At 38.2% G+C, this 245,532-nt stretch overlaps 4 protein-coding genes across 14 annotated transcripts; 2 read left to right on the top strand and 2 right to left on the bottom strand.

The window, feature by feature from the left end:
• Positions 1-5,982: 5,982 nt before the first annotated feature.
• Positions 5,983-14,148, bottom strand: TMEM244 (transmembrane protein 244). The gene is made up of 6 exons (XM_064647388.1): positions 14,128-14,148; positions 12,925-13,010; positions 12,324-12,397; positions 8,804-8,929; positions 7,017-7,061; positions 5,983-6,149 (listed from the first exon to the last, which is right to left on the bottom strand). Exons 1-6 carry the CDS (start codon positions 14,146-14,148, stop codon positions 6,055-6,057), a joined length of 447 nt encoding a protein of 148 aa, XP_064503458.1. The 3' UTR covers positions 5,983-6,054.
• A 28,298-nt stretch (positions 14,149-42,446) lies between these two features.
• L3MBTL3 (L3MBTL histone methyl-lysine binding protein 3) lies at positions 42,447-117,664 on the top strand. 9 transcript variants are annotated; one of them, XM_064649510.1, is made up of 22 exons: positions 42,447-42,587; positions 52,469-52,580; positions 65,003-65,114; positions 67,280-67,439; positions 68,429-68,567; positions 69,863-69,947; positions 72,139-72,230; positions 75,798-75,902; positions 77,481-77,616; positions 79,019-79,110; positions 79,643-79,794; positions 85,514-85,590; positions 86,987-87,072; positions 89,244-89,354; positions 91,001-91,115; positions 94,344-94,446; positions 101,584-101,730; positions 103,111-103,275; positions 107,220-107,311; positions 112,192-112,355; positions 113,215-113,277; positions 115,778-117,664. In XM_064649510.1, the coding sequence occupies exons 1-22, from the start codon at positions 42,511-42,513 to the stop codon at positions 115,919-115,921; spliced, it is 2,529 nt and encodes an 842-aa protein (XP_064505580.1). In that variant the 5' UTR covers positions 42,447-42,510; the 3' UTR covers positions 115,922-117,664. The 9 variants fall into 9 exon arrangements, with proteins under 9 accessions (XP_064505580.1, XP_064505581.1, XP_064505582.1 ...); XM_064649511.1 differs by having other exon boundaries at positions 42,562-42,677; XM_064649512.1 differs by lacking the exon at positions 42,447-42,587 and adding an exon at positions 42,697-42,926.
• Positions 117,665-119,397: 1,733 nt separating this feature from the next.
• On the bottom strand, positions 119,398-156,738 carry SAMD3 (sterile alpha motif domain containing 3). The gene is made up of 10 exons (XM_064649520.1): positions 156,521-156,738; positions 155,609-155,798; positions 152,724-152,834; positions 143,412-143,597; positions 143,024-143,108; positions 135,889-136,056; positions 122,499-122,702; positions 121,947-122,118; positions 120,167-120,249; positions 119,398-119,914 (listed from the first exon to the last, which is right to left on the bottom strand). Exons 1-10 carry the CDS (start codon positions 156,597-156,599, stop codon positions 119,597-119,599), a joined length of 1,596 nt encoding a protein of 531 aa, XP_064505590.1. The 5' UTR covers positions 156,600-156,738; the 3' UTR covers positions 119,398-119,596.
• Positions 156,739-191,508: 34,770 nt separating this feature from the next.
• TMEM200A (transmembrane protein 200A) lies at positions 191,509-241,569 on the top strand. Of its 3 annotated transcripts, none has more exons than XM_064649507.1 (3): positions 191,523-191,610; positions 234,535-234,630; positions 238,408-241,569. In XM_064649507.1, exon 3 carries the CDS (start codon positions 238,424-238,426, stop codon positions 239,897-239,899), a length of 1,476 nt encoding a protein of 491 aa, XP_064505577.1. In that variant the 5' UTR covers positions 191,523-191,610; positions 234,535-234,630; positions 238,408-238,423; the 3' UTR covers positions 239,900-241,569. The 3 variants fall into 3 exon arrangements, with proteins under 3 accessions (XP_064505575.1, XP_064505577.1, XP_064505576.1); XM_064649506.1 differs by lacking the exon at positions 234,535-234,630 and adding an exon at positions 218,960-219,114 and having other exon boundaries at positions 191,524-191,610; XM_064649505.1 differs by lacking the exon at positions 234,535-234,630 and having other exon boundaries at positions 191,509-191,610.
• The last annotated feature ends 3,963 nt before the right edge of the window (positions 241,570-245,532 follow it).

Below are 245,532 nucleotides of genomic sequence, written 5' to 3'. Positions count from 1 at the left end.
CTGCCAGTAGTTTGTTGTCATGTGTAATTTTTTCCTTATTTGCCTCCAAAGCCAACCTGAATCTCTATGAAAAGGACACTTGAGCACTTAGCTATACCATTAATTTTCATGGGAAAAGGCACTTTATGGGGAAAAAAAAAAAGGTTCAGCTTCAAGGTAACAGCAAGACATCAATTTTCTGTTTGAAATTAACATAATGTTTTACATAATGATCCTCTCCGCTGATCATTAAAATATCATAGTTACCTCGGCAACTGGAACAGTCTGCAAATGTTATCTAATGATACTAACACATTCTAAAAATACATACAACAAATAAAGTCTGAAACATTATCATTTGGATGGAAAACATTTTTTTTCAATAAAAATACCTTCTGGTCTAAGCAGATTTTTGTGAGAAAAAATTAATTCAATGTAACCTTATTTTTGTGCAAAACTGATTTTATTTGCTCAAAACCTGAAAACCCAATTTTTTGTTTCCTGACAATGGAAAAACAGTAGATGTTTTTCAATTACATTACATTCAATTGCATTTTTCTATAAATGTTTCAATGGCAAATGTTCAGGAAATAAAATTTATTTCTAAAGCAAGTGTTGAATGCTTAAAAAACTGCTGGAAAATATGGCATACCAAATAATTGAACTGATGAATTCTATCTAGGGAGTTTACTGCTTTAGATCTGAATGTCTTCACTGTCATTGCAGCCCTCTCATTCTCTTCTTGTTGGTGAACACTCTTGTGGGTCTGACCTAACAACTGAAATTTAATGGGACTGAAATTGGCATTAATACTCTTCACCTTTTTTCTTTTTCAAGCAAAACTGATGATTTTGGGTGTCTTAAAATGCTTTTTGTGTGTCGTTGATTTACTGAAAAGTTTTACCAGGACTAGTTGCCAGCACATCTCCTGTTAGAGTGGAAAATTGCTCCCAGGCAGGTAAGTTGGCTTATATCTCTTAAGTTCTCTTTCATCTTCCTGGGTATTGAAGCCACTACACTCTTGAAACATCCTCTGCCTTTGCTGCTCTCCTGGGAGTATACTAAGGAATACTCCCCACTTTTGTATTTGGTATAATTCTCTAGTGAAGTTGTTAAAACAATTCCTTAGAATTCAGATTATTTTTAAATACTAAATTTGAATTAATGTAAATATGATTTGCTTTTGAATTTGCTCATGTAATTTGGCTAATATCTACAAGCTTTTTCAGTTGATACCATATGAGAGATCAAATGCATTGATCTTTTTTGTCCATTTTAATGGTATCTCTTTGTGTGGAACCCCATCAAGGTTTATAAAGTGAATCAAAGCACTTTTTTTCAGTATACTTTGAACACTGTTGATGTAGATTTCATTTGAGTTGAAAATTTTCTGAAGACTGTTAAGACATTGGTAATTCTTAATGTATTTGAACATTTTGCTATCACCCATGTGGTTTTTTTAAGCACTTTTCCTTTGGATGCTGCAAATCTGGTGACAAGATTGCTCTGAGAGAGGGTCTGGGAACATATAAATGGTCCTTTCATACAGTATTCTTCCAATAGAAGTAACGAACGGGAACTTTTCTTTGGAAGGAGGAGTGGACCATTTGTTTACAGGTCACTTTGCAAATGCACAGCAAATACTCTCATATTATGACTTATTTTCGGTGGAAAGTATGTAACAGAAATGGCCAGGCTGTGACTATCTTTGATTAAGGACAAGGACAACAAGGACTCAAAGTAATTTTCATCTTCCTTACAGGCTCTAATTGCCACTGTTTTCTAGGGGTTGGCAACCTGAAAAGATTGTAGCCAAGGCCTTTCCTCAGGTTTTGGTTGTCCGTGGTTGGTGTCATAGTGTCACCTCACAAATACCCAGTCCAAGCCCACGCCATGCTACATGTCAGGACAATGTCTAAGCACACATCTTTCTCTTCTTTCACCATTGCTGGAAGAGGAAACCTGAATGTATGAACTGGGAGAGGACTGCAAGGTAATCCTTTTGTCCCCTGAATTGGAGAATGGGTGGAGTAGGATTTAAGTCTATCACAGTGCATGCCTGCCCTACAACACAGACATAATTATCCTGATACATCTGAAGAGGAACTCTAAAGGGATCCATATCAATCTCCTTGAGCAGAGGAGAGGTTGGAATAGTCTCACACTAAAAGTTTTGAAACCAATAATAAAGGTATTAATTACACCATCAAATTTTATAACCATTCCTAAGACCTTTATCCTCTCTGCCATTAATGAGAGAGTGCATGCTGTCTGGGGCCATGATTAGCTCACCAAAAAAAAGAGAGATTAGAGTATTAGACATTACTGAGCAGATGGATCATTACACAGGAGCCTAAGCTAAGAACTAAATATTCTAAGTACATCACATTTGGAAGATACAAAATATTTAAATAAAACTTTAAATACCTGTGGAGATTAATAGGGATCTAACTTCATGGTGTGTCAACATACATACCAGATGATGGAATAAAGAATGTGTAAGGCTTTCACATTTTTCTCAGTTTAACAAAGCTCACTTGGTCAAAAGACTGTAGGCCACAGGAATATCCAATGTAGATGACTGAAGGTTACTCATCTACCTTGTATTATTCATAATATTATTCATACTGTGTTTTCTGTATTTATTGAATGTGCAATTGTTGGTATTTTTAGGAATACAGAAGTAATGAGTACTGTAAGGTTTTGCTTTTCTTGCTTTTTAAAGTTTGAATACAAAAGAGATGGAAATGTTGATCGAGCAATTTGCAGAGTTGGAAAAATGACAGGCTTAGTTTGTAATAACCAGCTCTTTACTTCACTAGGAAATGATAAGGATTTTAACCTATATTTTTACTAAAATGCCAGCTAAAAACCACTATGTTTCCTGTACTCCATAGTTTGATATTTGGCAGTTTTTACATTATTGAGTTAGTTTGTTTGTCCCAGAGCAATTTTTTGAATTGGTTTGCCCTTTGATATTACATTGAAGGCAGTGGCATTAGCCACTCTCCTATGCATTAAAGTCTCAAAAAAAAATCCCTCATTTCATTCACGTTCTTTGTTACAAGAAAGACACTGCACCATTTGGATCAAGGATGAATGCAGAGCCCTTTAGAGAGAGGGCTGAATGAAGAAGAACTGTAATTTGTCTCAGTAGGTGGTTGGATATGATGAAAAGGAGTTTCTTGTCTCTGAAAAGAAATCTTAAAATTACTCTATGTGTGGTATTATTAAGGTATGTCATTTGTGTACTGTTCCACTGATTTCTGTACCTAATGTTTGCAACTTCTAATCCTCTTCCCTGCAAACTCTGCCTGGAAGTGGATAAAGTCTCCATCTGCCTGTAACATTTCCTAGACGGATTACACCCCCACTGATACCTGTGTAGACTTGTGACTACCAGACTGTATCATGAAGGGTTAAATAATACCAAACCTACACCAACTAAATTAGACAATGTTCCTGTGACTGGCTGAGTCAGAGAGCAGAGAATTCTGAAAGTCCCAGGGCAGGAGCCACAGGCATTACACCACAGATTATAGTGGTAACTATGGATGTGGAGACCATCTGTTCTAGAATCATGTATACGTCAGCCCAAAAACAGATTGCTGTGTACAAGAGGCATACAAGTCTCACGTCATGAGACTCCAGTGCTACAAGTTCAGTCTGCAGATTTTTCTTCTTTCACTGATCTTGTGTGTTTTTGTCTTCTCATTTCTTGTTTTCATGTGACTTTTTTTCCAAGTACGTGTCCCTGTTGTTTTCTCTGTTTTCCTTTTGGTTTCTGAGGTGGTCTTTTGTTGCTGTCTTTAACAGGTCTGTTGTGAAACATACAATGCCCTTCATTTCCTCCAGCAGCTCTTCTTTCTCACCTGTGTCTTGACTGTTATCAATTAGTCACATGCAAATTGTTCAAGTGGGTACTTTACTGTTGTTCCAGAAACAGCCAGGTTTGTCTTATTCAAAAGTACCATTTTGGTGTATCAGTTAGAAATCACACAGTATTAGATATTTACTCTGAAGGCTTCTAACCAGGTAATGCCTACACAGATATAGCTCATGTTTCTTACATGATGAATATTTATTTGTATAATACAAAATGTGCCTACACTTTAACATTATGTGTAATATTTATCATTGGGCACAACACTAAAAGCAATGGAAAAGATGAAATAAATACTGTTGAAATTGTCTCACCATTCCATATCTGAAAGTAACGCAAAAACCCAATGACCATTTAATAGCTGGACCCGGGCTTTTAATCCTCAATAGAATTCTTGCTGTGATTGTTTTTCTAGCGTTGGCCTAGTTGTATGTGCTTTGGAGAAATACTTGGACTGAAGCCCTCTTCATACTAGTCTGAAGGTATCTCTTACTGGTGATTTAAGATTTTAAGTAGAAAATAAAAGTTAAAAATATTAAGGCTGGGCTACAAGCTGCGGCTGGGCTGACACGCGTAGAGGAAAATCCTGTCAGGTTAAAAATAGAAACGTGTTCCACCTGCGGATTAACTTTATATCTAATCCACTTATGTTTTACCACATGGCACACTACCTGTGAGGTACACACAAACTCTGTGAGGAAAAGGACAGAGGCATGAATTTACATTAGACCTTACTTCCTTCCCATCCATTTCTGTAGTTGTGAAATGAAACAAACCTAGAAGAAATGTGCAAACATTTTCCAAATGTATAATACCAGACAGTTATCTGCATACTAGTGTTTCTGGAGATACAAATCCACAAACTAAAAACAATCCATCAGCCCAGTGATCAGTGAAGGTCAGTTAATTCACTCTCCAGAGTTATCCCTTCTGAGTTCAGTACGCAGCATATTATGCTGAAAAACTTCTAAAGTCTACATCTATCAAGTACATTGGATTTACATACCTTGTTTGTCTCTAAAATGACTTAAATATCTATCATTCATGAGAAACAAACTCCTTTTTCAGGGAGTTTTCTGAAATGTGCTTCTCACTATATATGTACTTTCAGTACTGAAGCTTAATTGAAAATTTTAAAACTTGCAATAAATTTAAAGATGTTTGATTAGATCAACAGGGGACTGATTCTTCAGAGGCATTATCTGTTGAGTGAGATTAAGGTAAATCCAACATTTAACACTCTTGTGCAAACAGCAATCTAGTCTTGCTCTCCTAAGCAAACTCCAGTTGAAATCCAATCACTGGTTTAATATTTAAGATGAAGTTGCCTTCTAGCAATTTTCCTGTTACAATTTTATTATGATTAAAGACATAAAGAATAACTTGAAGCCACTACTATGGTTTGTTGTTTTTAATTACCACTATGCATAAACTCACACTTTGGCACTGGCCACTGGTAGCTGAGGGAGAGAGAAAGGGATATATAGAAAAATGCCTTTCAGTAGCATTTGCCTTTCCTCCCTCCAGCACAGCCAGACCACAAATGGATCCTTAGCCAAAGAGAAAATAGCCTGAAGCTATTTGAAAACACTTGTCTGTAGCATCCCTGGAAGGAAGAGGGTCAAACCAAACATTAGAGATTGTACCTCTCCCTCCTATTGTATTGGGCAGCTTTTAAGTGAGAGCTTTAACTTAAAGATGGAATGACATGCAGAGGTATATGCTGTTCACTGATTCTTCTTTGCCAGGAGTTTGCCAGTAAAGACTGCTTTAAACCTACAGTGATTTATGCCAGAGAGGGTGACTTTGAAGTTTTGCAGTGCTTGTGAGTGGTCAGACTGCAGCCTAAATTAGACTCAGCATTTCATAAAACACAACAGATAACAGGCACCCAAACATTACATTCAAACATATGTTTTCCTTTTCCTTGTAGGATTTTATAGGAATGTTGCATCATTGCTCTTATTCTCCCTATGGCTTCTTTCTTTTAAAACAGAGTGTATCTAACTATTTGATTAATGGAAAATGTACATACAAGAGCTGAAAGTGATGACATTGACATTGCAAAAAAACATAAGACACAAGAGGTCTGGTAAGATAAACATTAGACAGTTGCTATCTTCATTTTAATTACACTGTTAATGAAACCATAAAAATCGTACAGATATAGAAGCAAGTTCTAATTTTCCTTTTCAAAAATCATCTAGAATGGGGTAAATGAAGTTGTCTTTGAACAAGCAGTATGCCAAAATCTGTCCTCCACAAATCATTGAAATTACTCCAGATCCTGAAAGAAAAGATATGGCTGTTTTGTATTAATTTTTATAGTGGAATACAAGCTTTATGATAAAACTTTAAACTGGCATTCTTTTTGTCTTCAATTTTTTAAAAAAATGGCCCATCTACTTAAATATTTTGTTCAAGGATTTATGTACCCACAAAGATACGAGACCCAGCAGCTGCTGATGCAAAACTAGTTGCAGGACAGGGAATTTATTTGCCTCTCTCCATCATTTAGGAATTTACTGCAGCTGTTGATCTTTGTTATCCATCATATAAGAAAGAAGAACAGAAGCCAGTCCTTTTCTCTAAACTATTTTTCGAGATAATCTGTTTTTCAAGTACAAATCTATGCTTTTAATTTTACAGACAATTAAACATTCAGAAATGTACATTTGCCATTCACTTTGAAGAAACATGATGACTGGAATTCTTCTCATCTATCTTAAGTACCTTTACGTAGTTTTTATAAAACTTGCTTCTGGAAGTGTGTGGTTTTTCCCATTCATTGTAAAGGGTATCAAGGAAGACTAGTTTGGACAACTGTCTTTTTGACACCTGCATTGAGATAGTTTGATTAGTCAGGACTTAATCATGACTTATTTCAAGTTATGTGTCTGCTGTTTGTTTGCAAGATTAACATAAGCTGAGCACATCCTGGTTTTAATAGAGATTTTTTTTAAGATGAGGCAAATGCTAGTCCAGCATTACTTACCTGTGTCATTAAAAGAAGTATAAATGAAAAGCCTATATTTCCTCTTTAAATGTTGAAAATTCTCAGATTAGTGAGGCAACAGACAGTTAATAGAAACAATTCATACTATAAATAGTACTCAGATTCTAATAAATTAAACTTTAAAGAATGTCATTATACCTAATGCCAGCCACCAGTGTAACATCAGGGGGAATTCAGACATAACTGCAAGAAGAAGAAAAGTAGAAATGTAAATTTTAAAACTGTAAGAATTGGGATATGTAAACAGTGTACCATGTTATCAAAGGTCTGCTTAGTTATGTTTCATAGATTATATATTTTACATGTATTGAAATGGCAAATGCTTTAGGTCCTGATTATTCAGATACCATACCATTAAGCTTAGCCACATGAAGGATCCCACTGGAACACAAATCTAAACCTAATAAGTGTGCTAAACCGACCTCTTAGACACCCTGCAGAAGAAATGCCTTTTTTATTACTTACCTGTGCACAGTTTAGCACTACAGAGACACAATTTCCCTGCTAGAGTGCCTACATACTGTTACAATCCAAATAAATTAAGTAGCCTGACATTTTTGTGTAATGGCTGATGCCATGTGTGACAGACAGCTGGGGCTGCACAGCGCAGGCTAACACTATAGCATGGCATGCTCCCTCCTGGGCCAGGCACTGGCCCCTGCCACATGCAAGCTGACCCACATCTCCCCTCCATGATCAGCTGCAGGGCCATTATATGTCTCAATATTGCTTCCCCCCCAAAAAGTGACAGAACTGTAGAGGTAATAAAGTGGGCTAGGAGGCACACTGCTCAAGGTCAGCCAGCAGAGGTTTGGTTGGCCATCTGAAAGAAGAAATAACAAATCTGTGGCTGTTTGGACATCAAAATGCATCATCTATTTTAATGACAGATGCTATCTTCCTGTATAAATTATGTACAAAGCAGATTCTTTTGTAGTTTTTGTAAATTCCTTGATTTAAATACAGAAGTTATTAATGAGGAATAACAGTAGTTTAAATTCCAAGAAATCAAATGGGAAATTATGCTTAATTTTTTAAGATGAAGTCTCTGTTGGTCTCTGGCTTAATTTGTCATAGGAACTGGGGAATCTCCATCTGTCTAAAATGCTAGAAGACAAATGGACAAAGCAACAGAAAAGGGAAGATTGATTACTATGTAGTAGGAAAGTAGTCCTAATTTGCCAGTGGTGTTTTTCCTTTTTCTAAATTCTAGAATAATCATACTAAGCTCATTGTTACAAGAGAAAAGAATCCCCAATGGGGTCTGGCAAAGATAAAGTTAAATTATATTTCCTAATTAGCCGTAGAAGCATTCTGCTAAACATCTTGAGAAGAGGAAGCAGGTTACCAGGTGCTGGCAGAAAGTGATGATGAGTCTCATTTACAGCAGCTAGTTCTTTTCCTTTTCTTTCCTTTGAGGGAAAGAGTTTCAGGGGGGAAAAAGTTTTAATGATAAAATGCTTCATTTTCCTCAAAGAGATTTAGTTCAAAGATTTAACTCAAAACCTTTGCATTGACTTTGCTGAAGCCAAACTCCTTTTTACTCTTAACTAGAGTTAAAGTGTTAAATTAGTAGATCTTAAAGTGTCAGGACATGAAAAACTATTAATTTTTTGATTTGAAATAACCCCCACGTCCTAGATGCTGAAGTTGTATCTAGGCTGGATCTGTTTCATATGAAGTGTTAGACTGTGAACTGAACCTGTGATTTTTTTAATAACAAAATAGTGGTTTAAAATTCTGCAACAATCCAGAACAGTTTTAAATGGGAGGATTGATATACAGGCATGAGTCAAATGGATGGAAAATAGAGATACATATTTGTTTAGCTTTAAAGAATATTAAGTTAGTCCAGTAATACAGTAGATGAATCATAGTTGATTTGTTTTGATACTATGCAAATATTTAGCAGTAAACCTACTTACCAACTGAAGTTATGATGATATGAATAATAGTAACTGTTACAGCATAATCCCAAACCCATTCTTCCACAACCAGAGCAAACAGCAGACCACAAATGAAGAAAGTTATTTCCAATGATATCACAAGAACTGTAAAGGAAAATAGGATATTTTCATCAAACACAGTTTTGAAAGGCTTCCTCTCATATAAATGATAGCAATGCAATATAAAATGATAGCAATGCAATATAAAATGATAGCAATGCAATATAAAATGATAGCAATGCAATGTTAAAATACCTGAGATAGTTATGCAAATTTTCTTACATGATCACTGAGTTCAGTTTTGGACCTCTCACTACAAGAAAGACATTAAGGTGCTGGAGCGTGCCCAGAGAAGGGGAAAAAAGCTGGTGAAGGGTCTGGAACATAAGTCCTATGAGGAGCAGCTGAGGGACCTAGGGTCGTTTAGCCTGGAGAAAAGTAGGCTAAGGGGGGATCTTATTGCTCTCTACAAGTACCTGAAAGGAGATTGCAGCTGGGTGGGGATCGGTCTCTTCTGCCAGAGAAGAAATTGCTTTAAATTGCATCAGGAGAGGTTTAGAATAGATATTAGGATTTTAATTTTTTTTCACAGAAAGGGTTGTAAAGCATTGGAACTGCCCAGGGAAGTGGTGGAGTCATCGACCCTGAAAGTGTTTAAAAAAGCATATGGATATGGCACTTGAGGTTATGGTTTAATGGTGAACATGGTGGTGGTGCTGAGTTGATGGTTGGACTTGATGATCCTAAAGGTCTTTTCCAAGTTTGATGATTCTATGATTCTATGATTCTGTGAAATATTATGCTTATGTTTCCATTACAAAGATAATTTCTAATTTTGCCACAGACATCTGCATGGATTGTATCCTGATTTGCCTATAGACTTTAAAATATCATCTATTTTATGTAAGAACATGAGGATTAGCAGGATTATGTCTATTGACAGGATTACACATAATTTATATAGCCTAGAGGAGAAATTTCATGGAATTTTTCCTCAGGGACATATACAATCTTTGTATATGGTACCAAATAGATTTGGTTGATACTGACATAGGTAAAATTTTTCTCATCTAAAGAAAAATTTTGTGCTTAAGGGGTTATGTTTGATAAGAAACTTCATAGCTTTGTCCCTTCATTTCATCATATATTTATATATTGTATGTACCAGAATATATATATATATATCACAACAGTTTAGAGAGACCTGCAAGGGGAGATATTGCAGAGAGCCTGGAAGGTGAGCAGAGGCAGTCCATCCATACAACCAGGAGCCTGGTTTTTCTTGGTGCTGATACCAGGGCTGCCACAGCTACCATGCTGTCACTGTGCCTGACATTCAGCAGCTATCTCTGTGTTGTGTTAAACTGTGAATGGAGATTACCAGCACAGTGATAATAACAAAATTATGCTGCCAAAATTGACTATTAAAGTTATCTGACCAAGAAAATTCCTTCTCTAGGTGACAGAATGGTGCATTTCTGTCCCCTGATGCTTTCTCTGGAGTGTGTTGAACCATGCCATGCCACCAGCCTGTGGTGACCACCTCCTCTGACATGGGATGCAGCTCTGTAGAAATCATGGCACAGGCAAGCCAGACCTGTTCTGTGGGCAGGAAAGCACGGAGGAACTTCACATGGCATTTGGTGACCTGTATTCTTCAACACATCAAAGGAGTGGTGCTTAGCTGTCAGCTTGTTTACTTGCTATTATGGGTAACAGGATAAAACATTATCACTTTTATGGCAAAGTTTGATTTTATGCTGTGTGGTAATCTGGGATAGTAGTGGGCTGAATGGAAAATGTGTGATGTCTCTTCTAGCTCTAGTCATGATTTCCCATACAATAGGACATAATTGTGAATTTGTAATTCATAAAATTGTCCATCTAAATGCAATTTGTTCTTCATTTTAATCACACAGGCTTATAAAAGCAACATTTTTATTTGAATTATTTATTTGTTTTTCTTACCATTGCAGTAACATAATACCTATGATTACTGTAGCTGACAGTAGAGAAACCATATTTATTTTTTTCAGTATAATTAATTTATACAGTGAAATTTAATTTGGCAGCATTTTGTGCCTTTCTATTTTATTCTTTTATTTATAGTATCTATTACTTCCTATTGTATTATGGATTTCTCACCCAGTAGTTTAAAAAAATAAGAAAAATTTAACTGGAAAAACTCCACGTGGAAAGTGGGAAATAACACTTTAAAATGTTTGACAATGTATTATAGTATTTTTGTTTACTATATTATATTTCATGAGATAGTATTTCTTTAAATTATGCTTGGTGTAGACAAATGCTCTAGGAACTTTTCACAAAACTGAGTCAGAAAGGATACTTCACTTCTGAGCTGACTTCCATCTTTATTCTGAGGTTGTCTTAAGACATAATTCTGTTTTTAACAAGCATGAGAGAAACTCTGAGTAAACTAATTCTCAATTTGCAACATCATTCAGAGATCTTAATTCTGACTCTATTTCCTTAGACATTAATCAGATGCTGTTGAGTTTTGCGTTTCCATGTTATTTCATTGGGTGGACAGAACGAAGGGTGGAGTACTAACTGTTTTCATGACATAGCTGCAGTCTTTGGCATATACACATGTTGCATCAAACCAACTGATAAAATTTTTAGGGAAAAAAAATCATATTGAGATACAGTAATTACATTAGGGCCCTGAAAATTAATTCTAATGGAATATGCTTTAATTTTCTTTTCCACTGCTATAACGGAAATGTTCTTTCTTTGTCTGAAATCAGACAAAGTATTGACACTGTACAAATATCCATGCATTTTTATTACTCTTTTAACCTGATGAACTAACCAATTTACTTTTGAGCTTTTCTGACTTTACTGATGGGTTATGAGGTTTGCCTTTGTAAAATAGATTAAAAATCTGGTAAAATTTTATGTATGCGTGTAATTTTTTAGGAATGACAGTTTAGGAAAAAGAATATAGTTTGAGAGCTTCAGAAAAATTGCCAAAATTTGTGTTAGAATATATAAAGATGTTTAGGGATTGAGCTATAATCAAAACCTTATATTTTAATGCCCACTGTATCCAAGCATCACCAAAGCAAAATTTCAATTTGTTGAACATGACCTACTCCTCAGATCTGGATCCAATGATTCATAAGGAATATGCTGTAGTAAGAAAATTAAATTAAACAATTTTGTGGAGGAACTTGATGGAGAATAGGTAATTGTTCTGCAATGAAAATGAAGCATCCTGGCAAAGTAGACTGTTTCCTTCAGATGATGTGAGATCAGAAGAAGAACTCAACAAAAAGCCTAAAAATCACTTGAATGTTAAGTAGCAGTACAGAAATGAGAAGTGCATAAACATTTAATTGCAGTGTAGTTAAAATACAGAAATCATTGTTGTTATTAAAACAGCTTTAAAATACTGTCCATTGGAAGACAAGTTTATATCCAGATATAATATATATTCTTGACTGAGGGGAAAAAAAAAGAAACAAACTTCAGTTACCTAAATAATATGGGTTAATCCATGAGGGATTTGTCTTAAAATCAAAAGGTGCCAAACCATCCAACATTTTAATCCTGTGGAAACAGAATGAATAAATTTAACCAGAGAGTTTAGTAATGTCTTAGTGACTATATAACATATTATGGGTGTTTTTAAATGGGATTTCAAATTGAATACTCTTCAAGTACCATTCTAAGTTGTGGTTTTGCCCTTGCCCACTTTTATTTATGACATTTGGCACTATACATGCTAACCAATAACTTCCAAAAGGAGTATAATTTGTCTTTTTTATTGACTATAAAATCTTTCTTTTCCTTTTTTTATGTCATCTTTTCTCTTACGTTCAATAATTTACATGGTGCAAGTGCAAGCAAGTATATTAGAACCAACATTTTATATTAGTTTTGAGTCTATTTGCAAATCTGTGCATTTGAAAGAAGGTTCAGGCAAAAAAATTTAACTGAATTTGAAAAATATGTTCACAGGATAACTGTGATTGGATGCCTCCAGTCGGGATGCTTCCTTTAAACAGGCATATCTCTACCCATGATATCCAATTGTTGTATGCCAGCATATTAGACTAAAGAAAAGGAAATCTTACTTGAATACTGCGAAGCACACAGATAGGACCACATAGTACACAGTGTAGAAAACTACTATGCATATCAACAGGTTCACCAGAACAACCTGCAAAAGGACATAAGACAGGAAAACCTAAATGCCATGTTTACATCAGGTATTGTCAGAAAACAATTCTAGATTCCTATCATTCATAATGTGAAAAAAGAATTGTAAAATGAAATATTTAGGCAGAATTTTTGCTGTAGCTAATTACAGAAAAGTACTAAAACCTCTTTGGTACATTTCTGCTCCTAATGTGGTTACAATTTATGGCTTTTTTTATCACATATTGCTGTATACCCATTATATATTGAATTTACATGTCTTCAGAAAATTAGGACATTTCTTGACAGTTATGGTTGTTTTCTATATGGTTGTTTTCTTCTCTGCCTATCCCCTCAATCCAGCATCTTCTGATCTACTTTCCTCTAAAAAAATACAGATAAAAAGAGGTCATGAGAAAGACAGTCTCTGTAGATAGAATTGCTACCAATTTCATATTGTCCATCTTCAATATTGTGCTACATGATGATTTACAATGGAAGGATGGGCACCTGTATTTTACTTTTTTATATTAAAGCATTCCAGGTTTTGTTTTAGAAGTAGACTATTTTATAAATTCTTAGCCCAGGTACAACTCATGTAATGAGTTAAGACTTCTTGCCCTTTCTCCAATTTGGCTGTCAAATATTTGAAACTAGCAATGTGTGTTTACCCAACTCATCTGGTAAGACACCTCCATAGATCTCCAAACTATCAACCATTAAACAATAATGATCTAGAAGGAACATAATTATTACAGTGATTCCATTATTAAGTTAATACACTTGGGATGTATAAATATGGGCCCTAAGCCCATACATTTTAGTGTGCTCTGGAAGATGCCATGCTGAATTTCCCTTGAGATCAATGGAATTGAGCTAACAGCAAGAGAGTTTGAAAGTTTTGATGTTTTACAGGAGTTCTTCTCTATGTTGATCAAAAGTAAATTTAAAATGGAAAAATGAAGACTAAGGTAATGAAATGTACCAAATACAGGTATTCATTCAGAATTAAATCTATGAGAAGTGGCTGTGCCTAAATGAAGGAGTAAAATAACGAGGACTGTATCAAAATGGCAAGCAGAGACTGTAGACTGCATGTATTGAAATATTATGTCAATGCAAAATAAGCCAATATTTACCTCTTTGAATAGTGACACCATATTTACAATAGGAATGAATTTTAGAAAAAAATAGGTAACAACTAATAGAGAATAGGACGCAGTTCTGAAGAAAGGTGAAAGGAATCATGTATATGTAGGTTGGTTTTAGGGACCGAAGTAGGGGAAAAAAAGAATTGCATATTCATAGTAAAAGCAAGAAGTATTTGGAGAACAACTAAGACTAAAGGAATAAAACCAAAAAAGAAACATATAAGATACTGTGACGTTTCACAAATAATTTCCACTTTGCAATGCTTGAAAGAGGCCCGCTCTTTTTATTTATTTACCTTTGTTCAAGTTTTTTTTCAAAACTGGCTATTGAGTGCCCTTATTGCCATAGATTTTGAGGATAAATTTGGGTGATGTTCTTGACACGTTATTCAAAATTAATAATTTTTTTTAGAGAAAATTTAAGGTATAAAATATTTTTAAGTCTTCATTTTTAAATAAAACACAGTTGCCAGGTGAGATTGCAGTGAAAAACGTAAAACATAAGCCAGCTGCAAAGTGCAATTTCCATTTTGATTTAGTTTGTTCTATGCTGGTAAGTGGAGCCCTTATTCAAGGAGGCAGAGACTGAGAAGGGCTTCAGATGAACGTTAGCTCATACTAGCTCATAAATATGAGTTTCTCTTGCAATATGGAAACACAAAAAAAGCCCTTAAGCTTTGGTGCTTAAGGTGATTTTGGTTTTTGTTGTTTTTTTGTTTGTTTGTTGGTTTTGGTTTTGTTGTTGGGTTTTGGTGGTTTGGGTTTTTTGTGGTTTTTTTTTTTTTTTCTGTCAGCAATTTTTAAAGTAATTTAAAAAATTAAAAAGCTACACAGAAAAGACATAAAAGGGAGCTGATGGCTAGAAATGTTTGGGGTTTTTCTTCAGTAGGACTACAGCCCTAAAGAGGTCAATCTGTTTATCTCTGCGGGATGATTTGATTATGATGGATAAGTACCTTCACAGGCAGAAAATACCAGGTACTTAAGGGCTCCTTAATCTATCAGAAAAGCCACAAGAAGTAAACAGCTACAAGTGTTAGCTAGACAAATTCAAAAGATGCACGAAGAAAATGTTGAACTGTAAAGGCAATTAGCCAATGCAATAAACTGCCTTTGGAAATAGGAGATCCTACAAAGCAGTAGAAGATGCCTCTGTGGATGAAACTCCAACTCTAACGCTCACTTCTGGCCTTGGTTGTGTGAGTGGTTATGTGGTGGATAATGAACTTACAGAAGCATTCAACATTGACAGAAGTGGGGATACTGTGAATTTAGCAAACTAATTATTTTTATATTGCTAAATGTTGTAGTTGCTAAATATTGAGTAGTGCATGTATGTCCCACAAGAAAAGAGAGTAAAGAGCTTTATTTTCTAATGATATAGAAGGGAAAGCCATCATGCCTGTACAAACAGATATTTGTCAATAAGAAAATGTCCAGGATAGACTTACTCTTTTCTTTTTTCCATACATCAAAACAAAGACAAGCAAAAACTGAGAATGATTAATCTCTTCAGCCAGGTTGGTCTGAGGGCTAAATACAGGTCTTTTTCACTGTCTGTAGTCTTATTCTGGGGCCTCTGGTGGTCTAGTGGTTAGAGTGCAGGACTCGCACCGCTGCGACCCGGGTTCAATTCCCGGCCCCCCGGGCAGCTGGAGCTCGTCAGCCTTGTATGGCAATCCAGCTACGTCCTGGGGACCTCACTGCCACTGTCCAAGCTTTGCTCGGCCCCGGCAGATGAACCTCAGGATTAAAGGGTGGGCTCAGTTCAGTGCACGCTGTGTCTCACCTAAAAAATCCACTGCGCAGGCTCAAAGGGTTTATGACCTTTCCCAAATCTTCGCTTGCGAAGACTGGCCATTATATATAGTCTTATTCTAAATGAAAATTGTCCAAATAACCCATTTGATCCTTTCTTTTCCACAGTGCACACCATTACTGCAGTAATGTTAATTGACTACAATGATGTGCTAGTTGCAAGTTTGGCAGCCATGCTGTCTCTTCCTCCCCTGAAAGTAATTTTAAGCACTGGAAGGTTAATCTTTGGCACATATTTGGTGGGAATTATTTTCATTCCACTGCTCTGAGCAGTTGCACTTTTCATGTAATTCTCCTTTATCCACTGCCCCCCTTCTTGCAACTGCCTCTGTGAAGCATTATCTGCTCTAGATGTAGATTCCTACTGTAATAAAAGTGGGGAGACAGGACTGAAGGGAAAAATCACAAGACTGAAGGACGGCTGTCAGCCGATGACCTGTTGACCTCTAATTACAGTAGGTGAATTCCTAGCCTTGAAGTCAGTGACAAACTTTCATTGGCATCAAAGGCACAGGAGTTTTCTCTTTGTACCCAGAATATTCTTAGGCCCTATCTTAGGGAGGTAGTGAGGTATTAAGTATAGTGTGCTTTGCTCAGTTGAGTAAGCTAAGGAAATGCAACTAACATGAAAATGAAAACACTTTGAAAATTTTCTAGTTGTATCATATTCTACTTCATTTTTTATTTGACTTTGCCACAGAAATTTAAACATACATTTTTTAAATCTCAGAACACTTCCTGTTTTCAAACTATTTTCCCCTTTCTAGGTCTTCTGGTATTTCAAAGCAAAAAACCCACAAGTTAAAAACTACAGGGTTATTTATTATATGTCAAAACAACTTAAAGGAACAATCTTAGGAAATCACTGGTGACGTCAAATGTAGAATTTCATTAGACACTTTTAAGAATTATATCTCATAAATGGGACAATACCACATATTTATAAAAAGCACTTTGCAGTACTTACTACCAGCATTATAGTATAAAGTGTCCTTTTAATTTTGGGTTTTCTTAGGAAGAGAACATTAAAGAACAGTCTGTAAGAATGAAAGCAACAGCTCATTCAAGCCCCGCAGTAGTTTTCTAATTCTCTAAATACTATCTGGTGACATACAACACTAAATAAACTCAATTCCCTTTACCTTGGTTTCAGCAGTTTTGACCTTGAGAGCCATGGACACATGATGAGTGAAAGGAAGTGCTGTTGCTATATTCTGTATGCCAGCATCGGCAGGAAGAAGCAGCTGGTTTTCACCACAAAATACATTTTATAGGTAAGTATAGGGCAGAGTGAGGTGAGTTGATTGGATTAAACTGAATTGAGACAGAAGACATCTGTGAGTTAACTATAAGCCGCTGAAGAGCACAGAGAAAATCCTACTAGCTCATTTAATGCTCATACTTTTGTAGCTACAGTCAGCCAAAGCATATCTATAATATAACTTGGCTATTTAGACAAACATTGTTATTATTTTCTACCTTTTAGTTGCTTTTTTTCAGCATTCATATGATCACAGTTCCTTGGGGTTATTGTAACTGCCTACTTTTAATTAGCTTTACATTTTCTAGCATTAATTCTATTGACTATAGTTGTGGAGTGGTACATTCTTCACAATGTTCTTTGCTAACATTTTTCTTCTGACTATCACTTTATTACATCAGGTATAATACACATTAAATTAGGTATAATTAGGTTAAGAAAGTAGAAGGAAATTTAGTGTGCTTTAGAGCACATCCAACTTCTACTGAGCAGTTCCTTAATGGATTCAAATTTGACTTTTTACAGGCACATTATGATTCAGAATGCTGTGTTATTTGGAGAAAGGAGACACTTCTGAAACTGAACCAAGAAAAAACTTCTTTTTCTGCTGACACTAACATAATATGTGTGAGTTTCATTAGGATTTTTTATGCCTTTTTAGTCATACAAAATAAATGCTATCTGCTCTAAAATGCAGTTTGTGCTCAGCAAACAAGAGCTTTCAGTCACAGATTTGATAGCTCCAGATTGTGAATACTGTCAGGGAAATTACTAGTAGTACTGTGTGAAATTCCTTCCTGTGCAAAAATACTGGCATGAAAATCTGTACATCAGTTAAGTCCTATTTTGAGAGCTGAAGTGATGACAAAGAAATAGACTGAAAAAAAATAAAACCCTGCAAATTAATTTGCCTAAACAGTTGAAACAGTCATAAGTAGCAAATTAATGAAGAAATATTTGCTTGAATGATTAAAAAATATTTGAAAAGGAGGAAAAGTGTTCATTCAAAGAACGTACTATCTACCCCAAAGCATCAGCTGAAAACAACCCACAGAAACTTTTGCAGTAGCTATAAGTAGCAAGATAATTGAAAAAGTAATGGATTGCATTAATCTAAGATCATTATTAAAGCTAACAAGAGTTTACATTCACTGACTTACTTCTTCACAAAGAGTCAATTTAGCCAGACTGATGATAGAAACAGTCACCAACTTTGACTGAAATGTAATGGAAGCTGTAGGCATGGATTTGTTGGGAAGACTAAAAAGTTCCTTCCATTTCTGTTGCACAGTTGAAAACTTTAAATATTCTGAGAGAATGGATAATATTTCTGTTGCATCCTTGCTTCAAGATTGGAAACACCTGAATTCCAATTCAAGATTGGAAACACCTGGTAACCCAGTGAATAGCAGCAAATCAAACTTGGAAGTGGCAGAAACTGTGTGTGACCCAAAATACTTACAGAATCACTCAATAGTGAATGTTAAGCATAAAGATGTTGTGTTCCTGTTAGTAACATGTTGAGATAATGGAATAATCATTTTTGTATTTTTTATTTTTTTAACATTTACTAGGCCAGATTTAGGAGAAATGACAACTCCTATTCAGCAGAGAGAGATGGAAGACACGTTTTAATAGAAGTTAAAAAAAATGATCTAATTTGGTTTCAACAAGCCCTACTTTTAAATACATGCTATTTTTTTAAGCATTACACTATAGAATTTTTTTAGGGCTATTAGGAAAAGTAGTACTCCATTACTTTTGAACCCCAGGAGTTTGTGCTAGTTGACTTTACAGAAACACACAGGAAACAGTTATGTTGGTAGGATATTAATATCTGACCCTCACATATTTGAGAACAGTTAATAAAAACTGTTATTTGACATTTGGCTGTACACATATACTTCCTTTGTAGTGATATGTAATGGATAAGATGTAAGAGACATTCAAAAAACCTTAACTGCAGAAAATTGCAGAATGGAGAACACCTTTTAAAAGTAAAATTGAGGATACTTCTATAGGGTAATAACTCTTTTTAAGAATATGATCATGGCACCAAGGCAATACTTAGTTCCTGTCTCCTACCTGGGCCAAAACAAAAAGTCAAATGTAATAATGAATTGTGAGGAAATTTTTATAAAGCTTACAGCTAAGTTTACTAGCTAAGCTTATTACTTAGGGTTTGTTTTTTGGATTTGGGGGTTTTTTAGAATGTTATCATTTACACCCACAATTTATCATGCTGTCAAATAGCACTGTGAAAATAATTAACAACAATTTGAAAAACTATATCATACAGCAATATTACAGGAATACCTCATATGAAAGAGAACACAGAATTTGTGTTGCTGTTACGATGATTGTTTGCACTAGAGCTCTGTGCCTTGAAAAGTATGACTAGACCTAGAATCATATTTCTTAGGTAATTCCAAAACCCGAAAAACAGTTTTAAAATCAGAGAAATTACTAAACCCCAAGCTTACATTACTTATCCTGTAATCTTTAAAAAAAATACAAAGATCGACCAAATGGATGCTGACTGGGTTGTGTGGTGAGAAATTTTTAATTAATTGGATGATGACATCAAAACACGTGTACTCTGTCTCCATCTGCTGATAGGGAGGAACTACATTTACATTGTGTACAAGGGTAGAAGAATTTAGAAAAATAAATGGTGGCTACTATTTTTGTTCTTATACTGCAGTGACTGGAAGAATCTGTCAGTGTAGTGAAGGGAACTAACTTGACTTAAAAAGTGTTACAACTTAGCAAATATAGCTTAGTTGTATCCTAAGAAAGACAGCCCGTACAGTTTGGTATTGGTCATATATACATAATACAGCCTTAATATGACAGCTTGGCTCCCATATGGGAGGAGCCAGAATTTTGTGAGGTCTAGTCTCTACCTCCATGAGGATTAAAGAAATTAGGTTATTTCCTTCTTTAACCTCTGTTGTAGACGGATAAATTTTGAGGGATGGGAAATCAGAGAATCAGTGGAAGAAGGAATGTGCTTTGAATGTATCAGTCTATTCTTAGTTCTAAGTTTTGTTGAATTGCTTTTAACAATGTTCTTATTCTTGATAATACACTGTAAAAGAGCTTTCAATATAATTGATTAAAAAAGATGTGAATTTTAGGGACTTTCAGCTCCTGAAAAGTTGTCTCCTTGAATTTCTTTGTAAAAGCTCACAAACTCTAAAATGTTCATAGCACTAAAAGAATTCAACTCAAAAATTGGTATAATTCTTTCTGATTAGCAAACTGCAAATGAATTGGATTCTTTTTAGAGATAATTAACCCCAATGAGCTACTTGTATCTAAGGAGCTGGCTTAATTAATAGCAAAAATAGTAAACAACATCTTTTGTTTTGTTAACTGACACTGTTGGCTTTGTGAACAAGTACAATATAAAGCTTGAAAGTATTGGCAAAGAAACCAATTTAGTGGGCTTTATTTATTCAAACTAGAAATTAATTTTATTGTTTGTGAATGGTGTAGATTGATAGAACTGAAAATGAAGTCTTCTGTTTATCCAGAGAGAAGCTATAACACAATTGCAGCAATGTAAACTTTCCACCCTGGCCCCACTGTATGTCTAAGAAGCAAATTTAATTGCCTGCATTTAAAAAAAAAATCAATATTTGGCTTTTCTGCTGAGAAGCCTAATGTGCTGATTAGCACAAGCCTACATTTTGAAGATATTCTGACATTTCCACTAGTGTTAGTGGGAATTTTTGGTAAGTACAGTGAAGCACTGAAAAATCTTTTTAGGACTAGGCCCACAAAAACTGAGGAGTGGGCTGTAAAATTGCTGCTACATTTAGAGGAAAATATATCATGCTGGATCAAACAGTTGGAGATAGGCTGCTGCAGCTCCATGCCCCCAGGATGAAACAGTAGCAAGGTTGAAATGTATTCCAAGTAAGCACACGCACACATAGCACACATATATATGCATATACATTGCATATATGCATATATATGCACATATATCACATATATGCATATATATGCACATGTATACATGTCCTCCACACAGGTCACAGACAGGGCCACAAACCGCTTACACAAACACAGACAACACCAATGGTCTCATTCTGCCCCCCCTCATTGGCTGAGTAGGTTGAAGGCCCATTAGTGAGAAGATATATTTATACACATGTGCAAGGTAGCTGTGACCCAACTTCAGCAGCTGAGTCAGCACTCGATCTGCCCAGTAGTTGGCCACTGGATCCCAGTCTGTCCAGTTGCTGAGGCCAGGACATGCTGCAAAGCCACTCCAGTTCTCACAGACCGGAGAGGCCTAGACTCTCCCAAACACCCTTTTCCACACTTGTTCCTTTACCAGTCACCTAAATCGCTCCTTTTCGAGCCTTTGGTTCTGCCTCTAAACATCTCATAATAAATGTGGGAAATCCCAAAAAACACTCTCTCCCTGCATCCCATACTGTGTCCCACCCCCTCAGCCTGAAAGGTGATCCAGAGAGAAGCTCCCCGTGACTCATCTTGATGGGTTTCACAAAGGAGCAAAGGAGCTGAGCCTTTCCTGATAAAAACGTGGAAGGTGTTTGCTCCTCAGGAAGATGTAATTTGTGTTTCTGCCTGCCATTGTATGTCAGTGCTCCTCTGGTCTTGCAGAGTTGGATCAGTGGTTTTCCTTGATGGGCCTGGGATTATCTATTTTATAATTGATTCAGTTATAAATTTTATATGTTATGTGAAAGCTTTAACAAGTAAACATACACTATGTGTATACTGGTAACATAAAAGTGCCCTGGATGCTCCTGGGCCATGTGACGTGGCATGGCTGGTGTGTCCTCACTCCACCAGACAGAGTGGTTGCCCACAAGCTGCCTGAGGAGCATGACCAAGGCGTGTGCCATCCTCCGCGGCTGTGCGAGCCAGCACAGGCAAGAACCTTTCCTGACACCATTTAATTCAATGTGCAACCCCATTTCTCTTCCTGGGAATGTTCCCAGTCACTGTTTTAATTCACTGGGATAGATGTAACTGTAAAGCCTCTACAAAATGACCTAATGGTCTCAATTTTCGTTCACCACAGGCAGGTGTCCCCAGCACAGTAATACATGGCACTAATTAACCATCTCTTTCTGGGGCTCTTAGGAGAGATACCAGGATTGACTGGGCGTGGAAACTGAACTCCTTTTTCATTTGCAGAAGTGTACCTTCTGATTGAAGGGCTGATTCCAGTGTGGGCAAAGTAGCAGAAAGAAATTTGCACTGCCAATAGCTATCATAAATGTGTTAATATACAGCTGGGGGATTGCTGGGGAAGGACTATTGGGACACTTACATGTTCACACCTTTCCCTTCGCTGTCTAAAGAGAGAGTTTAAATAAACCTGCCTCAGTGCTTTTTCACTGGGTCCTTAGGATTATGCAGTAAATTATTCTGCATGCATTTTGTCCTGTTCATGGAGTATGCTTTTTCTGTTTATCTGTACTTGAGGAAAGTGATTGTTTTAGAAAGAGTAAGCTTGTCAGCAACAGATGCCTGTATAGAGGAGTAAGGATAAATTATGTATTTTCTTATTAGATTGAAAAGCGCCACAAATTCATGAATTTTGTTATTTACCATCTTTAGTTTGAATTCATCCTTCTAATATGAGAAAATACAAGAATTCTAAAACTGATCTGATGTGAAATAAACCACATCCTGGGTGAATTTCCATCTACAAAATTTTCTCATTTATCTTGATTTTTCTGCAGTCATAGATACACTGCATTTGCCTAGAAAATAAAAATGTGTGTTGTTGAAACAGTTGTGTTATTCACATGCTTGAGTTCAGCAGGTTTGAAAATGAGAATAAAGATGGCACTGGGACATTGTCTGTTTTCAGACCTGTCATTTCTAGAGAAAAATTTCTTCGATTTACAGGTAAAAAGATATTTTTCCCAACTTTTTACTCAGAAACAGTTTCGAATCTTCAAGTCAAGCACTTTAATACGATAGACAGCTTCTGCTCTTGGTTACACCTGTTGAACTTCATTATCTTCCGTTCTGCCCTAATTACATATAGACAAACTCATTCACTTGACCTCGTTGACCCTGCCATTAGAACTTTAATTAACTCTTGTGAGTATGATTCATGGCCCAGAACAGAATGCAAGTCACTTTATCACAACTAGGTTCGCAAATGAGGGTAAAGTATATTTTCAATAAATTGAGCAATTGTCTGTGATCGCTGAATAGGAAATTGAGTACAGATGCATTCAGTTAGTCAGTGAAAAGTCTGTGTATATTTATATTTTGACTACTACAGTGTAAGCAGACATATCATTAAGCTGTGAAACCTGATAAATTTTGTCATCTGAAGAATTTTTACTCAATTTTACTGGCTCCTCTGACATTAAATCCAGCTGATATTTGTCAGAAAACAAATAAGCAAAATTGTATTTATGACATCTCCAAAATGTATTTCAGCAGCTCTTTAGTACAGCTCCAGTTTAATAGATTTCATTATTAAATGGTTTTCTGCAGGATAAGAGCTAATGACATCCTAATATGAATTTCAGCAGCCTAAAATCTTCTCGAAATCCAATTTTTCCCAACCCATTGCTCAAGTTTCCAGCATTTCGGGGATTCCCCTTCCAATTCAGGATACTCTAAAACTGGAGGACCTGTGTTCATAGCCCAGCTTTTGTCATTCTCTGGTTCCTGTCATTCACTGATGTTAGCTACTGCTAGCTATTGGCATGTCTTCTAGACTGACTGACATCAATTGGCTTTCAAGTATTTAGTCTCCATCATTATGGAAATGGCTCCCAGTAGAATTTAGACATGCAGGACTCATATTTTTTTACTATCCTAAAATCAGGTCTAGGGACATTGTAATCTGATGCTGATTTTGATGGAGTTTTGAGGTTCTTATGAAATTTATGGAAATCCTTGTGAAGAAGGCAGGGCGGAAGTCTTTGCCACTTTGAGTTTGAATCAATTATAAAAAGATAATAGCATTTTTCTGTATCAGGTACATTTCCTGTGTTATGATACACATGGTAATAATAGTCAAGCAAGGAATAGTATAGTAACAAAGATCATTTAAGTATTACAAGCAGATAAATGTCCAGTTACTTTTAAGAACAGCCAAATGAACACTAAAAATAGGGAAAATAAACCCACTCACATAAGTGCATAAGTACTACCAGGCCACCCACCACCAAAAAGTACATCTTTTTTGCATTTCCTGAGCAGACTCTGGTAGCTGATTTGGGTAGCTATGGCGTATGATCTCTAGCTGTGAGTAGCCTTTCTATTAGTAACTCATAACCTTAATACAAACAATCTGAGTTGGCCATGTCATCGCTTTTCCCACATGAGCAGTTGCAGTTCCAGTCCCTGAGACTACTCAGATAGGGCCACAGTTTGGCTATGTAAAATTTTCAGTAATAGCATTTCTTTTTATCCCAGAGAGAGACTGACAGGAGCAGGAGATGGGTGAATTAGAAGGTGTCTAATCATCAGTATGTTGTTACATCTTCTTTTATCTAAAACACTACAGGTGATACATATCCAGTCATGCTGTACAGAAAGTATTAGCGCAACTGGAAATGTTTTTGTTAGACAGCTTGTCATTTTTCCTGTCTGAATGCACAATGCTGGGTATACATGCAGTTATCGTTTGAGGCTTCAAAATATTTTTTCCCTCAGCTGATTTAATACACCCAGCTATTTAAAATAATCACATACTGGTTTAAAGTGCTGTCTGTGTTCAAAATAGTTGCCACTAGATGGCAAACTGATTGTGTGCAGCCTTCCACACAAAGGGAACATCTCTGCTGTGTGCTAGGTGACCAGGTGAACGTATTGCATCAAATTTATCCTGCCCTGATTCCGTTGAAACCAGTGGAATTACACCAGAGAAACAGATGGCTCTTTAACCTTAGGTTCTGAAAGCGCCTACAGTAAGTAAATATCATATTTGTTTCTGTTTGCTTGTTTAAATCAAGTCTGTTGTACTAAGCCTTTTAACTTCACATCACACAGGGAAAATGCAAGAGTTCAGGCCCATCATTCAGTTTTAGGTACCAGGTATGTTCCATGGGACTCAAGAGGTAGGGAGTGGCACATACCGACAGAGACAAAGGAGACTTGAAAATCAAAATCCCTTTTTATATGTGCCCAGTTGTACAGGACCTGTGTGAATGCTCACATTTTACGGTGCCCCATCCTTCATGTGCCACAAATCTCCAATTTAGAGAATTTTGCATCCATCAGTTCACAAAGAGCCTCAGCTAGGCGTGGGACTTCTTACGATGTTATCCTTTCCTTTTACCCTCATAATATTGTAATAGTGGCTGAATTTTCTAAGTAGATGCTGCACATTTCCATTCACAAGTGCTATTTGTGGTCACTTATAAAAATTCATTAACACATCAACATCCTCAAGATCTTATTTTTATCAGTTTCACACCAGTACCACTTCACTGTTGCTATCATAATGCAAGAAAATATTTTGTGATCCTACATTAAAAACAATTGGCATAGGCCTTCTTTCTGTTAGTATACTTCTCTATTGTTCATTGGTCTGACATCAACTGTCAGAAACAGATCCCTTTTAAAAGCAAGAGTTAGCCAAAAGCTATCTTGCTTGTTGTTTTATTTTACTTTCTTACATTTCAGATGTACATATATATAAATGTATATCTAAATATTATGCCCTTGGTGTGTCATTAACTGATGTTATTATCCATCTTGATTAGTTTTTTTTTGAAATCTGAATTTTCACCTATATTATTTTGTGAATTAGCTTGTTTGAGATTTAACAGTTCTTAAAGACAAAGGATCGGCAGTCGTACTGTCATTTTCTTATGGAAATAGGCTGGCAATTCATACTTGCAATTTCTTTTTAACACTAGTTTAGTTTACTGGTGGTATGCTATCAAAAATAAAATTAGAGTTCTGATTTAATTTCAATTGGTGTGGCAAATTGGCAGTTTTTAAAAATAGGCAGAGGGTTTAGGACATGTCAGAACCTCAAGCAAGGTTCAGGCTAAAAAGATTTGCTTTAATCCAGTTCCTGAGAAAAAGTATAGTAGGTCCACTGAGCTGACTGCATAGGTGTGCAGTTGCCTCCAGTTTTACTAAGTCTGTGTCCAGCGAAGTGATGTTTATTGCCACCCTCTACAGGCCTCAAGGATAGTGTAGGCATTACCCTCAGCATGCTTGTTAAATTTCAACTGTGTAGTAAAGAAATCATTGCAATGGGATCTCATGCATGGGGCCATTAGTTATTCACCAGCAAGAATCAGCATGGCATTTTTCTGCCTCGTGAACAGTTAGCAACATGTAAGCAAGTTATCCTAAGTCTTTTGATATTCCTCTTAAGTACCAGAGATCAAACACACCTGGATATGGGACCTCAGCAGAACAAATTCATGCTTTAAGGCTGTGCTGCTTCTATTGTCATGCTCAATGTGTCCTCCCTATATATGCAGATTTTCAGTCATTTCATGGGTGGAAAGAAATAACCACCTTAGATTTGCCAAGGACTGGAGAGGACTTTTTCTTCCTCTGCTATGCAAAGTGTGGTTCATCTTCTGAGATCACATCACCTACTGGGCTGTCAGCTCTTGCCATGGCCTTGGGCACAAGTGTTACCTTCTGTATCCTGTTTTTTGACTGTGGCTAACAAATCTCTTACTTTTTTGGGCATTGGAACCTTATTCATCTAACTTAATAGCTTAATTTTGAATGTAATACAGTAACACTTCTGGCTGAAACCTAATTGTATCCTACAGGATGTAAAACTACAGGGTCTAATGGCTCCTTCTGGCCGTGAGCTGTGAAAACAAAAGATCATAAGTGCTGGAACTTGCAAGGTCACCTTATTGCAACACTGAAAAAACAATGTTTTCAATTTTTTTAGCCAAAATGCTGGACCATTGATCTGAATATACAGTTATGAGTTTTTCCTTGCAGATTAATTACTTTTGAAAATTTAGCCCCTTCATCGACTTTTCTTTCATATAGAAGGTAAGGGAATAGTTCTCACCTTAAATCATCTCTTTTATGGTTTAAAGTGCCTCTTTCAAATAAAATTAAATTAATGTTTTAAAAACTATTTAGTGTCTCTGATTTTAATCTCATGAACTTTTTTTCAGCACGAGACATTGTCTTCCTTGAAGGAACATTGCTCAGAGAAAGCTCCTGCAATATTTTAAATCTGTAGTCCAAATTCAGTAACATTCTCACAACCTAGAAGGTTGAAGTCATTTTTCTGTAACAGATTGTTAACTTTTCCTATGAAAAAGGAATATTTTTTTTGAGACTGTGAGCATACATCCTCATACAAATTTAAAATAGCAAAAAACATGCCTTCTTTTTGAGTGACCTCTTTAGAAAAGAAAGGATTGTCTCTGCTATGAGAACAGTTGTGTTAGGAAACAGAACAGGGTCTCAGGAATTTTCTTTTTTCTTCCTTAAACTTTCTTTGGGGAGTTTAGGAGCCCTGAGCTTTCCTGTGCCTCTGCTGTCAGTCTACAGTTATGTGGGAGAACAATATTTTCTGAATGTTTGGGTTGGGGGAAGGTGATATGAGATCTCTTAATGCAAGGTGCCACACTGCATATGTCCACAACAGGAAAAAAAAGAAAAAGGAAAAAAATATTACACACACTTACCAATGACCGATTCTATCTGAAGTTTCCATCATTTAATACTCTTAGTGAGTAATAAATTTAAATTTGTCTGTGCTATCTGCAGTTCTGATGCAGTTATTTGTGTCTGAATTTCTTTTTGTTTTGGTTTGTTGTTTTTTTTCTTATTACAACATCATGAGCTGTAAACACCCCTCCAGGACTAGGAATGCCCTGAGTTTGATTTCAGCTGAACCAAGCATGCTTATGGTTTCCCTCATGTAACCCTTTGCTTTCAGTCCTCTAGCCTGAGAAGTTACACAGCAAACTGTTCAGCTGTTAGGCACTCATCTCAGTATGTGATACCTGACTCACTAAAAGATATAAAACACTCCTCTGAGTTTCATCCTCCCATACTACTACAAAAAATATTCCTTTTCTACCCCACATTTTTGAATCTGTATCTTCCTACATTAGCTGTCATTTAATGAACTCTACTTGGTATGAGAGAATCACAGTCAGTGTTTCTTGAGTTCGAAAATAAAATTAATACAATATTCAGACTATTGTTCCATTTAAATTAACTTGTTTATACAATATTCTACTGTAACTCCAAATTGTAGTCCAGTTTCTGTCCAAAAGTGGAGGTTCTATTTTATAGAACCTATTTTATAGGTTTTTATTCAGTAAATGCAAGATACAGTGGCTTTCTCATTCCAAAACTATTACTTTTTTTTCTCCTTATGTATTTAATTCAAGACCATAGTTGACCCCTTGCATGAGATGAATCACAAGCTAACCAAAAGAGTGCCAAAAGCCCTGTAGGACTGAACTAAATGTTCAAGTTGAAACAAACAAAGCCATGTAGTTTTGCATAAATAAGAGAGTTGTTTATTGAAGTATTCAAGTTTAAATCAAGTTTGGAACAAAAGAATTAATTCTGCTTCTTTATTTGGAGGAACATCTGGACCTGAAGATCAGTTTGAGGTGAGAAGCATTAACTGCCATAGAACGGGAAAGCCAAACCTATTCTGTAATATTCACTGTCCAACGTACCAAGGACCCAACTTTTCAAGTCCTTATGTCTGAAGCATTATTCCAGCAGAATTCAGCTATGACTAGCCAATGCTATTTCAAACTAGATCTCAGATCTCTGGGTAGCTCTCTGAAAATGTGAAATTAGTGGCCATTTGGAAATTACTTGTTTAGTATCATATGAGAACTGTTGGAGGAAAAGAAGGAACCTAATCTTCAGCATCTCCATGCAAGTGGCTTCCCTTCTAGCAATCCACTGCTTAATGCATTTCACACCTTCTGGCTGCCAGACTCAATGAAGCAGGAGTTTTGTAACCTTCAATATATAACCTTGTGGAAACCCAGAGGAGATTTCTTATAATGGGGTTCCCTGAGTAAGGCTGGATTTCTGTAGAAGAAATAGTCTAACATCATGCCACAAGAGTGTATCATTGTGCACAAGGGTTCAAATTAAAGTTTCAAAAGCGGTGTCAATGCAGGCATTTCGTATGTGTTAAAAGTTTGCATTTAACCTTGCATTGCACCTTTAAAATGTTTTTTGACTCTCATTCACAGTTTTCTTCATGCTTTTACATATCTGTCTTCTTACCTACCTCAACAGTTCAGCTTAAACACTGACCAGCTCCCAAACTACCAGAAAGCCCTCTTGCACTACCTAACCCGTGGTATGGCTGGTGTTAATTTTTGTCCCCATTCCTTGAAATCTTCATCTAATTCTTTACACATATTTGTCCGGGTCACTTTGCTCAGCTAACCTCAATTCTCTTCCTTTGTTCCCCTAGGTTGTTTGTCATCCTTTAAACCTCATCTTCCACACAAGCTCCCAGTCCCAGTCTCCTGGGACTCCATACACATGGCTATTCATGGTCCCACCCTCTCACTCATCACACCCCTTTCCTTTCTTTCTCCATGTATATAGTCACAAACTCCTAAATTTCACTTTTGTCTACATTGCATTCAAATTAATTTGTTTTCTCTTCTGCACTCTGTCAATAGAAAGGTCCCTGAGAGGCACACACTTTGTGGAGGTTGGCTATAATCACATGAACAATTAAGTCTCTGGAGCCTTGAGTAGGTCCACAGCAGAGACAGACTCTTCAGAGTTTTCAGCTAAATATCTAGCTAGTCTTTTCTGAACCCTGGCACAATGGAATTTTTCAAACGTAGATAGGTTTTAAGAGGAGTAGCCTTGAATAATTCCTTAGCGTAAGGCACCTCCACTCCTGTCAAATTTAATATTTTTACTTCAATAACTGGATGGAGTAAAACTTTCAATGTAAAAACCTACAGCATTTTCAGCTCTGGCAACATAACACACTTTTTGTCTAGCCCTGTCCTCATAAAAGCTTACAATATTTTATCTGTAAATAAAGAAACAAACAAGAAAATAATGCTAAGGAAAAGCACCTGGTAAGAAACTTTTCAGTCAAAACCCTTTGACAAAGTAATGATAAGAGGTGTCTTGAAGTGAGAAATGTTGGGACATCTTCACTACAGACTGTGCTATCAGATCCAATTACACTATATACAGTCACAAGCATTGTGTATTAATTGGCTCCAGTGGAGTAACTTCCAAGGTGCCAAACCTCAAAGCAACTTCAAGCTTTGTGTTTAAAAAGATGAAGAATATTCAAACAAAAACGTATGCATCAAAAGTGTCTTCCAAATGCTTTTTACCATCCTCACAGAATTACTCAAGGCTAAGGTCCACCTTCCCAACAGTTTGCAAAAATTAAGGTGTATATTGATATATATGAAAACTGTTACATATTCTTATATATGTAATACTTACCACAGAATCACAGAATATGCAGAGTTGATAAGTTCATATTCCTATCTGTTTTAATTTAGACTGCTCGTCACTCACCTAGCTCCAGGTTCCTTAGTAGTTATTCCAGACAGGTCAAACTTGAGAGTTTTTTTTTAATTCAGCTTCTATACATAGGAATGAACAATTATCATATTGACAAAGTGAAATGTTTTCTCATCTTGAAGATCAGAACTGCTGATTTTTAAGCTACTTGTCAAGACTCATATGACTTTTTTAACTCAAGATATCTGAACGATATAATCCAAATTTTCAAAGAATCTAATGAATCCCAGCACATGTTACTGCAAAATGTCCTGCATGACTCCTTTGATATTTTTTCCTATGGCAGCAATGAAGAGCTGGCTGGAGAGTCACCAGGAAGAGCTCACTGCTCAGACTCTACTGAGTCCAAGAGCACCAATACTTCCTGCACTTTGGATCTGTGGACATTAAGACCTTACTCTTTCTTGCTTGCTTGTAAAAGACCAAGTGATTCATATCCTCACAGTCAAGGCATCGTGTCTTTGGACTGCCAGGGGGGCATGGGACATGTTTGGTTTTGTCAGGAAGCAGTGATTCTTGTCAATTTGTTTATCAAGAACTTCTTTCTTCTTTGTGACCCTGCTTGCTGGGAATAATTACTTGGCAGACGAATTGCTGTCAAAAGCTAGGTTCAGAAGTCAAAAGGGAAATCTTTGAATGAGTTACTTATTTACCCATCCCCAATGAGCTATTTGCAGCCCACAGAGGTTTTTATATGTGGATGACAGAGACATTTTAAATTTGCCATCTGATTCTACAGGATCTCTTCGGTTACATTGGATTGGAGTGACGGGGGTGGATGAGTGGGGATGGGAGCTATTACTGGAGCTGGGGAAATCTCCCAGCTGTGCATTCCAGACCTGGGTGAACCTCAGCTGCTCTCTCACAGGCTGCACAGTTGTGTAAAGTCACTGCAAGTTGCCAGGGCTGCCATAACACTGCATCACACTGGGTGAGCTTTTTAGGGATGACCATCAAAGGGACACTTGAGCTGAGAGCCCCAGAACATTTGGAAGCTGAGAACAGATTAAGGAAAGGAAATTAAATTTTTATTATGTGATCTGCAACTTTATACCCCTGCTGTTGAATGGCCATCCTTACACAAACAAAGAAATAATTTGCAAACACCTATTGAGACTTCAATTCTGATTTGAGCAATTGAATTCCTCTCTTCTGCAATTTGAAAAGTATGCTTTTAAACCAGTTGCCAGGTATGGAATTAATTGCAGGCAAATTTTAAATCAGTTCAGTGAATGGTATACCCTTGTAAGACAAATCTGTCCACAGAATTCTAACTTTGCTTACAGGTCAGTTGTTCAGATGTTTCCTTTTAGAAAGTTGTTAGTTAAGGTTTCACAAAGCCATTGAGTCCAATAGGAAAGATCAGATATATAAGATCAGATGAATCTGTACTGGTCACTGCAGTCTGTAGAGAGGGTTACACGCAGAAGTTTCATACAAATACAATTGTAACTTGGTTTAGTTGTTTTAATTCACGTAGCTTATATTTGGTCTCATAGATCAGTCTTTCCTGATGCCAAGCATATGTAAAACACAATGATTTTTATTTTTCTTAACATTCACAATGTCAGAGGTATTTTCAGATCCTAAAGCTCCAATGTATAAACACATGATCCACTAAACCCATGAGGTTTTGGCTCCAGAAATACTCGATCATTTTTAGACTTGAGCAAAATTTTCAAAATGGTATAAAGGTTTTTTGAGCCCAGTTCCCAATTGGAATTACTATCCTATTGATCTCTCTGGGCTTTTGGCTGACCAGTCACTGAGTGGGTTTACAAGTGCATTTTATCTTCTAATTTTTTATTTTGCCTAATTTCGAAAACATATATAATGATCACACTGTTGCAATCTCACACAGATACACAGAGAATAAGGCAGTCACATTGTTTGAGGGATCAGGGCCCTCTTGACTATAGTGTTGCATTTAGTTTAAAACATCAACATTGCTCTCTAATCCACTAAGTACTTGAAATATTGGCATGATTTCTGGGTCTATCTGATCATATGTGTTACCTGGAGAAATCATCAGTTATTATGCAGAACTGATTTACTACATATCTGACTGATCCTGAACTACTGCAAATTTCTGATGTAGAATTCTTTTTTAATTTAGTCCACTTTGATACAGAAGCAAGAAAAAAATTATTTGGATGGTTCTTCAATAGCCAGTGCAAGATGACCTTGTGGTCTAGACTAGTTTTAAGAGAACTGGGCTCTATATCATGGAGAATGCTTGGGTTTGGCTCTCATTAACAGTCAACTGAAACACGTCTGAGTCAACGCATGCTGAAATGAAGCTCTCTCTCAGCTAAGCTCAGGTGGCAACTGGAGCCTTAGTTTGCCTCAAGTGGCTACTTTTACATCTGTTTTAATGCAGAGAGGCTAACCGGTGCAAAAGAAGGCCAGGTTTTGCCATTTCGATGCTGTACTTGATTGGTTAGATTTTTGTGTTATCGGTGAAACAACCAGATCTAGGCTGCAGAAACACCTGCTCCTGCCCCCTCCTGCCTCATATTATGAACTCTACATTAGAGGTACAAGGAGATGCAACGAGGTTAGAAACGATTTTCACTCTAATTCCCTGTTTTCAGTCACTCATTACTTCAAGAAATATTTTAGGCTGAAATTTTCCGTGCTTAGCTTCTACCAACATTTATTTTTCACCTATTAGAGTACTAGTGAATAGTTATGAAAGAATAGTAGGGAAAGTTTGCCTGTTGTGAAACAATTTTTGTGACATTGTAAATAAATAAATGCTATAGACAATAAAATTAAGCATTTGAAATAGAAAATGGCATGGAAATATTCATTACTTTGGAGTACATCATGCTTTTACTGTGAAGAAAACTAATTCTGAGTTAACTAAGTGTTAAGCATTCACAAGTTGGCTTTGGGCACCAGTAATGCCAGCTATAGTTAAAGAAAGGTGTTCTTGTTGTACACAGTTTTTTGGTTTAGGAATATATATTTCTTGATAAAATTAGACTGTGGGTATTGTAAAGTATTAAATATTCACAATTACCATGTTATACTTCCATTTTTTAGCTTTGAAGAGAACTACAACTTAAAATATTTGGAATATACCATATCAGCTTGTGAATTTTCAAGCTGTGCAAGAGAGGGGGGGCAACAGCAGCTGTAAATACACATTGGTTTGAATTCCAGCCGAGCATCTACCTTGTCTGCCATGCACATATGCATGTGTCTGTTTCTATAAGCATGTCTTGACATATTAGCTATTACAGCAGGTGAAGCAGCATGTGCAGTAAGTTTATATAATGTTTCTTACCCGATTTAAATCTGCAGCTGCAGATTCCCTGATTTGTGCAGAACTGTGCTCACTAGAGACCTATTCTGATGGGTTGTAGGAAGCTAAACAAAACTGTACAGCACTGTGGCCTATTCCAGAAATAAAAAAAATCTTAATTTTGCATAATATTTTTGTATGCAGCTTCTTCTTCTTCTTAGATCATGTCATCTTATATCAATCTTCTGATGTTAATGCAAATCTTTACACTCAGAACTGGATACCCAACTTCCCTACAGAATGGTGTTGCACCAGGAAGAAAAACTGTTCATGTTTTGGCTCACGTGATTGTAACCCAACATATTGCAGAGCTCCCTGGAGGCCAAATATAACATGGCTTTCTTTATAAAAGTCCATTTATATAGGTGCTTTCTGCCTTCAGTAAATTATACAAGAAATCATCATCATCATCATCATGGCTAGGCTTCGCGAACGAAGATTTGGGAAGGCTCTGTCCACATTTGCTACAGGCACGCTGGTGGCTTATGAGGCCAATACGTGACAGACATATCCGATTGCAAAAGGCACAGCAGAAAGATTCCTTAGATGGTGTATTCTGCAAAACACGGTTCTTTCTGTGTTGCCTTTTTTCCTCGAGGGTGATCCTGCATGTGTTCTCAAAGGAGACAGCTGCATTATAGATGGTGTGTCTCCAGGCCTCCCAGTTTGAGGCCAGAGTAGACCAGTTATGGTGATCAATATGGCCAAGGCTGAGATGTTGTTTCAGGGAGTCCTTGTATCTTTTCTTCGGGGCTCCTCTCATGCAGCAGCCAGTGGCAAGTTCACGGTAAAGCAAGATCTTAGGGAGGCGGTGGTCCTTCATCCTGGAGACATGACCTGCCCAACACAGCTGTGTTCTCAGCAACATGGCCTCAATACTTGTGATAGCTGCTTGCTCTAGAACAGATGTGTTGGTCACATAGTCTGACCAGTGGATGTTTAGAATTGTACGGAGGCAGCGTTGATGGAAGCGTTCTAAGAGACGCAGGTGGTGGCGGTAGATGACCCATGAATACAAGAAATAGCATTTTATTATAATATGATCCTGTTGTTATAAATGTGGGTCAGTCTATTTTTATGTGTCCTTATATAACTCAATTATTTGTTCCAGCTGAAACTTGGCTTACATTCCATAAAGAAGAGCAACCTTGTAATTTACCAAAAGATTAAGTAGTTTAATATAAATAAATAAATAAATATATAGAAAGAGTATATACTCTTCTTTCTCATTAGATACATTTATATCTCTTTTTCATTGGATTGATGCTCAGAACTATCTCATCCAAAGCACATGAAGTCAGAAATATTATGAATGGAAAGAGATCCTCATCAGGTAGCAGACGGTTCTTGGCAAAAATTTCAGAACTGAGAATTGCAATTCAGATATTCACATAGTGTGTAATGTAAGGTGCATATCTGAATTCACTGCATACTTAATAAAAGCAATAAACTTTTTGATGTACATGTTTGAATCCCACTCTGAGGAACATTCATCCACTGACTTTCTATGAAGCCTTATCTCCAAACTCAGTACATACGAGAGACACCATAAGTTAGCCCCTGAGAACAGCCCCTAGGTGAGGTTTGTGTATTAGCAGTACACTTACACATCATCATCACTACCATTATTTCTGTGAATAAAGTGAAAAATATGCGTGGTGTTTTCAGGATGTTCAAATATTTATGAAATTACTAGTTATATCTATGCTTACTCAGAGGACTGGTGAGAGGGGAAGAGACTTTCTCTTTGTAGCAAGAGAAGTCCATTGTTGGTTTTTAGCCAATGATCTCAAAGTTCTTCTGTGCTTTCTTGGACACTTACAACTTTTAAATGTTCCCTTGGAACTTGCCAACACTCCTAAATGCAGTATTTGTGCACTGCAAATCTAAAAGTCCTTTAGTCTTAGATTAATTTTTCCAGTTTAAGTATTTGGAGGTTAGGTAGAAAAGGGTAGACATGCTTCTCAGTACAATACTATAATAATATTAATGATTATACAGTTGATGTTTCTATACTACATCATCTTCTTTCTAAAATTTAAGCCACAGAGGATTTCGATTTGCAAAGAATTCCCTGGGGGGTAAGAAGTTAGGAGGGCTTGATGCAAAGGGTTATGTGAAGCTTATCTTGGAACATGTGAAAATGAACTAGTTTCAGCAAAAGTATCCTTTTTGACATTCTGTTCCTCTTGAAAGCTTAAGAGCATGCATCAGTTCTATCATCAGTGGATATTGACATCAAATCATGTTGTGGGAAACTGTAAATGTAAACCAATACAAAGTGGTTCTTTCACAAATAGGCATTAGCCTGCACGGACTACTAACATATAGAGTTCAGTACTCAGAGCAAAAAGAATATCCTGTCTGCTTTGTTGTGACAGACAGGAGACTGAGTTCTCCATTGAAATGTGTTTGTCAAACCTTGAATTCTACAGCAAACAGGTACTCCCACCTCTTACTATTGTGTGTAATTATTTTACTAAGAATATTAATTCACACTCATCATTATTTTCTAGATAATAAATGAGATTTTGGCAGATTGACTTCCTAGCACGAGGGGTTAGCGCATAGTTTAAAAGTCCAGTACAAAAACTCCCCTTCACTTACTGAAGCCCAATTTACATTTACATATACACTTACATTACATTTACTATTTACATACATGGACATATTGATAGCACAATGCCCACTATTCCAGCCCAGGAATTGTACGAGTTGACTCCACAAAGCCTGATGACTCAGGATCATTGGCAATGACATATAAATTTCTCAGATTCTGAATAATCCATTCGTTGTCAGTCTCAGAAACAGGTCCCATTAATATTCTCTGTTGCTTGTCAAAGAGGGGAATGCTATTGCTGCATATCCACATGACACAACATCAGTGGAAAAATGTTATAAAAGACTCATCTTGTTCTACAAGGGATGTTGGACCTAACAGCAAAAAGGAGATGCTTTGTCTGTTGCTTCAGTCGCAGTCATATTTGGTAGGCCTAGTGAATACCCATTCTGCTGCAATCCTAACTCTGAATTCTCAGGTAAGGAAAACCTCTTCTCAACGTCCAAAAAAGCTTCATTCAATGTTTCCTGCAGCCTAGCTGATTTCTAGTTTCCTTCTACTGCCTTTTAAGAGTTGGCATCAGGCTTTTGCATTAGCCAGTGTAAAAGGAAAAATCTCTTTGCTCAGTGTGAACCTGTATCCCGCATACATCAAGCATGTATTGCCTGTTATATGCGATCTGTCTTACATCATCAGTATCTTTTTTTTTAAAAAAAAGTGAGTTATTTACTTGGTGGAACACACTATTAGACAAAAAAGAATTGAAAATAAAGAAAGAAGGGTCTGCATGCATACTTTGAGTCATCTGCTCTTACGTCTAATATAAGCAATATTTGGGATTCTTTCCTCTTCATCTACTGCTGTACCAATTTATATTTTACTAGGAATGTCCACATGTGGTTGTGAGTCACTAAGTCTGACACATGTTGCTCTAAAAACTCTTCTATTGCTCTCCAGGGAGAGCAAGTTAGAGCAAGTTCTCACCCTGCCATTGTGTCTTAAGGATCTTGGATGGGACTTCCTCCTCTTTTCCCTATGCTGTCAGGCTTTGCTGTACAAGCAGACCCACAGCATGAGTTATTTATTCACTTCTAGACATTTTTCAGCAGCAGTTATAGATCCAGAAATTCCACAAACAATTATCAAAATAACCCCTGATTTTGTTGCCTATTTCAACAGAATTGTTTTCCACCTAAGGAGTGCAGACTGCAACCGTTTCTCATTCAGCTCCTGTTCCCCAGAGTGATGTTTGTTCCTGTGCTGCCTCATCAACTTGCCTTCTTTGTGCTTATTAAAAATACAGCCTTAGCTCTCAGAGTGACTACTAGCTTTTGGATGACAGGTCTGGAGTATCCAGCCTGAACAAGCTGTCCAATGTAATGCTCTGCTGCAAGGCTGTTGTAATCTTAAGCACAGTTGGAGTCAAAGCCTTTTACTAAGAGAAATGATAATGGCCCTTATATGTAGAGTGTGCCATATACACCTTAGAAAAGAGCATGCGGGAATACAGCTCTGTATCAAAAAAAGCCCTGTGGTGGTTGCCCTCTTTCCCACTCATAATGAAGATATTGCTCATTACTATCCCTTCAAAATTCATCTAGTAAACTCCATTTTTAAAGACTGCAAATCTCCTGCCGTTTCCAGCTTTGCCTGACACAGGGTCCCTTCTTCCCCCTTTCCTTCCTTGCTCCCTTACACTCTGTTTGCTTCTTTCCACACCACTTGTCCTCTGTGGTAAGTCTCTCTTTTACTACTCCCCTCACCCTTCCACTCCCACAAGACCTTTATTCATTGACGTATCATCCATTCCAGATTGCACAATCTCTGCTGTACCTTGGTACCTCTCCTCTCTTGCACGCGAAACGGTGCCCTCTTCTGCTTCCTTCAACTGATTTAAGATTTACCAATGCTCCAAGCCTTTCCCTAATGTCCAACCCATATATCCAAGCTTCTAACTTCAGCCCTCTCCTGGCTCAAGAGTCCTCATCAATATTAATAATTTGCACTTGACCCACTCTTACAAATTACTTTTTCTGCTTTTACAATTCATTATGATGGTTCAATGCTTCCAAAACTTTCCATAGGCAATATTGCTTTGGATTAAGTTCTGCACTGACAATCCCATAACTGCCCTATCTGGCTTTGAATTTCTTCAGGATGAAGACCACCTCTGGACATCTTTGTAGTCTTGCAACTTTGATGAAATCTTTGAAACTCCTACTTTTACAATGCCTCAAAACACCTAATTTTGGAAAAAGAAGCTACCCAAAGCTGCACCTAGACTGCATCCAGGTACATATGGGGCTGAAGCCTGCCTGGAAAATGCTGCAGTTTCCTTCAAGTATTCAGGCTTGCGTTTCTCTCCCAGGAAAAAAAGACCATTGTGCACCCAAGTCTCACTCTGGTAGGGAATTGGGATGTGGCCAGGGCAGGCACACATATTTTCAAGATAGGAAGTATTACTGGCACTCCAGTTTAGTGTAACATCTGAATCAACTTGGATAATTATTCTGGGATTAGCGGCAAAACCAGTCAATTCTATTGATAATAAGTGAGTCATTATTCCTTCACATCAGTGTGGACATCAAGTTCTCTGGAGAAGGAGACAGCACTGTTGAGGAGAACTGGAATCACTGTGGTCTGCAATTTGCTTGCCTTTATTGCTAGATGAGCACATACACCATCTCTCTTCATCCCCAGTTTCTTAAAGCCTTCACACTTCCATTTTCTTGGCTTAGAGTTTTACATAATAATGTACACAATATTTTTCCAAGTGATTGCCCTCAAGCCCTCATTCCTGTCCTCCAGGTTGGGTAAGAATCACATGGTAGACAGATGACTGTCACTGGTGAGAAAGGCCACACAATCAGCTGCACATGTTCCTAGAAAAAGATAGCCAATGCAGGCTATTTTTTATTAATAAAACCATCTTTAAGGTATCTTCATCTGTATTGCAGAACTCAAGACCCCCAAAATGTCAGGAATTTGGTAAAATGTAAATACTGATTCTCTTTTTCTCAGTTTACGTAGACACTTGCTGAGGAACCATTAGATCACACCATGGTATGAACCCAACTGAATGGATAACATATATTTCTTTGCTCTCACCCCCTTAAATAGTATTCAAGATTTGGAATTTGGAAGCCATGTATTTGGATGTTCATGTACATGCTCTTAGAAAAATAATCAGTATTTGGCTACAGCACAAACACCTATTCAGTGAGTTACAAGAATACTCAGAGAGAGGCCAAATTTAGATACTCCAAAATCTGTCATTAAACATACTGCCAAAATCATATTAAATGCCATACTTACATATAGAAAACAAGTGTTCAAAAATCTCTGCCTTTGGAATACAGATGGAAGTCTAGTATTAAATAAAATGGCAACAGAACTAATGTTTAAAGAGCATATTTGAATAATGTTTAATCTATTTTTATTCAATAAATTTCTATTGACAAAATAATGGGTTTATTATACATCACAAGCTAACATATTATGATTAGGGCAAAGATCAAAGAAGAGACAGAGAACAACGGAGATACCTTTACTAATTTCACGGATCCTTTTATTTTAACCAAAGAGTATCCATTTGAAACTACTGAAACAATAAAGCAGCTTGTGCTGTTTCAAATCCATGGTTTCAGTTATCAATATACACTTTTTCAATATACATCATTTTCCACCTGTGTCATCATTTTCTGTAAGGGGCTACACTCCTATGACTATGTTTCCTTTTAAGATTTTCAGAGGAAAGGGACAAAATTTTTCAAGCATAAATAAAATAACAGCAGATAACTCATCAGTTGTATTCTTAGAAATGTATTTTTGTAACAGGGTATGTTACACCCTCCCCCAAAACATCAATATTGTCTGGAGAATAATCAGTACAGGTTGAGCATCCTAAAGAGTTTTAAATACCAGCCAACTTAATGTTACAATAGAATGATCTAGTTATTTGGCAACTATCTGACTTAAAACATTTCCCAACACTGGGAAATTATTTTCAAAAAAGCACTGAAGTACTTCAGTTACAGTTTATTCTTTGTTTCTAACACATAAATTTCCTCAACTAAGAGTTCACTGGTGGAAAGTAGGAATTTTCTCATCCTTCACTATTTTTTGCATCTGTGTTTTAGAAGAGTTAAAGTGTATGTTATCACTAATTATTACAATTAGGTTAATACTGTTTTCTGTAATTAGTTTCTAATGAACATATGTTTATTGATGAAAACTGCAGCCTATATGCAATGCCATTTCAGCTGAAGGGGTGGGAGAATCTCATCATAGCTCCTCATAAAATAACTACAATGTATTTTGCTTAGACACCGATCCTGCAAATACTTAGGCATGAGCCCCATTTTATTGCTGTGAAAAAAAATAATTTAAATAAATAGAAACTGTCAAGACAGTACGGTAAAAGCCTAGTTGTCTCAATTTTTTGAGCATGGGCATAGTTTAAGGGAGAAGAGTTGTCCAGCTGGATTCTTAAATATTTTAACACACATTCTGAAGTAAATACTCTACTGAACAGATGCTTAGACTAGGAAGTCCTGTCAGAGAATGGCCCATCTCTATCCTGTGTCCAGTGAAATGTTGTCCTCATCGTGAGGATCATTTGCTAATACAGTATATACCCATAATAGCAAAAAGGTTTTCTTTAGTCTTGTTATTTCTATTTACTTCTATTGATACCTAACTTATATTTATTCCTGGCTATCTATTAGTACTTATTATTATTTCCGTTCCAGTAATTTGGGCCAAAGTTGGCAGTGTAATTGTAGAAGGGAGCATACTTACAATCAAGACAAAGTTTGGTCATTGATCTCTACTGAGATTAACAAAAGATATATTGAGATTTAAGAGTTGTTTTAAGAGATATATGATAATATGCCAAACTATTAAAAATTCAAAGTTCACTTTGCAAGTTTTTGCCTCTAGGACAGAGTGATCTTAGGGAGATAGCATATATATATGTATACACAGTTTTAAAAGTATCTTATATACATCTGATTGCAGTCCTCCATCTTCCCTCTTCTCCAGTTAGGCCTCATGTAGGTTTATTTTGTGTAATGTTCTTTTGCTAACAGACCTCCTTGCAGGTGAAGGAAGTCCATCCAGGATAAACCCATGAAACAAAAAGGGCCTTCAGTTTTTACTGTTCTCTGAACCAGTGACAGAAAACTAATGCTGAGGATGGCATTTTTCTTTGAGAATACAGGGCCCTGATGGAGAGGATTCAGGCAAGTGGCACATTTGAAACTAGTTTTATTTTGTAAGCTGGCTAGGTTGCAAATGAGACGAGGCTCATCACAAGGACCGTGTCCGTACTGAACGGATGCTGTACTTCGGGAGCGCAGAAGGAGCCTGGCTCCGCGCTGCCCGGCCTCAGACCTCCACCCCGGGTGTCCCCTCGCCGGCCGCACCGCAGGGCAGCCCCTCTCCCGCAGGACCCGCACTTTCCTTACTGGAGCCCAGCTGTCCTGCTTCTCCCCACGTCTCTTCTGTGCAGAGGATGGGGCCAACAGCCACAGACAGGCTCACCCCGGTCCCCTGGTGCCCACCACCCGATCTCAGCAGCACCTGGCGGGACCCTCGAGGGCCGCACCTCCCCCCTCCCCGAAAAGTGCAAGAAGGCATTATTTTTGAAAGCGCCCAAAATAGCGCGCGTCTGCTGCACAAGTCTCCTTATTATTCCTCCAGCGTCGGCAGTGAATCAGGGGGAGGATGCACCTCCGTCGGAGCCCTTGCCGGCGGCCGCGTTTTGGGTGAGGGCTATGCCTGCCGCCGGTCGCCGGGTGCCGGGTGCGGGCGGCCGGGGCGCAGCGGCAGCGCAAGAGAGGGAGGAAGAGGAGCCGCGGCGGCGGCGGCGGCGGCAGTTTCCCCTTTCCCCAGCCCTGGCTCCGCGGGCGCATGCTCACTGTGCCCGCAGCCCTGGACCATATTTGTCAGGACTACTCGAGAGACGGAGAAAGAGAGAATTTGGGGGGGTAAGGAGCGGCGGGTTCCGATCTGATCCGCAAGCCGTGTAGGGAGCCGCGATGGCAAAGGCTGGTGACGGGTTTTAATTTTCCCCTTAGGTGAGGATGAAAGTTAGCGAGAGCGCGAGAGATAAAGGGAGAGACGCACCTCCTCTCCCTCCCTTACGAAACGTATCTGGGGAAGGGGAGGGGGGCTTCTCCCCCACCACCTCGAGCAGAAAGGATGGAAGTTAATGCCGGGGAAAGTGGGCAAGTGACTCGCAAGTGGCTGGGGAGCGGCCGAGGCACCGGGGATCTCACTAAATCATAAGTGTACGAGTGTGAAAGAGGAACAAAAGAAAGAGAGAGGTGCCTGGTATTTCTTTTTCTCTTCCCAAACACATGAAGGGAGTACATGTATATATATATATATGCGCTAAATATTTATATACATACACAGGCACGCACGCAAGTATGTGTATGTACATATATATATATATATATATACGGGGGAGGGAGCTGTGGAAATGTGTTTGGGGGGGCATTTTTTTTTGGGGGGGGGGAGTGGGCTCCGAAGGGAGGGGGAAGGGAAGGGGAGAGACATTTTGCAGACTTGCCCCACCAATGAGCTTGTCAGTTGGCTCCATTTAATGACACTTACGGGGCACCGCCGCGCTGTTGGGAACAATGTGATGCGGGTGCCGCGGCCGGGCGGCGGGGGGGGCGGCAGGGGGGGCACGGGTGTGCGTGTGCGTGTGAGCGCCGGGCGGGGAGGTAGCGGAGCGGAGGGAGGGGGCTCGCTGCCACCCGAGCCCCCCCTCCCCAACCCCGGCTCTTTGTTCGCACAGGCTGAAGGACGGGGAGAAGTGCGAGCTGCAAGGGGGCAATGCGCAGCGGAGTGGGGTGCGAAAAAGCTCCGGGTTTTTTGGTCGGAAGCGGCGAGAGGTGGCGGCCGCCGGGATATACCGGTTGAATGTGCCGTGGCTGCCCGTGTGCGAAGGCCTCTCCAGCGCGCAGCGGAGAGTTTGTATTTTCCTTCGCTCCTGCACTTTGTGTGATTGTGTGCGAGAGATATTTAAAATATAATCATCTCCCAATTTCCGCCATTTTGGGGAAAGTTTGCACACACATACACATACCAAAAAAAAAAAAAAAAAGGCGCAAGCTTGTAGCAATTTTTTTTTTTTTTTTTTTAAGAGACGAAAAAAAAAAAGTCTTTTGCTCGAGTGCTCAGTTCCTGCCTCTGTGCGGTGCGTGCGCCGCGCTCGCTGCGGCAGACATGTGAGGCGGCGGGGGAACGGCCCCTGCCCGCTCCGGGCTGCGTGCGGCGGCGGGGGCCGGCGCCTGTCACCGCCGCCGGCTCCGCGGGCTGGCCTCGAGGGGTACCGGGGGCTGGCCCCGGGCTGCCGGCCGTGTGTGCGAGCGCACATACACGTGAGTGCGTATTTTGCCGACGACGGGGGCGGGGAGGGGGGGGGAGGCAGGGGCAGGGAATAGGACGCGGCTTTTCTGTTAAGTTGCGCGCTCTCGCCTGAAGTGCGGCCGGGGTGGGGGAGCGGCCCCCCGCGCACACGCCCGTCTCTCGTTCCCCGTCTCCGCTGCTGGTGCATATAACAACAGGATATAGGCACACTTGTTCTCATTAGCGTGTGTGGGGCGGTGTTTTTTCGGGGGGTGGGGGAAGGAAAGCGATTTTTTTGGGGGGGGGAGGGGGGCAGCCGCGGCCGACGGGAAGGCGCTCCTGCGGAGCAGCCGCCCGTCCCCGGCCGGGGCTGGGGAGACGCCGCCGGGGCTGCAGAGCCTGGGGCGGGGGGCGCCGCGTCGGGGCCGCAGCGGCGCCCGCTCCCCACCCCCATGTTTTTTCCCCCTCTCCGTCGGAGCGGGCGCACGCGAGAGCGTGAGAGAAAAAGTTGCAGCGCGGGGCCGGGCGCTGGCGGCTGCGGGGCCGGGCGGGGGCGAGCCCTCCGGGGAGGCGGCGTGTGCCGGCCCCTCCCGCGGGAAGGGGAGACTTCTCCGCCGAGGGATGCCTGGAGATCGGCTGCGAGCGGCCAGGGAGCGAGCCCCCAGCAGTCCCCTAGAAAAAAAAAGAGCTCGCCCCCCTCTTTCTCCTCCTTCTCCTCTGCGCGGGGGGAGGGGAGGAGGGAGGAGAAGGTAACATTTTTTAATTTTTTTTTTTTCTTTCCACTCGGAGGCAACCTCCTTTTCCCGGATCCCAGTCGGTGGAGGGGGGGGGGGGCGGTGGGAAGAAAAAAAAAAAAGCGAAAGACCCGGTAAACAAGCAGAGTCCCTCTCTCGTTGTGCAACTTCCTCAGGAACACTTAACACCCAGTTCCTCTCCCACCCCCGCCCGCACCGCGCTCGCCCCCACCGCCGCCCCCACGCCGGGGCAGGGGGGCACTCTTCCCCCGCTCCATTTAATTGCCCGGGGCGGGGGCGAAGGAAAAAAGGCAAATTCTGGAGGGAAACGGAGCGACTCGTGAACCGCTTTCCCCGAGCGCTGCTCCCGAGGAGCCGGGCGGGCGGGCGCTTTTGTCTCGGCGGTTCTGCCCGAGCCTGGAGAAGACGCGGACCTGAGCCCGGGTTTTCTCCAGAAAGTTTCAAGTGCAGCAAAAACACGCCGCAAAACTGGCCAAGGAGGGACCTCTGCTGGTAGGCCGCGGGCTGCCGGCGCCGGGGAGCGGCGGCCGCGCCCGCCGGGCCTCGCCGCAGCGTTCTGGCTGCCGCGCCGCTCCGCCGGGCGGGAGAGCGGGCGGGCCGGGCGGCTCCGGGGCGGCCGCTAACGGAGCCCGCCGCTCCCGCCGCTCCCGCCGCTCCTGCCGCCCGCGGGCACGGCCTGCGTGGGGAGCGGCGGGGGGCGCGCTCCGCGGCTGTGCCACTTGTCCCACTCGAGAGCGCGGTTTGAGCCGTCAGGGTTTTTAGGTTTGAGTAACGCTTCTTGGAAAGGAAGCCCCCGGAGATGCGGCAGTCTCCCCGGGGGGCGTGAGGGTCGTGGCCTCTTCTAGGTCTTTTAATTACCTGTGCTTAGCAGCGTGGTGTGTAAGCTTCACAGCGAAAGGCAGCATGAGTTACGTTGTCAGTTTTGTTCTGTTTTCTTTCTGATTTCCTCCGTGTAGCTGAGTGGCATTGGACTGATCATTTTTGCTGTTTCTACTCATGAATGGATGCTAAGTCGTCGGTGCTAAAAATCAGGTGGTGGTGAGCATAAAGCTCATGATACAAAAAGTTCAGGATATACAATTTTAGGAAGTAGTCTATGTTCAGGATTGTAACATAGTTTTCTTAATGCGAATTTTAAAGCTGTTCAGAAAAACTGGTGCTTTTTACCAAAGAAGTTATCATGTTCCCAGAAGTTTCTATGATGAATATCTGTAAGAGAGAAACTCCCTGAAAGTAGTGGCTGAAGGCAGTAAAGCTTTCCACTTTAATCCGGGCCGTGCCAGGTGCACGTTTTTTCTTGGTGTTATTTCAGCAGGTTTGGCTGTGGTCGAGTTGGTCTTCTTGTGAATGGTGCTCTAGTAAAGGTGGCTGAAGCAATGGTCTTGGATGGTGTTTGTTGTCAGCTGGGCAATTGCAGTGAACTTGGGTTTTGTTTGCTATTGTGGTGTATGTTTCACTCTCAGATTAATGAATTTAGCTAGAGTGTTGCTTTTGAGTTTCAATAACTTTAGAAAATGATTGTGATGACTCTTTTTCTTCTGACTTGTTGAGTTTTATTTGGTGTCACCTGTGAAGAGAGATGGTTGATTTTTTATGGGCTGTTCAATTTACTGTCTGTGTTTTTTAATACTGCTGTTAAGTGTGATGGTAGATTGTGAGTGATGGTGTGAGGAGTCAGTGATGAGCTGGCATGAGGCTTACTGAAGAAAGTGATAGCATGTGTGTAGTAATAGCTTGTTAGTGCTCCAGTAGTAGGACTTTTCGTTACAGTGGGAGATACCAGCTCTTTATGAATTGGAGAGAAGGGAAAGTCTATACATGCAGAATTGTATTTAGGAGCTAGAGAAGGTGAATTAATTGTTTAAGAACAGCAGAGCTCATGGAAGCTGGTAAGAACTGTCAGATGAGGAAGAGGAGGGTACGACTCAGACAAAAGGGACATTCAGATGTATATTGAATTAACTTGGGGTAGAAATTAACAATTCGAAATAGGTCAGGTGATACTTGGTGTGACGATTCTGTGCATCACAGTTCTTCTCAAGAAGGTGTTTCCACGGGGGAAGGAAGTAGGCACAAATAAAGGCAGAAGTGTTCGGTAACTTTCTGTGCCTAGTTCAGGCAATTAAGAGAATTTAAGACAAAACATTTCAGAGTTGCTGTATGCAACTCTTAATCTACTCAGATAATAAATCTCGACTCAGGCCTGCACAGACAGTAACAGAAATAAAGGAGTAATGGTTGCAGAGGAAATACTTATTTGGTGTGAGGTACAGGCTGTTAATAAACAAGAAAAGGTTATGACTAGTAAGTTTCATTAGATGATGGGATAGCTTTCCTGTTAGGTAACTATTGTTACCCAAATATTTGTGGATATTTGCAAATGAAGTAGTAGAGGAAGGCTGTAACTATTACCTGATCTTTAGCAATGATACAGCAGTACCGTGTTAGCTTGCTGACAGAGACTAGACTCGAGTGAAGACAGCAAGAACCTCCCTTAGCACAGTATTTTGTAATGCATTTGTGGCCAGATTCTTTCTTCGAGGGGAAAAAGGTTTAAAACCAAAGTATTGGGAACCAGGAGCAAGCACATGCGGTACCCCTGGAGAATCTAACAGTCAGAAATGTAGCAACAGATAAAATAAGAGGAAATAATGCTACAGAGACATCAATAGGAACTCTGGTCCATTTTCTGTTCCAAGTGTTAAGAATGGCAAAGAATTTTAAGCTGGAGTCCCTTTGTGAATTCTTAAAAAAGCTATGTATCTTATCTTTAAAATAGCTTACTTGTAATAAACTTCATGAACAACAGGCAAAGTAGTGAAATTTACTCAAACAGCTTTTCAACATGCAGAATAGAAACATGGCAGGACTAGTAAAGTAGTTCCTAAGCAATGAAAAATGAGATTTTGAGGAAAATGTGGAATCTGCAAATACTTCTTTTAATGAAGCATTAAAATAATTGCGCCTTTAAACAGATACAAGAAAAAGCACATATTAAAATGCGGTGGGTAGCATCAAAGAATTTTACCATTTCCTGCACTGTTCCTGTTGTGGTTGTTTTTCTTTAAGTGAAGAATGTGGTGCAAAAATATGAAGGGTGAGAAAGAGGCAAGCATGGAGCGTGCCCAGCTCAGAGAGGGGATTGCGAAGCGAAAAGCAGGGCTCGCCCCCGGTGGGTTTACAGTCAATTGGCTTTGCTTTTGCTGTCATTATGAAGCAAGCTTACTACTGTCGGCAAATAGAGGGAGCTTACACTGCAAGGGGTAATTCTGCTTCAAGTGGCTTCGGCAGTGTAACAAGTCAGTGCTGGTAGTATTCACATTCTTACATGTTAAATAAAGCTAAGCTGAGTATCCACTTGTCCCTGGTTGTCTAGAAGTCGGTGTATTTGCAGCTCTGGTACACTGAGTTGTTCCCTGCAGATCCATTTTATTTTCCTAATTTACTGGGTAGGGAAAATGTGTCCTTTTAGCTCATGGGTGCTACACCAGGCAGCCTTGGAGATGTCCAAAATAACTGAATACAATATTAGGACAAAAACCCTCATCTGTTGCCTTGGTTTCTGAACACTCATCAGTGCTGGTGTCACCCAGCACTGTGGGGAAGAGGACCCATGGCTCAACTCCATAAGGACATCGCCTCCCTTGAGACCTCTTTTCCCCTTGGACCTCACTCTTGGTGTCATTTGCTGAGACCTCCCCTGGCTCTACATGCCCAGTTTTGCTTCTCGCAGGAGCTGTCAGCTGGGGAAGCAATCAGTATGGGGCAAACCTGCGAGGCTCTCCTGTCATGGTAGCTGCAGAAATCCTTGATAGTAGAAATAAAAATACACAGGGATGCATAAAAAGAAAAGGCAAATAATTGCACACAGGTTATGCTAATCTGGCATAACCAGATGACTGGTGGCTTTACTGCTGAAATCTCTCTCTGCTGCCCAGTGACTGGTATTGAGTTGACCCTGCTGGTTAGAAATTGTATGGACATATCACAGTTGGCATCTTAGATTTTAAAAGTTTGGACAGCTGTCAGGTAGTTTTTTCCAAAGCATTGACTGGAAGAAAGAGTCCTATTACTACTTGCTGATGTATTCAGTACATAACCCTATAATTATTTCAAAAACTACTTGTAAGTTTAATTGGCATATTCTATCCTGTTTCTTTGCTTTATGTCTTTAGAGAGTCTTTCACCTGATGAAACTATCTCATTTTTAGTGCTGTTACTCTCAAAAAGTATTTTTTTCTGTGAGTACTCATTTATTGTTGAACCACTTGGTAAAAATGAAGGTTTTTTAAAAGATGTGTCTAATCTTATTTTATATGCTTGTTTATTTAAATGAATTTATTACATAAGTCTAAAACAACATGTTGAAACTCTAACATACAGCACACTTCTCTTGTGGCTGTGAAGATTTAGATACAGTTATATCCCTAATAATGGATTTTGGAGATGTTTTTGGATAACGACTGTTCCAAGTTCTTCCTGTTATGTCCTTTCCATCACATCAGATGGCAGTGACAGGCATAAGGACAGTATTGTAGTTACTTTACCCCATATTCATCTAGCATTTTTACTACTTTTTTGGCAGTGCAGCAACAGAAATGATAGCAGATGAAATCATTATGGAAGGAGTTATACTAGTTCAAAGAACTGCATCAGAGCTTTAAAAACAAAAATTAAAATGAGTAGATAAGACATTCTTTAGTCTTCTTTGTACTGAGATTTAGATGTGTATATTGCAATGATTTCATCCTTTTTTAATACCTCATTGCCATAACAATTTTATTGGTCTGTATCTCCTTCCTCATTATCATTAGTAGAGGGATATAGCTGTATCTTTTATCTGTTTAAACTCAGGAAACCTGGAAACAGATATTTTGTTAAAAGTATTTCCTTTTAGTAAGTTAATTTCTGTCTGCATTGCCCTGTGACCTTTTCATCCCCACCAAGAACACTTCTGAAGGCTGCAGAATGTGAAAAATACAGATTATGCCTTTGACTTTGAGTAAATTTTAAAAGGAAAGCAATAATGAATACCTTATAAAAAATTATATCATTATTGCTGTTTGTTACCCAAGCAAAGTTTCTTAGGTGTAATTAAGTTAGAATTTGTATGTTTTTTGAGACAAATATGCCCTGAAGATTTCTGTTACCAATTTTTTATTTACTTTCATGGTTTACACCCTGCTTAAGTAGGCTAGGCTCTGAGTTTTTTTTCCCCCCATGTAATTTTCATGTCAATAACAAGAGTGGCACAGTCAGAGATGTCAGCATCTGATGGAGCAGCTGTCCTGTCTTGTGCTCCTTGCTGAATGGTACAGCGGCTGCTGTGAGGAAACATTTCCACACAGCTTCTTGAGTCTTTTCCTGTCTTCTGTCATGCCTTCTGCTGAACTCATTGCAACATGTTTTTCTGTAGTAAACACAGGAGGGTTGAGTGAAGTGTCCTCTAAACAGGACAATAATTTAAGATTACTGCAGTTAATACAGAACACAACTTTGTGTTTGTTTATCCAGGCTAATCTTGGGAAGCTTGTTATACCAACATTCTTAAACCAGCATGTTTCATGTCCTTAAAACTTCACCGGTGTCTGGAGAGATCCAGTTTTTCAGCTACTCCTTAGCGACTTGGGTCTTGTGTTCTCGAGGGAAGGCCTGCACCTCTGCCGTCTTCCTGCAGTTCAGTTTGGTGGAAACCTGCTTGAGTTGGTCTGCTGCAGTGCTTGATAGGCTGGAGCTCTGCAGTGTACTGTGCTCTCAGATAAAGCAGAGATCCCAAGTTTTATTGCAGGAGCTGCCCTGAGGTAGGATGGTAGATTTTGTATGGGAGTGATTTTAAAAGATGAGATCTATGGCTTTGGGGAATTTATCAGTTTGCACTGAATTTGTTTAGATTTATTGAAGTTTTTTAAAATTTTGTGCATAGCCGGTATGGTCTTCTCATAGAGAATTACTGAAAGGTGGAGAAGACACATTGAATTATGTGGTTCTTCCTACTTAAAGCTTGTCATATGAAATACATGAAGTTTTCTCAAAGAGCCTTCTGTGAACCCTGCCTGTCATATGAAATGAAGAGGAATGCAGAAGCTTTCACTCTTAGCAGTGAATACTGACTGAGGTCCAGCTCCTCTTGTTGATATTGTGTAGTTACTGTAGTGTAACAAAAGTACCCATGGAGTAAGGTGTTGCTCAGGATTTTGAAGAATTCTGCTAGAAATGAGGAGGAAACCAAGGAGAAATACAAGGGAGTTCACACTGTATCCCAAAACCAGAGTAGTATCTGTCTGTAGTGGTGGTGTTACAGTGATTGGTACAATTTTTCTGATAAATACAATGTAAATTCAATTATTTTTCATGTAACAAAGTTAACTAAGCATTTTTCTGTTCTAACTTTCAGTAAAAAACTTCTAGACTACCTGAGTTTACTTCTGCTTGGTTTGCATCTTTTTCTGTTATCTGTGAGTGATCAAATATCATTTTTTCTTTTTCTTTTTTTGGGGGGGATGGGTGTGAAAATTCAGGATATTCAGAGAGTATTAATAGATATTTGTAGATTTGGGCAGTGGGACCTACGTTAGAAACTAGATTTTAGAAAACAAGGTTAAGCACTGAGGAAGCTCATTATCTTTTTGAAAGTTCAGAAAGTTTAAATTTCAAAAAGTTCAGAAAGTGTAAATTTCAAAAGGGACAAGCTTTGGCTAATAGTTCACAAACCAATGACAGAGCTAATTTTGCCGCAAATTATTTCATCTGCTAGGCATAGTGCAGAAGTTCTTCAGGAACAAAATTAATGAGTCAGATTCTACATTGCACAAATGGTAAATCAGGTGCCAGGCCACAGATTTAAAGATTTCTGGGTTTGTGAGAAGTGGAAAGGAAAAGCTGGTGGTAGTCACAGCTGGCTGCTAGAAACACCTGCAATTCAGTGCCACTGGTGCCATCTTTGTGGCAGTGACAAGCAGTTGGCCAAAGCCAGGAGTCAGAGACAAGTGTGGTATACTTCGGTTGCTTGTGCAGATATTTTACCACAGAAGGGGATGTCCAGATCCACTATTTCTGAACACAATATTTATTTTCTCTCCCTTCACTGTTCCGAAACAGAGGGATCCAGTAGGATCAAGTCTTGCAAAACAGTAGTTTTTTCTGGTGTATATGTGCTTTCCTATGTGAAAATAGATTTTTACAAATGAAATTTGAAGTCTAGTGAAACTGTAGGGAAACAGATAGAGAATATTTGAGTGCCCTGAGTCAGACAGGAAAAATGACAGTTTCAAATTCATTTTGAGATTCTCATTTGAACTTGAGTAAAGCATTCACGTCAGCATGTTATCCAGTATTAAGGAAATGTGGGTTCTGTTAATCAGTCCTTAATTTATTTATTATAGGCATGCACTCATGTCTTGCCTTTCCCAGAACAGATGTTTTTCTTAGGTGTACTTGAAGTATGTTTTCTTCATGTCAATTTACTTGCAGGTTGAAATTTTTCTTTCCTCTCCAATACAGCCTCATTGCCTCCTAGTGTGTGAAACAGGTATTATTTTCAAAGTTTTTAAAAGATTTTCCCTTGCTTTTATTATATCAGTGTATATTATCACCCTTGTCATCTCTTGTCCACTTTGCCAGTGTGCAGAACGAAGCATTTGATACTAATCTGTGAAATGAGTTGGAAGAAATCTGGTGATATAAGCATTAAACCACGTACAGAATTTTCAATTTATTTATTTATTTATTTATTTATTTATTTATTTATTTTTTAGTACATGCATCATGAATGAATCTGCCTCTAGTGGAAATGGTCAAGAGTTTGATGTATTTAGTGCAATGGACTGGAAGGATGGCATAGGTACTTTACCAGGAAGTGACCTAAAGGTAAGATCTGTGATTTTTTTTTTTTTCATAAGCAAAATAAAAACGTTAAATGACAAAAGAATGCATTTCAAAAGCTGGTGTGTAGGTATCTGCTTTTATGAATAAAACATGAACCTGCAGTTCTGAGTTAAGAGACTTACGTTTTAGCTCTGGAGTTCCTTGATTCAGTTTATGGTGCTGGCACAGACAGCCGACATCCCCGTAGGAAGGCATAAATTAGCACTGCCTCACTATGTAGACAGAAGTAATCAAGTGCACAAAATCCCAAAGAAATCTCAGAAGTGTGAAAATTCAGTCTACTTAAAGCATTATATTACTGTATCAGTAAGAATCTTCATACTGTCATTGACTCTCATGGTCTCAATTCTTAGTTCTTTTTATTTCTAAAAATAGTTTATTTTTGCTGTGCTTTTGTCATGTGGGTGCCTAGAAAAAATGAATTAATTAAGTGCTTCTGAGCTTGGTACAGTTTAGAAATTTGAATTGTATTGGAATAGTACTTTTAATTATATTTTTCACACTGGTGGTGTTTGAAGTAAATTATAACAATTTTGTTTTGTTTTCAGATTTTTTTATTTATCTCTTACTTTTTACTGTGTCCTCCGAAGGTGTCCTTTGCTGTGTTTCCAATTTTGATATTAGAGACCGTCTTGCACCTATTTCCTGTTGATTAAAATCAATATTTTCATATTGTTCCATTTAGACTAACACTGATGAGGCTTTCTCATAGTTTATTTTTTAAAAGGAATCTCACAAGAAAACATGTGTCATTTAAAAGAACTTTATATCTTTTGGTGCCTGATAGGATTTCTATTGTTGAAGTGAAGAGTCAAAAAATGTTTGAAATTCAGGACAGACATGTTGCAAATGTGTTTTTGTGTAGGTGTTTTGTAAGTTGTTTTTGTTTGGTTTTTTGTGTGTTTGTTTTTGTGTTCATTTGAGTTTTTTTTTAATCACAGAACAATAGAATAAAGTCACGGAATAATTTTCTTTGCAGGGGACTTCAGGACACCACGCAGACTAGGCAACCCAGACCTCAGGGTCACCTCAGGGCGAGTTAGATCAGGTTGCTCAGAATTTGGTTATCTCCAGAGTTTGATACCGCAATCTCTCTGGGCATTTTTATATACTTATAGTAATTTTTTCCTTTTATGGATACTTTGTTGGAATTTCCGCTTTTGTAGCTTGTGCCTCTTCCCTCTTGTCCTTTTACTGTGTGCATCTGAGAAGAACCTGGCTCTATCTCCTCTATAGCCTCCCATTAACTACTGGAAAACAGCAGTAAAATCTCTCCTTATCTTCTTAAGACTGAGCAAATGGCTTCACTCAGCTTTTCCTTGCATGTCATCTGCCACAGTCCCTGCTTGTTTTGGTGGACTTGCTCCAGTATGTCAGTGCCTTTCTTGTACTGGATGCAGTGGCCTGCATATGGTCTCATCAGTGTTAAACAGAGAGGAATAATCTGTTCCCTCGTTCTGCTGGCTGCCCTCTTGCTCAGGCAGCCCTGGGTGCTTGTGGCCACTTTTGCTACCAGGGCACATTGCTGACTCATGTTCAACTTGTAGGTTTTCTGCAGAGCTGCTCTCAGATAGTCAGCCCCTGGGCTGTACGAGTGCATTCAGATGCTCTCTTCCAGGTGCAGGGCCTTGTGTCTGCTTTGGTAGACCTTCGTGGTATCTTGTTAGCCAGCTTTCTTCAGCATGTTGAGGTCTATCTGAACAGCAAAGCTGCCCTTCAGTTTATCAGCCATTCCCTTCAGTTTGGTGATTTGATTTTGCTGCCCGTATACACAGAGAAGCCTTTTTTGTTGCTTTTGCTAGTTTATTCTTTGGCTGAGCTTTGGATTTCCTAATTCCATCATTGTACACTACAGCAATATCATCATATACCTTGTCTGTATAAAGTTACTTGTTTCACATTCTGCTTACCTTCCTTTTCTTTTGAAGTAAGTCAGGAGTCCCTAGTTCATTTGTGTTCACCTTCATCCACATTTGCTTAACTTCTTGCACATTGACACGCATCATTCTCCTGGTGTGAAGTCCCTGGAGAGGGAGACAAATTTCCTAGGCCTGTTTACCTTTTAAAGTGGTCTCCTGTATGACCCTGCCAAGCAGATCTCTGAACAAACCAAAATATGCCTCTTCTAAAGTCCAGTGCTGCTGTTTCAGTGTTTGTTTTGCTGGCTATTTTCAGAATTTCAGACTTCACTATCTTATAGTGATAGCCAAGACTATCACCAGCCTCCATATCCCTGAACACTGCTGTATTTTTTTAAAAAAATTTCTTTCTAATTTAATAAGCAACATTATGTGAAAGGCAACCATAATATTGAAATGTTTGAGCAATACAAAAGGGAACAATGCAGGAAAGTATAATAGTCTCATATAAATCACAGGTTTGTGCTTTGTTCAGTTGTGGTTACCCTATGTCAAAAGAAACAAAACAGAAGCAAAGGTTGAGTAATTAATTAGTAGAGAAATGGGAAAGTTCCCATGTAAAGTGAGGGAAGGGACTGGGAAGTGTAGCTCAGGGTAACTTCAAGAAACCACGTAAGAGGATTCTTAATGATGTCCTGTTCAGGAAAGCATGAGCTTAATTTTAAGGCTGCTCTTCTGTTTATTTGTTTACTTATTTTAATTTGGAAACAACCATACATTTGATTTTTAGAGATTCTTTCTTTGGTCCATGCATTAGGGAAGGCACAGTCAGAGCTGCAATAGTAGTCTACTCAGAATAATGAAAGATAGAGAGTATTGGCCAGGCAACTCCTTCTCTTTGGGTTATTGTTTGGAGTTTTTTTGTTTGTGTTTTTTTAAATACAGAAGCAAGGGGTTACTGGATGAAATTGAAATGGAGCCACTTTAAGACTGACTGAAGCAAGAATGTTTTCCAACAATGCCAAATTAGCCTCAGGATGTAGCTGGACTAGAGAGCATTAAGAGTCAGTGAAAGACTAGATGTTTACATAGATACCAAAATAATTTGAGCTGTTAGAATAGTAAGGATTTTTAAGCTTTTATGATAATTGTGACAACTCATATTTCAGGGCTGCTTCTAAATATTGATGGCTAAAAGGGTGACTAAGCACTTGAAACTATAAATGTGATCATGGAAGATATGTTATGCTCTTTGTGAAATTCTCAGAATAGAGTTTATGTGGATGATTTACCAGAACTGTCCTGATCACAGATTATTTTACTGTTTTGTCCTGAACCCAAAGTAAATGGCCTTACATAGCAGTAACTTCTTGTAAGCTTGCATGTAAGCTTTCAAAAATCATAATAGACTTGTTCTAGCCTGTAATAGTCTTAAAACTAAAGGTATCAAACTATTGCCATGTACTTACATTGAAATGCAGTTGAAAAATCTGTGAAAGCATGTAATAGCAAAATACAGAAATCCAAATATTCTATTTTGACAGCTTGGTAATACAACGTCTGAGGAGTTTTATAACAAATAATAAACAATAGCTGAACTATTCATTGCAGACAATGTATTGCTCAAATTCTTACATTTAGTGTTTTCTCTTCCTAAAATGTTAGGGGAAATTGTCTGTGAACACTCAGATTTGGTAAACTTAAGAGCATGTTTTAAGTTAAACCTATGCCATGTTGAAATGTTGCTTTTTAATATAGACATTTTGGGGAGTTACCTACTTGGAGTCCTTATTTTTAATCATGTAAGTCTTGTGGCATTTGCTTCTCTTTACTGTTTGCATGTGAAGTTTCATGCTTGTTTTAACATATGCATGTTTTAAGAAATCTCTTTTCTTGTGTGTTATATTAGTATCCAGCCTGAGATTATCAGGCAAGTATATATGAACAACTATTCTTTTGAAGAACCACTTCATTTTTGTGAATATAAGTTCCTGAATAAATAGAAGTCGATAAAACCCTATTGTAATAGTGTAAAATGTTTCTTGAAACATTTAAAATTAACTTTTCTCAGTATTTTCTTATCATTGCTTAAATCTAAATCATGATACAGAAGAACAGCTAAATCAGAAATAGAAACTTGCATTATTTCTTTTTGTTATGAAGTCCTGTGGGCAGTTTCATGCCTACCGGACTTCACTGATAACCTGCACCAGGGGGCACTCACTTCCCAGTCTAATCAAAACAAGGGAGCCAAATCAGATACCAAATCTCTCTTCTCAGCCATACTGCTATCTCTTACGCCTGCATCTGTTTCTACATTGGTAAAATGCTGAAAATGTTCCTCCATGATTTTGCACACTGTTAATTGTTAGTGTTTTGTCACTTGTAGTTGGAGAAGGCTGTGGAAATATATTCTCATACAGATTTTGTTAAAAATCTTCAGCAAATAGCTAACGCTTCTTGAACACTGCTTTGAGTATGCTGTGTGAGAGATAAATAGTGAGTAGTTGTAGAAAATGCTTCAATTTCAAATTACACAGGGAATAGGGAGAATTAAAAATTGTGCAGTATGATGGACCGAAGACTGAGAACAAAAATGTTAGCGCTGTATATTAGTTCTTTCAAGTTGTTTAAATAAAACGGAAAACTTGAATTCCAGTAGAATTTAAAATAGTTTACAATTTACAGAATGCCTTCATGTGGCAGGCTAAGTAATGTATGCTCATCTGAAAAACATCAGTGCTAACCAGTTACTCTGCATGGTGTGAATGTAAATGTGAAATACTCCTCTTTTCTCTCTCTGTCTTTTTTTTTTTTTTTAAATCTCTGTGCTGAGTGCACACAGTAACACCATGGCTTCAAGATTTAAATGTACTCATTAAATTGAAAAAGCTGTAATAATTTACAGTCACTTCCTAGTGCAGTGACAGAAGTTTATGAAGTACTTCTTAATGCGTTTTCTAGTGCTGTGTTTGGAAAGTGAGCAGTAATATACTGCCTGGACTGAATTTTGGTCATTATTTGCAGCTTGCAAATTGTGGTTGAACATAAAAAAAAAAAAATAAAATTTGACGATGAAGAAATTAGCCTGTAAATGAAGTTGGGCAGCAGATATTGTAGGGAACCAACTATAATAGTGGAACATGAATGGTGGAATAATGGTCAGTGGTGTTCGGTGTTTCCAGCTGTGCTGTAAAGAAGGACAGTGATTCAGAGTGCTGTGTTTCTGGGTGCAAGGGTGCAGTAACTCAAGGCGGTAAAGTACATCCTTCCACCTGCCTTTTATGAAATTGTGTTGAAGCTTGCTTGAGATAATTATGATTATGAGAACAACTTATTTCTCTTCTCACATTATGAAAATATCAGTAGGGTCTCAGGCGATAAGTAAGTACAGTGCTTTTTCAGTGCAAAGCTATTTCTGTTCTCACACAGTGGCATGTGCTGTACTTTGAGTCTGGGAAGGCATTTCTCTCTCAGGGAGAGTCCTTGAGGGTGTCCACAGGAAATATCAACTACCAGGAACTAGTTAAATCACTGCCTACAGTGGGCAGGTGCTGTTTCAGAGAGAAGGTAGATTCCCTTCAGGGAAGGTGGTAAGGAGTAGTGCAGAAAACAGAAGGCAAAGTAGACAGGACTTTCTGTGACCAAGTGTGAGCTGCCGCAGATGTACCTAGTGGCCTGGTCTTTTCCACATGAAATTGACTTTATTATGTTGCAATCTAGTGCAATTAATTAGCTCACGCTGTGCTTCATTGCCATATGTTCTTGGTTAAAACTTTGCATTGTCATAAGAGTCTACCTTATTTAAGAAAAGAAAGACCAAAAAGGAAATTTCACTATTAAAATTGTTAACATTCCAAAGCCAAGAAATGCTGCATTTAGGTTTGCCTTTTGATCTTTAATTGGGTTTCCTCATGTGTAGTCATGGTAGAGTCTTCCTTTAAGTTATCACATGTTATTTTACCACAAAATCTGCTGAATCATTTGCTGTAGATGCTGTTAAACATGTAAATAACTAGGCAGAGGGTTTCGGGGTGGAAAAGGGATAGTTTTGTGATTAGTGCTGGTAAATCCCACATAAGAAAGCTTCGCACTGCACTTGCTTCTACCACAGCCTTCCTGTGCAGTGCTGAACAACTCACTGGAACCAAAATTTTGGCAGATAGCCATTCATTTCTTATTTGTTGCTAGCTTGAGTTCCCCATGAGATATCAGCGTTTTGTATGTAGAAATATTCTGGCCAACATAATTCAGAGCCAGGGTTGCTTTGTAGGTCAACTTCTGGATCAATAAGCGTCATCTTGGCAGACCTTGACTTCTGGCTCTGTTGCTGATTTATGTGTCACCTTAAGAAAGTCTGTTTAGCTGCAGTTTCCTACTCAAGTGGAGATAATAAGGCAGACTGAGTTTGCAGTGCAGAGAAGTCATTGAGAAGCCCTCTGGTACTGAGATAATTCTTGAGCACTTGGAGTGGGATGGGGGGGTTTGGAAGAGCCTGAGGAGTGTCTAAGAATAAAATAGATAAACATTGCTGCAGACAAGACTGAGGTATTGGTGGTTTGCAGGGGAAATGTCAGTCTCTCTTGCTAGAGGTATATATTTTCTGATGATATACCTAAGCTTTCCGTTCAGAAGAAATGGGAGAATGTTCCTATTATTTTTATTTTTGGAAGGATATAATTTGATAGTAATCCCTTCCTGCTTGTGCCTGCCCAGATAGGAAAAAACCTTTCCTTCTATCTGCGAATTGCTCTCCTTCATTACTTCAGGATTAGCTTATCACAGTGTTACTGAAGCATCTTAAAATCAATCTGATGTTGGTGGAAGTGCTTGACTTTCTTGCTGACAACATCATTCCAATGAGAGGGTCTGGCCCTGCCCATTGGTTGTGGTGAGGAATTTATTCCCTGCTGATTATGTTTTAGGCAGCCCTAGGTACCCTGGGATCCTACTTAAGTTGTTTGTCTTTTGCCATACTTGCAGAGTAGTAACGTGCAGGCAGGCTCCCTTCTCATCATTAACGAAAGGGAATAGTCAGGTGCAGGAGCACATTTCCCTAATCCTCTCTATCCCTGAAAGAGTAAAAGTTTTGTGTCGAGGCAAGCGTAAGGGGTTACATGTTTACCCAGTGCTTTAAAATAAGACGGGAGCAAAGGGATGAAGAGCTAGGAAAAGGTTTTGTTTTGTTGGTTTTGGTTTTCTTTTGTTTTGTTTTTTTTTTGGTAAGTGGCTGAGAACAGAGATTTTTGTTTCAGGAATTACTTTGCACTGCATTGTAACAGTAATTTCTAGAGTGCCTAAAGCTTTTTTAGGTACATTCTTTTTGTTGTTTGTTTGTTTGTTTTTTAATAAACAGTCATTCTGCTTTCAAACCATGTAGAGTAAATAAGATTGGCTTTACCACTTGAAGAAAGTATAAAAATACCAACAGCTGCCTCATTTTTCTGAATGCTGTCCAGCCCCTGCCTGGGGCAGGGGTTCTGTGGAGAAAATAGTATGTGATTGTGCATGTAAAGACTGTATCCACACAAAGAGAAGAGGGGACTGGTTGAATCGACAAGCTCTGGCATTTAATAACTTATTCGACTTAAGTAATGTATAAAAAGTAGATTGACTTGTAGTGGGATGTGTTTGGACAATGCAATGTCTGTAGGTGACTCCTTTGCTTTAAAGAGGGGAGGAACTGTAAAATGCTAGAAAAGCTCTGATTTATCTGAGCAGTCCCACGGAAACCACTGTGATTAAATGGTGATTAACATCAAGAATGATGATAACTGTTTGCTAACCAGAGGTCAGAGTGTAGTTCTTGGCTTATATCGCTGGAGTCTCAGGTGTCAATCCTCTGGACAAATTGCTTTGTAATTCTGCTACTTTATGTTTAGCTGCTTCATAGGCATAAAGAACATTTATGCAATTTACTTTTTGGATAATAAAAATTTTGCAGGTTTCTTCTAAGCTAGTCTACGATCACGCTGTTGTGGGGTCAAGATATGTTTTGTTGCTGAAGTTAATGTCAGAATGCAGCAACAATTGTCCTTATTGCAGTGAACTCTTTGTCTTTATCTTGCCCAGTAGATGGTAGTGTTGGCTAATTTTTCTAATTTATTTTAAAGCTGTGCATTAACATATGTGGGTTTTTTCTTCTTTTTTGGTCCTTTGCATTTCAGTTGTTCTTCCTTTTTCTTCCTTTGTATTTGTCTGTTCTCCCAAATAATAATTTTACCTTTTATAAAATGATAGCAACTCTTATTCTGATTTGAAATCTGTAGGAACTGATGAGATGCTCTACACTCTTAAGAGGGCACAGGTAACAGCAAACATTGATAGTCTGGTCTTTGTTGCTCTGAGTTAGACACATTCAACAGTGAGGACTTAATTTGAAACTGGGATGTATATATTTGTTCCCAACAGGTTTGAGTTTGAGAATTAATCTGCAATATGATAGACATTTTGCATTGTTTTAAATTTTTTTTAATCCCACATAGAGACAAGTAAGTACTCAAGAGTATTTTTATGAAATGTAGAGAAAGATAACTGAAAGCCCTTTTAACACTTAATTACACTGACATGAAACTACAGAGTGTCTTCCAGCCAGCATGATAAGGCAAAGAACTTCCATTAGAAATAGAAATGTTCTAAAGCCACTAGAGGAGAGACAGCAGCAGTCCACCTTTGGTGTTATACTTAGTCATATTCACTGGGAGAATGGATTTCCGTGGTTCAGCATAGCACATGGTGGGCAAAGAATGACAGGCTGAACAAGAAGAAATGGAGCACCATTTTCATAAGAACAGAAGAACTTTGTGCTTAGCTAGTAAAATCAAGTTTGAGGGGGTACATAATTCCTCGCTTTATCATATACTGAGAAAGTAATTAAGTGTTAGGGTACTAGAGCTGTGTAATCCATAGGGTAATGTTGGCTTAAGAAAAAATGGATATAAACTGACTATGAATACATGGAAAGTAAAACATGAAAGGTGTTTTTTCAAGAAAGAAATGTAGGAATGGACTTGCAGTAGAGACACTGGTAACAGAAAATCTGGCCACTTCTCCATTGCAGCTGAAACATTTTTGGGATATTTTGTGTGATACTGTTGCCTGCAGTGGACAAAGGCTTCATATTAGTGACTTAGGATAGATATTCCAGTCCTGTGTAAATTTTCATGCAATTATTTTTTTGAAAATGTTTATTGATAGTCATTTTGGTCCCTGTAGAAAAACTTAGTATGTGGACAGACACAATTGGTTCAGAAAGTATTTATAATGTTTGATTGTTAAACCTTGGCTTCCCTCAATGTGTTCGTTATCTGTTGAATGAATATTAAAATGTTCCTGGAGATAAAATGTTCCTGAGGATAAAATCAACAGTCATATAAGCTGAAGTTTTAGTATATCAGGGCATCGTTTCCTGAGAACGTATGAAAATGTATCTCAGGTCTGAATGGAAGGAATCTTTTTAATGATGTTTAAATGGAAGCTACTGGTTTTGATCCTTGTGGAAACTGCAGATAAGGCAGCTAAGTAAGTTCTGTGTTGTATACTTAGCCACTAACAGTTGGACTTGTCCTGCCAACTCAGTTACAATATATTTGTGTTAAACAAATGTCAATTACATGAACGTGTGTATTTTTGCTCTTGTTGCTCACCTGTATGTGAAACTTTGTAAGTTAAATTTTCTATCCAAATGTTATATTTATTCCTGTTTATCTTACTGTGGATTTGCTCAGAAAAGCTGTTGAGGTTTCTTTTTCTTCTTTTTTGCTCTTTGATCTTTTAAGACCGTTGGCTCCCTTGAGTGGGACGGAGAATTATCTTAAGAAGTTACGTAAAATTTGCAAACAGGCATTTGACAAAAGTCAAGTGGATGAAATTCATACCCAACAAGCCTTATAATTTATTCTCTTTAAAACACTGAAGTGACAAAAGTCAGTCTTCTTTGTGAATTTATTTATAAAGTACTTGGTAATGGTCTGACTTTGTTTCTGTCAATAAGAATTTTACTGTTTGATGCAGTGAAGGCAGATTTAAGGAAAATCCCTCCAATGCAAATTTATATATTTACTTAAGGAGTTTTGTGATTTGGAAGCAAATTTTTACTTCTCAGAAAGCTATGGATCCATCCTCAGAAGTTAGCTCAGTGGCACTGTTTCTTTCCCTCTATGTCACCTGCTGTGAAATTGCAGACTGTCAAGACACCTAGGGAAGTGTATGGGAGAACTGTTCTTACTGTATTTTGGCTTGGAGGGAATATTATGACAGAGCCTTTACTTCTAGATTTTTTGTTGTTTACTTTTGAGGTAGAAGAGACTTACAAGTATGTTGAATTTTTTCATAGGCACATAAACTACCATTAGCCTAGATTTATTTTTTTTTTACATGCTTCCAACAGTAGACAGTAGTTGATGTGTTGCTCTGACAGCTCTTATCCTATGATGGCTTTGTGCAGCATGCTGCTTTGTACATCTATTTATCCCGTTCTTAAGCAATTAACCTTTATTACAAGTTGTTAGTTGTTTTTCCTCCCCAGCTAAAACTGGAGTATGACTACCAGGTCTGAGGCATTGTTCTGGTTAGCCACGAAAAGCTCGGTGTGCACCTTAATGCTGACGCTGTAGCTGGGGAAGTAGGGAGCAAAAGCAGATGTGAATTCAAATTTGCGTGCAAACAGGGGCTGGAGGCCTCTGACTGGTAAAGGGGAGGCTGCAGGCAAAAACAGGAGTTACAGTGGTCAATGAGTGGCCCAATAGGACTGTTGTGCCCTCCCGCCTGCTAAGGCAATAGCAAGTTGTTACTCTCCATCACTGAGACCAACTTAGTGTGGTGGCCCAACTGTTGAAAAGCTTCTTCCTTAATGGTTTGGCTCTTGCTACCATTAACAGCCTCCAGTGAAAGAGTAGCTGGGAGCAACCATCCCTGCGGTCATCTGTCTTCCATTGCTTGGTGCCTGTCAGTCAGCCCTTCAAAGCCAGAAGGGCATCCACCTGTTGCAGAGGCAGCAAAGCACCAATAGCAAAAAGGAGCTTAACCAAAATAGGAGCAAGACTGGGGTGCGTAAGTCAGCTGTAAGACACAAAGATCCTCTTCTGAATGGTAACTCTACTGCTTTTCTTTGAGTGAAACGGCATGAATGTCTGTACACAAACTGGAGTATGAGCACGTGGTGTTTACTGCATTTGGTCGCATTTTGAAGTTGAACCCATGGTCTTTCAGTCCAGATGGATTTGTCAACAGCTTGTCCATGCTTTCATACCTATTGTGAGCATAGCTGATCACAAATAAAAATCTTGGCTCCAGGTGTCCTATGACTGTGAGGGCCTCTTCTTCCTCTCCCTTCCCTCAGCTTCTTATTTCTTAGGTGTTCACATTCCTTAGGACCTGTTGACTCTTTGCAAAAGCTGAGGCTGGAAGGACTGTATTAGTGAAAGCACACTGCTGTGGTATGTACATTATGGGGCTCACCTTTGCTTTCAACCAGAACAGCTTATTTTCAGTACTGTACCATAGTGGGGTCCAAAGTGAGTGGGAGTGATTCATTCAACAGCCTCTGCAGGCATGGAGAGGGTCAGTGTTGAGCCAGGCAGTTGTTCCCCTTCTCATTTTCCCAAGGTAAAGTTGCCTGACCAGGGAAAAATAGGCTTCATGCCACTCACTTGAAGGAGTATTCTCTTCAGTCTGTGCTGCGGAGCTTTGAAAGCCACTCTCAGACATCATTTTCCCTGTTGAAAACTGTTGGTGAGAGTACCTTACTGATACAGACCCGTTCTGTGGCAAAGACACCTCTTTGCTGTTCAGAGCAAAGGACCAGGGACAAAACACTGCCTTGAGTTGAACCCATGTAACCAGCTGGGCCTGCAAACCACATAGTGATTAGGAAGCTGAAGTTATTTTCATGTGGTAGTGCTGTAATTACTACACTGGGAAGAAACTTTTCTTCTGGCAGCAGGATGGCTTATAACTCCTGGTGCTCCAGTGTAAGCACAGCCTGAGGGGTATTGTTGAGCCTTGCTTCCGGCTTACAGTAATATCACGTTCAGCATGTAATTAAACAGCTCATAAACTGCCTTGAGATGTTTGTTTATGTGTAATTTATAGTGGAGAAGTACTGTATTTTTGGAGGATGCTGAAATTTCTGTGCTCTGAAGCATTCGGTATATGATGTTCAGTTCCCTTTTCCTCAGAAAAAATACTCAGTGTCTGAAGTGCATTTTGCTGGTAATAAAAAGCATACAGTTAGGGGATGTTCCCATGAATTTGTGTTGCTGATTTTTTGATTTTTGTGTGTAAGATAGATATCTATCTGTATGTGGAGGCATCTCTATCAGTATCTATTGCAAATAAATATTTTTAGGTACTGAAATTGCATTATGCTTGAAAGAAACAACAATGGCTTGTTTCAAATTCCATGGGGATAAGTAGAAACACATAGAAAATAGGCAATATGTTGAGGACACCATGTAAAAACTATATTGGTGAATGGAAGCAGACACTCCAAGAGACTTTTAGTAAATTTTTGCTGTGCTCTATGCCATTTGTTTTATCTTACAGTTTAGAGTCAATGAATTTGGGGCCCTGGAAGTGATTACAGATGACACTGAAATGGAAAGTGTTAAAAAGGCAACTGCTACCACAACCTGGATGGTTCCAACTGCTCAAGAAGGTCAGTTAAGAGGCACTAAACATTTTCTGTGGTAGACCGTACTTTCTTTAATATATTAGCTTTTCTTAAAGCTTTCCCCCTCCAAATAAAAAAACCAACTTACTTGCTTTAATGGACAGAGTATCTCTGGTGATGTTACTTGTTTCTTGGCATGTGAACGCATTTTAAGTTAAAAGGAAATAATTCCACTGTTAAACATCTGAAGTTCAATTACAGCCACAGTTTCTCCTAATGGTAACTTTTTCTAAATTTAAAATCCATATTTTCCCTCTATTTAATTAGCAAAGTAAATTTCTTTAAATTATTGAGAATTTTTTGGAGGTAATTTTTGTTGAACTGGTTCTCCAGACTGCCCACAGACTTTTACTAGAGTTCATTTGTGACCAAAGTACTGTGCACTGCAAACTGCCTTCACATCATATTGGCTGCTGCTCAGCTGCTACCACCTATGTCAGTGTTAGATGTGCAGTGTGTATCTGCACAGTTGCCTTGCTGCTGCTGACTATGCTTTTTTACAGTATTAAAAGCATGTAGTAACAGTTTGTGTTTTATCTTGAATGGTAAAATTCTAATAATTTTAGTACCTGTCTACCAAATAAGGTGTTTCCTGGATTTAAAATACTGGTGAAGGAAACACCTGTTCTGTTCAAGGAAAGTTGGTTTACATGATCATAAATTATAGCAATCTTGTTACACTAACTCCAGTAATTATGGAGCAGCATGAATGAAAATATCACAATTGGTTTTGCGATTACTTACAACTACCTAGTTTTTTTTCCCTGTTGATACTGCATTTTAACAATTTTCTTTTAAAATACACATTCTGTAAGTCCTTTGAAAAGCAGACTTCACAATTTTTGTTTAATAATCATTACTGTAAGCGTGAGAAGTGAAGTCAATGAAAGCTTTCCTTTGCTACTCCCTCACCATTAAATCATAATTGTCACGTGACTTTTGTGAATAGGTGAATCATTTACACCAGTGGGAAAGTAATTTGGCCCCCTCTGTGAGGTCTGAATCTTCAGACCACAGCAAATATGTTCTGTAGGTCTGTATCCAAGGCAGTGATAGTTATTCAAGTTTCAGATCTGCAGTGAGAGTAGCAACATTGTGATAGTGTAGCAGCACAACAGATTCTCTCCTCAGACTGAGATCACAGTTACCTACGGTAAAGCAGGCAACTGCATCCCCTACAAACCTAACAAAAAATAGTGTTTCTACTAAATTAGGGTGTGTTTATGGACATGTAAGTATACCAAATAAGCATTGTGCTTCTACCTTACATTGATTAATTTAGTGCTCCCCAAAAATAAAAATATTGCTAAAATTTTCCGTTGTGAGAGGAAATAGTTGTTTTGAACCACTAATGATGCTGGTGTGTAAATATAACACGTATATTATATATTCTTCTAGGGGAGATATTCTGTATTCAAGTGTTCATTTGACTCTGCTTTTAGAGGCAGTAAAGTGCTTAAGCAAAATAAGTAGTTTGTGATTGAAATTTGTCTTTTGGGGAAGTGCAAAGACAATGACCTGCTCTAGAAGCTGGAGTACTTGACACAGTGCTTCATACCTGCTTGTGAGGGAAAAAAACCTTCATCCTTTCCTAGGCTACATTTCTGTTGTGAGGAAATTGTAGCTTAGGATGAGCGAGTTACTTAGTATTTGAAGATTGCTTTGTTACAAGTTTAGTGATTTTTCACTTCTGGTAGGCCTCAGGCAGGTTGAGCAATAGCTAGTACTATGAGAGACTAGAGTGTAGTCAGTGATTTGCTTTCAGAAATAAGTTCACCTAATGAAAGATAACTCCCCCCAACCCTTTTTTCCCAAGTATAGGTCAAAAATGAGGCACATCAGCAGGAGATGAGGTCATGGACTCTGAGCAGTGGTGACTGTCGGCAGTCCTTCCACGAGTAGCCGCATGAAGCAGTGTCAGTGTGCCACTGTAACAGAATCATATCAGTGGATTCCTCTCTCATGTTGCAATATGAAAACCCAACTTGCTTGTCAGTAATATGGACTCCATACAAACACTAACTCCTAGTTCTTCATTCTGACAAGAGTGGTGTGGCTGGCGTTTTTCTGTTTGCTTGGCATGGCCTGCAGAGGATGGTTGGAAATGTATCACCTCTACCTAAGTGAAGTTAACTTTTGTCATTGTGCAGCCTTTTCAGAAAAGACAGGGATCCCCACAAGGTTGAAGGAAACTGCAAAAGTGGATGGACTTGTTTTCTGTGAAAACTGTTACCGCTATGGTACCTTAGAAGAATTTGTTCCTGAAGGGAAATTTTGCAGCCAGAAATGTGCCCAGCAAGTAAAAAACAAGTAGGTGCTATAATAAAGCATAGAAACAAAGAATTTGACATAATATAAAAGTGGTGGGCAAAGGGAGGTATTAAGTAGCTGGTTTTGGTGTCTTCATTAGTTTAAAATGTTCTTTCACTGTTTTTTGTGTAAATGCCTTAACAACATTTGGTTTGTCTAACACTGATGTTGAAGGCAGTCTTTTTTGCTTGATGTGCTATGTTCTGCTGTGAGATGCAAACAGTGAAACAGTCTATCAGATGCATGAATCAATGTCAGACTCCCACCTTGTTTCATAGTCATCAGAATTAAGCTAATCAGTAAAGAGATAGTTGGGGTGGTAAGTTAACTATAATAATTAAGTGCAAGAGCTGTGTTATAGATGACAGTGAGTGAAAACATGAGCATACTGTAGTTTCTCAGTTCCTTTTTTTTTTTTTCAGCTAATGCAGTTCATCTCATCATAAAAACATGTTTGTGTTAGTATGTCCATTCTCTATTGCATATTGCTACATTATGGCAGGTGTGATTTTCACATGTGTGATTTTCTGCACTTTCCTTCATTTTTAGCTAATTGCTTCAAAGTTTTCTGTCCTGATTCCTTGTTTAGCAATTTGTACAGTCACATACCAGCTTCCTCCAATCGGATTTGTCAGTCTTAACAATTACCTTTCCTTTCCTCTCTGTAAACTGCCCTACAGTCCTAAACATTTCACAGTTTGCTTCTCCGGGAGATTTGATGATACATGGGAAAAGACACACTGTTTAAAACATGCAGAACTTGTTCAGCATAAGCTGTCAGCTTTCTTTTTGCAGTTGCTATTGTGTGTCTTTCAGATTAATTCTTTTGACAGATGTAATTTTCAGTAGGATTTCTAAGAATATATTTGGTATAATACCATGAGACCCACAAATACTTGACCTTCAGATTTACTTGCTTTTTACTTGATTTATGAATATTAGAAGTGGAATAATGTTAGCTTTGTGTCATTGTGTTACTATTGTAATAGAGAACCAAAGGAGGAAAATCTCAGCATGGAATGCAATGGGGAAGATGATTCTAAAGGCATTCGGAAGAGAAAATCAAAGTTACCTCTCAAAGAAGAGTCCCGGGATAATGGAGAGAAGAAAGAGAATCCCGATGAAATTGTTAGTATGTGTAATAAACCCATTCCTGCAAGTATTTTGGTGGAAGTTTTGCCTTATATTGCAATGTCAGTAACTTCATCAGTCTACAAAAAGAAGTGACTGCATCTCTATTTCAGAGCCACAATAAGTAGTTGGTTCATTTACCAACTTAATTATGTCTCACCAATAAATTGTAATTGTTGACAATGAACTGATAAGAGCTGTTATCTCTTTTCCCTGCTTTTTTAAGAATATAACAAAAAGAATTTAAAGGAAAAATTATGCTAACCTAGACTTGCCATGTCTTCAGCATGGAAAAACAGGAGTACATATTTCTCGACACTTGTTACTTTGTCACTCTGCACATGAATAATAACTATAGACTAAATATTTATTTTGCAAAGAAAGCTACATTACAGTTAAGAAGGGAATACTTTGGATTTTCTCAGTGTAATTTGCCTTAGAAAAATCACAGCCAAATATTTGGTTTTCTGTTGTGTTGGAGTGTAATGTGCTTCGGGGCATTTTTTTTTTTCCTTTGGGATTTGTTCTTCATTTTAGAAAAAACTTGCCACAGTACCTTCCTGTAATGGTTTTTTTCCTGTAATATTTGTTTTCTTCCGAATAGCTGTAACACTACTGGAAGGAGCACAGTTTTGAGGGAGAAGGGAAGAGTTCTTTATCCGCCAGATTGTCAAAAGGCTGAAGACGCTAGAGTTTTCAGAAGGGAATTTGCAGATCCCTGTATAGCAGTATATTAGGCAAAAGTCAGGGGACACCTTTTTTGTCTCCATGCATCTGCCCTCCCAAATGAGTACTTATTCCGTTCATCTGTTTGGGTGCTCATAAAACTGTTAATACGCAAACAGTGAATTAAATAAAATGGATTGATCCTTTTTACATTTAATAAAGCAATTGTACAGTTGAAAAAAGAATGGGCTAAAGTGTGAGAGGTTTTCCTTTCAATTATTTTGGAAGCATAAACATATTGAAGATACTGTTATTTATCAGTGTCTCAGTGAGGCCTGCTGAAGGCTTCATGATCTGTCCCTGGGTCAGGCAAGGCTGACTGGCTGAGTGGTGGGTGCTGAGAGTCCTTCTGTCTGTCATGCTCACTGTGTTCGCTGTGGTTTGTCACTGATGGCTCACTAGCTTTGATTAGATATCTGCAGGTTTGTTTGAGGTGGGGGGAGCTAGGTCAGTAGCCATTTAAATGAAATCACAGTTTAACCTTTGGTGTCTCAACTTTTATTGTACCTAGCCTTCTAAACTAATGAAGTTACTGTACTCTTTTTTTTTTTTTTTTCCTAATTTAGGAGGACAAACCTGAAGGAAGGATCTTGAGAGTCTCACAGAGAGCCAGGAGAAAAAGAAAAGGGGAAATAACAGTTTTGAAACAAAGTAAGTTAGATTATGAAACAAAAATTATCAATTCTTTAGGTAATACTTATCTCTTATTGTGAATTACCAGCATTGTTTCACTGAATTTATATTCCCTATTTAATACTTTTTTTTCAGTTCTGTAAAAAGAGAGTGCCAGTGTGTTATTTATGGCAATTAAATTTTAAGACAGCATTGAGAAGGATATAGTAAGTGTAAATGCAGTTGATGTACATTTTAGGTTTGGTTTTTTCATCCCTCTAGAGGGTGACAGTATTAAAGGAAATCAGCCCCATTGAGTTTCCAGATGTTGAAAGACATGTATCAAGCAGAAGTGGAAGTTTACTTTTGTTTCCTTGGGGATCAGTTTTGCATCTTCAGTATGTGCTGGAAATAGACACATTTGTGGAACTGTTTAGAAATAATTGCTATAATCAGTCCAAAGAGACGTACACTGCATCAACCAGCATAATAAAACATATTTTAAATTAGTGCTGTTTTTTCAAGCTAATTGTATGACAGATAGTTTTAGGAAAAATTGGAGAATGAGCTGCTATGATACCTCAGTGGTACACTAACCACAGACTGACATCTTGCCCTCCAGAGTGTTCTTATGGTAGAGGGGAGATATTCACAGAAGGTGCTGGGCCACTAATCAACAGAGCTCCAAGTAGCTCTGATGCACACTAGGCAGATGAAATACTGATTGAAGATGCAACAATAAAAGTTATAGAAAATCCCCCTCCCAGGGTAGAATCACTCTTGAAATGTTATTTCTACAGTTGTTTTCAAGGCTGAAGAGATAAGAAGTGTGTGAGACACAAGCACAGAGCTGATGCTCTATGGAAATTGCTGCTGTTCACTGACAGAATGATCTGTACAGATTTCTTCTGTTGTGTTCAGGTTTTTTTATTTCTGTTTGGGAAAATACCAGTTCAGCACAAGAGATATGGTAAAAAAGACCAATTTGTATTCAGAACCAACTATGAAACTGTGGTATTGTGCTGAGCCACTAATCTCTTACATAGAATAGATAAAAACTGGGTAAATCCCAAATAAGATGAATGTGCTCTAACAGTGTTGAGCGTTTGCTGTCGTTCTGAAATTTCTTATCTTTTGGTTGTGTTATAAGCTTTCTTCTGAAGAGTTTGGCATCACTATTGTTATGGTTCATGTTTTAATAATAAAAATGCTTAGCCAGACTGTTACTTAAGGGATTTATTTCTCTCATGAGTAGCCTACAATCTGGATCAAGCCAGAATCATAGTGTGAACTGTGATGAATCCTACTGGCAGTGCGAGCTTATGGTCTGAAATGCTAAGCTGCATATGCAGAGGAGGCATTTTAGGTGAAGATCAGTATAAAGCAGAGTGGAAGTGTATGAACATAGATACATACATGGCCAGCCTCACAGGCCATCTGTTTTTGAAGTTCCTCGCTATTGCTGGTGCAGTTAGTGCCTTATTTTCAAGGCCTGAAAACTGTTACTCACTGATGTGACTATAGCCAATATTAAGCTGGACTGTAGGCAATATTACAATTACTGTGCAAGCGTATGCAAGTGTTCACACTATATGAGCAAACCTGAAACTGGAGGTTTCTGTCATGTGCTAATTACATGATGGGGGGGGGAAAGCAGTGGTGACAGTTCTGATGGCTTGGAACTGCCTCTCCACCCAAAAAACATCAAACTACAAAGTGATGGAGTAGGTTAGAAACATTGTGAGTACTGTTAAAGAACAGGGTGTTTCAACTGTGATAAAAAAAACATGTTATGCGTGCTATCCAGTTGAAAAAGCTTTCCAGCAAAAGAAATTCTTGGGGAAAAAAAAATTAAAATATTGAGATATTTTGTGATTTGAACCGATCTTTTCACACATCTGTAAATTGTATACGTTAGTGCTTCTTAATATCAGTAATGAAAAGGGGTGGAGGCTGGACTTGGTAAGTTTTACTTGTCACCTGCAGGTGCTTTTTCTTGTTACTTATCAAGGTTTGAACTGCTGGAAACATTTCTGGACAAACCAGGAACCTTTGTGTTCCTGACGCCTTTAAACTTGCAGAGCTACTTCTTTTTCTCAAATAAGTCCTGAGCAACACCATGAGTGTATTTATTAAAATGTAGATTTGATACTTCAAAGTGTTGTGGTTTTTTTTTTCTTGAGACATTAACAGTTACAGAATTATTTCGCTGTTGTGTGCTTCTTTACAGCTGTACCCTCTAAAGGAAGGCAAGCATGGTGTTGGGCTTCCTATCTGGAGGAAGAAAGGGCCATTGCAGTACCTACTAAGCTTTTTAAAGAGGTATGACCTTCTGAAGTTTAAGTCAGTCAACCAACTAAGATTGTAAAATTTCTAGGAAATCAATAAACAAAAATAATTTGAAGATTTTACATTTCTGTGGAGGAAAACCACATGATAAAGTAATGCTGTCCATCAGCAATCATCAAGAGAGTGGGAAATATGAAAGTAGTTATCTTTCTCTTCTTTTTCAGAGAATTCTGTTGTTGTAGGTGAATGCTGTCAAATCAGACTGTGGAAAGGAGATGCTTTTCCAAAATCTGCAAGTGCTAGCCTTTCCTTCTAATCTCTAAAGATAAAAATCTGATGCATACCCACACTTTTTCATGCCATACAATGTTCTTTAAATATATTTAGAAAGCTGGTATAAAGATCATCTTTTGGCTTGTTGCTTCAATTACATTACCTGTCTCTTTTGCAGCTCCTGCTGACATTATATTTTGTTACTACATCAGATGTTAGTTTGTCTTGTTCCCGTTTTGCCTGCCATCTGATTGGATGTCACATCATCATCTCTTGCTTGTCCTTTGCCTGCTATGGTAGTCTTTCTCATTTGTCATTTCAGTGCTTTTGCTATTGCTGTCTCTCTTACTTGGAAGAGAGCTCTGTGTGCAAATCCACGAAGTTTCCGTGCTGTTATCTTCTCTTACAAAACCAGGGGAAATGTGAATGTGTCTCAGCTACTGTACTGCTGCTATGTGTTGTTTTTTTTGATAATTCTGTTCTTACTTGTAGTCTGTTTCTTGCATCCATTTCTTTCTGTAGGCTTCATACTCTAACTGTTAAATCTTTTGTTTGGGAATTAGCTTTTCAGCTTACATATGCATGTGATGCTGACCTTTAATTGGCATTTTTAGATGTTACTGTGTTCGAAAAGTGAAGAACTAGGATTGCATTGTACAGAACCCATAGATTTGTACGTGCAAGAGCAACAGTTCCCTAACCATCCTTGGTTGTATCCCCTTGTGCTATGTACTGGTTTGAAAATTAACAAGAGAACAAATAATGAGTGTCTTAGTGGGAAGGTACATTTATAAAGCATTGCTCTGCCTGTCTGAAGTTCATGAAATGCTATAGCAACACGCAGACATATATACCACCAGCCTTTCAGGGCACTGCACATGGTGGTAAAGTCTGGAGTTACGCAGTGTCTCCTGTACTTTTCTCCACCTTTCTCGTTCAGTGCATCTTATTTAGTATTTTCTTTCAAAGTCTTTAGCCCCTGAGTAATGCAAGGGTTTGATTTAGTGTGTGAGAGTTCTTAACAACACCCAGAAGTGGTCTGGAAATATTTCTCCATTTTAGAGATGAACAAGCAAGCCACAGGTACAGAAACGTTAAAAAAACCCAAACCAAATGATTTTGAATCCTTTTATTTCTGTGTTCATTGTGAGAATTACTCTTTTTTTTCTTTTTGTTTTTCCAGTTCAGAAGTGGTACTTTTTGCTGTATTTTTCGTAACCTTAGTTAGAAATGGTCAGGATGATGGAGAGTCCCTGCCACTTCCTGGTACTTAGAGTAATTTCTAAGCTGTGTCTGACAAGCTGTGGTTACGCCATTAAAACAAAATTATTGACCCTTCTGTTCCTCAGTGTGCCATCTGCTCATTTGTTGACTTTAACCTTTCATCTTACTTGCTTTTTGTATCTCTGCTGAACAAAATATCTTTAAATGTTTGTTGTAAAAATAATGTGTGATTATTAAGTTTATCATAGCTTTGCTTTTGGTGACGTATTGAGAGTTGTGCAAAAAATTGAAATCTGTTAAATAGTATTAAGGTTATTAGTCTTCTAAAAGTTGCCTGTTAATTTGGCTGTAACAGAAACCAAACTAGAAGTTATAGATTTGGCAATAGGAAGAATAGTAAATAATTCATGTCTTAAATTTCAGAAAATACACGTGTTTAATTGCTTAATTTTTAGTGTATTTTTTGCAGAATTTTTTACAGTTTGTACAGTAATGTTTACTATAAAAGTGAAATAATAGATGTGTGACTTTTTAATTGTTTCCTCTCTCTGTAATTTTACTTGCGCTTGCTTTTGAAAACTTTCCATTATATTTTTGAGCAGTATTCCTCAGTGTGTCAATATTTCTAGCATTTCAGTTTTCCACTGACATTTTTTTATCTGTAAACTATTTATTATGTAGATGTCATTAACTGGAAGTCTGTGCAACAATATGGACTGTGTTGAATTTATTATGTCAGTTTATTGTTTTTAAGAAAAATTCTCCTGTTGATACCTTCCTTTTGAGGAAGTATCTAGAATTATGCATAATGTAACTTCATTGAACTTTCATTGATAATAAAAATATTAAGTGTGGTGATGTTAGGATGAAATAACCTTTCAAATGCATGTACTGCAGACAGGTACTCTGATCCCTTAACTCTGGTCTACCAGATGTTCTAAGCTGTTTTTAGACAGGGACTTAGAGCTGTGGTTAAACATCTATTAGCTGGCCACTGCAGGCCAGTTTAAACTGGTTTGGTTCTCCATTTCCCTTCCCCTTGACTGCATATTCCTGCTCTTGTTCCATGCACTGCATTTTTTTTTCCTGGGTTTATTATTCAGTTGTATCAGTTGCACCCAAAGCCACCAAACTGAGGTTTCCCTTCCTTCCAAGTAGGTGATACCTCTCTGACTACCTCCTGTGGTATCCTTCTCTTCCCATTAACTGAAGAGATACTGCAGTCGACTGGGGAGAATGTGTAGCTTTTAGGCAGGAACAGAAGGAAGGGGGAACATTTAGGATGCTTCTCCTGTGTTTTTTTTCTGTAATCATTTGAGCCATAAAAACTGTCTGGCTGTGAATTTGCAAACCTGTGGAAAACTGTCTTCAGTTTTGGTAATTTTTTTTTTCTATTATTCCTTCCAATTTAACCTTAATATTTACTACCTTCCTTCATCTTTACCAGAGGGATGCTGAGGCCTTCTGATTGAAAACATCAATTTTTAGCCTTGTTTTCACTTTCTGTTTTTTGAAAGATGTTCTACTGGGTTCTCTGTAATATGATGTAAGGGTAGTCATGTTCCTATGATGCAGAAATACTCCTGGAAAACTAGTCTGTATTCAACATATAAAGGACATCAAATAGGCCATCTCTGTATACAATGTTTCATATTTCTACCTTTCAGTTCATCTTTCGTGGCCTGAAATGTGGAAAAGGCAATACAGCATCATTGTTGTGATTATTATAGGAATGATGTCTACCAGGAAGGGGCCAGTGTCCCTGTACAGGCTGAAAAATAAAAAATTGTTAAAAGGTTTTATTGACAATTAATGAAAAAAATTGAAGACAAATCATGTCATCATCTTTCTCTTGACTAGCTCTTTTGCTGATTCTAATTTTCTTACATATTCTCAAGTTTCAAGTCATTCTAGTATCAATGTGTTTTTCAAACAGTCATCAATTTCTCTTTTCCGCTCTGCATTTTTGAAAATGCGAAACTTTAAGTGATTTATTAGTTCACTCGGAAACATGAATAATAAATAATCATTGTTCTATTCCTTATGAAGATATTCTTTCTCTGGTACTTTCAGAAGTACTGAAACTGTTCTTTTCCATTGCAGTATCAGTCTTTCCCATACAACAAAAATGGATTCAAAGTAGGGATGAAGCTGGAGGGCGTGGATCCCGAGCACCAGTCGATATACTGTGTTCTCACAGTGGCTGAGGTAAGTAGAGGTTGCAAACTGCTATGGAGCAGGATTACAGAAGAGACAGAAATGAAAACGCTCACTCTTACCTAAGAAAAACAGTGTGTAGGAAGATGGCTTTTAAATTAATAATGCTGTATTAATTCTGCCTGACAGACATACAAAGAATATGTTTTCTCTAGACAGCTAGAGAAAACAGTATTAGACTAGTTGGATGATGTGTGGGTTTATCTGTAATCCTGTAGTTTAAATCTGTATTTAAAAGGGAAAATAAATTAACCCCCCCCAAGTATGACAACTGATATATAGCAGTTTTATAGAAGTTTGATAGTGTTTACTGTTGGTCCATTCACTGACACAAATAAATAATTTCTTGTGTTACTGTTGTGCTACAACTTTTTCAGACTGATGACTTCAAAAATTGCCTATATTGGTAACCTATGCAAGTTAACATAAAATACAAACTCAGTTTTTCTTTTTACTGTGGTTTATGAAATAGTTTTTCTAATAAATAACTTCTTTACTTTTGATAGAGAACCTGTTTCTCAGGTACATTTTGTATATCTTTCAAACATACCTTACTTTAGTTTTTACATAGTTTTACCGAGTTTCTGGATTTGTTTTGTGAATTAAAATGGGGAAGCAGAAAACAGGTAGATACTTTGCTCTGTATCACTGTTATTCTAAGCAGCTGTAATTTTGCAGTTTATATTTTAATAGTCTAGGCTTTTGTGTTCCCGTTTCAGGATCTCTTCATGGCCTGTAGTCATATCCCATTTCTGTGGATATCTCTTTCATTTTCTTGCAGATGGTGTGTCAGTGGTTTGAGTATTCCCTACGTACCCTGTGCTCAGCACTAGGTGATGGGTCATGTTTTACAGTAGGATTACCTGAATTCCACTTGAATTCCACAGAATTATGAGATGGCAAACTGAAAGTTATGTCAGAATACAAATTAAATTTAAGATAGGATGACCTTAATGTCAAGAAATTTTCACTGATGACTGCAGTAAATTTATGGCATTTGGCACTCAGGCAGATGTAGAGAACTTTTGTACAGAGAGAGTATTGTGTCCTGTTTTTCTCTTCCTCTCAGTAGTTGACTTACTACTTCATGGAATAATAAAGTTCTGAGGGATACCTCCACTGACTTCTCATCTTTAGTTACAGTTTTCAGTATCTCTCTGGAGAGCCTCTCAAACATTGTTATTGTTCAGTGCTCCCTTGTATATTGGTTAATCGTGATAGCTTGAGAATGTCATCATCTGCAGTTTGTCCATGGCTGTATCATGCTCTTCTGTGGAGTTTATCTTTTATTCTAATGCTGGGTTGAATCATTTTGAAGTTTTTGAACACTAATGGCTTTTAGTTAATTTTTTTGACCAGAAGAGGATGCACTCAGACTGAGAATAGCTTTGTCTTTTCATTCTTTCCTTTTTATCAAATGAATTTATTCCAATCCAGTGCTGGATTGAACAGAAGTAAAAAGCTGACTGAAAACAGGCAGTGATTATACATAATATTGAACAGAAGCTGTTATATGTAGGGTGACCATGTGAAAACATAGTGTCTTATGTTTTCAATTCTTGCATTTAGGTTTGTGGCTACAGAATACGACTCCATTTTGATGGATACCCAGATTGTTACGATTTCTGGGTGAACGCTGATTCGTCAGATATTCATCCTGTTGGATGGTGTGAAAAAACAGGTCACAAGCTTCATCCACCTAAAGGTATTGTTTAGTTTTACACAGTTCTGAGATTGAGACTACCTGTGTAATGCTGTAATTTTGGGGGGCAGGAATGTTATGGTTTATTTAGTCAAGAGTATTTGAAAATGGCAAATTATACACTAACTCTTGCCTAAAATTTCAAGGTCAAAATCCTACCTTTTTTGTTCAATGGAAATTCAGAGAAACCAAGAAAACAAAATGCACCATAAGAGTAATTTATAAAGCATTAGGAAAAAAAATTGAGCAACAAACCTAGACCCCAAATGAATGCTTATTGCAAGTAAAATTGCAGCATATTGGTGACACATATGCTTAAACTGAGGTCTCACAAGCAACTGAGAATCCTTTAGTGGAAGGTCTTAGCACATTTTTGTTATTGGATATTGATCACCATTACTGTTCATGTGTTGGCACAGACTAATAAAGACTGCTCTTTCCACAAAGAGTAAGTTTGAAATAAAGACAAAAAGAGGAATGAATAGATCAGTAGTGAGAAAAAAAGGTAAGAGTGGCAGATGGTTCCTCGGGTAATACGATATTCTCAGGTTAAAGAGAGCAGTTGTCTCTGGCATATTTGAGTAATACTTCAAATAGTCAAGAGGTGACACATTTTGGTAAAGGCAGTCAGTCACTGAAATTTGTTGTGGTTTTGATCTTGCTTTACTGGATTGTAACATATTGACTAAAGTAGATGTTTCTATAACTTTTTCGTAACAGAGGAATGAAGAAGGGAGTCTGCTTCCGACTCTTTGCATTGTTTTGTGGATTAGAACTACAAATGGTTTCTTGTAGATTATTTTATGCAGATCAATATATTATGAATTGCTTGTGGTTTTTTCCCCTAAGAAACTAAAAGAGGCATTCCATCAACAGAAACTTAGATTTCTTTCCAAGTGCTGTATACACAGAATAAAAAATGCATGAAGTCTATGCAGAGGACAGTTTACACTGTGAATACATAAGGAGCATTGATTGTGTAAGCAACTGTTTTGATATAACCTAGGGGGTTTGTATTAAAGCTAGTACTGATCGCACTGTATTGGTGGTAGCCTGAGGATGTAGTAGGGCGAAGTCTGGAGGAGGAGGTGGTGTTTTTATTGGACTGACTGGCGTAGAGGAGAGGGCTTTGGGATCTGTAGGTCTTTTGCTGTTTCTGAAGTAGAAGCAACAGACTGAAAAGAAGCTGGGAAATGCCTTCGTGTGTGTCAGTCAGATCACCAAAGGGAAGTTAGTTGGTACCTGCAAGGCAGGTAAGTGGTAAGGTGCAGTTTTCTTGGGGAGAGACAAAGAGGTGGCTTGTAGCCTGTGCTGCTTGGAGATGTTTGTTCAAAGGGAAGAAGACTGTAGTAAAAAATTGATGTCTTACTGATACATTTCTTGTCCTTTTATGACCTTCATGTAGGATATAAGGAAGAAGAATTCAGCTGGCCCTCCTACCTGAAGGCATGCAAGGCTCAAGCTGCTCCTAAATCACTGTTTGAAAACCAGAATGCAGTAAGTACTCACTTGTAACTAAGGTGTGGAAAGTTCCTGGTTTGCTCATGTGTGTGGTAGAGACTCATAGCACATTTCAGTGATGGCAGACTTGAGACCTGAAATTTAAGAAAAACATCTACAACAAATTCAATAACAATCTCCACTACAGCTGACCTCTGCAATTCTGATTCATTACTTTTTGACTTATCCGTTTAAACTTCCAGTACATTCTAAAACAATATCTTAAATTAAATTTAAAATGGGTCTTGCACCATAGTGTTGTGCAACAACCATGGTCTTTCAGAGGGAGTATCTAAGGCAGAGTTAAAACTAATGCATTTAATTTTAGCAGCATGTTCAGGACTTTCGTTTTCATAAACCGCAGGTCTTTGTGTTTGAGCATCTCTCATGTCAACTAATTAGGCTGCTGCCACTGTTGGAACAGCTAATTGGGAAACTTAGAAATGACATGAATATATTGATTGTGGACACTGGGGAGATTTCTGGATTTATAGTATTTATCTTCAATTAAATGTCTTTCTCCATGTAGACAGTGATCCCATCGGGATTTCGAGTGGGGATGAAGCTGGAAGCTGTAGACAAGAAGAACCCGACTTTCATTTGTGTTGCTACGGTAACAGACATGGTGGACAATCGTTTTCTGGTTCATTTTGACAACTGGGATGAGAGTTATGACTACTGGTATGATGTTTTTGTTTTGTATCCTAGCGAGACCTATCAGAAATGTGTTAGCTTTGAGCACTGTGATACTTTCCAGACTGTCAAAACAGTTACCATACCAACTTTTGCTAGATTTGTAATTATGGCCACCAAAGTGTGTCTCAGTGGCAGACTGAAGGAATTAAATGTCCCATGTCAAGTTGCATGTAAAAAATGCTGAGATTGTCTTAAATGAAGCTTCATGTGTGCTGCTGCATCTGGAGTTGTGGATTGATTTCTTATTTCAGTTACATATTATCTCCGAGGCTGATGTTTTCAATGCAGAATATGCACTATGATAATGTAGTTGTACTTGGAATTAGTTTTACATACAGTTGTAAATTGAAAGAAAGGCTGCATTTATTCGTAAGGTTCTTGATTCACTTATGTTGTTGAAACTGAACCTTAGTCATCTTCCATAAGGCATCAGAATAGTGGCAAAACCTGGTCTTAGTGTTCTGTATTCTGCATTCTGCTGAAAACTGGGATCCTGCTGTCCTGACTTGTGTTAGGGATGACCTTTCTGCATGCTGGATGGTAGAGGGGCTCTGTGTATCTATACAGAAAAGTCAGTGGATGGAGAAGGACATACTAGGAGCATAAAGATAATGGAGTAGATTTAGGCTGTCACAGTGCAGGTTTGTATTTGCACTTGGTTCTTCATTGAGCAGATAATTTAGAGCAATGTAGTATATCTTACAGTCTTTGAAGAGTAACTTACTGCAGAACAGGTAGAGCATTGTAAGCCTATGTCTGGGGTTCATCAGTGGCAACTTAATTGTATAGCTGAGCCTGTAAAAATAAATGAAGGAAATTTTCTTCATCTGTATTTGATGACTGCTTAGGCACTGTGTCAATGAAAATGGCACAAGGCTATTACATAGCTTCAAAACTTTGTGAGTCCATCTCTTGAAATAATAATTGTGTGCCCTGCGTGACAAATCAACTGTAGTATGACTGCATTATTGAAGCAGTGGTGAACAGGCATTTCAGCGAAGTCCAGAACTGAATATTGAGATAATAGGCCATATGAGTCAAAGACCAGAAAGATTAGTAATTATTTCCATGAAGAAGTAACACAGAACATACATTTCTTCTACAAAGCATCAAGAAACTGGGGACTGGGAAAAGGTACTCTGAATTTCCTGATATTTGAACGTTCACTAAAATATGTTATGCCCTTAATTAATAATTAAAATGGCAGTTCGCAAGGCTTTTAGGGGAAACACAATGCAATATAACTGTAGTTTGTTCAGAGGTGGCATCGATATCTCTCTAAAATAGTGCACTGTATATAGCAGACATACACTGAATTTCAGGCTTGTTAATGTACCAATATCAGCAGGAATTTTGTCCACTAATCTTCTCAGGAGATGGAAAAGCAGTTTTTAAGTACATAACCAGGCTTTACATTTTTGCAGTTATAGTATTCTGAACTGGGTTTTCTGAATTTCATATGTAGAATACGTGAAATAATATCCTCTTAAAGGATGAGGGCAAATTGAAGTGGAAAATCTATAGATTTTCCTCTAGGTTTTGAGAAATTATTGGAGCTGTATTTACACTGAAATCAAACTTAAGTTTTGATCTTTTGATGAAACTGTAAAACACAAGAAGTGGCAAGAAGATGCTATTGGAAGTACTGTGTGTGGAAATTTTGAGTAGTGTGTCCTACCTCTGCATTGATGGGCTTGAGGACAAGAGTGAATAGAGGAAGAAGGAAAGGAAATGGGAGAAAAGAACAGCAAATGAAAGTAGCGGTGGAATGTCCAACCAACAGAGTGTGTGAAAATGCAATCTGAATACATCCCACTTACATTTTTAATTTTAGATACCAGGTTTGTTTGGGCCTTAAGATATCTTAGATGCATAAATGTCATGTCTATCAACTGCTGTCTGTAACTAAAACCAAAAAGATTTTTTGAGATTACCTAGTGCAGAGCCTCACAGTTTCCCTGCACCTGCATATAATTTTCAACCTCAGAATTATAATGAAGGTGAAAAAATGTACTTACTGTATGTTGGTTCTTTTCAAACAAAAACCTTTTTTTTTTCTCTATACCTTTTGTGATTTATTTAGAGTAGATTGAACGTTTTCATTGAGGTTACAAAAACCCTTCCTGTTCTTGGACTGATTTTACTGGACTTCAGGCAACAGAAATCTAACCATCACCTAAGCTTACTTAGGCTTTAGGCTTTCAGCCTGAAGATACTCTTCCTTACTATTTTTCTGAGCATTAGAAAATACATTATTGGTTGAAAATAAGTAGTCTGGCTAGAATTAGTCTTTACACCAGCTCTTTAATGCATTATCATGATACTTCCAGTGTATTATAAATCCTATTAAGTTTTCCTTTGAATAGTGGCTTTTAGATGGAAGAAAAGTGAACAAAATTGTCAAATGTAAGACTTTACTTCTCAAAGGAGAATTTTGACCTATACGACACAAGCCTTCAGGTCGTTTCCATCTGTCCCATCTCTTTTGATGAAACAAGTAATACTTCTTTAAAAACCGGAAACATCCCTCTGAATGGAACTTCCGAATTTTCTTACTGGTATTTGAATCTGGAAATAGCATTGGGAATCTTTGAGTATATCAGAACTATGAATCAACTACAGATCCATCCTATATTCCTCGATTCTCTTACACCAGTTTTGCTTACACACAGATCTTTGTTGCCTCAGCTTCCTAATTTTTTTTGTGACCAAATCCAAACGCAGCCAGAGCTTTTGAAAGAGGTCAAGCTGTGCTAGCTTGTTGCTGCTTGCCCACAGGAGAAGTGGAGTGATGGCCGTTGCTGGACATGCTGCAGCCCAAACCTGCTGCGTCATAGGGCTTTGGCTGCCCTCACTCATCCTTGTCTTGGTTTGAACTTCCCGTGCAGAGAAGGTGGTGCAGTCAGCTTTTGGGATCAGCTTACCAGGAGTATGAGAAAATATGATGGGCTATGTGTCACTCATTGCTCTGTTCCTGTCTGTCTTGCATAGAAAAATGATTTCTAAAGTGTCTCATGAAAACAAATTAGCTTTTGATTTTCTGAACCATTTTCTGGTCAGTCTGAGTTTTGGAACATACTGGATTTTGGTGTGAGACTAAAGAGGCCAGCCTTGTTCTCCACCAGTATTTACTACTTTGCTAACATCCAAGTCCTTAAAAGTTGTGCTCTGCTTGTTTCATTTTTTAGATAATAATGTACTTGTTGAAGTATATCCATACTGAATTTTAGTCATCTTGTAAAAGTACTTTTCAGAAAAAAAAAAAGTGTTATTCCATGTAGTTTTCCTTTGTTTTTCTTTTATGCAGCCTGGGTTTAAAACTCTAATGTGGTAATAGCCCAGCATTCCGTCTACAGTCTTTTCTGTGGCGTGTTTCCTTTTGCAATCCTTAAAAATATGTTTGTGTTCAAGATCTACAGACCTCACATTTAATCTGAGCCTTAAGATGGTAGAGTGCCTACTAATTTACCTTAACTCCTTTTTCTGTCATGTATGGTTTATTGCATCCTCTTAGGTATTGCAGATTATCAGCATGTGATATTTTAAAAACATATACATTAGTATTGCTAATTAAGGGAACTTAATTTAAACTTCCAGCATGCTAATACTTTCTGGGTAATACAGGTAATGCTTATAACACTCAGAGCGAGCAGATCCACACTGTTCAGATATTTTGCATTAGTAACTCTTTGGTTGAGGGAAAGTGGAGAGAATACCTGTTATTCTCCAGCCTAATGATGGAGACATTTACTTCAGAGAGGGATTAAATAGATACTGGATCGTGAGTGTTTAGGTATTTTATGCAGTTATTATTGTGTATGAAGTAGTGTCTTCATGCATGGATGCTGTCTGCTTTTCTTTTCTCATTAAATATTTGAGAAGTGTTTGGAAAACAGCAGGAGGGGGAGATGATGTTTCAGTCTGGACCACTGCTTGGCTACTTAAGGTTGGTTTCATGATCCTTCCCTGAGGAACCAGGAATGAAGGACTTAGCTACTTCCACATACTCAGGCTTCAGTTTGTTGGTCTTGATGGGTCCTTGTAGTGAGTGGGACATTGAGCTCGTGGTCACTAGAGAGGTGAAAATGCTGATGGGGTTCTCCAGAAGAGAGAGAGGAGGTGTAGATGGAAATATTTAATGTCAGCTACTGAAATACCTTTCGGCACAGAAAATAGTGAAAAAGAGAGAGAGTGCTCTGTAATATGGAATTTATCTAACTAAAGAAGAAATTAGGTGGGGCAGGCTCCTCAGAGAAGCGAGGTCCTTAAGGGCAGATCTGCAGGGGCAAATAGTATGTTTGCACAGCATAGTACAGTGCCATCCAGAATAATGCTGGCTTTTTATGTTAGCATCATGTTTCTTAGTCATCCTGACTACATAAGTGCTGTGTTCTTCATTAAAAAAGCCTGGTTAATTGTTTGACCAACTCAAAACCAATCATTAAGTATCACTGCAGACATAGGGATGATGCATGTTTCACAGCAGAATCTGATAGCTTTTTACTTTTCCTGTATATCAGTCTGTCTTTTTGCCATTCCTAATAATATTGAGTAGTAATATAATAATTATAGTATATACATTATATATTATATACAATGTGTGTTCTATTGTGCAAAATGTATTGTTATAAAATAATATAACAAAATGTAGCATGAATGTATAGTTCTACATATAATATTACAGAAGGCTTAAATGGGTTTACTCTCATCTACTTTTATATATTTTTTTCCAGTGTGTGTCTTGTTTTGTTTTTGTAAGAGAACTTGATAGCCAGCACCCAACTTTCTTCTACGCACAGTGTAACTGACTCAGTGAGCATGGTGAGAGCAATCTCTCCTTGCTTCAGACAGATGCCAACACATCAAGTGTATCTCACTCTGCCTCTGTTAGTATTCTGTGGTTCTTGTGGCATGCCACAGACAACAGCACTAATAAAAATTATGATGCGCTTGACAGAAAATATGGGACATAGTTAACCCCTTAAGTAAAAGAGTTTGGTCAGTGTTTTTAGAGCAGTTTGCAGTCTTGGATCATGGATTAGTTCTGGATTCTTTCATGCAGTTTGGGACCTAAAATGCTTTTTTTTTTTTCCTGACAGTTTTTTTCAGACTTTGCTTATGTGCTGCTGGGTTACAATAAATCGTTTATAGCTCCATTTAAACCACTTGGAATACAGTTTTGAATTTTTGCTTGTTATTGACATGCATTGCAATTATGTGTGATTTTCACCTCTGTCTTCAGGTACAACTTGGATCATTAATCAAGATACTTAAGCTTTTGGTTTAAAGTTTTGGTCTTAGCGTTGCAAGACTCCATCTGTCTTGGACAGGGATTACTATGTTCTTGCAACCAGCCAACATGATTCTACCAAGAGTCTCTATATGTGAATTTTTCAGGTCCAGCATTATAACTTCTCGATGGAAATCTACCACAGACTTAAAGGACTTGATTTTTTTGATCTTCCAGTGAAATTGTAAATAAAGCCTAATGCTTGTATAAGTGGTAACAAATCTGTGTTAAATGTGTTCATGTCTGCAGGTTATGTTTGCAGTTTAAGAAGTTATGTTTGCAGTTTTAAGTGTAAGTTGAAGGTGTCGAGGGTTGTTTGGAATTTAAGTCTCTCTTGTACGTTTAGTTTTGAAAGCATAATAAGATGTCTGAAGAACTGCATTGTCATGCCCTATTTTTCTCCCCCTCCTCCAGGTGTGAGGCAGCTAGCCCACATATTCATCCTGTTGGATGGTGTAAAGAACATAAAAGAACTCTCATCACCCCACCAGGTTTGTATCTTATTACATATCTGAAAGATTTAAGGAGGTTATAATCAGCTAACATCGTTAAAACTTATAATAATCTTACTGTTACCTCTCCTGAATTTTTTCTTTCTGCAATTAAAAATTAATATTTGTAGAGCTGTAAATTTTTTTTAACAGGACATAATATATTGAAAGTAGAAGTGTAACTGATGTTAAGTGTTAAGTATGCAAATGTATACTGCTTTAGTAGAGATGTCTATCCACAAAAGATATCCCTTGAAATCTGAATAAGTTTTTGGCTGACTGTATCCACTTATTGTTAAGACTCACATTCTAAAAATGCTGATAAAGCATATTCCAGGTGTGTGAAACCGTTGCATAAGAAAAACATGTTCATGCAAACTGAATATGCAAGGTAACAGATTGATGAGAAAATTGCCCTACGTGGTCAAGGTTGATCAAGGAATCAAACTTGTAAGGGTCTTTAGAAGGGAGGAAAACACTGAGAGAGACAATACAGAAGAATGGAAGTGTATTCGTTAGAATGAAACTTGAGACCACCACTGTTTTCCAGGACTGTTGTGTCTGGCTGGATGATCTAAATAACCCTTAACTGGCATCTGTGGTCTGAGAACATGGAAAATTTTACTTGGTTAAAACCAACTTTGGCAGTAATTCTAATAGCCAGCAGTCTTGAAAAGTTATAAGCAGCCTGTCTGTCAGGAGGTTTATTGCAGCCCATTATTCAGCTAAATCCCTTGTAAAACAAATTAGAATAGGTTTTGTTCTCTTCTAGATTGCGAATCATAATGTGTAAACTTCAAGCTAAACTTTTAGTGCAGACTAAAGGTGAAGGACAGGCCCTGCCAAGATATCTTTGTGTTTCTTGCATAAAGTGTTTATAAACACGACACTTGCTGAAAAAGGCAACATCTTCTGTAGATTAGTCTTATGATAAAGGTCCAGGGTATTTCTTTAGAAATTTAGTTAAAAAAGAGTTCACTAAAAGAGTAACAAGTAGTAAGGTGTGCTCAGCTGTAGTACAAACTTATCACTGATTAGATTGTCCTTGCCAATGGATGACTGTTTATTACTTGAATGAATTTGTTTAATTAAATGGACAGATTTTTCCAGTCCACATTATTTATATTAGTGAGGGAATCAGAGAATATTGCCATATCCCAAGCAATTGGGTACAATAGCTTCTCAGTATTGTGTATTATAAGGCTGTTGGCTTTTTTGACCTGTATGGTGAATGTGTCCAAGACACTTTAGAAGAGCCTTTCTTGTAATTATTTTGTAAGTCCAAACCATAAATCAGAACAGTATTATAAAAGTGCTGGGCACTCTGTAAATTAGACATTAACTTTATTTTTTTGCACTGCTGTGTTTAATTTTGGTCACATTTCTTCTGTGCCAGATTATCCACATGCTAAGCATTTTTCTTGGGAGAAGTATTTGGAAGAAACCAGTTCATTACCTGCACCTGCAAGGGCTTTTAAAGTGGTGAGAAAATGCTTATATTTTTTTAAGTTCGTGTAATTAAGTACTTTAAGAAGAAAATACATATATGGTATTCCTGTGTTTCCAAATGTGTCCAGTTAATTAGTTGCATAATAGGTGGTTTATTTTTATGCAAGTTTGCAGTTCACTGTTAGAAATCGGATTATTATAAATCACTATTACTTTATTATTTTAATTATTGTAAATGAGATTAAATGCTACAAATATATTACTAATTAATGTAATTTGCTATGGAAAATTACTGCCTACTTATTAGAAATAATGAGGTAGCTACTGAGTCATGATAACATGTTTTGAAGATATATATTTTTATCTGTACATTTTATATAATGCAATAAATACAGTGTAAAAATGATTGTAAGAGATTAATCTACTTGTCCATCTAGTCCACTGCCTTGGGCAGTAACCAAGAGAGAGCTTGTATTTAACACTGTTTAGTAGACTTCTTCTTCTACAAGCTTGCAGCTAAGGCCCATGGGCAGCGTCCACAGGCAGCTTCTCCAGTTTAGCTATGGTGCTCGTGGGCAACATCCTTTTCCTTTATCTTTGTTCTTGCTAGTTTCTTTCGGTGACAGTTGTCTTTTTTGAGCTTTTAAGATTTCAGTGATGGTCACTAATGCAGAAAGGAATCTTAAAATCATAGAATGGCTTAGTTTGTGAGGAACCTTAAAAATCATCTAATTCCAAGCCCCCTACTGTGGGCAGGGACAACTTTCACTAGACCAGGTTTCTCAGAACTCCATCCAACCTGACCTTGAACACCTCCAGGAATCAGGCATCCACAACTTCTCTGAGCAACGTGTTCAAGTGCCTCACCACCCTCACAGTAAAGAATTTCTTCCTAATATCTAATCTAAACTTACTCTCAGTAGTTTGAATACATTCCCCCTTGCACTGTCATTACATGCTCTTGTAAAAAAATCCCTGCATCTTTCTTGTAGGTTCCCTTCAGGTACTGGAAGGTTGCAATTAAGTCACCCCCAAACTGTGTCTTTTCCAGGCTGAACAAACCCAATTCTCTCGGCCTTTCCTCATAGGAGAGATGCTTCATCCCTCTAATCATCTTGGATTGATGGTGGGAGCCAGTGTCAGATGGCTGGTAGCTCCCAGCCCCTTGTCTCACAGCACACTAAAGCACATTTGCCTCAGCTTTTCAGATGAGGGACACTAATTCTGAATAACACTTCGCTAAGAGCAGCTGGATTAACAAAAGCAAAACTGTGGTGTTTATAGTGGTTCCTGGGTCAGCAGATTACCAGAGTTTATTAATGACCTGCAGTTTATCACCCCAAGGTGCATCTGGCTTAGTAACATTTCTTAATCTTACATTCTCACCAAGAATACCCTGAGCAAGGACTAGGAAGGTAGTTATATCTAAGATAATAACATGGCTTTATATTGTATTATGGGAGAAAATTGAGTCCTTAAGCTGCAGATGAATTAAAAACACCAGTGGTCTGGAAGGTCCTAGAGGGACAGGTACGTTATTTTCCTAGAAAACTAGAATAAAAACCTCAACATCTTGTGCATGCTCCTTTAAAATGGAAATAATTTTGCTTTAGCTTTCATAGATGTACATGAGAAAGATAAAATCTGATACTCCTACCAAAGACACCATGTTTGCCAAAATAGTGTTTAAAAAACTCGTGTTTGGTCCTGTTTGTTCTGAGTATTTTCTATTATACTATGAATTAGTTATGTTTTCAGTATGAGTCTAAAAAAATTTGATTCATGAAACAAAAACACATACTAAAGAGCACAACTATGTTTCCTGTAGATAATTTCGTAAAGGTTTCAGGCTGCTAGTATGTAATACCTTATTAAGTACTGCATTGAAACTGTTGGCTGAAATCTCTAGGAAGACATTCCTAGAGAATTTAGGAAAAAAAATGATTAAAAATGAAGATTCCCACTTTCTTGCTTAGATGACTTGAATCCAGCCCATTCCAGGAGAACCTGGAATTCCAAAGTAATTACTTTATTTTGCTAGTTTAATTGGTTTGAATTATGTTTTTATACTTGAATTTTTTGTAGAGGGAGGGCAAATTTGAGAAAATAAGAGCAGAAAGTTTTTGATGGATTTTATGTATTTTACAGCTACAGAAGATTTTTTGAGGTTTTGTTCTGTTTCATATAATATTGTTCTTTTCTAGAAACCGTCTCACAGCTTTCAGAAAAACATGAAACTTGAAGTGGTTGACAAGAGAAATCCAGTATTTATCAGAGTAGCAACCATTGTAGATACTGATGACTACAGAATAAAAGTAAGTTTCTCTGTCTTATTGTACTATCCTGCTTAACTGACTTTGTACAATTCAAATCCTATAGTTGTAAAATTAACTATGGAAAGAATTGAGTCACACTGCTCTCTACTGCTAATCTCTGCTCATGCTTTTCACTGATTAATATTATATAATTCCTTCAGAAGGGGTTTTTTTATTGTGCTCTTAGTTACTTGTGTTGAGGTAAGTAATTAGAGAGCAGAGTTGAGTATGTTGGAAAATTGCTTTGGGAATAGTTGATAGAAGACAATTGTCTATTTTATCAAGAAATGCGATTATTTAATATCAAGTGTCAAAGGGCTGCTTGGATATTTGTATTATATAAAATAAAATTGTATTATATAGAATATAAAATATTTGGTCTAGGTTAATTGAATCTGTCTCTATAAACTTCCAAAGGGAGAAGAGAGATATATATGTGAGATATGATAGAAATAACCCTGATCTCTTGTGCTTCATCAGTGATTTCTGAAATTCTGATGTTTTTTATTAATTATGGACTTTAGATTGGATAAATCAAAGTTAATGTGTATTTAACGTATTTTGCAGAAGTTGTATACTTGAATTAATTTTCTTTTATTGTACAAAACCAGTTTACACTCTGAAGCCCTTAACTGTTGGGAGGGCTAGCATATACCAGATATCGAATTAGATAGGAATGAAGGTTATATGTGTTTGCAGTTTATACAGGTTTATTAGGCATAGCTGTTATTTCAAGTAGGAAATGCAGCTGATGTTTCATTTTGAATCATTTGAATTAACTGGTGGTAGAACTAATATCTTCACACCTACACATTTTCTACCTTAACTTTAAGGTGGTGATGGAAAAAAAACCCCAAAACAACCCCACCAAAGCAAACAAAAAACCCACTCTCCAGTCTAATTTATTACATGACAGAATTTGTAACTTCTAGGGTAGTAATTTAAGTGTGTAGCATATGCTGAAAGAGCTCTGTATGTGTCTGTGTGTACGTGCATCCACACATGCGTGCATGAGAGATCTGAGCTATTTACTACGACAGAGGTCATGTAAGATTTGAAGATATTTAGCTTTTGCATGAAAAAAAATGTGTGTAAAACACCAGTATGGGTTATTCTGGGAAGTCACATCCTTCGTTTTCTCTTCAGTTTCAACTCTACATCATGTGTAGTCTGATTTTATTAACACTGTTACTTTTATGATGGGGGGTTGTTGGTTTTTATAGATAAATGCCATTTTTTTAGCCCTTTGCTTACTGCTCTGCTGTTCTTAAATCCTGTTCAAACAGGAGATTAAAAAACGTTTGGCTTTTTGTTTGGCATTTTTTTTGAGAGATGAAAAGGGCAGAAATTCATGTTTAATTTAAGTATTAATGTAAGAACTAATGTGAGAACTGCTTTATTCCTGGGATTTGAGCTTGATAATGCAGTAAACAACCATATAATATAGGGTTGTTTACTCCCTTTACTTTAGTTAGAGTATGCCTGGATCCCGAATGTAATGTACATGTATTTTCTGTGTAACTTAAATAGTTCTCTGAAAGTGATTTCTCTAATGGACATGTCATTTCTAGAGATTACTTAGGTAAACTAATTTTATGAAGAATATTCCTGATCTAAAATGTATTATTCTCCTTTTTGTATTTTAGGTTCATTTTGATGGCTGGGATAATATTTATGATTATTGGACTGATGTAGATAGCCCTGATATCCATCCTGCAGGCTGGTGTGCAAAAACCGGACACCCTCTTCAGCCCCCTCTTAGTAAGAGAAACACACTGTAATATTATGATGGTAAAAGGCATATGTACTGTGCTGTCTTCTTCCCTGTCAGTGCCATCTAAGGAAGAGAAGCAACTAGAATATGCAAAATAATGTAAATGTGACATTTAGATCAAAATCAACAGTCAGTAATTAATCGCTTTTTAGTAGATCGCTCTATTGACCCTTACTGTAATGGGAATACAATGTTTCTTGGTACGCATAAGAACCACAGTCAAAACCTGAAGTAATATTAAAGATCTGTTTTGTAAAATCCTGGCCCTCTCGAAGCCAGTCATGAAACTGCTGTGGTACTCAGTAGGGATAGGGTATCACTCTTAAGATCCTTTGTTTCCTTTGTTCACATCCTCTTGATGGTTAGTGGACTTCTGGCTCCAGGAGTGCAGACTGCATTGAGAAGGCACTCCTTTCAAATGCTGTGAGAAATCCTCAAAACCAGCTAACTTCCTTTTCTTCTTCAGCTGAGCAAAGAGGGATTAATGATGCCTGTGTTAAAAATAAATTGTAACAGAAGCTTGGTACCAATAATAACACTGTATTTACCACCTTGCTCTCTGTGGGGATTTTTTTTACTTGTTGAAGAAGTGGGAGATATCTGATAAATGAGACTGAAGGTTAAAGGAAGAAGAGACTTTTGTAGTAAATATATCCCTGCCTATGCCACTGCGTTTCTAGGTAACAGCAGTGAAATCACTTTAGACAAACTTTGAACAGGTGATTTTTTTAAGTAGTGCTCTTCTCTGAGATTTTTTTATATAGTGACTCTGAGGTAAAGTTTGCACAAGTGCTGAGCATTCACAGCTGTAACAAGATCAGAAAGAACTGTACTTGGAAAATAAGAAATGTTGAGCAATGCCAAGTACTCTGAAAAAATTAAATGTGAAATAACCGGGATAAGTCACGCACAGACTGTGTGAATGTATTACCTGAAAATTGTAGTACCTCAATTCAGTGTCTCTAAAATGTCAAGAAGAAATAATTCCTATCCAGAGTGTGATCAGAGTATATTCATTACTTTTCTGAGCACTCCAACAGTGCAGTGATGACTGCCTGTTAGGAAGTTAATCATTCTGCCTTCAGAGTCTGAATAGAGTGCCGTAAATGCCAGAGCACAAAGTGAGTAATGAGGAGAAGATAGGGTGCTGCATATCCGCTTCTTAATCTGACATGTTTGTCCTGTGTGTTGAACGAGCAGCCCAATAGGAAAAGTAGTCTATGGCCACATAAATAAAAATTGTACCATATGGCAAAAGAGCTGAATAAGGTTGCAGCATTTCTATTACCTAAGAATGCAAAAATAAAAATCAAAATCTTAGCCTAGGTGGGAATATAAAATATATAAATTGATTTTTTTGGAGATATTAAAAGAAGCAAGGTACAGATATCCATCACATACAACATGTCATCTCCTCTAAGTGATGGCTTAGGAGGCATGCTTCATCTCTTTTAGGAAGTAACTGGTAGAATTGACTTTTTACTAGGCTACAAAAATGAAGATGGATAATGTGACAGGAGAGAAAGTTGACTGCCTATTAAATAGAAAAAATAAGCTACACAAACACTAATAAAATAGGATGATTGCTGAATAATATAGTCTTCCAACAATATGACTTTGTATTATTACCATATAGAATATTATAAAAATATTAATATTGTTTCCAAGTAAGTTAAAGTGCATTACCAGACTTGTGAAAGAGTTTCATAAGGAGGGAAGAAAATATTTTGCAAGACAGTATTTTTGCCTCAGTCAGTATGATAGTCCTTGTACCAATGAGATCTAGGTCAGTCTATAACACTAGAAGCTTTTTGTGTGAACTCTGTGCAATGTTAGCAGTATTATTCTAGAGCAGTTACCAGTATTTATGTATTCATAGTCTTTTCACATGTAATGTTGTCATGATGGATTATGACTTTTTTGATAGCAGTTAGGGACTTAAAATAATCAATACATGGCTCTTAATATTGTTTCACAGTGATGCAAACAGCAGCTTCTTGTGTAAACAGGGAGAACCGGTTGCAGTTCTTTTAAATTACATTTTTAAAGAGTTTAAATTTTTTAAGTGAAGACAACATTTATAGGGAGCTAGTTTTTGCAAAACCAGAACATCAGTCAGGCAGGACTTCCCTTTACAAAAGCACCCCTATTCAGATAATTCTTTCTCTGAGTCCACTTACTTGTTACGTCTTAAGCATCAATTTTCTCTTAAAGGTACAAGAGGTAAAATCTCTCTTCTCTCATTCATTACACTATTTAAAGGCTATAGAAGTCGCTGAACTTCAGTGGAGTTTTAGTGTTGCAACATTTGCATAGCTTGAACATTTGGTATAAAACCCTTTTGGACTGTTCTAATTATACATAATAATTCTCTCTTTCATTATCCATTTGCCAGCAAGAATCTGTCTTTCATCTAGAAAAATTTATGTAAATAGACCTTTTCATATCTGTATTGTTGTCTGTAGAGGGAGATACAGGTTCATGTACTTTTCGAGTAAAACCAGTACTGGAGAGGGACAGTGCATGCTTGCAGATGTGCAGGATATGTTCTCAGTTTTATGTACTGGAGTACGTCTGTCTCTCACTTGCTATGAAGCTATGGGTTGTATGCTACGTTTGTTTGAGTGTCAAAGGCAGTTTTGACAGGTATTTGCTTTAATGTTTCTGCAGGCATCATTGTTACAGGTTGATGAAAATCAGATAGACACATAAATTCAGATAAGCAAAAATGTCAATCTCCTGATGGCTCGTTCTTTTTAGTAGTATTTTTCAGCCTTTGTTTTCACATCTTGTTCACTGGAAAACTTTAGCTAAAAAATGTATGAGGTCAGTAGCCATTATGAAGACATCCCTGTCTTCAGGAACAAGGATAGAGTAACTTATTTCTTCTGCGCTCTTGAAAAACAATGAAGTTCCAACTAAATGTAGTTAATAGAAGAGGAATTTGATGTCATGCAGTTCCTCCAAGATTTGTGTTCTTTATATAGATGTAGTTCTCTCATAGAGATTTACTCACATAGAATAAAATCATTCTTCCAGTGAATTAGGTTGTTTGAATCTCCATCATGCTTTTGCAGAATGCATTATTAAAGTACTTCTGTTTACTTACTTCTTCATGTTTGCTACGATGCGCTGTTATTTCTGCATATTTATGTAGCTTTTAAGTATTAGATAATTTTTTTTAAATCTCATTTGTAATTTCATCTGACATGCAGGTCCCTTGGAATTGGTGGAAGCTTTAGAGCATGGAGGATGTCCCACAGCAGGATGTAAGGGAGTTGGACACATTAAAAGAGCAAGACATATTGGCCATCATAGGTATGTTCTGTGAAACTAATTTTATTCTTTCATTTGAGGGATGTGTGCAGATGGTTTTTTTAAATTGTTATTCACAAGAAAACAGATCCAAGCTGGAAAGAATAAGGAAATCTTGTAAACCTAAATATGCCGTGATTTCAGTTGCCATGGTGAGCATGCTGAAATAAACATTAGCAATCTGTAACTTCATTTCATCAGGATGTGCTGAGATTTGTTATACATTACTTTTTGTCACAATTGGTAGATTCAGTTACTCTGTATTTTGTTCCTATGAGGATTCCTTGTCTTGCTGTCCAGATTGCAAATATTACACAGATATGTATAAAGCAATAACTTTTGAACTTTTTTAAATAAGAGGCCACTGATTTTATTATGGCTTGGATGTATTTGTTCTGCTTGGTTTGTAGGGGTAAGGATTTGCTTGTTGGCTTGCAAAAATGCTAGAAAGGAAATTCCAACTGACATATTCCCAAATGACAGCTTGCTGCTTGTGTCTGGTGTTTCTAAAGATGCTTTGTTGAACCCCTTCTGAAGTATAATACAGAAATGTGGACATCTCGTCCTAGAGAGGAGTTGACATAGGAAAAGCAGTAGCATGGGAGAATGGAATGGAGGGACAGAGAGACAACAACAGAGTAAATGGGAAATATTTGCCAAGTGAAACTTCTATTATTTTAAAAATATTTAGTGTGAGGTGATTCCTGAGTATGCCAGTAACAGATACAGTGGTAATATTGTATGTTGAGAATTAAGTATCATAAATATCATCTTATTATGTTTTTGCAAATCAGAGCTTCTGGAAGTTTTCTTCTAATTTTTCCATTACACAGTCATAGGATTCTCAAATGTCATACCACTTTGTTCTTTCTGCTATCATATGTTTAGGGGATTGCTCTTTGGTTATTTGTGTTTTTAAAGTATATTTTTAAAACTCCTGTGATCCAAAAGTTAGCTCTGCAGTCTTTTGGTTTTCATGAGGGAATTATGTCCTGTCGAATGGAATTATGCTACAAGGTTTTGATGGTATATCAGCACTGGCTGAAGTCCTAATTAATCCCTGACAGAGGTACCTGGCCAGCAAAACCCACTGTGTTCTTACATGTTTGGTGTGCGAAAGGCATCTTCTGTTGCAAGTTCTTCCCTATCTACAGCAGAAGCATGGTATTTGTGCTGTTAGGAGGCAAAAGAGCTCCTGATGCTAGGACAAGCTTTGTCCCCAGGAAGCTAGGTTAGCTCCAGTGACAGAACTTCTTCCAGTATGAACTGTGGTGAAGTTGTCATGATGCAGTCTGCCACATCATTGTGTTTCAGGCTATTCTCAACCTATTCCTGTTGTATTTTTCTGTCCATGTTATTTTTCTTTGGTTTTTTTTCCCAGTTTTAATACCTTTCTTTTATTTCACACAGTAACTAGAATAACTCCTTAAACAGCCAAGTCAGTCCTTAAGAGGTTACCATCTTTCAGCTATCATATGATAACCTACTGCATTCATGTGCTTAGTCCATTGCAAATGTGAAGTAAACTAGACTTGCCTAAAAAGCTTCCTGGCTGCTTGTCTGAAACTCATTTCATTTCACAGTCTAGTAAACTTGAGTCTTGTATGATTTATTAATGCGCCTGATCTTTAAGGGCAATAAATTCCAATTCCTTACATGTGCTATCTCGATTACTTAGAATCAGGTGAACATAACTGTGGGCTTCAGCCCAAGGCTGAAACTTAAAATAAAAGAAAATGAATGTCTCAAAAGTTTTTAATTTATGATCTCTCTAAATAAACATTGGCATTAAAAGTTCAAATGTTTTAGAGGAAGGGATGAGTAAGAGCTTTGTCTATTTACTTTTTGTAGCCTTTCTTTTATAGCTGCATTTTCCATGCTATTTAAAGTTGTTATACTTACTCATCCTCAATATTAAGAAAAGAAATAAACTCATGACAATCTACTGTCTTTTAGTTTTACTGCAGTCTTAGCAATCCTATTATTTGCACATTAACTGGTAGTTCTCGGGTATAAAAATATAACCAAAGAGACTTTGTTGATTATAAGACAGTCATTTGCTGTTTCATAGCAAAAAAATTAACACTGATAAGTATCTTATTCACTAGCTGTATTGGTTTGCTCTCTGTGCTGATATTCTGGTTTTGTTCTCGAGCATTTCTGAGGAAAGTAAAAGAGATTTGTTATTCATCTGGAGCATACAAACTTGAGGGTCTAGGTCACCCCAAAAATTCTGACATTGTACTGTCACTTTTTTCCTGAATTAACAGAGAGGTTTTAAAATTGGTGTAATTATCCACATCAGGTACCATTCCCTTGGCTCTTTGATCTTGGCAACCTTGAAATGTATTTAACCATGCTTATCTTTTTTTTCATGATGAGGTACAACATCTATCTCCAGCATAAATGCCTGTGTGCAGAAAAGATGATAATTTAAAATGCTAAGTAGTTCTGAAATAATTTGAGAGCTTGTTCCTTAGGAATGAGATGAAAGCCTTGGTGATTAATTAGGTAGCAGGGCTAAAGCACTTACTTTTTGGAAAAGCTGATGTTAATAAGGACTCAATATCTATCAACAGTTGATCTAGGGTTATGTGCTGTGCAGCTGAAACAGCCTGGTGTACAGGTTGTTAGCATTATGCAGATCACCTGCATATTTATGGTTGTGAATTGTATACTCTGATGTTTAATGCATGCAATAATTCTCCAGTTCAAGCAGTAATGCAAAGAGGTCATTTGTAAATACTTCATTAGTGGTTTGAGTCTCCATGAATAAAGATTTTTGCCAGAAACTTCACATGTATTAGTTGTGTAAGTTGAAGTGAACCGAATGTGCCACAGTGGAGGCTGTGTTGTAAGAGAACCGCAGGACAGAAATACAGGAAACCTGAGTTCAGTAGGATGTTGCACTTGTTTGTTCAGTGTCTGCTAAAGTAACTTGTCTGATTTTGATGCCAGTCTCAAGTGTCATTTTACCAATACAGCTAAATCAGGAGACCTGTCTATGGCTTGATGCAGGTTTGCAAAGTCCAAGTGGTCATAAAGACTAATAATCAGTATTTAAAAGTACTTCATTATTAAAGTTCTTAGACTGAACAGAGTGCTACCTTACTCTTCTTCACTTTAGGAGAAAACCCTGGTTTATGTTCTCTTCTGATATTAGGTGTAGCTGAGGCTGAGTAATCCATCTAAACTCTGTGCATCAGAAAATTTGTATACTGCTACAATATAGGAGCATCTTCAAATGTCTGGAGAAGGCTAAGGTCCATGCCTACCTATTAGTAGCCCAGTTTTATCTTCCTACTCTTGAACTTTATAGAAAAGAGAAATATGTGTGACTCCATCTAGACATAGATCTTGAGTATGATAGAAGAGCAGTTGCAAAATAAACACAGGTGGGATATGCTACTTCAACACTTGTGTTCCATTGGACAGTTCTGGAAAGGGCTGGTTATGTAAAACCTCTGTTGACTTGAAAATCCCAGGCCTGTGATCAGAATTGTATATACAAGTAGTAGTAATCCATGCATTGGCTTTTTACTTAATTCGTCTTTCATGATTCAATAAGAACAGAAACTTATTTTAATGTTCAGTTTTTACTCAGTGTATGCAGGACCCTGGAAACAGTGGCTCCCTTTCCTCAGAAAACCATGTAATGGACGTACATATTGCAGCCAATCTGCTGCCATTTTAGTAGTGTACTGTAGGCAGCTAATTGCTATGCTATGTTCCTTCAGCATTTAGAGATGGCTGATTGCTTTCCTGTGCGGTGCGTGTGTGTGTGTGTGTGTGTGTGTGTGTCAGGTGGTACGAATGTGAATGTTTGTTTACTGAAACAGCTCAGATGATAATTGAGATGTTTGTGCTGGACTGGTTTCAAAGCTGTGGAGCAGTGCTGGAGGATGTACAGCCCCGTCAGATGCATAGCAGAGGTTTCACATTAAGTACCTGCTGCTTTTGCTTCTTACTATTCTTCCTGAGCCTCTGGCAGACCTTGGTACCCCAAAGCCAAGGACATCTGATCAGTTTGGAATTTGCATTCTGACCTTCTGCTATTTTCAAAATGGTGTGCTAAAGCAAACTGTAAGCTGGAATAGAAATCTAGGTTTAAGGTGACAGAAGAGTTAAAAGTCCTGGTTTAATATTAAATAACCTAAGAGTTCTGAGCCCTGGAGATGAGTTGTCTTAAAAACTTAGTCCTATATAAATCAAATACTTCTACTGTGAAGGAATAAAAACATTAATTTCTTTATTCTTTGTAGTAGACAAGTTAAACAGAACTGAAGGCTGGAGGCATTGAGATTCAGGAGGATTTACTGGTTGATGGGAAGCTGTGTAACCTGTACACAGGTTCATTCATGCTGTGTTTTGTTGTACCAAAGGTAACGGTGGAAACCACAAGGACTCTTTTTTATTGCCTCAAGTAACAGTAACATCTAAGGGCTACCAATGAGTTTTTAAAAAATGATACAACAACTTGAATGATTAATTACAAAGAAAAACTCGTATGAGTCTAGTGTTCTAAAACATCGTTAATATTATAACTATTGTTGACTGAAATTGTCATTCAGCTTCCGTTTTTCCAGAAAATACTAAAGGAAAAGGCATTATATAAGCACACAAGTTATAATAAAGGACTGAATATTGAGGCTCTTTCTTTTCTTTTCCTTCTTTTAATTTAAAATGCGTTATTGATGTTGATAAACAGAAAACTTGCTGGAGTATGACAATCCTATTGTGAGATTTCATTGTGGTGTAAGGCTTGCTTAATAGTACACAACTGAAGTTAAATACCATATTGCTAGTGTTCAGTGTTTCCTTGTGACAGCCCAGCCCTTTAACTGCTCAGAAACACTAAGTCTTAAAACACCCCTGTAAACATAGGAAGCCAAAAGATGATTATATGCTTTGCCTTATAGCAATGGCAGAACTGAGATTAACCAATATATCCATGAGTTTCTGATAACTGTATTTCACCACAGTGGTATGTGTTTGTCACAGCAAGAACTTAGATCACACTAGCATTGGTACCTTAAAACCTCTGAGTAGAAGCCTGTGTCTTTCATCTTATAGTTTGTTTGAAAGGGAAAGAAGACATCATTGTGATAGATGCAGCAACATAAGGAATGGGGAGTATAAAGCAACTTCCCTTCTTTCCTAATGTTCCCGATTTCTTCCCCATATTTCAGTTAATTATTTTTGTGCTTTTAAGACATTTGGTAGAGGCTAGTCCTAAGACAGACAAAAACAGTAGGTTGAAAAATAAATGTAAGTAGAGATATATAAATAGATTTAAAATAAAATGCCTGATTCTGCTTAAGAGAAAGCTGAAATAAAAGGTGAATGCTGAGTCCAGCCACCCATTTGACTATATCTTGCTTGGCTGTGTAAACTAAAAGTTCCTCAGAAGAAGGCAAAGATGACTGTTCTGTGCTTCATTAGATCACCTGGGGATATGACTGCATGACCCTTGAAAACACCATACAGGCTATTGTGGAACAACATGTGCTCAGAGTGCCCTTTAACAGGGATCTCATCTTGATTAGAAAAGCAGAAACTGTGTTCTTTTTTTTTTTTTTTTTTTAATTCAAGTTCAGCATAGCTATTCAAGGATTTTAAAAAGTTCTTGTTTTCAAATGAACCAACTGAAAATCAGACATGCTGTTGGACTCCTGTCTTGATAACCTCAGCAAGAACTGACTGATTTGGCCTGTGTAGCCTTAAGGAATTTTCTCCTTTTATGCTAGTGCTGAAAGAAATGTAAATTTCCACCAACTTGTTGTTTATGTTGGTGAGACCAAAATTAGATCACTGATGCAGCCCAGCCCCCTTATAGGAGTTGTTACATACTCTTGAATCCAGAGCTGCCTTGGTAAAGGAAAAGGAAAGTGTACTGCATATTTTGAAAAAAAGTCGCTTTTTTAAAATGCTGTGCTTTGTAAACAGAACATGATAATGAAAGCTATTGTTTTTCTCTTTGTTTTTGTAATTTGGAGGTGGCAGGGCATATGGCTGTCAAGGTAGACAGTTCTGTTTGGAAATCATGCAAGTAACTATCAGTGAAACAAATAAGACGTTGCAGTGGTTTATGGAAAGGCAAGTAGTTATATTCTTGAAAAGAAAATAAGTGAAATTGCAAAACATAGGTTTTTTACCAGTTAGCATTATAGAGGCGTTTGTAATAATGCAGAGGAGTAGGAAAGCATAATTTCATATTAGAGTTAGTGTCGTAGCTCATGTTTTGAAAACTTGAGCATGATGTTATTCACTGTTGTGGCATATATATACTATTCAGAGTTTAGGATATTATCATTGATGTGTTTAGTGTGTAGCCTGGCTGATGATCAGTTGAACACTGCAGAGCACTCTTCTAAAGAAAAAATCCTAGTTCAGCCCCATGTGTTTTGTTTTGTGTTGCCGTTTTTCCTTCCCCTACTTTTTATGCAAACGCAGTTTTTTCTGTCTTTGAGAGGTACAGCTTTCACATTTGTTAGAGTAATATTTACAAGTTGTTATATCAATGCACAGTGTCAAATTCTTTCCCTAGCTGGAGTGCAGGGAAATAGGAAGTGTTGAATGTTAAGAAAGACTGGGAAAATATCACAGTCCCTTAATGGAATATCACAAAAGGGCATTTGCAAAGATGGGGCACTCGCTGCAGTAAGAGGATGTGCACCATTCCTCATGTTGTGGCCTTGCAATGCAGCTTCTGTGTAGACATTACATAGTAGAAATACCCTCCTTCACAATAAAAATGGTAGTATGACTTCATTTGGAGAGAGATGGTTTTAGTCCAAGACGCCCTGTATTTTATGTATAAATACCATTAAGATTAGGGGAGAACAGGCTAAATATTCATCAAGCAATTTTCTGCAATGAATGTCATAATACAGATTAATACTATTTGCGTTACATAAGTTGTCGTCGAAAGGAAATGCAAAAGTCATTCAGGTTGAGGTTTTTAATCAGTGGAATTCTTAACATTTTGAAGTATGACTACTTACTGCATGTTTTTCTAATCTTCTTTATATTAAATTATTGCATCTGCTTCTAGGAAACTCAAATGTCATTTTGTTTGAAATAAATGAAGTCTGTAAAGTGTGTGAGAATAAGGAGTCATTTTTCTTCTTCAACTTCTAGTGCAGTCAGCTGCCCGTATTCAGAGTTGAACTTGAACAAAGAAAGCCTCTTACCTGACCGGTTGAGTGGGGAGATGCCTGCAGCCAGTCCTGTCCCCAGAAACAGAAAAGTAGAAGCAAGTGAAAGATCCACCTCTCCTGTAATCAAGTAATTATGATTAAAGCGATGTCCATGACTAACAGCAGTACTTTATTTCTGTGTTCTGCAGTGCAGTTTATAGTTGTGCAATGGCTGAATGTTTGAGAAAGGCCTTCCTATTTATCTACGTTTTCATTTACAGGGAGGAAAAATGGTTTTATCTGTGCTTATGAAAAAGGTCACCAAGCTGTCAAAGACTGATACTGATTTTACTGTCTGGGATTTAACAAGAGTTTGATTTCATCTTCAATGTAACTATCTAGACCACTAGTTGGTTAATTGAAATTTAAAATTGAATGTTTACCAGTTGGTTTCACATTTAAGAAAATTATTTGTATTTCTTTAGTTGCTGGAGTGGCCTTATAGACATGACTGTAAAGTAATGTTGCTCTGTGAGGAACAGCCACTGTTCTGTCATTATGGTGGGACTGAGGAATCAAGCTAGTGTGACTGAGTTTTGCAAGAGCAATGCTAAAGTCTGTAGCTGAAGCTTTTAAGCAGGAGCTCTGGGAAAAAACAAAGGAGTGTGATACTAAGATGATTATTTTCTGATGATGATTTTATGTAAGACATTGTGGATACTGATTCCTGTGCTTATTTTGGGCTATGGGAATACACAGAGAATTTAAGAAGGAAAGGAGAAGAAGAGAGGCTTTCCATTCTTTTTCGGGGCTGCATTAATATAAATGTAAAAATGTGAATTGTTGTAGTGAAGATTTCCAGTTCCCACTGTAATGACCACATATTTTCAATAGAAGGTATTTTAAATTGCATTCTTGGAGACAGTTTCAGCTTCATGCTTTAAAAACCAAAATACTACACTGTCAAAGAGCACTGCTTGATTCAATTGTTCTTATAAAATGTAGGATTTTAGAAATCTGAAGTGATTTAATTGCTCACTGCCAGGTAGCTCGGGTACCATCCCAGTGAATCCAGTAGCAGTTTGAGGAGTGTCCTCTGTGATGGGAACTGTGTCAAGTGCTACTTTTTTCATTGTCCCAATTAAGAGGCTACATGTGACATGTTAAAGGATGCATAGTGATATATCATGGGAGAGAAGGGATAGGAGGAAAATGATACTTCAAAGTGTTCTTGTGTTACAAGTATTTGAAGTGGATAGCTTATTATCAAAAATACTATTGGACAAATTCTGTTCCTGTTGAATTGCCTAATCATTGATTTAATGAAGAAGAGGGTTCTGTATTGTGATTTCTGAAAATCCCAGGTATACAATTTTCTTGGTGGCAAGTATTGGTGTATTTCTTAAAACAAAAAAACCCACCTTGTATGTCTTCTGTTATACTAATGACTTTTTCTCTATAGAGAAAATAACTTAAACAACAGCTTAGCTGCTTCAACTTTTAAACTGTGTTAATTTGTTTTAAACAGTGACAGAAAATGCCCCAGCCCTGGTCACGTAGGTGTGAAATCTTTGGCTCACAATCGACCATCTGGGAAGACTGGACCAGAAACAACTAAGCTGGAAGATGCAGAAAGTAAATCTCCTTGCAAGAAGCCCCTCTTATGCAATGTGAAAGAAAAGAAGGCACCTGGGTAACTCTCAATTCCTTTCAACCTATTGGTTGTTTGGAGTCAGTCAGTGTATAAAATGTAACTTACCAGGCAATGCAGTCCAGTAATTTGTCTGTGGAATTCTTCAAAGCAGCAGGGAAGGAGATGGAAGTTCTTCATCTGTCTTTATATTAGAAATAGGGGGAAAGGGAGTATCACAACGTATATAATAAATAAGAAACATGTATCAGACGAGAGGAAAAATACCTACAATACAGATCAGTTATTGGAAGTTGAGATCCTTCTTCCTAGGTCTGTGTGCAAATATGTTATTGTGTATGAATAAACACGTAGAAATGTGGGAAAATTAAAAGTAGTTCCTTAACTTTCAGCACCTGGAGTACATTTTTGACAGAAAATAACATGAGATAGTTTCCAAGCTTGCGCTGGAAAATAATATTTATAGTATAAAAAAAGTTATTTTTGAAGTTAAAAGATGCAATTGGGTATTTTCATGGGGTAAATATGTGAGGCAATAGGATTCCCTACATTTTTAATTAGTTATGGTATCGCTGCTTTATTTTATTGGCTGTTTTCATACAGAAATAGATGATACCCTGGAACAAGAAGTGTTATGTGTTATATATTTACATGTGGTGTTATTTTGTGCTCATAATATATGAACTGTGTTAGCAATAATAGTGTCTCGAGAGACAAACATTGGAGAGTTGGTATTATATGATAAATAACCCACAGTAAAGCTGATGATTGAAACTTAACTGTTTTTTAAGGATTGGACTTCGATGATCCTTATGGGTCCCTTCCAACTCAGGATATTCCATGAATTAAATCCTCTGAAAACACTGCAAGATATTTTTTAAAACTTGTTTTTCAAATTGGGTTAACCAAATCTGGCAGTGTTTTATGATTTCCTTTCCTTTTTCCACTAGATAGTTTTCTTTTCTGGACTATTATTAATTGTTTCCTTTGTTGCAAAGACCTATCCTAAATTTAGTGTCTAACTTTTTGCATCTTTTTAGTTTTGGCCAGCTTTTCTTTAAAACATTCTTTGATGTTATTTCAATCGGATTATAGTGTTCAAGTTATATTGGAAAAGTTCTAGTAGGAGCATCAAGCAGTGTTGGTATAATTTTTATGCTACAAATAAGCAGCATAAAGTAGTCATACTCAGGTGAATATAAGCAGAAAAAGAAAAAGACAGTTTCAAGTGTAATTTTGAAATAACCTGTGTTACAAAATAGTTGTCATTCATCATTTTAACCATCATTATAGTAAATTCACCTTTTTTTTTTTTTAAATATACTTAGGCTTTACAGACTATCTCTTACAATTAATTGAAGAAAATTTTTTTGTTGTCTTTGATTTTTATAGAGGGTGTTATCCTTGGAAGACCTAAGATAACCAATACATGTGCTGTCTGTTCATTGTTGAGTCATTTTCATTAAGAGAATTAACAGTCCTGTGCCAACTTTGAACTACCCAGAGACTTCTCAGTTTGTATTTGAACTGTTTGAATACACTGATGACTGTCTGCATTTTATCATCTAGCTTTCCATATTCATTACATATCCAGCATAGTCATAGAAGTCTTTCAGATGAGTAATCTTCCTTTGAAAAGGGCATAAAAAATAATGTTCACAACATTAGGTATATATGAACTGCTTGGGTTATAAAATATTGAGCATCTGGTTATTTCAGTACCCAGTGGATCTTTTTAGATGTGTATTCAAAGTACACATGCATAATTGACGACATAGATACATACACTTGTGTGCTCTTTAGCTGCTGAGTTCACAGTGTGGGTATAATTCTGTTTGACTTCAGTTCAGTTGTGTATACCTTCATATTCCAGGTAATCTCTTGTTTCAAAGAAGTCCTTGGTTGAGGATCCAACCACACAGGAAACCAGACATGAGTTTTATTATGTTGTGTTAAATCTAAGTGGTAGTCAGCTAATCTCCAGTTCCACTTGTTCCTTTTCTTTTTTCTTTTTTTTTTTTGAGCTTTCTGTGCATCAAACAATTATACTAGAATATTTTGGTTTGCAGAATTATGTATGTAATTACTGCTTGCTGTCTGTCCCTCTGGAATGTTCCTAGAATGAAAATTCAGTATAAAAATTACATGCCTATAGCATATTCAAGTTTAATTTTAAAGAATCTTCCAAGTAGCAAAAGAATTTCCCTGTAATAGGAATTCCACTCTGGAAATCTTTACGGTGAAAGAAGGTGAACACTCACACTTGGGAATCAAATTATACTGCTTCTTAAAAGGCAATTCCATTTGTCTTCTAACCTTTTCCCCAAAACCTTCAATTCATGCTACTATCTTCTATTTAACGAGTGAGGTAAAATTTCGGGATGCATGTTGCTATGAAAATCGTCTTCAGGAAAATAGGGAGGTACCTGTTTCCTCACAGGTTTTGGTGATCTCTTTTCCTCACGTTGAATTACAGTTGTCATTTCCTTTGCCTTTGGATCAATTGCACTACTTTGTAGCAGGTTACTTTAGAAGTTGTCTGTGTTTGTGGAGTTAGGAAAATAATTTTTAGGTAAATAAGTCAAGGTAATGTTTCTGATGAAGATACTGTGAAAGAGGCCTTTGTGGCACAAGAAGGCATGCCTGCTATACGCATTCCACTGGCATTGTTTGCTATACTACAAAGGCTGGATTTTCTGATTTGCTGTGTTCAGTGTTCATTTTTTCACTATTAATAGTGTGTTAATTACATTATTATTGATGTCAGGGACCTCGAAGCTCCTAGTTGATTTAATGACAAATGCTTTCTTGTATATAATATAGAAATGATATTTAATAGCATAAATGTAAACAGTGGAATTAAACAAGTCTGTTTCTTCTGTGGATTTATGTTTTGGGGTTAGCTAATCTTGGTGTCTAACAAGGTGTTAGTCTAGACTGGCTTTTTATCTGTGTTTGTGACATTTGTAAAGAGGTTCTTGTTGACTGCTTCTCTGGTACGTAGGTGAAGCATCCGTTCATATAGTAGTAGGCTTTCTTGTAGTCTTGACTCTAAGATTTCTGCCTATTTTTAGAAAATGCTCATTATGTACTTAGTATTGCCGAGAGCTCTGCATCTGTGATGGTTTAGTAAGACTTGGCCAAAGTGTTCTCAAGTTCTTAAAAGCACAAGGAAATACACACGTAATGTCAGCAAGCTCATATCAGCTTCATGTCTGTAAGAAACGAGGCTGGGAATACCTTCTGAAGGCAGAGTTTAAAAAGGAATTTCCCAAGGGCTGATTTTAAGATGCAAATGCACCCAGACCCACCTTGAGAAATTCTCTTATTTCCACCTCTCTTGCCCAGTTTTTCTCAATAGGGGGAAGATGTTCCCTCTGCAAATATTTGGGCTGGCAAAGCTGAGGGAGCAGCCACAGGCAGCAGGTAAAGAGTGACTTTTCTAGCTGGGTAAGAAGTAATGCAAAAACATACAAAGGAATACAGATATTTTCAGTAGGATCATTTAACTGCTGCACAATAGGGTGTCAGTATAGTAAAGGAGTTGATGTCGGGTGGAGATGAAGGTTGGGCAGAGAAATATTAGATGTTATTTCAGACAGCTCCTGAAAATGGCCTGGATAACCAGTAAGGCTTTGTAGGACATGCAGGTATATATGTGGGTTTACGCTTCCTGTCTTGTGCTGTGGACACATCCACTGCCTTTATTTGTATATTTTCCAGTTTCAATTATGAAGTCAAATGTGTTGATGTGATTTACATAATCTTAGTTTACAGCATTCTTGAGACTTCGCGAAATTCGTGCCTGTAGTCATACCGGAAATCAAGTCAGAAATTACATCCTCTCTGTTTTTTTATTTTATGGTGATACAGCATCCTTTATGTGGGAATCCTGGTGTGTTAATAGCATTGTTAGCAAGAGATGTCATCATGCTTAGTGATTTTTATGATGTATTAATGAAAATTGAACATCTTATTTTCCTCAGTGGAGTATTACAAACAAAGGACACCATAAAGAACAAAGAATGTGAAGATGAGGAGACAGAAAATAACCTGCTAATTTCAAATGAAATTAAAGGTAAATTGCCAGTACTTCATTTGTTTCATATTAAAATCTGCAGAATTGAAGCAGTGTGATGTTCCTTGAAATTCTCATGAAACTTATTTATGAGAATTCTCATTACGATTTATTTTCCGCATTCACTATTTGTGTCCAAAAATTTCTTGACAGCAACACTTTGAACACTGTTTCTTTATCTTATAATTATCAAAGGCTTTGCCAAGAATTTTATCACAGTTGTAAAGAGGAGTGCAAAATAAATACTGATATAAAAAATTTCAATTTAAGAATGTTTTTCCAATGACTTTTAAAAATAGGTAATTAAGCCAGTCCAAGTTGTAAAAGTATAACATTCACTTACTCAGCCCAGCCTCAGTCTTGTTGAGGGTGACTGCCAGAGTGGATCCTGGTTGGTCAGACAGGAAAATTTCTTAACAGTCTTCTGTGCAGTCTGATACTTTCCAGCAGCCCATATGCAGAGCAGACTGTTTATTTTTTCATGAGTGTTAAAGAATTGCTAAAATTTTTACCTCACTGAAAAACTGGAGACAGTCCAGTGGAGGACTTGACATGTGAGGAAACGTTGAAAGAATTTGGGACAGGAAGTCTTGGAGCAATGTAGTCTCGGTCCTTCAGTGACTAAAAGGTAGTTACAGAGAAAATGGAGGTATGCTCTCTTCCAGGCTGCTCAGTGGTGGGAAAAAGGGAATGGACAGAAGTTGCTTCAGGGAAGTTCTGTGTCAATATAAGGAAGAAACTATTCACCCTGAGAAAAACTGGAATAGGCAGCTCAGAAAAGAGGTGGAATCTTTCTTGCTGAAAATCTTTAGGACTTGGCTTGACAGGGCCCTGGGTAACTTAGTCTAATGCCCTGCTCTTAACAGAAGGTTGCATCCTATGGTCTCCAAAGGCCTCTTCCAACATGGACTGTGCTTTCGTTCAGTGATTCTGTGTGGTTGTATGTACTGCTCTGTCAAAACTCTTGGCTGTTCACAGATCCAGTTGGGCAGATTGAGGTAGCTGTTCATTATTCATTTTTATCCTCATTGTTCAGAAAGAATGCAGCACAAATGCAGAACATCACAGTCTTATATTTGATAATTATTTTGTGAGTGTGAAACTTAATATGTCAAGCTAGTTACTGGATTGAGTCAGTGCATTGTTTCAGTGCAGCTTTTGCTTTAGTATTTTATTAACTCATGCAAGGTCAGTACAAAGCTAAATGTCTTAATTTCCTAGTCTTAGTTCCTTAAATTTTTAGATTTTATTCAGCAATTTTTGTGCAACAACACAAAGGTTATAAGGCTTTCATCAAAATTCATAGATCTTGAGTAACTGTGGTTCTTTAAAGGCTGTGTATCTTACCTTCTGAGTGATCTCATCTTTGTAAAATTCAGAAAATTCTTTGAGACTAGTAGAGCATTGCATAAAAATAAAATTAAGGTAGTGGTTTATTTTTAATTATTAACCTCTGATGCATTTTTTTTAAATCTTAAAATATCATTTATCTGCCAGCACTTTTGAGATAGATCTAAGAGGCACTTAGAATGTGTAAAGTGTGAGAGATTCCATCTGTTGTAAGAGCTGTGAAAAAGGTGTTATGGTGTTTTGAAACATGATGTAGTTCAGAATTCTAGAGAAAATGAAGCATTAAAAGAAGAAAGTCTCTAAAGCAAATAAAGAAAGAGAGGTTTTGGTCATTTTAAGTATTTTGTTTCAGCAGAAAGGAAGCATGCAGTTTTTATTTGACTTTGCATTATACAAAAGAGAAAAAAAATTCAAATAGTTGGGAGCATTTTAAATGGTCTGGAATTCTTTTTTAATTCTAAGAAAACTGACCTGATTTTGTGAAGCATTTTGAGTTTGACAGAATTGACTATTTGGATAAAGTTTCACCAACAAGCTCTGCTTGTTAGGTTCTTGCATAATAAGATTTATGAAAATAGAACACTTTCTTACATTACTGTCTAGAAAAGTTGTCCTTTTTATAAATGTAATGTTGTGTTGTTATGTGTTTAAATGTGCCATAATACTTAATCTGTAGGATGAAAATGGGTCATTGAGTTCTTGCTATCATACTCATGGAAAGCTCAAGATAAAATAATTGTGGTTTTTGGGAACTGTGACTCTTGGTACCCGTGCTTGTTGCCTTATTTTTTCTGCCTGTCACTTACATAATTATTCTTCAGCCTGCTTTTGCCATGCTCTCTTGACTAGTTCTCTACTGGTAACTTTATAAATGTGTACTGCTATCTTCCCTTTTTTGGAGAAAGATTATTTGGAGGTGAAGAACTACACGGAAATCATGGTCCGTTCATACTAACTTTTTTTTATGGACATAAATTTTGCACTTAAAAACTTTATACATGGTAAGGACTAGAACCGTGCAGGAGGAAATAGAGCAGTGTTAATGGTCTCTTGTTAATGCTAGAAAGTATTTGCTGTTTAGCTTCTTTGAAATGTAAGGTTATATTTTGTTCTCGCTAAGAAGATAGAGATGGATTACGAATGATATAGTTCAGAGAGAAGGATAACGAGGTGACATAAAGTATGAAGAAGAACGTAAAGGCAAGTAGGCTGATGCTGAAGCAAAATGTCAGCAGATAATGGGTCAGGTTTAAAAGTGTGAACTTACTGCCTCTGACTGCTATCTCGTGTGAAGCTGGCAAGGAGATTTTGTTTCTTCAGTCACTTAAATGGTTCAAGAAGCTGTTTGTGGCTCTGTGATGAAACTGGCTAACCTTTGGTGCGCCTCGAGTTACTCCTCTCCTAAATGTCCCAATTGAGACATAAGTTTGAGTACGTGTCCTGTTTTCCCTGGCCCAGAAACAGAGATTGCCTCTCAATGGGAAGCAGGGCTTGCAGAGCAAAGAGTACAAGAGAATGAGACAACTTTCAGATGTCTGGTGTTACAGACATAGATGGTAGCCAAAATGCTGTGGTTTGGACTTTCTGTTACAAGAAGGTTACCCACACTAAGCCTAAACTTCCTTTTGTCAGTGACGTGGTTATACCTGCTGCAGGGTTAGAGACTTTTAGTTTTTCTTTCCTCCCATCTAGTTGGGTAAATTGGCACTTTACGTGGTCCTTTCGTCCTCTTCATCTTATCTGTGAGGCAGATACCATATAGGCTGAGGAGCAGAGTTATTTATTTATGTCCAAATCCTCAAAGGCATTAGGTATTGCGTTCTTTTCCATGTCAGTAAATAGAGCTCTTGAATGTGAGTAGATGAAGTACATGATGATGAATGTGAGTAGATGGCATTTTGCAGTGTCACCTTAGCTAACTTATTTCCTGCTAACCTCATTCATAAACAGCTGACCTGTGTTTGCTTGAAATTTAAAGCCCAAAGCATGGACAGATGACCAGCATAGATTTTTCATCTGGTACTGTTAGGGTTTGACACAGCTGTAAAGTATTGAAAACAGAGACATAAATAACCTCAGCTGTCATTGCTGCTATGCATGTACCTATATGCTGTTATGTACAATTTGTTTAGATGTGTGAATATGGGGTATAATTTGTGTGATATTATCTTCACACAGTATTGTAGTCTGCTATTTATATGGCAGTATCAATGTATTATATGTTTTGTGAATGAAAGACAGAAAAATAGTGAAATACTTATGTTCAACTATTAAGAGATCTTTTTTAGAATGAAAAAGTCAGAGGATAAGCATGGGAATGAGATTCAAGGGAACAATTAAAAAGATACTATTCCGTAAAATAGGCTTTACATTCAGCATGCTTGCTGCCTTACAAGACTCATTCTTTTCTCACTGAGACTTTTACTAGTATTAGAGTCTCTAAAGAACATTTGAAGAACAACAGTGAAATGTAAACAGATACTTAGAGAACTCACTTCCAAGAGTGAGAGTATGATGATAGTAAAAAATCAAGGAGTCTGTTTAAAAAAAATTGATGAGTAGGCTGACAGTGCTGACTAAATGGCTTATCAGCCAACTTCTGAATAATAGACATCGGTATAAAATGAGGATAAGTCTTGAAAGTAACAAAAAATTAAACCAGAGGAGCAGAACAGCCTAAGCAAGTGTAATAACATCCTATATTGGCCATATTATATATTCTAGAGGAGCCTCACTGTGCATTTCCAACGGATTTAAATGAACATAGATGTCTTAAGCATTTTGACATCATTCGAGGCATGCCTCTTCGCTCTTTCCTCCTACGCACATCTGCGATTGCTGCTTTTATCCAGACAACAGCAGCAACAGCAGCATGTGGCTGAAGACACCCTCTCATCCAGTACGTTACCTTTGAGGCCAGGGGGGTGGGAGATCATCCCTTCCATTATGGATGAGTAAGATAAAACTCAGCATGAAGGAGTTAAATGTTACTTTCCAAAAAAACCATTCAATTAAAGCAGAGAATTTGCAGACATTTGTGATTTTTTTTCCTCAGAAGAACTGAAAAACTTTTTCTTGTGAATGAGCCATAAATGTTGCGTGGGCCGGAACTGTATAACTGATTCACTTGGAATTTTGTAGCAGTGCATTTCTGCTCTTCATGAATTTATAACAGCTCAACCCTGGAATTAAGTTAATTCTTGTACTGCTGTACGACTATTAAATATGTGTGTGATTTATTGTACTAAAATATTTTAAATTATTTGACCTATGGTGTGGTATGCTAACAGTTGTCATAGAATTGTGTTTTGTTGAAAGTAAAGAGTAGTTATATTTATATAGAGCCAATATAATGATAGTCATACTAGTGGAAGAATGCTCATGGTACTCTAATTTTGGTGTAGTCAAAACTGTACAGCTTGTGTAGGCAGGCCCATATCTATCAATAGAAATGAACGTGCCTTTACTGTGACTGATTTCATTGTTGACTGAAGGATTTAATGCTTGTTTATTGCTTCCTGTTGTTGAAGTTGTTGAAGAACCCAGCGCACAGAGGCTTCTTTCTCAACCAGTTATTGTGTCTTCCAAGCTGCAAATCCCTGGCCTACCCTTGCGCTGGGAACAGCAGAGCAAGCTCCTTCCAAGTGTAGCTGGAATTCCAGCCAGTAAAGTTTCTAAGTGGAGTACTGATGAGGTAGGTTCACCCTTTATCTTTTCTGTCTTACTACCACTGCCCTTGAAGGTTGATTCAGAGGTTTAGATTACTCCCATATATTAAGAATAATATATTAGTACTCAGAGGATTAGACTCAGCAGACCTGATGTAACTGATCCCCAAAATGCCTGTTCTGCTGCCTTCCAGCCTGGAAGCAGAAGTGTTAATTCATATGTGTATAGATACAGATAAATATGTGTATGTATATAAAAACGTATTAACTGGCATTAATAAGGGAAGGGAAAGAAAAGTGCTAAATGTATGGCCCAGCATATCAAGTGCTCACAGTCTACACTACTAATAGCTAGTACCCACACAGATGTTCTGAGGAATGGTTTAGGGGTCAACATGAACCAAGAGCTCTTCCTGGTTCATAGTTTGGATGTGGCACACTGCTTTGGAGGGTGAGAATATAGTCCAGAGAGGAATGGTATGGGTATGGTCAGGCCATAACACCTGATTTTAAGATTAGAGCCCTGCCTCTGTTCAAGTATGCAATAATGCTTGCACTGGCAGTCTTGTCACTGCTTTACTTTCAGAAGCACATATCTGTACCTGAGGCAGTCAGATCTCCTCTAATCAGAGAAAAAAAGAAGCATGGACTTTGAAAAAAGTCCTGTGGACTAGAGTGGGATGTATTCCTTAAGTTTGCTGATTTTGTGAATCCTGTCCTTAGACACCCATCTACATGACTCCATGCACTTACCGAAGAAGGTGGAACATCAAATATGAGGCTATAAAAACAATAGCTGAAAGACTTTAATGATTGTCAATCATAAAGACCGTTTTGAGAAAACACAGGTCTTAATAAATCTTCTGTTGTATGCTTTGGTGATAGGTCTCTGAGTTTATACGGAGTTTACCAGGATGTGAAGAACATGGCAAGGTGTTTAAAGATGAGGTGGGTGAATTTTATTTCAAAAAGACACAGAGTACAAAGCTTGGTGGAAATACTAATTTTATGTCATAACTAAAAATGCATATAAAGAAGTAGGATGAAGTGCATAGAATCACAGAATTGTCACGGTTGGAAGAGACCTATAAATCATCAAGTCCAACCCTGAACCCAGCATTATCACTGTAACCCTGTAAATTCAGATACCTCCTTAAATACCGCCAGGGATGGTGACTCCACCACCTTCCTGGGCAAACAATTCCAATACCACATTGTTTAAAGTCAGATGCAAATGTATGGAAGATTAGGTTGGTTTGCAGCTATTGAAGTGGGAGGAAAGAAAAGTGTCAGTGAGGTCTCTTGTGCTTTTCTAGCTTTTTTCCTGCCAATTGAAATTACTTAGGAACTTTCTGATTGACCACTGTTGTCTCTTAATCTGGTCTGAGAAAATTAATAAGCAGGTATGTAATTTTAGTTCTGCAGGATGTTAATAAGTAAAATAAAGCAGAACAGTGGTTCAACGTAACTCCTTGCATCTTGTCTGATCACACTTGGCTCCTGATCTCTTCCTCCTCATATAGTCAATTTATGAATATGATTTGAGTGAGCAGGAATTGAGAAGATCTGAAGGTTCTGATGAAGTTCAAAGGGGCATTATTCAGTTTCTGAGCATGCCAGGTTTGCATTTCTAGTATCTGAGAAGATTGTTGTTCCAAAGTTGTCATTAGAAATGGATATGGCTTTTAGGTACAATAGGCCATTTTAAACTAGGTTGGCTTTTTCTTTTCTGCTCAGAAGTTTGTTATTCCTGTTAATGCTTAGTTTGAAGAAGGTAGTTTGATCACAGATGCCATAGTGAATAGTTGAGGTGCTTATCCCAGCCAGACAACGTGAATAGGCTGAGTCAGCCAGCCTTTCAAGTGAAGAATAATTGTGGTATTTAGACTTGAGAAGGCACCTCCTGAGAAAAATGCACACAGATGGCCCTGCCAATCTCCTGCAACAAGTTTTCAGGCTGTGCTGTAGATTGTAATGGCTAATACGGCTGCATATCAAAGGACGAACAGGCTGAATCTCCGGGCATTTTGCACTTGCTCAAATGTTGGGCGTTTTATGGTTGCAGCAGGTATGCAAGGCTAGATCATCCCCTGTGTCACTTAGGGTGTCTCATCAATGAGTTTAAGAATAAAAGCTGGCATATTGCTAATCAAGTCAGCAAGTGGCAAGTGCCATGGAGGTGGATGAATCCTTAACGCTTCTGTTCTCAGAGATGTAAGAAAATACTTTCCCTCTTCAGAATTCAGCCTCCGGCTTCCTCTGTGACTAGTAACTGGCATGGTCTGGCTGACATCAGTAGGTCTTTCAGTAGGAAGAAGATGCTGGCTCAAACTTCTGCTATGGAAATGAACCCTCATCCTGCTTATTTTAAGATGCTGCAGCTTTTTATCTGGGCACACCCAGCTTCACACACTTCAGGTTCTGAGCCCACCAAGTCTGGCTTTGTGTACAAAATGAGTAGAAAGTAATTGCAGTGACACGTGATGCTGTTCTGACTGCAGTGTTCCTCAACTTACAGTGCTGGGATATACCTTGCGGGTTTCCTTTGCAGTGTGTCTGATTCAGAAAGTTTGTTTTCTAGTCCTACAGAAACTTACACTGTTTTTATCTCAGGTTAGTATTTTTAAGCCTAATCAGTACTCCTGGTTTAACCACAGTTGCCTTTTATGTATAGCTATCCAGCTTAGGTTCCACTGAAAACTTACCTCTAGGTACCTAAGTGACCTGAAGTATATACAGAAAATGTTGGCCCCATTGAAGCCCTTGGAAAGGAGAACCTTGGGTCTCTTCATGCTCAGATTTAGGACTCCTGCTGACAGAATGATTTGCTTACAGGAGAATGTTCACTTTTATTGTTTACTAAAATAGCAACACTACTAAGCTGGCAGAAAAAAAATACTCCACGTTTTTAAAAGTTCTATTGTGTTCGTGTCAAAGAGGCAGTTTTATGTAGCCTGGCCCCTGTTTTCATGTGGGATCAAAATTCATTTTAACTTATTGTTTAATGAACAGAAAGTGGTGGCCTTAAGGGGGTTCCAGCTCTGTAGCTGGGAGTGAAATCCAGCAGCTTTGTCTGTGGAGGCTTGCATAAAAGGAATAGCTAAGAGGTTAAAGAGCAGTGCTGTGCTTTGGTACAGTTGAATTATACTTCATTTACCCATTTTACTTTCCAATAGCTTTTAAACTGTCAGTATGAAAATGAGAATTGTTTAGCTAAAAATTAGCCAGACAGTTGTTTTCAAGCAGAAGGAAGATCATCCTGTTCTTTTGGACTAGCTGATCTGCCTAAAAGGTTGAAGTCAAAGCTCTCTTCAAAGCATTTGAAAATGTTTGTATTCAGACAGTCCTTTACATTGTCTGAAATTGCTGGGACTTTTCATGTTTTCTGAAACCGTCTATACTACTGCACTGTCAGACCTATTAATAGCTTTGTGTTTTTCTTTTAAAGCAAATTGATGGAGAAGCATTTCTGCTAATGACCCAATCAGACATAGTGAAAATAATGAGCATTAAACTGGGACCAGCCCTAAAAATCTTTAATTCCATTCTGATGTTCAAAGCTGCAGAGAAAAACTCACACAATGAACTTTGAAGATAATGGAAAATGTGCAGGAGCCAGCTTTCTCCACTGGAGCTCATGTTTTATTCAAAGCACAAAGACTCACTAGAACTGTTGACTAAGGACTCTCAGAAAGGAAGAGCACTGGTGGACTATTTATATTCTCCTAGAGCCAGTACATATCTGAATCCTTCTGGGAAGTGTTCAAGCTTTTGAGAAGGTACTGTGTAACAACTGAGTCAGCTGGTCTTATTTACCAAACCAATGGCGCTAATTCTCATGGATGGTTAGGATCCCTAACTTTCTCTGGACATCAAGAAAATTCAAGAAAAATTATTTATGCTGTATTATATAAGGGAACGTTAATATTTTCTAAGGATTCTTGAATACTACTTCATGTATCCATTTTACTTTTCAGAAGCTTTTACTTCATTCTATCAAAAGAAAAACTGATTAGCCAAAAATTAGGCTACAGGTAGCCAGATGAGACTGTTACGGCTAATATGTATTTGTGCCATAGTTTAAAAATGAAACACTTAATGTTACATATGTGACACTTTATGCTACAGCATATAACTTTACAGATTATAAAACTGTCTTTTTGCTTGTAACAAAACAAACCTTGTTGGGGTTGAAATTACAATGCTTTTTTAATAACTGAATGTTTTTACTTTTGCACGATTACAGAAATGTTACGTGAGTTTTGCCACCAGCATCTTTAATGTATTTTATCAAAAGACCAGTGTAGAGAAGGCTGCAACTGAAAAATAAAGTTTGACTTCACAGAAGACTTTTTGTTTATGCTGCGCAGTAGAGTCCCAGCCTTTTACGCGGGAGCCTGCTACAGACCTTCAGCACATGAACGAAAATAGGTGGATTTTGAGACAAGGAGATTAGCAAAACAGAAATTACATTTAATCATGTCTGCACTTCTCAGTCTCCAGTACAGTTACCACAACAGTGGAGAAAAACCATGCTACTCTGACTTCATATTCAACATAGGTTTGTTTTCCCAGTGGTGGGAGAATTACTTCACTCACCACTTCCTAGATGAAAAGTCTGATTTGTAAATGAATAAAACATAAGGGGAAAGACAAAGCTCAAGGAAAAGGATGCTTAAATGCCTTTAGTCGATGGCACATCCTGGCGCATCCTGGGTGTAAAATGCATGCATTTCACGGGGTCATCAGCAGGCTGCAGATGTTACCAGCAGGTACTTGGGTGAGGCAACCTCCTTTCTTGGAGGATTATCATAATGATTTGTCAGGGAAAGTCAGGGACAGTCGTTGCACTTGGTATATATACATAAGATGTAAACCAGATGCACTTTATATGGGAGAAAGCCTAGCTACCTGTATACCAAGGACTGTTCCAGAATGTTACTTTTGAAAGAAAAGGGAGAAGAGTTGGATCAAGCTTTTTGGCAGCCTTCTTTTTAGAGCTGCAGCGGGCAGTTGCTCAGCCTTTAGAGCTGAGAACAGAGTATTTCCATTGCACAGAGCTGGGAGAATTTTACATCTTCCCACAGATTTTGCTAGGCTGTTCTTTGGCTGGAGTTCTTAAGTTTTCAAGAACTCTATGCCCCTTCCAGATCGTGTAGGTGACTGGTACCTGCCATAATACAAGGTGAAACAGGGTCAGTATGAAGTAAGTTGTGTTGCTCTGTTACTTTCCTTCCATAGCATTGCATAAATAATATTTTTACATTTTGTTGAATATTTGTACATTCAAATTGCACTCTTATTGTACTACAATACCAATAAAACCTGAACTGGAGCCATCTGTTACCTTTGTGTGTGCCCAGGATTCCCACATGAACCCCAGCTGTTCCTGATGGTACTGTGGAGTAATTCCTCACTGTAGCTTAATGTGGCCATGAGTTTTATAGAGCAACTTGGCTACTCCTGTTTGCCCTCTCCCTTGGCACTTACTTCTAAGGCTTACAGGCCCCTTGCCATCATAGTCAGAATGCCATTTATAGATCTGGACTTTGTCACCGGCAGCAGCTGAAGTTGCACTAGCAGATCACTAAAATGTCAAATTCTTCCATTTTCTTTCATTCTGTACTTCCATGTAGTTTATTTTCCTTTACCTTCTATGTCTCTCTTGTGTGCCAGGTCTATAGCCTGCAGTGATAACCAATGAGGAGACTTGCAGCTCAACAAAGATTACTCGGGGATGTTTGCAGCTCCCTGAATTTTTATATACACCTACTTACAAAGTATTGTGGTTTAAGAAATGGGTTTGAATTAACAGTGTTTATAAGATGTAGACTAACGTTCACTTAAGTGTTAAAGAGCCCAATTTTTTATTCATACAGCTATCACATACAATAGTGAGGGCATATATAATCCTTACTTTTGTATCCTATGTGATGAGGTAGCTGGGTGTAGCCACCTCTGTTACAAAAACTGCGCACAACAAATTCACTTAGAAACTAAAAACATTCAGGTAAACCTACTGAATCTTTAAAATGGCAGTTGGTTTGTTTTGTGTGTTGGATTGGAGGTAGCCCGGCCATCACACTGCTCGAGGTTGTCCCCTCATTTCCATGGGAGCCATGTGAAAAGTCTTGAGACTTTAGCAAGAGAGTTTGGCCGTTAAATGGAGCCATCTCCTCTCATACAGGAGGATCTCCCACTGTATTCTCTACCTTGAAGTCACCCCTGCACAACCAAGCTTTAACAAAGCTTCTGTAGTCTTCCAGGCTGTGTGTTTGAGTGTTTAAAGAATTGTGCTTTGCCTACACTGACATTTTTAGAACTGGTTGGAGATTGGTCTCTTATAGAACGTAGGCGTGTAATAAAAAGCCATTTTTTATTTCTAATGAACGCAATGGGTTATGTCTGCTGGCTGCTGCTACTGTTTATTGCCAGGCACTTGTCCAAAGCTGTGCACTGCCAGGCAGTATCCCCTGGGATTTCCAGACATGCACAAGTTAAGAGGAGCATGTTAGGGAAAAGAGGAGGCTGTGAAAAAAGAGAGGAGAGGGCCTCTGCTCTGTGTGGGCAGAGAGAGAGTCATCATGTGGAGAAGGCTAATGCGTTCTGGGGAACAAATTCAGAAAGAAAATGAGGCATTCTTTCTCAAGCACCAAAGCTGTGGTTACAAATGCACATGGCAGCATTGTGGATAAGTCATTCTTGCTACTTTCAGAGCTCATCTTAGAAACCCTATTTAGCAAATTCAGGATTAACGTTAAAACAAAAGAAAATAATGTTTCATGCAAGGAGAAAGTAGTGAAAATTCATCATTCTGCAAATTAAAAGTCAGGCCAACCATTTTAAACCACAAAAATTATTAAATTAGGCTCTCAGTGATCATAGTATTATGAAGTGATGGTAATCTTTAATTTGTGCCACTTCAAAACATTAACTGTATTAGCATCTGAAGTACTGATATGCTCACATAGGCTCACAATATGTTTTTTTTTTAATTCTGACAGTCAAAATATTATCTGAATTTGTCAAATGCTCCATATAGAAAAATAATACATGACACATGAAGTAATCTAGAAAATTTTATTATCTCTAGACTTCACTAAAATCTGCATTTTAAATAAAACTGCTGAAGTGGTTGTTTTTTTTTAAAGTAGCCAGTACAATAAAAAAAAGGGCATTCTTAACATATTTAAATATACATACACTTCCACTGGAAATAATGGCACTGATTTATCTTCACAACAAAGGGATTTATTTTGACAAAATATCAAATGCTCCCAAGATGAGTGCTGTGTGCACCATCAGATATTGGATACTTGGGTGCCTCCAGCCCTGTCTTTACCTGGATGGGCAGGGATGCTGGGTTCCTCACCTCAAATACCAGGGACTCCAGGAATTTTAGTGTCCTGTGGATCCTCTTTGGGCACGGGATGTCGAATACATGAAATGCAGCTACTAGTGCTGCCAGGGCCATAGTGCAGTCATCGAGCTGGGCCAGCTCTTCCCTTTCCACATACAGTGCAAACTCGCATGAATTCACATTGAAGGGATTCTTTACTTCCAACACTGGTGTCACTGCCTTTACCTAAATTAAAAGAAGGGCATTTCAAGTGATGCCACAGCATTGCTAAAATGAACAGTTCAGAGAATTAAGTAAGCCTCATAACACTGCTTTGAATTTAGCTAGTATTTCTATGAGTATTTGCCTTCTACTCAGAAAACAGGCTAATTTCACCTTTTTCAGGGAACTAAGCTGAGCCACCAAAAGACCAGGTGATGTGCCCAGGGAGCTGATAGAAGGAAAAGAGACCAAGGCTGCTGGTACTCTGTCTCCTACCTCCTCGTTTACTGCAACAAACAGACTGGAATCATCTCCAAAGACATCCGGCAGGAGTAAACATGCAGCAGTCATTTTCATATCTGTCAAAAGGCAAGGATTTCTACTAAATTACAAATGAAAACATTCTGGCACTGCAGTATCATCCTGGAAAAACAGAACACAGCCTATGTAATAGTTAACATCTGAGCAGTGGAGCTGTTGTTCAGTCCATTTGGAAGAGTAGTTTGTACCACAGTGAATATTTGGGTGCCTCAGCTGGTAATGGACATTAGCGTTCAAATAATTCATGGAATTCTGCTACTCAGTATTACAGTTCAGTTTCTCTCACAATAAGTTGACCTTTGGTTTGCTTTTAGTGGAGTTTGTGAGCTGAGTAGTCCTCCTGTCCCCACCATGCATCCCCAGATGCCCCTTTCCCCAGTAAACTGGATGTCTCTGGGGAGTCCTGTTGCCAAAGGACTCTGCTTTGAAGGCTGCAGTACAAGCTGGTGCTGCAGAACCTCCCGAGACCTGGTACCTGCTACCCCTCTGGTTCAGCTATTATTGACTATAACATCTTTTTTGCAGCTCAAGCTTCTAGTGTTGTGTGTTTCACTGAACTGACTTCATCCAGCATTTATTATCTAGGTGCCATGTCAAGTTGGTTGTGAGAGTAAAACAGAAAAGTGAAGGCCTTGGGACTTTAATAAGGTATGAGTTAAGATCTCTGTGGACATACTGTATAAGAAAAGGGGAAATTACTTACAATATCCATAGTTTTCTAAGGCCAAAGCTATGAGTAAAAAGTCCATGAAGGCTTTCTGGATTAGCCTATACCTTGATACTTTTTAATCTATCATGAGCTATCGAGTACTTGTGTTTTTAAGCTTAACAAAAGAAACTCCCAGTGTTTCAACCAATGCTGCTTGCTTCTTTGAGAAATGACCTGGCAATAAATGGAGTGAAACCGCTATAGGAAATATATGTCGTATAGTATGACCTTTGATTTGACATCGTGGCATTAGGCCTGTTTGATAGAAAATGAGTCTAAGGAGCACTTCTTCAAAGAGCTAAGCTTGGGCATAGGCAGCAACAGCTGGGGAAAAATAACCATTCTAAATAACTGCTTCAAAGGTTTTGTCTTTGCAGCTTCCAGACTTCTCAGACTGAAAGAAGTTGAGTGACAGCAGGTACTTGCTCCCCTGCAGCCAGGGAGCCAAACACTTTGAGGTACATAAACCTCCATGGATGATTCTGGTCCCTGCTCACCAGAGGTACCAGTCTGTGCCCTTTTTTCCTGCAATGTGTCTCTGCAGAGATGAGGTACATGAAATTGTTAGTGAGAACTACTACTTTAATTTCACTAGGATAAAGGTTTTAACCATAGAAATAGTACCTTGCTTTCTAAAGGAAATTGTGTCTTTTTTTATGGGACTGTTTCTAGAGCAGAAAATAAGTTTTCTGTGGGTATTTTTAGAAAATAATAAGCAGTCTTATGTATCTAGAAATACGTATCTGCTCATCTAGCAATACTTACTTTAAGGGAGTTACTAACTTTATCCAGCCTACAGTCTTTTATTCAATAGAAAAAAAAGTTTCAATACTTGACTGACTTAATTTTTCTACTAATTTACTAGTTTTTATTCTTAATGCTTCCCCATCACTATATATTTTCAAAGAAACTGTAACATTTTTAAAATATTTTTGCAGTAAAATTGAAACTAGTTTAGGTACATAAATGAGAACAATTAGCTACAACGAAACTCTGGTATTCAGAGCATAAGAGATTAGTACTGACATTTCAGAACATCTTCCTCTGTGTGCTGCTTCAGATTTTCTTGTAGCATAATGTTAATTGGATTATTCCTCACGACATACAAAGATAATATATTTTCTGAATAAATCTCCAAAATCCCAACTGTTTTCTTATAAATGTCCATGTGTGTGAGAAGCTGGAACTCCCTAAAAAGCTAAAAGAAAAAAAATATGTGGTATTTCAAAACTCAAAACCAAAACTGTAAACAATGCATGCACTTTGAAGACAGGATAAAACCAGCTCATTTAAAAAAGATTATAAACTAGAGAGGATGGTTTTCATTTCTTTTCAAAGCAGGGAAGAAATACATCAAGTAACACCAAAATACTTCAAATAACCCACTGGTAGTGTGTGTGGCACATTTAACACAGAGCTGGTGAACCTTTCAAAGAGGGATTAGCTGCAAAAATTTGAGTTAAAGAGAACAATGCCAATGGATACTTCACTGGAAGCATCCAGTAAAATAACATGCCTACAGTTCTGTCACATCTATAACACAGAATTCAATGTCATTAATAAAAATAGCTCTGTTACCTGATAAGGGCATCTTAAGAAAGGAAATAGCCTAAGAATATCTTTTAAAGGTGCCTTATTGCTGATCATCTTTCTCCGTATTTCTATTGTCACATTCATTTTGTTATCCACTTCTTGCCAGTTCCTCTGAGTTTTCATATATTCTTGCTTAAGCCATTTAATATGTAAATCCATTGTACTGCCTTTAAGATAAGCAGGTTCTTCCTATGAAGAAATGAAGGACAGAATTGTAACAAATCAGCTTTTTTATCTGATGGGGCTTGTGTCATTTGATGTGACCTCTGTGATTTGAGTGTAGTCAAGCTCAGAAGAAAGTATGTGTAGTGTGGTCTCAGTACCAGCTCTGTGAGCTCATCCTCATATTTTTATAGTTAGATAAAGGTCTGTTTTCATATAAAAGTATATGTCAGCCAAGTTTCCCAAGCTCTAATTAGATATTTGAGGCTACCAGTGAAATTCCTTTGCCTGTGTCTGGTTTGCCTCATTATGGTTTATTAGAAATGAATAGTCAGTTCTAATGATGACCTTGTGTTTAGCAATATTAATTCTGTATTACTAGAATAGATAGTATTTTTCTCATACTCATACAGGTCTTAAAAGCAGGACAACTAACTTTTACATTTATACAACTGAATCATTTACCCCCAGGGAGACCAGCTGAACTAAGAAAACTTATTGGAAATCATTATTTGAGCAATTTGACTGTTAGTGTTTTCAAAAAGTGTTTTTGTACTTGGAGATAGTTAACAATTTTCCTCAAATTTATTATTAGTGTCCCTGATGTAATTCCAAAGCTAGTAATTACTAAGAAGAAGAGTGGCTATTGACAGCAGTACACCAGTGGCAGTAGCCTGGGTCTGTTTAGTTTATCTGTCAGAGGATGCAATGAATTTGCTCATTGAAACAAGCCAAGAACATGTTACCATTCTCAGGCTGCATTGACACTGGCTTTTCCCATCTGTATTGTCACTGTTGCAGCTGTGACAATACATATGGGTGGCCTGTAGGTCAATACCAGAGGGAGTTGAGACACTTCATACTGTTCCCCAGAACAATTAAGACGCGGAACTGTGAAACATGCAACATCTCAAACCGCTTCACAGTTCTCTGCAGGCGCAATTAAACTTTCCAGTTTAATTAACATAGTTTTTAAAATTGTGCATGTGGTATTCCAAGAATGGTTGCACAAGGTATACAGTGAAGAAACTGTCTCCTTCCTAGTATATATCCATAGATTTCCATAGCCATTGGCATCACAGAAGAAAATAAGCCCTGCATGCAGTTCAGCTACCTAATGTGACCCCAGCAGGTCACCCTGGCCCTTGCTAAGATGCTGTATTAGTACAGTCTGCATTCTTTCTAATAGAGCATTTTAGTCCTCATTGTATTACAATAGAATCATAGAATCATAGAATCAGCTGGGTTGGAAGGGACCTTCAAGATCATCAAGTCCAACCCTTGATCCACTACCGCTGTGGTTGCTAGACCATGGCACTAAGGGCCACATCCAGTCTCATCTTAAAAACCTCCAGGGACAGAGAATCCACCACTTCCCTGGGCAGCCCATTCCAATGCCTCATTATCCTTTCTGTAAAGAATTTCTTCCTAATATCTAACCTAAACCTCCTCTAGAACAGCTTAAGACCATGCTCTCTTCTCTTACTGCTGGTTGCCTGGGAGAAGACCAACTCCCACCTGGCTACAACCTCCTTTCAGGTAGTTGTAGAAAGTGATGAGGTCTCCCCTGAGCCTCCTCTTCTCCAGGCTGAACAGCCCCAGCTCCCTCAGCCTCTCCTCATAGGACTTGTGCCCGAGTCCCTTCACCAGCCTTGTTGCTCTTCTCTGGACCTGCTCCAGCAGCTCAATGTCCTTCCTGAACTGAGGGGCCCAGAACTGGACACAGTACTAGAGGTGTGGTGTGGCCTCACCAGCGCTGAATACAGGGGAAGAATCACTTCCCTGGACCTGGTGACCACACTGTTCCTGATACAGGCCAGGATGCCACTGGCCTTCTTGGCCACCTGGGCACACTGCTGGCTCATGTTCAGCTTCCTTCAATCCAAACTCCCAGGTCCCTTTCTGCCTGACTGCTCTCCAGCCACTCTGTCCCCAGCCTGTAGCACTGCAGGGGGTTGTTGTGGCTGAAGTGCAGGACCCTGCACTTGACCTTGTTGAACCTCATCCCGTTGGAATCAGCCTATCTCTCCAGCTTGTCCAGGTCCCTCTGCAGAGCCCTCCTGCCTTTCAGCTGATTGACACTCCCCCCCAACTTTGTGTCATCTGCAAATTTGCTGATGGTGGACTCAATCCCCCCTCATCTAAATCATCAGTAAAGATATTAAATAGAACTGGGCCCAACACTGATCCCTGGGGGACACCACTAGTGACCGGCTGCCAAATAGTAATGTTTGTTTGTGACCGGCTTGAGTAGGCCTTTCTGTCCTCTTCCTCAGTGCACAGAGCAGAGGTGGGAAGTCAGACAATTTAGTGTGCTAGGAAGAAGTATAAAGAAGGATGAGTGTGTAGTGGTCCTGATCCCCTGAGTTCTGTCAAGACTCCACTACACCGGGGTTTGTGGACTCCCAAGGGTTATGTCTTTATATTTAATAGCCTTCAGTAGATTTTTCTCTTTCAGTTACTTCTCCCAGTCACTTTTCAAACTGTCATAAAATCATACCTGCCACAAAATGCTGCATTAAATTTGGCGGTTTAGCTATGCACTGTCAGAGGAAATGCATTCTTTTGTTTGTTTTCTCCTGCTGCTTCTGCTGTCTAATTATCATACTGGATTCAAAACCTATTCACCCTCTCCTAGCCACTGTAGTTTTATAGATATGTCATATTCTGTCCTCAGCCATTCCTTTTCTGCCCAAGACTGTCCTAAGCTGTTTAATTTTTCCACGTATGAAAGCTGGTCTGTACTTTCAATTATCCTTGTTAATATCTTTGCATATTTTCTAATTTCAGTGTAACCTTTATGAAATGCGCATAGGATAACACAGTGTAACGTAAAGTATTTGTTGAGATACTGGGACACCACAGGGGCATACAGTGGAATAATGCATTCCCTTTTCTTTCTTTCTTAAATAATTCTAAGTATTCAACATGCTTTTTTAGACTGATGCTTAGCATTGTGCCAAATATTCTTTGGCCTAGTATAAAAATATCATTTGTGAATGGTACTAATAAGCTGAGAGCCCATCATTATAAATGTTGTTAGGACTGGGTTTTCTCCTTGTGCCTTATTTTTCATTTATCACTCTTGAATTTTATCTGCTGGGTTTTTTTTTCCCTGAAACTCAGTAGTATGGGGTCCTTCTGGAAGTCTTCAATCTTTGTCTTTAGTATCCTTGGTAGCATCACAAAATGTAGCCTGCCAACTGTTTTCCTTTTTCCACGTCATCTAGAAATATATTGAACTGCTTAAACTAAGCATTAATAATCTTTTCTGCTGTAAAAACCAACTATTTCTGGCTGGCCTTGTTTGGTCTATCTTTTAACTGCTTATCCATGCAAGGACCTTCCCTTTAGATTACATCCTCTAAGAGCCTTTGAAAGGCATGTGGTAAAATCTCTTCTAAAGTTAAAGTATTATATCAGCTGGATTTCCTGTGTCCTCAGGGTTGTTGAGTACTTCAAAGAGCTAATGAATTTATGAAGAATTACTTCTGTTTACTGAAACTTTGTTGATTCCTTCCTAATGTGTTCATCTCTTGGGTCTGCATTACAGTTCTTGCCAATTTGACCATTAAAGACAGCAAGTTTCTTGGTCACTATGTTCCCTAGCTCTCTCCTGAAACTCTAGAAACTGATATGAAATTAGCTACCCCCAATTGTATAGTGTCATGTTTCGTAAGAGAAATTGCACATCACAATAAAAAATGACCTATTTTATCCTTGGACACAGCTGAAAATTGTGCATGAATACTTGTTCCTGGAAATGTGTTACTGCTCATTTTAGTGTAATATTTTCTAACCTGTTTACTGACATGCTGGTCTGAAACAGATGCCCTGATGCTACCTGTGAGGAATGATCCCAGTAATGTGTTCGTCTGAACTCCTGAGAATTCTTGCAAAATCTGTCTAGTTCTTCTGGTATGGGTTTGTATTCTGTCAGCCCTCCTGTGCCTATAGAGTGGAGTGCACCTTGAGTGCTCCTGCCCCTTAGCTGCATCAGGCTTCTTGTTTCTCACGTGGTTGAAAAAGCCTTTATAACCAGTGCAGAAAAGGCAGAAAACCACAACGAGAATTTTGTGTAAATCTCCATCGAATCACTCACAGTCATCAGTCTTGTTTTGCTGCTGATGTGTCATCTCTGCAAGCTCCCTGCATTGGCATTTGGTCATTTCTGGTATGTGACTTGTATCAATTACTGACCTTGAATACCATCCTAGTATTCACACATCCCCAACTGGGCCATTCAGCTGTTCCTTAACTTGCTAACTTGCCCTAAGTCAGACAGACTGTCTTTTGCTTCAATATGACCACTGCACAGAACCAGGGGTTGGTCCATTCTTGTCAGTCTCAAGAGGCTCACTCTTTCTCACATGTGCCTACATGCAAACTTGAACAGTTGTTGGGTTTTTTTTAATTACATTTATGGTTTTTACTCTGCAAGAACTAGCTTGAAGTCTCTGACTCCAAACAGCTCTTTTATTACTGGTTTCTCCTATTGCTCTACTTCCAAGCCTCCTGCCCATAAAGCAGGAGCTTCTTCAGCCAGCTGATGCAGAGCATGGTGGCTCATTCCCAGAGGGCCTGTCACCTTCAGTGCCTTACTTGCGGAGACAAGAAAGCAAAACAAAGTCGACCCAGTGTGCTGTAAGCACAGACTGCCTGACTGGGTTGCTTAGAAACGAACACTGAGGAGAAAAAGTTGTGACCTTTACTCTGCCTTATCTCCATCCCCCTTGTCAAGGCAAATGCTGCTTGAGTTGATGGACTTTCTGTGTAGTCATCTCAGTCCTTGAGAGCTAGTTTAGCTAATGACATTATTAATTAGCTAAAGGAGACCATTTGACATTTTCATAAACATCAATAGCAAGTTCCCAATAGAAATATGGCAGTAGCATAAGGAAGAATTGCTGTCATACCTATCTACTAGGGGGAAAAAAAGGGATGGTAGGCCAGATTTTGTAGTGTAAATCATCTATTACCTCTGAGTAACACAAGCAGAAGTCAGTGTTAGAATTGGTTTTCTTGCAGAGTTCATCCTGCTTAGAGCAATCACCATCTGTAATCTTTCTGACTTCTTAGTTTGTGAACAACTTGGTTTTTAAGGTAAGCGGGAAGGTGAGAGGTGACTTCCTTTTGGGGGAAATAAGTTATTTCAGTGGGACACCATTTTATAAGTATTTGAAATTTGATTGGAGATGATTCCAAGTGTGATTTAAAATCTTTTATAGTTAACGTTGCAGTATGAACAGGAAGAATCTGGGTTTGGAGAGCTGGTTACTGAGCTGATCTATCAGCCTATCACATGCTTATTTAGGGAGGACTCTAGATCCTCTCCACTTTAACCATCAAATTGAGAAAGCTAGTTACAGCTCGGCTGTTTGACCTTATTTGATAATAAGGTTAAAGCTCAGTTATTTTGATACTGTGGAAAAGCAATCCTAGCAAACCAAAGCTGAGATCTCGTCCCAATGTCTGAAGAAGCCTCAGCTAACTGTTCAGCGTATACGCAGGACAGAACTAAAAAAAAAATAGCCTCATTAAATGAGGAATTCTTAATTTTTGAGGTCACTCAATGTCCTCTGATCAGATTTTCAGTTGTGTCACCAGTAACATCCATTTCACTTGCAACTACAAGAATGTTAATTGGTGATGTTTAATTTTTCTTTTGTACAAAATTGTATTTAGTGATGTACATAATTTATAATATAAAGAATTTCCTTTCCTTTTGAACAATAAAATTTTGATTTATTAAAAAAAAATCTTTCTGGAACAAATGAGAATTACCTCAATCTCTTTAAATAAGAAGCTGCCTTTTTGTCACAAGCTCATGAGAAATACAGCAAAACAGAGAAAAACGTCAAAAGGATGCAGAAAGGAAGTTAATGAGGTAAGCAGAGGATATCCAGTACTTGTATGTCATTGTGACCTAGCCCTTGCCTGCAGGATGGTCCTGCCAAAGCTCCTGGTCATTCTGTTGGAATCACGTGCAAAGGGTGACAGCAATAGGTAGCCCCTCCACAACCACCCTTGACTTCTTGGCATCTGAGGCATCTTCGACTAAGGACACTAGATCTGGGAGCCACACAGGTTGTTAGGCTCTTTGCCTATGCTCCAGATGACTTTTTCAGTGACCCCCACTCAATATTCATAGTTCTACTTGGAACCATACACAAGAGGATTGTGTTAGGATGCTCACATTAAAGCAAGAAAACATACATGCATAAAACAACTAGACTCTAAATTCCTCATTTCTCCAATCTACTGAAGCAAGAGAATAGTTAATCATTTGGTTGGAGATATATTTCTAACTAAAGACCTGATTCCTTAATGTCCTTGTGATGGATCTAGATTCTTCCCAAGATACAAGATTGTATTACCACATTACTGTAAAAAAGCCCCAGCTAGCAGGGCACTTCATGAGTCAGTGCCCCAGCCAAGGAAGTGAAACTGTTACATCACATTGTGGGGAGCAAGGGAGCAATTCTTATGCATGATGTGATCTCCAAGGTCTAAGCTTCCAGTTACTGTTGAAAGACAGCATCATAAATCGTAAAAGTCATTAATGTCAACACATAAGTAACATGACTGCCTAATCACAAAGTGATGAAAGCTCCTTTGGTGAGGACAGCAGGCACCTCTTGCTCTTTTACAAGGGTGTACACCAGTTCCTGAATGGTAAATGCAGCCTAACTGTTGCTAACGACAAAGATCAAGATCTCTTTTTTGAAGAATGCCAACAGGACCTACTGGCTCCTCAGTTTGAGAGAGTGGATTCAAACAGGAGCAATGGAGTTAAAGCAGTGGATATGAGGACACGGTACCACACACTGTTGGTCTGTTCACTGCCAATCATGGATCTAGGTTCCTCGCCTGGCACACTCTGGGAATATTTTTTTGAGGGAACTCTTTTGAATGGAAACTAACCTGCTTGCTGAAAACAATGTGGTAAAAACAATGTGATGGTAATGAGAACCATCTCCTGGAACAGCAGTGCCATGCAGACAGGTTCGCTGGTGTCAGCACTGAATGGAAGCTCCTTTTACACCATACTTTGAGACTGGGACGAGTAGTAGTGTTGGTACAGCTGTTGTCTTTCATTACTACTGCTCTTGTTAGCTCCCTGCAGCTGCTAATAATATTCCCTTTGGAAAAACATTTCAAATTTTCCTTGTTAGATGCCAGTGCATATTCCAAGTCATGTTATTGCTAAGAGCATTGATGCTGCTGACACTTCTTGATTGCTGAGTCTACCTGCATCAGAGTTAGCATCAATGCTAACTTAAGGTACTTACACAAGAAAGCCTGACAGTAGCAGTTTCGTTGTCTTCTCTATACCTAAACAAAGGATACGATGCTTGTATGCTCACTCTCTGCAAGTTAGGACCCTTGTTTGGAATAATCTTTTCCATTAATTGGCTTTTATAACTTCTTCGGGGTGAGAAACAGCTTTCATGGTTAGTTAAGTGAGCATAATCTGAATCTTATGTCTTGATTTTTGAATACTGAAAAGTGGGTCTTGCTATTTTGGAACACATACACAAGGCATCATAAAAACACAGTGTGTTGAACAGTTTTTTATACTGCTATTGGAAAGGACAGCCCTTTTTCTGTGGTGACATACAGGTTCATCAGAATGACATTACTATGCTGAACATCGGGGTGTTTTATGTCAGGAGGAATGCTCAAAACAAGTTATGACAATTAGAAAGTGAAGAATTGCTCAAATAAAAACCCCAAAACACCCCAGCCTGATCTGGAACAAATATGAATCTGGAAGGCAGGCAGTAAGCTGGACACTGTGCAAGGCCCAACTTCTTGCCCCAGATGGTGGGAGAGAATTGAGAAGGCATCACAACTGTACCCCACCTCTCATGTTGAAATGCTGAACACAAAGACAGGTGAAACTGCATGGACAGGCTGCTTTTATGCAAAACGAGCATGTAACCTACTGCAGGATCCACACTGACTTGTACTCAAATGAGATGTTTAATTAAAGCAGGCTTTGCTTTAATTACACATAATTGCCCTTTTGAGCTAGGCAGGCAATTTAATAACTAGACTTACATGCTAACCAAAAATTTTCAAAACCACGTAAGTCAGTCTATTTCTGATCACAACTGCTTTCTGATTTGTAAGCTGCATAAACAAAATGAGTAAAATCTGTTTTCTTCTTCCAAGGGGCAACCAGTATTTGACAATTTAACTCACAGAACAATGGAGATACTGAATTACATAAATAAGAAAGTGAAGCGCAAGATGTATACCAGGAATTTGTGTTTAAACCTTTTGCTTTGACTTAAAAGCATTTTAAAATATTAACTAAGTAACACTACACACTCTGTATGCACATCAAAGTTTTAGTGGAAAAATCACATTACAACAGTACAGTACAGCCACTGGATGATCATTTATATATGCATCCTCCTATTCTAGCTGCGCAAACATTCAAACACTTAGAGACTTTTAATGTTAAAGGAAAAGGTGCTATCACCCTGTGTCATCTGTGTATGCCATTCACAGTATGGATGGCACCTAATGCTGTACCTGCCAATAGTGTCTCAGTCACAAGACTGAGCCAAGAGAGTTTCTGCATCTCGTGCACAAGCTGTTCATATTTTGAGAGTTTGTTCCAGACATTTGGGTTCCTTTTTCCCCTGCTGTTGCCTTGTTCTCTCCTCAGTCCTCCCTTTTTCTCCAAGCATCCCTTTCCAAGTCCTATTCTCTCCGGACTCCTTGAAATCTTGTTTCAAGTTTCTAACTTCTGCGGTGGCATAAGATCGTTGACAATCATGATGTTATTTATCACCTCAAAGAAAGGCATATTCCTAGGAAACGTCTAACTTGCCTAATTTACCTAATCCAAGGTAAAAAAAACTCCAGCTCACAGTGTAGATATCACTTAATCCTGATTCCTTCTTTCATCAGAAAAGACAATTTCCAGATCATGATGAGCATAAAGCCAAGAGGGTAAACCACTCTTGGACTGCACAATACCACCAAAGCAAGCATATATGGTACTCAGCTTCTACCTGGTTGCTTTATGGGCCAGAGGTCTTCTCTGCCTCTCATCTGGTCCTCTTGGCAGAGGATTTGCACATTCACCATTTTCAACATTCCTGCTTATCTTCCCTGTACACAAATAATATCAGCAGATGCTCAAGTTTCGGCAGAATCCTTCCACCTCTCCCAGTCTAAGAGAGTCATCAAAACATTTCTTATCTCTGTCCCATAGACACAGAAAGAAGATGGCCTGCTGGTGTCCCCTTTATAAGTTGTTTTCATTATGTTATTCTCAGCTCTGCTGAGTGTGGCAAATACGCCCAGTTATCTGCAAACATCTACCACTATCTTAACTGAAGTCTTCTCAGAGCCTATTTTTCCTTTTCACACCTAACTCCAAATTTATTTTTGTGAAAGCTGCAGAGAAACCCTGATGACCTCACAAACAGGCTGTCATAGGATGTGAGAAATTGGAGGCATTAGAAGAGGGACTGTACTATCTCCATTTCTGTTTAAGATCATGGACTACTAACAGTCTTCTAGCCTGTTATATTCCCTTACAATTCAGGTAACTTCAGGTGCCCTTCAGTAGTCCCTTTACTGAGATATTTTCCCATTTAATGTCTGGGATGGATTGAAGTAGCTTAATCCAGCTGCATAGATATAGTTATTTAATGATATTTGAGATATCAAACCCCTAGAAGTAGCAGAATATGACACAGGACCTATTGGAAACACATGCCTTTGAGTTGGCCGGTGGAGCCATGCAGGATATCTGCGGCCTTTTTCATGTCTGCGTTTAGCTAACTGAATTGGTTGTGTAGTCACACTTTCCATGAACAGCACTGTTCAAGACTGACAAGATTTCCAAGCTTAAAATTCTGAAAGGAACAATTTGCTCTTTGGTCACTGCTGGTTTGATGACTAAGATAGTGTTTGAACTACAAGCTTTCATCATATAGAAGCCAATCATCAGCTCTAACTGTATTTCTCTCTCTATCACCTCTTGCCTTTTGACAATACTCTGGCTAAAGATGCACACCAAGAAAGTCCTATCTTTCTACCCCTCTTGGCTCCCCCAAGTCTAGGGCCCCTCCTATTTCAACTGGCAGGAGGTGGTTTCCCTCATAGCCTGAAGGACCATAAACCAAATAATGCCTTAGGGCAGAGGAAGGGGAGTTTGATACTAAAAAAAGGAGATCAATCAGAACAAGCCACTGGAGGGCTGGTTTAGCAGTAATCCCACCCTGGCTACAGCAGGGAGACTGGCTTGCTTTTCTTAGGTATTTTCACGGTGTGATCACCCTTGTCATGGAAAGTACCTTCCATTTGCAGCAGATGAGGGATTACTGCAGCTGCTATGGAAAATGACTGAGGAGGATTCTCACACCGTAGTCATAAAATTTGTTCCGTATGGAGGCTTTCCTGATAAAATTCTGAATAGCCCTCAGACACAGAGGCTCCTATTAATGTCTGTCAGGCACAGTCTGAGCTTCTTTCCATGGTGGTGCAACCTGATGAACATTTGTAGGGAGCATAATTTAAATCAAAATCTTCTTCAGTGACAGGCACCGCCAGCATGGGTTTATGTGTTTACTTACCATCATCTCATTGCCCTGCACTTGCTCAAGACCTTTCATGTGATGCTAGTCACTCTAAAAAGAGTAGCTACACTTCAGTCTTGTTTGAATATAATGCTCTGTAATGAGGAATACGTCAGCAGATGTTTTAAAGAGACTGGAGGAGAAAGGCAGATGCTGCACCTGGAAGCAATGCCCTGCATGGGAGGATGAGTAACGCTTGAGCTGCTTTTAGAGGAAGAATGCCTTCTGGAAGGTAATGGGCTTGCACAGACTGAGGGGCAGTCAAAAATCACAGGAAGCTTGTCCTGGCAAGCAACTGGATTTTCAAATTATGAAATAGGAAGATTGATTAAGGCTTTTATTAATAATAATAACTTTATTTTTCTTTTTATATAAAAACAAATGCCAGATATAACAGTGAGACATTTCCCATTAGCAATCCAAGATTATACTGACACAAAGTACACTTGACAGAGTTACAACATATGACTGTTCAAAACCTAAAGCTCAATATAGAAGTCAGCTGTGTGATTGGTAAGTAGGTCATCTGTTGGGAACAGATGTGCTCTCTCATCTGCATTGCTTTGCCAGCTTTGATCTATAATGCCCTAAATGTCCTACTCTGCCTATCTAAAGCGAGTGGAGTGACCCAAAGGGATTATTGTCCAGAGGTCTCCTTAACCTGGAATTCATTTCCCACTCTTTTTCCTCATGTGTTGGCTTCTAGTTCACACAAGACTGATTCATTTTCCAGACTTGGAAAAGGGATGAAGGCAAGGGGATCTAGCTAATGATAATTTGAATATCATTTGGCTTTGCTGGTGGTATTGGCTTCTAGATCAAATATTTATTTTTTGAGGCTAAGACACTCTGTTTAACAGTTTATATTTTTCGTAGAGTAATTAGTGCCAAGGATTGGCAGAAAGGTGCCTTTATGTGTGTTCTTAAATATACAAAATGAAAAAACCCATGCTGCATTTGTTTAAAATAGTAAACATTTTGTTCAGTTTTGCACATATGTAGTGACATAATTTAGAATCTCAGAGCCAAACATAGCTAAAAATGTTATGATTCCCTCCGCTTTGTGGGACTCATTCTTAAGCCTTAATAGGCTTCACAAGTGTTGTTCTTGCATTTATATTTGTATTTTATTTATATATATATGTGTTCGGGAGACAGGGAAAATGCGAGAAAGAAAGGAAAATTTGTTTAGGGACACTCAGCATCCTCTTACCTCCTTTCATTTTAACCTTAATTTGCTTACAACATTAAGGCTAGCAAAAAAATGCCTAGGCCTTTAAAAGAGATGTAACATTCTCCTTCAATATCTAAAACAAGCAAGGGATGACCAGTGGTGGCCTCGGGCAGTGCAGTTAAAAAGAGTGGTTATTTCTAGTCTACAGACATACTGCACAGGCAGTTACACCTTCTCTGTAGAAAAATGAAGCTGAGCATGCAGTCCCTACAGGAACTCCTCAAAGCCCTTCTCAACTAGCTCATAAGACAGGAAAGGTCCACATTTGCCCTTTCCAAGCTTTAGCAGATAAAGGATGACTAACTCTTAATGTGCACACAAAACCAGGAGCCTATAATTTCTTCTTTACTGCAAGCAAGACTGTTTATTGGTTTGCACCGAAGTTACAGATTTCTTACTTCACACATTCTGCCAACCCTTCAACTGAAGCAGGCAAGGAGGGAAATATTTATTCCTACACACATTAACCCAAAGGGGACAACCAGAAATTAGTGAAACTTCTAAAAAACCCCAAACCAAAAATGTATCTGCATCTTGAGTAGGAAACTACAGCTACCTTCAAACATAATGTATTCAGAAATGCATCCAATAAACCACTCTTGCTCCCCTAAATACAGGGTGTGGTAAACAGCAAGATAGACGTGGGTAAATTAAAGTCAAATATTTCCTTACAAATCTTCTTTATTGCATTCCTATAATTGTTTAAATTGTAGGAATGTAAGTTAAATGTTTTAATTGCAGCACAAGGAAGTGTGTGGAGCATTGACAAAGCATAGCTGGAACCTTAATGTATTTATGAAAGTGTATAAATTAATTAGTGTGCTTCAAACACTTACTGGACAGTAATAGCTCTCTGAATTCTCTAAAGGAATACAAAGCAACTGCATGCATAGATTTGTAAGCATCCTTACGTATACCACACATCAACACAAACAGATTTTATATACCAAAGTGCGATGTGACAGTAGAATATGGCCATTTGCTATCAGCTCAAATACCTCTTTGCATTCTTATTAGTACAGATGTTTCAGCTCTTAGATATGTCTCTACTGTTTTTCACTCTAATTGGAGGTGTATAAACTAAAGCATAATAGGAATATTGCATTTAAAAAAAACCCAGGACTTTCTGTCCAATTGGCAATAACTTTAAGTGACAACAAATGTTCAAGGCACCCAGTATGAGGTTTGGCTGTGCTGTTGATACTTCATTTTCCAGAAATGGGAAAAAAAGTCAAGGGTCTGATTTAGGACAAGCTTTATACAAAATGAGTTTAAATAGGATGAGATCACTTCAGCTCTCCCCTTTATTGGTTGGTTGCCTTACTGTCAACAGAGGAGCTGAAAGATGCAGAACTCACACACCAAGACATCTTACCTCTATCTGCACCTGAACATCACCAAGTTTGTTTTCAGCAAATGGAGGTTTTCTGGTCTGTCCTCTCCTGTGCCCAGACTTGCATTTGTTCCTCAGGACTTGCTCATCGTCTTCAATGGGTCTCCGCACATATTTGAAACGATCTTTAAGTGCCCGTTTCCATAGTAACTGCATGGGGGAGAAATATCTGTCATTACCTAAAGCAGGTCACTTTTTTGTATCTAACTCTACAAAAAAGTGTTTGCCATTAAGCAGAAAAAGACTCATAGGGTGGCATCACCACACTGGTGGCTTCAGGACAGAAGGAAACACAAGCACTTGTGGTATATGACTCTGTGGGAACTAACAGCTGGGGCAATGGCACTGCTGTGACTTGCTATGGATAACAGTTGTTGAACCTTAGGGTTTAGATCTCTCCTATATAACAAGGGCTGTCAGTGAAAGTGCAGTTTGCTTTTCTTTTCTCAGGTCTTACTTTGGGATCCTCCATTCGTGACATTGGGTCATAAAACTACGTAGGGAAGCAGATCAGCTCATGGACGCCGAAGAAATTGTGCAGTGGGTTTTTTGGGTTTGGGGTTTTTGGTGTTTGGGTTTTTTTTAATTTAGTGCATTATTTTTCCCCTGCCTCTGGCAGCATCTAACTGGTTGCACAGTTGTATGATGATTGTATCTAATAGAAGGGAAAGACAGAGCGGGGCACTGACAGGCTGGGAGCCTACAGGTATACTGGATCAGCTGTATTTTTAAACTGAACTCAAAATCACTGAATTAAGAGGATCATTTGAGTAGGTCCTAGTGTTTGTACAAGGTATGTAAATTCAAGATTCCTTGGCAACCAAAGGCAGACTTTATGTGGTCCCACAGCTTCCGTCACACTTTTGTCTTTCTTTACTCGGGTATTGAAAAGTCACTTCTGAAAATTAGATGGACAGCAACTTCCTTGCGCATCCTTATGGACTGATGGCTGTTTCCATGCAGCCCCCAGCTGGATGTCCCATGGCAGGACCTAGACATGCCAACTACTGACATGTGGGGAACAAATTACTAAGCAAAGGCTGTTAAACACATCTGCAGGCAAAACCTGCAGTTTTGAATAGTTTTGTCAATCCTCAAAAGCAATTGCTTATTCAAGTTATTGAAGGGTATTCAACAGTCAGAGGGACCAAAAATTGGTCAGAAAAGTGACTGTAAATGACAGAATGTGGCAAGAGAGATTCAAATATCTCTTACCTCATTTTCTAAAATTTACTCCAATACTATACTTACGTAAGACTATATTTAAGCCTGTACTCACTGACGTGCTAAAACAAAATATAAACAGAAGTATGATTACCCTAAATTTCTTACCAAAATTGTGTCATTTATTAGTCAAGGTCACATGATTTGAAAGGTTGACTTTGGTGTAAACCTGAATTCAGTACAGGTAGATCAAGTAGTACGGTATCTTTCTTTGCAGTGAGTCTGACATGCCTGCCCTTCTCACTCACGGGATACAGCTGACAGGGTCTCTTAAGAGGTGGTGGTGAAGGCAGTGTGACCTTGCATTTCTCCTGCTGAAATTACTGTTCCCACCTCCCTAGGGTACTAACTGACTTACAGGTCCTCAATCCTAAAAGCAAGACCTCTATCAATGGTGGAAGAGCTATGAGAATATAATCCCCCTGGTGTCTACTTCAGCTGTTCTTGAGCAGACCTGGGCCAGCCAGGGCAGGTATGCCCTTCCTAGGGGCACATGAGCCCTTACTGAAGTATCCTCTCACTACCAGTCACCCTTGAACATCCAAGAACCAGAAAAAAAGACCAAACCCATCTGCATTTCTAGTATGTAGACTTCAGACCTAGGATTCTGCCAGAACAGGGGTCATGTCATGACCAACCTAAACATAATGATTAGAAATAGAGTACAACTGCTCACCCAGTCTTCTCACAAGGCATATTCACAGCCACCATATCTGGAGGCTTACATGTCAGCACCATTTTCAAAAGCAGAGGGTGACTACATGCCTTGAAAATCCCCCTTATTTTCCACCTGAATCTTTAATGTTCCTAAATACACTTACAGTTCTTGCCCTATGCATTTTGATGCAAATACCCCATCATTATAAGCCTAGCAAAATTTATTTGGAAGCTTGCTATTTTAAAGCTGTTAAGAAAGAAGCAAACAAAAACTTTAGCCTAATGCTTCTCTGAAGTGTTGAACAGATGTTATAATATTTTAAAACATGATCATCATGGAATATATTAGCAGCTGACAATTTAAACATCCCCGTAGTTGAGCTCTGCACAGTTTCTTTCTTTTGAAAGTTTTATTTGGCTACAAGACACTTTTTCTTATTATTTCACATGAAAGAATATGCTGACACCTATACAAGGCTTTAAATATCCCTCAAAGTTCAAAACATTCAGCTGTTTCATCCTCCAGTTCCCCAATAAATTAAAAGTTTTAACTAAATCTATTTCTGTAATAGAATTCTCATAAACTTAGCCAAGTCCCTTCTTACATACCTATTTTAAGAATGAGTCTGCAAGCACATACATTTATGTGGTTTCCCTAGTGGGTAATGCATCTTCTAAAAATGATGCTTTCCTTACCATTTTCAAACCGATAACTTTTTTTCTATTTATTTCCCTGCCTTCACACCCCTCCAAAAAAAAAAACCATCCCAAGAAGGCTTACCATGCTTGTAAGGGAGTAGAAGGATTACTCTATCTGACATTGGAGGGAAAGGATTACATGCAGATTAAAAGCAGTAATTTCCTAGCAAATAATCATTTTGTGTGCAGCAGTTACATAAATCAGGCATGTCAGCACTGAGATGCTGGTTTGCACCAGCACTGCTTGGCAGCCACGAGCTCAAGGGAGCTGCTGATGCAAAGCCCCCTGGCAAGTGTTGCGAATGAGAGAGCCCTCTCTTTTCCTTTCTCATGTCATGGTTTTCTTGAAACCATATAATTTTCAACATGCTGAAATTAAATAAGGGAAGTAATTCTTTCCAAATTGTCGGGTTTAAGCCTTGTAAAAGTGACCAATACAGATGGAATAGAATACAAAGAGAATATCTTGCAAGTTGTCAAGAAACATTGTCATTCCAATTTGCTTTTGGCTGCTGTGTCTATGATGTTGGCTTTTTCTATACAAACTGTCTGTAACTTACAAATGTTGCATTGGTTACAATATACATTAGAAATCTAGTAAGCTATTTCATGATTAAATTAAGATTTTTATTTTTTAAATGCTGTATGTTAGATTAGGATAGCATTGTTCTGTAAGTAGAAGGAAACATCACGGGAAAAGTTCCTTAGGTAATCACTTGAAAACTCTTTTCACTAAATGCTAATCTTGGAATTAATTTCATTCCAAGTACTCTATAGACCTCTTAAGTGAGTTTTGTCATTAATATAAAATGATTATTTTTAATATTATTTAGAATTTCAGATAATTCTTTCTTAATCCCTGCTTCTATGGTGACCTCATAAATAAAATTCTTTTTAAATTCATGGTACACGAGCAGCTTATTTGTGACTTTATTTGTAAATTAATTAATTTAGGATCATATTCATTGTCCTGACTATATTGCATTGGATAGCCTTCAAAAAAGGGTGGATGGCACAGAAGCATATTTTTTTCAATACTGCAAAATTAAATGGGAAACCTTTTAACCAAGAAAATAGAATTATGGATAATCTAATAAGTCCTGAAACAACAAATCTTTAATGGCCTCTCATTGCATCAGTATGAGATTGAAAATATCAGACTATGTTTCTACATAACACACGCATTGTTTAAATGATTTGTTTAAAACAATTTGAAATTGTAAATAGGAATTCTCCAGTATTTTGGGGAAAAAACCCAACAAAATAAACCTCACAAACAAACTGAAAAAATGGAATGTTCAAAGTTTTGCAAGTAATTCTTTTTCCTGTCATGAAAATACTCGTGCGAATTTCGGTGCTCTTAAGTTTGGTTGTTTTGGTTTTGTTCCTCTATGTTTTCCAGCAGATCTTTCCCCTTCTCAGTTGTTCAAGTCATTTCATTTTAACAAAAATGTTGCAACAAAAGTGCTGACATTTACAGTTCAAAGGTTCTCCACCCATGTACATCAAGAACATCAAGTTCTTTGCCTACTGATTTTCTGCTCTTGGTCAGAAGATTCTGGAATATCAAGACCTTTCATATGATGAGCTTTCCCTTTTCTCATCCAGGAAGCCCAACCGCTTGCCCTGGCCCACCCACACCACACACAGGCACGCACACTGGCCAGGGAAGATCCCAGAACAGTTTCTGCTGCATCCTTCCAGCAGCCAAGACACATCCATTTCTGGTGAAGGGCTCAAAACTGCAAGACTCACAAGTTAAAATTAAAGTCACACCACTACAGACCTTCTCAGGACATCTCCTTAAGAACTACTGCAGCCTTCTGCAGAGCCCAGCAGATGCTGTGGCTGCTCCTCCACCCCAAAGGGTAAGAAAACCTTTTAAGCATAAATTTAAACTGAATCTAGGAACTGAGACATGGCACAGCAATAAATGGAGAGCAGTAAATGTCATTAACAGTACATTGGGATAGGGCATTTTGCACGGCAGGAAGGAAAATACTCAACTGCAGAAGTGAGCTCCAGCACACCAGAGTGAATGCAAAACTTGGTATGCCAAACTGTGCTGAGCCCTTTTGGTTTTTAAAATACATGCACCAATTAATTTTTCCTGCAACTTTGTCAAGAAATTAAAAGTCCAAATAATGTAAACGGGCTTGTTGGTATTCTAAAAAAACCTGAATAACTTTATTAATTTACCAGTGCTGAAAATCATTGTTTTCAGAGGCTGGCCCAGCTAAATTGCCGTGTTTGGTGTGTCCCATCCTCCAGCCTTACAAAACAATGAAAGGAGGGTGTTATCTGTCAGACACAGACAGCTGTGCACAGCTGGTCACCCAAGGCTCTCTGGAGTCCACAGAGAAATAAGAACTTACGTAGTGCTATTCCTCTCTTCCCAAGGTAAAAAACAAAACCATATTACATGAGCTGCATCTCCAGAATTTTATATATAAATAGTATTTAATAAGGAATTTAACTAGGATTTTTGCTTAAAATACTGCTCTATGCCAGTTTTCCTTTTCTCCATTTACCTATCAGTCCCCAAACAAAGACCTTTCTGCTTTACCTCTGAATTTTATTGATGATAGATTTCTTAAATACTTTCAATGTACTATTCAAAAAATTGTAATAATGACAACAAGTTTAAGGTATACAAAGCCTCTCAATAATTAATATTTTACATCTTACATTTTAATACTATTATCAGGAACAGCAAGCAGCAATTATTGTCCCTTGATAGCTGGAGGCAATTTTAAAAGAAGAGCCTACAAAAATTTTGCTTTCTTGAGCTGCTGAAGATCCTTTCTCAGAAAAAAAAGAAAGAATGGCAATTGCCAATTTTTTTTGTTCATTTGTTTCTTAAAGGTATATGAATTCAATTTTACTGCAAGTCTTGTGATAAGTAGCTGTACATATGTTGCAGGATTTGTTTTAAGCCATTGCTGTTGTAACACACAGCGATCTCAGATCAAGAAAAAAATAAGTATTTATAGCCTTTATGATATACGTAAGAACATAATGTCTAACACTAAGGCCAATAAAAATAGTAGTTCATTCTCACGTCCTCCTCCAAACCTAAGTATACAGGCATACACCTTCAGTGCATTTTTTCCTGTCTCAACCCAGGCAGTGGAGAGGGGCTGGCCCAGAAGGTGTTAGACTAGCAATATTGCAAACTGCTAATTCCAACTTCCTTGCTTATTTGCGGTGGTTATTGCCAGACATGCTTTCTAGTAAGCATGATGGAAAGATCAAAAAATAAAGAATAACTTCTCTGAAGTTTCTGCGCCATCACATAATTTCTACCAGCACCAATTCTGCGATCAACCTGGAAAGTAATACCATTTCCTAAAGAACAGAGTTAAAAGTAGTTTCACCGCCCTGCTGCAATTAAAGGCCTTTGAAAACCTAGCTTAAGAACCTCTGTTTAAAAACAATTTTTAAAAGTTAAAGGCTGTAAAATGGTTTTGAGACCTGACTTGAATATCATTCCAGCTCCCCCACATAAAGGGAGCCAGATAAGCCATAACATTACACAGAACCCCACCCTAGGACAACATTGGGGTATTCAGAGAGGTACCCTAATTAAACAAGGATAGACTGTTGCCATCTGATTCTTTTGCTCCCTCTCTCCTCTTTGAGATGTGCTTTTTTCCTTTAGTCCCTTCCCTTCTACAATGCCTGGGCTCAGGGGAGAATTAGAATAGCCACCACGTAAACTTGAGCTTTTCTGTTTTGTTTTGTTTTCAAAATTATTTTGCTTTCTACAGTAATGGCACGAGATATATATTTATACATGTTTAAAGCTAACAGTCCCCACTGAGGCTCACAAGCCTCACAAGGTGCTATAAAAGTATCACATGGCAAAGCAACGATGTGAAGTCAAAAGGTGACCACTGTCCTCAGAGACCACAGAGTTATATATATATATATATATATTTATATATATATATATATACACACATATATATATTCTGGGTCACAAGAGTGAAAAAAATGTAGTTCAAATTTAAGTCATCTCCTTCCACTGCTTTCAGTTATGTCCCCACTGAGATTACAAAAAGTGGGTTTAGATAATTTTTTTTTTTAATTAGGCCTAGATTCCAGACATACTTAAACCACTGGTATTACTGAATTTTGTAGTTTGATATCTAACACATAAATGATCATAATGCATTGCAAGACCATCAGTCGGATGTTAGTCCTCATACAGACAATTTTCTAAAGAGTTGGCTTTTTTGTTTTTAAAAAAAAAAGTCACATTTAAATTTATCTTTTGGATTAATAACTCCAGAAAGAAAGCATACCCAACAACCAACCAGGGACTTCATGTACAGGTCTGTATGATCTCTCAGTGGCTTTGAGGTATGGCGATAACTGGACTAATCTTTAATTAATATAATGAAATAAGAATCTGATTTGCCAAATGCAGCCAAGTGAAGCTTACAGCTCCGAATAAAGCCAGTATATAAGAAATTGTTATTGATTTCTTCTGAACTAGGTGATTGATTATGTGGAAAAAACCCACAATACTTACAAAGCCATTCCCATCTTCATCAAGGAATGGGTATGCCTGCAGCAGAGCACTGACAACAACGTTATATTGCTGACTGTTCGGATATCTGTGCAAACAAGATGGAGACGTAAAAGAAATAATTGTTATTCTGGATAATAATAAACACTAGGGTCTATACTGATCTATATTAAACTGACTATTCCTCAGGCAATCAATTCCTCTTCAAAGAACAAAGGGTACAGCTTTAATGCTTGCATGAAATCTTCCTCTTGTCTTCAACAGATTTCAGACCCTTAGCCTCCTCTACTTAAACAAATGTATTAAAGAGAACGGCTTTACATCCTTTTGAAAATTTACCTCTGCACCCAATAGGTAATGGCCCCATATGAATCTACTGATGTTTACTCACAGTGATCCTTCTAGGTATTTTGTCATGTCTGCTTGTAAAAATTCAATAATCCTTATTCTCATACTGTGATCAGGGCATTTTTTTTCTGCTAATACACACTTGACATCATAAGGAAAGTCTGGCAAATCGTAAGAACTTGTCCACTGCAACATCTTGTGTCTTGCAAAAAATGATTTCACATTTTTTCTGTAAAAGAAAAGATTATATCATCACAATCACATCCTTCTTCCATAGAAATGCAGACAAGATGAGAAGAAAAACACAAGGAAAAACTCAACATGCAGGAAAGGTACAGCTATAGAAATTCAAGGCTTGCTGTCCTTGTTTTTGTATAAAGAATACCTACAAAAGCAGCAATCAATACACACAGAGTTAAACCAGATGTCAAATGTGAAATGTTATAACCAGCAGACACTACAAGGTGGTTTCTAACTGAAAGTGGAAGGCAGAGCAGAGGTCTGCGGACTTGTACTGTTGCAAAATAACTTTATCTGTCTTCATTTCTAATGTGTTTCCTACCAGTTCTGCTAACTAGAACTAGAGTAAGACAAACAGCTTAATTGAATAAAATACTATACATGACATTACCTAAGACTGTCCTCCCCAGGGGAAGGCAATGAAGGGATGAGGGCAGTTATCATCAGCACATGTCTGGAAACAAAGCAGACACAGCCCATAAAGTTCTGGTCAAGAACACCCTGACCACTATTTACAGATGTAACACCCCAGCTGGGGTGAAATTGAGGCAGGTTATCACCTCTGGCTACTCAAACCCTAATTCTGAAGGAACACAGGGAAAAGTAGAGATAAATTTGGCTTGAAGTCAGTCAAAAGCCACCTAAAAGATGGAGTGGTTCTGGCAGCCCCGGACAGCTTCCCAGTCATAGTAGTGCAGATTAATAAAGAAATTTCAAATGAGAGGTGCCAAAGACAACTAGAGAGTCCTGTTATAGATGTGCTATCACTGCAGTTTATGTTTGCTTTAATTTAAATCACAGAGAGCAATTTGAAAACACCTAGCACACTTTAAAAAAAAAATTCTAAAATAAAATGCTATAATTATAGATGACATATGTAGATGCTTAAATGGTATAAACATACAGATATAGATATCCGAATTAATCATTTTCAGTCTCTTTATTTTCACCAAGGAGACATAAGCACCACTGAAGTATGACAGAACAACCAGAATACATCTAAATCAGAATGGATGATCCCCCTCATCTATTTCTTTCCACTAATTATGAAGAAAATTAAGATAGCTACTGCAGCTGTTGAGACATATACAGTATAGATTTCAAGTTAAGGAATCCTCACTTGAGGGATGCAGGTAAAAGTTTCCACAAAAAGAATTGTGGCTGGATGAGGCATGCTCCATTGTCCCTCCCAAACTTCACTACATTTTGAGTCTATGAAAGTTACAGAAGGAAATACTGTTAGACTTCAGTCCAGTCTCTGTGGTAGCCTATAACAAGAGCTAGGTATATAAACAAGACTTGTGAAGAGTTCTAGCAAGGTCTTAATGGGGAGGTTTTTCTATCTAGTCTTTTTCAGACAGGAATGTAAAAAAATAAATAACTGACTCAAAGTAAGCCAATATCTTTAGGATAGCAAAATCAAGTGCAATACCAATGGATGAGGATTTGAAATACCTTAGTTTACACTGCTTTTAAAGACTATTATATACCTGCACAGCAGCTCATTTGGGTCCCTGTAGCCTCAATACCCTCTTGAGTAGATTAGCCTGTAAGTCTCAACCTTGCTGACCTGTTTATGCTGTGACACCATCTTGGCATCTTTTGACGTAGCTTGTAGGCTATCAAAAGCTCTACAGCCATGATATAACTGCACCAACCCCAACACTACCACATATAGCAATATAGTGCTGAGAAAAAAAATGTATCATTTGGGTACTGTCATCTGATCTTAGCAGTAGTAGCAGTACTCACAGCACTACCATTTCCCCATGCAAAAAAGGTACAAAATGGTCAGGGCTTATTATGTCTTTCTGAGCTCATCAGATTTCATGAGACACAAATGGTTAACAGCAGATCCAAAGGGCAGTGAACTTCTGTTAGTACTTTGCAGTCTCAAAAGAAGGAAAAGTTGTTCAAGAAGTGACAACATATCCACATAGACACATTCATGTCCTTTTTTGGTGATAAATTAATACACAAATGGGAAAATAAAATTGAACTCAGATTCTGAAATCACTTGGAAACCCCTCCTGTGCAAATAAAGTGCAGATGTTCAATGTAGCATCAGTGAGCCACTCCGCAGCCTGTAAGTCTGCATCCTGTATTTTTGCCAATTTTACTGACAAAAGTGACATAGCAGACAGGCTATTTTCAACATGCTATCATTTAAACTAGCTCAAAAAATGGACAGAAGTTTAAAATTTACAGTCCTTTGTATCTTAGCAGCACTGAAATTCCTTTTGATGGTAACACCAGTGAAGCTGAAAAGCCACTTCAAAAAGTGGCAAGGCTTAGCTGGTTCAATTCAGGCAAACTGAGTTATATTCAGCTACTTGAGAAAATAAAATTTTCTTGCAGTTGGGATGGCTAATAGCCAGAGAGGCATGGTAAGTTTCCCCTCCACCAGTCCCTTCACTCTTGCCACCACAACAAAAATACTCCAAATTTCATTTATCTTCAGCCTCATTCAACACAAAATACTTCCTTGTTCAAGATTAAATATTTTACTAGCTCTTGCTGGATTCATCACTGTTGGGCAGTCACATTGAAGATGTGCAGTAATATTTTATGATGAAATACAAGCTTGTTTGAAATAAGACACAACTCCACATAAACTTTATCCTCAGAAATGCTCACATGCAAACATGTTTAATTAAAAGAACAGTTCAGTTCAGCTGTAAAGCTGTTCTCCACAGTCAAGGAAGGCCTTGGCTATATGCATAAATCCCAGTGCATGTACAGGTTGAGATGTAGGTACAAACACATATAGCCCATTTCTAGCCATCCCTCTCTGGCCTTCTAGCTAAGCTGAGACAGAAATTAGATCAAAATCTCAAAACACAAGCTACTAAATCTTTTCTCATCTGTCAGTTCTTGAGACTTTTGATTCTACAGCTAAATCAATCCAATGGCTAGCTCTGGCAAAAGTTCAGTCCCCCTCTTTCTCTGCTGTCACACATCTGACTTACAACTCTTTCTTATTGGTACTGGGAAGCCTCTAGTCCTGCAACAAGTTACAAGGAGCTACGGTGATAAAATTTTGATTTTTCTTTTTGGTTTAGTTTTTTCACAGTCTAGGTCCCCAAAATGGCTTCCCATGAGGTGAAAAAGGTCGAGCAGAAATTTGCTGACATCAACGGGTTCACATTTTCAGTACATTCACGTAAAACTCAGCACATGGGTGGAGTCTCAATAGCTTCCCATTTTTCACAGATGAAGGTCTAACCTTTCACATGTCTACATCACACATTGGCAAGACTCCAGTCTAAAGATTTGTAGGCTGGAAAAAAGTCCATGTCTACAAAGTCAAAGAAGAAACAGAGGAGAAAACATGGAACTGGCAGATGTGAAGGAAAGGAAAAGTCTGCAGCTGTAGAAAATACTCCATTTCCCTAACATATGTATAATATGCTTTCAACTTTATGACAACATTTAAGATTGTAAAGGCTATTTCCATCAAAAGGAAGAAATTATCACAGAAGATGAAATATCAAAAGAAATTTTTTTCCCTTTCAATAGTTGATAAAAAAGGGCTCTCCTATTCACAGTTATGAGATCTGTGCCTGAAACATCCTCATGCCATTATCTTCAGGCACTTCACTGTCATTTCCAACTTTTGAACTCAAATGTAGAGTTTCCCAGTTATTCCCTAAAGCCTGGGATTTGCAGCCTGCCCAGTGCTTGATGATTGCTTTTATTTTTCAGTTCCCACTATACATAAGGGCAGGCATCCTTTAAACTGAACAAGAAGTTACCTGCAGCAGTGTTAGCCAACAGACTGACACTGGGGGCCGACAGACATCAAAGCTGCCCATTTCCCAGAGCAGCTCCCACTTCAGCTTTTTCTGCAGTAACCTTGCTATAGAAATCATCACATTCAGTATGAGCAACAAGTTACAGACAAAATTAATCCACTTCCAAAAAAGTTTGAGAGATGCAGACACAACGTTCTTCTAGAAGGAGTCCAGATTTTTTGACAGTTCCCATTTTGAGAAGCTGCATCACATAAGGGAAGGCTCTGCACTTCCACCTCATGTGAGGGCAGCAGCTGTGGGATACAGACAGGGGAAGTAAAAATGCTCCTTGGGGAATCTGACTGACAGAATTGCCAGCTAAGTTGGGCCATTTAAAAAAACCCAGAGTTTATTCCTATGCACCTGCGTAAAATGTGCTATACTCCATCCAAAGAATTTTAAGGGTTTGGGGTTTTTTTGTTGCTGTTGCTTTTATGACTTTGCTAGATCTTAACAAGGCAATGTAGTTCATGTCTCTCGCAAGTTACTTGTAAGATTTGGCTCATTTCTGGTTTGGAATAAAGGAGATTTAGCAATTTTTTTTTCCCCTGCAAACTTCTGTGGAAGGCTCACAGTACCATATCAATAAATTCAGCTCTGCTGACCTGAAGTGCTCTAAAACCATGAGTCCAGTTGTCTGGACTTCCAAAACACTGAGGCAACAAGCACAGAGAATTTATTATTATGAGTCTTCTTGGTCTTTTAAATTTTAAGTTAGCATTCTTAAACATCCTGCTGCAATGACAGAGACATGAAATGCTGACTTAAAGAAAAAGTGAAGAAATTCTTGCATCCACATAAAATGAAAATGTGAATTTAAAGAATGTCTCCCAAACCCTACACAAATCAAACCCACATACAGAACAGTTTTGTGAAGATGGAATAACAATTGAATTGAAATAATCAGAAATCATAAAAATGGAATTATTTTTCTGTTATGATACGTCATTCACCAGGAGAATCTACTATTGAAACAATAAATAGCTTCAGAAGTATTGAGACAAATTCATAGCAGAAAGAGTCAACCAATCTATCACTGTTAAAATTAATGGACTAGATGCAATTTATGATTTTTGGAATCCCCAAAGGTATAATCAAATGAAGCATCTGATGACTGTACTTCTGAAAATAGACAGGCAGTACTTCTTTTCTTCTATTATTGACCATTATCAAAGGCTTAACATGTTGGGGTTTTTTACGTTTGCTTCTCATGTCCTTGTGAGTTAACTGAAAAAAGGATCATCACATGTACTAAAAGTAATTCTGATGATATCCAGAATGAGGTCTTTGCATGGAAACTAAGAAACTCTTAAGCTATACATAAAAAAGCACAGTCCTGCTGAGTCTTCATTGTAGGACTATAGTGTGTATATGTATGCATATAAAAGTAATATTTGTTCTCTTGTATAAATGGAGGAAAATCATCCAAAGTAGTTGACTAAGTGACAATTTTTCAGGCTAGCTGCTCTTTCTCTCTTTTCCTTTTAAAATTTTCTTTTCTTCTTAAAGCACAAGTGTATTTCTGATAAAACACATCAAATAGACCAACAATACTTATATATGGGTAATGGGGAAGCAAAGGAAAAAGCTCTATAAAGATCATTAGCAGAATGACATATCAAAACTAAAAGACACTTCAGATGCAGCTAACCAGCAGTGAGGGCAGTTGCCTGTAGCCTGACTGAAATAGATGAGACTGCCCTAGTTAAGGAGAATTCCTCCACTGAGGAAATGGATGACCCATGCAGGCCCATCATGGACATGAAGATGGATGCCAAATTTGTTTTCAGATGAATTTCCAATTCATTGTCCTTGCTACCAGCTCCACATATGTAGGCACCAGCACCAATATTCTGTCACTGCTGGCAATAGCTTTATTGGTATATGAGCACTTAGCAGGCTGAGGTTCAGTTGAGCACTGACCATATCTTCCAAATTCACAGCAAATAGGAAAGTTCAAACCTGTCAAGGCCGGATGGAAGATCCGTTATCCTGTTTGTGTTCTGAGAAAATTACTCCAAGGCGTTCAGGCAGTAAATCTGTTACACAGCACTTAAGAGCTACAGAACATGTTTTTACAGAAGAAATAAATGTACAAATAAACATGTACCAGGACATCCCTCTTGAAGGAAAACAGCTGGGCCATCATATTGGAAACAGTAAAAAAGAGATACATTAGGGATGTCATTTGCTAAGCAAACATGTTGAGGAAAGGCAGACAGAACATATAAACCAACCAATAAAAGGTTGCTTTTTCACAGCAGTATCAGGTATTTACAAGTAGTGCAAGCCTCTGTCTTAGCAACAAGATAAACACCAGGCTTCCACAAGCCATAAAACTGCTAGTACTCCAATACAGAAAAGCAGGAATATGGGAAACATATCTATTGAATTGTCCTCTGTAGCTATCTTATTGTCTTCACAGAAGATTAATCTTCAAGATTAATCTTCTTGGTAGGTTAACAAAAAACTGGCTGTTATTACTTGTTATTACTAGCAAAAAGTTATTTCACTGGAGTAACTTGCAAACCTCATCTGGTTATATGTAGGCACAATTTCAATATAAGAAAAATAAAATTATACAATTGCTTCATCCACTTACTCTTTATTTTTATGTTTAAACAATCTTATTTGATATTTTGGTAAGATTTAGTAATACAGAAAAGTGTATTTAACACAGTTGTTAGGACTACCTACACAGGAAACATAAAGAAACTTTGAGCCAATTCACAGCATTAATAATCCATAAGAGCACCCATGAATTCACTTCAAGCAAAACCATGCAGTTATTGAAGCTGTAGTTCCATGAATCTTTTGGGAAAACAGAAACAAAACCAAAACCAAACCACAAAAAAACCCAACACCAAATAAAAATAATAATAATAATAAAAAAAAAAAAACTAACCAAAAACCCAACCCACAAATTTTAAGTTCTTCTTTTACAGATTGGATTAAATTAATGAGGCTATAAGTATAACCCTAGACAAATATCAATAATTTAAACTGTACAATGAAACCAATCCCATCACATTAAACTAACCCCCTGGTTGAACAGACTCAAGAAGTGCTTATATTAACTGCTCTACAGTGGATGATGTGGGAACACCCACTAAGTAAAAGTGGAAGTCAAGCTTGTTCTTAGCTGCTCTTCCGATTCTGGCCTAGCTGATGAGAAATGGGTCCCTACCCTCCCTAATCAGAATAAGCCAGTCCAGAGTGTTTTATTTGCAAAACAACCTCCATATATTACTACAGCTTTCCTTTCCCTGTTAATTGAGAGACTTCAGAAGAGAAACAAATGCACGGACTTAAAAACAGTAGAAACAACACACTAGTTGATTTATCAGAAATATCAACTGACATTATGCCAAAATACAAAAAATAGCCACCATTAATTAAACTAATGTGAAAAACCCTTTTTCACCAGGGCACCTAAATCTGGGACTTGAGTGAAAAACAAACAAACCAACCAGCTCACCCAGCTTTGAAACTAAGTTTATTAGCAGGGAGGTGTGTGTGTGTTACTTTTATGCTCTTGGCTAAGAATCTGTCATTATATTACAGTCAAAGAAACTTTTTCTGTTCTTGTAATAGTTTTTTTAAAACAAACATCTTGTTCAACCCTTCATAACCTGCTTACAGCTTTCATAATTCCCTCAAGCATATGAAACATTAAAATTTTCCATTGGTTGTTGAAAATGCAATAAGTGAATATTGCAGGGAAAGGAAAAGAAAAGGAAAAACAAAAAAAATAAATCAAACCTAAATTCTATCATAAGACATTTATCAGCGTAGGTCAAGTCATAGACATGTCTAAACAGCATTGATCTCTAAAAATAGTATTTAGCTTTGGATGAACCTAGTGCAGCAGTTAATGAATGCAATGGCTGTTTAACTCCATCTGCATTCTTAGATAAAACAGCTGTTTCTGAGAAAGATGTTTTCCAGATTTTCATTTGAACTTTAGAAAGAGGCCCTGATCAAATTTACTCAGGTCTTCAAGTCTACAAATCATCACAGCTCCACTGACTTCTACGACATCTACTACTTCACTGAGAAGGGGCACTTCATTTTCAGCAGCAGACTTCCCCTCTCTTCTCTGCCCTGAGCTGAAGTGGCACTGTTCTTTAGCAGTCTCTTCCCCTTAATAGACCATTATGGGCCTTTGAATGCTTTGTAATGACAATATTTGCTGAGAACATTTCCTAAAGTCAGTCTATTCCTGTTCCTGGTTACCCTGATTCACACAATCCATTTAAAACTCTTTATACAGCACAAGGCAAATCAGTCATAATTAATTAAAAATAAGCATCCTTTGGAAGCACAGGCTAAAACGCATCATTGCAAGACCATATTAGTAGTTTATTCTGAGGGTTTAAGTGATTTGGGTTTGTTTCTTCAATAACAATGCTGACAGGATCTTTGAGTTTGGAGTTTTTGGTTTGTTCTTTTAAAGAACAGAAGTAGCAAGATTTTATTTTAAAAGCATTAACTATGTGATTCACTAAACTCTTTCCTCCGTTCCCAGTCAGTCTTATCACTAACTCCTTGTTAAAGTGATAAAATAGACATTTTTGCAAGAAGATCTCCCCTTATCTCAGAACTGTGAGGCCATCCGTCACATCGATGGGGGAGAATGGCAGAGGGAGACACTATAGCAGGTGGAAATAAAGGGGGATAACAATAAGCAAACAAAGCTTTGCAAACAAGAAAATAATTGCCTTGTAAGAGGAACAGGACTCTCTTCCAACACTAACTGCCCATCTCAAAGGAGAAAAGCATGGATAGGAGGGGAAAAAAAAAAAAAACCAGAAAGAAAAAACCCTACACTTTTTCTTGCCTCCAGTTTCTAAGGGACGCTTCTTTTGATACCCAAGTAAAACGAGCATCCAAATGGAATCAGCATGCCTACCTTCACTAATGCTATATTTAAGGTGCCTCAAGCACACAATTTTTTTAATAGCCATACTCCAGTCTGTAATGACTAATTCATCAGATTGCTGTTGAAAACACGTCTGTAAAAGACAATTTTTAAAAATTAGATAAATAAAGACAAACCTGTATCTTGCCCTCTGCATGAGGTAACATGAAACAGTGAGCAAGGACTGAGGATGGAGGGCAGAAAACAAACCATCAGGCTTTTTCATTCAGCCAAATCCTAATAAATTTGTTTCTGCTGTTTTCTAAATATACCTGGATATAGCGGAACCTGGCCTCCAATAATTAAGAACACTTTTTGTAAAGTATAAATGAAGCAAAAAGAAGTGTTTACATCATTTTCAAAAGGTAATGAAAATGTAATTAATTTATTATAAACTCACTTCTGCTTTAGCACCCTGTGATCAATTAGTCCTTTCTCATTTTCACTTGAGCACAGATATTTTTTCTGCTCTACATGACCAGAAGAATTTAACATCTGTCTGTCAGTAGCCCTGAAAGAAAAAAACAAAACCAAAAAATTTACTGTCAGGTCTTCTGCAGCTTACAGAAAAGAGGATCTTTAGGGTTCTAAAATACCAGTGGCACAAATAGAAAGGGAGAAAAATTAACATATTGAATAGTCATGATTTTACATGATGCTAATATCTCCTAATCAATCAGTTCAATTATCAGACTCTGACAAATTAAAAGGAAAACTATATATAGTACTGCCTAGTGATATTCTAATTATTATACAGTTAAAAACCCAAGAAAAATCAACCTTCTCAGGGGATAACTGCTATCCTCATAGCCTGGCATCTCCTAATCTCTGGGAGTAACTAACCATTACAGGTTGAAAGATGTAGGCTGAGAGAACTATTTACACAGTATTGCAAATAAGTTTCCAATTTAACCGGAACCTTGAAAAGTTGTTTTTTCTAGAGGTTAAGTCCAAAGCTTCAAGTCAGCTCCGAATGCCAGCTGGTCTCACAGTCCACTGTTCATGGTTATTTACTTCAACTCTAGCTCGTCACTAACACCAAAAACTCCAGATACAGACTTTACTATGTGCCAGACCAAACCATTGCTTTCCACTTAACAGTTGGGTCCACTTCTCTTCCTCCTCATATTCCTGTTATTTCTTGTTTTGTTGATAGAAGCCAACATCAACAGTTTTAGCCTGTACTGAGGGATAGGCAGAGCTTAGATAGGGGATACTGTTATGCTGCCAAGAATTCATGGCAGTCATCAAACACTTCTTTTTTTCTGAACTTCATCTCTTCAGAACATCCGAACTCTAAAGATGCTTTAGAAACTCTTCCGGCCTCAGGTGCACTCAACACATGAAAGGCTGTTATTGGAAGTGACATTAGTTTACCAAATTTATAAGGGGAGTTTTCCCTTTCTATGAATCAATATTTTTCATCTATGCAGTTAAAGCAAACAAACAAAAAAAACCCCTATTATGTTTTCTGCGTGGCTCCTAGAAACAACCGATTGTGAAATTGGAGAGCATCTTAATATTTACCTTGTGAAATTTACTTTTTGAACTCCTCACACACACATAAACACAGTTTCTACTCCGTGATTTAAAACATATCCACCTTACCAGTGACAGACACAAGATGCTATTTCCATGTCCTAAACCAAACTGCTGGAGATGTAAGTCACACTCAGTGTCCTTTCAAAAATTTATTACTTCCACACAGAAAGTGTTCACCTATTGTACTAAAAACTCCACGTCCAACCAACGACTTCATTTCTGTTTCTAGCAGGGAGGTGAGTTCAGCACAATTCACACACAGTCAGAAGATGTGCTAAGGACATCAGGATAAAGAGGCTACAGCCAGGAGTGCACCAACAAGCACTGCAGATAGCATTCACCTGAGAAATACAACAGGGAAACACTGCTGAGAGCTCTTGGAAGCTCCACAGTGACTTCAGATGACTCAGAAGGACACTGTGATGATGCTGCCCTGAGCAATGCCTTCTCAACCCTGTCACTAGTCCTGGTGGTGTGAGCTGGTTCTCGAAACGGGCCTGACTGAGAAATAATTCTGGAAAACAGAAAAGGTGGTTGGTTTTCACCTGGGTTCAAGCACCACAGGAGAAGGGCTAGGAACACACACACTCAGTTTTCACCATTGTTTCCCTGCCACTGTGGGACCACACACTCAGCTATGGGTCCTACTAACTGCAAACCCTGCCATGGTGACTTTAATCACTGCAATTCAGCCTAACATTACTAAGCGATGGAGGAAATGTGTGTTCGCTTATATTGTGGAACTATGAATTTTGAATTTGTTCAAAACAGTGTCTCATGAACTTTAGTCAGGAGTCCTTGAACTAGATCAAAAGAAATTATCCTTACAGGATTTTGTTCAAAATGTAGTAAATAGACAAAATAATTTTATACTACATCACCAAGACAAGCACTGCAGAGTTAAGAAAAAAGTTGCAGCTACCTGCTTATGAGGATACATCTTTTAGTTTTATGACAAAATGCTACTTTTACTACAGGAGCTTTTCCATCATTTTATACCCCAAACTGGACAGAATATATTGACTTTTTACTCATCCTAAAATCTATGACTGAATGCATCTTAAACGTGCTTGGGCTTTATTCTGTCATTCTTGGTGACACAGAAAAGTTTTCAGAAACAGCAGCTTATTTACTCAACTTCCTTGTAAATAGAAGGATGCCAGCATCTTATTTTCCAGGAAGGAGGCTAGATAGGGAAAGATTTTAATGTAAATTATATTCACTAACATTTGATATTTTAAGCTCTTAATTTTTTTGGAGTCTGCAGAACTGCACAGCAAAGCTGTGCCCTCATACTACTGTAACTGCAAGATCAAATTCAGAGTTTCCTTTGAGAAACTGAATTTCAATATGCCTGTGACACAAATACTATCTTAGGCTAAATCATTATTTTACTCCAAAATTTGCAAGCATTTAAAAGTAAGTTCTTCAAAAGCTTAATATTGTAAATAGTGAAAATTTTAGCTATAGTGAAAGTTTGATAGTGCTTTGTCCAAATGAAAACTAGGTCCTAGAACGGGATATGAAGAAAAGTTTAAGTTAATGAATGGCATTGTTCTGGAATGTTGATGCCCTATTTAAAACCACAAGGTAGTATCTAATTTTGCATTTCACACGTTGTTACAGATACTTAAAATTTAAAAAAGTCACAGCTGAAGAGCTAGTAAATGCTAGTTTTAAAATGCCATGAAAAGAACACAGCTATACCCAGACTGATATATTCTGTGCCATGTACAAACTCACCCACTGATTACTTCTGGAAACTTTTGAGAAGTGGTTTCACAACAGCCTGTAAGGGAATCCAGCCCACTTTTTTGCTGATGGTATTTTTTAATCAGGTCCATCAGCACTGCCTGGTGCCCAATCTTTTTCACCAGCTGTTGCACCATACGATCATTAAGTGCCAGAAGAGCTGCACCACTTACTTCTTCTTCTGCAGATTGAAGGGGATAAAAGACATACTGTAAAATAACTACAGGTACAGTTACATTCTATATGCCTAAAAACATGATGGAAGACAGGTCAAAGGTAAAGATGCTTTCTACTGCCAGCTGTCATTTTCAACTGCTACTGTCTTTTCCTAAGCAGTGCCAGGAATCACTGGTCAGATACCTTCCCCTAACAAAAAGCCAAGTCTGAAATATGCAGAGGCAGAGAGGTGACTATTTTAATGCTTTAAATCAGGCCTTGCTTAAACCACAGGAGACTGTCACTTGTTAATGAAGGAAGGCAAGTTTTTTAAGAGAACACACAATAAATAGGCTGTTCACATAACAGTTTCTTGTGCACTCTTCTGCAGAGTGTTTATATGCTCAGACATAAAACGTTTACACACTACAGTTGCATTATTTCAAAAGATTTATACAACATAAAATAGGCCCTGTCAAGACTTTTAAACTGCCAGTTCTGATTTGAGGTGTCTCTATTTATATACAGGCTTAATCTCATCCCCCATGATTTCTCAGAGACTTCATAATAAATCTGTACACATACGTTGATTTATCAGATCTATGTCAGTTCTCACCCTAATAAATTTTTATAAAAGTCTGAAGTTGGCATATACACACATGCCCCAAAACAAGGTAGGTAGTGCCAATTAAAGGCATAGCAAGAATTACTAAACAAGCCCCCCCTCCAAACAACAAAAATGCTTACCACGAAACTTAGGAACTAGTTCTCCTAAATTTCTCTGTTTCAACCAGTTGCAGACTTGCTCAACCGACCAATTTTCCATCTTCAGCTGTTGCAGTGCTAAATTTCCCTGTGAAATTAAAAGAGAAGATTATTTTTATGCTGAACTCTAAACTGAACTCCAACATTTCATAGGAAAAAATGCACTTAGCAAATAAAGATACATCTACATGTTCTGAATAGAAATAGTGCAAAATAATCCAGCTAATGCCTGTTATAAGTGGCAGTTTCCTTGGATCCCTTTCCTCACCTCCTCTCCCTTCCCTGCTTTTTCTCTGCTCTGAGACAGCCTCATTCCTTATAAAACACGACCTGCTCCAGTACCATTAACACCCAGATTTCCTCACAGAGAAGAAAAAAGGTGTGAAATTCACCACCACCATAAGGCTCATCAGGAAATGGCTGACGTTTTACAGAAGGAAAAAAGCAAACCACCCCACCATCAGATAAGAGTCTGTCACCTATACGTTTATAGTCAATCAAGCACCTTAACCCTCTCTGCACCACCACCCAGGGCAGGTACCCAGCAAATACTTAACCCTCAATTACCAGCAGTTAGGGACAATAAAGATGGAGGGGAGGGGACTGCATCTCCTCTTGTTTGCTAGTTCTGTTCCCCAGCCTCCAGTGCTACCTGGGAAGATGCAGCGGGTACCCTTGGAAGGTAGAGAGTGGGCAAGGTGTCTCTGGGAGAGCCGGGATGCGTACGCCGACCCTCCGGGTGAATCCGTCCTGCACATACCGAGTGCCTCCAGTCCGAAGGACTGACTTGGATAACGGGAGGGGTACATCGCATACCAAAAACAACAGCAAACTCCCCAGAGGAAGATTGCTGATGAAGACAGCTTGTTCCACGCTGCAAACTTCTCGGCAGCAGAAAACTCTCTCTGAGGGGGATTTTCTTACTAATATGTTTTAGCTCTACTACGTAAAGGAGCACCAAGTGCTTCATGACCATGCTTGCAATGCACAGCAAACAACACTACAGGACATTATTGTTCGAGTCAATTTTTCAGATGAGAATACATGTGTCTGGCATCCTTGGCCAAACATTTCCTTCCATACCCTGAGCCTGCAGCAAACTCTAGGCTAACAAGAGGATTCACCCACACAAACCTCATTAGCATCTGCACTCCAAAAAAAAAAATCTTGGAATAAAAGCATTTCCATTTTCATTCTTCAACAGCAGACACCCTCCAAAAGACTTGCCCTTCATGCTTATGCTCTTATGGCCTTTTAAGTTCAGCAACTTAAAGGGGTTAAGTTTGAGAGGAATGCCTTTCTGTATTATATGAGTGGATTTGATTTGATATGACAACAGTAGCCATACAACTCCTCCCCCAGGCTAAGCAGCAAGAACAAAGTGTGAAAAGTCATTATTTGTTGAGAACTCTGGTGTAAATTAAAAATCACACCTTTCTGTCACACTTCTTACTTCCTTGCGAAGAGTAGGGCAGAAAAAAAGTCTCCAAAAACTTGAAAGATAAAACCAGATGTAGAGCAGAAAGATACTTCCCTTATCTAACAAGCAGTGTAAAAGGAGAGAGATACATTAAAATGTTGGCAAGGTCACTTTTCCCTTGCGAAAGAAGAGTAACATTCTAGAGCACTTCTAAAGCATACAGGCAGATACTAAAACTTGAAAAAGTGTCAAGTGAACTATAGCCATGCAAAACAATATGCACATTTAGCTCCAGGTGGCTAATTCTACAGCAAAATGGCCAGTTGCACATGGAAATGCAGGCTGCACACTTTATCGAGTGAAGTGATTATACCTTGGAGGCTTTTTTTTTTTAAAAAAATCAGATTATATGCATTAAGGGTGGGAAACATAAATATTTTGAAATGCTTCTCACAAGTGATTTCGCTTACTTGCCTATGCTATAGATAAAGGAGTCAGAAAAAGAGCACACCGATCTTCTAGCAGCATTTTGGAGACAACAAGAAAGACTGAGCACAGATGCTGATATTTGTCTTCATTAATGATTCTCCTTATTACATTAGCATCAAAATACTATCCAGTGAAGGGTTGCCTGTGCTCAGTGTGGTGAAATTTGTGAATTTTTATATTCTTCAATCAACTGTAAGTCAGAACAACAAAAAAAGAGAGCAATTTACAGCATAATTTATTCAAAGCAGTTCTAAGTGTGAGTGATCTCTGCTTGTTAAGAAATGCAGCCAATCACTGAGACTCATTTCTTCATAGCCTAAGATGAATATCTATCATTAGGACTTAACTAGCTGTGGTTAATGAAACTAATGAAATCAATGAAAATTACATTTCCCTAGGATGGGACAGGACAACACTTCTACTTCCTGTAAAATCCTTGAAGACCAAAGGATAAAAATCTTGGGTTTTAATCATATCAAGCTAAAGACCTATCTATGGTACAGATTTCTGGCAGATGTAGTTGGTTACACAGTAGCAAGAGATGGAGTTCCTGACCAGCACACCTGTGCTGGCACATCCATATTGCACATGCACTAATTCACCCTGCAGCTTGCTTCACAAGAAAATACAATAAGCTCCTGTAGTCTTGAATTCTAAATTAATCTATTTATAATCTTCTCAATGAATAAAACCTATACATCAAAACATATTAGACATGAAGAGTGAATTATTGTATTTACTTCATATGACTCGTGAGAGAGTCTATGGCACCACAGAATACAAATAGCACAACCTTTGACAGGTCTCTCTGTGGATGTCACTGAGATCAGAATTATGGTTAATTTTAGTACATTTTAGTACAAGAGTAAGGAATGTGATACGTGCATATCTATACATCACAGCTGTGTGGCACATTTTGTACAGAGCCAGGTCTCAAATTTGCTAGTGTGATGAGTAGGAATTTGTGCATACCGAAGATATCAGCAAAGTATCCCATGTGCATTTCTTACACTCTGTTTATTTGGTTTTATCTTTGTATGCATTGCAGAGACTTTATTGTTTTCTTTCCACTTACTACCAAACTTTTTTTAAAACAAATAAAAATATGTTCAAGCAACTTTATTGCAGACAGAATATGTCATCTTGGATCCAATACTGAGTTATCATGAAAAGAACATCAGCTGTCCACAAACCTTTTCAATAACATATAGGGAAAGACTCCAAGGCAGCACTTTTATCACCCTCCCCATTCCCTGAAGAAAATGCCAACGAATTATGGCTGACATTTGTCAGGCACATGCCAGAATGAACCATTGCACTGAATGCTCAAAGAGACACTTGGAAGAAAGGGAAAAATATTCCAATACCAAAGCAGGAGCAAATCTTAAGGTCAACATATCAGTTCTCATTTCTATGGTATTGTAGAGTAAGACACAAGCAGCTGCAAGATCAGGAGACATGCAAATGTACAGCAGATGCAAGAGAAAACCCATATTGCCTAGAAGTAAGGCTTTATAAGAAGATCTAGGAAGAAAACCTGCACAACCATTAGTCAGCTGTAAATAAAGGGGAACAAGCCAGACAATCGTTCTGAAGTTTGAATAGGATTAAGGGAAGTTTGAAGGGTTCTGAACATGCCCATTTATTGAGCTTTCTAAGCAGACCAACTCCTCCGGCAGGAATTAACTCTGAAGAATATTGTTAAAAATCAACTCTTTCTTTAATAACTGTGCTTCTGATTAAATATGCCATTTCTAATATTCAAGTTTTTACTATATGAACTTCAAATATTTTCATCTGTGTTATCTACAGTGCTACTGGAAAAATGAGCTGTCCTGCTTCAACAGCAAGATTCAACACAAGTACCAAGTTCTCTCTGTTACAGATGTGCAAGTTATTTGGCAATTTGAAAGGAAGAAAAGAAAGTTAATTTGACTGTGTTTTAAGGTGATTTAATAGTAACACTGATAAGATTCCATTCTTGCTATTACTGGCAACAGTGCACAAGCCATGAAATAATACAGTTAGCCATAAAAGAAAATGTCTTTTTTTTTCTAAGAAAACCTTCTAGAAATGAATCCCTGTAAAATCAAACCCTTTTATATTATCTTTAAGAAAATGGTATCAAATTAAAAAACCAATGTTACTGGATAGTGAGAACAGGAAAAGAATTAAGTAAAGGTTAAAAATTCACGAATCACAAAAATGAAATCTCACATACCACAAAGAAAGCAATCAGACTGAGGATGTTCAGTACAACACAGGGACTGCTGCAGAAGGCTATAGAAAAAAAGTCATTTTGTCTTGTAAGTGATATCATACTGACTTTTCTCCCCAAAGCACAAGTTTCCCACCAGGACTATTGGTACTGTTGATCATGTCACTGCTGGCTTAGCAGAGAACTCCAGCTCCTGTCACTGGGCAGTGCAGAGACCTCACACACTATAGCCCTGCAGTGCAATCCACAGTAGCCTAAATCAAAGCAGTCATAATCCAGCCCTCTTCTTTGCAGCCATCCATATGATCACGTAGTCAGTGGTGCAGGCTAAGCTGAAAACATAAATTTTTTCATATGGTGGGCTTTGGATGGATCAGTGTCTTTAACCAACTTCCTGTCCAATTGGGTGAAAATAGATCTTGGAATCATATATCTAGATTAATCAAAGTGTAGATTCATCTTTGTTTCAATACATTTATCAGGGAAGATTTCTATCTTAATGGAGCACTGATTTGTAAAGTTAGGCCAGAAACCCAAACTGTGAGCAGTAACTATTCCACCTTCAAACAAAATTGAGAGATATACCTATTTCCTTTCCCTCAAATCATTCTGCTTGAATTATACTGTCTCTGCATCTTGCAAGGTTACTCTTCAAGCTTGTCTGATGAATAAGACTAATAATGAGGCTGATCCATTAATTGCTAAGAAGGATGAGTACAAGGTTCTGTTATTTGCTTGCTCCACTCGATTTAGAATCACCAACCAGTTCAGAGAGCTAAACAAGCAGTCAGTCATAACGACCTTACAAAAATGGTTCAGGCTAATTGAAAACAACAGCTTACCAAACCTGTTCCGATGCAAAAGACTTGGTGGTAATTTATAAGAGGATCAGTTGGCAGATCCTCAAAGGTGCTAACGTTTGACAAAGTTGCTTCCTGTTGTTCCCGGGATGGATGCAGAAACCTTTTTAGCCTGAGTAAGGTCTAGAAAGTGATGCATATCCTTAAGTGAGTCTACATAGCTGAACTATGACACAAGTTGGGGCTCCCATTGACATAAGTTGCAGCTCCCATGTGGAACCACACGGGTACATGGCATGCACATGTTTTTCCCAATAAGTGATCTACACAGTTCTTATACCTTTAGCACATGAGAGTTGTTATAAAATATCACTTGAATTTTGTTCATATGCTGTAATTGCTCTTATTCTGTATTACAATCTGCATTCAAAGTAAGATTTTTTTATCCGTGTTTTGTCAATGCAAGATTTTGTCAGGCAGATTCAGTCATGCCCAAAGTCAGGATTGTACATTTTGCTGAGAAGGGTCATGGCTAGTCTCTGAGACTAGCTATCATCAGGCATGGCCACACGTCTGAGAGAGCCCGACCTCAAAAAGAGCTACAAGCCATATCCAGAAACACTTACCAGGCAGCAGAGAAACAAGAACCACAACAAAGTTTTTGAATTCTCCTGGCATTTATTCAGTAGGATGAATCGGCGAAGTAGAGGAGTGAAAGTTTCTAGGAAGACATAAAAAGAAACCCTTAAAGTGAACAAACTGCCCTTGTAAACACAGGTGTAAACATTAATTTTGGCCAGCCAATAAGAACCTACCCAGAGGCCTCTTCTTGTATGGTCACTGTGTAACTGGGAAAACTAGAGTTTGCTACACCGTAGGAATAGTTAGTAGGCTGCAGGCAACTCATCAGCATTTTGAAAGAGTAAAGCAAGTGAAAGTGTTTGAAGCACAGGAACGAGGTCTGACTAGCTCAAGCAAAGACACCTTTGGGTTTTGTTTGGCTCGTGCTGAAGACAAACAGCTGTGGGCTGACGGGGGGCGCTGCCGCTCTCTCCCACACTAGCCTTTCCTTCCTTCCTCCTGAAGGGAGCTGGGCAAGACACCCCTGTTCAGGAGGAGTCACGCACTTCCTTGGTAAGAGATACTGGATACTGAATTCTTTTAGGAATCACTGAGTTGTGGAGTGGAGCACTGCTGCTAAGCAGTGCATGCTCCTGCCCACTGCTCCTGGATTGCTGTTTTAGCATGATTGAGAGTTGCTGAATCATGTGGTTACTAACCACTTACAGCACTCCTCCAGTTTATGCATCACACAAATATGAAGATGATGATGAATAATTAAGTTTTAACACATTTCACAATGTACATTTTTTAGTTTGTTCTATTAGTTAAATAAAGATGTATCCAGTCAGTCATAGATTTTTGTGTTAAGGAATTATGTTGGCGTATGAAACCAGGTGAGGTGGGTGTAATTGAGCTAGATGGTAAAAACAGGCTGTCTCACAGGCCTATTTCATACGCTAGAAGCAACAATTTAACTGATTTGGCATCCATTGGTGCAAACTCTTTATGTACAAGATGTTCTAAAGAGTGAATTAAGTAATGCAGTATTAATTCAAAATAGATGTCCCTACAGGGTGAATGCATTTATTTAGTTTGTTGATATTTAGGGCATACACAGCCCATTTCTTACAATATTACCACAGTAACCAGTCATTTTTGCCTGTGTGCTATTGTCTCCTCAACATATCCAGATGAAGAAACCGTGTAAGCACTCCATATTTGATACAGAATGTTAGTTGAAATCACCAATAATCTCTACCCACGTGATGGATATAGAGGGAACTGGAAAGTTTGAAAATGTGCAAATTCATATTTTGTTGTGATACTATAATCATGACATAAGTAAAAGGATTCACAAGCCCACTTCAGAGGACTGCTTCATCCTGCTTTTTGCCACTTTTACAGCTGTCCTAATTTATGATGCCATGGAGAAAACACCACCCCAAACACAAAAGGACCTATACATTTGTTCTGTTGACAAGGGTGTAAGTTTTCTGGCAATCTACTGAGATTGTATCCTCAAAGAGTGTATCAATTAGTGGGCCCACATTCTAGTTGATTGCTGTAATCTGTGCTTTTCAGGACTTCTGAATTATTTATGTAAAGAGGAACCCCGCAGTTTCACTGTGGAGCCAAGAGCCTCTTGGTTAGTACATAGGAAACATGAAAACTGCTCTTAAATCCCTGCTTCAGATTAGGCAGAGCAGGGATTTAAGGACTCTACCTTAAACTTTCAGATTGCCAGCCATTACAGAATAGAGTGGGACTGTCGTTTTGAGGGGAGGATATGTCAGAAGTCCTGATCTCAGCTTAAATGCCTTCTGCAGGAGAAGGGCTGGAGTGAGTATCTCAAGGGCAAGTAAACACCTTTCTCCAGGCTGAAGACAGGTGGATATTGTGCATTGAAACCAGCCACATCACGTTCAAGTTATGCTTGTATGATGCATTAATAAAGTTAAACTTCTTTTCCAAAGTAGCTAAAGGAAATCAGCTTTGCAATTCAGTCTCAGGCAGTTACAATATATTTGGGAAAATGCAAGGTTCACCAATTTAGCTTTGTTTCACTCATTCTGTGGCTCCGAAACCTACGCATTTTATAAATAAATCTTTTCTGACTGTAGGTCTTGTTTACATTGCAGGCAGACTGAAGCAACACAACACCAAAAGAGGTGAGAAATTCTTCTGTGTGGGTCTAAAGTAGAGTGCTAATGTCAAAACATCATTTCACTGTTAAAATGCTAATAACTTTAAGCAAATCCATACCCCAAACAGCTACACATATTGTAAGTTATTTGCATTTAGTTATACACACTGGCCAAATACAATAAAAATTTGGTATACGTGGTTCATCAGTAAGGATGTGGCAGAGTAGTAGAGAGAAGACTCTCAGACAGGTGTGAGAATTATGACACTGATTATATGGATAATTATTATTAGACTTATTGCTAATACAGTATCTAAATATTGCCTATGCAGTATATAATACAAGCAGGTCTAAAGCATTATAATATACCAAGGTTCAGCTAGAAACATACAAGGTCACAGGCTTTGGCCTTACACAGTGTACAATTGCAAAGCAACAAAGCACCGATGGAGCTACTTCAGGATTTTATTTCTGTATGTGACTGGATCTTAGTGCTTTCACTCACTGATCCAAAAGTGAGTGTTCCCCATCTTTAGGCTGGAATTACCCTGCAGGCATCCCTGATGGGGGGAGGAGCATGGAAACCCACTCAGAAACTGCCTGCAACCTCAAGAGAACAATTGGCCCAGTCGCCAGCAGCATTTTATACCTTTATGGAGGCCAAAAGCCAATCACAATCATCACAGCTTCCCCATAACTGAAATGCATTCATTATGCGAGCACCCAGACCTATCTGGTGTTCTTATCCCAGGACAAATCATTTGCCCATCACACATGGCAACGGGAAGGGGGTGTGTGTGTGTGTATGGAGGACACATGCCAAGACCTAACTAACATTCCTCGTTATCACACAGGGATAAGCAGTATATACCACGATTTTTTTTTTCTTCCCCAGTCAAAGTGGCTGGCTTTAACAAAACCAGGAATGAAGGCACTTTTCTACCCAGAAAACGGCACAGGGGTGTTTCTGTGACAGTCAATGTTGCCATATTCTGCATTTCATCTTTCTCTGACAAACAGCAGAAAAATCTGTTTGGTAAGAATTTTCCTTTTCCATAAATATGTAACAATATTGTTGCATTGGTATTTCCAGTCATTGTTTTTTGATTTGCGTTATCCTTGGGATCATACCAAAAAAAGCACAAACAGCTCACTCACACAGAGCCAGTATATACATACTCACACACAGATGTATTAGTAAGCTTTTATGGATGCAGTAGTATAGACATACACATTCAAATAAGTATTTATGGACGCCATAAAAATCATAGCATTTGTGATCAGGATGCAACAAAACATATTAAAATTACTTTGCTTTCCTTTTTTGAATGAGAGAGCAGAAAAATCACTTCCCCAAACACCCAAGATCTGATTAAAAATACTATATTAACTTTATGTCAGTAAGTAAACTGCTTGGGATTTGTTACTCTTATTTTTCACTGTATCTGTTACTAGGTTGATTACTATTCAGGGGTATATTGGAAGATGTTACTAACGAAGCTGTCAAATACAGCCTAGGTGAATACTTCAAACTGGCCATTTATGAAAAATACTGTGATGTGGAAACCATGCTTAGTACAGAAGCAAAAAACTTTCAGAGATGAAAGTTTAGTCCAAAACTTTATCCTAATACATGTCATAAAAAAACTAATCTTCTTTCCTTTTTTCAGTTTGATTAAAGAAAAAAATCTTGCCCAGTCCATTTGCCTGACAGCTCCCTTTTGGATGCTCTTGTTGCTTCGCTGATGTGAGCACTGGGGATGCTGTCAAGAAACGAGCAACCACCACTGGAAGAAGCTGTCCCTATCCCCTCTTCTGTCTCATTTTCCTGCCCACACTGCCCCCTTCCCTTCTGCCAGCTCAAATGCTCTCTGGTCATACAAGCCAGATCAGGGGATCAACAGCACTGAAAACTGACACAATGCTGAGTTTTCTCTCACAGCTGGTCCCCCGTCTGGTTCACTGAACAGTCATACAAATAGTTGTGCTGATGAACAGGAGGTGTTGGCACAGGTGGCAATGGCCTACCGGGGGTCTATGGGGGAAGGCTTTTTCACTTTGGTAATAGTTTGGCTCAAAATATCTATTGAACTAGTGTCCAACTTAAATAAGGATGTAGAAAAACAGTCATTTTGGAAAGAGCTGTCCTGATGTGAAGCATTACTTCCAGCTGCTTTTTGTTTCTCAGCTGGAAAGCTGTTAAACCCCAGCTGTTTGGGTACTCCTGTACACCAGTTTAGCTATGCAGTAGGTAATCACTGGCACCATAGGCATGATACCTTAAATTGCCACAGCTGTTTTTCACAATGAGCCTGACGCAAACTTCAGATGCTGAGTGGGTGAGTCTTTATCATCATTAGAGTCACGCTGATCTCTGTATTTGCAGCAATTCTTACAAATCAAATCGGTAGGAATGTCTGGTAAGAGCTGAATGAGTGAAAGTAGGATTTCCTGCAGGTTAGGCTTTCCTCTGGGATCCTCCAGATATTTCATCTCATCCACGTCCTATTGCTCTCGTAGTCCTGGGCAGTGAATGGTGTTGTGGTTTCTTTGTTCTTCTGAGAATATCTTCTTTGTGATATTGCTGCTGCTGTCCACTCAGACAGTCTTCTGAAAAATGAGTGTTCATCAGATCCAAATTTAGTGCAGAATAGATTCAGTCTTTAGGCTTGATGTGAGTCCTGTGGGGTTCCATTTACATGTTTGCAGCAGAATTGGCTGGGGCAGACTGCAGCTTACTGCTGCTTGGCAGCTTGCTACTCCCTGGTCTCAAACAGTTGATGGAAGAGAATGCATTCATGGTCACTTCAATATAAAGTCAGGGCTTAAATCCTCCTTGGGAGTTTACCTTAAGTTATTAGATTCTGGTGGGCAGACAGGTTTCATTATCATTTTGATGTGGATGAGATAAATTTCAGCAATAGATAAGGGGTGAAGGGGGAAATCAGCATTACCAGGCAACTTGAATTATTTAAGACTTCTGGCATTTAGAATTTCTCACATTACACTTGCAAATCTTGTCTTCCTTATAAGTGCAGACAGATGTTTCTTTTCTCATATCTTCTTGCCTAAGTATAGTTGGGAGTTTAGAATGTTTAATAACATCTTCCAAATCTCTAGTCCTCCTCTTTCCATGAGGTCTGGAGTGCTGCAGTGCTGGAGCTCAGATGTGCTGTCAGAGCTTGTGCCAGTCCAGCACCATGCAAAGCTGTGTCTAGAGCATAGCACAGCCCAGGGCAGTTTCTCCGTGGCTGTAGAAAGGGTGTGCATGTCTCGTATGGAGGTGGGTTGCTCTTCATTCAGTACAACTACAGTTCACCGTCCAGCCCTTGTTGCAGGGTTTTTAGGTGAACCTGGGGAGAGCTCCACAGTGCTTTCATCTTGCTGCCTGGTGCAAAGCCAGGAGATGGTGGGGAAAGCACAGCTGCACAAGCAGCCTCGAAAAGCGTCCTGAGAATTATTAGTGTCTCCCCCTTTTTTTTTTGTTGAAAAATCTGACCAACTCAGGATTGCTTTGCCCTTCAAAGTAATTGCCTTGTCCTATGTCAAGTAAGGGTTGTCTGTGATCTTAACTGCCACTTCTACACAGATATTAAGATTAGATACTTGGATGCATCTTTACAGTCTTAAAGTCTATGAAGTATCTAAAACTCAGCTATATCTTAAAAGGCTAAAAATAATCAATACGTACTGTTACTACTTATATAATTAAAAATGTAATCAAGGTAATCAAAGGGTAGCACAGTGACTACTAAATGAAGTTCTAAAAGCTCCATACAACAATACTTGTATCACATGATATCATTTTTTATAGGTGCTTGTAAAGATACATTTTATCAATTATATTATCAATTATGTTTCACAAAGCTGTCTGCAAATCCAGTTTTACTGAGAGGAAATAATTAGCTATATTCCCAGTTTTGACTCTTAGGATCTCTTGACATTAAAGAATTACACCAAACTGCTCCAAAGGGATTAACAGCTTTTCACAAGTATTTCTGTAACACATGTCCCTGCCAGGGTAGTGAATCAGGAAAGCAAGCCACAGCTAATTCTGGATTACTTTAAAATACTGAGCTATAAACTGGGTTAGTTTAAAAACTGTTTCACAACCACCTCATCCTTTATTGTTCAGATAGCAAATTTCAGAATAGAGACCCTGAATATCCCCCCAGCTGCCTGTGTTTGTGTGTTACACAACCTTATATACAATAGGAGTTTTTGGAAATAACTGGCTATTGTTCCCTATTTGGAAGGATAAAGTAAAAGAACTGTATTGTTGGTTTTGATCAAATGAAAGATTGATCAAATTTTATAGAATTTTAGCACAATAAAAAGTATCATAGAACACTGTTGGAGCTAACAGCCTTATTCAACATAAGCAAGTGGTAACAAAACAGGGGGTTTACTGCCGTTTTTATTGACAGTGAATTCTTCTTAGCCATTTTCCTCCAGTTCTGACATTGTATTGTTGAAGGGGGCCTTATGTCTTTTGAAAGAGCCAGCAACAACAAACTGCTGGATTCCATGGACTTTCAAGCAAAAAAATAAACTATATTCTTGTCCCTGTCTGCTGGATCCTCTCCTGGCTGAAAATCAGGCCTTATTTTATAAATATTGTTTAAAATACAGTGTGTAATTGCTCTGGTGAAATTTCCCATGTCGTTGCCACTATCAATTAGCAAAAATGTTTCACATTCAGCTCTTGTTGAAGCAAGCAATGAAGCCATGCTCTGCTGCGCTAGTTTCAGACAAAGCTGTGTTAGGGAAGGGAGCAAAAGGCTGGAAGCATAGTACTAGCCCCTGTATTGCATGTTTGTACTTAATAAAATACTATAATCAGAACCTACTTTTTAATAGACCTGAGCCTTTGGACTCTAGTGTGGCAAGACTGAAGTAAAACTGTGTAGTGTGCATGGCAGAGATAAAGATTATGTCTTCATTGATGTGTTAAGCAAATGCCCGTGACTGTCCATACAACCTTGCCTCATGCACCGTGTGGAACAGCTCTGTATTCTCATGGCTCTGCTGCGGCTCCTCACCTCTCCTGCAGCCTGACTGCAAGCTCTGTGCCTGTTCAGAAAGGGCAAGGTTGGTTTATGCCTCTTGGTCTGAGCCAGTAGTGATTGAACATTGGAGCTGATGAGGAACAAAATGGCATACATGCAGACTTGGTGTCAAGGCATCTTGTCTGTAGCTCTGATGCTGGTAGTTGCTAAGCAAAATTGATGGCTTCTGCCTTGCAGATATTTGTCTAGGACCCCAAAACACCTCTTAAAAATTTAGATATTGTTGATTTTAGATGTTTGTTGATCTCAAGATCCCCTCATTTTATACCCCAAATGTACAGGGAACCTGGGTACCTCGCTCAAAACTAGGAATTTTATGTCACAATAATTTTTCTAGGAGTTTAGTGTGCAACACCTTGAAGTGGTGATACATTGATTTATCTCAGTGAGAAATCATGGTAGTTGATAATAACATTCCAGTGGGGATAGATTTCTTCTCTTACTTTTGTTTGAAAAGTTCAACCCACACTAAAATAATCTGCATCAGAACAAATCTAATATTTCAGTGGCATAAACTGTATCTGGTGCCCTGAAATTACATTACTAGTAAAGAAAGAAAGAAGATCTAACTTCTAAAGCAGAGTTGCTTTAAATATTCCCAGAGAAGAGCTTTCTTTTAAGATATGCTTCTCCAATAAAAGGAGTATAAGCTGTTGCTTGAAAGAATGGAGATTAGTTCTATAGTTTTATCAGTAGCGATAGTTTAAACTGTAGTTTTAGTTACACTTACTCTTAATATATATGGGGGTCGTGGGAACTGGTCCAGTAGACTGGTAAAAGAAAATGTTAATTAAGCCATCTGTCAACTTGCTAAAGCTTTGATGCAGGACACTTGCCAGTTATGTTTTTGCTGACTGACATTTTCCTGATTACATGCAAAATTATGCGTTAACTGTTTTTGTTATAATCTCAGTGGGGTCTCTTATTAATTAATTTATTTATATGCATACTAAGACATTAACTGCAGTCAAAACTATTTGTTACTAGCTCAGACTTCCTAATGCTCCTGGGTTTTTTCAGCTTTGAGTTGCTAGTTTTACCAGAAAATGTGATATCACATTTAATTAACTTTTCACAAAACTTTTCCAGTAATTCTCTATCTGGAAAAAACCCATACACATATAATGTCTACATCCAAATATTCCTTATGTTAAAATCAGCTGAAGATTTGAATTTATTTCAAATTAAAAAGAAAAGAAAAACCCAACTTTATAAAACCCTGATGGCTATTTCAGAAAATAAACTTGAACCAAAGTCAGAGAGCATTCTGAGTTGCAAGGGACCCACAAGGATTATCAAGTCCAAACAGGGCAACCTGAATGTTAAGCCATATATCTGACAGTGTTATACAAATGTTTCTTGGACACGGAAAGCTTAGGGCCACAATAATTTCCCTGGGAGGCTTGTTTCAGTGCTTGCAAAGAAGAAGACATTAAAATAAGATGATCTGAAATTTGGCAGAGTGGTAGTCTTGGTATTTAAGATGTGCCTTTTCTATCTCACTAATAAAATGCCTGCAAAGTTATGGATTGGCTAAAAATATCTACCTTTAAAAAAATATTAATTTAGAATTAATTATTAAATTTAAAGTAAAAGTGGTCAGATGATAAGTTGCTTCAAGGCTTGATATTTCAGCTTGCATACAGTGTACTCCTTCAATCAAAACCCAGCTGATATGAAGACACTACAAGGGTTGGTTAATGAAAAGCACCTACTTTCTTTCCTTTGTCTTTGTAAAACAGTTTATTTTGCTGGTGACAAACATAACTACGTCACTTTTACAGACATTTTATTACAAAGAGGTTTATAAATTTACCACTAGTCTTCTAAGCTTTATGACCAGGTTTTGCTGTCTGAAACTCTTGTTCAAACTCTCAAAAATGGTTACAAAATATTAAGCAGTGAAGATGTCCTCTAATCTTGCATCACAGAAGCAATTTGACATAGTACCTACAACATCTGTTTTAGCAAAATAGATGAGGAAAGATCATAAGAGTCTGAGACTTTGTTGTTTGGGGTTTTTTTCTTTTAAATCTGTTTTCATGGTTTAAATATGGTTTAACTATGAAGTTAAATTCCTCTGGGCAGAGCAGAAGTTAGTGATGTATACTTTTGATCTTTTAGTGTATGATCAACGTTGCCATTGGATATGACTCTTGTCAGTGAAAATCATAGCAGATACCAAGATGAAAATCTTTTTGTTAAAAACAAAATCCAAGCTAGTAGATCTTGTGCTTATAGACTTTCTGATCAGTAGGCCCTTAAAAAGTCTTCTTATATTTTGAAACCTCTAATTTTGTTGCACTGTTTAGTTTAAATGGCTTTTAAATTGTGATTATGATGTTTAAGGGTTGCTCTTCTAACTTGAACTTGTACTTGACCGATTTATGAGGACTAACAGCAATGATTGTAATCCTGTCTTAACTACACTGTACCATTACTGGTCTTGTACGAAATAAAACTGTCCAAAATAATACATTACAGTGAAAAAAATCAACGTTCTTTGCAGGACACGTTCACGTGCCATGGGATCTGTGGTAGCCTAAACTGATCATTGGGTGGATGTTTTTCTACCCATTGTCCCTGCTGATAACATCAACTCAGGGAGGGAAGAACCACGGTAGTCTGCGATTAGATCAGTTTGAATGGATCTGGAACAGTCTCCTTTCTGGCACTGAATGCTGGTTCTGCTCATGCATATGACCCATTTCTGAGCACCTGGTATGAAAACACAGACCACTGTGAGCTTTGTCTAAAGGAATACAAAGCACACAGCACATTAAGTTCATATGCACTTATGTTCATTTGCAGTGCCTACTGTTTCGGCAGCCTTACATCCTGACATGACTGGCTAGATAGTTTATCCACATGGCCTCTACTGTTCTGGGCCTGACTAAATACCCTCTTCTTCTGCAAAGTTTTCTCTGCAGTTGAAAGAACTCTAAATCTGAGGGTACATCACCTTCAAAATGTGCCACCAATGACCTTCTCTTTTGGGAAGAGGTGATGATCTGTTCTTTTGAGCAAACTTCAGTGCAATGGTCTTTACAAAGCTGTTATGGCAGTGTTTGTTTAACAAAGTTATGTCTGCCCTGAAATGTGGAGTCACTGGAAAAAATGCAACACAGTCTACCGAGAATGAAAAGAAAAAAAGCAGCCCTCCAGCTCTTTGTTTATTATTATATGGGATTGGACAAGGCTTTCTTTGTGTGACTCTTCTGCTTGTGGCTTGGAGAAGAGTACTGAGATGCTGCTACAGTGTGGAAATGATGCCAGGATCAGTGTGGAGTCTGGTAATAGTCACTTAAAAACAAGAGTCTGCCTGTTATACAAAACTTTCTGAGAATAATACAGACAAGACTCTTTCATCTGTCAGGTTTCTAGATGGGACTCCTTTTTGGATGGGAATCTGTTCATGTTTGGGTTTTGTTATAAATATTTTGTTTAGCTTTCTCTGATAGACATTGAGTCCTTTTCACTCATAACTAAAATATTGCTTATGTCAAGGAGGGATCATCCATGCCTGTAAATGTAAAGATTTTCTGTACCTAAGCAGGCCACTAGACAGAAACCATATTTGTATTGTTCTGCACTAAGTCTTGCTTAAGGGGAGCTGGATGTATAGTTGTGCTGTACTCACAACAGTGACCCCTTCTTCCTTTTGGCCCTGTGTACGGTGCAGACTTTGAATTATGAGAATCATTGTTTTAACCTCAAAACTTGATCAGTGCTCTTTTAAAACTGCATAGAAGGTTATATGGTATGTTGTAAAGCTCTATGGAATAGTATGGTGAGAGGCCTTTCAGGTTTCATAGCACGAAAGCTTAGTGTTTCAACAGGACAACTGGATGGCTTTGTGTGTACCTGGTGGGGATGGTGTCTCATACAAAATCCACCCTTTTCAGTGTTCTGCTTATTGAATGCCTGAGCATGCATAAATAAAAAGCATTGAAAAGGTGCTCAGGTCACCTCACCCTCTAACAACTTCAAAAGCTGTTGTAACTCTGTTCATGTCACTGCAAACTTTGGGCATGTCTGCAGAGAGTACAGAATGCAACTTCTGTGCATGGAATCACTTGTTGCAGCTCTAGGATCAGAAGGAGAGTCACTATGTTTTTGACTTCAGTATAGGTAACTGACCTTTCAAACTTGAAGGATGTCAAGTGGGACCATTCTGGTGAATGGTGTCAGTGTGAACCTTGCTGTGCACCGTTTAGAACTTTTGAAATACGCATTTGTTAATCAATGATGTCTCTTTCGACACAAGGTATGAAAATGTGTCTGCCAAATGCTTCTCCCTCTCTCCTTACTGCCTATCCTTTGTGATGATAACATGACTCTCATCAGGCATTCACCTCTTACTCTTAAGTTTTGCTAGCTACAGGTCCTCGGAATTTTCACTTAGATAATGCCACATCTGAGGTGCTACACCAACACTGATTTCTACCATGTCTTTCAATCTTTCAAGTGTAATCAAACTTGCTATAATAACTCTCTGAGTAGTATGGCCCAAAGACCTTCTCCATCTTCCTTCTTCAGAATAGTACCATTGGACCTATATTACCAGGCACTCCCAGCCAAAGCTGTTTTTAGGGACCTTGGCAGAATTATTAGTAACAGTAACATGGCTTGGATTCAGATTAAATGCTTTCACCAGCAAAGTAGTAGCCTTTTTTTCTGCCTCAGTTTACCTGCCTTTCAGCCTCCTCTGTGCATTTTCAGTATAGAGGGAACTCTGTGAGGTCATACTGATTCTGTGATCTCATGATTGACTGTTGTCCCTTTTCATTCCTTTAGAGGTATCTACAGAAATATCACCTAAAGTCCATAATTTGGTAATTATAGGACTAGGACCTTTGGGGTGACAAGCATATATCTGTACTGTACAAGAATCTCCATCCAATCCTCAGGGAAACTTTAACACTGCCAATCCAGATGTCTCACCCAGACAGGACTCAGACATTCGACTCAGACAAGAATCACCTGCTCCTGCTGTTGAGCTGCAAAATGTTGCCCAAGTGTTGTTGATTCTGGAAGTGCTCTTGATCCTACTTCTGAAAGATTAAAAAAGACACCAGCTTTATGCAGCAGTGTGGCTTGATAGTGTTAGAACAAGATCAATGTATACAACGTATTTCAAGGAAATGGTGATAATGTGGCCAAGTGTACACTAACCTTAGGAGCTATGCACCTGCAGAGCTGCAACTCAGGGATAATATGTGTGTAAGACATTACTGTTAATAAAATAGCATTAATGTGGGTGCATTATGAAGTAAATAGTAGTCATTTGAGATATCGGTGGATGTTGTGTATCTGATGCTTTCTGCTTGGCTATTGCTGCTAGTTAATAGCTTTTCAAAGTAGAAAAAAAAGTAGTTATAAAAAAGTAGGAAAGGAAAGTCATACTGTATGGGATTATTATAAACCATGTCTTTGGTTCACAGGATGTCCCATAATCCTGCATTTAGGATTACATCTCACATTCTGTACTGATTTACTAGAAATAAAAGCCGATAATTGCCTATTGGAAAGTGTTAGGCCTAGAAAAAGAGCATTATGTATTGAAGGTTCCCAAATGTTTCACAAAATATGTAAGAATTTCTCATTCTCCTGTTTCTACTTTTAGCTACCTTGAATACAAAAGATCAGCCTTTGCTCACAAGAGCCTTTCTTCAATATTGCTTAATACCACAAATACTTTTTAACAGAGAAAAGATGAAAAATAACTCTACTAGTTGATACCTTTGTTAGGATAAATTCTAGAATATAATGATTAGTAACAACTCTTATAAAAATGAACTGCAAAGTACTTTAAGGACTACAAGTGCTCAAGACCTTTATTTTACACCTGGTCTGGAAAATCAAATGCTCTTCGAAGTGAGATAGAGACGCATTATCTGGCCATGCCCTGTGCCTCATCACTGCAGCCTGAACTGGCTTCTCATTCTACTCCATTTCTAATTATTTTTGACTCTCTGTGTGTGGGTATGTGTGTGGGCAGGTGGCTGCATCAGTTCAAGTGCCAGCAGCTGGAGCAGGACAGGGCTCTGTATCTGCGTGTCAGCAGAGCAAGCGCCTTGGGACCCAAGGAGGGGATGTGGGAGTTCATGTCTGTGAGATAAACAGGGAGAGAGCAATGATCTGGGTGCATGACTCACCAGCTGAGCTCAGTTATTGGAGGCATCCACAATGTATGTATGTGCTGGTGTGTGAGAGTGTGTGTGTGTGTGTGTGTGTGTGTGTGTGTGTGTGTGTGTGCGTGCGTGTGCTGGGGGCTGTGCACACTGGTGTGTGTTAAAGGGGGTCCCATGCACAGGTGCCACCAACTGGGGAGACTCAGAATCCAAGGCATGAACTGTGCCCAAGTCCAGCAACCAGAGGGATTCCCACTGCATGAGTACATATGCATTTCTCACTAGCAGAACTACATACAGGTGAGCTAGAGAGGGGAACAGGACATGAATGTTGTGATTTCTGTGTTGATCTGTGCAGCTGGCAGAGGATGTATGTATATCTGTGTTGTGTACATGTGTGTGTTCACCTATTGAGTATGCCTGTGCCTACTGGGGACGCCTGCTGCTGGTCAGCCCTGGGGCACAGAGCTGCAGCAGCCTCACTGCTGTCGGGCTGTTGGATTTGGTGACTGTGAACACGTGCTTTTGCAGCTGATTATACCACTGAGCTGCAGGACTGCTATGTTCAACACAAAGCAAGACTGACCCTTTAGCTTAACTCCTGCTATCACTGCTGCCAGTAAAATATTTAGACCTTTCAGCACTCAAAATACTCTGCTTCCCTAAAAATCTGGCCCTAATGAAAGTTTTAAGCAGTCAGAGTTGGGTCCCGTATGGCTATCTGTGTATAAGGCAGCCTAAAGAGTAAAAAAACTTCTCTGATTATATGGAAGCACTTAGATTAGTATGGTGATAATTTATTTAGGAAGTGAAACAGAAATGTTGAAAAGTATTGGATCAATCTAAATTTCATATAAACTCGAATCTCACTCAGAATTCAGACTGTTAAATCTCAGGCTGGGTTACACTCCCCTGTTCCTGAGTGCTAACTTATTATAGACATGCTTAAAATCAGTCCTACAAACTTACAGATGATAAACGTATCACCAATGTGAAATATTTTTATTGTGAGCCACAGATGTGTCTATGCTGGCGTATGCTTTAATGAAACCTGGACTGGGGAGTTACAGAGGTTCTATCTATCTATCTATCTATCTATCTTAGCATTGGTTTCAGTCAAGTAGGATCAAACTCAGGATGGTTGTAAAATGGTGATGTTTTAACTGTTAGAGAGAACACAAACATTGAAAACAGGTGCTTACATGTACAGCGACCTTAGACTTCAGGGTTATGATTTCTTTTATTTCTGTAGCATGATCCTACAGGACAAGGTTATTTAATGATTAACAACAGAGTCCAAGCTCAAAGCATAGCATTTTACAGTAGTTTTACCTGGCTCTTTTAAACAAAATTTTAAACAAAATTGTAATGCATTTTATACATTTCTAGCCTGTTATATTATTGAAACAGTTCTTAAAACAAAGCTTTTTCTGCATCCAAAAAAAGGAGTTAAATCTCTTTATAAACAAAAGTATTATCAGAGACAGCACAGATTCACTAGGTGGCAGCATAGTTAGTAATGTTCTGAAAAATCCACCTCATGTTCCATATATGTTTTAGATATTTTTTGGCCAAGCTGAATATGAAAACCGATAGAAAAATCATCTATTAGAAAGCCAATATTAATAAAATAAAATGATTGTAATTATTCATTCTTTCAGAACGTGTATTAACTTAGGGCTACGCTCTCTATATAAATGACATACATGTATTATGGTGTGGTAAACATCCAAAATAAAACAGAAAACCCTGAAATTCTTTAAAAAGCGTTCAACCATAGCTTTTAATCAAGTCTATAGAAGATGAAATATGAATTGCAGCTTTAGAATGCTTAAAAAATAAAAGGTAATATGCAGCTGTTAAAAGGTATTAGAAGTAATTTGAGTTGGCCCTGAACAAGGGACAAATTTAGCAAAAATTGCATCTCAGGAGGTATAACCACTGCCTATGCTCTCCAGAACCAACAGGTACAGGGCAAGCAGTGTGGTTCCAAACAAAGTGAGCAGAGAAAGAAGCTTACTTCTGTGTCTGGCCATTTTCCAAGCTATGCTGATGCTGTGAACTTTTAGCTAAAGTTGCTTGGTTTGGTTGCAAGATTCTCTCTGATTTCATGGTTATACTGTAAATGACAGCTTTTTTTTCCTTCTCTTTAGAGTTAAAAAACAGGATAAAACATTCTCAGCTGGGAAAATGGACATTTTTAAATGGACTGAAATAATTCAGTCTTCTTAACTTCAAAGATTCAGATGAACCAATTGACCCTTCTTGCCTCTGTACACATTGTACAATCAACATTCACAAAACCAGAATGATAATTTACTGAAACCTTCTGTAAGCGAGCTCTTTCCTGATACAGATCCAATCTAATTATCCAGTAAACTCTGTTCTGCAATGCTGCTCTCAGGCAGTAATGCTTAATGTGAGCACTGCTGCTAGCTCATGGGGAACCCAGCCATGAGTACTCAAGCAACCTTTTCTTTGTCTGTCTAATTTCCCCTCATTAATGACTGTGAGATCGGTTACATTATATTCCAACCTTTAGGACTAGACCCTGCCCTACTAAATTGAATATCTTTTCTTACTAGTTTCTCCAGGGTAGCTTTGCAGTGTAGTTTGGGGCTGTTTCTTGTGCCTTTGACAACTTACTTTCCCCTAAGAAATGGACAAGAGCGGTGGATGACACTGACACAGTCCTGAGCTAAATCCCAGTCCTGCTATTTAGTCACAAGGATTGGCTGCTATTCACAAATTGCTTGAGCTGTACACTTGCGGTTTAGGATGCTGGCATTATCCCCTGATGAAATTACAATAGTGTCCAATCAGTACTGATGGATGCTTTTAGACTTTTGGCAAGTAGAAGACCTGTGTCTCAGAAATTACATGTGATATGTTGTAGATATTGTTGTTTGTAATTAAATGGATCAGATTTTCTATTTTGATAGTGCTTGCATATATTTCAGAGGATAGGAGTAACAGAAAAAAGTGTATTTAGAGAAACTCTAGTAACTTTAATTTAAATTAAGCATAACACAGACAACTAACTAGAATCATTATTTCTGAACACCAGTAGAACAAAGATAAAACATAACACTTAAATATGTGTATTTATTTTTAGAAACTGTACATGTTGGTGTGTGATATATAAACCTATATATCACACACAACCTATTTGTTCTAATCCATTTTCTTGAAGAAAACTGATACTATCTTCAACCTTTCTTTTCCTGAGAATTGGCTAGTGGATCAGCTGCCAAAATTTCAAGCCTTGATGGTACTCTCACTGAAGAGCCTGAAAGTCTTGCTGCTGCTGCTGGACTAGCATGAAGTTTCTCTGGCTTCTTTGAGGGACCCTGAGATTAGCTCAGTTGGTTAGAGCATGGTGCTAATAACACCAAGGTTATGGGTACAACCTGTAAGGGCCATTCACTTAAGAGCTGGACTTGATGATCCTTGTGGGTCCCTTCAATTCTGAATATTCTGTGACTCTTTGAGTCCCTTCTCAGTCACCAAGTCTTAGACACAATCTTGTCTTCTGCATCTCACAAGCTGATGGCTAGGTCTTTGGCCTCGGAGAAGGGAGAGGCAAGGAAACATGATTCCTCTATCAGCTCTTGTGAAAGCAGAATGATGAGATGCACTCCACCTTGCAAAATGCTTGCAAAATGTATAGCTCTAAAACTGTATAAACAATTTGGATTAAGGGACCTTAAACACATTCACACCTACTTTCAAGCTCTGAATCTGTAGCTCTGAAAAACATAATCTGTTTGAAGGAGGTCTTTTTCTTTCAGTAAATATCTGCTTGGAAATTATAAACTTATTTTTATGCTATTAACTTTCCTGTCACCTTTACCCATTTATTGTCCTTTTATTTGAAATAGACATCACTAAATACCACTGCACAATAGCCATAAATAATGATATTATTTCCTTCTTTGCCATCTCTTTTCGGCCTTTAAGTTGAAGGTTTTTCAAATAATTCTGCATACAATCACTGAGCTTTAAAATACAAACAAACTGGAAACCAACAGCAGCCTGCTCTCAAGTATTGAAAGTTGGAAAACATATTATTCTTCTTTATTGTTAAATACATGAAACTTTGAGGTTCATTGGAAAGTAGTCAAACTCAAAATGTGACCTATGCTGAGTACTTGCAATTAACTTCAATTGATACAAAAATGTGTGTAGGTCAGACTGTTCAAGAACAGATCAAAATCAAGTTCAATTTACCTTCAATGTTTTTCTGTAGCTATTGCAAAGGATAAAACTCTGGCCTGATAACTAGAGAGGAAAGATGTTAGCTAATATCTAAGATAAGAAAAGCATCAGACTTATTCTGTAATGTGGACAAAATTTAGTTCTATCTTCCCCGCTGTGATGGTTTCAGTCTAGGCCTTCCTGGAAACCAGCTTGTAACCAGGAAGGAACTAGGAAGGTGACCAAGGAAGTATTCCATGCTATTCCTTTACGTAACCTAGGGTATAAATAAGGCATTGATAAGAGAGTTCGCTCTCTTCTCTTCCGGCGAGGTTGGAGAACGGTGGTCCCTGTCTGGGCCTGGCTTATCTGGAGCTGAGGCCTACAGTAACTGCTGTTATCGGCCACGCGTGAGGGGGGAGTGCTGGGCCGTGTCCAGACGTACTGCTTTCTTTCAAGGGAAGTGGTGAGCTCTTGCCAATTCTTCAGCTTTGCTGGGTTTTTAGATTGTGTAGATCTGTTTTATTATTTGTCCCTTTTCACCCTATTTTATCCTTTTCCCTTCTCCCTTCCCCCCTCTTCCCTTCGACTTTGGGAAGCTATTTGGGGTCATAGATTCATATATATAATTCTCATTGTATATCTCTGTTTTATACATAATATATATATATTTTTGCTAGAACTTTGGCTGCCTGGTTTTTCGTTTTTTTTCCTTCCCTCTCTGGGAAGGAGACCCTGTTGTCGAGTTTCGGAGATTTGGCAGGAAGCCAACTCCAAACTTGCACACCCGCATCTGATAAATCCTCTTGCAATGAGCAAACTAAAATTTTCTAAAAGTTATAGCTATAGAATCACAGAATAGTTGAGGTTGGAAGGGACCTCCAGAGATCATCCGGTCCAACCTCCTTTCTCAAGCGGGCTACCTAGAGCCATTGGCCCAAGACAATGGCTTTTGAGTTTCTCCAAGGATGGAGACTCCACAACTTGCCCAGGCAACCTGTGCCAGTGCTCATGGTAAAACAGTGTTTCCTGATGTTCAGAGGGACCCTCCTGTGTTTCACTTTGTGCCCCTTGCCTCCTGTCCTCTCACTGGGCACCACTGAAATCAATATATGAGACAATATCAATAAAAGATACAATTAGTAAGGGACACTGCAATCAACGTACATTTCGAAGTAGCTCTACATATTCACACACTACGGCGAAGTCAAAATATCCTTCCTTTAGAAGAGGATTAAGCATTCAGCTTAATAAACAAATCCAAATAAATGTATCTATGTGCAGACTATGTAAAACAGTAAATGAAGTTTAAATTTATGCCCCACCTTGTTTCACAACAGCTTTTCTATGCACATGTGCTCTGAAACTGGATTCTTGGAGACTTATTCTCATGTTATGAAGATAAGATTTCATAATTCTCCACAGGCCAACAAACCAGAGCTGTTTGAAAGGAATCCAATGTTTTAAAAGTCTTTCAGAATGTTTTCCACTGAATGGCTTTCCTATTTCTAGAATTCACATAACTATAGACTTCATAGGCATCATCACAATACTAAAGGTAGGTACTTTGCCAGCATTTCTAACACCCACTTTTGACCCATCATGGCCTGAAAGAGACATCTGTAAAGATTAGCTTTGTAATTTTCTCTAAATTTTTTTATCAGAAACATTGGTTATAAGAACAGGGGCAAACTGGAATGGCACAGGTGTTAGAGAATAAAGCTGAGGGTCATAGTGCATCAAACTTCTGTTGCCTGTGACATTATGCTGCACAGACTGCTGAGCTATTCTTCTATGGAGCTTGTGCTCCCATGAATCCCTTTTCTGTATTGCACAGCCATTTCTTATCTGAAATTTGCACCGAGAATGTCATGGGAGGCTTATTGCCCTGAAATAAATGAGTTCTTAAATTTACATAGTAATTTTTTACTCCAATGCACTTTCAAAATACTTCATAAAATTGGGATACTTCCTATGCCGGCAAATTTCTAACGACCCTTGTTGCTCTCTGTTGTGCAATTGATGGCTACTCTGTACAAGTGAGGGCAAATGTCATTCAGCTGCACCTGGTGCCATTGTAATTGCAATGTTTTTATGCTTTGTACCTGCGTTTTTGAGCATTGCCTTTTCATTATTTCTTTTCTGAAAAGTTCATTTTCAACCCAAACCCATCTAATTAATAGTATGTGTGAAGAACTTACACTTGGACTAACGAACTCTTACATTTTAATAATGAAAGTTCATTACTCCACATGGTCCTGAACCAGCATGTTTGAACCCTTCTTCTGTCATGAGACTGCATGTGCTAAGGTAGGGAAAAAAAGACTCTGACAATAAACATGAAAGCATGCTCCTGAAATCACACTCTGTCATGTTTTTCCATCCTTGACAGTCCCTGTCTCCAGAGGGAAAAACACCATATTAGGAAACAATATGAAACATGCCTGGTTAGCATGCCTGGCATTGATCTCAGCATTGTCAAATGCTTTTAATGACATCACATCATAGCTAAGGGGATTTTACTTGAATTAAACTGGTTACCAGCAAAATTAGTAAAAAATACATTTAAAAATTTATTGCAAATCAGTAGTATTTTTCCCCCTAAAGATATGGATTTAAGGTTCCCTCGATGGAAATATTAAGATGCTTCAGATCCCATGGTAAATAAACTGTAGAGGCAAAATACAGCTGATGACTAAATGAAAAATGGAAGCTCTCATGTAGTGTACAGACATGTTATTTAATAGCTCTACTGAGAACAGGAGTGCTGTGACAATTGGAAACTGTGAAGGGAATTTAACTTAAAAAAAAAAAAGGTAAATATTCATGCTGGTACATAATTGAGAGACCAAAGTTAATATCATTACCCTGTCATCTACATGATGGCTTTCATTAACAGATTAAATGGAAGTAAGTACTAGGTAGTACCTTCCTCTGCCATCCAGGACACTATATTAACATTAAAGTCAATGATAATTTGAGTCTGGTTATGCATAAATAACTGTAACAGAACTGCTCTCCTGAAGAAGACATTACCCAGCTTTGGTCAAAATGTGAAAGAAATACATATTTTCAGAAGAGACAGTAAAATAAACAAACAGACAATGACAAAGTTTCTTGTGCTTAATTTCAACATGAAGAATGAATTGTTATTTTGGAACCTCAACAGAGGCTCCAGCCAGCCTGCTATATGCTCATCTGCAGATGTGCTGAAACAATTAGCAGTATGCTCAGGCAGTCAAGTACAGCATTTTGTTCCAGAGTATTTCCTTTAATTTAAGTAAGTTTGGGAAAACTGGTTAAAAGTATCTTTAAAAGAAAGTTCTTTTGATGCATTTCCCCCCCGTTATCAGGTTAATATGTTTTGACGTGATCCCTTTCCATCTTTTGCACTTCAGTGAAGGTATCAATATTTCTCTGAAGAGAATTGCTCTGTGCTTAGGATTTTGATACAATAAATCCTGGGAGACATACGGAAATAATGAATAATAGGCTCCCCTTTATCATGCTTCTGTATTAATTACCATTTAAACAAGTCTAATTTTCACAAATAACTATCCAGTTATAACCCATTCATAAATGAGATTTGAGACAATATTGTGATAAAACATGCTGAATTGTATATTGATATGATTGTCCTAGAATAATTAATAATGGAAATTTCAAAACATTAATGAATGGCTTCACTGTTATTTTTTCTTGCCCTCTTAAGCATTTTATGTTGATAATTTACTGGAAATAGGCAACAGATTACATGTTCATATCTAAATCATCCCTTACAGGCATCTATAATTCTTTAAACAGAACAGAGGACACTAAGCACATAAATAACTTCCTTCAATGGTATCTTTGTACAGAGGTTTTCCCTATCCCCCAATTTTCCATTTTATGTTTTAGCATAGTAGCTACCTCCACAGTCTCTTCTGAGACAGTTTCCTTATATAAACCATGCTGAGAATCTGCTATATTCTGGGTTACTGGTTCAGAAATGAAAGTGTTGTTTACAGGCTTCTCACTCATGACTACAAAAATGATAGACAGTGGAACAGTTTTAAACTGTGCTAAAAATGTCAAGAATTTCTTCCCATTTATTTATTTATTTTTGCCTCGGACATATCTTTCAGTTTGATTTCCTTTATTATACAATCATCTAAAAGTAATGTACCTTCCAGCATGTCTCGCTTGATTCTTGTGGGAAAACTTAAATCCCTAAGCATTGCAATATTTCTGAGGAAGAAGAGAAACCTGCATTTTCTAAAGCCATAATTATAATATTTTTATATGTATGTACGCACGTATGTATATATGTATGCATTAAAAACTGACTATTTATAAGTACAAGTTCCATATTAGAAAAAAAAACCCTCAAAACATTTTCTAAGGAGATGGGAAAAAAATGTAAGTTATTGCAACACATTATCATGCATGTGTTGATGGGGCATATGAGTGCAGAATCTCTCTCATGCAGACCCAAATGAACAAGGCATGAACATGCCTTGAAGAACATGCTTCTTTCCTTCAGAGCCTAGAATATTTCTCCACTGTTTCAGATTACTTCCTGAGGTGGACAAGCAGAATATCTGAAGATCTCACTGCTGAGCTAAACTGAACTCCGAAAATTACAAAATAGTAATTTTTATCTAATAGTCATATTTTAGTAGAACTCTAATAATAATTAAGACTCCAACCTTATTATTTTTATAGCACAAAGACCCAAAAGTCATGACTGAGTCAGTCTAGCAGGACACTGAGAACACTGTCCAACAGCATGCCTTTTTCAGTTGTTTAAACATGTTTATTCATGTTTAAAGTTAAGTATGTCTTGAAATGTTTGCATTTATTTAAGCAATTTATTCCATATATATGGCTTTTTTTCTATGTAAATACACAACAGAGGAATAATTCCCTTAATGATGCATTTTGATAGGGATATACGTTTTCAAATGAGAGTCATTAATTCACATTTCCTAGTGCTTCATAGTTTTTTCCCCCACAATGACAGTGAGAAAAATTTGAGAAGGCATGAAGACTGAATTCACTATCACCACAACTGAAATGATCACAGATAATTACATATATATACATGACATATATACACAGATAATTACATATATATACATGACATATATACATGACATATAAAATGCTTTAGTGACACCATTCAAAGTGGTGAAGCAATTATATTTTCTCCATTATTAGATTTTCATTCAGAAGAGCAATACTTTCCTCAAAGATGGTCCTGCTTCACTTGCTTCTGATCTCCTGTAAGTCCCCTGTGGAATTTTATCCAGAGATAGTATGACTGCTGCTCACAACAGCACTTGCATGGGGAGCTTGTTATGGACCTAGTAAGTTGCACAGTATGTTGCTTTTTGTTATCTTCCTAGAAATATATGATGAAAAGATGGCAATTCGGTAAGCCATCTTATCTTTTGCTGGAACTACTGCTGGCATTTAAAATGCAGAGACAAATCCTTATGCAAACAAGCAAATACTCTACCTCTGGTCCCAGCATCCCACCTACCTGCCTTGAAACACCCCAAACAAAAAGAGCTGTAGTTTTGATTCATGATGCAGTATCAGGAAACCTTACATCCAGAGAAGAAAAACCATCTGCAAACAATTCAGTAACCTGAAAAAAGATATATTTTCTGCATATTTGTTCATTAAAAAAAATTATTCCACTACTACTTTATTTATTGAGGGCTTCTGCTATAATGGACATAAAACCTACATACTACTTTACATCTTCCTTTCAGGATGGTGCTGATATTTAAAGATGGCATCTCAAGAAAGTCTCCCAGACATAGGCCGAAGCTCTTAAACTGCACTGACTTTAATAATAAACTGAAAAGAAAGAAACACCTTTTAGGAAATTTTTTTTTCCACACTATCCTATATACTAAACAAAAGTTCCAGTTCATAGGTATTTAACTTTTTTTATTAAGTGTATTGTTCAATCTCTTAATTTACATGTGCATAATAAGTAATGGTTCTATTTCTTTGGTTTTTATTAGATACCAATGTTATACATTCTGATATATCCATATTATTCATAATATATAATAATGCATTCTTTAGATGAACATTTCCAATAAAGGCAAAATAAATTATTATGCCAGTGGAACACATTTAAGAAAACCTGAATTCTTAAACCCTTCAAGACAGATTAAAACCTACTCAACTGAAACACTTGTTTCATACCTTGGTTGTTAACAAGATAAAAGATATTCCAGCAAATTCTTTATTACATACAAAAAGCCATATATACTCTCAATGCTGGCAGAGAGAAAAATCTGACTTTCTATTTATGGAAACTATCAACACATGATATTCGAAGGTTTATTTTTAATATATATACATTTTCACCATACTTAGTGAGCTAAGTATCTATTCCTTTTTAAAAAGTTAGGCTGTAGGAAAGTATAAAAGGAAGTTAAATCAGCATTTTAAGTATTGTTGACAGCTCACAAACCATTTGGAAGCAGATACTTCTGTCTGCATTCTCACTAGTTTCAGAAACTGTTGGAGGTAAAGCTCAAGCCAATAAAATGGTAAATTACATCGTATTCCATGCTGTGTAACTATTGTTAAGATAAATAGTGACATATGCCAACATTCTTTTGTATGATTCTGACATTTTCTTGGCCCTGTGTTTTCTTGGTTTTCATTGCTGTTACCAAATATTTGCACCATAATTCTGCTAAACAGGATCTCACTGATTTCTTTGAGTGATTTACAGCTGCAAACCAGAGAGATGCTATCTGCCATGAAAGATGCTATCTTCCAGCCTGAGTAAAATCAGTGTGTAACAGATAAGTACCAGGAAGTGAACTGGTCAGCTTGAGAATTAGTGGCTTTGCCATTGCAGCAGACTAGTCATTTTTCAAGATTTTTCTAGGCAATATAGAAATGAATTTCACAATGGTGTTAGAAGGACACCAGTGAAGTAGCTCTGCTCATATTTATGTTGAATTCCTGAAAAAAAAGAGAACTGATTACCTATTAAACATCTTGTCATTTAGTCATAGACACTAGCGTAAGGGGGTAGCAGATAACTTGTCAGTATAGCATGGGATAAGAAAAAGAGGTAAAGACACCTTTTCTAAACCTCTGATGGTGAGGAAACATGGATTTTGTTTGAAGAGAGACAGTAGGAGGCAGTGATAGAGTCAGAAGTTGAAACAACAGTCTTTGTGGCATCATTTCTCTCTAATAATACTTCCACTGTCTCAGTTCAAGGGAAAATACAGCAAAGCATATAAGACCATTTTGTGTGCTCTAGAATTATAGGACAGAAATATTTATGCTATTAATTCCATTTCTTGCTGGAAAACATTGGGATTTTTCAGATTGCTTATGACCAAATTTTGGTTACTAGCTTGTACCTCCTGTGATTTAATACTAAGACACTATTTAGGTCTTTGGTTGCTTAAGCATTTTCTCATGTACAGATTAAAGATCTCAGATTTTGTACTTTTTGAGGCAGAAACCAGTCATTAAGGCAGAGATCTAGACATATTTTTCAGTTATGTGTTTATTACTTTTTGACTAACAAATAATGCATTATCACCAAGGAAGTTGATACCCTTATTCACCGCTTATAGATTCTCACCAATTACACTGTAAAAAAAATTCAATATGAACAAATCAGTATGAATAAATGACAGATTGAAGATTTATTTTCTGTCTTAAACTGTTATTTCTGATTAAGGGATAACAGATATAGGCTAATTTTTTTAGTTTAATATAATGTGAGAAATAAGGTATGTTAAGATGACAGATTCACAGTACAATTCACAGCAAGTCTTAGCAAAAAAACCAGCTTACAGTGTCATTTATTCTCACTATAATGGTTCAGACTTTATTACAGCTCTTCACCTCTAATGGGGATTCTTTCAACCTTCAATTTCATTCGTGTCCAAATTCAGGATATTTCACATTTACCTCATTATCACATAGGATAGTTAACCATCACAAATTTTATCCAAAGTTGAAGTAGAAATGAGCCTGGATCTTAGAAAGAGATTCTGCCCAAAGGCAAGAACTAAAAGAATGCCAGCTTTCTCTTTAATTGGATTAAAATTAAAGAAGATACACTTGAAGTTTAATCCACTCACTGCCTTGCTTATTACATAGACTTTTCATGCTATGAACTGAAAGGTGTAGGCTGGAAGGGAAACTAGTATAATACTGCTAACATCCCAAATTTCAAATAAAAGTACTCCATGTCTTTAAGGAATGGAAGGGTCTCACTCATGAAGTTAAACTACTGATTTTTGCTATAACCTCAGAAGCAACGACCGTTCATAATTAATGCATTAAAACGTTTGTTTTTTTCTGAGCATTAGCAATAGCAGTGTTGATATTTAAAGCCTGAAATATTGGTCTTGACATTGTTTGACTCTCCAGAGATGTGCAGATGACAGACCTGAAAAGCCTCAGGGCCTTATTCTCTTCTTTCTTTTCTTCTGGAGATCGGGAACAAATTCCTTAAATCAATGGTCTTAAGGTCAGTATAAAACTGTTTGAAGTAGGAAAAAGAGCAGACACCTCTCTTTTAAAATGCATCCATAGAGTTTTAGAAGACTCCAGGTAACAGAGGTAAGTAGCAAAGCTAAATGCCATCTAGTTGCAAGACACATCTCCAAAATGTCTGTCACTAGGATAGGCAGCTCTTGTACTATAATCCACAGCAATCTCCCACAAAAAGTGTTGCCCAAAATAATTTAATTATCGTATTTTTCTACATATATCTTATGGATCACATGTAAAAACAACAATCCTGTGGTTCAGTGTCAGTGTGGATTTGCACATACAGCAAATGCAAAAGGAGGTCTATCCTAGAGGTGCTTCTCACCTAGTAACACTACTGAAATTAGTCCTCTAACCTATTCACTCTGTCCCCAAAACCACACTGATTCTTACTGTCACCCGCCCATTTTTTTCTGGGGAGGGCTGTTTGAGAATATAAATTATCTGATGATTTATGAGGATGGTTTCTTCATAGCAGCTAGTATGCGGTTATGTTTGTGATTTGTGCTGGAAACAGTGTTGATAATTCAGCAATGTTTTAGTTACTGCTAAGCAAGACTTGCACAAGAGTCAAGGCCTTTTCTGCTTCTCCCTCCAATCCACCAGTGAGGAGGCTGGGAGTACACAAGGAGCTGGGAGGGAACACAGCCACGATAGCTGACCCCAACTGACCACAGGGGCATTCCATACCGTATGGTATCATCCTTAGCATATAGAACGGGGGGAAGAAGGAAGTGGGGGATGTTTGGAGTGATGGCATTTGTCTTCCCAAGTCACTGTTAGGCATGATGGAGCCCTACTTTCCTGGAGATACTTGAACATCTGTCTGCCCATGGAAAGGGATGAATGAATTCTCTGTTTTGCTTTGCTTGAGTATGTGGCTTTTGCTTTAACTGTTAAACGGTCTTCATTTCAACCCACGACTTTTCTCACTTTTACTCTTCAGATTCTCTCCAACATCCTCCAGGGGAAGAGTAAGCAAGTGGCTGTGTGGTGTTTACTTACCAACTAGGGTTAAACCATGACAAGAAGAAAGGTATGGTGACGTTCTACCTACTCCAATGTTTGAGAGGAAACAGAGGTCACGAGCAAGAACTGAACAAATACTTTTCCTTGTAGATTTACAAGCCCCAGCCTTTCCAGACACAGTACAAGAGCAGCGGTGAAACCAGTGCTGGTTCATGTCACACCCCTGGTCCACATTTCATCACCTACTGACAGGACAGGCAAGTGAAGTTTCCATATCTCTTCCACAGCAACACTTTCCATAAATTCTTAAGAAAATTTCTGATTTTCTGCTTGTGGGGACACTGCATCTACTTGGGATTTGGTGGGCATATATAATCCTTTCATCCATTGCCTCTGTGATACACAGCTGCGTCTCACAGATTTTGACATCTCTGAAGTACACATCTGTCTGCAGACCTGTTCTCTCACTAGTTGACATGGAATACATGTTACATCATACACAAACCAAATTACAGATCCAGCAATAGCTGAATGAACAGTTAGAAATCACTTGAAAGTGATTCTTCACTCCTTGAATCAAAACAAGCTGAACAGCTGGAAATGCAGTTTCAAACTTCTGAGGAATGTTACCTTTCTCTTTGCTAGTCTAGAATTGCTAGCATGTGGTCTCCTTGCTAGAATAAGGTGATAATGGAGGATGTATCTAATACAGAAGACACTGGAGCCATCAGGAGTATAATCATTATAAAGCATACACTGAGAACTGACAACACACTGTACAACCATAAAGAAACTATATCTTCTTAGGATTTGAAATACTATTGCAGGATGGATGGTAGATTCTCCCTGTCTTGAGGAAAGCACTTCCCAAGAAAAATTTAGATATACCAAGTTCAGTATCGTTCTTTTTTGGGGGGAGATGCATTAGGTAGAATTATGGTGAGATAAAAGGCAATTGCAACACTTAAGTCCAATCCATTTTAAAAAATGAAATAAAACCTGCTACCAACGCAAACCAAGTGCAGGGTTGCTTTTATTTTTCCCAAAAAAGATGTTTCATTTACAAATGTGGAGAGCTCCCATGCAGGCTGGAGTCGGCCCCTCTTCCAAGCCCATCTGCTGGAGTACCCCGTCTGACTGGAAGGTGCGAGCACCACAGATTAAACTTTGCCGTCCCTGGCTGGACACGAGGGGTGGGCGTGCGGCCGCAAAAAAACCCCAAAAACCCCAAACTAAACAACAGTAAGTGGAAAAAAATGAAAAGCTGAATCATAAAATGTAATTGCATCTGAGGTAAAAAACCTCACATCACGGTGAATCACTCCGCGCTCCCGCAGTTCCCGTCCGGCTCTCACAGGGGAGCAAGGAAGGCGGGCACACGGCCCCATACACCGGGGCCCCGCCGCATCCGCGGCACCGTGACCAGCACACCCGCGACCGGCACACTCTCACCCCCTCCTGCACCGCCTCCCCGGCCGCCCCCGACGGTGACTCCTCCCCCGCGGCCGCGGCCCCTCGGCTCGCCGGGACGGGACCGGCTGAGCTACGAACCCGCCGCTCCAGCGGGGCTGGCGACAGAGCGGCGTGGGGAGGGGAGGCTCTCCAGCCGGCTGGTCCCGACGGGAGCGGGGCGCAGCTCCAGTCGGCTCACCGCGCTCTCCCCGGGGGAGCGGGAAACTTCCCCGGCAGGCGGGAGGTAGAGAAGGAGCCGCGTCCCCGCCCCGAGGCTCAGCCTGCCCCTTTCCCCGGCTGCCGTCCCGCTCGCTGTCTGCTGCCAGACCTGCCCGGCGGCCGCCGGGCTCGTCCCGGCCGCCCCGCATCGCCCCGGCTGGCGAGGGGGCTTCCCCGGGCTCCGCCCGCCTCCACCGGGTCCCGTGGGGAGCAGCGGGAAACGGGGGGGGTCGTTTCCATGGAGATGAGGCCGCAGCCGGGAGGTTGCGGAGTGGAACTTTGCCGCGGGCAGGCGGCGGGGGCCGAGCCCCGGCGGCGCTGAGCGGAGCGGTCTGGCCGGCGGGGCGGCTGCGGGAGCGGGGTCCGTCCCCCCACATTTCCCCCGCGGCGGCACCGGGGACGAGCGGCTCCCGGGCACCTCGCTGAGGAGCCGGGAAACTTTTGCGCCGCGGAGCCGCCGCCCGCCCACGCCCCCCTCGGCAGCTGCCTGGCGGCCGTTCCCCCCGCAGCTCCCGCGGAGCGCTGCTATGGCACCCGCCCGTCGCCGCGGGGCGAGCAGGGGGTGGCCGCCTCCGGCTGGTCGTGCGGTGGCGGCGGCGGGGGGGCGCGCAGCCCCCGATCGGCGGGCGTTCTCCTCCGGCCGGCAGTGACCGCCCCAGCCCCGCTCCCTGCCTGCTCGCCATGCCTGCCCCCGTCCGCCTCTCGCCGAGCACCGTGCCGGGGAAGGGCGAGGGGAGCCGCCGCCCTGTCACTCCCTGAGCCAGCCGTCACCTTACCGGAGGAGCCCCGTGTCTGGCGGGCGCGGCGCAGCCCCGCACGTCGCTGCGCCAGGAGGGCTGCGGGCACCGCGCAGCTCCCCACAGGTAAGCGGCGGGGCGGGGTGGGGTGCGTGTGGCGGGGGTCTGTCCTTCGCCCCCAAACTTCAACCCGCCCGCAGCTGTGACCCCTCCTCGGGGGCAGAGGGGCAGCGCCGTGCCCGTTCCTGCCGGGGGGGACAAGGAGACGCGCCCTGCCCTCGGCAGTGAGGGGCAGGGAGAGAGCGGGCACGGGTGGGTGGCTTTTTCCCTGCCGGGAATGGACTTTCTGCCTCCCGAGCGGAGTGGGCTGGCGTGCCGGCGGCTGCCGAGCTCCGCGCAGCTGCTACACACCCTCTTTTGTCTGCGCTCGGCTCCGGAATACTTTAGGTGCTGCCACCGCCTGCCCCGCCGGTCGGGAGCCTGGCCCGACCCCGCCGAGGGGTTGCCCCCGGGCTGCGCCCCCCGCGCTGCTCCTGCGCTGGCGAGAGTTGCCGCTTTGCCTTTATTTTCACCCGAGTTGGGCTTTCCTTAACCTTTGTTTGCGGGAAAAATGGTGGTGTGCTGGTTATCTGGAAGGATGAGAGACAGATGGGGACGACAAAAGGGATTGCCCTATTCCCTTGCGTGCGAACATAACTCACTGCTAAATAAATCACTCACCGGCTAGACATAAGCTTACTAGTGAGACAGACTTTGAAACAAAAGTACTGCAAGCAGCTCGAGTGCATGACAGATACTCCTCATATCCTATTAACATAACCATTGTTAGGATTTGCGCTTGAATTCAATACGTGTGCAGCTGTTCTGCAGATCTGGAATTGCAGTAGCTGTATTTACTTGGCACTTAATAGTCTTATTGAATGCAGCGGTTATGAAAAATAGAAAGGGTTTTACTGTTCAAAGGCAAAAGTATCCAGGCAAAAGTATTCCTTTAATGTAGCATTCTGTATAACATGAACTACAAAATAACCTGTAGCGATGTAGCGGATTTGCAGTTCATAAGGCTTTTAGGACATGAGGACTATATTGTTAATAAAATTCTGTCAGCAAAGATTTTGTCTTTTCTGGCTTATCCTGATGCTAGATCAGTGCACTAGCAACTATTCTGTTCTTTTTCTTTGTGCTTTTCTTTGGTGCTTCCAATCCATGTGATGGAAACCAAGTGTCCAGATAGAAAGAAACAGTGTATTTTCTTTCTTTTAGTTATTTTGGTGCTGCTTTGTAGAAAGGGGGGGGAACAAAACCCCAACATTTAAACCAGAAAATTATACTTCTATTGAATGTAACTTAAATTCCTTGATAATGAAGCCAAAGGGTCTTTCAAGTTTGGCACAATTTAGTGTACTTCTTGTGTTGCCAGGAAATGTACTTCTAGCTAAATACTTGTTAGAAGATAATTGTAAGATAATTTTTAGTAATTCAAAACACGAGTTACAATTAGATTTTTGTCCTGAGAACAGAAAAACGCCCTCATGGAAAAAGATATGTGGTACTTAAATAGTAATTTGGAAAATAAAAGCATATATAATTTATATTTTGTTGGCATAGAAACATGTTTTATTTGTTGCTCCTTTGTTGGCTTGCAACAATGATCCAAATGAAAGTTGGAAAAGGACTACCGATGGAAGAGTTCAACATACTATAATTATTTTATTCTATGTACAGAAATGGTTTTGCCCAATACAGTCTTGCTGGAATTGGAACAGAGCTTCATTTTTATGGAAGCTCCGTAATCAGATTATAAAAGGTGGGCTGTTTGAATCTAATTCTGTGAAGTATGGGCTAAGCAAGCTCTGCTCTGACAAAGACTGAAATGTATGCTTACTCTTAAGCAGGTAAGTAGTTGCAACTTCCATCCCTAATGATCACCTGTGGTGCAAGTTCATTACACATGGCAATAGGTCCTGGTAACTTCAGTGAAACTGTTCAGTGCCTTAACTGCACTGCTGAACCTTTCCTGGACCAAGCTGTCTTTCAGTGTGCTCTGCTTCCACTTCCTTGAATGCTGGCCATACAGAAGGGGAAAATGAATAGTGAAAATTGGTTAAGGAGTAAATTACATCAGTGGAATAGCTGAAGGCGACTGCTGCTTCTTGTGCTTCGTTCAGTATATTTTAGGAGCCAGAAATCTGAAATGCTGCAAATCAGTAAAACTTCCATTAAAATTACTGAAACCAGACAAAGTTATGATATAAAAAATATGAAATGTAAAGGTTGTTGTCATGATAGTTTTCTTTTTCTTTTTTTTTTTTTTTTTGTTAAACAGAAGATTCCTGTCGATCTTGTCTGTGATAGTGGTAGAGAATGTATCAGAAGAGGAACTTTGTGTCCTAGCTAGTGATGATGCCTTCATTTGATTTGGTGCCATTATGCTTTATAAACATATCAGTTACTTTTAATCTATGTTTGACCTCATGATACTGGAACAAAGGGGCAATTGGAAATAATTTTCTAATGTGCAGCATTACAGACTAAAAGTATGATTAACTTGTGAAAACGTAGGTGTCTCGTGCCAGTTTAAACACCTTAAGGTGTTTCAGGCCTTAAAGAAAACTTCATTCTGTTCTCTGAAACCTTGTTAAGAATTCTGATGCTGCAGTATGATGAATATGGGAAGAAATCCCTTACTATCAGGACTTAGGGAGGTCCATTGTCAATGCCCATTTATCAGCAGAATCTCTGTATTACTTCCTGTGCTGCTAACTGGAGATGGTCTTTGAGTAACCCAAAGATACTAATGAATAGCTTAAAAGTTAAAAATCTTCTTAGAAAAGTTTATATATTTTAAAACACAGACTTGTGTTCACTCTCCAAGCCCAGTAGAAGTAAATGGAAATTGCAGACCGTGCTTGAGTTAGTGCTTTAGTGTTAGTACTTTAGTTTTATAATAAAAATACTGTAAGGAAAAAGTTTCTGGTTTTCTTCTTTACTGGATAACGCATAAGAACCTAATTACCCAGATATTGTGTGGGTTAAGTGGACTGTTGATCACGTGGAAAGGTGAAATGCTGGCAATGTCAGTGAATTAAACTACTGGACAGGTGTTTTACACAGCTGTTATTCTTTCCACTAGTTTTACTAGCTCCTGAGTGTCCACCATTTGTGGAGTGCATGAGAATAAGCACTGTTCTCAACATCCATGCTGGGGCTTCAGTCTAACTGCAGAGCAAGATGTTGTTACCCTCTTCCATCATTAACCATTTCCACATAAGGTAATTCGCTACCAGGTGTATATATGTAACTGTTTTTCAGATAGATGAATCTCCCCAGAAGCATCTTAAGTGACCTGATGACAGAACTAAGTACTGAAATACTCACATTATACTGGTCTTTTAGTATAAATCAAAGTACATTTTTCCTTCCCAAACTTTCTTAAGGATCAGTGATTTTAAACTTCATAATTTTGCCTGGATGCCTTTTCTTAAAAATTCAGATTTTCTCTTTTTTGCACAGCTAGCCAAATGAGATGGATAACCTGTAGTACAGAGCTACTTGAAGTCTTTTATCTGCAGCAGTAGCAGAACCTGTTTGTATCATTCAATTTTCTTATTTTGGTCTTTTGCTGACAAATATTTTGAAGAGCACTTGATGTTTTTTGAAAATAGTTCTATGTCCAGAAGACCTGATAAAGAAGGATGTTTTTCTTCAGTCATTTCCTCTATTCATCTCTTTTTCTAGCTGAGGAAAATAGTTGTTCTTTTTTCTCTGTGTTTTAGCACCTAAAAATGTGTGACAGGGAGGTGAAGGGCCGCCTAATCCAAACTGGGCATCTGAGGAGCGTTGCAAATGAGATGTAATGATATAGCAGAGATTTTCACGCAAAACAGACTGGTAAAAAATAAAGCAATATGCTACCTTTTTCTGTATAAAGGCTCTGAAAAGTTTTATGAGAACTGTAAATGGTTGTCACTCTACTCTTTTGTGTCTGTTTATATCAACATCTTGTTAATATTTATATACCACTGGCATTTTAGTCAGTTGTTCCTTTTGTTGGAAATATGACTATTTTTGTCCAATTAAAATAAGCAGAAACAAAGGAGATGTTTCTCCACATTGTCTTTTAATTTTTCATCACTAAGCTCAGTGATGAAACTCTTAACTGAATCAGAGAAACTAGGATTTTGTCACTTCAGTGAAATATGCCTTAGATACATACAGATACATTTAGATACAATAATAAATTTTAAAAATCGCAAGAGATGTAAAATATAGCATAGGTTACTTTTCATAGAAACTAGTTTAAAGACGACTAGAACGAAAGAGGAAGAATCCCTTTATATATTAATTTGTTTTTTCTAGCTGCTGTTTCACAAATACAGTTGGACTGAGCATCTCAGCGCTATGGTTTTAAAACCCATCGCTAAAAAGTGCTAAAATTTGAATCTATTGAAACTGCGTACTTCTGTATTCACTCTGGCTGTGAGGAACAACACTTTCACCAAAGAGTTGATGCAGTTGGGCGCTAATAGCCTGTGAGTTCTGGCAAGTGGTTAGTGGCACTTAATTCTTTAACTCTAAGTAGTAGAGGTTTGTGCTTTGATACCTGTGAATCTGTAGCATTAGCTCGAAGAGCGGGTATGAAATCAGAACAAGGTCTTTAGAGCTTTTCAATAGTAGTCACACTACTTTTTTCCAATAAAAGGTGGAATTCCAAAAGTAATTTTAATTTTTGTCAATTTAAACCACCATCAAAGCATATTAAATAGAAGGCTGTTAAAAATGTCGCTTATTATATCAAAGTTGGTGTGATAGTGGTAACAATAATATAATATTTTTTCACCTTCTCCATCTGAATGTGTCTGAATAAGTTGTTCTGCTTATCTGTAATCAGTCTGTTGAAAAACAAGTTTGTATCTAATGAATTTTATCACTTTCATTTTGCTATGTATTAAATGAAAAAAAAGTGCTATTACTTGTCCAGCCATGTAGTTTCATGTGTAAAAGTGCTTCTCAATGCACTGGAGTTTTTTCTCTCCTTTGTGTAATTCAAAGTAACAAAGGCATACTGCATATTAAAATACAGAGGAAATATACAAAAAAGTATGTTGTGATTAAAAAACATTCTAGTTACTCAATTTTTGTTTGTCATTATTAAAAATCTTCCACTTATCATTTGTTAGGATTAGGTGCCTGAGAAACTACAGATAAATGAATAGATATAAAGAGTTGTTAGGATATTAAACCATCTTCCTGCATACTGGAAAACTGTTAATCAAGAATTACACTGTATTGGTAGTGCTTGTCTTTCCTTATACTAGTCGGCAGGATTGTCGAGGAAGTGTATTCTAGCCTAGCAATCAACTTGATCCCATATTTTTAGATCCCCTCTCTGCACAGGCACGATCTCTTTCTCTTACTCAGATATGAAATTTGGCATATATTGACATTGTAATGAGATGTACAATTAACATATTCCTTCATGATGAGGGATGAAAGCAGCCTCTTATATTGGGACAGCATTTTACTGCAGCGAACAAGCTTTCCCAAGGAAGTGTTTCTTGGACCACACAGTGTACAGAACAGCTGCTCTGGCTTCTGTCTTTTATGTGATCTTGAGCTAGACAAACTTGGTGTGTAAGGTATGAGGCAGCCTGCTGGACTCAGAAAAAGAGATGCACTGTGGAACTCTACTTTCTAGAAATACGGATGTCATGGTAGGGTTGTTGGAGGTCAACTGAATAAACCTGATACAGTGTCTGAGACTTGGCAGATGTGTACTTCTTGCTATAAATTATTGTGTATTTAACAGTTGGCTTGTTTCACCTGAGGTATGAGTATATTTTTGTAGGAAGAAGTTAAATGACAGATAACACACAAAAAAAGAACAAGGAAGAAAGCAGAAGTGAAGGGAAAGTGGAAAAAAGAGCAAAAGACAATAGGGAAATATTGAAGACAGAAAAAATGAAGGCAGAAAAAAGATGAAATATAATAAGTTGCATTTCTAAAGATGAACGATGTTCAAGATTCAGTGTGGTAAATGGAAATAAACTCAAATAATGAAGAGAATAGTAAGACCAAAAAATATGGTGGTATTTCCTTTTTGCAGCATTCACATCTTTTGACTCTGGAAAATGAAGAAATTAATTCTTGTTTCCCTGAGATGCATTTTAAATGATTTGTCTTTGTTGTGTACCAAAGTACGATGCTCTGCAAAAATGATGTTAAACACTTCTTACAGAAGATACACTGTAAGTAGATCAGTTCAAACAGACATGAAAGGAAAGTGAGCTATGAAGTACAGTTTGCTTAGAGAGATAGAAACTGCATTTTGAAGTACTTGAAATTAGGTAAACTGTTGTTTCCATTTGCAAACAGACTAATATTCGGAACCCAGAAGTTATCACCATGCAGATCAGTGTAATTTGTCATTGTCTCACAGAAGACTAGTGAGCACAATAAGCAAACAGGGACTTCCTTCAAATAGTGGATAATTAAGTGGTATTTATCAGGAGTACTTAGCTCCCACACACGGATTTTTCTTTCTGATATATTTTTGCTATATCTGTGTTAGAAAACTAATGAGGCTAAGACCTGTCTTTTGGCCATGAGGTCAGCCAGAGTGGTCTGGCTCTGTGTGGGTGTTAGTCTTTGAGATGGTCAAATCCAAAGTGACTGGTTGGAATGAGCTTCTGGACTGAACCAGCTAAATTCCTGAGAGGGTGCTAGCTGACCTCGATCACAAATGTCCCTGGCATCCTTTTTGTAGCATGAAAGAGACATGGTGGAATCCCACTCCCTGGGCCTGTGCCCAGGCACACCAACCAGTACTAAGCATGAGATTCGTGACTTGTTAGAATGTTTTTCCTTCTCACCCCAAACAATCTTATTACAGTGATCCTAATATACACAGATTTGAAATAGAAGTAGTATATTAAAAGCTATATTTGGTGACCGTTGTCTGTTCTAATTACATTCGAAGAAATCTGATGTCAGTTTGTTATCACAATTGTAACTTCAGTATTATGGAAACTGGAATTTGGAACACTGTGTTTGGATACACAAAATATGTGGAGTTGGTGGAACACACTGGGACACCAAGAAAGTGGCCACCTTTTGGCCAAGAAGACCAGTGGAATCCTGGGGTGCATTAGGAAGAGCATTGCCAGCAGGTTGAAGGAGGTGATCCTGCCCCTCTACTCAACCCTAGTAAGGCCACATGTAGAATACTGTGTCTGGTTCTGGGCTGCTGAGGACAAGAGAGACATGGAGATCCTGGAGTAGATCCAGCAGCGGGCAGTGAGGATGATTGGGAGACTGGAGCATCTCGCTTATGAGGAAAGGCTGAGGGAGGTGGGCCTGTTCAGCCTCAAGAAGAGATGACTGAGAGGGGACCTCATTAATGTGTACAAATCTAAAAGGTCGTGCCAAGAAAATGGAGCCAGGCTCTTCTCGGTGGTGCAAACCACTAGGACAAGAGGCAATAGCCAGAAACTGATGCACAGAAAGTTCCACCTGAACATGAGGAAGAACTTCTTTACTGTGTGGGTGACTGTGCACTGGAACAGATTGCCCAGAGAGGTTGTGGAGTCTCCCTCACTGGAGATATTCAAGAACTATCTGGACGCAATCCTGTGCCATGTGCTCTAGGATGACCTTGCTTGAATAGGGAGGTTGGACCAGATGACCACTGTGGTCCCTTCCAATCTGACTGATTCTGTGACCATACTCCCAAATGGATTACAAGAGATTTACCAAACAAGCAGAAAACTTGCACTCTAGCTGGCAGTTCCTTAATGTCACAATTATAGCCTGGTACAAAAATGGCCAACAAATATTAATAATAAACATCAAGAGGCCTAACAGACTCTTCTTGGGAAGTACTGACTTGCCTATTAATACAATTTATAGACTCTAGAACAGTAGAATGACTTTGCATTAATTCAGTACCAAAGTTCTTTCCCCACACTCTTCTTATGACCCCTACAAAGTATTTGCTTTGCTCTTTGCCAGGAAGACATTTCTTCTCAAATTACTTTGCAGACGCCTATTTTGAATTTATTGCCATTCTTCTACTAATTCAATTTTATTCTCTGAGGACATGGCCTCAATTGGTGCCCATGGTGGAATATCTGCAAAGGCCTGCATACATTGCTGGAACATAGTTCAATGGATTTTATTATATTAGAAAGACACAAGTCACTGTTTTCCAATCCAAGCTTGCAACCAATGTGCATACCAATTAAATTACACACAGAAGCATTTACTGGTAAAGGACTAGCAATGTTGTGTTTTGCAAAATGGCAGTTTGTAATTTTTTTATTGTCAACTGGCTGTACAGTTGACATAGTAGTGAAAATAGGTTATAGGTGAGACTGTAATTATTTTTAATTTTAGTTCTTAATCTTGTGAATTGTTTAATTCAGTTAGATTGTGTTTGTTTGCTTGGTTTTTCCCTTTGGAATTTAGAGATTATAACTAGATGGCATTATATACATTATATAATTCCTGTAAAAGAGGTAAAGTTGGAACTAGACTATGAGAGGCTGGGCTGAGATGAAGTAGTATAGCTTTCTGTTAATGTTTTCTTGTGCTGCCTTTATAGTGTATAAGTGCGTTATTATATATTAGGAAAAAGTTCTCCACCAAAAGGGTTGTCAAGCATTGTAACAGGCTGCTAAGGGAAGTGGCTGAGTCACCATCCCTGGAGGTTTTTAAAAGACATGTAGATGTGGCACATAGGGGCATGGTTTAGTGGTGGACTTGGCAGTGCTAAGATAATGGTTGGACTCATGATCTTGGAGGTGTTTTCCAGTTTAAATGATTCTCTGACTTCATGACATGTGACAGTTCTGGTTTATCCTGCTCCCTCCAAAGAATTTTCAGAGTATCAAATCTTTGCTTTTACAACCATTTTTGTCAGTGTGCACATTATTAGGTATTTTCCCTGTATTAGGGAAGGCACAGTCCAAAGGGAGAACCTGGAGCAAAAAATGGTCTGTGTGATCCTTAGTTTCTGCAGTCCTTCTTTCCAGAGTTCAGACCTAGTCTCAGGGAAAACTCTTTATCTCTTACACAGAATATTCTAATTGTTACTAGACATGATTTCACTTTGAATAAGCCTTGTCATCTGTGGTTTTCAGGTTTGCACTTAGGAGGTAATTTTCAGCCCAGAATATTGAGTGCTTTGGAAATAGGCGCAACACATTGCTTAAAACTGCTTAAGAAGCCAATATCATTATCACTGTCAGGTTAAATATGCTTTTGTTAAGCCCTGTGACAGAAGAGGTGGACTTCAGAATTCAGTTCTGAGCTTTTTTTCCTAATGTATTTATTCTCACTTCACATTTGAAGAAGCCTGCTGTGAAAATGGGGAAGAAAAAGGAAGGAAAGGAAGGTCTGCTACAGCAGACTATGAATTTAGATGGGGGAAGTAAGAGAGGCTGGTTAAACTAGTCTGGAAAAGAGATAGCCCTTGGAGAGGGTGGTGATGTTATGGAAATTTGGATTGGAAGATTTTTCTGATGAGTCATGCGCTCTGAATTACTTGAGGATGTTGCCCCTCAACAGTGAGACTGTGCCTGGGAATACTCATATTTCCAAAAGTATGTGGCTGAAACTCTCACAGGACTCAGCGGCTTGTGGCTTCTCAGGTTAGACCTGATGCTTGGAGATCTGGGTAATGTTTATTATGTGGATTCTTCTATTGCTTATATTAATAGTCTCGTTGTGCCTAATCACCTGGATTTGATTCAGTTACACACATTCAGTAGCTCTGTGTTGCACAGAAAACTCGTACAAACTCTGACATGGTTTATTATACTTCTGTAAAAAACTGTAGGTTATGACAGCTTACTCCTTGACAATTGCCAGACTGTGAATATAATGATATTATGAAAGCAGAATGTAGATAGAAAGATAGGTCAGTAGTACAGCAACAATCACAAACATCAATTATTCTATAGAGGCAAGACTATATTTTTGCAAATAATCTCTTAGTTAAGTTGTAGGGAGGTTCTTATCTGAGTAACTGGAAGAAGTGGGTCTTAGGTAGTGTGACTAGAAGTACATGTGGCATTAATATTATAATGCTGTTTTCCTTCTTGTCTTTCAGTAAATCCACAAGGAATGATGAGGCCAGGTGTTGGCATTTGTCAAGCTTAACAATTTAGAAGAGAAAGAACACGGTAGGGATAACATTCAGGTCTTCAGCAGTGGCAGCAGAGGCTCTGACATAGAGAAGTAAAAGGGCCCTGAAAAAGGGGTCTAATCTGCTGTTGTGTCAGCTATTCTCCAGAGGTTTGTGCCTTTTGAACTCTTTGCAAAGACTCAAATTAAAATCTTCTGTGGCAACAACTGCATTGCTCTAAAAGATTGTCCTTAGCATGGTCATATGCATGTTTGTACTGCTTCTTGTCTGCTTTTTGACCATATTTGTGTCTTTTAGGCTGTGATGTACTGAGTGATGTGCTGTGGGTAGTGTGTCCTGTGCGTATGTTCTAGCCAAGCTCCAGCCCACATAGGCTGGTTCACAATATGAAAGGTAGACAGAGAGTGGACAGGTATTCGCAGAGGTTGCTAACATAAGCCTAAAGTTCAGGTTCTCAAGATTTTTTATCAAGATCTTGAAGCAGTTTGTTTTTGAACGCTGAGAGTTTGAGCACGGACCTTGAAGTTAAAGTGCAGGGCAGGTTTCTACAATTTCTGTGCCTAAAATCCCATCTTGATAGGAAATTACTGTCTCAGACAGAAACAACGAGACAGATGATACAGAAAATGTCTACAGATCCTACTTTATACATTTCTTACTGTTTTAGATGTGATGAGGTTGAGATTTGGTCAAAACAATAGAAATGGTTGGAAAAGCATTTAAAATCACTTTCACGTACATCACATGTAAAACCATGTGCCTGTGATTAAACAAGCTCATTGTGTGCAAAAGCTAGAGGATGACTGTTGCTGAGCACAACTTGCTTTAAACAGATTTTTCAGAATGATTATCAGTCATCATGATCAAACTGTAAAACCAGAAAATATGAGCCACAGCAGAAACCTGAAAAACAGCCAGAGAAACCATCCTGGATTTCAAAACCCAAAAGATTATACAACTTCATGTTATGGCTTTGTGAGAATGATAAAACTGAAGTTGATGAATGACTTGTGTTAATAATTTTATATTTGGCTTGTTTTTTAGTTTTCAGGATACTTTATTGTAAAACTTTTTTATTGCTCATTCTCGGTATGGGTTTTGTTTGTTTTTACGGAGACAGACTGCATATTTATAGCGCAGCAACTCTCCACAGTCTGTCTGGATAGCTCTTGAAGAAGGAGCATGAAAAAAGCATGGCTATGTAGCCAAGCTAGTATTGCATTATTATCTGAATCTATTATCTGTCGCTTCTCTGGCTGTTATGACAGTAATTTCTGTTTTTCTGAAGCAAACCTGCCTTTTCCATATATGAGTGTACGTATTACATACACACACACACACACACACATATAGTATATATAAATCTTGGGAGGAGAGTGGGGAGTTTATGGAACTATTGCCCCTGTTTTTGTAAAAAAAAAAAAATCAAGTAGTGGATTTGCTTCATATGGAGGCTTTTATGCACTGGTTTTATTGTGCACTTCAAGAAGCACCTTAATGCCACAGCCCTACTTTATGATATGAACCCAAGCCACCCATGTATTGTATAGATACAGACAAGATACCAGAGTGTAGTATAACATGTAAGAATCCTGTGGTCATGATGTTATACGAGAGATTTAATAATTGTTGACTTACTCCATCTCTCTGTGAAATAGTCCTTTAAATCCCTCAGTTTTTTGTGTTCATGCAATGCTCTCTTCTCTCTTTGTAGTGTAGGAGATCCATGCTCTCCTTTGCTTCACTTTTCCCTTTTTGCTTTTTTCCTACATCAGAGCAGCTAATGCTTCAGGAATCAAATGGTATTTAGATTTGCTTATATCTAGGGTGCAGACAGCCAGGAACTGCATACTGGACCACTGAATGACTTCTAAAAAGTTAGTTTTTAGAGTTGTATAAATTAAACAAGTCAGCAGAGAGAGAAGAATTTGGATTCTCTGCTATTGTTTACTCACATTTTACGTGAGTATAAATTCTCAATTTTAATGGAAGTTTTAATATATGTCACAAAACTGGTGGAGGGTTAGATGCAAGTCAAAAATTGTCTTTTCCTGCTGTGAGCTCAGGAATGCAGGAGAAAGATTGAATTATTCTTGTTTGCTTACTGTTGCACTGGTAGTGTCATGTAAGCCTGACTATGTGAAATCAAAGGCAGAATTCCTGTGTATTTCAACAAGGTTAGATTTCATTTGATATGTTAGGTAGTCATGGGCCTAAGTGCTGGTTCTTACATGGCCCAAAAATGTCAAAGATGTTTTCTGTAAATCATGCCTTTATTACACAAACAAGCCAAAACGGCTCTCAGCAGCTAGAAGGGTTTTAGTTCAAAGCCATGACAATCAGTTTCAGCTAATAAGCTGCCATCCTGGAAACCCCCAAAGCCTTCCAGAATGTGCTTTCTGCAAAGAAGACACTCTAGTTTCTTTTGGTTGTTGTTGTTGTTTTAATGTCCCTGAATATATGCTTCTATCAGCTGGATTTTAAAATATTTGTCTTCTAAATTTCTAAATGATATGTCTAACATACCTGAGTAGAATGGAAGTGGAGAGATTTTTTCCATCTAATTTCTTTTATTATTTATTATTTTAACATTATATTATATAGAATATTATGAGAGCATATGATAGGTTCATTAAGTTAATCAAGATATTGAGATGATTTTTTTTTATTATTGATATTCAAACTCTTAATGGAATCATAACGGGGAAGATGTCTCTTGCAGTCCAGGAGAAACACTTTTTACAGAACTTTTAGAAATGCCTTAGCACAGGTACGAAATACTTTCTGAGGCCAGTAAATTTCAGGAGGTCAGATATTCATTCTGAAAAAAACCCAAAGACCATTCATGAAAGCCCATATCCCTCACTTCAAAAATAGGAGTCAAATTTCAGTAACCTTTTTGTTCCAGTATGCTTAAATAGTAAGACTGGAGTTGTAGCAAAGGTTATATAAATGTGTCGAGAATTTACTTTCTTGCTGCAGGTTTTGCAACCCCATTTGCTGTGAATGGGAAACACTAATTTTCTGCCTGTTACTATGGTCTGACCTGCTGGTTTGTGTGACATAAGGCTGTGAGAGCAAGAGACCTGTGCCTAATAAGGCCCCTCTCAGAATACACTCTGATAGCTATTGGCTGCCTTTTGAAGAAAACCTGTTGAGTTCTTTCATCTACTCAGTAATGTTCATTGATCCAGAAAAACACCCTTCCTCTCAGGTTCAGATGTGAAGAGAAATGACTGAGTGTGCACGCTTCCACTGACACAGAGTCACTGGGGGCTGAACTGCCAGGCTGAGGTCTTCATATTCTTTGCCACAGGTCAGAGTTTCAGCAGCTGCCAAGGCAAATTTGGGCTTGCTGTGAATATTGGTGGTCTTAAAGTGCCTTGTACGAAATTGCTTAAGTTGCTTAAGTGGTGTAAAACCTGTTGAATTCCTGTGCTGAAACATAATTGAAACATTAGTATTAAATCTGTAGTGTACTTCTGAGCTGTTTTAAATGCAGAGTTGTACACCTGCAGAGTTGTACACCTGAACATACAACACTATCTAGAAATAATACATGCAAATTTGTAATGGTCTTGTGGAAGCAGAGGCATAAGAATCTGATGATGAGGGTTTTGTTCCTGGCTTTGCCAGAGGTGGTCTGGAACTTTGGAGAGCCCTGCCTTCCCAGAAATGCATAGACACCTTGTTCCCATGTTATTTTCATCCCTTTGAAGAATATGATCTTTAGTGTCTTTTCCTTCAGTTTGCCTGTCTGCAAAACAGGAATATTTCTATAGGAAGTTTGCCACTTATGTACTCATGAGGATTTTTTGAGACATTTGAATGAAAGGTGCCATGCAAAATCAAACCAGTATTAGATACCACGAGTGAAAAGAGCTCTGTGAATCTTGGTACCTGAGCAGAATCATTAGTAATAGAAGAAATCATAATGCATCAAAATGTATTGGAAATTAAACTATTGAAATTGCAAATAAAATGAAAATTGAAATTGGAAACATTTGAAACAGTGAGAAGAATAAATTAAAATATATTCTAAGAGCCGAGTTGTCTCTCTTAAAATCAAGACTATCTTTCTGAAATAAGTTATTCTTGGAGGAGTTATAGGCTTGATACAGAAATCAGAACTGAACTTCCTTGTTTATGTATGCAGACAAAAATGATCTTTTCAGGCCTAAAATATCCACATGTATACATATTTTTGTGGTTGAACAGTCATAAGTTTGTGGATAAATAGTGTTTTTCTCTAGAGGGATTTAAATTCCATCAAAGATATTACTTTGAAATGTATAATGTAAGCTCGTTACGTAGACAAACATAATGACCCAGATGTTTATTTTAGGCAACTCTTTCCAGCTGTATGGATAAATAGATGCTGGAGAGACTGGATGTGGTACTCCAGCATGCGGCTCCTTGGATAATGTTTAGATTGCACATGCTCAACGTAGTGAATGAAACAAACGTATCTAAGTAGGAGTAAAATTCACAACATGCCTTTAATGCATTTTGTGTGTGGCAAAAGTAGGGTTGGTATTAGTAAGCCTGTCTAACAAAATGCAGTACCTTGTGGTGATGCCTGAGCTAATATGGCACTGGACATGGGATGTCTATTGCATGTGGGCTTCAGATGAGCTAGTCCAGATGTCTCCATGTAGGAGCAGTCGATATGACTGAGCAGGTCTTTCTGTCATATCTTTTTTTAGAAGAAAAATCGTTTATGTGAGAAAGATTGACAAAATATTATGTGAAACGTTCAAAGTTATCCCCATTTTTATTTAGATGGGTTGGTTAAGAATGGAGAACTTAGGTGTTAATCTGCAAAAGCTGTTTTGTATAAATAAAGGTTTTGTGATGTATTTCTCTTTAAATGGTATTTTACAGTTTTGCACAGAACAGATCATTATTCTTACATGTGTGTGTACAAAGAATGACAGATTTTCATAACTGTTTCTTCATTATATTGCTTAGGGAAAGAGAGGGGTCATACTCTGGATGCATTTTTTTTTTCAGTGAGCTATGAGGGGTTTCATTATGCCCAGTTTGACTATCTGTAAAAGTTCTTAATCTGGTGTATATCTAATTGTAGTGATCATTAACAGTGATTACATTTTAAATTGACATGCTGATAGCAGAGAAAGCAGGAGATCTTACAGAAAGGACATCAAGCAGCCTTAATATGGAGACACACAAATTTTTGATAATAATTTAAAAAATATACATTCTTGGTGTACTTTTATGTAGGTTTCCTGAAAATATCAGAATTTATATTTATTGCACATAATTTAAATATTTTGACAGTTATATGCTCTAGTCCTTCATTTATCTGTTAGTGAATGACAAGGCTTTGCAGTCAGAGATACTCTGACTTGAAACACTTTCCCAAAATCTAAGTTGATGTCAAATCATTACAAAATAGTAAGTGGCCTTCAGTGGACCTTTCATAAAGATCTTCCCCTAAAACTGTGCATCTCATATTCCAATTAATCATATACATTTATAAGGAATTGGCCATTGGGCTCTGTCAATCCCACACAGTTATGCTAAAAGATAAATCAGTTTGGATGAATGTGGAGAAAAGGAAGTACTGGCTCTCAAAATGTGAGGACAGACATAAGGACTAATTTCCTCTTGTACTTTCTTTAGGATGCAGCTTTCTAGACAAAGTGGCAAACCTTGATACCAGTGTGTGAAGGGCAGGGCTATTAGTTTTCATGAAAGCCCTTCAGCTAATAAATAGCTGTTCAAAACAAAGTTGATTGTATCTACACATTGCAGTGTCAGAAATTTTGTTACCTGCTTGACCAGCACCATGCCATCTGGGGAAAATGGCACCTCTCCAAAAAGAAATAGAAAAGTAATGTTGCATCCAAGGCAGCAGGATGTGCTTCTCTGCTTTCAAGGCCCAAGCAAGCACTGTTGCTTGGTGCTTTGTTTTGGATTTTTTTAGCTGTAGCTCAGAGTTCAGTTTACAGCTCTTCGTTGCATGGTGTTAGTATACCCAGTGGCTGCAATTTTGGCTGCTCATAAAAGTGGAGAAGACTCTTTATGGTCTGTACAAAAGATCCTACCTGTCTGTTCTAAGTTAACAACAGAGTATCCAATGATTGTTGTAAAAGTGCTATTAATGTTGTAAAAGGAAATATTTCATAATATATGTTAGATTTATTTATAAAGCTTCTTGTTTTATCTGAAAGTAATAATTTAGTCACTATTTTTATTTACTGAACGATCCATATTAACTGAATTTAGTACTCTGTACTAATGTACATGTCCTTTAGTACATGTATAGTGAACATAAAGTTTATTTTATTTCTTTCTACTTCTGTAAAACCTATACACTGTTCACTTGTACTATGCATTAATTCAGTATAGCTTCTTTATGATTTAAGGGTATTACTGCTATTGTGATTTATCTTTACCAAAAATCTGTCCAGTGCTCTGCTGAGTAAAACTCTTAAGGTCTTGGGACAAATGAATGAGTTATGGAATAAAAGATTAAATGAAGCAGAGAGAGCTAAGGAAAACAATGAGAATCCAAAGTGAGCTTGTATTTTCATAAAATCCTTATTCTCCCTGTAATGTTATGTCTTGTTTTACTTGGTTATATTTTTTTCATGTGGTCTGCTTTATACACACACATAGTGGACTTCAGTCGTTGCTTTGTCTTAAGGTTTCTTTGGATGAGGCCTTTATGGTCACTCTGAAACAGAGTTTTTGAAGGAATATGAGGAAATGGTAGGCATTATTTATAAATGTCAGAATATCATTCTGATAGTCAATATTTTAGAGCGACTTTGATAAAAAGTAGCACATGAGTTTTCCTGGTTCCTCTACAGAAGTGAGAACACTGGGAGCGAGCCAAAGTAAGGCTTTTAGAGTGCAGAAGCATATGACAGGCCTAAACTAAAAAGATATTCAGAGAAAATATTTTTCTCTCTGGTTATACTATACTTAACTGCAGTCAGCTTGCTGAGCCTGAAAATACACTGCTGAATGCACTTTCAATTAATTTTAATATGAAGAAGAACTCAGGATAATTGATGCATTGTAATAGAAAATGAAAATCTAGGGGAAGTTCAGGGGAGCTACAGTAATATTATATTTGGTGGAAGCATATATACAGATGTGCCTACAGCAAAGAAGAGGCTTGTTCTCTGCAGTCACCAGTTAGGTGAGGTAAAGGCAATTTCTTTTATCAAACTTATTAGGAAAATAAAAAGTATAAAGAGGCAAGGAAAATTAATGCACTAAAGGTGTAAGGGGAAGCACTGATCTCTTCTCTCTGGTGACTGGGGATAGGACCTGAAAGAATGGCAGTATCAGGGGAGGTTTAGTCTGGATGTTAGGAAAAAGGTTCTTCATCAAAGAGTGTTTGGGCACTGGAACAGGCTCCCCAGGGAAGTGGTCTAAGCACCAAGCCTGTCTGAGCTCAAGAAATGTTTGGACAACATGCTCAGGTACATGGTGTGATTCTTGGGGTGGTCCTATGCAGGGCCAGGAGTCAAACTCAGTGATCCTTGTGGGTCCCTTCCAACTCAGCATATTCTATGATTCTATGACTCTCTTTGAGATGTGGGCTACTGTATTTAATTTTTATAGTCTGTAATGCTGAAAGATCCTGGTTTGTGAAGGAGCTCGTAGGTGCTGTTTTTACCGTGTATGTTATTGCTGCTAATAATTTAAGAGCTGAACTATTTTCATAAACTCAAAATGGAAGAAATCTTACACAGCAGGACTACTTTTTAAAATAATTTTTCAACTTTTTGGCTACATCTCCTGTTAGTTCCTTATGGCTAGTCAAAGTGTCATTCCTGTAACTATACTAAAATACAAGCTTAGAAAAATCATACGACTCGTGTTTCTTTGATAAGCAAAAAAAAAATATGAAATTACACATATGATTAGATCTACCAGTTCCTGTGGAATGACAGGATTTTTCCCCACCTGCCAAGCAGCAAAATGAAAACCTGGAGTACTCTGGCCTCAGCTCTGCAAATTCTTGCCAGTTCTAGGAGCTGTTAGTCAAATGAAAAATCGCACTGATTTTAATGGAGGGAATTCCAGGATTTAGGTGCATTAAAGGCATTTTATTTCTGAACAAATTCTGCATCCAACTTGTAAGGTTATAATGTTATTTTGCATACAAGATGCAATAGCTCGGAAGAATTTAGTGTGAAATTTTTGTGACCCTAAAATTAAGGAGAAAGTGCAGATAAGCGGCTGTTTACAAATCAGGCTCTCTCTAGAAGTATATGCTAAATTTATAAACATAAAGCATACTTTTGTCACTATGGAAATAACAATTTAAGGTCCCATAATTTCTGTGGGTACATTAAAAAGAGTCTTTTACATTTTAAGGTTATAAAAAATCAGTGTTTTCAAGTTCTACAGTAATGATCATTATATTGTTTAATAAGCCAATTTAATGCTGAGGCATGAATGTTTAAGAATTAAAAACAAGATCTGATCTCTTAAGATTTGAGAACACCTCCAAAGACTAAGCATATAAACAATAAACCATAGTAGCAATTATTCTGAAAAGCAGGAAGGCACATATCAAGAATTACTGAGAAGAAAAAAATAATTCTGAATTCCATGTGACACTTGGATCCCATTTAAACTGACAGCAAACTCCTGTTGCTTGAACTTAAGATTTAACCTTTTATCTTGTTATGTGCTGTCAAATCATATACGTGGGCATCAGATGTCTAACTGATTAGACAAATGACTTGAAAATTATTCAGAGCATGGGGAAATATAGGTGAAGAATAGGCAGAAAACCTGGAAAAGAAAGTTAACTCCAGAATTTGCTGGCTTTCATACCTCTTCCTTTGCAAACTTCTTTCTCATCTAAAGGTGAGTGCATATAACGCTCCCACAACTGGATGGCTAAACAAAGCATGGGCTTATCTTCATTTTTATGGCATACTTTTACTTACTGCTCTCTTTCTGCTGGGAGGAATAAGATGGATTGCTTTTGTATTCTGTTCCAAAATCCTCAGCAGTCTTCCAGGAGCACTGAGCTAAGACCTATCAGCATGGATATAGTATGGCTCAGGATTGCAGGCCATCTGTACATCAGCTTTAAGCAAAGAGTTATGGCATGTTATAAGCAGCCATTGCCTACAGCAGCTCCGGAGCCTGGCAATTCCTCCTATGTGGCTGCCAGAGCCCAGCCTAGGGCACCCTAAAACCTAGAGGTCTCCCTCCCAGACCGATGGACACGGCTGCTGATTTCCCATTTATAGGTTCAACCAGTTTAACCTAACCTTGCTGGCTAAACATCTACCCCAGAGACACACACACACACAGAAGACGTGCATGGCTGGCTATGCAGACTGCCAGAGGCAGGGTGCTTCCTTCAACAGCATCCACACGCAATGCTTTCAGGAGTGATGTTACAGCCAGGTCCTCTTCCTACTCTGACTGCTAAGGATTGACATTCACTAGTGAAAGTACAAGCACTTTTGTGGATTACCCAGGCACTGGTGTGGCCTCTCTGTCCACCCTACACTCCTGCCTGGATCCTGGATCCCCTTACCCACCCCGTTGGACTAGCCAGCTGGTCCAGCTTGGTGCTTGTTGTAAACAGACACATGCTCTCACTCACTTGTTCCACAGGTACCCCACACTTGTGGATCCCCCCAAACACTAATACGAACCCTCTGCTCACCTGATACCCCTGCCAGGTCCCAGAGCCATTCATTAGCTAGTTCAGCTTAGGAATTGTGGGTGAATATACAGGCACACCATGCCTATCCAATTAGTTTCTAGAGATTGTCACTGTTTATCCATGGGCTATCAGTTTGTATCTGTGTGCTTTTGCTTATCACTTCCCCTCTTTGCTTACTATTGCCTTTTGCATTGAAAAGGTCCCTGATTGGATAAAGTTAACGAACTCCTTACGGAAATAAGCTTTGTGGTTGGTAAGGGAAACAGCTTGAGCTCAGTACTCTGTACTCAATCTACCCAAAGGCTGTGCAGGCATCTGGCTAATCAGGCAGTGCTCCTGGTCTCTGACCCCCAGTTGAGTGGTAGGTTTAGCTGTGGTGGTCTAAGATATTGCTCCTGCAGCTGACCATTCCTGTGCTTGTCAAAGGCTTCCCTCCATTGCTGAACAGTAGGTGTGGACACATGGCAACTCTTCAGTTGCTACAGTTCGTATCTTAGCATATAAGCATATAAGTCATTAATGAAGATTAACAAAGTGTTCTCATATTCCATTGCAACTTGCAGTAACTTTGGCCCTGGCACATCTGATGCTGTTGTTCCACAAGGGCACTGCAAGACTGAACCGAGAACTTGTGGAGTTGGATGCAGCAGTTCAAAGTGTGTAGCAACCTTGTGTGTAGCAGCACACAACCCTGCTGAGCTGAAGCTGGTCCAGCTTGATTGATAAGACCAGGATGTAAAACTGACATCCTGAATGGTTCAACTCCTACACAGGAAAAAAATGAGGAAGATTGAAGAAAGTGAATGAAGAAGGCATATAGTGCGGATAGGTGGCAGAAGGACTAGAGGCACACAGACCCAGGTACAGACAGAGTTATGGGAAAAGGGGAGGTGTGTCTGCTCTTCTGCAGGGGACAGAAAGGAAGCCTGGCAATATGATTTAAGGGGTCCTTGGTGACCAAGTGAGAGAGAGATCCTGCCTGAGGAAGGAGGAAAGTGTTGGCAGGTCCTAATGAGAACACGGCACATCAGAAAGTTTAGGACTGGAAGTGCAGTAAGAAGATGGTGCTTTCTGCAGAAGCACCAAAGGATTTCAAAGGAAACACTGGAAGTGTACTAGATGCACAACCATAAGCCTCTTCAAGGATCTTGAAATGAGAAGTATACTGTGTGTTAGAAAATGCATTTTTCTTAAGAAATGTAAATACCCAACTCTCAAATGTCTACCAACAGTAAATAAAATCTTACTCAAATAAGGAGCTCCAGTCTGTTCCACTTGAACTGTTTGTAACAGAAAAAGTAAGGCGTCTTGGCATCTGTAAGGTCCCCAGAACAACGTCTGTGAGCTACTGTAATACTCCTACATTGAACAGACTGTAGTTCACAGCAGGATTTCTCCTGTGGCATGGTGATATCCCAGATGAGTCACAGCAACAGCATCTAGTCCCAGCCAGCAAAGTAGTGATTGTGGCAAGAATGGCTGCAACTACAGGCAGTAAATCTCTGTCCTGTGTTCAGAAATATAACTGCATTTCAGCTCTATGTTGATATAATGTCTGGTTTAATATCTTTATTACGGGGGAGAAATTTTTTTAGCCCTTCTTCCTTTGTTGGCCTAGGCCTCTTTTTCCCCATCTCAACAGATATCCTGAGAGAATGCATGTGGTCTGTAAAGCAGCTGTGAATTTTTATGACAACAGGGCAGCAGATGTTCTGTATTCGAATTCACTTTCAGATGCTGCTACTTTGATAAATAGCATTCAGGGACTTTTTACTTTGTTGCCTATGTGGTTTTCAATTTGGCATTTATGGAGTGGAATGTTGAATTCTAAGACTATTGAAAATGATCACTCAGTTATGGTTTTATCACTAAAAGAGATGAATTGAATAATAAGTGACCAATATGAATATTTGTGCAAAAGTAACTGTATATATTTCAAAAATTCAATGACCACCAGGAAAATAAATTTTTTCAGAGACAGACATTATCTCATTTTTATTCTAGTTTTTAGGGCTAATCCAAGGTTAATATATGGATGCTTTTTTTCCTATGCCTAAAAGCTTCACACTAAGCTTTTTGTTTGTTCTGCTTTCATTTATTTTTTTTTTTCCTAATCAGGTGTACTTACTCTTACATTGCAGAGATCTTACTAAATTTGTCATGGCACTTTCCATAGTTACATGTGCATGAAACAAATTCTAGCTCAAGGAAAACTGCCAGGGGTTTCCTAGCAGGGAGTGTAGGGAGTGCACGATTCAGTCAGAGTCAGCATGGAGGACCTGGACCCATCTGTGTGGAAGATGTGCTTCATGGTACAAATGTGCCTGTTTAAGACATCAGGCTGTTAAAATAACAGGCATGGAGACTTAAGGAGTTACTTGGTGGAGGCATAATGGAGAGAGATTTGATCACTCCCCAGTTCTGCTATCTGCAAGTCAGTTGACATGAGACTTCCCATTGACTTTCAGTAGCAGTCAATTAAGGCTATAACAGATTTGGAGATCTGAATTTACTGTGGGATGAGGACAATTGGATTTGGGCTTGAGAATTTAAGAAGTTTGCTGCAATATCCAGCAACCTCTATGAAATCTTTATGACATACAATAAAGAAATTTCATGTATGTGGTTTTTTATTTTGGTTTCTTTTTTTTCCTTGTATTTTTTCCTCATAAACCTGTCTTCTAAAACTATAATTATTTTCAGTTTTAAGAGATGGTTCATTTGGCTGCTGAATTTCTAATTGTGGCTTTCAGCATATGTTCTTTAGACTTAATGGAGAATGGAAGGGGGTGGGTCTGTGGACAATGTCTGAAGACACTTACGGAAGATGACTGAGGAGAAAAGTTCACAGATATTAATTCTGCAGGAGGTTGCATTGGAAATTAAGAGTCTACAAACATCAGAAGTTTGAAAATCACTGCTCTAGAATATGAATATTTTGCTAGCTGAAGTACAAGGCTCTCCCTCTTCTTTGCTTTTAGTCTTTCCTAGGTATTTTGACTGGAAACTGGAATTTGGCATTTGACTTTTGGCTAGTGGCATCATGCAGGAATATTGAAGTCTTTTCTTGGAAGATGTACGCATTTTATTTTCCACTGCCAGTTTTATGTCTGGCTGTTAGGACAGTGCAAATAGTTCTAAAGTGCTTTTAGCTTAAATATGTGTTATTTGTGTATTAAAGAGTATTAAAGGAGAAAATGTGCATTAGAAATCAGTAGGTAATGTAAGCTTCAAATGCTAGACTTCCAAGTGCTCCCGAATATGTTAACACATTTATTTGTTTTCTATATTGTTGTGTAATAAACCTCTTACAAATAACAGCCTAAATGACCACATCAATTAAGAGAAACTTGCTGTACAAAAATATTGACAAATACACAAAATTAAGAAAAGTTAAAATGTGTCCTTTTTCTAGTTGCTCTCAGTTGTTCCTGCAACAAGTAAAATAAGAAGTAGAAAATATTTAAAAGTTTGGTTTTGTTTTAATTAGCTGTGTGTAAATTTTAAGCATGGATCGAAGATCTCATCAAGGTGTTGGCCCTGCTGTGAGTTGGAAGATTCATGTGTGGATCTGAGGATGTGTTGTAGCCAACTTCCTCTCCTGATAAATATATTTGTGACAATATGTGAGGTGGAGGGGATGAGGGAAAGATGGCAGTAGTGAGATTGTGAATTTAACGGTGCCCTTTCACCTGTGGCATCTGTTGCCACCATCTGTTCTGTTTCTCTGCTTATCTTCCCATGTATGATACCAGACTGGGAGCCCTAAAAAGGGGACAAAGGGTCACTTTAGTCAAAGTATGATGAATGCTGCTTAGAAGTCCCCAGGCAGCAATCAGAAGAATACGTGTGGTCTTTTGCCTGGCAAAGAGGAAGATGCAACAGGATACTACAAATGTGATTAATCTCCTGCAAGGAAGTTTTCCTGACTGAGACTGTATCCAGGATAAATAGTGTGTTGTGATAAAAACTATAGTGAAAATAAAATTCAGAAACTCAGTCACCCTTAGAGAATATCCATTTGGTGGAGCTTCCTGATTTCAAGTAGCTTTGCAGCTACTGTTTAGAAGTCCATTCTTCATAAAACCCAGCAAGCAGGAATATGTAAAAATTTTGGCAACCAAGAGTAGACTTCAGTAAGAGAACAATGGGATACATTAAGGGAAAATAACTGGTCTTTTCAGTAAACATTTTCAGCTTTTCTAATAAATCTACTCTGTTTGGGCAGCAGCTTTTTGGTTCTTGGCAAGCTTGTAGGATGTTCTGTAGCAAAGACAAGAATTTGGAAAACCTCAGGGGGCAAGCCTGGCTTCAGTCTATGACAGCTGGTAATGTATGAATCTAAAAATGGTGTGCGTATTGTATAAAAGTTTATTATGAGCAGCATGATTTGTGGAGATCAGAATTTTATAAAAACAGATAATTTTTTTAAACAGATGAATGTCAGTTCTGTGCAAAATATTTCTTTTGACAGAAGTTGTGTGATTTATAATATGACTCATTCTGTACATGAAATATTTTGGTTAAAGAAATCACTTTTACGTGTGAAACATTTCATTCCAACTCAGTGTTGATAATAATATGAAAGAAGAGTTGCTGTAAAGTTTCTTTTCATCATCTTTTTTATTAATCGTTGTCAGAAATTTGAAATAGGATGGAGCTAAAATTGAGGATCTAAATCAGAACTTTGCTAAAAAAATCTGTTTGCAGAAAATGCAGTATATATTAAAAAACCCACAAGCCCTGTGTGGGCATCCATGCTACATTCAGCAGGTGAGCTTGGCTAAAGTAATAAAAATTCAAAACAGAAGTTGAAACAATGAAAATATTTTTTGAGTGTTTGGAAAGTGAAACCTTTTTTTTTTCCCCTCTCAAAAGGATGTATTTAGTCAAAATTCACTCTAAAAAGTAACTTTTAAAACTTTTTAAACTGGTCATGACACACAGAAAAAAAATGTTGTTTTACCCAGAACTAGTTTTGCTTGGTTAAGATTTTGCTAAGAAAGCTAAAAGCTATTTATGTTCACATCCAAACAACTCTCCATATCATCCCATTTTTACGATCACTGCAGGGGTACTGGGCCTAGGATTGCCCAGCATATGGGCAACTGAAAATTCAGAATGCTGAGTTGGCACATATGTTACTGGATATCCTGTAGAAATAACCATATTTTATTTCTGAAAAGCTAGGTCTGTTAGAAAAATTAGCTTCTTACTTGTTACGTTTTTCCATTTTCTGTGTGGTGTTCACCATATTTGTGTAGCTTCCAAATTATAATAGTGCATGTGAAAGGAATGCTTCAGAATATCCACACAATAATATAAATCACAAGTGAAGGTCTATCCTTGTAGAAGTCAATGCAAATTTTGTGACTCATATCAATAATTAGGATTTCATGCAGGAGTGTCAGAGTCATCTTGATTTTTGTGACTCAGCCACCATACCTGATTTATTATTTTTCAGTAATGTATCCGAATTCAAGATTCCGTTCCACATTTGTGGAATGGTAAAACACTTTGGCAATGAGGTGAGAAGTCTATGAATTCTGTTTAAAACAATTAAAAATTGAACTAAAATATCTACCTTTGCTCTACACTGAGAAGACAGATCTGTAAGTTTGCATTCTCAAAATTCAAGAGATCTTATCACCAGTGTCTTTTGACCACAGTGTAGTTATTTGGTATTCACGAGAGGAGCAGCTTAATATCCTTTATTATCATTTTGTATTCCTTGCACATTTAAAATTTCCATAGAAGGCAATCATAATTTTATATGCAGTTAAAAAAGTAGGACCAGGACTATAAATGTAGGTGACTTTTTTTTCTAATTTAGTTTAAATAAATTATGCTAAACATAATCCTAACAGATATTTCCAGAACAAATTTTACTTGCCTAACTAATGCAAAATTCCTGTTGAGAATTGGGCACCAATAAGAGCAGCATTTGCTTAGCCATAAATCTTTGAAAAATCTTCTGATACACAGCAGGTAATTTCAGAGATAAAGAAAGAGCAAATGAGAGAGAAAAAATTGTATCCATTTCTCTGCTTTCTATTTGGAGATAATTAAGTTCAGGGGTTCTGAAGCAACATTGACTGTGTTACAGGATGTCCTCCACGCCAGAAAATGAAATTAACCAGTTATTGCTGTATTAAGTGAAAATGAATTAGTTGCAGACAAAACACTGTACTTCCATTAGTCATGTCAAGATGCAAATGGAAAGATATATATATTTGTATAAATGTTCAAAGATAAAAAATATAATTAAATTCACTATGGAAGCAAACTAATTAAATTCACTATTATGAAACAGATACTCTCTTAAGTATATGATATTTGGCTTACAAGAGTACGCAGTAGGTTCTTTATCTGCATTTTGTCTATGATGATAGGAGAATTTTATTTTTCTTAATCTGAGGTGCCTGGATTCAGGCAGTGACTCAGGAAGACATCTGTGTTTATGCTTAATACACACAGTCCATCTAAATCTCACTGGCTGTGAGTTTACCTTTGTTTTAACAATGTTCCCCTGAGGAGTATAGTGTGCAATCTGATCTCACAATTTTGTGACTGTCCATCAGGATGGTTTGAATAAGACCACTTTTGCCCAATGACTAGAACTGAAACAAAAGTTTTGCTTTACATATTTTCAAGGAATTTCATTAATTAGTGTCAAAGCAACCTTCACTGAGCATTTGTTTTAATGTACCTACTAACTAATTTGTTTTAATGTACCTACTAACAGAAAACACTTAAAAATCACCTGCTAATTAAATTTATTTGATTTAGTTTTTTGCTATTGAATTCCGAGAATGCAAAATAGGTGAGTGGTAGTAATGTGCACAACCTGCTCTACAAGAGGTGAACTCCTGCACAGCTTGTAAAACAATCATGGTCAGTGTGTTTGCCCCGTAGAGCTTACAGTTTAACATGTACATCTTCAGCTACTCTTCAGTCATACAGTCATAGAATTGTTTAGATTGGAAAAGACCTGTAAGGTCATCCAACCACGAGTCCAGCTAGTAACCTAACACTGCCAAGTCCACCAGTAAACCATGTCCATAAGTGCCATATCTTCATGTCTTTTGCATACCTCCAGGGTTGGTGGCTCAACAACCTCCCTGGATAGTCTGTTCCAATGCTTGACAACTTGCTTGGTGGTGAAATTTTTCATAATATCCAATCTAAACCTCCCCTGGTGCAACCTGGGGCCTTTTCCTCTTGTCCTGTCACTTGTTACCTGGGAGAAGAGACCCAGCTTGCTACAACCTCCTTTCAGGTAGTTGTAGAGAGCTCTGAGCCTCCTTTTCTCCAGGATTAAATCCCCAGCTCCCTCAGTTGCTTTGCATAAGGCTTATGCTTCAGGACTCCATTCATGCTGATTGATGGCAGCTGGGAGTAGAAGGCTATAAGAAACAGAATTTACTGCTGTAAGAGAATTTCATAAGAACTGGATTAGTCCCTAGATTTTAGATTAGCTTTAAGAACACATTTGAAGAGAGAATATTTAAAAAAATAATCAAAGAAACATTTTCACTTAATTGGGGAAGCTTGGAGAAGAGGAGACTGAGGGGAGACCTCATTGCAGTCTCCGGTATCCTCATGAGGGGAAGCAGAGGGGCGATTACTGATCTGTTTACTCTTGTAACCAGTGACAGGACTCAAGGAAACAGCATGCAGCTGCGTTGGATATCAGGAAAAAGTGCTTCATCCAGAGGGTGGTCAAGCACTGGAACAGTCTCCCCAGGGAAGTGGTCGCAGCACCAAGCCTGTCTGAGCTCAAGAAGTGTTTGGACAACACGCTCAGGTACATGGTGTGATTCTTGGGATGGTCCTATGCAGGGCCAGGAGTTGGACTCAATGATCCTTGTGGGTCCCTTCCAACTCAGGATATTCTATGATTCTGTAATTCAGCATTTGTAGAATTTATTCTGTATGTTAAAGTGCTCTATGACATAGTGCAAAGCATGGGTTTCTTTTTAATTTTGTGTAGAGAAAGAACACAATGTTTACTGAGCAGTTGAATATTAAATGTAGAATGTGAAGTGGTTCCTATGAAGAAGACTGTGTCTAGGGGACAGCTTCAATGTTTCAGCAAGGCCGACTATTTAGGGAAAAAAGTCTTATATAATTTACTTATTCTGTTAATATGTTTATTTTCTGTTTGTGTAAGCAAATCAGTTTTGAATGTGTGGTATATTCAGTAATTGGTGTATAAAGTGGTATATTCAGCACTTGTGTAATCATTTGATGATCATTTGATTCTAAGTCCACAAATTGAATCTGCAGCTGACAGAGACAGCTTTTGAATAAACTATTGCTGCTGCCTATATGTCATAGCAATATTTTATAATAAATAATGTTTTCTATGCAGATTTATGATACATTATTCTTTTTTCATTTCCACTGTAATTTTCTACAGGAAAGCTTTTCAGAAGGTCACAAGTGGGCTGTGAACTGCAAGGAAGCATGTTTTCAAAAAGCAAAATTGCAAGGCTTTATAATTAGAAAGATCCTTATAGCGAAAGACTAGTAAATCTTTGATAGTAACTTTGCTAACAAAGCAATTGCTAAAAAAAGCAATTTCTGAATTGATAGGTTTGTTTTTTATACACACAACACACATCCGATATTTGGTTGCTATATAAAGCCTACCATGATTTAAAGGAGGAACTACTGAATTTGGGCATTTAACATATTTTAAATCTGCTTTTTATGGACAAGTCAAAACCCCAAGCAGGCTGGAGTGCTGAAATAAAGACTGGAAAACGCAAAAAATTTGTCCCAAAATAATGACAGGATGATCCCTATGAACACGTTAGGGAAGTGAACAGTATGACCTGCGGATTCTTGTCTGAAATGGTTTTCCTTCTTTTCCCATGAACAAAGACTGTTAGGCGGTAAAACCCTATAGATTCACAGACAACAAAGATGTGAATTCATCAGTTAAAAGCTTCTCTGAAAATATTAAAACCCAATTCTTTATAAGGTTGAAATATGCAGAGAATAAAGCAGAAACAAGGAAGGAACATCTGCCTAGGGAAACAGTTATAACTTAATTACGTGGTGATTAGTAGATAGGAATTTGAAGAGGGTGTTGTAGGGTCAGAAATAAAGAGACATGGTGCAGTTAAGAGATGGAATTTGGGAGGTTCTAATGCTCAAATGCTTAAAGATGAACCTTTTTGTAATTGCAGGTTCAGACCCGAAGGGTAAAAGTGTCAAAAACTTCTAAGTAATTTGGGAACTCAGTTTCCGTTATGAATGAAGATACGCAGGGAGCTTCTGAAAGAGGTTCTGAATCAGTTTTCAAAATTTTGCCCTGAGCTTTTTTATGCATTAATTGTTCCATAAAAAGGAAATGGGTATTCAACCTTTAAAAGTGTTTTAAATTCTAGTGGTGATAATCTGATGATGTAATTTTTATAGCTATATTCCTGGAACATTACTGTGTTGTGATATTAACTAAGAGTAGGTTCTGGTATGCTGGGATCTGGTTATGACTTTGCAGGTAAGAAACATGAGCCAGTACTTTTTAGCTCAGAACAGCAGCTCCTTCTTACCCCTTCTATGAGTCAGTAGAGTAAACAAGTATTTGTCATTTTCCCATGACTAACATTGGTCCTTGGGCATTGGCACTTGGTGGATGTAATCTACTTATATTATCCATGAAATTAAGGTTCTTAACAACTGAACTGTAGTACAACCACGTGTTCAAAAGAAAAGGATAAGAATAAAGATGTAGAAGAATAAAGATGTTGTGAATAATATATGCCTATTGCAGCCTATACAAGTCTAAACCTATAAATCCTTCCCCAAAACACAGGTTGAGTTCCTGTCTGCCCTTCCTTTGTCTTGTTCTTACTGCCCCTGTTCTTTTTGAAGCAATAGGTTTCTGTGATAACAGTTTCAATGAACTACACGAAGCTGATGTGGGGCATATGGTTAATCAGTGGTGAATCAGGGATGCAAATGGTGTACAGCACTCATTGTGAAGGAATGGGAACTGATAAATGTAGCCTGCACTTCAGAAGATCAGAACAGGATTGGATTAATCAGCATAGTGTGTATTAGGAGGAGGCCAGGGCAAACCCAATTCAATTGAATTTCAGCACGTCTCAGCTCTCCAAGCCAGAGTGTCTGTAATTAAATTAAAAAATCAATGTTAATGCTCAGCTGGGTCACACAGCTCAAAACAGAAGATAATCAGGAAGTGCTGGAAAATTGAATGTTTCATAGAAATATTCTGTGGGCTGTACTGCACTTCATCAATGTTCTTCAGTAATGCTTTTTCAGAACTAGTACTACATGGTGGCATAGTGCAATTAGAACTATTTGTCACTATGCTTATTCGTGAGTGTAACAACAACAGAATAGAACAAGGAAGAAGTAGGATGCTTAAACGTGCATGAATTGCAGTATCATGCATGGATTGCAAATTACCAAGCTAGAAAAAAATGGCACATTGGTATCTCATCTTTTGGCCACCTCTCAGAGCTTTCAGAACTTGAGGCTTTTAAAGTGACATGAATGTCCTAGCAGTTACAAAAGCAGTTTAGGTGACACCATGGAATTGCATGATCTGTATCATACCTCAGATGGAAAGAAAATTAGAATCTTCTTACAGATGCTGATCCTCTGTGAGCAGGATCACACTGGATATTTATGGCACCAGGGGATGATGATGATGTCATTAACATCTGTTAATGATTAATGGCCAGTTGGAGCAAGTCCAGAGGAGGGCCACAAAGATGATCAGAGGGCTGGAGCACCTCTCCTATGAAGACAGGCTGAGAGATCTGGGGTTGTTCAACCGGGAGAAGAGAAAGTTCCAGGCAGACTTTACAGCACATTCCATTACCTAAAGGGGGCCTACAAGAGAGCTGGACAGGGACTTTTTACAAGATCATGTAGTGATAGGACAAGGCAAAATGGTTTCAACTGACAGAGGGTAGGTTTAGATTGGATATAAGGAAGAAATTATTCACTGAGGGTGGTGAGGCACCCTCAGGTTGTTCAGAGAAGTTGTAGAATTGTAGATGCCCCTCCCTGGAAGTATTCAAGGCTGGGTTGGATGGGGCTTTGAGCAACCTGATCTACTGGAATGTGTCCTTGTCCATGGCAGGGAGGTTGTAACTAGAAGATCTTTAAGGTCCCTTCCAACCCAAAACCTTCTATGATGATAACATGAACACTCTTAAATCACATTTCTGCAATTATTTCAGTATAAGTGAGAATATTTCACCAAGAAAGGTTCTGCATTCAAGGGACTCTTCTTCGGTAAAACCTGTGAGCTGGAGAATCAATAATTCCTTCCAGGCTAATTTAGGGATTATTTAGGAATCTGTCCCACTAGTCCCAAAGCAAGGGGCATTTTGGTTTAACACATCTAGGTTTGTCATCTTAAGGCTCTGCCCTGGCTCCATATAATGTGCACACACAAACTTCTTGTAAAATGGGTAATTTTTTTTTCTTTCTCAGATGGAGATTTTTCATGTGAAAAATCTAAACACAGCTTCCAGCCAATCTGAAGTGCTGGGGGTGTTCATGGTTGCAATTTGCAGCAGGATCCTTCAAAGATCTTGAATAAAACATTGCAACATATAGACATTTGCCACTAAGAACAACAACAAAAATACTAACATGATCTATCCTGTTTTTTGACAGTACAGAAATTATACTTCAAATTATGTAGTAGACATTTTATTTTTAGATCTTTCTTTTCTGAATTTAGCTTTTGAGGACTACAGCAGAGATGTTGTGAGTGCCCTCTGTTCTGACCCATTCTTTCACCCACTCAGCAACTCAGTTGTGAAAAATTGCCAAAGGCCTGTGTTGAACCTTTTCTCAAACTTGCAGCTATTTGAAAGGCAGAAGCGTCAGAATTGGCTGGAATCCAGAATGCTCTTGGTTGGGATGTGCCTCACTTACAACCACACCCTGGAATGTCAAGGCAGCCTGAGACGCCTCATGCATGTGTACCAGGGCAATGGAGGCACGTTTGCATTGGAGTCAGCTGGCATAAGTGTCTGAGGCTGAGTGGCTTATGAACCACTCAGAGTACTGTGTACTTCTCTGTTCAGTGGTGGCTGTGCTAATTGGCTATACTGAATGAGCGTAGAGCAGTCCGTGACTTCTGTGAGGACTGCAGCAAGCCTTCTTGTTTCTTGCTGGTGTCTTAGAGATGCTCTAGGATAACAAAAACTGAAGAGTAAATGGGAAGTCTAAATGAGAAGCCTAAACAAAGCACCTGTGAAGTGATCATATTGACCTCTGGGCAGGTGATGGTTGATCCTTTCTATAGGAAGAAGAACAGTGTAATGTGAAAGGAAAAGGAGAATCTTGTTCTGTAAAATCTTGTCCTCCAGCTGAACCTGGAGGATATGATCAGCTGCCAAATCTGCCAGAAGCTGCAAGTGTATCTGACTAGTTAACTCCCACAGACCTTACATATTTCCTACAAATTAAACAGTTGTCATAACCAGATGCTTTTTTTACCTTCCCTTTTGATTTCTTTCTCATGTCATGTTTTTTCATTGCTTGCATAGGTATCTTTGTCAGTTTGATTCTTCCTTGCTTCATAGTATGTTTGCATTTATTATCTTAATTTTTTTGGCATTTGCATTGGTTAAATTACATTCTGTCTCTGACATTCCAAGCTATTTGCGCATAGTTACGTGATCTGGTTCATCTTTCTGCATGCTCCTCTACCTCTTTATTCACTTTGGGTGGTCCTCAATGTTTGCAGCTCTATCGGCCAGTATTTCAAATGTCAAGCTCAGTTCATGTTGTACAGAACTCTTTCCTTTTGATATTTGCTCTGCTAATTCTAGGGCACAGTTTTAGTAAAAAATAACAGTTATCCTCTTACTTTGTCAGATATCTGCCTTAATGTGGTGTTGCTGCACTTTTTTCATTGCTGTGAACAAGTAATAATTACTTTATTCACATTTTAGTCCCATAATGAACTTCAACTCATGTATAAATATATATATATACACCCACTAATCCAGCTATCTAACCTATTTACTTTACCCAAGGTTTTCTAGGAAGTACCTTTTCTGCAGAATCAAAGCCCTTGAGGCTTTCACAAGAAAGTGAAAGAGATTAGTACCTGCCTTCAGAATTGACACGTTATGGCAGTATCTCACACAACTGGAAACTGGTTACACTTCAGGCGTGCTCTGGTTGGCACTAACTTCACTTACCTGGATAGTCCCAACTGTGTCATGGTTTCTGTTGTATTTTAAGGTTGCCACTTACTCCATTCTTACATTGACATTGCTGCCATATTTCCTCTAGGAGGAACAAGCATTGAATTGTGACCTTTAAACAGAACTGTGAGAAAGGATGAATCGTAAATAAGCATTTGTTTAAAAGTGTTCTATATATTTTCTATGAATTTTAGTGAATGCCTTCAAATATGTGTGGATAATTTTAGTTTTGTTTTTGCTTGTTGGTTTAACTGTCTAAATAAATGTTTGAAGTAATTTGGTAACACATTGCTAGCCTTCTACTGAAAAGTTAGTTAACTGGTGACATTGTATTTCACTCTTTCCCCTACACTCTGAACTGAAAACTATGGTGAACTGCTGACAGCTTCTTGCTGCTCAACATTTTCAATTTAATCTCCCTCTCCCCATTTCTTCGTCCTGCTTTTCTTACACAGAACGGATAGTTTTGCAGTAATTTCTTAAAGAAAAAAAGTAACCCATACTGTATCTGTTGTCACTTGGTAGTCTGATGAGTTTTACTGACCCTTACTTTCTTTTCTCCTCAGCAATGCATTCAGAAATTGGGCTAAAGGTTTAGACATACCAAACTGACTGATACCTACAAATGCTCTGTGATTAGCTGAGAAGACTCTAAAGCCATAAATGCAATTTTTACACTAACCGACTATATAATTTGACTATATATTTTTTTGTCTTCTTGACTTTGAACTTCTTGTTGAAATAATCTCTTAGTTGTTTATGCTGTCTATATTTGCGTGACAGATCAACAGTTTTTAACAAGGTGCCAAATAATTGTAGTTATGGATTAATTTTAGTTTAATTGTGCCTAATTTGGAAGTGCTTGATTCTGAACATTATGCTGGCTTTGTGTAAGTGAGGAGGATATTCATTAAAATAAACTGATATTTATCTCTTTAATTAACAATGACTATATCCAAGCTAAAGCAAAGTAAGTAAAATATTAATATCGTAAGGTGATATAGCGATAATGAATGTGAGGACCTCGAGGGGCAAAAAAAATTACTGCAAGTCATTTGTGAATAAATTGCAACCTATAATACATGCTAATAATAGTTTACATCTCCTCTAAAATTAAAATGTTATCTAGTATCAGTCTATGTTGACATCTGTCATGATCACATGAGTCAACTGAAGTCATGTTTTAAAATACATGGGCAATTGCAGGGTAGTTCAAATATGTTAAAACACAGATGTATAGACTTTATGAATGAGGGCACTGAAAATTCACAACCCATTAAATAAGCTAGTATGCTATCAGCAGTGCATTCATTAATAGGTCTTTAACTGGGGCACTCTTTATCATTCCTCATGCGCTAGGAATATTCTAATTTTTCTAAGGTCTGGTAGCCGACTGTTCCACAAGGTTTCTTAGGAACCCAGTCTAATTGGAAAAACTGAATGGAGATGGTTTTCTGCAAAATAGCAGGACAGGCATGTGCTGATTCCTGGATGCAAAGTGAAATAAAATCAACTCTGCTCTATTTCAGAGGACTTGGTAATATGGACGAGCTATTTATATTTGAAATGTAAGGCAACAGTATGGAATGTAAGTGTCTGAGTTGAGGGAGGCAGACCTTTTAAGGGTCACAAGTTTTGGGCTGTATGTGAAGTCCCCTATGTGAACAACACCTGGACATTTTGCAAGCAAGTAGAAGCAAGGACGTAGCAGTTATTCTGCTCTATTTAACTTCATGTACTACAAAGGAATTGTTTGGCTATAACCCCCAATGCTGTACACAGATGGTTCATGGTAAAAGAAAAAAGGGATTTACTATGCGAGTCATGTAGCTTAAGATACAATTCCATAAATGTGGCCCACAGTATTTCAATATGTCTTTCTCTTAGCATCTCACTACCTATAGGTTACTTGGCTCCCAGCCAATTCTTCCTATTTGTAGTATCCTTAGTTTTGGTGTTACAGCACAAAGAGAGTGGTTTATTATAATGCAAGTGATAAAGGAGTTGATTAAAAGTACATAAGAAATTGCTTGTGAGGGATAATTTACATAACAGTAATGATATTAAGCCTTCATATTGACATTTCTATTGTTTTATGCATGTGAAATATTAATTTATGTCTTGAAACTGCTGCTCTTCTGTGTACTTTGTAAAAAGCCGAGTAGCAGTGTGGATGCTTACAGGTTCTACTGATGCCCCCATGTGGATGTCTGGATAGATCATTCTAGTCTGCCGAAGACATAACTGAGGTTTACTGTTAATTTAATAATAATTTATTTCTGTGTCATCCATTAGTGGGCAAAAAAGTGTGACTGTGGGATACCAAAAGTATTTTTGAACTATGCTTTCCATTCTCTAAGAAATAGTGCTTGACTATCCCTTTTTTGTATCAAGCATTTGAAACTATTGTTGACATATTGGAAATAGCATCACACTAACCAGTTTACTTATTTTTGTGGGATTCTTGAGACCCAAGAACGTTTTCGTTCCATTAATATCCTAATGGCTGTGATATAACAATGGCCTAATTAGTTTACTAACATAGAATAACCTAAACATCATACACTGGTTTTTCTCCCCTTGTGGATGAATATAATGATATTGTAACTGACAGTCCAGCTGTACCCCTGAATCACTGAAAATTAGTATTAAGATGCTGGAATTGTCTTTAAATGTGACAGCTTGAGTACTGTGAGCAACAGAGACCTTAGGAGGGGGTGATTTGTCTTGCGTCTTGGCTGGGTAGGTTAACTTGTACAAGGCCTTTAGTTTAAAAGACATCCTAATACTGACCCATGTTTTCAGTGTTCCTTAGATCGTAGTCATCAAAGGAGATTTTGGAATGTAAATACAGATCTGATGAGCATAATGATAGCATAGGGCCCCAGCTGTTCTTCTTGGCCATACAAACACTCTTACCGTGTGGCTGAGGAGCTCAGGGAACTCAAATTCCAGTTCTTCTTCGAAAGACCCCCTGTATGGAATTTACTAAAGACATGGGAAAAAGTCTCCTGCTGGTAGAGAGGCATGGCACACAAGACACCTCAATTCCCAGACAAGTGCCTTGGCCACTAAATTAAAATTATGCTGCCAGGCTTGATGAACGAGTAGCAGGGTTGTTTGTGACTTTAACATTTACTTTTTGGTCCTAGGTCCTTAAGTTCTGCTAAGCTGGGCACTTAACATTATTTTTGTACGTCTGTCATGCACTGAGATTTTCAAATACAAGTACACAATGTAGCTACCTAAGTACTATTCAGAGTTAGACTCTTGTGTTATTTGTGTTTGAAAAAATTGGTCCTAGGTCTCTTGACAGCAGAGCATGCTAATGCCTGCTGCTTTGAGTTTGCACATTTTATATAGAACAAGAAGTATTTTTTAGGTCAGGGGGAAAGTGCTGCTCAGACTTCTTAGTTGTAAGTAGATTTGATTTCATATCTAATATGTGTATTACTTAAGCCTTCTTTGAAATACCTACTTCATTTTTTTCCTGATACTATTTGATTTTACAGTAACTGGACTTATATACACGGGGAAATTACAGTTGTTAGAACCTGCTAAATAACTTGATCAACTGAGCATGTAGTGCAGATATGGACATTTGTTTGGTCTCATGACAGCTGGTCACTGCCTATATTAAGTGTATGTCCAAGCTGGAGATTTTGCCTCTGATCAAATCAAGTAACATATTGCTAGTTCAGCTAGATGATGTGAGTGTAAGTGGTAGCCAGATCACTCCAGCATTGCTTGTACTTATGCCTCAACACCAAGTGTCTCTCACTGTTTTATTCAAAATTTCAGGTGTAAAGAACCAGCAATCCTAGTGCTTGAAAATTAAGATATTTCCCTACATTTTTATTCTTGTATCATGTTTGGTTTTTATTAGGAAACAGTTTATCTGGCACACTGGACCCTGGAGTGTTTAGTCATGCCTTTCCTTTGCAGGAAATGACAGATAACATGTCTTTTACTCTGCTTTTACACATTCAGTCTTTCAGAAGCATCTAGAGACCTTTATAAAATTTGTTTCATGACTTGTGGTTGATAACTGGTCAATACTCTGATCTGCATTGTGTGAGCTTGCTTCAGAATTCACATTAGTCCTATGAATTTTGGATTTCAGTTCTAGGTTGCTGGGCTATAGTATTATCTCAAAGTGTTCAAAGAAGCTCCTTTTTATTCTTAGTAAAGTCTAAAAAATAAAAGACGAAAAAAAAGCAAGCTAGAATAAATGCATAAAGATCCACATGCTTCTTTTACACATTTTAAATTAGATTGTGGTCATAAAGTGATTATTTTCAATAAAATGCTTTACTTTCTGTTTATACTGAAAGCAGACAGATTGTATGGTATAGAAGGTTTTAAATAGTCGAGTTATTTCACCTGTAGATGTGTATAACCCAGGCTCTTTTCTGTTTACAGAATATGAACACTAACAATGCGAATGGACAAATATATCTAAAATAATTATGAATCTTTGGCTAAACAGCCAGTATCTGCTTCCATTTGTAGCACTGATTTTCACTAGAAAATGGGTTTACACAAACTAAAGTGCTAAAATAGCTTAGAAACAGATTTTGTCACTTCAGTTTTAAAGGACAGTTATCGCCTTGCTCAGTTTAGGCTAAAAAAACCCTAGCTGTTTTTTAGTAGAAAAGCTCAGGCAAACTGGAGAATGCAAGCAAATAAAACCAGCAGTAAAGCCTCATATATCCAGCTTTTGTTTTCCTGTGTGCATATTGTTTGGGCTTTTTTTCTTCTAGGAAGAAAATTAAAACACTTTATTAATCAATCAATCACCTTTTAAACAACTTTTATTCAAATCTTATAAAGCTACTTCCCATTATTTGTTTCCCCTTTCTTTTTTTAACTCCCTCTTTCTTTTTGTTGTAGTTCTGTAATATATTTTGGAAAAAGACATGACATATCTGTGCATAAGAAGTGAAAATTTCTGTGCATAAGTAAAGAAGTTACCGGTGCACACTTCTGAAAACAAGTTACATCTCTAAATTTACTAATTAATAAATACATTGGATACAGAGGTTATGTAGGCATTCCACAAATAAGTACGTCCAGTGCCTGAGATCTTGTGTTTCTTTAGAGCATCATGTAGGACTTTAACTAAGATGGTCCAGCTAGAGAGAGCAGGACAGCTGGGAATTCAGGACATCAGGTGTTTTGTGACCTGAGAATATGTTTGGTTCACTGTATAGTGATAGGGAAGCTGTTCCAGACATACAAGACGTGGCACCAACCTCATTTTGTGTGAGTTTTACGTTGATAAAATCCATGAACTTCTGTAGACTCACATCTGATTTATTGCAGTGTGCCAGTAGACATTGAAGATGGAACAAATTTAAAAGTGAGTTCAACTGGGTCAAGCAAAAGCTGGCAGACCAAATCTGGGCCAAGTCATAGAGCAGTATCTTGAAAACAAAATATAGAAACTCAGGTTCCTTCTCTCTCTCTTTGATGTCTGCTCTGTGCTTTTGTGAGTAGCTAACGAGCTCTGTGTAATGCTGCCAATATTGAATGTTGCTGATTTTGCACAGAATTACAATATATGACCCACTGAAAGGATCAGGCTGAAGGAGAAATAATAGCAGAGAGGATAAAGCAGCTCAGGCATTCATCTTTATGCAGTATTGCTGGATGTTCACCTTACATTTGACCTTGGCATAATAGTTGGAATAATTAATGTATATGGCAGATAGTGTAAATGATGAAGACATTCAAAAGGGTTCTTTTTTCTCTGTGATTTAAAGTACGCAGTCACAGCATTCCATGAATCTGGGTAGCAGGTATCCTTGCTTCCCTTACAATTATATTTATCATTATTTCTAAGGTTGCAAGTTTTAGTTCATATTTTCTAGTTGTTGCAAGTTGCAAGTTTTCTAGTTATTGCAAGTTAGTTTAGAGCTAAAGAAAAGCCCAGGTGATTTCAAAAAATAACTTTCACATTAATAAAATATGAAGAAAGGATATTTGCAGACTGAAGCAAGTTCAGCGTGGAGTGCCTACGGAGGCCAGGATCTGAAGCTCTTGCCTGGGAAAAGGGTGAGCTGAGTGAGGGCTGGGTCAGCCCTGGAGAAGGGGTGGCTTCAGGAGGACTGAGCAACAGCCCCCCAGTACCTACAGAGGGGTGATCAGGAAGCCAGAGCTAAGCTCTTCACTGTGCCAGATAGTGTTAGGACCTGAGACAACAGGAGAAGTGCAGACTGGATACAGGGAGGAACTCTCTCCCAGTGGAGCAGAGGAAAAGAGTTCTAAAGGAAAAAGGGGGTTGCATTACTGCTGGCACAAACTGAATTGCTTTTAAAGTTTGGGTATTGATTAGTTATATCCTTGTAACTAAGGTCTATTACTTGTCCTGTTGGGAGCTTTGCTTAATAGTAGGGAAGTATAAGTTTATAGGAGTAGTTCAGTGGTTTTGTGGTGTTTTCTGTTGTTGTTTGTTAATTTTTGTTTTCTTTTTTCCCTGTTTTCCTTTTTTTTATTGCCTGGCATTTTATTTTTTCCCCCTCCAAATAATAGTGGAGGGTCAAAGATTTTTTATTGTAATTTCTGTGATTTGGTGTAATTTTATAACCTTTCCACTGAGTCATTATGCAGACAGTGCAACAGCTTAAGGAAAGCTAGATTAGGAAGTTTGGTTGCTCACAGTCATACCTGGACTTTCCTCACTGTGCTTTAACACAAGGTAGTGGACAGTCATAATGGTCATGATAGGGAGTGCCATGGTCCAGGTTTGCTAATGAAGTAGAATGAATCTAAGTACAAAGAGAGATTTGATATATCGAGTATGGATTCAATGTGTTTCCTTCAAATACTTGCCACAACTGAAATTTGGATCAGTCACTTCAAAAAAAAGGAACTGTGCCGCTTTGCACAATGTAAAGGTACCTCTTTGCATATGTTTCAAAATAATGTGACACTGTATAGTTATAGAATCTATATAAAAATGAGATCTCATAACTCTCATTAAAGTCTAGTCTTGTTTTTTAAAAGTTCATTTTCCCTTCTTAGTTTCTTTGAGTATCCAACTTTGTTTAGTAGAACAATGAGCTGCTTCTCTTTTGTTTCCTAAAGTGTGCTCAGTTCATCCTCTTAATCCATTCCAAATTAGTGGGTTTCTATCCTTCACAGTTTGTGGCACCCTTGGATTCCTTAAAGCAGTAAAAATTTTAGATTTTTAAAGGAAGTTCTGATGTGCCACGCCTTGCTATCTTTCACAGATTCTGCAGAGATAACTGCTGGGCCCCCATGGTCTTGCTTGGACCAGTATAGTGCAGATTTGAAAACCACTGCCAGATCTAGATTTTTTAAACAACTGTATCACTGTCAGACTTCAAATTTCCCAACATATTTTGATGTTTCCTTAATACCTAGCTTTTATTTTTCACTTATGAGTGCAAATATTTTACTATTTAGCATGGTACTATGGTAAATCAAATACAGACTGTTTGTTGTAGCTGCATGGTCTACCAACATCTAGGGAACCTCAGCTTTTAATGTCTACATTTTAATGTCTGTCACTCAGACACCCTGGTGCTCTTGTGTTGCCTGACCTGTGTGCTGCTTGTCTTTCCCTTTTTATGCTATGAAATTGCTTGCACAATTTGGCCTGCTTTCACAATCTGACTGGCGACCAAGAGGTTAGAAGGACGGGATTAGTCCTTAATCTTATCTCTTTAGAGTCTATAAGGGACACCTTAAAGGGAATTTGAACCCAAATGGATTGGTTTCACTGGGTAATTTCAAAGGTTTAATGTTTTAAATAGTTGTGCAGTTTCCCATCCATGGCTTTCGCTTGCATGACTTCAAAATCCCAGCCGAAGTTATGAAGATTTTTAGTACCATATTCCACATGCTTTCTTCTTGCCTAATGTCACTTAAAGTGCACTCAAAATACTTCATGAATACAAAAGTTGACTTTTGCTTGCTTGCTTGCTTTGTTTTTTAATCTGTTTAACCAGGTCATGTTCTGATGAATGGATATGTAGAGAGAGGCATTGCAAGGTAGTCCCATTGGTGTGCTAGGCACTTGGAGCAGGCTGCTTGTTAAACTGCTAAATAAAAACGTAAATTGAGATGATTTTTTCTTGCAGTCGACACATCTCTTCTATCTGGGTTTATCAATCAGTGAATCAACTGGGCTCAAATCCCTTGAAATCTTATCACATCAATTTTGTCATTTGCTTAGCTTCCAAAGGATAACTGGGTATTACTTCTGTAGACAATTTCTAGCTTCAGAAGGACTCTGAGTCGCTCCTTTTATCTGCCATACCCCGTCCCCCCGGGATGTGTTGAGACTGTTCAAGTTGCTCTGTGCTCTGCAGCTACTTTAGCAAGTCCTCAGGTCAGCTGCTTCCTGCCTCCCTTCCTTTCTCTAGGCTGGCAGATATGTCTGTATGTCAATCATGTGTCTGTCAAGTCAGATATGAGTGATGGTGATGGCATAAATACACCATATCTCTATCTGGTCATCAGTGGTACCTTGATGTACTGGTAAAAGAGAAGGACTACAGTCTGTCTATGATAATTTACCTAGGCCTTACTTTGTCTCACAGAGTGAATCTACCATTTCTTTGTTGGTTTGTTTGACCTTCTGACTTGGTTAGGAAAATACCTCATATTTTGCTTAGCAATGTCTAGTGGTTACTCACAAAAAAATTGTTTGTGAAAGGTATTTTTACCCTCTTTCTTAAATTTCCTTTATAATATCCTATCTTTGAGCATCTGAGCAACCTTTTCACATAGGGAAAGGTGATAAAAGAGAAACCCTTCCAGCCTCTCTGGCAGCCTTGACCTGGATAGCCAGTGTAATGTAAGGAAAAAGCAGATGTCATTCCGTTACCCATTTTTGAATCATGTCTGCAAATTTCCTGCATGAATTTATTCCTCTGGCTCTGGTATTCTTTCTTAGATGGGCTGCAGCCCCTCTCATGGCTCCTTACCTACAGATACTTCTACAAATGTTACTGTATTGGATTGGGTTTGTGTGGCAAGGTTTTGGTAGTGGGAGGGTTACAGGGGTGGTTTCTGTGAGAAGCTTCTGGATGCTTCTCCTATGTCTCCAAGATGGACCCACCGCTGGCCAAGGCCAAGCCCATCATCAGCTATTGTAGTGCCTCTGAGATAATGGATTTGAGAAGGGAAAAAACCAGTCCTCAGTGACCCCAAGATCACTGAGGAAGGAGGGGTAGGAGGTGCTCCAGGCACTGGAGGAGAGATTCCCCTGCATCCTGTGGAAAAGACTACGGTGAGGCAGGCTGTCCTCCCTGCAGCCCATGGAGGTCCATGCGAGAGCAAGTATCCACCTGCAGCCCCTGGAGGACCCCATACTGAAGGAGGCTATGACTCTCTGGGAAGACTGTGATGGAGCAGGCTCCTGGCAGGACCTGTGGACCCATGGAAAGAGGAGCCCACACTGGAGCAGCTTTGCTGATAAGACTTGTGATCTCATGGTGGTCACTGCTGGAGCAGTCTGTACCTTAAAGACAGTACCATGTGGGAGGATCCCCATGCTGGAGCAGGGAAAGAATGTGTGGAGTCCTCCCCCTGAGGAGGAAGCAGCGGCAGAGAAGATGTGGGTTGAAGTGACCGCAACCTCCATTCCCCATCCTCCTGCACTGCTGCGGGGAGGAGGTGAAGAATTCAGGAATGAAACTGAGCCCACGAAGAAGGGAGGAGTGGGGGGAAGGTGCTTTTAAGATCTTGTTTTAATTTTGATTATCCTACAAAGATTTATTTGGTAATAATTTAAACTAATTTCCTCAAGTTGAATCAGTTTTCCTCGTGATGGCCATGGATGAGTGATCTCTCCCTGTCCTGATCTCTACCCACAGGTCTTTTGTTATCTTCTCCCCCCCCCCATCCAGCTCAGGATGGGCACCTGGCATTCCCCACCAAAGTTATCCAGGTCTTTCCCTTTGTCTCCATTTCTCTGTCTTTGCTGTGTGGCTCACTACCAGTAGTATCTGCTGAGGGGTCTGTCCTTTCTTCGTGCTTAGGGGCCACATAACAACCATCTGCTGCTGGATTTTTTTTAAGGCATCTCCAGATCCTCAGAGGACTGAGCTTAGCCTATCTCCTGGATGAGAGTTGAGGTACATCTTGCTAGTGGTCTAAAGTGGTTACAGCTGAAGTGTCAAGAGCCATTCTCTGTGCAAACAATGCCAAGAGAGGGAGAGCGAGCAGGAGCTGCTTCACAGGATCCCTGCCAAGATGGGCTTTCTTTGACACCAGCCCTGCCAGCCACTCAAAGATAATTCAGAGCCACTCTATAACAACAGCACAAAGCAAAGTGAAGCTAAATGTAGAGGTAAATATGGGCTGCTGCTTCTTTCAAGACTAAAGCCCTAAGCTGTCCAGGCCTTTGGACCTGATGTTCTTGCTGAAGATGAAACAAATGGAGCAGTCACAAGGTTAGAGAATTGTTCAAAGTTTATTCTTCAAAAGGACCTTGGCAGCTGTGGTGCTTTTGTATCAGTGAGACAGTTATATTTTATAAAATGAATTACAGGCCTGTCCATTTTTTTTTTGGGAAATGCATTCCATTTTACCATTATTTGCTTCCTTGCAGAGCCAGCATGTATCATTCACAGTGTCACTAAAGAGATGCTGTCTGAGCTCTTAGCATAATCTTTATTTATCTCTGAGTAAAAGTCTTCTAAGTCTTTGCTTGTTTAGAAGTTTGAATTCAGACTTCAGGGTAAAACTAAAAGTAATCACTGTGCTAAGTTAAATAAGAGAAGCAGCATTTAATGAGCAGCACTTATTATGGCTGTTATGTGACAAAACTAACAGGTTTGCAGAATAAATGTATCTACAATGCCTTTTTATAATAAATATGATACTTTCTAAAAATGGTTTCCGTCTTAATAGGCACTTCATTGTAATTGGCTTCTGTAAAGCTGTCAGCATGAAGTGAAATCATCTCACACCAATATTTCTGTTAACATCTTTGATTTTATTAGATGCAGAAGAGATCAAAATTCAGCTGCTAGTTTGTTATTAAGTAGCTTATAAGCCTAACCAACCCCATGGCTTATTTCAAATTATAATTTACAAATCTGGTTGTGATTTTTACAGTGAAAGAAAATTTAGTAATATTGATGTGAACTCAAGAAATAGGAAAGATACTCTTTCTATGTATAATATATGTTTCTATATTGTAGCAGCTGGACTTTTTCCTCCCTTGTGCCCAATTTCTGGTGTAGGTAAAATTAACAGAGGAACAGCATGTTCCCCTGAAATCACAGAATCATAGAATGGTTTGGAAGACAAACATGTGCTGTGAGAGATCTTGCTTTCTCTCTTACTTTCAGACATCTCAATTTCTGTCCTTCAAGTAATAATGTAATTGAGTTGTGGTTTTCCAGTTTTTGCAAAATTTGCAAATGAGAACTTTCCACAGAAAGATACCCCAAGATGTAATTTTTAAGTATGTTTTTATTGGCTCTACTTTTCAGAGTTAGGGGGGAGTTCTTGCTAGAGGTATGTTTAAAATATTTAGCAAGAAGATGGGAGTTTATTCTGTTCACTCTTTGGTGCAATTCAGGTAGCTGTGATAAGCATAGTATAGTACACAAAATAACAAATCCTGCCAACAGGCGCAGTGAGAACTTAGCACTAAACTGCTCTACCAGTGCAGTTCCTTGGTAGGCCCGAAAACGAGCAGATGGGTTCATGCATGCCTGTAAAATACCTCATGAATATGGAAACTCCTTGTCCCACACAAAGGTCTGGGAACTGGAAAAGATTAATGGAACAAACTAAATTATAGCTGTATGATTATTGATTTCAGTAAAGATATGCCATAATTAATTAATTTCACAGAGAAAGCTAATTACATTTAATTGAGTTGTGACAAAATACAAAAGCTTTTATAATGGCTAAGTCCTATTTATTTCTGTCCAGACGTTCAAAACATTGTTTTACAGAATAATGATCTTTTGTTTTGGCAGAAACCCATAAACATGTAAGGAAATAAGAAAGTTTTAAAGACTATCAGTGTCAAATAACTTTCTTTGGGGGATTTTAAAATTGTTATCGTAAAAAAAAAGGCTTTTAATGAAGCATTCAGTACATTAATTTGCACTGAACTATGGAATTTTCCCAGGCAGCATTAAAAAGGGAAATTAATTGCAAAGGCTAAGAATTCCCAGGGAGTTTGTGAACATGAAACCTGACACTACAAGTAAAATTTCTAAGATTTTTGGAATAAGGCTATGAATTTCTCTTTCAGAAATTCAGAAAATGTTGTATATGTAGTATCCTAGGCCTTTTTCAAATCCTTCCTTTTTAAAGACCTTTCTTACAGAGAAAGAGGAAGTGCTCTGTCCTTTAATTATGATGGTGCTAGGAGTGAGTTCAGGTTGTCTGTCTGTCATCTGAATTGCTGTTTAGCAGATAATAACACTAGGGTTTTTTTTTCTGGATTAATCCTTCCAGTTGGCCTCCTATCTCAAATTCCCTATTAATTTCATAAGCAGTTTCATATTTGGTGGGTTGGACTGATTGCTGTTTGTAGATGTGCTTATGTGACACCTGCTTGTGAGAGCATCCAAGTAGGGAATCTGTCTGTTTCTCATACCATGAGAGATCTAATTGTTTTTTTTAATGGGTGCACTGCTAACATTTAAAACAAAAGAAAAAGTTTGAGATGCGATGAAAATCAGTGCCTGTAAATTGCAAGCAGTCACCAGTTTGCTTTACCTCCACCTTTCAATGTCTCACGTTATTCACCCAGTCTCACTTTAGTTTTGCTTCTTAAACCATCCCTGGCTTTGACATAGCCTTTTCCTCTGCAAAAGTCTGTCAGCCTTCCTTTATCTCTGAGCAGAATAACACTACCAAAGAGGACATAATTTTTTAATACCTGGATTATAGTATCTTAATTTTACTCTACAACATTATCTCTCATTACTTCTAATATTAAATAATTAAGCTCAGAAACTATTTTTAAGTCTAAGATGCCTTGTAAAATAAAATACAATTGTCTTGAACTGTGTTGTTTTATTTGTTACTCTTGCTCATAAAAAATTACCAAACATGACTTTCTCTGTTAAATTCTTGCTTGTTAATCTTTCTTGTGTGATAGACAAGCAAGTGTGAAAGTAAGTCTTGAATGAAATAAAATTTACTCATAAAAATAAGAAAATTTGAATTCATTTGAAATTTATGATGATTTCTTGTCTGATAAACTAAACTGAGGTTCTTGATTTGTAGTCTAGGAGGAACAACAAGGGGAATAAAAAGATTTAGATATGAGAGGATCAGCTTTATTAGTAAAGGCAAAAATGATTCTGTAGTTCAGATTCAGGCAATCTGAATAGACTTATTAAAAGCTTATTTAAATGCTGGAATAAATATGTATGAATATATGCCAAAATCTATCAGGAAAGCTCTCTTAAAAAGGATATGTAGAATGAACTGTATTCACAGTCACTGTGCATCAGTAGTTTTAAAAGAAACTAGCTAAAATGCTAAAATTATCAACAAGGTCATAATATATTATTGACTTTGCTGCAGACCAGTGCAGGGATAAATTATCTGTTAAAACTTATGAATATTTTCATCTTTAGTCCTGATATATCACCACTAAGAGCACTAGATTTATGTTACTGTCTGTATCACTGATGGAAGCTTTGTTACCTGTATTTACAGTGAAAAAAGTCTTCTGGAATTTTTTTTTAAGATGCCTTGTGAATCTCAAAACTGCTACTATGTCACAACTAGATTAAGCTATAGTAGTAGCTTTTTAAAAGTCAAGAATATTTTAATTATCAAGAAATTTGCATATTAACAAAATGCTATTTATATTTGCCGAGACAACCTTTGCCTCACTATTTCTGCTTTTTTTTTTTTTTTTTTTTTTCCAGGGCACAGTATAGAAGTATGATAGCAACTGGAGGAGTCATAACAGGACTGGCTGCCTTAAAAAGGCAAGACTCTGCCAGATCTCAGCAACATGTAAATCTTGCCGCAGCACCAGCTTCTGAGGAGAAAAAACCAGTTAGACGCCGGCCCAGGACAGATGTAGTAATTGTCAGAGGCAAAATCCGTCTTTATTCTCCGTCTGGTTTCTTTCTTGTTTTGGGAGTGCTTATTGCATTCTTTGGAATTGCAATGGCCATCCTTGGATACTGGCCCCAAAAGGAACAGCTTTTAGGATCTGAAGATAATCTATCTGTAAATGAAACCCAAATCCTGAGAAGCCAAGGAAGCATTTTACTTCGCTTCTTTGAACAGCATGTGCACTCAGATAAGATGAAAATGCTGGGCCCTTTTACTATGGGCATTGGAATCTTCATTTTTATTTGTGCAAATGCCATTCTGCATGAAAACCGTGACAAAGAAACAAAAATAATACACATGAGAGACATATACTCCACTGTAATAGACATCCACACCCTGAGGATCAGGGAACAAAAGCAGCTGAGTGGTACCTTCACTGGCTTGTTGGGGGAAGGAGAACTCAGGCACAGTGGGAGCTCATGTGCATCACATCTGGCTGCGAACACGGTTGCGCCTTTCTCTGGCTTCAAGAGTAATCTTAGAATGGATAGTTCTGCTGAAGAAGATGAGATTACCCTAAATGAAGAAAGAACCACTAGTAGCCTCCTGCCACCTCTGCTGACTGAACAATCTGGTTCAGTCTTTGGACTTTACCCTCACTCCAGCAAGGCTTCAGATGACAAAAGCACTAATTCTATAAAGTGTGAAACGAAATCCATTGTATCATCATCTATTAGTGCTTTCACACTGCCAGTAATTAAACTGAATAACTGTGTTATTGATGAGCCCAGTATAGACAACATAACTGAGGACTCAGAGATCGCTAGGGGTCAGTCTAGAAATCTGTCAATGGATTCTCTGGCCATTCCACTAACTGATACCAATGAATCCTACAGACCGGCCGTTCCCATGCTGCCACGACACAATTCATTTGTGGACACTCCATCTGATCAGTTCAAATCTTCTATGACTCTTGGACCAAGCACAGGAAAGCTTTTATCTCCTGGTGCTGCCAGGAAACAGTTCGGTTCCAACACATCTTTGCATCTTTTGTCTTCTCATTCTAAGTCCTTGGACTTGGACAGGGGTCCATCTATGCTCACTGTCCAAGCTGAACAAAGGAAACACCCCAGTTGGCCTAGACTGGATCGAAGCAACAGTAAAGGATATATGAAGCTAGAAAACAAAGAGGATCCAATGGATAGGTTACTTGTGCCACAAGCAGCAGTCAAGAAAGACTTTACTAATAAGGAAAAGCTTCTTATGATATCAAGATCTCATAATAATTTGAGTTTTGAACATGATGAGTTTTTGAGTAACAACCTGAAGCGAGGAACTTCTGAAACAAGATTTTAATATTTAAATTACAATTTAGAAGATGTCATACAGTATTTTTTAAAAAAGCATTTTGACAAGTGTTTCCTTTTCAGTGAGACTGTACCAACCTGTTTTTAACCAAATGCTTAATAGCCCATTAAAATTGGCTTGTGCAAACAGAAATCTTCACCTTTGTAATGCTGGGTTTCTTGTTGTAGTAACATACAGCTGCAATACTGTACATTATCATTGCTCAGACAGTTTTGTTATGACTGATTCCAATTATTCCCAAATCATTATTTCTTTTGTTCTATATAAGCATGTTACTTTTTATCACTTTGACTCCAGGAGACCGCATTAAGAAAAAAAGTTCAATTTACTTACTTGCAAGTTGTCTTTCTTTAAAGACTGCAAGAGTCTGAAAACAGAGCTTGTGGTCTAGAATGGGAAGTGACCAGGAGCACATACATTTGAATTGTCAAATCCAAGCCTTTATTCCTGGGTGTTGTCTTTCATATGCAGTACGTCTTGAACTGCAGTCTTGCCACTGTCATTATGAGAAACTTGTTTACATATTGGGGTAGGTGGATAGAAAAGAGTGGGTATAATTAAAACAATTTTTTGTGAATTCATTGTAGTTGATCGAGCTGAATACCGGTGTTGTGAGTTGTTAACTATGCTTCGTACAATAATCTTTCTACATCCATTGTAACTTAATCACGTAATTCTGGAAAAGCATATATAAAGTAAGAAATCTGAAAATTCAGTTCTCTACACCACTTTGATTGGCAGCAGTTTTAAAATCAGGATAGAAAGATTCAATTAAAATCATAGGAACATGATGAATGCTGACTGGATTTTAGAAATGATGTATAATAAGATGATATTGGGGCATGCATCTGAAGACAATAATGGAAAATTAATATATTGCCTCTTATTACTATAGCGAGAAGCTAAATAACTAGATCTCTGTGTTCAAAATACTGACACAAAGCATACAATTCAATATGTGTACTAATATTGTAAAAAAGCCTCTTGCCTAAAATTTTGATTTATATATTTCACATAAATATTGGTGTAATGGTTCACTGAAAAGCTGTGGCAATTTGCATTACAAGATTTTCCAAAAGGAAGTGACATTTACAACAATGTTTTTCTCAGCAAAGCAGGCTTCACAGTTGACAGTTGTGGGCTATTGCTAAAGAGAAGGAGAATTTGAATGTGCAGTATCAGAAGGTTTTGATGTATTTCATTAAGGTATTTAGGTCGTAGCCCTGCCTTGACACCGTGCTAGAGAATGTCACTTCAAGCTGCTAGGCTTATCTAACAGGATGTTGGTCTTACTTGGTTGAATTTGATATATTCACTTAACCTAAATACTCAGGAATTATTTTTAATGGCTTTTCCCAAAAAGAATCAAGCTTTTTAAAGTGTCGTTGTTCCTCAATTACTTTGGCTATGAAAGATCAAAGATGAAAATGCCGTCTCCCTTTTTTAAATATTCTGCTCCATATTTCAACTGTGCAATGTTTATATATCAGGAGCATTACTTGCTCAGTGAGTTGAGGCGTAGTGTTAACTGTTAGAACCTCAAGCCTATATATTGTAACAGAGTTGGCTAAATATTTTGCTATGAAGCTTTTAATAACTTTCTGGTTTGTGTTCTTAAGACATTTGCTATTTTTTGCAATAAAATGTCTATCTACACATATCTGTTTTAAGACCTATTTTTTCCTCTATGATCTCAAATCTTACATATCAAAGTATAATTAGGTATCATAGCATTGTATATACCATTGTACTTAACTTTTTAGCCTGCCACTTCTTATTTTGTCGTGACTAATTTCAGGAACATGCCTACACGGGTAAAGGCTGAATGATTTTTTTTACTCATGTAATGTGAAATATATTCAAAGTGGTTTTGATACAGAGAATTTTTGTATGGAAAGAACATCCCATTCTTTTTAGTTTGGCAGTAAGTATTCTCATAAAAATAGAAAACACTATAAAAGACATTAATGATGCAAGCATTTTATTTCCTTAATAGCTACATTAAAAGATAGCTTAAAATACTGTTTTTCACATACTATCATATGTGAGAATGATGGTCCCTTTGTAAGTATAGCAGGGCATGAGCTTTTAACATAGATAACAGGTAGTGAAAAATGTACCAATTTAAAAATATAAAATTAAAAAAAATTACCAAGGTAAAGCTACCAACTTAAGGAGTCAAAATAGCACCATGCAAAGAAACTCTGTGGTTGACAGACCAACTACAAAAATATTCCCCAATTACCCTAAAAGGTAGGCTTTCATTCAGATAATCACAGGACTGTTGAGGTTGAAAAGGACCTCTGCAGGTCATCTTGTCCAACCCCCCTGCTTAAGCACGGCCCCAGGACCATGTCGAGATGGTTTCTGCGTAACCCCAAAGAGGGAGACCCCATAACCTCCCTGGGCAACCTGTGCCAGTTCTGGGTCACCCTCACAATGAGAGAGATTATATGATGTTCAGAGGGACCCTTCCGTGTTTCAGTTTGTGCCCATTGGCCCTTGTCCTGTCACTGGGCAACAGACTGTTTCCAGAGCCTGGCTCCTTCTTTTTTGCAGCTCCTTTAGATATTTAAACACATTGATAAGATCCTTCTGAGAACTCTCAAGGCTAAACAGTTTAGCTCACTCATCCATTCCTCATAGGAGAGGTGCTTCAGTCCCTTCATACATGGGGAGAGTCAGGAATCTTACAGTGGCCAAAATGTGAGCCGTGTGCAGTTGGCAGGTGAGGAACTGATGAAGACAACTGATGTCTTAAATTGTATCTTTAGGGTATAAATATTCAATCAGTTGCAGATTCACTTCACAGACTTTTTTTCTTATTATTTCATTTCCATTATTGATGCTTTGTGCAGCCCCACAATGAGTTTTTCATGTACACTCCAGGGTGAAAAAGAAGCCAAAGTCAGGAAGTTTAAGACTAGTTTTGTCATCAGAGGAAATAATTGTGTAGCTACACTACAAGCCTTTTCATGGAATAAGCTAAACCTTACATCTGTCCAGAGGAAATGAGTCCTTTGTTTATAATAACTCCAGAAAGAAAGAACTGCTTGCACAATGAGCTTGCCTAAGACTGTTAAAAAATATATTTTCTACCTTTTAGGTAATCATCTTAATCACTGGCTATGGATCAGACTGATGTTTAAGTCTGTCCCACCCTCCTGGGCAAAGCTCATTTATTAGGCAAGTTTCATCAGGAAATAAAGAGCAGGACTCTGCTAGATAGAGTGATAGAGCATAAATGCTGCGTTACACTGTCTCTTATAGAACTGACTCTGTATTTTACATGAAATTGTAAAAGGTTGCTGAATAAAATCCTTGAAGCAGGGATTGGATTCTTGCCAGGTTGATACTTTAACTACTCCCCAGTGAGCCCAATTTATTCTCCCTGTGAGGCAGTGAACCAAACCCTTTCTTGCAGAGCAGCGCCAAATTCAGCAGGAGGGACTGGCAAATGCTCCAGCTGCTCAACTGCACATGGCTTAACGGATGGGAAGGCATTAGCTTTCTCAGCAACAAAAGGACCTCCGTACAGTGTTATCCACCCACATGGCTGTCATAAGGCTGGAGCTGTGTAAAGGATGGGAGAGTGAGCTGGCCCCCCCAGTCTGGTTTTGAAAGAAAATGGAATTTAATGCTATTAACTGAGCAAAATTTTTGAGGCTGCTAGTTTTGGAGGTAGACATCAACAACTGCCCTACCTCTTATATTACCTAAATAAATTTCTTTTTGCAAGCATGTCAGAGTGCCATTCTTAGACCTCAAGTTGATTTTGATTATCCTTTAAATGCAGCATTGCTAGTTCTTCAGTTTATGCTGAATGAAATTTGGGAAATAGGACTAACCTACAAAAGTAGTTTTCTCCCTGAAAAGCTTTTCATGCAGCTTGTAGAGTTCCTGAATTGCTTTAGTATTATGCTCTTAAGTTATTTCTTTATATGAGTCTTTTTCTGACTCTTTCCAGGAACTTTTGCCTTCATTTTCCCAGCACTCCTTTTTTTTTTGGCTAATTTTCCTACTACATACAGCATTGTGGTGAGCAAGTAGAAATCTTTTAGCAAGACTGTGCATGTGTATATGACAATGCAAATGGAATAAATAGCCATTGTAATATAGGAGTGCTTCAATTAGTACGATTTAGCTACTCAAGGGTAAGTTCATGCCCTTTGTTTAAACCTTTTCAGATTAAACTCAGGAGTGAATTAATTGCAGTTATCATAGCTATCATGTTTAACTTACAGGTGACATTTATTATATGGCAATTTGTACTTTAGGACTCGGTATTTCAAATTAACTTCACTGGAGTATTTTACACATTCAGTAAACCCCAGTTTTTAATAGGATTATTTATCTGAATGACAGCTGGCAGAATTACTACCCCAAGTTTCATAAGGAATGGAAATGGGATAGTTAGAATACTTTTATTTTAGGATAACTGAGTCTAGACAAGAGCCACCAAGTTGATCAGGGGCATGGAACATCTCATGTATGAGGAAAGGCTGAGAGAATTGAGATTGTTTACTCTGGAAAAGGGAAGGCTGCAGGGTGACATAGTACCTGAAGAGAACTCACAGGAAAGATGGGGCAAGACTATATACAAGAGCATGTACAAGGGGGAATAGGTTCAAATTGAAAGAGACTGTACTTAGATTAGATATTAGGGAAAAATTCTTTACTTGAGGGTGGTGAGGCACTGGAACATGTTGCCCTGAGAAATTGTGGATGCCTCATCCCTGGAAGTGTTCAAGACCAGGTTGGATGTGGCTCTGAGCAACCTTCTCTAGTGGAAAATGTCCCTGCCCACAGCAGGAGTTATGGAACTACATGATCTTCAAGGTCCCCTTCCAACCCAAACCAAATAAAACCCAAAACCCAGAAAACTCCATACCCAAACCAAGCAACCAACAAAAAAAACCAAAAAACCTCCAACCAAACAAAAAAAATTTCATTGAAATTGAAATATAAGACCCCGCTGTATTTAACAAAATATACGGATGTCTAATCTGTTGTCTTGGTTTTAATTCAAGTGGATAATGCTTTAGAGAAGAGTGATTTACCATCACTGTGAGTTGTCCATAGGAAGAAACATAAACCATTGGTGCCCCTTATCAGTTTTTCCAGCTAGCGTAATTATTCAGGATAGCATTCACAGAAACATCTAATCTGTTTAGGAATCCCACTGAGTCCTTCAGTTCACTAATACTGTTTTTGCAAACTACTGCAGATTAATTATGAGTCGCCAGTAAATGTATTTCCCTTATCAGCTGGCAATTCTTATCAGCACTGTGATCTCAACTGCTCCCCTGTTAAAAAAAATGTTCCAGAAATAACCTAATATCTATTGTAAATATATTGATGTTTTGGGGAGAGGGTGTGTTTTTCGTATTTTTAAAAAAATTCATCACTTGATTTGGTCAGAGCCATGCTGTGATTCATTGTACAACCAATTTAGCACTTAGATCTTTTTGTTCTCACAATTAGTTCCTACTTTGTAGACAATACTGTATCTGTTCTTAGCCTCTTAATTATATGGGTTTTTTTACTTTCAACATTATATTCCATTTCATTCTGGCTCACTAGACAATTCAGTTTACCTTCTGATCTCTTTTATACCGATG

This window comes from Pseudopipra pipra, chromosome 3 (genome assembly GCF_036250125.1).
Source record: "Pseudopipra pipra isolate bDixPip1 chromosome 3, bDixPip1.hap1, whole genome shotgun sequence".
Lineage (NCBI taxonomy): Eukaryota > Metazoa > Chordata > Aves > Passeriformes > Pipridae > Pseudopipra > Pseudopipra pipra.
The sequence above is the reverse complement of the archived record's forward strand: the minus strand, read 5'-3'. Positions and strand labels throughout refer to the sequence as shown.

Excerpts from the sequence above, each read along its gene's own strand:
- TMEM244 (XM_064647388.1), bottom strand. The coding sequence starts at position 14,148 with ATGGTGTCACTATTCAAAGAG. Across the intron at positions 13,011-14,127 it reads TGGTGTCACTATTCAAAGAG|GTTGTTCTGGTGAACCTGTT; the intron begins GTAAATATTGGC and ends GTCCTTTTGCAG. Across the intron at positions 8,930-12,323 it reads GATTAACCCATATTATTTAG|TTCTTGTGATATCATTGGAA; the intron begins GTAACTGAAGTT and ends TTTCCTTTACAG.
- L3MBTL3 (XM_064649509.1), top strand. The coding sequence starts at position 44,581 with ATGCCTGGAGATCGGCTGCGAGCGGCCAGGGAGCGAGCCCCCAGCAGT. Across the intron at positions 52,581-65,002 it reads TACCAGGAAGTGACCTAAAG|TTTAGAGTCAATGAATTTGG; the intron begins GTAAGATCTGTG and ends TTTATCTTACAG. Across the intron at positions 75,903-77,480 it reads GTGTTCTCACAGTGGCTGAG|GTTTGTGGCTACAGAATACG; the intron begins GTAAGTAGAGGT and ends TCTTGCATTTAG.
- SAMD3 (XM_064649520.1), bottom strand. The coding sequence starts at position 156,599 with ATGGAAAATTGGTCGGTTGAGCAAGTCTGCAACTGGTTGAAACAGAGA. Across the intron at positions 143,598-152,723 it reads CACAGGGTGCTAAAGCAGAA|AAAAAATGTGAAATCATTTT; the intron begins GTGAGTTTATAA and ends TTTCTTTTACAG. Across the intron at positions 119,915-120,166 it reads TTGTTGCAGTAAACGAGGAG|GTAAAGGCAGTGACACCAGT; the intron begins GTAGGAGACAGA and ends CTTTTAATTTAG.
- TMEM200A (XM_064649505.1), top strand. The coding sequence starts at position 238,424 with ATGATAGCAACTGGAGGAGTCATAACAGGACTGGCTGCCTTAAAAAGG.